Here is a 288358-nt window from a genome sequence, read left to right on the forward strand (position 1 = left end):
AAAGTGCTGCGTGAATTACATATAAAGACATACATAAACAAAACATGAAACGGCTTTTCCCAGGTTCCTGCCCGCTAAAGTAAGGTGTCCAACACACAGTTTCCTTCTCTTGGTATAACCAGGTAACCTAAATACTGCACAAAGCAAAACCTTTACTGACTGACTTTGTATGTTATTATGGCCATCAAACATCAAAGAAAGCATGGGGGTGTCTTTACTCCGTAATCCCACCATTATGTAATGGAATGCCCACAAATGAAAGGGTGGCTTTATCCTGTATTCCCTTTCCTGCACCAAAGCCTGAGAAATTTGGCTTAAAGCACGATCACTATGATGACTGTGGGGTAGCTAGAATATGTGGCTCTAAGGTTTGAGGCGCCTTACCTTAGGCAAAAGGCTCAGAAGGGGAGGTATTTATAATCTCCGTATACTTCTGGCAAGGATCTCCTGGAAATGAGACACCTCAGGATGGGAACAATCCTGAACATTTAACAAGCGGGAAGGAGCAGCCTAGGGCTTCTAACGATTCCCGAAGCAGCGGGGGTACCTGCGTAGTAACTGGATCTGCCTGGACTTACCACTTGGTCCTACCCTTGGTACCTATGAGTATATATATCACCGGGTGTAGGCCATTAGTATTCAGCATCCGTATGAAGGCAGTCCGTATAAAGGGGAGAGAGATCAAGAGCTGTTAAATATGGCATACTTAGTAAATTGCTACATTTTTGTTAAGTGCAATGGTTAGTGCAATCATCATAAACAGTGCATAAATTCACATTGCGGCACCTAGAAGGATAATACACACAATGGGCAGATTATCTTAAACGTTACATAACATGTAAACTGGTACTAGTGCAAAAATATTACAGTATGAAATCACAAAGAGCTCAGGTACACGTTTGAGTCTTTTCTTTGGGTGCAAGATTTTATGTTGCAGTAAACATTTTTATAAAAGTAGTGAAATTTTATTAAGACAAGGATAGGCTCAACAATAACTTGAGTCCTTTTTCCTGGAAGTGCTTAAAGTTGTAGAATCCTCTGGAAACTGATAAAAGTCAATTGTAATCCACAGGGGTAAAAGTTAATTGTAATCCAAAGAGTTAAAATGTTTAAGAGCACCAAGCTATCAAGTAACCTGAGAAAGGGGATAAAACGATGAACTTGGACATGAGGGGGTTAAGTACTGATAGGGGGAGTCCTAACTGAGCATGACCGTCAGGGTGAGGACTAAATAGGGCAACCTGAAATTTAAAACATTAGAACACACAACTGCCAACAGGTCCTCACCCATCAGGAGTAGTCCATGGCGTGGCTCCCAAATGTCACTATTTTTTTTTTTTAAGAGGACACATTTTAGAGGAGGGCATCCATGTCCTCCTCACCACTTGAGCTACTGAAGCGCATAAGAGGGCGCTCCTGCCTCTGGTGGTAGCTCATAGTAGCGGCGGTTGTGGTGCGCCACTGCCATCTAGTGGTGGCTGCTGGGGTTGGCTGTGCAGACAGCCTAGAGAACGCTGCAGTAACACGCTGTAATCCGGAATCCCCAGCCGGTGCAGAGGGGCTCAGAACCTCTGGCTGAAGGGGCTCAGGCAGGGACACCGCAGGGGCCTGAGGCTGCTTCCACGGCAGAATGTATGGCTGCACTTTGGGGTTAAAGGTTAGGACCTAGTTGTTAATCTGTCCTACCCTCAGGGTTGGTGGTGCGGCCAGGTCAGGGTTGAGAGGCGCAGGCTCTGGCTGGGGTTGCTCCCTAAAACGTAGCCTGCCATCAGGAGTCTCTTGCAAGCATCTGGTCTTGCCCGCAGAGCCTGGTTCCTCCTGCCAGGTCTCTGGGGTGACGGCAGGGGTGAGTGGCTTGTCCAGTAGGGTTACGCCAGCAGCAAAGGGGCCCTGTACTGAACGCATGGGGGTGTATTCCACTTGATCCCCCACATATAGATTATGATGGGCCTGTGGCAGGTAGTGTCGCTTTACCGAGCGACGGCCCACGAACACCTCTGTTCCTGAATGGTTGTCCTGCAAGAAGCCAACTCCCCGTTCTACCGAGAACCACAGGACGGTTCCGGTCCTCCTGGTTAATTTGAGGTCCCCTGGCTGAGGGTCATCCACCACCTGCTTCACCCACTCCTCGACGGCGGACTTGTATTCCCAGGCCGTCTGGGCAAAAGCGGTGATTTCTTGGGGCACCTCAGGGTTCAGGCTCCCTGGCTGGCTGGGAGTAGACCTGGGTGGTGGAGTGGAAACACCAGCCGCCTCCGCCGCACCAGTGGGTGATTTCAGCGGAGCAGGCCTAGGCCTGGTGGCGGTTGCTGGGGTCGCAGGACGCTGTGCAGGGGCAGATGCGGACCGGGCCGGGGCCTCAGGGAGCGCGGCAGCTCCTACCTGGGGTGGTGGCCGGGCGGACGGTTCCGGTGCCTCCTGGTTGTCATCACGGACTTCAGGTGCCGTCTGTGGTGCAGGCTCATCCATGGCTGGCGCGGCGACGTCAGCGGCGTCCTCCGCGGGAGCAGGTACGACGTCAGCGCCCATCTTGACTGGTCGACTGCGCCGTCTTCCGCACTGGCACTTGACTTGGCGGAGGGATATACAGTCTCCGGGAACTCGATTAAATCCTGTTTCTTCTCCGCAGGGACTGGGATATCGACCGCTGCCTTCTCCGGAACATCAGGGGCGCTGGCCAAGGTAAGCGGCACAGGCTCTTTGGCCGCGGAGGGATCCACTGCCTCCAGGCTGGTACCGAAGATAGAGGGACCGCGTCTCTGTAGTAATTGAGAGACCTGGATCTCCAGCAGGTACTCCTCATACACCGGCTCCCCACCAATCGACATTTGATTCCACTTGGGACGTGGATACGCCATCTTCTCTGTTGCTTCGATCGAGAAGAGTGCCATAGGTTTGGGTGGAGCCCAGAGGGAGGAGTCTTTATTCCCTCGGCTCACAATAGGAAGTTTATTGGGGGCAGTCTTTAGTTTTACCGCTTCTGGGGGGCGTATTCGATAATTTCGCGCTCTTGAGAGGGCGTTCTTGACTTTTCCCGCTTCTGGGCATGAAGAAGAAGCGCCATTTTACGAATATGGCGAGTTAACCCTTTGACTGCTGGAGCGCACGTTTAGCACTTTCTGGCACAGCAACAAGGCAATAAAGTCAATTTTCAGGGTTTTGTGCAATTCTCAGAACTTGCAGTACTGTGATCCAGTTAAACACACAATTGGATCCGGTTCTGTTGTCAGGGATAAGCACACAATTCAATCCGATCCTGTTCGCGTGACGCCACTTAATGCAATGAGCAGGACCGCGGTACGGTGGCCAATTATGCAGAGGGTCAGGATATGTGTATAAAAGTCTATGATTTGTTCGTGACGTCAATTGCAGTTTGCGCAGGGTACTGTTGCAGGGCCCTTTAAGATGTTGTAACTCACGTACCAGGTGAGGAATGCCAGAGTGGGGATAATGTCTCTATGTAGTGTCAACGGTGTCTCTTACCTTGGTATGGCTGGACTCCTGGATCCTGGCTCACTTGCAATAAAATTGAGTGTTGTTAGTAGGAGTAATTGAGGAACTTTGGTAATAAAGAATGAGATCCAGACGGGTAATAAAGTTCAACTTGTATTTACTGGTTGCAGCTTTAATCCATAGGAGATACAGCATTAGTCTTAGGTCCCAGCAGGTATTGGCAATATGTGGCAGGAATCAATATCTCTTCTGCTTCTTATCATATGCCTGGAGAATCTGGCAGGTCTCTATCTTCTGCTCTGTCTGTTTTCTGCTTGATATGGGCCTGACTAGCTGAGGAGGAATCTGGCTTCTCCTGGCCTCTGGATAAGATACTCACAGGACTGCTCGCAGGGAATGGTTCGTCCTGGAGATCTGTAGTTCTGGAGGTGCTGCTTGCTGGTCCACAGTCAAGGCTGAAGGGCTCAGACTGGGAAGAGGGATCTTTGGCCTCAGCCGAGGCTGGATCCTAAGTTGGGATCACTATGTCTGGGAGCTCCTACTAACGCAGCCTACCCCAAGCAGGGGGGCTGGTACTCTAACTAGAACTTTCCTTCCTCCCCATGAGACAGGACATGGGCCAGCCCACTTCTGCTCAAAGAGGGGGGGGGGAGCTAGACTGGAATGAACTATTCCAGTCTAGCAATACTAAACTGGATAAGGTCCTGCTAAACATATTGCTGCCACCTGCTGGTGTACATGGAAATTACAGCAAAATACATAAAACAGACCTAGAAAATACATATACAGAAAGATGCAATGTTAGATTACACAAGATGACAATAAATGTACACCTAACATGTTGTAGCGGGGAGAAAGAGTTTAGTGACATACTCCGGGATGTTACAAATGCAGATAAAGCCATCTGCATTGCTGACACTTTAAGGAGATGAGAGTCAGAGTGTTAAGGCAGAGTGACTGTGCAACACAAGCCAGAGGGAGAGTGAGTCATTACTTCTTGAAGGAATAGTAATGTGTTTGTTGCAACTTAAAGATACAGTGTACCAATTCATCCTTTGTCTGTAACTAAGCCTGTACCCTCATTGAGAAACTGTAATCACTAAGCCTGTTGCCTATCAAACACTGTAGTAGCCATCAGCTTGTTGTCCCATGTGAGTCAAGTAAACACAGTTTTAAGAAAAAACGGTGTCAATCTGATTCATTACATCATCCTAAGCCACACATACCACTCAGGGCCACACATTTCCTCCAATTTTCTGTAAGGGGACCTGGCCATCGCGACACAATATGACAACACCTCACCTTACATGCTGTACATATTCCCCAACCTTAGCACATATACCTGAACCTTTGAAGGTCTTAAATATTGCCCACATGTTTTAGTAAGTATTAGTGGTGATCGAGCAGGCTCGGCCAAACACCAGTTCGGCTCGAGCACCTCGATGCTCGGCACATGGCTGTATTCAGGGAATACCGCATGTGCTCGAGCGCAATGCTCGAGTCTCTGCCCGCACGTTTCTTGGCTGCTACGCAGCCAATAAACGTGCAGGTAAGTACTGCCCTCACTGTAATACCATAGCCATGTTGGTTACTGGCATTACAGTGATTGGCTGGCTGGAACGCGTCATCGGGTGCTATATAGCACCCGATGACGCATGTTCGGCTCATTCTTAGTCAGGGAGAGCTGTGCTGAGGAAGGGACAGACAGTGATTTAAGAATATTTTTACCACCAAAACTTTACAGACCCAAAAGTCCTTCTAAGGACTATTGTGTGTGGCAGCAATATCTATTTTTAGGGCATCCTGCGCTAAATAGCGTACAATAGTACAATAGCGTAAATAGCGTACAACATTAGCTGCGCCACATCTCCAGTGTAAAGTGTGCTCATCCCAAAAAATATCTGTGACATACAGTGTACTTTTTCCGTAGATGGTGTCCGCTGCGGACAGTGACATTAGCTGCGCCACATCTGCAGAGTAACGTTTGTGCTGAAAAAATGTATCTGTGACATACAGTGTACTTTTTTCGTAGACGGTGTCCGCTGCAAACAGTGACATTAGCTGCGCCACATCTCCTGTGTGAAGTGTGCGCATCCCAAAAATGTATCTGTGACATACAGTGTACTTTTTTAATAGACGTGTCCGCTTCTGACAGTGACATAACCAGTGCCACATCTGCAGAGTAACGTTTGTGCTGAATTTTTTTTATCTGTGACATACAGTGTACTTTTTTGCGTAGACGCGTAGACAGTGACATTACCGGTGGTACCTCTTCTGTATAACGTTTCCTCATCCCTAACACCTGTGACATTCCCTGTAATTTTTCATTAGCCGCTGACAGCATTGACATTATCTGCGGGATATCTCCCGTGTGACGTTTCCACATCCCAAATTCCTTTTTAAATTTGTTTGCGCATACACTTCCAAATCCTACGCTACTGTACGTGTGACAGACTTTCAATCATATGTAACATTTAATATGAAGAAGGTGAGCAGTAAGGGACAGGGCAGTGGCCGTGATGCTGATGGTGCACGCAGGGGCGTGGCACTGGGCGCGGTGAAACTGTGCCTGCCGCCAGAGCACAAGAAAAACAATCATCCACGATACCTAGCTTCATGTCCCATTTTGAAGGGCGGCGCAGGAAACCACTCTTGAAGTCATACCAGTGCAACCAGGTGGTCGGTTGGATTGCAGCAGATAATGCTTCCAGTCGCTTAAGCACCACCCTGTCTTCCACCAAGTCCAGTCTCAGTACCCAAGAGTCTGCACAACCCAATCCTCACCCTGATCCTCCTTCCTCCCACCATGGAGAGTCTGGGCAAACAAGTGATCCCACACTCGGATATTCTGAGGAGCTCTTTCCAGCACCATTCCTTGATTTGGCCCTCTCCCCAAGCACGCTTGAAGAGGGACAGATCTTGTGCCCTGATTCCCAAACTCTTGAGCATTCACAATCACAAGAAGATGATGGTGGGGAATGGCAATTACTGTTTAATGAGGTGGATGATGATGAGACACAGTTGCCAATAACTCAATGGCAATTACTGTCAATTACTCAAGAGGTTGATGAAGAGGATGAAACATAGTTGTCAATCACTGAGGTAGTGGTTAGGTCAACAAGTCAGGAGGATGAGCAGCGTGAGGAAGGGGAAGAGGAGGAAGAGGCGGAAGAAGCAGTGCGGTGGCAAAAGGGAGAAGGCGGGCCACACCAAACAGGCCTGCAACTGTTCCCTGGAGCACACCCTTGCAGAAATCTCCCTTGCCAAGGGGTAGGTGTTCAGCAGTCTGGCTCTTTGACAAAAGAATTGTAATTTTCAACCTGTGCCATACAAAAATGAGCAGGGGCGTGAACCCTAGCAACCTCACCACCACCAGCATGATCCGCCACATGGCATCAAAGCACCGTAATAGGTGGGCCGAACACCTGGGTCCAAAATCTGTGTCTGCGGGTCACACCACTGCCTCCTCGTCCCTTGTGTTATGTGCTGGCCAATCCCCTGTCCAAGACGCAGGCCTGGATGCCTCCCGCCCTGCACCTGGACCTTCGCAAGCACCATCAGCGACCACATCCACTTCCGTGTCCCAGCACAGCATCCAAAGGTTATTACCCCAGGCCTTTGAACGCAAGCGCAAATACCCAGCCACCCACCCACAGGCCATAGTACTAAATGCGCAGCTTTCCAAATTACTGGCCCTGGAAATGTTGCCATTTTGGCTTGTGGTCACTGAGGCCTTCCGCAGCCTGATGTCGGTGGCCATCCCGCGTTACGCAGTCCCCAACCGCCACTATTTTTCAAGGTGTGCCACGCCCTCCTTACACCAAGATGTGTCCCGTAACATCACACGTGCCCTGACCAACGCAGTTACTGGGAAGGTCCACTTAACCACGGACACATGGACAAATGCATTCAGCCAGGGACGCTAAATTTCCCTGATGGCGTACCCTGGAATGGCACAGGTGCTACCGACGCCAAGGATTACGGGTCCTACGTCGATCAGGGTTTCCACCAGGACCTACGTTAGTGGCTCCAACCCCCACTTCTCCTCCGCCTCCTCCTCCACTTCCACCTCCGAATTATCCATGTGCGGCTCCAGTCAGTCATCAGTCGGTAGCTGGAAGCAGTGTAGCACTGCAGTGGGGAAGCAGCAACAGGCCGTGCTGAAGCTAATATGCTTAGGGGACAAATAGCACACCGCCGCAGAGCTGTGGTAGGGGATAAGAGACCAGACTGAGTTGTGGCTCTCGCCACTCAACCTACAACTAGACATGGTTGTGTCCGATAATGGCCGTAACTTGGTGGTGGCTTTGGAGCTTGGCAAGCTCACACACATCCCATGCCTAGCCCACATCTTAAACTTAGTGGTTCAGCGGTTTCTCAAAACCTACCCCAATTTGCCAGAGCTACTGGTGAAGGCCGCGTGTGTGCACATTTCCGCAGGTTATCAATAGCTTCAGCCGGTCTGTCAACGCTGCAGCAGTGCTTGAAGTTGCCAGCTCACCAGCTGTTGTGTGACGTGAGCACGCGCTGGAACTCGACATTCCACATGTTGGCCAGGCTTTGTCAGCAACAGAGGGCAGTAGTGTAATAACAGCTGCAACATGTTTGTCGCCTTTCCAGTCAGCTTCCGCTATTCACAAGTGAGGAGTGGGCATGGAAGTCTGACCTCTGTGAGGTTTTAAGAAACTTTGAGGAGTAAACACAGATGGTGAGCGGCAATAACGCTATTATCAGCGTAACCATCCTACTTCTGTGTCTACTCAAATGTTCGCTGTTAACAATTAGGACCATGCTTTGCATGTGGAAGAGGTGGAAATGGGGGAAGACAATACACAGGGTGATAGCCAGACCACCCTCAGTTCGTCTTCTCAGCGCAAATTGGACGATGAAGAGGAGGAGGAGCAGGAGACGGTTGCCTCCGCTACAGAGGGTAGTACCTATCTGTTCTGCGTGGGTGGGCAGAAGAGGAGGAGGAGATTGAGAGTCTTGCCTTTTGGTACTCTGGCACACATGGCTGACTTTATTTTAGGCTGCCTTTCCATTGTCCCGCGCTTTATACGCATTTTAGACAACACAGATTACTGGTTGTTCACCCTTCTCGACCCCCGCAACAAAGAGAACTTCTCATCTCTCGAGCAAAATAGTGCAATACCAGAAGATCCTTGTTGAAAAATTGCTCCAAAAATTTCCATGTGACAACACTGGCGGCAGAGTCCGTAGTTCCTTGGGCAACCGAGGAGGGGAGACAAGGGGAACACACAGCAGTTCCAACAGAGGCAGGGCAACACTCTCCAAAGCCTGGGACAGTTTCATCACACCCCGCCAGCACCCTCACCCTGATGCGCGGCCTAGTGTCACAAGGAGGGAAACATTTTGGAAGATGGTCAAGGAGTACATAGCAGACTGTGTCAGCGTCCTCAATGATCCCTCAGTGCCTTACAACTACTGGGTGTCCATGCTGGACACGTGGCACGAACTGGTGCTCTACACCTTGGAGGTACTGGCCTGCCCTTCCGCTAGCGTTTTGTCTGAGCGGGGATTTAGTGCTGCTGGTGGCATTATAACAGATAAGCGTATCCGCCTGTGAACTGAAAATGCTGACAGGTTGACTCTTATAAAAACAAGAACAAGGCCTGGGGTGACCATGACTTCTCAACTCCACCAGAGGAAGGGTGATGAACATAAAGCCACTTTACTGTAAATGTGTTTTTTATAATGTGCTGAATACACTGTATTCCCATGCACCCCTTCCACCACAAACAAGGGTACCGTATATGGTTGAATCTTCCTTTTCTCATCCTCCTCCTCCTCTTCCATCATATCAACATGCTTATTCGTCACATGCCCTCGCATATATGCCCTTCGCATATAAAGTTTTACAGGGTCAGCTCACCAGCAGGCCCTCACCTACAATGTTTTACAGGGTCTGCTCACCAGCAGGCCCTCGCATATAATTTTTTAGAGTGTCAGCTCAGCTGCAGGCCCTCGCATATAATGTTTTACAGGGTCAGCTCACCAGCAGGCCCTCACCAACAATTTTTTACAGGGTCATCTCACCAGCAGGCCTTCACCTACAATCTTTTACAGGGTCAGCTCACCTGAAGACCCTCGCATATAATGTTTTAGAGGGTCAGCTCACCTGCAGGCCCTCACCTACAACCTTTTAGAGGGTTAGCTCACCAGCAGGCCCTCGCATATAGTTTTTTACAGTGTCAGCTCACCAGCAGGCCCTCACCTACAATCTTTTAAAGGGTCAGCTCACCAGCAGGCCCGTACCTTATATCTTTTACAGGGTCAGCTCACCTGCAGGCCCTCGCATTTAATGTTTTACAGGGGCAGCTCAACAGCAGGCCCTCACATATAATTTTTTACAGGGTCAGCTCACCAGCAGGCCTTCACCTACAATCTTTTACAGGGTCAGCTCATCTGCAGGCCCTCGCATTTAATGTTTTAGAGGGTCAGCTCACCAGCAGGCCCTCACTTAGAATCTTGTACAGGGTCAGCTCACCAGCAGGCCCGCATCTAAAATCTTTTACAGGGTCAGCTCACCTGTAGGCCCGCACCTAAAATCTTTTACAGGGCCAGCTCACCTGCAGGCACACACCTAAAATCTTTTAAAGGGCCAGCTCACCTGCAGGCCCTCACCTAATTATACCTAATAGGTAATTTGCGCGCATGCTGCCTTGCTTGGATGTGGTAGCCCTCTCCGGAATCAAACCCTGAATCCCCCTTACCCGTGGTCACCGTGGTTGGCACATCGAAAGTCGATAGGGCAGACATCCGAATGAATCGTTGCCATGACGGGGACGTGCGATCGGCCCTAAGGTTATCTAGAGTCACCAAAGCAGCAGCAGGCCCTCGCCCCTAATATTTTAGATCGTCAGATCAGCAGGCGCTTGCTCCAAATGTTTTTGAGGGTCACCAACAGGCCATCAATCATAATTTTTCAAGGCTGTGTATGATGCCCTCTTTTATGTATAACAAAGGGTGTATTCCTTGTAATTTTTGGCAGCCCTTTCACTTAGTGCATAAGCTTTATGAGTGTAGGAGTCCCACTACATGAATAATTGTACCACAATGTGATTGAGGCCCTCCTTTATGTGATATACATGTTGTATCGGAATGCCTCTTCCTTGTAATTTTTGGCAGCACTTGCACTTTATATACAATTAAATATACAGGAAAGAAAGTTTCCCAACAATTTTTAATCTAAAATCGATTTTATCTTTGGTTTTATGCGTATTATTGTCAGTCTGTAAAAGTGACGTACTACTCGGACAACATCGTTCCTAGCAGCGACCTGGGAGTCCAAGATGCATCCAGACATCCTCTCCATGCTGTTGCCGAACCATTTTGGTGGTGTTTCCATCAATTTATGACCTTTTCCTATGAACCAGGGACCAGAATCAGAGCAGGGGGTGCCTGGTTTAATGCTCGGGTTCTCCCATTGACTTCCATTGTGCTCAGGTGCTCGGTAGAGCACCCGAGCATCCCGATGTGTTCGGCCCGAACCGCCGAGCACTATGGTTCTCGATCAACACTAGTAAGTATCCTATTTGCAGTTTGGTACATTTCTTACCACACTTGATTCATCATTGGTAGGGACTCATGGCAGATGGCATATGGACCCTCAGTATACCCATCACATCACACACACCATTTGCATAGCATTTTTTCATTCACTGTTGTTGGCACCAGCTTGGTCCCATTAGGACTGATTACACAAACACAAGGCTAGTTATTACTGTTTATTTCACATGCAGTGTTACATAGAGTATATATAATGTTAGCCAGAAAGTTGCAAAGAGAAATATTAATTCATATGCAGTACATGCAATACATCACCATCACAATCCGCCAGTAGACAGCCGCAATGGAATAAACCCTCAGTAGCTATACTGCTGCACTTCCATATTAGGGGCTGTTCACGTCTCATTTTTAAGGGGGATGGGGTGCTTTCCATTCTATAGTGTATTTTTATCAATGAATGTAGCTCCCATTCCTCCTTGGAGTGTTGTTTTTTTTTTTTTTTTTCAAATGTTCCTTATTTGCAGTTTTCTCTTATCCCCTATGCTTGAATCCTGGTTTATAATGTGTCTGCTGTCCTATTAGGCCTTAGGGCGGTGAGTTGAGTGACATTGTGCATCCTACATTAAAAGCCTCCAATGCAGGACGTAACCTACAGCAACTGAATACCAAACTAGATTTGCCACAAGGTGTAATGGTAGGCCAATAACTTTAGAATGATTCAGTTTTGGTACATTGTGGAATTTGAGGAAAGTGATATAACAGTGATATCTGTTGGACCGAATACATTTATACTAGGAGCACAACCCCTTACATTTGAGGCTACTTTCACACTCGCTGCAAGCAGTGTTTTGGTGTCCGCCTCCAAAGTGGAATGGAGACGGAACGGAGGAAAACTGATGCATTCTGATGCATTCTGAGCGGATCCTTTTCCATTCAGAATGCATTAGAATGCAAACTGATCCGTTTTGGACCGCTTGTGAGAGTCCTAAACGGATCTCACAAACGGAAAGCCAAAACGCCAGTGTGAAAGTAGCCTTATATATGTTAGACACTCTGTACATGAAAAAAGGTAGACAAACATATACAATTTCACGGTTATTTATTTATTTTTGTTTAGTTTATACGTTTACAGATATACATACATATTGTTTCAAATGAAGATTTGAAGACATCCTCTAAGAAAAAAGGGTTACATTTAATTGATGGAAACGTAATGTCTTACATTTCCATCCGAGATGTGAACAGCCCCTTAGCTATATTGGTCTCATTATTCGTTGGTATATATATTTGCCAGCAAATGTTAATTTAGTTTTTATTTTTGGGAACGAAGTGTGAATCTATTGATATCAGTTGTGTCACATTGTACTTTAAGCAAACTACAGACTGCAATTTATTTTCTTCTTCTATAAGGTTTCATGCACATGGCAGAGATGTGTATAGGGTGGCTGTAGGGTGACCTGTAGCTCCGTATAACAGAGCCAAAGGCACTCTATGGGATTTTTATGGTGCAATGCTTTTAGGCAGAGATGTGTATGGCGTGGCTGTAGGGTGACCTGTAGCTCCGTATAACAGAGCCAAAGGCACTCTATTGGATTTCTATGGTGCAATGCTTTTAGGCAGAGATGTGTATGGCGTGGCTGTAGGGTGACCTGTAGCTCCGTATAACAGAGCCAAAGGCACTCTATGGGATTTCTATGGTGCAATGCTTTTAGGCAGAGATGTGTATGGCGTGGCTGTAGGGTGACCTGTAGCTCCGTATAACAGAGCCAAAGGCACTCTATGGGATTTTTATGGTGCAATGCTTTTAGGCAGAGATGTGTTTCGGGTGGCTGTAGGGTGACCTGTAGCTCCGTATAACAGAGCCAAAGGCACTCCATGGGATTTTTATGGTGCAATGCTTTTAGGCAGAGATGTGTATGGGGTGGAGAACACACCTGTAATATACCATATGATGGAGCATGCCACCACAGGAAACCTGAACAGAGATATAGTATGGCACTATAAAATTCTATAGGTGCCATTACAGCTCTGTACAACCCGCAACCACAATACAGTCATGTGCATGCGCCCTAACTGTAATACTTGAACTAGGACTTCGAAATAAGCATTACAAGAAAAGCCAAGGAAGATACGGTACTTTGGAGGAAGACCCTATGCTCTGCACTGTGCACAGTCAAGATAGTGCCTTTTAGATTCTCTGCGACTGCCTAGTAACTAGAAAACATAACACGGCCGTGATTTAAGTTCATCAATATCCTTCTGGTTTCTCTCTGTGACCTTTTTAGGTATGCTTATAGAGACAGATATTTTGAGGAGAACATTTTGTTATCTGGGAAATAACCTGGCAGGGTTTCTAACCAAGAAGTGATGCTGCAGAGCAGAAACATGCTCGTCTCTGGCTATTACAGCGCAGTTACTTGCCGCACGTCATTGCAGTGTTTATAGCCTCTTCTAGTTTTATCCAAGTACCTCCTAGGGACACATGCATCAACTTGTAAAACAGTGCGAGATGGTTTATCTATGTCCAAATGATAAAGGGAGTCTGCTCATGATAGACTTTAATGACCCACAGTGGGAAAGTTGAAACAAGGTTGATCTACTCCCTGGAGTGCGGGCGCCAAACATTTTACTGCTGGCGCCTAATTGTATTTATTTATTAACATAGATCACTGAGTGTATCCCTTCCCTGGTTACTGAGCAAACAGGTTGACTCAGAAATCGTAGCTTCAAAATGTCAAGCGCTGTATGTTCCCCCTATGACTTCAGAGATGTGCAACACTAGAAATCTATGGAATGACTGATAGATGGGGAGCCAGACACGTGTAACCTGCAGATTTTTTGCTGCTTGAATCAGCTGGAAGATAAATTTAATACATTTTAGTAGACTGAAATATAACGTCACACTGATCTGATCAAATATATATGCCTCCCATCGTCAGTGGTGAAAGCAGGAGGTGACATAATGCCCAGTTGTATGATAAAAATATAATTGTTTTTAGTTTTTTTTAGCATTAATAGCATTCCCACTGCTAGTTGTTCACATAATGATGTGCAGCTAATGATCCACTCAAGAAGTATTATAAGATGCCATCATTTCTGTCAGTCTTGGCGATGTAATCAATAAAGTCATTGCAGGAATGTTTGCAAGCACGTCATTATCGCCATGCAAGTGCAGAAAACGTATAGCGAGGTCAAAGAGCAGCTATAATATATATTAATATGTAGGAGACACCATCTAAGCTTTCTCTGCAAGTCCTTGTACCAGTAGAAATAAAATCAGTGCCTGCTATTGACTATTCCCACAGATTAGGTATTAAAGGTAATGTCAATAGTCTATGAGCCATGGTCAAGGAACGTGTGGCATGTGTAAAATACCCCACCATGTGGTGTGAATTGCTCCTACGCATCTAGGAGTCTACAGACTACAAACCCTTTTGTAGTCGTGTCCTGCAGTCATGTGTTACCCCACTCCCTGTAGATGTAGATGCATTGGAGCAATGAAACATTTGAATGTGTGTTTAAAGATGACATTGACATAGTGATCTTTACCAGTGTATGACCAACATATTTCATAATGGTTAAAAAACATAGGAATGTACTTAGAGTCCACATTAATGACGCTGATCTTATGTCATCAATCTATTGTAAATCCATAAACATTACATGGATTGGTAATTATTGGCCATTGTAGACCTTCACTAAACTTTGTAATATGGGCTAGGTAGGAGGAACAGTTTAGACACCAATTAAATTTTTTTTGAAGAGACTTTGAAATAGATGATGTTTGTGAACCATGTAACCTAATAGACGGATGTGGCATTTAGAGTGTAACTCTCATTCTTTTTTTATTTTTGTAATGTAAAGGGGCAGTGATACTTACCATTTTTGTAATATACTTTAATTACTGAAATAGTAAATTTCTATTAGATAAACAGCTCTAAAGTGGCCCGTTTTGAGCCTTAGCAGCAACACTCCTCTGTCCTCTGACTTGCGTTACACTGACTGTGGTATGTAAATAGAAGACAGAGGAGCGTCACTAAGGCTCAAAATGGACTACAGAGCTATTTTTTTAATAGAAATGGATGATTTCAGTAATTAAAGTATATTACAAAAATGGTCAGTATCACTGCCACTATACATTACAAAAAAAAACTAAAAAATGAAAATTACACTTTAAGCTGTCCCGGTGGTCCCATTAGGTGGAAACTAACCTCCTAACCGCACCATAGCCCTAAACACCCCTCCTAGCATTCTGCCTACCAATGTACTAGTCACCAGTCACTAGCACTTGGCATATTTTTTTGTCAATCTCTAGTAATCATTTTTACCATCTGTGACAGGTGTCTCATATTGGCTGACATGAGAGTAATCCTATCCATTCACCTATTTCCATAGATCAACCACTCTATATCTCATAACTAGGGTTCTTATACTAGGACAGTCTACAGACCAAATAATACCAGATCATTCAATGATAAAGTGCTTTACTCTTTTTTTGGACTTTTTTTGTACGGTACAGGAAGCTTGGTCCTCAGATATATTTATCTGCTAACTATAATGGATTGTACAGAACATTAGACTGGCATTTCTCCTGCAAAGCAAGAATGCAACATATAACATATTGCAAAAATAACCACGGTAGAAGACACACTGCTCAATTTGCAGGTTACTGAGCTGTGCAGAACTCCTATAAAATTATAACAAGCAAAAAGCATTAAAATATTGGTATTATTTTCTGTTATTGCCAAGGTGTCCTGCTTTATATTACAAGTAGCTGACTTGCTCAAATTGCTATTGGATTCAATGGGCTATGACCCTTTTGTAGACAATGTTACATATACCGTATTCAAACAGGGCAGATTTGTTTGAAATTTATGTGACTGAAAATTCGTTTCAGAATGGAATTAATTTGCTAGAAAGCATGTGGACTTCTGCAAGCCCCATTCAGAATAATGGGATAGCTGCAGAAAATTCTGCAGCAAATCTGCTGCATGTGAATAGTAGACACTTCTATGTGTTCTTTTAGTTTGTGTATATTAAACTGTTACAGACCGCCTTATATGACTTAAGCATTAAGATGCTTTATGAACGTTTTCTCTCTTATCTTGTTTGCTTTTAAATATGCTTTAGGGTCCATTCACACGTCTGTAAGTGTTTTGCGGATGCGCAAAACATTGACATCGGCCATGTGCACATGGCCGGCACTATAATAGAAAATGCCTATTTTTGTCCGCTATTGCGGACAAGAATAGGACATGTTCAATTTTTTTGCGGAGCCGCGGACCGGAAGTTCGAGGCCACGGAACGGAAGTGCGGATGCGGAAAGCACACTGTGTGCTGTCTGCATCTTTTCCGGCCCCATTGAAAATGAATGGGTCCGCACCGGTTCCGCATAATTGGGGAACGGATCTGGACCATTCTTCATACGGACGTCTGAATGGAGCCTAATGCCAATTTATCATGCTTCCTTCTGGCTGACTGAATAATTTGTAACATTTAAAGGCTATGAACACCTTTGGGGGCAATTATGTTATTATTGCATTGTACTCATTGAGAGGTAAAAAAATCATTTTTTCAATTGGTCTTTATAAAAAATATGGAGTCCTTTTTTCTTTACTGAGCTAAGATGCTCTAGTAGCAGCCTGTGGATTTTCTCTCTTTTCCGTCAGTTGGTGAGCTGACAGGCTTCTTATCTCTGCTCTCTGACCTTATAAACACTCATTAAGGCTCAATCCTTATCTTACTGATTAAGAATGTGGCCTAAATAAGTGTTTATTATGACCTCTTAGTAATTTATAGATAAGGGTTATTAGATGACTGGCACAAAGTCAAAGTGAAAATAGGATTCACACAGCTTGAAAAACAGTTAACCCTTTGTGACAGAACGGCTGAATATTTTTTAATAAAGACCAATTGAAAAAAAGATTTTTAGCCCAAAATGAGTAAAATGCAATAATAAAATAAATGCACACAAAGGTGTACATAGCCTTTAAATTAAGTCTATGTTATATGGATAAAGAGTTTCCTGTATCCAAAACAAAATCCAAATCGAATATTTCATAACTATTGCAAACAAATAACGACAAGTACTCTAATGGTGGTAGCCCGGCTAGGAAGACAAGTGGTTTCTAGGCAACCTGAACTGACGCTACAAAAACACTTAGGGGAAAACTAAAAAAATCTGTAAAACCACAAGACCGAGGATAACAGAGCCTAAGCTTTCTACTGGGTGTAACCTATTGTCTACAATTAGACTGTTGCTGACTAGAAGCGGTATAGAAAACCTGTGGACCAATATTAAAGGGGGTTGTCCTGGATTAGACAAACATGGCAGCTTTTTCCAAAAACACCACGATGTCCATGGGTTGTATCTGGTATTGCAGCTCAGCTCCTTTGGAGTCAATGATGCAGGCCCGTGGACAGGGGCAGTGTGGATTTTTTAAGAAAACAGCCATCTTTTTCTAGTCTTGGACATGCCCTTTAATAAGCAACCTATGCATTCACTGAGAGCAAGTCAGAGACCACTGATAGACTCTCAAATTGGCTACCTAAACTGTATACATGGGATTGATACTCTTATGAGAGAAAGATTTCATGATAACTATGATATGATGCAATATGACCAAAGTCATATGGCCTTCCTACTGAACCAGTCCTAGCAGAGAACACTTACAACATCTAAAGGGAATTGCTGCCTTTGCTTTGATCCACCTCTACAGGATGATAATCCGAGCGGTGTTTCCATAGTTTCCATATAAAGTACTGTCCTAGGTTACACGTAAAACAATTATTCAGCCCACGTGCCTGCCTTACAGAAAGGATCCCTCATGTACAGGCTGCTCTTTGTGTAAATCTCACCAGGTTTAACACTTAACAGGACATGGTACAACTGAGTTCAATGATTCAGGAGATGACACTACGTATTGAGTTGGACAGAGATAGAGATGCCTATGGGAAAATGTCATGATTGCCTCAGGTTACTGGACCAAACTCTGGTTTTAAGGTGGCTATACACATTAGATATAATTTGGTAGCTGATGGAACAAAAGTTAAACAAACATCTGGTGAACCTTTAGTTCTCAGACACGGCCAGTTGATCAAATTGGGTGTACATTGGGTGATTGAGGAAAGACCTTTCTAGGAACGTTCTTTCAAAGAAAGATCTGACTTCTTTTCAAATGATAATGGTCTGTCATCAGTTGGCTGAAACAATCGTTTATTGTTAAATTTTAACCAAAGAACATTTGTTTTGGTTGAAATTGTCCATTTTGATCAGCTTTAGACTAATGTATATGGTCACCTTTACACCTCAACAGAGAACAAATTGTTTCATTTATTGTTAGCTTTAGCAAAACCTTAGCTTATTTTTTTTGGGCCTACTTCTTACATATACACATCATATTAGGGATATGTCCTGCTCACACTCAAGGCTAGGAGGCCATATGGTCATCTGGACTATATTTTTACTTATGAGAGAGAAATTAGGTGCCAAATAAAATAGTAAACTGCATTATCTAGGAATTACTTACTTCTAAAAATTGATAATGTACTCTCTAAGCAATTAGTATTTTTTTCTTTTTGAAATGTTACAGTCCCAGATGTAAAAATTCATACTGACCCGCATGGAGTAGCCATCCCTCTAGCCTCATTTACAGTATATTACCTGGAACGTTCAGTGCCACCTTACCACGTAAGGCCCCATTACCATTACTGAGCTCTCATCTCCATATGAAATCATTTAGGTTCCCCTGTACTTCTGAAACTACCCTTTATCATACCTTTCTGTAATCTTTTCACCCCATTCCCGGAACCTTACAACATGTCTCCTTCACAAATACTTATCCTGGAGCTGGGAATACCATCCTAGAGGGTAAGTTTTGCCTTCAGAAAATAACTTACTGTGACCGTCTCTGCAGGTCACTAGGACGTGTACATCCATTGTGAATGCATTTTTCAGAAGCTGTGTTAAAAGGTGTACTGTAATATGTCAATGTCATATTATAGGGAAGCATTACTATGCCTTTAGTGTTTGGAAACTTGAAGCATTCCTCATGGTCAGCAGTCTTGACTCACAAATTAGCAGGGAATGTGCCTATGTATGTTAAATAGGTTACTTTTCAATGGCATCCAGCTTAGAACTTCTATTCCTCCGGCTATACTAGAAGTCTACACAGAAGTTCTTTGAGATGACTTTAAGGTGTACTCACCATGAATCATGATCAGCATGAAGAGGGCATTCATCTGGAACACTCTACTCCTATGCAGATCAAGGCCTTGATGCATTAGCGTTAACCTTGGCTCTAATCCAATAGTTGTTTTGTGGTATTTTTCTGCTAATTTAGTTGTGTGGTAGATATCAATTTCTGCTCAGACTAAAAATATCCCCAACCCCTAGACGTATTACATATGGCTTCTTTTACTAATCCATGATCTGTTGTGCAAAGTGCTGTCTCAAAACCACAAGGGGCAGGTGGGGCGATAAATGGAACGGACCAAGCCACCGCAATAATTGCATTCCATATGCTCTTCTACTACTTCTCACATCATCAAGAACTTTGTAAATGAATTAAATGGGATAACTTTTTATATTATTTTTTTTACTATTTATAATAACTAGCAGAAGTTGTGCAGGCTCTCTTTAATCTGTGAAATAATGGACAGATTGGCAACAACAGTCAATTGAAAGGGCCCATTAGAAAAAGCAACTGCAGAAACAACAGATCAGCAAACCAGAGGGTGAAAGTCAAGGCGTTCTGGGGGTGCCCTGCACAGCTCCATCACACCGCTACTTCACTAGCTCCTGATAGATGTCTGAGCGGATAAATCTGGGCAGAGAGTCTTTCTCCATTAGAGCGAAGATCTTCTTCTGGGCCAGTTCAAAACTTGAGGGTGATGGTTCCACCAAGTTCTTCATGGTCACAGCTTTGGTGAAGTGATCAATGTTGACCTGCCCAAAAAAATAATGCAATTATTAAAACTGTCTCCTACAAGGAAATGATCATGGATTTCAGATTGATGCATTTAATTTCATACATTTATATTTGCAAGTGCTTATGTGCAAAGCAAGCAACTAAGAAAAGGCAATACCTTACACTAATATATATTACACAAATATATATATATATACAGTACAGACCAAAAGTTTGGACACACCTTCTCATTCAAAGAGTTTTCTTTATTTTCATGACTATGAAGGCATCAAAACTATGAATTAACACATGTGGAATTATATACATAACAAACAAGTGTGAAACAACTGAAAATATGTCATATTCTAGGTTCTTCAAAGTAGCCAACTTTTGCTTTGATTACTGCTTTGCACACTCTTGGCATTCTCTTGATGAGCTTCAAGAGGTAATCCCCTGAAATGATCTTCCAACAGTCTTGAAGGAGTTCCCAGAGATGCTTAGTACTTGTTGACCCTTTTGCCTTCACTCTGCGGTCCAGCTCACCCCAAACCATCTCGATTGGGTTCAGGTCCGGTGACTGTGGAGGCCAGGTCATCTGGCGCAGCACCCCATCACTCTCCTTCATGGTCAAATAGCCCTTACTTTCAAAGTTTTCCAAATTTTTCGGCTGACTGACTGACCTTCATTTCTTAAAGTAGTGATGGCCACTCGTTTTTCTTTACTTAGCTGCTTTTTTCTTGCCATAATACAAATTCTAACAGTCTATTCAGTAGGACTATCAGCTGTGTATCCACCTGACTTCTCAACGCAACTGATGGTCCCAATCCCATTTATAAGGCATGAAATCCCACTTATTAAACCTGACAGGGCACTCCTGTGAAGTGAAAATCATTTCAGGGGACTACCTCTTGAAGCTCATCAAGAGAATGCCAAGAGTGTGCAAAGCAGTAATCAAAGCAAAAGGTGGCTACTTTGAAGAACCTAGAATATGACATATTTTCAGTTGTTTCACACTTGATTGTTATGTATATAATTCCACATGTGTTAATTCATAGTTTTGATGCCTTCAGTGTGAATCTACAATTTTCATAGTCATGAAAATAAAGAAAACTCTTTGAATGAGAAGGTGTGTCCAAACTTTTGGTCTGTACTGTATATATATATATATATATATATATATATACACTGGTATGTATATATTCTGTATATATATATTTCTTTTTTTTATGTATAACCTCAACAAATTAATTTTTAAATAATTCTAATTATGTTTTATGTTTAATACAAGTGATTTGAAACATGAATCCCTACTAGAAAGGTTCTTAGTAACGTCCAGGCGCTAATACCTTGCAGTCTGGCTGTGACGGGCGTTATTCCATATGTTTTTGATCACTGTTATTTGATGCCATGTGGTGCTTAGGTTGGGTGTCTGCATTTATTATACCAGCAAAAAAATGTCCATATATATTTGTGCATGCCTTTAATTAATATATTTGTGTTTCATTTGCTTTTCATATGTACTGTCTATCTTTTTAATATTTATCTACGGTATGTATGGTTATCCAGAGCTAGAAAAATGTGCTGCTTTCTTCCAGAAACCCCACCACACCTGTCCACGGATTGTGTCTGGTATTGCAGCTAGACTTGACTGACGTGAATGAGGCTGAGCTGCAATACAACACGCCGTCTGTGGACAGGATAGGCAGTGTTTTTGTAAGAAAGCAACTAAGTTTTAATAATCCTGTACAAGCCCTTTAACTGGGTTCGAAGAAACCCATTGTAATGGGTAATGCTGTAAGAATGGAAAGCGTAGGGCCCAAAGTGACTTTCTCCTAAAGTGCAACTTACAACTGAATCTATCTATCTATCTATCTATCTATCTATCTATCTATCTATCTATCTATCTATCTATCTATCTATCTATCATTTATCTGTCTATCTATCTGTCTATCTATCAATCTATTGTCTATACATTATCTATCTATCTATCTATCTATCTATCTATCTATCTTTCTACCTATCTATCTATCTATCTATCTATCTGTGTCTGTCTATAGTATTTTCACTAATTAAAGGAATTAAATGTACGTATTACTTCATATGATTGAACTTTACTGTTTTCAGGGTGATATTAGCACCTGCTGTATATTTTCTGTAGTCTGTAAGTGTTCTCTAGTAGAGTGCGGTTAAAGATAATCTGTCACATTCTTTATGAGAAGAGTCATAGACTGCCAGGGAAGAGTCCGGCTTATTCATGAGCTCCTGATCTCCCCGCCTACCTGCTGATGACTGACAGTGTTCTGCTAGGGAGAGAACTCCCGGTCGTCTGCGGGACACCTGGGAGAGGGGGAATTCATGAATAAGCCTGACTCCTCTCTGGCAGCACATGACTCTTCTCGGGTATATACTTTCAGCTTATGTACTCTGCAACCACTTCATATGAAAGGGAATCTGTCCCCCTGATTGTGAACTAATAGATGAGCAGTACTGCAGATAAAGAGTCCAGATCACAATTTTTTTTCCTGCTCCCCTCGGTTCCCCGGCTGTCGGCTCTCAAGCGGCACTAAAATACACAGTCCAGACTGCTGTGCTGTTGTAACATGATGAGAGGACTGCGCATGTGTATTACTGTAAATAAAAAAGGTCCAAAATGTGAAAGACAGATTCCCTTGAAATCTGCATGTCTGTCACTATGTAACAATGTAAAGTTAATCCACGGCACTCCAAGAGATTTGTGCAAATTAAATTTTCACATTTAATTCTTAGTTTGCAGAATATCATTTGTGTACATCCAGAGCAATTAATTTATACATTATAAGTATTTAAGCCATATCAGACAAATATTCCCGGACGTTTCGGTCATTGCGACCTTCTTCAGCGGGGTCTTATGGCAGAGTAGAGAGGCAGGCGCTGCCTCTCTACTCTGCCATAAGACCCCGCTGAAGAAGGTCGCAATGACCGAAACGTCCGGGAATATTTGTCTGATATGGCTTAAAGGGACACTGACAGGCCCAATTAGCATATTTAGGCATATATATGTCAGTACAGGTCTTATAAAGTCTATTAAAATCATCTAAGTATCCCCCCTGTCCACCTTATAAATACCGAAATATAAAGTTTTATAACCTGCTTGTCCGGTCACCAATCTGCCCAAGGGGTGGCGTTTAATCTCAAAATGCGCCCAGCCAGCCGCTCCCAACTGCCGTTCTGAAGCCCCGCCCAGCTCATCAATATTCACTTCGCTGGGCGGCGGCTACAACTCTCCCGACTCAAGATTCTGCGCACAGCCCATTCGATCCTCTGGGCACGTCCTCCGTCCAATCTTCAGCGCATGTGCCCGGCCGGGGTCACATCGCGCCTGCGTACAGAGCGCAGCAGCCCCTGCTTTATGCGCATGCGCCGGGCACTTGAGTCGGGAGAGTTGTAGCCGCCGCCCAGCGAAGTTAATATTGATGAGCTGGGCGGGGCTTCAGAACGGCAGTTGGGAGCGGCTGGCTGGGCGCATTTTGAGATTAAACGCCGCCCCTTGGGCAGATTGGTGAGCGGACAAGCAGGTTATAAAACTTTATATTTCGGTATTTATAAGGTGGACAGGGGGATACTTAGATGATTTTAATAGACTTTATAAGACCTGTACTGACATATATATGCCTAAATATGCTAATTGGGCCTGTCAGTGTCCCTTTAAATACTTATAATGTATAAATTAATTGCTCTGGATGTACACAAATGATAGCGTGTACACAGATGGCGTTGCGCAGTGCACACTTGATTTTATCGGACACTTGTTTGTGCAGGGAAGGCACGGCTCTCTTGGAGAAGTAGTGGCGGCTGGGAACAACATACTGTGGGACAGCAAGTGACATGAGCTGTTTGAAGCTGTGTGTGTCCACCAGCCTAAATGACAGCATTTCATAGGCCAGTAGTTTAGAAATGCTGGCATTCAGGGCCAGGGATCGAGGGTGGCTAGGTGGGAATTTACGCTTTCTCTCAAATGTTTGTGAGATGGAGAGCTGAACGCTGCCGTGTGACATGGTTGAAATGCTTGGTGACGCAGGTGGTGGTGTTGGTGGTACATCCCATGTTTGCTGGGCGGCAGGTGCCAACGTTCCTCCAGAGGCAGAGGAAGAGGCCGAGGCGGCGGCAGCAGCAGCAGAAGAGGCCGAGGCGGCAGCAGCAGCAGAGGTAGCAGGGGGAGCCTGAGTGGCTTCCTTGTTTTTAAGGTGTTTACTCCACTGCAGTTCATGCTTTGCATGCAGGTGCCTGGTCATGCAGGTTGTGCTAAGGTTCAGAACGTTAATGCCTCACTTCAGGCTCTGATGGCACAGCGTGCAAACCACTCGGGTCTTGTCGTCAGCACATTGTTTGAAGAAGTGCCATGCCAGGGAACTCCTTGAAGCTGCCTTTGGGGTGCTCGGTCCCAGATGGCGGCGGTCAGTAGCAGGCGGAGTCTCTTGGCGGCGGGTGTTCTGATTTTGCCCACTGCTCCCTCTTTTGCTACGCTGTTGGCTCGGTCTCACCACTGCCTCTTCCTCCGAACTGTGAAAGTCAGTGGCACGACCTTCATTCCATGTGGGGTCTAGGACCTCATCGTCCCCTGCATCGTCTTCCACCCAGTCTTGATCCCTGACCTCCTGTTCAGTCTGCACATTGCAGAAAGACGCAGCAGTTGGCACCTGTGTTTCGTCATCATCAGAGACGTGCTGAGGTGGTATTCCCATGTCCTCATCATCAGGAAAAATAAGTGGTTGTGCGTTAGTGCATTCTATCTCTTCCACCCCTGGGGAAGGGCTAGGTGGATGCCCTTGGGAAACCCTGGCAGCAGAGTCTTCAAACAGCATAAGAGACTGCTGCATAACTTGGGGGTGATGTGACAGACCGATGGGCTTGGTTTTCATGCGCCATCTGTGCGCTTTCTGCAGAAGACTGGGTGGGAGATAATGTGAACGTGCTGGATCCACTGTCGGCCACCCAATTGACTAATGCCTGTACCTGCTCAGGCCTTACCATCCTTAGAACGGCATTGGGCCCCACCAAATATCGCTGTAAATTCTGCTGGCTACTGGGACCTGAGGTAGTTGGTTCACTAGAACGTGTGGCTGTGGCAGAACGGCCACGTTCTCTCCCAGCACCAGAGGGTCCACTAACACCACCACGACCATGTCCACGTCCGCGTCCGCGTCCCTTATTAGATGTTTTCCTCATTGTTCCCGTTCACCACAATTTTGAGAATGGCAAATTTGGGAATAGTTTTTCAACCCAGAACAAAAAGTGTGCTTTTACGGTCACTACAAATAACTTGACCAGCTAAAACACTACAGATTTGGTTGAATAGAAATGTCAGGCCTGTTTTTTTTTTGCGCTATGTGACAGGTATAGGTTTAATCACAGAATCAGACTTCTATCTGCACGGTAGCGTGTGTCTTAGGTTTTTCTGAATGACACTATCAGCACCTTCAATGTAAGATATCCTTTTTGGGATAGATTTCAAGTAGGCCTCATATAGCAGAAACTAGTTATTTTGAGAATGGCAAATTTGGGAATAGTTTTTCAACCCAGAACAAAAAGTCTGCTTTTACGGTCACTACAAATAACTTGACCAGCTAAAACAGTACAGATTTGGTTGAATAGAAATGTCAGGCCTGTTTTTTTTTTGCGCTATGTGACAGGTATAGGTTTAATCACAGAATCAGACTTCTATCTGCACGGTAGCGTGTGTCTTAGGTTTTTCTGAATGACACTATCAGCACCTTCAATGTAAGATATCCTTTTTGGGATAGATTTCAAGTAGGCCTCATATACCAGAAACTAGTTATTTTGAGAATAGCAAATTTGGGAATAGTTTTTCAACCCAGAACAAAAAGTGTGCTTTTACGGTCACTACAAATAACTTGACCAGCTAAAACACTACAGATTTGGTTGAATAGAAATGTCAGGCCTGTTTTTTTTTTTTGCGGACACCCCAAAATTCGGTACGAACCCGAACTATACAGTTCGGGTTCGCTTATCCCTAGACAGCACCCCAAAAAGCCCTTTTTAGGGCTAGTACATCAGTCTGCTTTTTTTTTTTTTTTTTCCTGTGTAATCTAATTGCAGTTGCCTGCCAGCTTGTGTGTCAGGCCCACAGCGTAAACTGTGCCCACTTGCTCAGTGCCACCACTCATATCTGGTGTCACAGTAGCTTGCATTTAAAAAAAACAAAACTTTTTTGACTGTAAAATAATAGCAGTCAGTTGCCTGCACGCGTGTGTGTTTCAGGCCCTGCAAGTGCATAGTGTCACCAGCGCAACTCCTATCTGGTGTCACAGTAGATTACATTTAAAAAAAATATATATATATATATATATATATTTTGACTGTAAAATAATAGCAGTCAGTTGCCTGCCCGCATGTGTGTTTCAGGCCCTGCAAGTGCATAGTGTCACCAGCGCATCTCCTATCTGGTGTCACAGTAGATTACATTAAAAAAAAAACAACCATTTTGACTTTAAAATAATAGCAGTCAGTTGCCTGCACGCGTGTGTGTTTCAGGCCCTGCAAGTGCATAGTGTCACCAGCGCAACTCCTATCTGGTGTCACAGTAGATTACATTTAAAAAAAACAAAACAATTTTGACTGTAAAATAATAGCAGTCAGTTGCCTGCACGCGTGTGTGTTTTAGGGCCTGCAAGTGCATAGTGTCAACAGCGCATCTCCTATCTGGTGTCACAGTAGATTACATAAAAAAATAAAAAATAAATTTGGACTGTAAAATAAGAGCAGTCAGTTGCCTGCACGCGTGTGTGTTTCAGGCCCTGCAAGTGCATAGTGTCACCAGCGCATCTCGTGTAGATTATATTTTAAAAAAAAAACAATTTTGACTGTAATAGATTGAATAACAGTTAGTTGTCTGCAAGCGTGTGTGTCAGGCCTACAGCGTCTACTCTGCCAACTTCTGCCAATGCACAGTGCCACTCATATCTGGTGTCACAGTAGCTTGCACGCATAGTACAACTAAACTAATCTAAAAAAAATGACAGGCAGAGGCAGACCACCCCGCAGGGGCCGTCGTGGTCGTGGTGCTGTGATTCCCTTTGGCCCTAGAATAATGCCCAGTGTTCAGAGGCCACGTACCCTGAACTCGAAAAGTTCTGAGGACATAGTTGACTGGCTAACACAGGACACCCAATCTTCTACAGCTTCCGCTCGGAACCTTGACGCACCATCCTCCTCCAGCTCAGCTTCGGGCACCTCTCAAGTTACCACTCGCCCGCCTGGCGCCACCACCAACACTAGCACCACAGCTGCTTCACTTGATCTGTCAGAGGAGTTATTTACACATCAGTTGGAAGAAATGAGTTATGCGCAACCATTATTGCCAGAGGATGTAGATAACAGGGATATGTCTCAGTCAGGCAGCATTACACACATGGACGTACGGTGTGATGATGATGATGTTGTACCCGCTGTTGCTTCCTTTGCTGAGTTGTCAGATACAAGTGAAGCGGTTGATGATGACGATGTGTCTGTGGATGTCACGTGGGTGCCCGCTCGAAGAGAAGAAGAACAGGGGGAAAGTTCAGATGGGGAGACAGAGAGGAGGAGGAGACGAGTTGGAAGCAGGTGGAGGTCATCGCAAGGAGCTAGTGGCACAGTCAGACAGCATGCATCGGCACCCGGGGTCAGCCAGACAGCACGCCAATCAACGCATGCTGTTGCTACCACCAGAATGCTGTCATTGCAGAGATCATCAGTTTGGCATTTTTTTTGTGTGTCTGCCTCTGACAACAGCGATGCCATTTGCAACCTGTGCCTAAAGAAACTGAGTCGTGGGAAGTCCAACACCCACCTAGGTACAACTGCTTTGCGAAGGCACATGATCTCAAATCACAAACGCCTATGGGATCAACACATGAGTACAAGCAGCACAGAAACTCAAAGCCGCCATCCTCCTCCTGGTCCAGCATCTTCAGCCACGTCAACCACTGCTGTCCTCCTTGCCCCCTCTCAACCATCCGCCACTCCGTCTCTCACCTTGAGCAGTTCCTGCTCATCTGCTCACAGTCAGGTGTCTGTCAAGGACCTGTTTGAGCATAAGAAGCCAATATCACAAAGTCACTCCCTTGCCCGGCGTCTGACAGCTGGCTTGTCGGAACTCTTAGCCCGCCAGCTTTTACCATACAAGCTGGTGGAGTCTGAGGCCTTCAAAAAATTTGTAGCTATTGGGACACCGCAGTGAAAGGTACCCCGCCGAAATTTCTTTGCACAAAAGGCAATCCCCAACCTGTACTCGATTGTGCAAAAGGAAGTCATGGCATGTCTGGCACACAGTGTTGGGGCAAGGGTCCATCTGACCACTGATACCTGGTCTGCAAAGCATGGTCAGGGCAGGTATATCACGTACACTGCGCATTGGGTAAACCTGCTGACGGCTGCCAAGCATGGAATGCGTGGCTCTGCAGAGGAGTTGGTGACACCGCCACGACTTGCAGGCAGGCCTGCTGCCACCTCCTTTACTCCTCCTACTCCATCCTCTTCGACAACCTCCTCGGCTGAGTCCTCTTCTGCTGCTGCGTCTTGCTCCACATCAACGGCACCCCCCCAGCTCCCCAGGGGCTATTCCACATCCCGGATACGACAGTGTCACGCCATCTTGGGGTTGACTTGCCTGAAAGCAGAGAGTCACACCGGACCAGCACTCCTGTCCGCCCTGAACGCACAGGTGGATCAGGGGCTGACTCCGCACCAACTGGAGATCGGCAAAGTGGTGTGTGACAACGGAAGCAATTTGTTGGCGGCATTGAATTTGCGCAAGTTGACACATGTGCCGTGCATGGCACATGTGTTGAATCTGATTGTACAACGCTTTGTGCATAAGTACCCAGGCTTACAGGACGTCCTCAAGCAGGCCAGGAAGGTGTGTGGCCATTTCAGGCGTTCCTACACGGCCATGGCGCACTTTTCAGATATCCAGCGGCGAAACAACATGCCAGTGAGGCGCTTGATTTGCAACAGCCCGACACGTTGGAATTCAACACTCCTAATGTTCGACCGCCTGCTCCAACAAGAAAAAGCCATCAACGAGTATTTGTATGACCAGGGTGCTAGGACAGCCTCTGCGGAGCTGGGAATTTTTTTGCCACGTTACTGGACGCTCATGCGCAGTGCCTGTAGGCTCATGCGTCCTTTTGAGGAGGTGACAAACCTAGTCAGTCGCACTGAAGGCACCATCAGCGATATCATCCCATTTGTTTTTTTCCTGGAGCGTGCCCTGCGATGAGTGCTGGATCAGGCCGTAGATAAGCGTGAAGAGGAAGAGTTGTGGTCACCATCACCACCAGAAACAGCCGTATCAGCATCGCTTGCTGGACCTGCGGCAACGCTGGAAGAGGAGTTTGAGGAAGAGGAGTCAGAGGAGGAATGTGGCTTTGAGGAGGAGGAGGAAGACCAACCACAGCAGGCATCCCAGGGTGCTCGTTGTCACCTATCTGGTACCCGTGGTGTTGTACGTGGCTGGGGGGAAGAACAGACCTTCAGTGAGATCAGTGAGGACGAGGAACGGGACATGAGTAGCTCGGCATCCAACCTTGTGCAAATGGGGTCTTTCATGCTGTCGTGCCTGTTGAGGGACCCTCGTATAAAAATACTGAAGGAGAACGACCTGTACTGGGTGGCCACGCTACTAGACCCCCGGTATAAGCAGAAAGTGCCTGAAATGTTACCAAATTACCGCAAGTCGGAAAGGATGCAGCAATTCCAAAACAAGTTAAAAACTATGCTTTACACAGCGTATAAGGGTGATGTCACAGCACAACGGGAATCTAACAGGGAAAGAGGTGAAAGTAATCCTCCTCCTACCACGACCACGCCGGCAAGGACAGGACGCTTTACAGACGTGTTGTTGATGGAGGACATGCAGAGATTTTTAAATTCGACGCGTCGCCATAGCCCTTCAGGGTCCACCCTCAGAGAATGACTCGACCGACAGGTAGCAGACTACCTCGCCTTAACTGCAGATATCGACACTCTGAGGAGCGATGAACCCCTTGACTACTGGGTGTGCAGGCTTGACCTGTGGCCTGAGCTATCCCAATTTGCGATAGAACTTCTGGCCTGCCCCGCTTCAAGTGTCCTGTCAGAAAGGACCTTCAGTGCAGCAGGAGGTATTGTCACTGAGAAGAGAAGTCGCCTAGGTCAAAAAAGTCTAGATTACCTCACCTTTATTAAGATGAATGAGGCATGGATCCCGAAGGGACTGACAGTGGGCGATACATTTGACTAAAAAAGGCCTGGTGATGAGATGAGCTGCCTTGGGCTAAAAATGGTCCACACGCTGCTGTATGTTATCTCTGCATGCCGGATGACTTGCGTGACTTATCTGCCACCAACTAGGGTTCAAGCCGCAATGTTTTAGTGCACTTTCTGCCTGGAAAACATCAATTTTTCTGGCTGCTGCTACAACAGCGGCTGCAACAATACCTAATTTTTCTGGCATGTGTACATGCCTAATTTTTCTGGCCTCTGGTGCTGCACTATGGCTGCAAAAACAAAACAAAAAAAAGGCACATACATGTGTCAATTCCCCTTCGTGATCGTTACCTTGTTGTGGTGAAGGGGCTTGCGTATCACAATGAAGCGACCACTTCTATGAGTGTGTTGGCAATGGCAATGTTGGCACACCCCAGATGATAAGGTCGTTGCTTCATTGTGAACAGACCAAAAGCGATCGGCTGGATAATTTTGCATAGAAAAAACATAAATTTTCTTTGTGATCATCTAAGGTGATCATTAAAGCCTACTAGGCCAACAATGGGCCCACACTGCAGAATCATTGTTTTATGGGTCACTTAACTGTCACTGAACTACCTCAGTACGACCATAGATTTTGAAAAACCCCCATCGCCTGCAATCTCCCAAACGTGCGCACGAGCACAGTCATCACTACACCAAGATTGACGCATAGAGGAATAAAATTTATGTCAAGAGTGTATCAACTATTGACAACTCTTTGCAGTTGTCTAAAATCTATTCCATACACGTCCCCTGATAGGGGAAGTAACAGGGATTAAACTGATAGGAATAGTACTACTTAACACACCACTCATATCTGGTGGCACAGTACATTGCACGGCGCACGCGCAGTGCCCCAAATTGGAAGTAGGAGGACCAACCAAGCATCTTTTTCCATCTCCCGGTTCCTAAAATCTATTACATACACCGGTCCCTGATAGGGGACGTAACAGGGATTAAACTGATAGAAATAGTACTACTTAACACACCACTCATATCTGGTGGCACAGTACATTGCACGGCGCACGCTCAGTGCCCCAAATTGGAAGTAGGAGGACCAACCAAGCATCTTTTTCCATCTCCCGGTTCCTAAAATCTATTACATAGACCCGCCCCTGATAGGGGAAGTAACAGGGATTAAACTGATAGAAATAGTACTACTTAACACACCACTCATATCTGGTGGCACAGTACATTGCAAGGCGTACGCGCAGTGCCCCAAATTGGAAGTAAGAGGACCGACCAAGCATCTTTTTCCATCTGCCGGTTCCTAAAATCTATTCCATACACGTCCCCTGATAGGGGACATAACAGGGATTAAACTGATAGGAATAGTACTACTTAAACACACCACTCATATTGGGATTGCACAGTACATTACACGGCACACGCGCAGTGCCCCAAATTGGAAGTAAGAGGACCGACCAAGCATTCCATACACCGACCCCTGATAGGGGACAAAAAAGAGATTAAACTGTTAAGAACAGATTTTTTTTAATTTAAAAAAAGAGGACAGCCTCTGCGGAGCTGGGTATTTTTTGGCCGCGTTACTGAACGCTCATGCACAATGGCTGTAGGCTTATGCGTCCTTTTGCGGAGGTGACAAACCTGGCCAGTCAAACCCAAGGCAACATCATAGACTTCATCCTATATGCGTTTTTTCTGGAGCGTGCCCTGCGAAGAGTGCTGGATCAGGTCGTAGATGAGCATGAAGAGGAAGAGTTGTGGTCACCACCACCACCAGAAGCAGCCTTGTCGTCATCGATTGCTGGACCTGCGACAATGCAGAGAGAGGAGTCTGAAGAAGAGGAGTCAGAGGAGGAAGGTGGATTTGAGGAGGTGGAAGACCAACCACAGCAGGCATCCCAGGGGGCTTGTTGTCACCTTTCAGGGACCCTTGGTGTTGTATGTGGCTGGGTGGAGGAAGAGAACTTCAATGACATCAGTGAGGACAAGGAACGGGACATGGCTAGCTTGGTATCCAACCTTGTGCAAATGGGGAGTTTGCGGTTGTGCAAATGGACTGTTTGAGGTTGTTTGCGGTGCGTTAAATGGGGAGTTTGGTCTGTCACTGTGAAGCGGGCGTAACCCTTACACTACCTGATCGATACAACATCATACCTGATGTTTTAAAGCACGTTATTCAAAACAATTTAGGAATGTTAGGTGATTTATGCTTTTTATGGATTAAAACCCGACTCTGCGTCAACTACGTAATTTTCCTTGGGAGTTTTGCCATGGATCCCCCTCCGGCATGCCACAGTCCAGGTGTTAGTCCCCTTGAAACAACTTTTCCATCACTATTGTGGCCAGAAATATTCCCTGTGGGTTTTAAAATTCGCCTGCCTATTCAAGTCTATGGCGGTTTGCCTGATTTGCCCGTTCGCGAACATTTGCAAAAATTTGCGTTCGCCGTTCGCGAACGGAAAATTTTATGTTTGCGACATCTCTAATTACTAGATTTCCTAGCACCAATCTAGTAGTAATGTGGTACATATAGTATAGTAGTATATTATAATAGGTGTGGTGATGTGAACACTAAAGTGAATATGGATCCCGGAAGAGGGGTATATCTCACCCAGGTTCCTTAACTGGGTGAGATAAGTAATTTCGAGAGTGGTGCTGGCTTCAGCAAGGCATAGTTGCTGGTGCTATTTTGTTTAGTATTTAAGGGCTGGATTTTACTTGGATTGGGAGCTAGGTTGGTAATTGGATCTCCCAACCCACCCCTCCCATTCCAGGGAAGGTTTTCCCTAGCATGAGGGATCCCCAGGTGTAATCACCTGGGATCATTACTGGGGAGTAAAAGCCCATCCCAGACTGTCAGTCGGGGGCGTGGTTGCAAAGAGAGGCCGGGTGAGGCTCTGGGTGTGTGGTTTCAGCCGGGCTAGGCTGAGAAACCACAAGGCTAGGACATAGCCTGGACTGACCGTGTTACAGCCTGGGGGGCTGATATGCGCTTGGCTTAGGAAGCCCGACCTGACACTGTATCTGAACAGCACTGTATAGGTGAGTCATGGATTCTACCATATGTTTAGTTAGAGCCCAGCCGTGCAGGTGTTTGTGTTGTATTATTTATGTTTTTCTGGAGCGAGATTAAAGCACAAGATTGGCCCTGTAACCTGGCTGTTTGTGGAGTTAATTGTGAGAGTGACCCCCGAAAGAGAGCTAATCCCTCACATAGGATAATACAGTTCATCAGATATCAGATGTACATAGAAGAAAAACAGTGGCTGCAAATGGCAACACTGAAATAATATGCTGCACAGAACAGAAGGCAGATGAATAAGTATCTATTTTTACTGACTGCAAAATAAGGGTTGTAGTCTATCGAAGAATAATCTGGACATAGTGCATAGAGGCTGGCAAAATAATTTCACTCTGGGTATGCATCTAGTCTCTCTCACTCTGGCTGCTGACTGTAATCTGGCAACTGTGGCTGTAGTGTCTACTACCAGATACAGGTCTTAGAGGCACATCTGGCCAGGATGTGGTTAAGTGTGATGGGGGTCTTAACTGTAATCCCTCACATGCAGCAAAGTCTGGTTGGCTGTAGTCACAGGTTATCCTGCTGACTCTTATGCTTGCCATGCAGATATTAAGTTCTCCTTTCTTTCTATCTTTCTTTAGCAGAAGCAGCCACTTTCACAAAGATCGGTTAGTCTCTGGATTCTGAGGCCTAAGGAGAAGGAGCACATGGACTTGCTTCCTCCCTCGTCACACACTCACTCTAGTCTACTCTCTCTCAAGTCAGGAAGTAGGAACAGGTAACTCCTGCCCCTTCTGAGAGGGATGGAACAGGGTGATTAACCCTGTCAACCATACCAGGCCATGCTGGGTGTATATTACATAACATAACAAAACATTTTCAGATACCCCCTGTACTGGGGTACTGCATATGTCACACAGCTATGGCATGAAAAATATAGAAAATGGCTACACTCATATCTCAAAGCACTGCCAATCAAAGATCATAAATATCATAATATATGTTACTATATATACTATAATACTAGTATATATAGACCACACTACCTATAATCTTAAAGAAATGAATCCTATCACAGCACTAATGCTATCACAGCCATTGGATCAAAATATATAACATATTGTCAGGAGAATCTACTGTTCCTTCAATAGTACATCATTCAATAGGAGATATACATCCCTGGATATAAGTGCTCAATCTCCCACTACAGTGACAATGATGCCCGTCCCTCGATGCACATTCCCTGTTTTTCAGAAGCTTTATCAGGAGGCAAACGTGCTGTCACAAAAATCAGCTCGGCTACACCAGACAAACATACTCAGCTATTCATATTAGTTATTTTTGCACATATAAAATATCGGGTGGTAAAGAGATTACACTGTAAGTATAATACCATATATATTTAAAATATATACTATATATAAATACATAATGTATAAATATATACTGTATATATACAATGTATATATATATATATATATATATATATATATACAGTACAGACCAAAAGTTTGGACACACCTTCTCATTCAAAGAGTTTTCTTTATTTTCATGACTATGAAAATTGTAGATTCACACTGAAGGCATCAAAACTATGAATTAACACATGTGGAATTATATACATAACAAACAAGTGTGAAACAACAGAAAATATGTCATATTCTAGGTTCTTCAAAGTAGCCACCTTTTGCTTTGATTACTGCTTTGCACACTCTTGGCATTCTCTTGATGAGCTTCAAGAGGTAGTCCCATGAAATGGTTTTCACTTCACAGGTGTGCCCTGTCAGGTTTGATAAGTGGGATTTCTTGCCTTATAAATGGGGTTGGGACCATCAGTTGCGTTGAGGAGAAGTCAGGTGGATACACAGCTGATAGTCCTACTGAATAGACTGTTAGAATTTGTATTATGGCAAGAAAAAAGCAGCTAAGTAAAGAAAAACGAGGGGCCATCATTACTTTAAGAAATGAAGGTCAGTCAGTCAGCCGAAAAATTGGGAAAACTTTGAAAGTAAGGGCTATTTGACCATGAAGGAGAGTGATGGGGTGCTGCGCCAGATGACCTGGCCTCCACAGTCACCGGACCTGAACCCACTCGAGATGGTTTGGGGTGAGCTGGACCGCAGAGTGAAGGCAAAAGGTCCAACAAGTGCTAAGCATCTCTGGGAACTCCTTCAAGACTGTTGGAAGACCATTTCAGGGGACTACCTCTTGAAGCTCATCAAGAGAATGCCAAGAGTGTGCAAAGCAGTAATCAAAGCAAAAGGTGGCTACTTTGAAGAACCTAGAATATGACATATTTTCAGTTGTTTCACACTTGTTTGTTATGTATATAATTCCACATGTGTTAATTCATAGTTTTGATGCCTTCATAGTCATGAAAATAAAGAAAACTCTTTGAATGAGAAGGTGTGTCCAAACTTTTGGTCTGTACTGTATATGAAGAAATAATATACAGCAGCACTCCTATGATGCCGGTTGCAATTCCCAATTGTTCCTATATATATATATATATATATATATATATGTGGTAGGCAATTAAGAGTGCCGCATTTGTGTGAGGGGAGGCGGGGCGTTCACTATTTAAACCTGGCCCTCCTCCCCCCACTTGTCGGTTCGAACGATTTCGAATCGGCTTGTGGGTTGGTGCCAGAGAAGGGCATGCGTCACTGGAGGATCGGGGGATCGGCTGCGTTGAGCTCGTCGCTACGGTGATTAGGTAGGCAGGGTGGCTTGCACACCCGTCTCGCTATGTATAACATGTGGGGCTGCCGAGCGTGCCGCCGGTCCCCAGCTGCGCTGGAGACTGCCCGCACTCCCGATCGCTTCCGGCACCCCGAGACAGGCACCCTGATCCGCTCCAGGCCCTGCGCTAAGCACCCCCGCTCCCACATGCAGCGTCCCCCAGGCAGGCACCCCTCACCTGTGGCTCAGCAGCGACGGGTCACGACGTCCGCTCGCATACCCTGAGCATCGGTCACGCCGGCCGTCGGCTCCACGACGCAGCGTTATATATCACTCACTCCCGTATCAGAACGTTCCGCCGTAGAGGAAAACGCCGTCCGCTCACACAGGGATCTATTCATTAGCTGCAATCAGTAAGCGGAGGTCCAGCTGCAGGATCAGGGGACGGAAGCCGAAACCTATAGGCGATTAATACGCCGCGGCTTTCCCTGTACAAATAGTCGATAGCGGTGGGCACGGGATGCAATGTTCCACATGGCGGAGCGCAAATCCCTCACAGCCGATCCTGATGCACGTTCTCCTGGTAATTACAATTAGCGAGGCAGTGAAGGTGGACATGCTTATGTGACTTTCAGTCATGTCTAGGAATCCGCTGCAGAATAAACTCGTCTTCTTTACTGCGCCAAACTCAGGCAAGACAAGATAAGCAGATACTCAGACATGTGCACTGTATAACAAGTTAGGATTTCAATGGTTAATTCTAACCTAGAAGGGAATCACTGGCTTGCTGCGCTCCAGCAGGTCCTGGCTTGAGAGAGGGCGGGGGATGGTCGACACCTACAGGCCCATACTGGTACTGCAGTCCAGGTGCAGGGCTCCTCTGCTCAGGCACAGTGGCTAGGTACTAAGGCAGGAGTATAAAAAATAAAAAAAAGATTTAAATAAAATTTGGAATATGTTCAAGGATCAAATATAAAGAGGGCTTCAAGGAGGGGGGCTGGCTACGTCACTTTGCGCACGCAGCCGGGGCGCCCGTAAGCCCATACGGTCAGTCAGGGGGTTGGTTCGGGCGCAGTTACAATAATCCGGTGGTTAGCTAGGGAGCGGTGGCATGAGTGAAGTGTCACCCAGCTGGCGTGCGCTCACTCACACGTCTGTTCTTGGTTGTTCAGGTCCACAGGTGGTGGGCTAACTTACGATACTGTGGGGTTCGTGGCTGTCATGGCCGCCAGGTGAGTCAGGGGTGGTGCATGCGGGGGCCAACCCCCTCTTTTCTCCTGCATAGGCTTGGGGGACGGGGGATGGTGGACTATTATGTCCAGGCCTCTGGCGCATCTCTTACAGGGTGGCGCCTACAGTCGTGGCCTTTGGTGGGGGGGAAAAGAAAAAAAAAAAAAGAAAAAATAATAATAATGGTATAGATAGGAATGTTGCTTTGCCAGGTCTGTCACGACTACAGACTCCTTATAAAGCCCTGCCACGACTGCAGGCATCAGTCTGTCACGACTACAGACCCGCTCTAAAGCCCTGCCACGACTGCAGGCAACAGTCTGTCACGACTACAGACCCGTTATAAAGCCCTGCCACGACTGCAGGCATCAGTCTGTCACGACTACAGACTCGTTATAAAGTCCTGCCACGACTGCAGGCATCAGTCTGTCACGACTACAGACTCGTTATAAAGTCCTGCCACGACTGCAGGCATCAGTCTGTCACGACTACAGACCCGCTCTAAAGCCCTGCCACGACTGCAGGCACAAATCCGTTACGACTACAGACTCATTATTAAGACCGGCCACGACTGCAGGCATTAGTCTCATGTCAACAGACTCATGAGGTAATACTACCACGTCTACAGGCGATGGTCCGTTACCGCTACTCTCGATGTAGGGTCCCCTCACGACTACAGGGGCCAGTCGGTCACATCCACAGACTCGGTCGCACTCCCGTTAACTACAGGCACTGGGTGGGCATCTACGGGTAGTTGCGTCACGACTACGCACGTGGGTCAGCCACGGCCTGGGAGGTCAGCCTTCACGGTCACAGGTAGGTCCAGTTAGGCTTCAGTCTCCCAGCGGGTTCCAGTCACAATAACCAGCCCCTAGGTGAGGGGGGGCACTCCCGCACCGGCGCACAATGCCAGGGAGCTGTGCGGCTCCTCACGTGGCACACGGTTCAAACCAGCGGGGGCCGGGGCCTACGGTAAAGGTAGGGCTCCCTCTGATCCGGTGCACATTGCCAGGGAGTGGCGCTGCTCCCCACGCGGTACGAGTGTCCAGCCGGCGGTGGGTCAGCCCTAGCTGAGGAGGGGGGCTCCCCCGCACTGGTGCATTCTGCCAGGGAGCAGCGTGAGCTCCCCACGCGGCTGGGGGTAAAGGCTCCTCATCTTCAATAAAGTCTGGCACGGGCCGCCGTGCCGTTAGGTAGGCAGGGATCAGGGGAAGGAGTACTAGGCTCGGTCAGGGGGAGCAGATCATAGGCGGTGGCTGGCTTCCTGCTGCCGGCCGTACATTAGGTTCCACGGGGGTTATTTAGGCACAGGATGTTAGTTAGTCCGTGCAGGTGATCTGCGTTATACCATGCTATTCATGCTCGTACTCAGAGCTGTGCCCATACGGGAGCTGCTTAAGTGTTGATAGTGAAAAAAAAAATAATAATACATTTTTGAGTCTCTCACGCATGGCTTCTCCGTTTTAGGTTTACACATATGACTCCGCCATCTGAGTCTCTCACGCATGGCTTCTCTGTGTTAGTTTTACACATACGGATCTGCCATTAGAGTCTCTCACGCATGGCTTCTCCGTTTTAGGTTTACACTTATGACTCCGCCATTAGAGTCTCTCACGCATGGCTTCTCCGTTTTAGGTTACTCATGTGACTCCGTCATTAGAATCTCTCACGCATGGCTGCTCCGTTTTAGGTTTACACATATGACTCCGCCATTAGAATCTCTCACGCATGGCTGCTCCGTTTTAGGTTTACACATATGTCTCCGCCATTAGAGTCTCACGCATGGCTTCCCCGTTTTAGGTTACACATATGACTCCGCCATCTGAGTCTCACGCATGGCTTCTCCGTTTTAGGTTTACACATATGACTCCGCCATTAGAGTCTCTCACGCATGGCTTCCCCGTTTTAGGTTACACATATGACTCCGCCATTAGAATCTCTCACGCATGGCTTCTCCGTTTTAGGTTTACACTTATGACTCCGCCATTAGAGTCTCTCACGCATGGCTTCTCCGTTTTAGGTTACACATGTGACTCCGTCATTAGAATCTCTCATGCATGGCTTCTCCGTTTTAGGTTACACATATGACTCCGCCATTAGAGTCTCTCACGCATGGCTTCCCCGTTTTAGGTTGGCACATATGACTCTGTCATTAGAATCTCTCATGCATGGCTTCTCCGTTTTAGGTTACACATATGACTCCGCCATTAGAGTCCCTCACGCAGAGCTTCTCCGTTTTAGTTTTACACATATGACTCCGCCATTAGTCTCTCACGCATGGCTCCGCCATTAGTCTCTCACGCATGGCTTCTCCGCTTTAGGTTTACACACAGGACTCCGCCATTAGAGTCTCTCACGCATGGAGATTAAAAAAAAAAAAAAAAAGGGGGGCCTATCACTCACCTATTGGGCTTTGTCTGAGTTTTTGCCACTCTCAATTAAACCTGTCCTATAGCATTGTTAACTATACCTGGCAGGTATTCAGCACCATTGGTACATCCTACATCCGGACCTACCGTCACTCTTCTCCGCCCACCCGATCAAAGCGGCGTTGAAGGGTTTGCGCAAGATGTCTGTTGTGAAACGACATGGGCGTCAGCCATTTACCGGTAGCTTGTTCAGGCCGTGACAGGCAAACTGCAGGGGCAAACCGTTCGGGCCACAGGTTAGCGCTCTGGTAGAAACAGCCTTGTACCTGGCCTTCCATGGATTCCTCAGGTCAGGCGAGCTCATGGGCACCAATACGCTGGCTGGGTGCCTGCGGAAAGGTCAGCTCATCCGGCGCGGGTCCATCTATGTCCTCACCTTGGCCTCGTCCAAGACGTCACGGCCGGGGCAACCAGTGGCGGTCAGATACTTTCCCACGGACAGCAGATGGTGTCCGGTGCAGGCCTTGGAGGCTTGGCTGCGTAGTATTTAGTCCAAGCGGCATGTTCTCCCGTACTCGAACTAGGCAATGCCCGGCTAACCACCGCGGCCTTTCTTACGTACATTCAGGTTAGTTGACAGGTTCAGGGGTCGGTCCTCGCTGGATCACAGGACATTCCTTCCGCATGGGCGCGGCAGCGGCGGCGTCCATGCATTAGGTGCCAGTACATGTCATCAAACGGTTGGGTCGTCGCAGTTCCGCGTGTTCCATGCGTAATATCCCGGATCCTTATACGAAATATCATTGGCTTTCGAGTTTTGGTCTGTAGTTTCTGTTATCAAGTTTTCTAACTCCTATGCATGGTTCTTTTGGCCCCTTTAGGCTACCCTTCGATAAGCAGTTCCGGCATAACTCTGCTGCTTCTAGGTTGGGGGGGTGGAGTATAGGCTTAGGTAGGGTACCCTCTCAGCATGAGCCGATCCGAGCACAAGTGGTAGGCAATTAAGAGTGCCGCATTTGTGTGAGGGGAGGCGGGGCGTTCACTATTTAAACCTGGCCCTCCTCCCCCCACTTGTCGGTTCGAACGATTTCAACCCACCCAGGAGCCCTCCCTTCTTTCAGGTCTCATCATTGGGGTAGCCCCCTTTAGGCTACCCTTCGATAAGCAGTTCCGGCATAACTCTGCTGCTTCTAGGTTGGGGGGGTGGAGTATAGGCTTAGGTAGGGTACCCTCTCAGCATGAGCCGATCCGAGCACAAATATATGTATATATAATTATGAGATAATATTACACTCTATTATAATAGCATCCTAAAGTAAATAGGTAAATATGTGAAACATTTTAGGTCTGCATATTATACATTAATATATATATATAATTAATAAAAAATAATATACATATATATAAAAATAATATGTGATTAATTAAATATATATATATATATATATATATATACATATACAGTACAGACCAAAAGTTTGGACACACCTTCTCATTCAAAGAGTTTTCTTTATTTTCATGACTATGAAAATTGTAGATTCACATTGAAGGCATCAAAACTATGAATTAACACATGTGGAATTATATACATAACAAACAAGTGTGAAACATCTGAAAATATGTCATATTCTAGGTTCTTCAAAGTAGCCACCTTTTGCTTTGATTACTGCTTTGTACACTCTTGGCATTCTCTTGATGAGCTTCAAGAGGTAGTCCCCTGAAATGGTTTTCACTTCACAGGTGTGCCCTGTCAGGTTTAATAAGTGGGATTTCTTGCCTTATAAATGGGGTTGGGACCATCAGTTGCGTTAAGGAGAAGTCAGGTGGATACACAGCTGATAGTCCTACTGAATAGACTGTTAGAATTTGTATTATGGCAAGAAAAAAGCAGCTAAGTAAAGAAAAACGAGTGGCCATCATTACTTTAAGAAATGAAGGTCAGTCAGTCAGCCGAAAAATTGGGAAAACTTTGAAAGTAAGGGCTATTTGACCATGAAGGAGAGTGATGGGGTGCTGCGCCAGATGACCTGGCCTCCACAGTCACCGGACCTGAACCCAATCGAGATGGTTTGCGGTGAGCTGGACCGCAGAGTGAAGGCAAAAGGGCCAACAAGTGCTAAGCATCTCTGGGAACTCCTTCAAGACTGTTGGAAGACCATTTCAGGGGACTACCTCTTGAAGCTCATCAAGAGAATGCCAAGAGTGTGCAAAGCAGTAATCAAAGCAAAAGGTGGATACTTTGAAGAACCTAGAATATGACATATTTTCAGTTGTTTCACACTTGTTTGTTATGTATATAATTCCACATGTATTAATTCATAGTTTTGATGCCTTCATAGTCATGAAAATAAAGAAAACTCCTTGAATGAGAAGGTGTGTCCAAACTTTTGGTCTGTACTGTATATATGTGTAATGAGATAATATTATAATCGCTTCCTAAGGTAACTCTATAATCGCTTCCTAAGGTAAATATGTGGAACATTTTAGATCTGCATATTAAACATTGATTTTATACCCCTGACACTTCTTACAGAAAGGTCAATCACTTAAAAAAGAAAAAAAAGGGAACAGATTCTATGACCCAGTCCTGGATTAGTGTATACAAGTCATATTCTTATGGGTAATCTTTGTGGTTTGTGGTTTTCATGGTAACAGGGGCAAGTGTCATATTCTTTGTATGCATTTTATTATCCTTGGCGATGGAATAGACTGGAACTGATGTATAAGTGCAACATTTTCCCACAAGATTATCCCTATTTTTCATGAACAGCACAGCCTGGGAGATATTCTGCATAATATTCAGGAAATTAATCAAACACCAATTGCTTGGGATATTGTTATTAACAGAATGGCTGTAATTTTCTCCAGAAGAGATCTATAGAACAAAAAAGGAAATGAGGTTCCTACTTATTTGTCTCCGATGATTACAGACTACTGTATTTTATTCTAGATTCTCTTTCCAATGTAAAAGTGGTTATTATGGTAATGAAGATCAGACATCATATAGTACATGACAATCTCTAACAAAGCTACAACCAGCCCTGCTCCTCACATGAATCCAGAATTATCCCTAGTTGTTGCTCTGCTAGATTTATTTTAAGCTGGGAGCTTGGGGGTGTCTCTTCCCAGGGGATGTATCCTTTGTGCTGCAGGTTTCTTCCTTTCACAATTCAGTGCTTCCATTTTGCTGAAGCTCCCTGTGACTGTCACAGCTTCTAACAGTTGGTGTCAGTAGAAAGATGGAACTGAGCAAGTGCGACCACCTCAGCGAGGTGGACAGAGAAATAAAGGTGGTGCTACAGATATAGTTTATTAAATAACTCAATGGCTATACTAAATGTTTAAGTATTTCCAAAGGCAAAAATGTTCAGATAGATACAGGCGTGGGTTTGAAAAAGTTTTGACTATTTTTCATGGGAGAATCCTTTTAAGAACTGAAACATAAATGATAGTCTAAATTGCCCTGGGTGCACTCTTCTGATTCAGCCTATTGCTAATGGGAGCAGTGGCTACAGAGGTCGCAGTCACTATAGCTGTATCTGGGCCCTGAACCTAAGGGGTCATACAAGTGCCCCACCACATAACTTACCACTGACTGTAACATCTGACACTGAGCACTCTGCAGGTGGCTTCTCTAGCTAACATACTCCTGACCTCCCCAAACTCAGACTGACTAAAGTCGGGTAGCAGAACCTTATGCATTATTCGGCATGGAGCCACCTGCACCTCTAGATTACACCTCCTCCGGTTATGTTTGACACAGATTAGAAAATGCACAATTTATTCTAATTTACTTTTGAATTATTGCCAATTATGAAAGAAATACCAAAACTAATTTACATTTTGTGGCATTTTAAAACACAGGGAAAAAACACATTAGAAATATAGATCAAAAACATAGAACTTATTTCCAAAGTACTGTTACTTTTCAGGGCCACAGAAATATAGAAATTTCCATATTTGGAAGTCAAGACAAATTATTAGTATATGCTGTGACTTATTGATGATGGGTCCTAAATTTGGAAATCTACAGATCAACAAAGGGACCAAGGCCCTTTGCCCATTGTGTTTGCCTGCCAAAAACTGAGTTGGGAAAAACTCAATTAAAGGGTATTTGGGGTCACTTAGATATTGATGAACTATCTTCAGGATGGGTCATCAATATCAGATCCTGGGGATCTGACACCTGGCACCCCCACAGTCCGTTGTCTCGGGCAGCCACAGGCACCAGAAACTAAACAGTGGATGGAGTCGGAAGCAGAAGGAAGCTGAGATGCAGTATCCCATCTATGGAGCCCTCTTCTTCCAGCTCTGTCCACTGTCCGGGACATGCAAGGTGTTGGACCTCCACGGATCTGATATTGATGTCCTAGCATACACTACATATTTGTCATCATACTTATGTGGGAAACCTCCTTTAGGGTATGACCACATGGTCAGGTTTTCTGAAACAAATTTGGAAGCCAAAACCAGGAATTAATTAAAAAAGATTAGAAGTTGTATCTTTCCTTTGTACTTTTTCTCCTTTTGTGATTTACTTCTGATTTTGGCTTCCAAAACTGTATCAGGAAACCTGACCATGTGACCGTACCTTTAGAGTGTATATCATTTGGATTTTCAACAATTGAATGATGGACACAGAATATGCAGCGCTTTACAGCAGCAACCATGTGGATAAGATTTGAACAAATCTCATCCAGACACTACATGAAAAATCCAATTGACCTGTGGTGCAGCCTGACAATTTGTGCGGTGGATTGTCACCAAGGATATCACCTCTTGCAATGCATAGGGTGAAATCTCATGTAAATTATGCCGCAGATTTTACTACAGATATTTTCACAGCAATTTACGGCTTGGGTGGCCGACCCAGGAATGGTAGCGAGAGTGCATCAATCAAAAGGAGAGCAGCTGCCTCTAGCAGGAGGTCTTACAGAGACATCCAGTAATTAATTTAGCCGATTGTTTTCTCATGAGGTTTCTGAATTCTATTCTTCTTTTTCTTTGCCATAAAATTGCTGCAGCCCTTATGTCAATGTCCATTTACAGAACAGTGTATGCAGGGATATATATTTACAATGCGTTTTAATGACATGGAAAAAACTGCCTCCAGTTCCTTTCACGTCTGCTGACATACACAATGAGGCTTTAATGCCAACATAAAAGGACAGTAAGAATTCTTTATATTATAGATGCTGATGGATTCCAAATATTAGTGTAAGCCGTGTACTAGGGTGGGCTCCCCAGGATACAGCGAAGTCACGAACGAGGAAAACAACTCCACCACCAGCTTTTGCCAAAACAGAATTTTACTTAAACGTGGTAATGAACACAACCACAAATGCTGGGAACATACAATAAGTTTACATAAACGCAGCCCTAAGGCTGAGACCCTTGTGCTGCACAGTGCGGCGCCCTCCGATGGATGCAGGAGGAAAGCCTACACATGTAGGAAGGCCTACACAGTTAAGCTCATTGGCCAACATGAGAATGTGAGTAGGTCTTGGCCTAACTGAAGCTAAGAACGTCCAGAGAAGGATGTATGTACATGGCAAACATTTGCAATAAAATCTTAGCCTAACAAACAACTAAGATATATCCCAACATTACTAGGCTTAAAAGACTTTTCTGCTTATTATTTACTGACCCTTACTTACTTCTACTTGTATACTTTTAAAGTCTTTTTATTTTTTTATAAAGACATGCTCATGTCTGACACGAGACTACTGTACCTCATAATAACATTAAAAACATAACTTCCATTGGTGTTGTTTTATAAAACATTCATTTTTGGAATGACCATATTTATTCATAAATTATTTTAATGCTTAAATTGGAGAAACTCTCTATCACAGTCGTACAGTACCTGTGCTTGTGCATCTGAATGCTTTGACATACTGTATATTTGGTGGGTTTACATCTGTACACCTTTTAATTGACTGGATAGAAAAGCATAGGATGTGATGATTTTCAAAGTAATACAAAAAGTATAAATTAATGTATGCTTGGTTTTCACATGGGAAGTCAATGACAGACTTATCCAAATGTATAGGTTTGTACAGTATACCTTTGTAAAAAGAATACAAAATCAGTTGGGCAGATGAGATAAAAGATATCCAGTTGAATCCCTTTGTATAGTGAGTTTTAACCATTTTTAGGCTTACCTCTGATGTAATGCAAATGCGTGGTCAGTGGTGGACTGGCCATAGACCCTAAAGGGAATTTTCCCAGTGGGCAGATGGCCATAGGGCCGCCATAGCCGTCCTTAATGCTGTTGGCCAGGTACATACTACTGGGGGATCCATAGGCGGTATTTATTAGAGGAAGTCCAGACAGCTTGCTGAAGGTAAGGCTGGCTTGGTGTTGTGCCCACATCTCACCTCCTAAGCCTCTTGCTCCATATTAGATACAATTGGAGGAGCAAAACAGAATGTGGCAACAATTAATGGCCACCACAGAGGAACAGGTTTTAGGGAGGTATTTTGTGCTACACTGTGGTATTTGGTTCTGTCAGATAGTATTCTGTGATGCACTATGGTATTACTGACCATGCCAACTTGTATTGGCCCCATCTACAGTACTTGTGTTGCCACACCTTCTGTCAATTTGGACCCACCTACAATATTGGGGCTACTTTTAGTTTTTTTCTAGGTGCACATTAAGTTTTAAGTCCACCCGTGTGCATGGTATGAGCCTTGCCTGATGTAAACTAAAAATCACTTTCACAGACAAAGATCTTCTTTTTAAGAAGCTTTGTATAAACATGCATGATAGCCAGAGTATACATATACATTCAGTTTATCCAAATGCACATCATTCCATTCAACACAGTGGTCATTTCGAGGAAGGGAAGGTATACTCTCTTGAAGATAGCCTGCTGCCAGCTTCCCATTTGGCTATGCTCCAGCTAGACTCATCACGCCGTTTTTCATAGTACCGCAGGTCACGAGCTGCAGCACTAAATATTTACACAAGTGTCTGAGCATAGGCAGGGTCACCATGACTCCCCATGGGAGACTCTACATCCGCAGAATGTGGCAGGATCAGCTGTACTGGGATAAAACATCTGTGTCTTGCTTGGGTAGATCACCATGGGAAGCAAAGTCTTTGACATTCACTACGTGCAGCATTTAATTTGTGAAAGGACTCAACTGTCTTAGGGTTAGATGTTCATACGGGAATACGTCTACGACGTGTTGAATGCCAAGTGCTCATATAAAATTAGCCAGAAATTTCTCCTCATTAACCACTGATTGGGCCTAGTATTCTTGTAATATGTTTCTGACAATCTATTTTAAATGTGAACAATTTAAAGGGAATATAGAGCATAGTGTTTATTTTAATTAGTAAGCATAAAAAAATACTTGTTATTGTATATAGGACTCTTTATATGAAATGAACTATTCTAGTTTTATACAAAGGCCACTAGACATTTCCTGTTTTTGCCAGATTACTATTCAGCTTTCCTGTGTAGGTATGAACAGAGACAGCAGAGTCATCTCACCATTAGAGGCTGTGGGATTTTATGACGACTATTTAATTTACAGCTCCACTGTACTGCTGGAAGCCTAGATATGGCAGAATAGTAGCATTATGCACACAGATTAGGCTCTGTATGCATCTGACCTGTCACTTCATGGTCTCTGGCAGAGGAGCAGTTCTCCATTACTCCCTAGAGACAGTACTGTATCAGCCTACTAATACTTTCTGACCATTAAAGTGGTGTTTCTACCATATAAATTATTTTTACAATTTATTTTATAACATAAATATCTGAAAGATATGGATCCCACCTCTGTGATGCACACTTTCCTAAAACATGGATCCTCAATACCCCAGGCCACCTCATTGAGGCAGAGAATGAATGGAGATGAGGTATGTCCTATTCTGGAGATAAGTCTCTTGGAACCATTTCCACTGCGTTTTCTTCTTCTGGCTCCATCCACTGTGTTCTTTCTGTATCCAGGAGCTACTACTGACATCTGAGGGATGGGAGTGATGGGTATCAGAGCCCCACCAACCTAATATCCATGACCTATCCTGAAGGTCTTGTCAGGCATTGCATGCCATAAAGACTTAATACACTGAACTATCAATTACCAAGGCCCTTCTTCAGGACTAGTGCACTGATATCCCACAGATGCAATTTCATGAGTCTTGCGGACTTGGTGGGGTCATTTTTCCAATAAAATAGCATGCAATCTTTGAAATGTCCTTATATACTATAAGAATATCATTAATATGAATATTATAAATATTATAAATTTTATTAATATATCAGAAATGCAGATTTCATAGTAGAATTTAATCTAATTTTGTTTGTATTTGATAAGCAAATATTTCTGTTGAATTAGGGCATTTTATCATCATACATCAACTAATATATTATATTGTTTATTTCTCACCATCAAGCCATGGGAAATGTTGATATTATTTCAGATTATACATTATTATAAGCAGGGGCATAGCTAAAGGCTCACATGGGCCCTGGTCCAAGGGTTTAGCTTGCCCCCCCCCCCCTTCCCTCAGTGTTTTGTGGCTAGGGAAGCACATAGCCTTCATACTGTTTGCGGCAAAAAATTGAAACAGTAGACCACCCCCCCAACCCCCTAACCCCCCCAATGCCAAATTCTTGACCTAACCCCTTCCCTCCAGCCAGAGCTATAATTTGACCAGCATGAGCTTTCTATAATACTGGTGTCTTCTTATGTGGCACAAGGGTCTTTGGGCCCCCTCAGGCTCCTGGGCCTGGTAGCGACTGCTACCTCTGCACCCCCTATAGCTATGCCCCTGATTATAAGGCTCAGTTTACACTACTGGTGGCTAAAAAAAGTGCCTTTTGGCCTCTGTCTGAGAAGACATGCCTTTTTTTCAACTGTACAGCATTCAGTACATTTCCCATACACTCTGGATGACATATGCCAATCTACCCAATGTATACCACTGAAGCCTCCCGAACGGTACCCACCTCCCCCAAATCCTGACTTAGGCCTCTCACCCAGTTAAGCCAGTATTATCTGCTATGCAATGATGAGAGGCAATCACCCTGAAACAGATGTCTGCAGATGAGATGCTGGCTTATTTAATATCCAAGTCATGCCTCAAGGCCAATTTAAAGGGTCAAACATTGACTCATAGGATAGCTGCCTGATATCTGGTGGCATTAGAGGCAGAGCTTCCTAAGAGGTCATTTGCATCCCTTTCTTTCCAAAATTCCAGAGGAGCATGCATGGCCTATAAGTCTCTTCATGCTGATTAAGGCACCCTAAAAGATAAAGATATCATATTGTACTGTGTATAACATTGGCCATTATTACCTCTGTCTTGGACTCAGAACTTGTAAATTCATGTATACATTGAGGTAGAGTTCTAGACATATGGAATATTGGTAAAGTGTAGGAAATAGGGCTTGATCTATCACCCAGTGGTTCTGGCTCTATTTTACCATTGTTTCTCAACCTGGTGTAAATAGAAAAATCTTTTTCAGGTAGTCAGGTAGGTGTCTATTCCATGTCTGCTAGAGGTTAGAGGAGTTCACCAAGAAGGGCTGATCTGAAGCTTAATTTTGGCATGGCTACTAGACTTTATGTTATTTATGAAGGCTCTTTAAAAGAACTTCAAAACTGGCCAGTTTCTGGAAATAATCTTAAGAACAGAGAAACACAATCATAGAAAAGGAGCCAAGAAGCACACGCTTATATCAAGACTTTGTCCATACATGGAGTGACTTGACATGGCCAGCGTAGTTTTCTGCTAAACAGGAAAATACTCCAGTAATATTTACACAGACAAGAAATACGGAACAATCAAATAAATCTTCTTTTTAACATGGATCTGTCATCAGACTGTCCTATGGAAGTCCGCACGAGACTGAGGCACTTCAGATTTGCCAGTGTAGATTTGCGTGTGGCAAATCAGCAGTATTTGACAGTACAAGCAAAGTGGACGAGATTTGAAGAAATCTTGTTTGAACGCTGTTATAAAATCCACAATGTAAATTGACCCGTGGGGCAACTTGTACATCCTAAGCAAGTCAATTTTTGTTGCCGATTTCCACTGCACTTTCCAATGAACAGGGTGACATCCAAAACAAATCCTCAAGAAATCCACATCTAATTCATGTGGGATTTTGCCACTGATCCACAGCAGATTTTTTGTTGTAAATCGTGTTCCTCAAGTGCGGCCACTGAGCCGAGCTCAGAAATGCATTGAGGGTATCTGCGAATGCACTGCTGCCCTCCATTCGCTTCGGGGGTCCCGTTCTGGAGATCGGAGCAGGTACCACAGGTGGGACCCTCACCTATCTGACATTGGTGGCATATCCTAGCGACATGCCACCAATATCTGAGGTGAGACAACCCCTTTAAGGCCTTTCCAGGGTTCAAATACAATACGTAGCGATACAGCACATAGCATTGCTACTGACATTAGTTTTACAGCCACGGCTACGATTTAGTTAGGTGAACGCCGCGCACGTCCTGCGCAGTAGCTGCACATTGTAGAAACAAACCACTGCTTCTTAATTACGTCTTTGGATCTTGATTTAAATTTGCTTCTGACCTTTGAAGCTTCTCCATAGAAACCAGCGCAGCAGCTATTAATGTTCATGTTAAATTCACATTTCCTTGCAGTGCACCTGGCACGAGGAGGCACGTGCTATTAACCAGTTCATTGCCAAACATCTTTTCACAAAGAGTTTTATTAATGCAAATATACCCTATGAAGAGTGTTAGACCAGGGCTCCATGGCGGCATTATACTGCGCATGCGATTATGTTTTTGTACTAAAAACAGTTTGCAGTGCAGCATATGGCAGACCTATGCAGCCATATAGGCCCCTTAGATCAAATTGTGTGAATACGGTGTAAATTCAGCCTAAGGCCTCAAGCACCTAACGGTATTTTTTCATCCGTGTGCTATCCCCATTTTTTGCAGATACCACTCTGACCTATTAATTTCTATAGGGCCATGCACTCATCTGTATCTTTGGTGGATCAGGTTTGTTAAAGGGGTTTTCTGAGTGTTTTTTTTTACTATCCTCTGGATAGGTCATCATTATCTGATCGTGGGGGTCCATCAACCAAGAACCCCACCCATCAGCTGTTTGAAAAGACAGTGGCGCTTGCGGCTTTCTCCATCTCTTTCTAGGTCATGTGACATCATGTTCATTGGTCACATGGCCTAGGCGCAGCTCAGCTCGATTGAAGTGAATGCGGCTGATACGAAACACAGCCACTATCAAATGGAAGGCGCTGTGCTTGGTGAGCAGAGAGAAGGCCCCAGTGCCTTCTTAAACAGCTGATTGCTGAGAGTCCAGGTGTCGAACCCCCACCGATCAGATACAGATGACCTATCCAGAGGATAGGTCATCATCAGTAATAAACACTGTGGGAAAACCCCTTTAAACATCTCTTCATGCAGTCAGCTGATTATAGTCAGTTATTAATACTGTATATCTTTTATTACCCCTCATTACACTTCATCCAGACAACATTCAGACAATAAAGCCACTATGTCACGTTCCTGCTCACCACAAGTAACCTGTATAAGCAGCAGATGTTTAATTTCATATATACAAGTTTTCCTGCTTTTATTGCATCTGGTTATCATGACTGATGTTTGTGTTATCATAGTAGCTCAATAGTTTGCATTGTCTGCTTACAACATTGATATCCTAGGATCAAGTCCAAGCCAGGGCTTCCAGCTTCTCAATCTCTCCTTCCTCCTGCCTCTCATCACACAGGAAGCAACTGCTCAGCCAATCACTGGCGGCAGCGGTGACCCATATCAGACAGTGATTGGCTAAGAAGTCATTTCCTCTGTGTCAAGAGGGAGCAGGAAGCATCGAAATGGGAATGGTAGGGCAAGGACTAACTATATTCTAAAGTTCTGAACCCTTAGGAAAACATGTTATCCGGCTGGACCACACATCTTGTGAAACAACTCTTATTTGCAGCTCCAGCCTTTATTTTTTGGCTAACTCTTTGGTCTTTATCACCCGTTACTCCAAAATTCTACTTCTTTAATTTTTTTACCACTCCAGTTTTGAAACAAGGGTGGGAAAGTGAGAGTGGTTTGCAATGAGTTGAATCATTGAGATTTTATAAAAAAGTAGCAAAAAAGACAGAATCTCAGTCCAGTAGGAGGATGGAGTAGGAAAAGCGGAGTAGCTTTTCTAGACAAAAGTGTTAGGTTTAGGCCTCCTGCACATGTTTACGTTCCATATGCGGACCATATACGGAACCATTCATTTCAATGGATCTGCAAAAAAAATGGAAGGTACTCCGTATGCTTTCTGTTTCCATATTTCCGTTCAAAGATAGAACATGTCCTATTATTGGCAGCAAATCATGTTCCGCGGCTCCATTCAAGTCAATGGGTCCGCAAAAAAAACTGTATGCATCCAGAATGCATCCGTATGTCTTCCGTATCCGTTCCGTTTTTGCGGAACCATCTATTGAAAATTTTATGCCCAGCCCAATTTTTTTTATGTACTTACTGTTTAAACATTATTGTATGCTTCTGTTTCCATTTGCGATCGTCAAAAAACTGATCACAAACAGAAACCAAACGGCAAAACGGAATGTAAACACTACTGAAACAAAAGAAACTGAAAAACTGACCTGTTTAAAACGGACCGCAAAACCCTACAGTCGTGTGCAGGAGGCTTTAACCATAAGACAAATTTATCAAACAACATGTGACATTTTATTAAGTATAATTTAAAAATTTAGGTACATTTTAAAATTTATTGGGTAAGGTAATAACTAAAAACGCAAGAGGGGATTGAGTAGCCAGGTCTCCTTCTTTTGCTTCAGGGCTTCAGGCGGGGGTCAATATAACTGGCGTCTCTCTTAAATCATTCCGGCCTATAGCTGCTTTCCCTATCAGTCCCTAGTCTCAGGTTAGGGAAACCTAGCATGGCTGTATGTTGGAGCACTCGCGCTGAAAAGAGCGACCCCCAGCCTCAGGATACCTCGGGCCTGGTCTAAACCACAATCCTCACTTTCTCTTTGCTAAAGTCGTTCTTGCTGGATTGCGTCTGCTAGATTGCTTCTACGCGTTTCGCCTATCATATAGGACTCCTCAGGAAGCGATGTGTCTAGTCTCAGCATAAGAATAAGGCAGTGGCAACATAGTAGCTGAATTACCTTCCGTTTAAAGGCATAAGACCTCCCCTTCCTATGTACGTCAACATGACTGGGCGGGCAGGGGTGGATCCGGGAGTACCGTCTTCATTGCGATCTCGCTCCCTGCTCCTGCCTCTAGGTGGACGTGACGCACAGGGGGGCGGGCCTTCCGACGCGTCCCCGACCGTCATATTCGTCTCTGATCTGATCATCAGGGCGATTCAATGTCATGGGCAGCGAAGGAGTACTTACTATTATCAGTTCCTGCTCAGCATCGCTTACATTGAATTTATTCCAGATGTCAATGTACTATCGCAGCATGATCTATCTTAGACATTCTGGCAGTCAGCCTGGCCGCCTCATCATTCATATTTTTGGGACATTGATGATACTCTATCAAAATTTTAGATCTGTGTTTACATATTTATGATCCCATATGTGGTTAACCTACACATATGGGAGGATGTATAGGACATTATGGGCGCACAGGACTCGCACATTCCTGGATGGATACATCAGTATTTATGAATAAAAGCTGTTATATATCATTGGTATAGCTATCATTATCACAGCTGTGATGTCCTGGGATTTCCTAGGCATAGGGGGTACAGTTGCACATACTCCCCCTATTTGAGGTGCCATCTTCTTCTTCTGTGTAAATAATTAGTCCCATGATTTTTAAAGGGGTCTTACACATATAAGCAGGATTATAGAAATGGCTTAAAGGATAGCATCTCATTCAGTCCATTTGGTGCAGTGGATTGCATTGTAAAGATCCATCTTGCCTCTCTTCTCAGGATCCTATTGTCCCAGTCACCTCCTCTCCGCATTTGTGGAATATGCTCAATTCCAATGAATTTAATACAGTTTGTGTCCCCTCCATGTACCATATTCATGTGTCTCGCCACAGAGGTGTTCTTTTTTTTTTACAATATCATTATAGTGGTCCCTGATACGTTGTCTAGGTTCCCTTTTGGTTTTCCCAATGTAGTCTAGTGGACAGCTACATTGTACAAGTAGACCACTCCTGTTGTCTGGCAATTATTTAAATCCTTGATTTTATATACAGTGCCTGTCTTTGAGCATGTAAATTCCTTTGTTCTACTTTTAGTCCGGCTGCCTCTCGCCGTGCGCTGCCGTGCTGCCGCCGGAACTCCGCCCCCGCCCTCATTATAGTCAATGGGGATGGAGCAGCAGTCCGGGGGCACACGTGAACTAGTGGCAGGACGGATCCGACAGGCTGTTCACCCGCCAGAACAGCCTGCCAGACTCCCCTGCCGCTAATGTGAAAGTACCCTTACTTGGCTACATGCCACATATTTTCTACACCTGAACATGGCTTTCGGGCATCGTGTTAGCCATCCTCCTTCTCTTGCTGGAGGCTGATAGGGGCTATGCACCAATCTATCCCTCAGACTCCGTCCTTTCCTGTATAGTTTAAACATGTGACATTTGATAAATATGGCATAAAGTACACAGACTTAGGCCTCCTGCACACGACAATGTTTTTTAACATCCCGCAAAACGTTGTTCCGTTGTACCGTGATCCGTGCACGTTTTTTCTTCCGTGGGTCTTCCTTGATTTTTGGAGGATCCACGGACATGAAAAGTGAAAAAAAAACTAAGTCAAGTTTGCATTGAAAATGATAGGAAAAACGGACACGGATCACGGACACGGATCACGGACGCGGATGACTATCTTGTGTGCATCCGTGATTTTTCACGGACCCATTGACTTGAATGGGTCCGCGAACCGTTGACCGTGAAAAAAATAGGACAGGTTATATTTTTTTGACGGGCAGGAAACACGGGTCACGGGCGCGGGTGACAAAACTGTGCAGTAGCCGAGTTTTCAACGGACCCATTGAAAGTCAATGGGACCGCAGAAAAACACGTTAAGGCTTCATGCACACGACCGTTGTGTGAATCCGCGGCCGTTGTTCCGTTTTCCGTTTTTTTTCGCGGACCCATTGACTTTCAATGGGTCCGTGGAAAAATCGGAAAATGCACCGTTTGGCTTCCGCGTCCATGATCCGTTTTTCCAGTCCGTGAAAAAAATATGACCTATCCTATTTTTTTCACGGACAACGGTTCACGGACCCATTCAAGTCAATGGGTCCGTGAAAAATCACGGATGCACACAAGATAGTCATCCGCGTCCGTGATCCGTGTCCGTTTTTCCTATAATTTTCAATGCAAACTTGACTTAGTTTTTTTTTTCACTTTTCATGTCCGTGGATCCTCCAAAAATCAAGGAAGACCCACGGAAGAAAAAACGGTCACAGATCACGGAACAACGGAAATCCGTTTTGCAGACCGCAAAAAAAAACGGTCGTGTGCATGAGGCCTTAACGGGACAACGGCCACGGGTGCACCCAACGGTCGTGTGCATGAGGCCTTAAAGGGATTCTGCAGTTTGTTTAAACTGATGATCTATCCTCTGGATAGATCATCAGCATCTGATCAGCGGGGTTCCCCCGCCGATCAGCTGTTTGAGAAGGCAGCGGCGCCTTCTCACTGTTTACCGCGGGCCCAGTGACGTCATGACTAGTATCAACTGGCCTGGGCGGGGCTAAGCTCCGTTTATTTGAATGGAGCTTAGCCACGCCCAGGCCATTGATACTAGTAGTGACATCACTGGGCCAGCGGTAAACAGTGAGAAGGCCGCGGCGCTTCTATATCGCCGCTGCCTTCTCAAACAGCTGATCGGCGGGGGTCCCGAGTGTCGGACCCCCGCCGATCAGATGCTGATGATCTATGCAGAGGATAGATCATCAGTTTAAACAAACTGCAGAACCCCTTTAAGCAGAACTGACTTCAAATGTTCCCCTCATGATACATTTCCCCTTTTTGTATGGGTCCCTAATACTGTAGTAGTAACCTGTGGTGTCCTGATAGTGATTTTGAGAAGTAAACTGGATTATTGAAGTGGAGGAGTCAAGTAGTTTACAGTTCCTGGGCATCAAGCAAATCAAGTAAAAACTTGAAAATATGCTTCTTAAAGGAAAATAAGTTTCTTAAAGGAAGTCTATCACCAGGAAATTCACTGTTAAACAGTCTTGTGGGACTAGCTCAGATGAATGTAATGGTACCATTCACTTAACCATCTGTTGATTAATTGTGTCGAAAATATCCTTTTAATCCATATTCAAGTGAGCAGTTAAGTGCACTGAGGGTGGTCCCAAGTCACTGTGTGCACCCTTGCTCCTCCTGCTTCCTCTACCAGCACCTCCCTTTACTTCTTGATGGACATGGCCAGGTTCTTGTATAGTCATCTCACCAGGCTCTTTCAATCAAGAAGTAGAGGGAGGGATTGGCAGAGGAAGCAGGAGGAGCAAGGGTGCACACAGTGACTTGGACCCGCCCTCAGTGCATTTAACTGCTCATTTGCATAAGGATTAAAAGTACATTTTCTCCAGAATAAAGCAACGGATGGCTAAATAAAAGGTACTACAGTATTACATTCAGCTGAGCTAGCCCTACAAATCATCGTGCCTGGTGTAACGGTGAATTTCCTGGTGACATAGTCCCTTTAAGGAAGTAAATAGGAAAGCATTGCGTAGCCTATGTTATCCCGACCCTTTGAAGACTTTGTTTGTGGTACACTAAGTAGCATTCTTTCTCTGTTGATGATGGGGAACAACGTAGTCTGATAAATGTTAGATGTTGGTTTGAAGCCATCTCCTACTTGTTTATAACACTTTAGGCCCTGTTAACTGCTTGACAAGAACAGTGAAGGTATCCACTGTTCTGGCCATATTTGTTCTGGTTTTATTCTTTTTGGCGGCTGTGATTTGCACTCAAGAGGAGTTAACCCAGCTGTTTGGCAGGCTTGGTTTGGTTATATTTCACATGTCTGCATGCGACAAAGCAGTAGGAAGCCAAAAACATTGACATTGATTAAGTACCATGAAGCACGAGGAAATTCGGCTTTGTGGCGAATCTTTGTGAACTTAGATTTACTCAACACTAGTTAATAGCCACCACAACATATTTATCTTCATTTACGGCAGTTTTCTAGAGAAAATGAAGCCAGAAATCTACTGTAGCTCAGAGCTACCGAAGATTTCTGTTTAGGCGCATGAGATGCCGAAGGATGTGTCTCATTTATGATGAGGCGTGTGCTTTGTCATAAACGAGGAGCATCCTCTGGCAACGCAGGGGATATCAAGAGCGGCGCAAAAATCGCCGATAAATCTTTCCCTTTGTCCCTCAATTTAATAAAAAATATATCATAAAGGAAAATTTTAACATGTACATAAAAATCAGGAAGAACATACAAAATGCACAATTACTCTAAATAGGTCATAAAAACAAAAACATAAAAACCTAGTAATTAGCTATTCAAGCTACCATCGCAACCTAATAAACTCATTTAATCGGTTATTTAGTGTGAAACATAAATGGTGTAAAAAAAAATTATAATCAGCCCCTCCACGATTAGATATTGATGTCCTATCCTGATGGCAGCTCATCAATATATGAATCTAGGAAAACCTCTTTAAATACCAAACAGGCTTTTTCATTAAGGGGTTAAAATTCGTTCCAACAAAAAACGACTGAAAAAGAAATTCCCTTCCCTCCATCGCATGAACACATTGTGCTCCAGTCATTTGTTTTGCTGCATGACAGTAAATGCGCACTTTCCCCGCACGAATACTCAGCCCGTCTCCAACGTCCTCTCTTAGCTCATATTTTAAAGCAAACCTTTAATCAGAGGATGTGACTTGCGTAAATGTGTCACCTATGCCCTCAGAGTCCTTGAAGTCTGAAAGCTAAAACGCGGCAGGAGCTATATTAATGTATTTCTACTGATGATAGAAAAGTGATGTTCAGAGGAGGCCTTCGTCTGTGTGAAAGCTAATAATGCGAATAAAACATTATAGCAAAATGATGAACGGTAAAAAATAAAAAGTTGTGCGACCATCACTGTATTCAAACAGGGGTGCACCAGACCCCCGTCCTCATGACTGGTGGAAGGACCAGTGGTTGGACTCCCACCAAGCAGACACATTCCCTATCCTGTTGTGTTCTTTGTGGGAAAATCCCTTTAAGGCTATCACCGATGAAATATTGACTTTAAATACGATCCTTCTGTGAGTGTGAAAGTATTAGAGATAGGACTATTTATCAAGGGACATCACATACATTGATTGCATACAGGAAGCTCCAAGCATTAGACTCCCTAGTCTCCCTTGTACAAGTCACCGTGGTCAATGAAGAGGTAGTTCCATCCTTGAAAAGACTATACTATGCCAGAAACACTATGCACAATGCTGAATTTCCTCCCATTGTATGGTTTGCATTCATGTGGAATTAAGTGGTTCTGAGTTTAAAGAAACCCTCTGGTTCAAGAAAAAAAATCAGATTAAGGGTCCATTCACACGTCCATTGTTTCTTTCCTGATCTGTTCCGTTTTTTGCGGAACAGATCTGGACCAGATCTGGACCCATTCATTTTCAATGGGTCCTGAAAAAAATCGGACAGCTCAATGTCAGATTTTTTTTCAGGACCCATTGAAAATGAATGGGTCCAGATCTGGTCCAGATCTGTTCAGCAAAAAACGGAACAGATCAGGAAAGAAACAACGGACGTGTGAATGGAGCCTAAGGGTCCATTCACACATCTGTGTGTGTTTTGCGGATCCACGGATTTTGTGGACCACACATTGCCGGCACTAAGAGAATATGCCTATTCTTGTCCGCTATTGCGGACAAGAAGAGGACATGTTAAATTTTTTTCAGGATCGGAATTGCGGACCCGGAAGTGCGGGTCAGCAATTCCGGATCGGGGCCGCACGTCGTGCGGCCTCATAGAAATGTATGGGTCCACAATTCCGTTCTGCAAAATGCGGAATGGAATTTGCGGATGTGTGAATGGAGCCTAACTAGAGAACAAACAGAACATTTACATGGCGCCATCCTTTTCATTCTGTTTTTTAGCTGCAGATTTGCTAATTCTCAGGCTCCTCTTCTGTCATCCAAGATGGTCACAACTCTTCTGAGACTGTCTAATGTACACTGTGCATCGGTAGCCAAAGACCCTTCCTAATTATCCTGTCCTGCTCTTGGATTGGCCATCACTGTTCATGTGAGCAGCGCTGGCCAATCCAAGGACAGCAGGAAGTGTGCATCAGGCAATCTGAGAAGGGTTGTGGCCATCTTGGATGGCAGAAGAAGAACGCAGGATTGATGGATCTGCAGATAACAATATGAAAAGGAGGGCATCGGGTAAGTGTTCTGTTTGTTTCCCAGGTAATGTGAATTTTTTCTTGAACCTGAGGGTCACTTTAAGTGTTGATAAAAAAGAAATATACATTTTTAGTAGGACTTTGCAAACTAAAAGGGAAGGGACTTCGAAAATGCCTGTCTGTGGAATATTATCTTTCTTTATACTGTATTATTTAATTTCATTAACTTCATACTATATATTCTTCTTGATCCTCTTATTCCAACCAAACCAAAACATAACTGCACGGCTTAAACATCCCTTAATAAGAGGGAGCAGCGGCTGTACCTGGTATCAAGGCTTCTTGCACTGCCCGGGACACGAGAGAAGGGGCCTACATAGGCTGCATCAGTATGCTGAAATAAATATCTCTCCTACTTTAGAGGAGAGATAATTATTTAGACCAGTAGGTGGCAGCATTTCTGTATGCTATCACTTGGGGCTGAGGCCCGCAGACCATGCTGCTAGAAAGTGAAGAAAGAAGTGGCTGCAGCATTTACACTAGCCTATGGACCGATCTCAGCATTTACACTAGACAAGTGATGGCGAACCTTCTACACACAGTGTCCAATCTGCAACCCAAAACCTACTTATTTATGACAAAGTGCCAACACAGCAATTTAACCTGAATACTATAGTCCAATCTAGTATATCTCCCATGTACTTTATCATTTAGCTATAATAACCTGCCTGCATTCAGTGCACTGCTGTACTGTTCATAGTGCGCCCTGATAAATGGCAGGAAAAGTCTAAGGCATATTGGTACACCATAGACTTTTTCCAGGGCGTGGGTACCCACAGAGAGGGCTCTGAGTGCCAACTCTGGCACCAGTGCCATAGGTTCACCACCACTGCACTAGACTATGTAGACTATGTACTGACTGACCTCAGCATTTACACTAACCTATGGATTGACTGACTGCAGCATTTACACTAGACCATGGTCTGACTGACCTCAGCATTTACACTAAACTATGAAATAATTAATCTCAGCATTTACACTAGACTATGGACGATGGAATAACTGACCTCAGAATTTACAATAGACTATGGATTGACTGACCTCAGCATTTACACTAGACTATAGACAGATACATGTATACGCAACATCATCATTTCTGGTCTGTTTGAGACGCTTTAGTGCTGGAACCAGGACACTCTAGATTTTTATGCACAGGGGCCTCCACCAAGCTTAGGGTCCGACCCTTGAATATGGATCCTTGGGTGGAAAAGGGTCAGTCATTGACGTGCATCCAACAAAAGCCATAAAGATGAGTGCTATGGCCACTATCGGACTGCTCTAGAACAGACACTTTCTAACCATTGGCATACCTACCATGGAGGTAGACCATGCGACTGATATGGGACCTGAAATAGAAAAGCTTCTCCTGTTCCCGACAAGAAAGCACTGCATTTTCCATCAGCCACCACTAGTGGGAGGTCAATGCAAAAAGATTATTTAGAGTTTCCATTTAAATCAGCAGTAATTGTATACATTCCTATGCACTGAGCTCTATCTAGTGGTGGCTGTAGGTGGACAGCTTTATTATTTACATTATGAATGGAAGCAGGAGATATAGAGCTGTACGGAGTAAGCTTATCACTGAATTTATGGCAGTTGTCTCGTGTAACTACATGGAGCAGTATGGTGTTCTGAATGAGAAACAGCGATTCCCTAATATAATCTCATTATTATACGAGTCACTCTTTGCAAATCTTTAATATATGTAAATGTATTTAGGTTTATGTAAATGTACAGATGTTCTTATCACAAGCACTTAGGATATGCCATCAATGTCAGATAGGTGCAGGTCTCACCTACAGATCAGCACCCTCAAAGTAAGGGCTCAGGCACATGAACGTATTTTCTTTCCGCTTCCGTTACGTTTTTTGCGGACCATATGTGGAACCATTCACTTCAATGGGTCCGCAAAAACAACGGAACGTACTCCGTTTCCATATTAGTTTTCCGCAAAAAGTAGTGCATGTCCTATTATTGCCCGCAAATCACCGTCCGAGGCCCCATTCAAGTCAATGGGTCCGCAAAAAATACGGAACGCACACGGAACACATCCGTATTTCATCCGTATTTTGCGGATCCATACTGCAGACATGCTATGCCCAGTCCATATTGCTCATGTGTTTGGTGACTAATAAGTTACTGTTTCAGATCCGCAAAAAACGGATCGCATACGGAAACCATACGGATATGTTTTGTGGAATAACGGAACGGAAGAGGACTTAAATCACAGGAAAAAAAAACTCAGATACGGAACAACGGATTCGTGAAAAACGGACCACAAAACAACAACGGTCGTGTGCATAAGCCCAAAAGCAGAGTGCACATGCATGCGCATCGAGCTCCCCATCATCTCGAGGAGAGTTCCAAAAATAGCCTGGTGAACACTGTTTTTGTAAGTCAGCTAGCGATAAATAGAGAGTGTACTGCACAAGTGGTACCAATGCTACTTCCACCACCATGGGACTGCCAGAAATAGTCGAACTGGCACTCGGTTATTATCCATTGGTGTTGTGCCTAATCTACCACAACACAAGAAAGTGAGCACCCTCACTATATTCCTAACACATTTGATCTCAACATACTCACTCTATAATATATTATCAGAACTCCTATGCTGGTGAACGAAGGGTGCCTGTCCATGCACAGCTGCTCTATGCTGACTGCAAGAGGGTCCCATTCTGGAGATAGGAGTGGATCCTAGAGGTGGGACCCACACCTATCTGACATTGATGGCATATCCTAGCATTCATCGCTGAATGCGGCATCTGAGATAAAAAAAATTAGGGCTTTCAGGGGTTAATCGGTGAAAAAAAAATACTCAAATTATCCATTTGAGCGTGAAGAGGCCGTCGCGGCCATCTTGATTGAAGATCCCATGTGAAATCTTGCGAGGCGTGTGGTGTCAAACATCACCACGCATAATATTTTGTGCGCAATCTTCAATCAAGATGGCCACGGTGGCCTCTTGACAGTCAAATGGATGAGGTGACTATGATTTTTATTTTTTTACATTTCAGGGAAAATTGATTCGTTACCACGAAGCACAAGGAAATTCGGCTTCACAACTAATTGAATTTTCCCTAAAATTTGGATTGAAGTCCACTTCAAAAACTTTGATTCACTCAACACTAGTCGTGACCTAAGTCAGTAGTTTAGCTCAAGGCCATACTGGCACTGTTCTGATAGCAGAGAAGTCATAAAAGCAGCCCCGCAGACGTCTACTGAATTATACAAATACGCATAGATCCTCTAAGTGTAAAATAACATTTTGTCACTACACCTCTATTTTATCTAATTACCTCTCTGGGAGCCTCTGTTTGGATGAATTCTTCATAGATTTTCTTAGCCTTTGTAGCCAGCTTGGTTGGGGTCTTGGTCTTTTTGTAATCCTCACAAGCCATCCAGAACTCAATGTTCTCCTCGCTGAATTCCATCTTCAGAAAGTTCTGGAAGGCAGAAAGCCCATCTGGACAGTGGGTAAAAAAATATTTAAGGTCATAAAACATGAAAATTATTCATAGGTACTCAGATACATCACCCATAATGTGTCATCTGCTTTATTGACTTCATAGTAATATGATGGTACTGACTTCTACACACAAGGTGGTCATTTGCTGCCAAATTGAGAAACCATTGAAATTAATTTTTTATATAAAAATTCTATAGTTCCAGAATTTCAAATACTACTTCCCTTTACACATGGTCATCAAAAGGGGTAGCATCATCAGGATTGTGACTGTAGCAAGATCACTTAAAGACTCAGATATATTTATAGGCTCAGATATGTTAATGATTAGGGTCTCCTGATATATGCACAGTTTGAACAAAAGAATATGTTTACAAAATTAGAAAATACATCGACCTGTCACTGTAAAGATACAGTAGGGTAAATTCTTTAAAACAATAATTTCAGTACAGCTCTATCTCAGATTGTGGTCCTCCAAGACCAGCAGCTTGAGGGATCTTTTGTTGGAAGCTCCAAACCAGTCTTTCTTATAATGAGACCTGCAATTCAAATTACACTGACATTGAAATTAATGCTTGGGGTCCTCTTGGACTTCAGCCCATCCAACAGTATTGCTAGATAAATAGTTAGAAGAAGACCACTTATCCCACTGTAAGGGAAAAAGCTCTTGGCTGACAGTTATTACTTGTTCAATTCCAGCTTTGCTTGATCCTGGATGAGATGTTATTATGGATGATTGCAATGGCATGTCTGCTTTTGAAGAGCTATTCAGAGAATGTATCTATGGTGTTTTTCACTGATGCATTTATTAAATGGACTCAAGGAGATATAATTATCAAAACAGTTGTCCTAGAAATCTGCTTCTCAATGTTCAGAGCGCTGTAAGCTGTTTCACGTGTTAGAATAAAATAGTCAACTAAAATCTTGGCCTCAGTCTTAATGAAAACGGTAATGGCTAGTGTGTTCAGTAGCTCAGGATGTCATCAATATCAGATTGGTGGGGGTCTGACTCCTGGCATCCCCAGAGCACAGCAGTCTCTTCAAACAGCTGATCGGTGGGGGTGCTGGGAGGCCTCCCAGCACCCCCACCGATCAGCTGTTTGAAGAGACTGCTGTGCTCTGGGGATGCCAGGAGTCAGACCCCCACCAATCTGATATTGATAACCTACACTCAGGATAGACCATCAATATCCAAATCTCGGACAACCCCTTTAGTTTGTAGGATTTTTTAGAAGCAATACAAACATGTAGGATTAGCCAAGATCTGATGTCAGATGCCTCTACTGTAAGCTCAATTTCTTTATTCGAACTCAAGCTTTGATCTTTGTGAACGTTAAGTTTGGTTAATGTGTTTTTTAGAAATGCTTTCATTTCCACAGTGATAGCAATCACAATGTTAGGCTTTCTTCAAAGCCAAAGATGCAAGGAACTTGTCGGCATATGCACCGCTTTGACTTCTGGTGTTAGGCTCATTACATGATCTATGTTTTCTTGGAATCTGTTTTCAGCTAAATGATGTTTGTATGTACTGTAGAAATGAATGTCCTGTACAAGTATTTTTTCCTAGAAGACAACTCTTGGAAATACGTGATAAATGGGTACAAAGTGACAAGACTTATCTCCACCGCTCTATTTCCTGTTGCTGAGAGGAAGTTACATCATTCCTTTTGAGTTTTCTCCTGTTTGCCCACGCTTTCATTTAATTAACATCTTAATGTTTACAATAAAGATAAATGGCTCATTTGTAAAAGCGTCTAAGAACATGACCTTGTTATGAGCTTTCATTTATTTCGCAAGTAAATTAGTCTGAAGGGGGGCTGTATTAAAGATGTATGTAGCATTCATAAAATATGAATAAGAATGGAAGTGAAAAAAGCGGAGAAATGGAAGGCAAGATGCACTCAAGAATGTTGTCCTAAAATGCGGTAGCATCCATCACCGATAGGGCCCATTACATTATTTAATGGATAGCATGCTATTCCATCCATTTTTACCAGTATACTGATATATATTGTTCAGAAGAATTCAGATAGGACAAACGTTTGGCTTTCATCGGGCACATAGTACAACGCAAGCATACATTGTGGCGTAAAACACAAGCATGATGTGAAGTGAATCTATGGCATTTGTCTAAAGTATATTTCACAATGTATATGTTAGATGAAGGAGGAAAATAAGATATGAATGGAGCATAAATCAGTCTTTATCAAAAAAGACAAGTTACAGAAAGATGATCATCAGAACAAATGTTACTGTTTGCTTGGTGCTAGCTTATAATAAAGAATCACGAATATCATGGTAACCTTGGGCATTGTACTGACTTGCATGGAAAAATATCAAATCATTTGCATTCTCTTCTCTACCATTTACAGACGGTGGTAGATTAGGTTCTGGTCTGGATATAAAGGAACGAAAAGGACACTTGCCTAGATGGCTCAACCACTTAGGGGCCTCCATCACCCAGCTCCATCTAGTCCTTCCCATATACTCCTAGCAGCAAGAGATAAGACTTTGAATCTTTTTTTCATTACTAAGGGTTGGAACTCCGTTTTCGAACCTACTAAATAGAAGAAATTTGGTATTTATTGCCATAGGGAGAGGAGAATGGACATCAGCTTACCCAGTAGGGTAGCTAAAGGCTCATGGGCCCTGGTGCAAGAGTTCAGCTTGAGGCCCCCCTCCCCTCTATCAGTGCTTTGTGGCCAGGGGCAGGGAAGCACATAGCCCTTGTTCTGCCTGAGGCAAAAATTGAAACGGCACCTCCCCCCCCCATGCCATAATCTCGACCTAGCCCCTTCCCTCCAGCCAGAGGTGTAACTTGACCAGCATGCAGTTTTTATAACACTGGTGTCTTCGTATGCACCCTCTATAGCTATGCCCCTGAGCTTACCTCCCAGTCAATATTCAATGCACCAAGACTAGATTCCCCCAACAGCAGACACCAGGTCTGACCTCTTATGCACAGGGACAGACTGGCCATAGACCTTATGAGCGAACTTGTGTTTCAAGTTCAGCGTACAAGGTTCGGGTTATCTAAGAATTCTGTTATGGATTATGCTACCACGGACCATAAGTTATGGTCTGTGGTAGCGGAATGCATAATGGAATTCTTAAATAACCCGAACTTTGTACACCGAACTTGAAACACAAGTTCGCTCAACACTACTTACAGGGAAATTGCCCTGGGGGGATGGGGGGGGGAAGCGATGCCCAGGGGGCTGCCTGGACCCTCCTCACGGCTAGCCAGTGGAAGTTTTTAAGGATGCATTTTGTGATGCTGGCAATATTTTATGATGGACTGTGGTATTTGGCTCCATTGGGGTGGTATAATGTGCCACAATATGGTATTGCTGGCCCTGCCTTCCATGAATTTGGACCCGACTACAAAATGGGGCCACTTTTAGTATTTTTTCCAGGGCTACTTTAAGTTCCCAGTCTGCCCCTGCTTATACAGTAGGGATGTCATCCAGAAGTGATTTTTCTTCAGTTTGGATTACATGAAGTTATCTTTTTTGATGCACTGAGCGCCATAATAGGGAGTTGTGGATGGAAGCCCCTGTCTGACACTAGATGGTGCCGGCTACTGCCTCTTTACTCAAATATCTAGCATAGCTTGTCCATGCTTTATATTACATTTCTACCACTAAAGTCGCTCTCACACACAAAATATAATTACCTAGAAATCTTCATGTCATGGATCAGCAAGTGTGAACCTACTGTGCCACTGACTGGCTATACTCTGGAGGGGCGAGTCTAAGCAACTACCTGATTTTCACTAGAGCCTCTGGTGGGAGGATAGACTTGAGCCGTTGGGGTAGTTGCCAGGGACTACTCCAGAGCAGTTACCGAGTCAGTGGCAGCTGGTCCAGGCGGACCAGGAGGTACCTGAGTAGGTACCTGAAGTGTAGTCAGGCGAGCAGAGATGTTACCAGGAGCAACAGTGCAGGACAAAAGGATAAAGCAGAGATGTGGTCAAATAGGCAATAGGTCAGGGCAGGCGGCACAGGTCAGGCAATCTGGGTCAGCAACAGGAGAGTCAAAGCGAGCAGGCAGGGATCAGACAATAAGCAGAGTCCAGGAACAAAGTACAAGTCAGCAACACAAGTGGTTATCAGTCTCTTTAGCAAAAGACAAGGACCTTGACACTGATGCGTCTGGGAAGAGGGAAGAGCCACTTAAATACCTGCAGGAGAGCCAGGGTTGGTCAGCGAGGTCATCTGACTCAGCCCAGGGAGTGATGGGCTCCGCCCTTAGAGCAATGAAACATGAAACCAGCCGAACACAGGCAGTGACCAGGGCTGAGTGGAAGCTGTGGAGCGGAATCCTCAGAAGCAATACACACACCCTGGACTGCAGCAGTAAGCGGCGGAACAGCGGCGCCCCGCAGCCGCTGTTACACTTCACATATTATATTGGATGACATATCACCGGCAGCTACATTGTTTATGGTCATAATATTATAGGAAGGGGTGGAAACACAAAAATGCATTTTAATCACCTATTAGTAAAACATGTAAAAAAAATATATATATATATATAATCATCAGAAGGGTTGGACTGGGGTTCCTTGGGCCCACCAGAGGAATTTATTTTTCGGGCCCGACCCCTGTATCATCAATAAGTCTATTAGGTTTTGATGCAAAAAAAATAAACCCTGGTGGCAATGTATTGTTTAAAAAGGCAGCCCAAAATGTTTTTTTCTCCTGTTGCTTTGGGGCCCAGTATGGTGTCAGGGACTAGGCCCACCGGAGAATCCTCTGGAACTGATGCTGATTCCTCAGAAATATAGGAGACATTGTAGGTTAAGCATGTTATAGCTGCTCACTTTCATATACACTCATAATGTGATTATCTTGATTCATAGGCCTCATAACTTCTGCTTATGAAGTCCAACCATTAAAGAGGTTATCCCATGAGTAATGCAAAAAATGAAAATAAGACATTATTTAGTACGACAGCCCAACAAACTTAGAACCAGCCCTGTACCTCACATGGATCCAGAAATCTCCTCATTCATTGCTTCAATTGTTCTGCTCAATTTATTTTTAAACTGGCAGTTTAGGGGGTGTGCATTTTCTCAGGGGATGTGTCCTGTCTGCTGTAGCTAGTGGCAATTAAAGGATGGAATTGAGCATGTATGTCAATCTCAGTGAGCTGGACACAGAATGCAGAAAAAGCGCAAACAGCAGGTGGCGCTATACAGATATTTTTCAGTGAATAATAAGTGGCTAAGTGTACTTTCACACTAGCGTTAAAGTTTTCCGGTATTGAATTCCATCCTAGGGGCTCAATATCTGAATAAAAACGCTTTAGTTTTGTCCTAATGCATTCTGAATGGAAAGCATTCCGTTCAGTATGCATCAGGATGTCTTCAGTTTAGTCACTTTTATGGTATTTGGCCAAAGAAAATACCGCAGAATGCTGCAGTATTTTCTCCGGCCAAAATTCCGGAACACTTGCCTTAAAGGGAACCTGTCACCAGTTTTATGGAGTCCTAACTAAGGGCAACATAAATAAGTGACTGATTCTCTTAGCACAATGCTGGGTCACTTTCTTTAATTGACCCAGTCAATCTGCCAACATCTTGTATTGAAAAGCTCCAGCTCATAATGATGAGTCCTGAATATTCATGAGCTCCTGACTCTCCCCGCCTACCTGCTGCTGATTGACAGTTATTTTCCATATGAATCAGCAGCAGGTGGGCAGGGGAGTGGCTATAGCTCTGAATTAAATATACGCTGGACTCACGGACATCACGCTGGACTCAAATCAGCTCATTAGCATGCGGCATGTGGCATCTTTGTGTGTATATTATGAGGTAACCATCTGTCACACCAGTAAGTGAATACATCTAAGGTACTTTTTAGTAGTTAATGATTGTATATAATTTGTTAGATTATAATCAAATATCCACATGACAGGTTCCCTTTAATGCCAGATCCGGCATAATTTTCCATTGAAATGTATTAATGCCGGTATCAAGTGTTCCGGAAAAACAGATCCGGTTTCCAGACCTTTATAAATGTGAAAAGAATAAATACAGGATCCGTTTTTCCGGATGACACCGGAGAGACGGATCCGGTATTTCAATGCATTTGTCAGACGGATCCAGATCCGGAAACAAATGTTATTCGTTTGCACACGGATTTCCGTATTCCTCTAACGCTAGTGTGAAAGTACCTTAAATTAAAAAAAATTGTATTCAGAGCCAGGTGCTGGTTTTAAAAATGTAGAATATTTTTGTGGGAAAACATCTTTAAGGGAAATGTTTAAATTTCCCTACTATGATACCTAGAATAGTACTGTTTTTATTGGCCGTTTTGGACTAAATTGCAACTAGAGAATCAACTCCAGTGGACATCCAGATATGGGCTTTTACTGCTCACCATTTTTATATTACAATGATGAAGCTGAGTCATTCATGATGACATGTCATTTTTCCAGACGTGTCTGTTTTGTAAACCCTTGTATTCCCGCTAAAACAACAATTCAGGAGCACTAGTATTGTGCTGTTCCTCTGTTATTCCTTCTAAAGATTTAGGAATAAATTGACAGCCATTGTGTTACTATTTACCTTGTCAAAGGGGGTGTGTCCCTTCACAGTCTGGCACTATCAGCACTGATTGGACAATGTAAGCCTGTCAATTGTCAATGTCAGCTGTCAATTATTCATACATTTCTAGTAGAAATAACAGAGGAACGTCACAGTGCAGAGAAAAGATGCCCCAAAATTGTTATTTCACAGGAAATGCAAGTATTAAAAAAAAAAAAAATACATAGTAATATAGGCTGAAAAACAACAACCGTCCATCCACTTCAGACAGTTATCGTGCAAAGTTGATCCAGACGAAGGCAAAAAACCTCATGAGGTAGAAGCCAATTTTAGGGGCAAAAATTCCTTCCGACTCTCAATCAGGCAATCAGAATAACTCCCTCGATCAACGACCCTAGAATAATCAAAAAGGATTCCATCTGCTGTGTTGTTCTGTTTGGTAGGGTTAGGAAGCAGAGGCTAATTTCCATAAGTGTGACATATGTGTTTATATGTGTTAAATAGTTATTAATTGCACTAGCAATCTTGCATATTGGTCCATCATTATTCAAAACCTACCACACTGCCCTCGGCAAGAACGTGAGGAGATTAAAAGTGATGTCTACATACACCTAGGATATAAATACACTGTTGAGAGGGCCGAGCTAGAGTTCTCCCTCTCTTGACACAAGGACCACACATATGCTTGGGAAATAAATTACACTTAAAAACTGAATCCTAGCAAACAGCATGACATATTGGTGAATTCCAGATGTAGGATTTCTGCGCCCATGTATTTTTAACTTAGTAATTGGAAATCTAGATACTTAATATTTCTAAAACCAGCAGGCGATGAAAGAAATGTATTCCTGTAATACAAGGAAGCATACATAGTGAATGCTGCTCCCTTGAAATGGCTATTTCTGTGAATATATGGGAAGATTAGTCTGATAGGTTGTGAGTGGACTTCACCCTGAAATAGTAGAGTGCTGGGAAACAGGAGGATGATGGAACCTCATCTGAAAATCTTTTTGGCACACAGCAAACTTCACAAAGGCTTGGATCACCATAGATGGATACAAGGGCATACGTATCATGCATCAGGATGAGGGGCTCTACTCACGATGACCACATTCTAGTTCTCACTACATGGAAAAAGCCTAAGTAAGGCTCTTCTTCATTGGGCAACCAACAGGAAAACAGATAGAGGTTCATGATCATGTTGTCTTTCTCTTCTAAAAGCAATGGAAAGAAATGGGGAAAATCGAGAAGTGAGCAATGGGGCAAATCAAGTAGTGGGAGAGGGAATGGTATAAGCAAAGCACCTCAAATGGCACTCACACATTATTATGCATCAGGATGAGGGGGCTCGGATCAAGATGACCACATTTTAGTTCAGACAACATGGAGAAAAATGTATGTAAGGCTCTTCTCCATGAGCATTGCAACAAAGGGGAAAAGAGACAGAGGATCATGATGCCCTTCTATTCTACAAGGGATGGAAAGAAAAATCAAGTGGACCATTCATTTCTTAAATGGGAGAGGGAATGGTGTAGATCGATGGGTCTAATGGGGTCCATGTTTACTTTTTGTTAGGTGAAGTGTACTAGCACTCGATATTGCAAATAATTTTCAATGCTTTCCTGAAAAATAGTCAACTTCTGATGTGTTTGGCTCAGTATGAGCCTTCCTCAAACACTCAATGTTAAGCATTTCAGAAAAGCTCATGCTGAGCTGAAACACATCATTAGGTTGACTATAATGTAGTAAAGCACTGAAGATTATTTTCAAAATCGAGTGACGGTCCTCTTCCACTCACTGAACTCTAGGCTTGCACTTTGCAACCTATGGACATAGGCACCACTGCATAGGAGACGAGTGCTAGCTAGACTACTGTATATACAATACTTTTTGTTAGGGTCTACTTTATTGTGTCTAGGAGTTTCTGGGACCTAGGTAATGGCACATTTACACATTGCATTTTTACACCATGAATTGGTGATGTTTTCAAAATGTGTAGCAACTTACAGCTGGCACGTTGCCACAATGCCAGAATCATTAACAAAATCTAACAAAGCTAGATGTTTAGCAATTCTAGGGTTGTGGCAAATTGAGAGCCACACTACTACCCCATTGAGTTCCATTATGTCCTGAGGCTGCCATGCTTATTGCAGCCCAAGTTTCTGTGTAGGCTAATAGGTAGGGGCCAAATAATTACTAGATCTGAACCTATACTTCATTAAGAAGATCACCTGACCACAGCAATCTTTGGTCATGCAATTAAATCAAGAAAGTGGAAAACCGCGCTGCTTCACCCTTTCCCTGCGTCACCACTCAGGGTCACACCTCCTTTGTTACAATATAAAAATACAATTTAAAAATACATAAAAATTTATCATAAAAGAAGTGTATAAATAGTTTCAATAAAAGTCAACAGATTCACAGTATCAAAATACATAAAACAAATAAAACCATCTTTCTATTACTCGCTCCTAATAGATCTAAACCCACCTCTTTCAATACCCCTCCACACTTCTATCTCAGGCCAGCCCCCTCTAGCTCATCACAGCGGCTGCTCAATCACCTCATTCATTCTGTCACATGACTCGACTCGTCAGACCTTCAATCCACCTCTCATCCTATCCCGGTTAGGAAGCACTCCTCCCATCACAGGTCCTACCTGGTCACAGGTAAAAGAAGTGGAGGATGTACAATACCCCTCCACACTTCTATCTCAGGCCGGCCCCTTCTAGCTGGTCACAGCGGCTCTGCTCAATCACCTCATTCATTCTGTCACATGACTTGACTAGTCAGCCCCGGACTACTACATCAGACCTTCAATCCACCTCTCATCCTATCCCGGTTAGGAAGAACTCCTCCCATCACAGGTCCTACCTGGTCACAGGTAAAAGAAGTGGAGGATGTACAATACCCCTCCACACTTCTATCTCAGGCCGGCCCCTTCTAGCTGGTCACAACGGCTCTGCTCAATCACCTCATTCATTCTGTCACATGACTTGACTAGTCAGCCCCGGACTACTACATCAGACCTTCAATCCACCTCTCATCCTATCCCGGTTAGGAAGTACTCCTCCCATCACAGGTCCTACCTGGTCACAGGTAAGAGAAGTGGAGGATGTACAATAGACCGGACTATACGATGCAAGGTTTTAAATCGCACTCGATGTTCAGTCCGTGAGGTTGCAAAGTGCCCAAATTGTACATCCATTCCACCTCTTTTTTGTTGATTTTGGCACAGAAGTCCCACCCACGTCAGTGTGTTTTAACTAGTTCTACACCAGTGAACCTTAATCCTTTGGGATTCTTTTGATGACATTTATTGAAATGTAGGGGTACACTATGGGTCTCCAGGCCTTTTTTTATGTTGCGAATATGCTCCTGTACCCTTATCTTTAATTTTCTGGTGGTCCTCCATACGTACTGGAGGCCACATGGGCATTCCAGCACATAAATCACTCCTATGCTCTCGCATGTGATACTCCCCTTGATTTTAAAGTCCTGTTGATTTTTTCCTGAATTAATAGACTGAACATTGCTCCCCTTATCTGACTTCCCTCTGTTTTTGCAGGGAAGACAAAAACCGCACCAGGAGAACTTATTTGTTTTTTGCTTATCTATTGATTTGCATTCGGCACTATGTACCAGGTGTTGCCGTAGGTTAGGGGCTTTTTTGAAAATAACCAGAGGGTGTTCAGGGAGAACTTCCCCTAGAAAGGGGTCATTTTTGAGAATACCCCAATTTTTGCGGATCGCTTTTTTTCCTGCGTTAGTGTTGAACTGGGTAATAAAACTGAATCTATAGTCTATAGTCCTATCTTTTTTTGCACCACTCTTTTCCTTTCCACTTCCCTCGATCTCTTCTATACACCTAGTCAGATCTTTATCCGTATATCCCTTCTCCAAAAACCTTTCTTTAATATTGTGAATCTGTTCTTGAAACACTTTTTCATCGGTACAGTTCCGATAAATTCTCTTGAACTGCCCTTTAGGGATATTTCTAAGCCAGGGGTTATGATGGCAACTTGACATATTGATGTAAGCATTTACATCGGTGACTTTAGAAAACTTCTTCGTTTTTAGCCTGCCCTCCTCCACAAAAATAGTCAGGTCTAGAAAATCTACCGTACTGGCACTAATAGTACTGGTAAAATAAAGGTTCCAGTCATTGATATTTAGTTTGGCAATAAAATCCTCCAGACTTTGCCTCTCTCCTCTCCAGACTAGTAGGCAGTCATCAATATATCTGCGCCAGGTAATCAGTTCACCCTTTTCCAGTGTTTTACTTAGCACCGGGCTGATGTTATCTTCCTCCTATGAGGCCATAAAAAGATTTGCGAAGCTGGGGGAGAATTTCGCCCCCATCGCGGTCCTGGTGCACTGCAAGTAAAAAGTGCTCTCAAAAATAAAATAATTATGGCACAAACAAAAATTGGTACATTTTAGTATGAAGTCCCTTTGGACAGGATTCATATTGGGGTTCCTGCTGAGGGCCTGCTCTACACCCCTCAGTCCCAAATCCTTGGGAATGACGGTGTAGAGTGAGGTGACATCAACAGTGGCCAAAAATATATTATCTCCAATGGGCCCCATATCATTCACCAGCTGTATTACACTTCCAGAATCCCCTCAAATACAAGAGAATCTGCGAAACAGAACTCTGGAGGAAAAAATCAACATACTCCGACAGCCTACTAGTCACCAAATTTATTCCTGAGACTATAGGTCTCCCGGGAGGATAGCTAAGACTTTTGTGGATTTTTGGGAGGTGGTAGATGACCGGTGTAACTGGATGTTTAATCTGCAGATAGTCAAATTCTTTCTTATTTAGGGTACCCTCATCAGAGCCATCTTGGAGGAGTTTGAATTTATTTTTCTGAAATTCAATGACCGGATTACTTTTTAGTTTCCGATAAGTATCCCCATCTGCAAGGAGCCTAGGTATTTATTTGTTATAATTTTCTACATCCATAATAACCACCCCTCCCCCTTTATCTGCTGGTTTAATCACAATTTTTTCATTAGTCTCCAGATTTTTGAGTGCCAATTTTTCTCCTGTGTAAAATTAAAATACCTTGAGACCTTGGTTTAGTGTCTGATCTTTCAAGTTCTCGTATCAGACCTCTTTTGAAACTCTCTACACAGTTATTCTCTTTAATAACTGGGAAGAATTTTGACTTATCACGTAACTGTGTATGAACAGTCCCCGTAGCCATTTCAGCATTTTTAATAGGCGCTGCCTGGTTATTTATAAAATATTTAGTGATGTTCAGTTTTCTTATATATTTGTGGATATCAAGGAAAGCTTCAAACTTATTCGGCCTTTTTGTGGGTGCAAATTTAAGACAAATTTAAGGATTAAGGTTCACTGGTGTAGAACTAGTTAAAACACACTGACGTGGGGGGACTTCTGTGCCAAAATCAACAAAAAAGAGGTGGAATGGACGTACAATTTGGGCACTTTACAACCTCACGGACCTTGCATCATATAGTCCGGTCTATTGTACATCCTCCACTTCTCTTACCTGTGACCATGTAGGACCTGTGATGGGAGGAGTTCTTCCTAACCGGGATAGGATGAGAGGTGGATTGAAGGTCTGACTAAGTAGTCTGGGGCTGACTAGTCAAGTCATGTGGCAGAATGAATGAGGTGATTGAGCAGAGCCGCTGTGACCAGCTAGAAGGGGCCGGCCTGAGATAGAAGTGTGGAGGGGTATTGTACATCGTCCACTTCTTTTACCTGTGACCAGGTAGGACCTGTGATGGGAGGAGTTCTTCCTAACCGGGATAGGATGAGAGGTGGATTGAAGGTCTAATGAGTCGAGTCATGTGACAGAATGAATGAGATGATTGAGCAGAGCGGCTGTGACCAGCTAGAGGGGGCTGGCCTGAGATAGAAGTGTGGAGGGGTATTGAAAGAGGTGGGTTTAGATCTATTAGGAGAGAGTACTAGAAAGATGGTTTTATTTGTTTTATGTATTTTGATACTGTGAATCTGTTGACTTTTATTGAAACTATTTATACACTTCTTTTATGATAAATTTTGATGTATTTTTATATTGTAACAAAGGAGGCGTGACCCTGAGTGGTGACGCAGGGAAAGGGTGTGCCTTTTAATAGTATTTAAGATTGGTTTCTGATGCTAAGATGTTCGCTCCTGACGAAGCGTGACAGCGAAACCCGGGTCGGGCGATACCGAATTGTGCATACCATTGTTTTATGCGTTTTATCAGAGATACTGTTGTAAGTACAATAAATCTTTGCATGTGATGGTGGCAGTCTGGGCCTCCCTATTGTTGTGACCTTTAATTACTCACAGGAGTGTTGGAGAGAGGAGGAATCCTCGGGTATACCCCTTGCAGATCCTTCCCCGTGCCTTTTGTAACCCATACCAAGAAGGGAAGAAGTATATCAAGCAGCCCAGTTTTCCACTTTCTTGATTTATTTGCTTCTGTGATCTTCCCACATCGCATTGAAAACCTGCAGCGCAAGATTACAGATACAGATACGTATACTAGTGACTTTTTTACTGTGAATTTGGTCATGCAATACCTGTTGAGGCCAAAGTTGCCGGTTGGTCCCAGCATTATCCCAATGGTTTAATAGATTTTGAACGTGTGGAGGATGGTTGACAACCATATTTTCCTCTATATTGTTTTTTTATGTATCTATAGTATCCCTGTGTTTTAATTCCCATGGTTGATAAAATGGGGACCAAATACTGTAGAGTGATAGAGAAGGAAAGAAGCTTCCCCAAGTAACACGTCTGTTTATTCCCAGAATGGGGGTGAGAACTATGGGGCTTACCGTAGCGATCACAGCACAGGACTTTCAAGACTTTAAAGATAATAAGGTGTATCTGTTCTTAACAAATCCCGATTCAGTTCAGAACACCGATCTCTCTACTGAAACTGAGGCCTCTGATACTGAGAGGGAAAGACACCCAAAGACTAGAGGTCGTGGGCGGGGAGGCTTTAGAGCCAGAGGACATGGTGGTCATTTTAGGAACAACCAACTGGCTAAGCCCCCCCAGTCCACGCCCCACCCCCTCGACATCCCCTTTTTTAGATCAGGGAACGCATTACCCGCTGAGAAACCGGAATACCCAATCATCAGTAATTCATTAATAACGACAACTGATAAACTAGTCATTAACTTATCTTCTCGTTCCCTGACAGAAATCGAGACCAAACTACTCAGACGAGGCCTCTCCTTTGTCCCCACTACCGGATTTGATCTGTTCCGTTGGACGCGTGATCTCCACCTTTTTGCTCGAAAGCTGAGGTGGCATAAGTATCATAAATTGAGGGATAAGAAAGAAAGCTGAGAATTAGGCATCCTGGTAGAGATTTTGAGTGACGTCAGCTTGCTTTTTAACCTTGACATCACACCGACTAACGCCCAGGGGGTGAGTCTCTTCACTTCACTGAAAAATAAAAGCACTAAGATGCCCCCATTAGGAGACGTTTTGTGTATTGACGTCTTCCTTAAACACACCACATCCGAACTCTCCGCCCTCAGTCCTATTCCCCCAAGGTATAACTGTAGTAAGGAAGAGAGATATGCCATTAAAGCTCTAGAGACAGATAAAAACATCATAATCAAACCCTCATATGAGGGAGGCAACGTAGTTGTCATAGACACCTCAGCTTATAAAGAAATGTGTCTGACCATTCTTAAGGATAGAACCAGCTACAAAATCCTCCCTGGCGATCCCACGGGCAGACTTCAGGGGACACTCCGGCAGATTCTACTGCAAGCCAAATCTGACAGTTTGATCAATAATGAGGAATATGAGTTCCTTTACCCCCGCCATCCTGTTACGGCTACCTTTTATTGTTTACCGAAGGTCCACAAGGGGACCTCCCCCATTAAGGGGCGCTCCATTGTCTCCAGGGTGGGTAGCTTGTCACAACATTGTGGCATTTACGTGGATCAAATTTTAGGCCCTTTTGTGCAGTCCCTACCCTCCTACGTGAGGGATACAGGGGATCTCCTCGGCAAACTGGAGGATATTTGTGTCGCACCAGAATGGTTCCTGGCCTCTATCGATGTAGAGGCACTCTATTATTCTATCCCTCATGAGAAGGGCCTGGAGGCTACGGCACATTTTCTGAAGACTAGGGTCCAACAGTTCTCGATGCATAACACCTTGGACTGTTGAACTTTGTGTTATCCAGTAACTTATTTTTGTTTGATGGCCGGCTGTACCACCAGCTCAGGGGCACCGCTATGGGCAGCTTGTGTGCGCCGTCCTATGCGAATTTGCTCCTGGGCTGGTGGGAAGAGTCTGTAGTATTTGGGGAACCATCACATTGGCACACGGACTACATTGCCCTCTGGTCTCGCTACATTAATGACATCTTCATACTATGGAGCGGGCCAGAGGGGGAATTCAATAGGTTTGTCTTTGAGCTTAAACCACAATGCCTTTAACCTTAGATTCACTTCTGTAATCGTGAGAGATTGCCTCCCCTTTTTGGATGTCTCTATTTCTAGGGACAACGAGGGGGCCTGATGACGAGCATATATCGCAAACCAACAGCGACAAACTCTCTCCTTAGATGGGTTAGCTGTCATTCTGTCCCCCTTAAGAGGGGGATACCTACGGGACAGTATCTGAGATTGAAACGGAACTGTTCAGAAAAGGGTGACTTCAAACGTCAGGCGAGGGACTTGAGGACTAGATTCCTAGAACGGGGGTATCCGGATAAGACCCTAAGATCTGCCTACCAACGAGCACAGGGGCTAACATGCACTGCTCTTCTGCATCCCATCATACATGCAGCACAAGGATCCCCAAAAAATGTACGAATTATAGGAACCTTTGATGCGGCTGCATCTCAGGTAAAAAGCGTTCTTGAACGCCACTGGGATACCCTACTGATGGACCCGGACTTGGCCGAAGTCCTCAGTCCCCACGTCTCTGTGACCTTTAGGAGAGGCAGCAACTTAAGGGACAGACTGGTACACGGCCATTTTAGTCCCCCGGGTAGACCCGGCACGTGGCTCGACAGGCTCGTGACAGGTTGTTATAGGTGTGGCCACTGCAGCTTCTGTGACTTTCTCGTACAAGGCAAATCTTTCAGAGAGGATCCCGCTGAAACCATCTACTACATACGGGATTTCATTAATTGTCGCATTACCGGTGTAATTTATCTACTCACCTGTATATGCGGCTTACGCTACGTGGGTAAGACCCAAAGGGAGTTGCGTAAACGCATGTGTGAACATGTTAGCGACATACACAACAAGATGGATACTCCCATAGCACGTCATGTACAATCTTCCCACAATGGCCGTACTTCATCAGTCCGATTTATGGCTACCGAGCACGTTAAAAAAACGAAACGGGGGGAGATTGGGACAAGCTCATCCTCCAGAAAGAGTGCGGATGGATATTCAAACTCAACACTCCTACCCCTCATGGTCTGAATGAGCATCTCAACTTTGGCTGCTTCTTATGACTCTTTTACGTGTTGCAATTTTCCGTGGGCGTTCACTTCTGACCCTAGTATTTTTATGTTAGGGCAGACACCACTCCCCCTGTTTGGGCCATTGTTTCTTTTTTCCTGACAATTAATACCCCTATTCATGGTCTGCTTTGAGGGCTGTCTTACACCATTCCCTCAGCATATATGTACCCAAGAGGTTGGAGTGGCAGCACGGCTCTCGTATACTTGATTGAGGTGCTCCTCCCCCCACTTTTGTATTTTACTAGTGGAGCATTGCCCTCCTTACTGGCCTCCTATACCATTTTTAGCCACCAGGAGGCACTCTCCACACTACGTGCCATATAGAGCATTAACTTATGCTCCCTATGGTGTGCATCATCGGTGGTCATTGCATTGGCTCTGAACGTCTCTTATGCCGTCATTGCTCCACATCCCGGCATCCTTCGGGTTGCCAGTTTCAATGACCTGAGGGTGCAAGCACGCGCACCCGCGATTCCTGGTGCGCGGTTACGTCATCGCCCGGCGTCCGATCACGTGCTGTCGGGAGCGCCGGGCGCGCACCATTACGTCGTCACCTGGCGCCCTGTCGCGTGAAGACTGGGAACGCTGGATGCGCTAGCTCCGCCCAGCCCCTCTTTATATTCTGGCTCTCTAGCCATAGATGCTGCCGGACTATTTTCTTAGCAGGGACACCATCACCTTGGTGATACCCACCCCCTGGTACACAGCCATACACTGACAACGGCCATTCAAAGTAAGTGTCACCTCCCCTTTCACCTTGAGCTGATTGGGTCTGAGGTGTTTTGTTACTATTCTTACTAGATTTTTTCTTATTTGTTCTATTTTTAGGTTAAACATCAGTGCTGTGCCGTACGCCGCCTTGTGGTACTAACCTGTTGATCCGTTTGCCCCGTGTCTCCTGAAGAATCTAGGTGCTCATATAAATGAAACGCGTTGGTACACCCACAGTTTACCCCTTTTTGCTTTATACCTTTCCTAGGTTTGGCCCCATAAGCCATTCCCCTTCAGCTATCCTTTTATTTTGGATAGGGCCTCTATAGGGTTTCTAGCATAGGTTCAAGTTCCAGCCGGGGCCACCCCTTGCGGGGCTTTTTGGACCCTGCACCTAGGATTCTATAGGGTGGACTAAGCCAAGTAGGGTGTGGTAGGGTCAGCTTCCCTCCCTCAGGTCTTTTCTTCACCAGCCACCCATTAGTCCGCGTAAGGTGCCATCCGCAACACTTTGTTCCATTGCAGAAACTTTTTTCCACAATGGAGACACAACAATTATGAATGTTTGTTTGTGTCAAGTAGTCATACTCGGTACCCATCCAGCCACTTTAACGTGCCACCCAGCGCTTTAGACGGTCCTATATCGATGGCCAGTTGAGCTCTGGGCCCGCCACACAAGTTTTTTGTTTCTTTGTGTCGTTTGTTAAGTAGGGGCCTATATATTTTATCTAAGAATATTATTTAAAATTAAGTTATACCAAGTCACTGCCCCTCTTTTTTTACGTGCAATTCTCTGTTTTGGAGCAGTATTCAGGGGTGGGCATACGTCTACTCCTCTTCCCTGATTGACCAGTTTATTATGAAAGAAATGAATTCCTGTAATACAAGGAAGCATACATTGTGAATGCTGCTCCCTTGAAATGGCTATTTCTGTGAATATATGGGAAGATCAGTCTGATAGGTTGTGAGTGGACTTCACCCTGAAATGGTAGAGTGCTGGGAAACAGGAGGATGATGGAACCTCATCTGAAAATCTTTTTGGAACACAGCAAACCTTCACAAAGGCTTGGATGACCATAGATGCATACAAGGGCATACGTATCATGCATCAGGATGAGGGGCTCCGCTCAGGATGACCACATTCTAGTTCTCACTACATGGAGAAAGCCTAAGTATGGCTCTTCTTCATTAGGCATTCAACAGGAAAACAGATAGAGGTTCATAATCATGTTGATTTTCTCTTCTAAAAGCGATGAAAAGAAATGGGGAAAATCGGGAAGTGAGCAATGGGGAAAATCAAGTAGTGGGAGAGGGAATGGTAAAAAAAAAAAGCACTTCAAATGGCACTGACACAGTATTATGCATCAGGATGAGGGGGCTCGGATCAGGATGACCACATTTTAGTTCAGACAGCATGGAGAAAAATGTATGTAAGGCTCTCCTCCATGAGCATTGCAACAAAGGGGAAAAGAGACAGAGGATCATGATGCCCTTCTATTCTACAAGGGATGGAAAGAAAAATCAAGTGGACCATTCATTTCTTAAAGGATAACTGTCACATTTAGACCCTAATTTAAATTTTCATATATGTAGTTACTAATAACATGATATTCCAGAATCAGTTACTATTAGACTGACTTACCCCATATTTAATAAGATTCAGCCCTTAGCAACCAGTCTGCATAAAACTGCAATTTCACTATTCAGTTAAGATGGCCGCCACTGCCCTCACCCTGAGGCTAATCCCGCCTGCCCTCACTAGCCAGTAACAATAGCCCCCCAAAAGTGTCAGTAACCAGAGCCCTCCCCCCTAAAGGATTAATCTCCTGCAGCACAAAGGGGTCCTCTTACCACATGTTGCTTTCATTTATACACTGAGCAGATGGCAGATCTCCCTTCCCTGGTCTGCGCTGCTTCAACTCTGCATTCTCCAGCTCTGCTGAGTGAGGGAGCGTCTGCCAAGTGCAGGGACAGGGAGAGGTGCACACAGCCCAGGCACTGTTATCAGCTGCTGGGGAGGACCTGGCTTTAATCATTTACTTACAGTCCCTGGCTGTCAGTAATGTGACCCTGCACGCTGCGTGCTCCGTCTATCAACAGATAGACGGACCATGCCTAGCAACCCTATTTTAAGCACAGGTAAAAGTAGGCAGTACAGGGAACAAAAATGTGGAATTAAGGGGTAATTGAATACACAGTGAAAAGTTTAAATAGGGACACCAAGGTGATATTAATTACCACAATCCAATACTCCCAAAAAAATAAATATGACAGATATAATTAAAATGGGAGAGGGAATGGTGTAGATCGGTGGGTCTAATGGGGTCCATGTTTACTTTTTGTTAGGTGAAGAGTACTAGCACTCGATATTGCAAATCATTTTCAATGCTTTCTTGAAAAATAGTCAACTTCTGATGCATTTGGCTCAGTATGAGCCTTCCTCAAACACTCAATGTTAAGCATTTCAGAAAAGCTCATGCTGAGCTGAAACGCATCATTAGGTTGACTATAATGTAGTAAAGCACTGAAGATTATTTTCAAAATCGAGTGCCGGTCCTCTTCCATTCACTGGACTCTAGGCTTGCACTTTGCAACCTATGGACATAGGCACCACTGCATAAGAGACGAGTGCTAGCTAGACTACTGTATATACAATACTTTTTGTTAGGGTCTACTTTATTGTGTCTAGGAGTTTCTGGGACCTAGAATTGCTGTTTATAGACTATACAGCATCTAGGTAATGGCACATTTACACATTGCATTTTTACACCATGAATTGGTGATGTTTTCATAATGTGTAGCCACTCACAGCTGGCAAGTTGCCACAATGCCAGAATCATTAACACAAATCCAACAAAGCTAGATATTTAGCAATTCTAGGTTTTTGGCAACTTGAGAGCCACACTACTACCCTATTGAGTTCCATTATGTCCTGAGGCTGCGATGCTTATTGCAGCCCAAGTTTCTGTGTAGGCTAATAGGTAGGGGCCAAATGATTACCAGATCTGAACCTATACTTCATTGAAAAGATCACCTGACCACAGCAATCTTTGGTTATGCAATACCTGTCGAGGCCAAAGTTGCCAGTTGGTCCCAGCATTATCCCAATGGTTTAATAAATTTTGGACGTGTGGAGGATGGTTGACAACCATATTTTCCTCTATATTGTTCTTTTATGTATTTATAGTATCGATGTGTTTTAATTCCCATGGTTGATAAAATGGGGACCATATACTGTAGAGTGATAGAGAAGGAAAGAAGCTTGCCCAAGTAACATGTCTGTATTTTCCCCAGAATGGGGGTGAGAACTATTGGGGTCACCGTAGTGATCACAGCACAAGAGCTCCACAGACACACTGCAGACAGCCTTGGAATGGCCCACAGGGGAATAGGTAAATCCCTGGTGGGGCTCATCAGTTCATCACACTGTGCACAAGTGGAACATGTCTCTGACTGCACACCTTTTCCCAAGGACCTGCCCACTAAAAGTCAATACAAGGCCCTTGTAGCATCTTGCTGCTGCCACTGTTTGAGCAAGTAATATTTTTTGGAGCTTCACAGTGGGTCCTAACAATGTATTTTACTGGTGAGCCCCAGACACCCCAGTTGGACACTGACTGCAGAAGCAGGCAACTGGGAACTGATCTTGAGAGTAAGATCCAGTCAAGTACTCGGAGAGAGAGAAGTGTGCCTCTGTCTCTCAGAGCAGAAACCTCTATGCCTATGTGCTAGCAAACATGAGTTGTGAACCTGCTCTCCCATTTTCCTGCTCTCTTATCCATCCTGAAAGAGTGAAGTGTATCAGCTATGGTGACAGTGTATCACACCAGAGAAATTGTTACAAGCTTTGTGCCTCAGCCAGACAGACAGACGTGCAACCATTACGACTGTGTGCCTCTGTCTGTCAGAGTAGAAACTGCTATGGTTATGTTCTAGCAAACATGAGTTGTGAACCTGTTCTCCCATTTTCCTGGATTTATTTGAGGTGCACTAAATAAAATCATAGCTAGCGAAGCAGTACAGCTGGGTTCACCCCGTTTCATTGTGGTACATGCTGGGCAGTGGGAAAATTGGCCATCTTAGTTGTGATATAGAGGGAAAGTCATGGTGATCCCATCTACCAACCACAGCCTTTCTAGTGCCATCTGCTATATATATGACCCAAAATAGTCCATGTACTAAAGCTGACAATATTAAGTATCTTCAAAGAAAGCAGTAAATTGCACAAGTAGCGTGAGAACCTACCCACGTTTTCCACTTGTTTCAGATAATTCATATCACATTGACGACTCTGTGGAGACCTATTGTCGCAGTAAGGATGCTAGGTAGCATTGACTAGGCACAGTGCTTTGTATAGGAGTTCAGTGGGTTTATGTAACACATTAGGTTGATTATTATTACAGGTTGTCACGTGAACAGGAGAATTTCAATCCATTATTATCATGGTTAACAACAGTATACGTGGGAAGTTTTCTCCCCTATAGGGTGAATAATGTGCTATTTCATATAATGCAGTCCTTTCCTTGTCCTTGAGGCTAAATGAATGGTAACTGCTGAGCTGTTTTATAATTCATTTAGAGCAAAATATGACAATTTGCTGTGAAAGGCCCTGTAATCTATCCTGCGCTGCCAGCGGGCAAGTGATCAGATCACGTCTGTTTTTGTTTGAGCAATTAAGCTCAGTAAATACGACTCCTTTGTACGACAGCCGAAAGCAAATTTACAATGGATCGAAAAGCATAATTTACTGAAGGGAGATATTGGTGGAGAATTCCTGCCAGACCTAGAATGGTTGTCTACACTTAGGTCCATGTGAGATTAGGATATCATCATACATTTATATTTAGTGCAAACAGATCTGTTTAAACTGTGTAAATGATAAAAAAATAAAAATTATTATCTATTACGCAATTTTTTTTAGTGGTTTTATACAATTTTTGTAAACTTTTCACTCGTTAGAAACGAAAGTAGGGGTATGATGTTGAAGGCAGTATTAAAAGAACAGAGGGGGAAAATATAGTAATTTGTGAAGCATGTGGATGTCTTATGCTGGGGAGGGGGGTTGATGTCTTTAGTGACCGTGATTTTTTTCTTATTTCCATTTTCATCTGGTGATAGCTTTTATGGACTATCGAGCTGGAATGTAGCTCTAATTGGCATTAAGTAAAATGTGAATCTTAAAATAGGTAGTTTTCTGCATCCAACAATTATGTAGCAATGGCATAACTGAAAAAGTAAAATATAATCATATATGGCAGAGAGAGTGCGGTATGATTAAGCATATGTGGCCATAGTGTGACTAATAATATCTAATTATAATAATTATCATAATAATATATTAACATAACTAGGCCGCTGGGAAATGATCTCACATACCCCTATGGACTGCATCGAATTGGTATTTGAAAACATTTCTGGGCCCCCAAAAAAGAGACTTAGCACCCCCAAACAATACTTTAGTTATAGGCCTAAAGGGAATGTGTCAACAGAAAATGACCTATTGTTTAAATCACGTGTTTATGTTAAAAATTGAATTTTGTTGAGTTTTGTTTTAATTTTCCATGTCACTAGCTATGTTTTTAAAATGTAACTAAAATAATGAATTTTTCGTACTGGTCCCTAGGCCTTATATGTGCCGAGATCTCCTGTTCTGTGCAGGTAACTTTTCATTTGTCATCACATTATCATCACAGGCATAATTACAATGGCAGATAACACATCTATATAGATAAGGCATCATCCTCCAATCAAAATAGATGATATCAAAGCTTATCTGTTCCCTCCTGACCTCTGCACAGGTCACAGAGCATGCCTAGAAAACTCTCACATGTAAGTCAATGAAGTCCCCTCCTGACTATTGTGTCTATGGCCCACGTGGTTGCTCTCAATGAACGTGAAGTTTTGATACATTTTAGGCTTGGTGGCCAATTTAACAACTGCTTGATTTTAGAAAATATTATTTTCAAAATATAAATAAATATATACATTTTTCAATGGAAGATGTAAAAAATGAGCAACAATAATCTAAAAACATGTTTCATGTAAAATTGTTATTCAAACAGTAGGTCATTTCCGTAGGACACATTTCTTTTCATCTTGTGAATTTGAAGTGACTCACATTTTCGGTAATTTAGTCATCTCTGTTAAACCCTAATGAAACATATGTGTGATGTTTACTACGAGCTAAAACTATGAGCACCAAATCATATCGGGATTCCTGACGTCCCCTCTGAAACCTTTCCAGGAATCCAAACCAGGACAGGGTCATCTGAGAATAGAGAACAGGAAGGTCTGGATATTCCAGCTAGAGAAATATGCCGCTTGTGGGAAAAGACTTGAAGCTATATGGGGTCAATGGCATGGATCATAATGATGCTTAGTCTTTGCTGATGGGATGCAGACAGGAAGCTGAGGGAAGCAGAGAAGAAGGAGATGGATACTCACAGCTGTTCTGAACAAGCTTCTCCAGAGAATCTTTCCATTGCGCGGCCTCGTCTACCGGTGGTCTGGTAAAGGAAAACCACATAAAATAAACCATTTGAGCTTATCAGGGTCCAGATATTTAGGATGGTGACATTATAAGTTCACCTATATAATGGAGCTGCATTAAGAACAGTCTCCTAATATAGTCCTAATTGTATTATTAGTGACGATGTCTGAAAATTAAACATGGGACCCTTCATAACCACTGGGATTCTAATGAAAAAGTAGGAAATTGATGGAAATGGTAATGTTCATAGGTAAGCACAAGTAAGCAAAGGATAAGCTTCCTACTTCCCTTAAAGTATATATTCCTATAGCAGAGATCATCAACCTTCGGGCACTCCAGCTGTTGTGAAACTACAACTTCCAGTATGCACCTTTCACTTTTGTGAGAGTTCAGAGAACGGCCAAGCAAGTGTGCATGATGGGAGATGTAGTTTCACAACACCTGGAGTGCCGGAGATTGCTGATCCCTATGCTATAAGTTTCAGCTAAGAATGCCTCCACCCAGTGTACCTGTCACGGATGGTGTACAGGAAACAAGACAATACCATATAAACAATGTCACTCTGGATCCACAACTAAGGAACAAAGGGAGACCCCTGCAATAGACCTGCCGCTCTCCCTCACTGCTCAGCCTATGCGAACACCCCAAAGGTGGATGGCCGCATATCCACGTTCCTCGGCTATCTATTACCTGAAGACCCTACAATAGTGAAGGGACACGACCACCGGCTCCCTACACTGACACGGAGGGAGTCAGGGTCACCTGGATCCAGAAAAGACAAAATCATAAATACATAAACAGCACTTATCTTGCAGACGACTGACGACTGAGGACTGGGAACTGGGAACTGGGAACTTGGAACTGGGAACTGGGAACTGGGAACAGCATGCACACACACTCCAGGAAGTTGTATCAGCCGCACACTACTGCATTATGGGGAGGAACTTAAAGGGTAGCAATCAGTCCAACTGCATGACAGCTGAGATAGACTAACGAGATGAGAAACTAAACCAAAACAAAGAAATTCAAGGAGGAGGATCTGAGAAGCTCCTGTGAGCGCTTCTCAGCTGTCTGGCTGTGACAGTACCCCTCCCTCTAGGAGTGGACTCCGGACACTCAGAGCCCACCTTCTCAGGATGGGACCTATGGAAAGCCCTGATGAGACGAGAGGCCTTAATGTCCGTCACTGGGACCCACATCCTCTCCTCAGGACCATAACCCTCCCAATGAATGAGGTACTGGAGGGAACCGCGGACAAGACGAGAATCCACAATCCTAGAGACCTGAAATTCAAGATTTCCATCAACCATAATCGGAGGAGGAGGCAAAGGCGAGGGTACAATAGGTTGAACATAAGGTTTCAATAAGGACTTATAAAAAACATTATGGATCTTCCAAGTCTGAGGAAGATCAAGACGGTAGGCAACAGGATTGATGACAGACAGGATCTTGTAAGGCCCAATAAACCTAGGACCCAACTTCCAGGAGGGAACCTTCAATTTGATATTCTTGGTAGACAACCACACCAGATCACCAACATTCAGGTCCGGACCAGGCACACGTCTCTTATCCGCCACACGCTTATATCTCTCACTCATGCTCTTTAGATTATCCTGAATCTTTTGCCAAATAGATGACAAAGACGAGGAGAATCTGTCCTCATCAGGCAAACCAGAAGAGCCCTCTCCCGAGAAAGTCCCAAACTGCGGATGGAACCCATATGCACCAAAAAATGGTGACTTATCAGAGGACTCCTGACGACGGTTATTTAAAGCAAACTCAGCAAGGGACAAAAAAGAACACCAATCCTCCTGATTCTCCGCCACAAAACAGCGCAGATATGTCTCCAGATTCTGATTGACGCGCTCTGTCTGACCATTCGACTGCGGATGGAAAGCAGAAGAGAATGACAACCGAACCCCCAAGCGAGAACGGAAAGCCTTCCAGAATCTGGAAACAAACTGCGTGCCCCTATCAGAGACTATGTCTGAAGGAATACCATGCAATTTGACAATGTGGTCAATAAATGCCTGCGCCAGCGTCTTAGCATTGGGCAAACCAGGAAAAGGGATAAAATGCACCATTTTGCTAAAACGGTCCACCACCACCAGAATCACAGACTTCCCCGAGGAACGAGGCAAGTCCGTTATGAAGTTCATGGACAGATGTGTCCAAGGACGGGAAGGAATGGGCAAAGGAAGGAGAGGACCTGATGGCCGTGAATGAGGGACCTTGGCACGAGAGAAAGTCTCGCAAGCTGCCACAAAACCCTCAACCGACTTACGAAGCGCAGGCCACCAGAATCTCCGAGCGATGAGATCCAGTGTGGCTCTTGCCCCCGGGTGCCCAGCAAGGACCGTGTCGTGGTGTTCTTTAAAAATCTTGTGTCTCAAAGCGAGAGGCACAAACAACCTCCCAGGAGGACAAAGATCAGGAGCTTCTGACTGGGCTGCCTGCACCTCTGCCTCCAATTCAGGAAAAAGAGCAGAGACCACCACACCTTCAGCCAAAATGGGACCTGGGTCTTCGAAATTCCCACCTCCCGGAAAACAACGTGACAGGGCATCTGCCTTCACATTCTTAACCCCAGGGCGGAACGTAACAACAAAATTAAACCTTGAAAAGAACAAAGACCATCTGGCCTGTCTCGGGTTCAGACGCTTGGCTGACTCCAAGTAGGCCAGATTTTTATGGTCAGTAAACACGGTAATAGGGTGTCTGGCTCCCTCTAGCCAATGGCGCCATTCCTCAAAAGCCAACTTGATGGCCAACAATTCCCTATCTCCCACATCATAATTTCTCTCTGCGGAGGAGAGTTTCTTTGAGAAAAAGGCACACGGTTGCCATTTGGCAGGAGAGGAACCCTGAGACAAGACCGCACCCACCCCTACCTCAGAAGCATCAACCTCAACTATGAAGGGTAACGAAATATCAGGTTGTACTAGGATGGGAGCGGAAGCAAAACTCTCCTTGATATTAGAAAAGGCCTTACGCGCCTCTACCGACCAGGAAGAAAAATCTACCCCCTTTCTGGTCATATCAGTGAGTGGTTTAACAACAGAGGAATAATTCAAAATAAATTTCCTGTAATAATTGGCAAAGCCCAAAAAACGCATCAGCGCCTTCTGATTCTCAGGAAGCTCCCACTCAAGCACAGCGCGGACCTTCTCGGGGTCCATGCGAAAACCAGAAGCGGAGACAAGAAACCCCATAAATTGGATTTCTGGAACCGCAAACACACATTTTTTCCAGTTTCGCGTATAATTTATTCTCCCGCAGGATGAGCAAGACCTGACGTAAGTGTTCCTTATGAGTCTTGAAATCAGGAGAAAAAAATCAAAATGTCATCCAAATACACTAATACAAATTTTCCCATTAAATGATAAAATATGCTGTTGACGAAATGCTGAAAAACGGCTGGGGCACTCATCAAACCAAAAGGCATAACCAAATTCTCAAAATGGCCCTCAGGGGTATTGAAAGCCGTCTTCCATTCGTCTCCTTCTCTGACCCTAACCAGGTTGTATGCCCCTCTTAGGTCTAATTTGGAAAAGACTTTAGCCCCAACAACCTGGTTAAACAGGTCCGGGATCAGAGGAAGCAGATAAGGATCACGAATAGTGATACTGTTCAGCTCCCTGAAATCCAGACAAGGTCTTAAAGAACCATCTTTTTTCTTAACAAAGAAAAAAACAGCGGCAACAGGTGAGTTCGAGGGTCGTATGTGTCCTTTTCTCAGACTCTCAGAGATATAAGCCCGCATAGCGACCCTCTCAGGTTGGGAGAGATTGTATAAACGAGATTTAGGCAGCTTGGCGCCTGGGATGAGATTAATAGGGCAATCATACTCCCTGTGCGGAGGTAAACCCTGAACTCCACTCTCAGAGAAGACATCCAAAAATTCAGAGAGGAAAGGTAGTACAGTCTTAGTAGAAACCTCAGAAACAGATGTTATGAGGCAATTCTCTCTGCAAAAGTTACTCCAACCATTTATTTGCCTCGCTTGCCAATCAATGGTGGGGTTATGTTTAGTGAACCAGGGTAGCCCCAACACTAGAGGAGTAGGCAAACCGCTAAGGACGAAACATGACACATCCTCAACATGAGCATCACTCACAATTAAACGGATATTGTGAACTATGCCCTTTAATGATTTCTGAGAAAGTGGAGCTGAATCAATAGCAAAAACAGGAATATCCTTTCCCAAAGTGCATACCTGGAAACCATGAGTTATTGCAAATTGATTATCAATGAGGTTGACAGCTGCTCCACTATCCACAAAAATCTCACAAAAAATGCTCTTACTCTCTAGCGCCACCCTAGCAGGCAGGACAAAACGGGAACTACAAGCAAACGGAAAACCTTCAATTTCCGCCTCAACCCTGCCAATAGTAACAGACGGAACATTTTTAAAAGATTTTTTCCTTTTTGTCTCTTTATTACTCCCAGAAAACTGCCTGAATTTCCTAGAGGGACAAACATTTGCCAGATGATTTATACCTCCACAACAAAAACAAACCCTCCCCTGCGGGCTGAATCTTCTATTGTCAGAGGCAATCAACCCCAGCTGCATGGACTCCTGCTCAGAAGGGGCTGACAGCGACTGAGACCCCTGTGCACAGAATGAGACCGCTGCACTGTCCCGGGACTGAGTATGACAGGAAGGAGAGATCTCTCCTCTCTCTCTAAGACGCCTGTCAATACGAACAGCCTGAGACATAGCAGAATCCAAGGAGGTAGGTCTTTCATGAAAGGCAAATGCATCTTTCAATCCCTCTGAAAGACCATAGCAAAATTGACTTCGGAGTGCAGCATCATTCCAACCCGTATCTGCTGCCCATCTCCGAAATTCTGAACAGTATATCTCTGCGGATTGTTTACCCTGGCATAACAGACGTAGTCTAGACTCAGCCAGAGCAATACGATCCGGATCATCATATATCTGACCCAAGGCTAAAAAGAATTTATCCACTGAACGAAGGGGCCGTGCCCCCTCCGGCAGCGAAAAGACCCAGGACTGAGCGTTACCCCTGAGCAGCGATATAATGATCCCCACCCTCCATTCTTCATCACCAGAAGAATGGGGAAGAAGGCGAAAATGGAGTTTGCAAGCCTCTCTAAAACGCACAAAATTCTCACTACCCCCGGAGAACGTATCCGGGAGCGAGATCTTAGGCTCAGCACAAACTCCATGAACGCAAGCTGAACCGGTCACTTGAAACTGAGAAAAAGTCTTACGGAGATCAGCTACCTCCAAAGAAAGACCCTGAAAGCGTTCAGCCAAAAGTGAAACCGGATCCATGCTTGAGACGGTTTTGGCGGCTGATAATGTCACGGATGGTGTACAGGAAACAAGACAATACCATATAAACAATGTCACTCTGGATCCACAACTAAGGAACAAAGGGAGACCCCTGCAATAGACCTGCCGCTCTCCCTCACTGCTCAGCCTATGCGAACACCCCAAAGGTGGATGGCCGCATATCCACGTTCCTCGGCTATCTATTACCTGAAGACCCTACAATAGTGAAGGGACACGACCACCGGCTCCCTACACTGACACGGAGGGAGTCAGGGTCACCTGGATCCAGAAAAGACAAAATCATAAATACATAAACAGCACTTATCTTGCAGACGACTGAGGACTGAGGACTGGGAACTGGGAACTGGGAACTTGGAACTGGGAACTGGGAACAGCATGCACAAACACTCCAGGAAGTTGTATCAGCCGCACACTACTGCATTATGGGGAGGAACTTAAAGGGTAGCAATCAGTCCAACTGCATGACAGCTGAGATAGACTAACGAGATGAGAAACTAAACCAAAACAAAGAAATTCAAGGAGGAGGATCTGAGAAGCTCCTGTGAGCGCTTCTCAGCTGTCTGGCTGTGACAGTACCTGGAGATCCCAAAATAGGACAAAGTACAACAACTGGAAGCCAGGAAGCAATATACTACTGCTTTTTGTTGTTGTGAAGCTTAAAGACGGCTTCTCGGGGGTATGACTATGTATTTTATTAGAAAAATCTGTAATTATCAAAATGTTAAGAAAATGTAACAAATTAGTGACCACGCGTATTAAAAAAAATTGCATTCCAAGAGCTATAACTTTTTTGTTTTTTCATCAATGTACTTGTATTGAGGTCTTATTTTTTGGCAGGACAAGTTATAGTTTTTAATGCACCATTTACGGTAAGTACATGTAATGATTGATTATAGCAAGCTGTTTAGCTAAAACCGCCTTTGTTTACGTCAGTAAAAAGGTGTATTAGTGGTCACTAACGGGTTAAAAAAAATCTTTTTTTTTTTTTTTGTAACGACCTGACTGTCCACAGGAGTCAGGTCCAAACTTCCAGTAGAGCAGCCCCTGACATGTACGACAGCATACAGTAGAGCCATAAGATCACGATAGTTATTGCAAGACTCTCAACGCCCTTGCTGAAAAGAGTGCTCTATAATGTATATGTAATACATGTAGATAACTGCTCTACTACTATAGACAGCACTGATCTCAGTAAAAGCCATAAGCATGGGCGAATTGGCCATAGACCTTACAGGGAAATTTTCCGGTGGCCTGATACCCAGGAGGCCACTTAATCCCTCCTCTTGCCCATCAGTAAGGTACATAATATAGGAGCATCCGGCATTTATGCACCTGGCCAGGGGCCGCAGGTGCCCTCTTGAATTCAGTTATATTGCCATCCTCCAGGGGGATGATACAGCTTCGTACTGTGGGGTTGGTGGCAGTAATTTGTGCTGCACTATGGTATTTGGTTTCAATTTATGATATGGGGGCACACCAAATAAATAAGTGTTACAGAGTGCCCGCCGTGGTATCAACAAGAAACCATATACAACCACCAAAGAAAGAAATACCACATATAAAGGCCGCACATCATGTTAAAATATAGAATTTATTCAGACACAACAACCCAAAATTTAAATAATTGTATACAATTACAAAACTGTGTGTGGAGTATGCATCTTGTCCAACACACCTCTGCGACCATTACGTACAGATATATGCCGCCAAGATAGTACAAAGTGAGTGAATAAAACATCAAAAAAATGATGTATAATGCACAACACTTATCAGATGTTGTAGTAAGCGGACATGGTATGTAGATAGATACGCCCCTTATGGAAGCTAGTTTAAGCTGGCGATATGGCTGGGGCGTATCTATCTACATACCATGTCCGCTTACTACAACATCTGATAAGTATTGTGCATTATACATAATGTTTTGATGTTTTATTCACTTTGTACTATCTTGGCGGCATATATCTGTTCTAATCTTGAACGTAATGGTTGCAGTGGTGTATTGGACAAGATGCATACTCCACACACAGTTTTGTAATTGTATACAATGAATTTAATTTTGGGGTTTTTGTGTCTGAATAAACTATATATTTTACCATGATGTGCAGCCTTTATATGTGGTATTTCTTTCTTTGGTGGTTGTATATCGAATTTGATTCCGCTGGGGTGCTATGTTGTCATGCACCACGGTAGGGTCCTGGCCCTGCCTATTTCTATTTGTCCCGGCTTTTGTCAATTTGGATCTGCCTACAACATGAGGCCACTTTTAGTTTTTTTCCAGGGTCAGTTTAAATTCCCAGTCCGCCCCTGGCCATAAGATCTCATGATCACAAGTGAGCCTATACACTATAATAACTGTCGGCCGAACAATCGCTCTCCTGTTTCCCTCTCATCTTCCCCATACACATAAATGTTAGGCTTGGCCAAACTTGTCTGTGTATTCTATGGGGAGGACGGAGAAAGCCGTTGCCAGACAGTTCAGGCAGTGGCTTACCTCTTGGAAGAAGCACCCTCGAATCAGCTGTATATGGATGGATATCAGCATCCTGCCTAAGCTGCTTCCTGAAGAACAAAAAGATTGGGCAAAAATATTAATTTCGCCCAATCTTTGTCTCCCCCAACTTCATCTGTCAGGGGAGAGTTGCGAGTTCCCCATACATGTCAGTGAGTCAGCAGAACTCACTGCGTGTGTGTATGGGCAGCTTTACACTGTATGCTACCAGACATGATGGGAACTGCTGTACAGCAAGTTTGAACCCAAATCCTGAGGTGAGTCAGGACATTGGATCATTTTTTATGTTACAATTTTATAGTTGTTTTAATTGAATGCTTGAACATTTTTTTTGGCAAATAAAATAGATAGTCATATACCCATGAAAGGTCTGCTTTAATGTGAGTGACATCCCCAAGGGAGAGGCAAAAATGAAGTAGACCTATTGTATAGATGTCAACTAGATCTGGACATAGAGTAGGACTTTTCTATGTGCAACGATTCCTAATGGGGTGATTGAAAAATAGCTTTTCTAAACCAGATAACTGATTCTCTGTCATATATTTTTATGCTAAACTGGAGGTGAACATCCTTCAAGTGGAGCTCTACCACAAAAAAGACTGCTTACATGTTTCAAGTCCTCACGGGATTGTTAATCATGGCCATGGGCCTGGAGCTTCTCCTGTGCATCCACACTTACGGGACACATATACAGAATCCTCTGCTATAGCGGTGAGTTCAAACGGTGGCTTCCAGTGTTTCCAGTTTGTAGAAATTGTCTTTTAGGGGAGTGGTGTTAAATGGGTTGTCTCATCATGGACAATGCGGGCATATCGCTAGGAGAACGGAGCCGCGCAAGTGAAGGAGGGCGCACTGCGCATGCGCAGCCGCCCTCCATTCATTTCCTATGGGGCTGGCGAAAATAGCCGAGTGCTGGCTCAGCTTTTTCTGTCGGCCCCATAGAAATGAATAGGAACAGGGGCCGCGCATGCACGGTATGCTCCCATTCACTACTATGGGGAGCCGGCTTTGCGGTGGCCGGACCGTAGTCCTCCAGCCACCACCTTGCGGGGCTCCGTTCTCTATATAGGTGCGGGTCCCAGCGGTGTGACCCTCATCTATAAGACAATGGGGGCATATCCTAGCGATATGTCCCCATTGTCTATGATGAGACAACCCCTTTAATGGTTGAAATGGGACACATAGGTGGGGTCATTTATCAAACTGGTGTAAAGTAAAACTGTCTTAGTTGCCCATAGCAACCAATCAGATTCCACCTTTCATTTTCCAAAGGAGCTGTCAAAAATTAAAGGTGGAATCTGATTTGTTGCTATGGGCAACTAAGCCAGTTCTATTTTACACCAGTTTGATAAATGACCCCAAGGGTGTTTTGCTAGCGTTGTCACAGTTTCTATATTTCCCATAAATAATAAGTATCTTTCCTTTTACTTGTTTTTTCCCTCTTACAGACTATAAGGCACAGAAGAGAATCTCAGTAACGATACGTTCTCCCCAGTTGTTAATATAATCATTTTTATTAAAAGAACATTTGAAAAGACACATTTTGCTTATCATTGTCCTCACACGGGAATAATTACATGTGACTGTAATTGACATATTAGCCTCAGGTCTCAGCCAGCAGCTGGAGAGAGGCAAAAAATTAGATGTTCTGTGGGATATTTCACAGTCATCCAATCATTGCTGCACAATTGGATTAAAAAGGTACCAAAAGCCACATTATTCAATAAAGCTGCAATTTAGGGAGGTGTTCTGAGCAATGAGAGACACAGATTCATTATTTATGCAGAGCTCCTGCCATGGGCCATTTGGAAGAAGTCAGCAGCACGTCTACTAGGATATAAGAGAGCGCCTCAACAAGTAACAGTAATGGCGGGATATGCGTCATATAATATGATGATACTGGATCTAATAGTAGCAATGTGTACAGAGTGCACTGCCTATAAGGATGGAAAAAAGCAACATATTAAGATTTCTCAAGGCTAAAAATTAGAGTTGAGTGAAACGAGCTTCGGATGCTTACTCCGAAGTCGCTTTGTTCAAAACTTCGGAACAATACTGTGCGGAGATTCGTTTCTGTACAGTATTATAATGTATGGGCTCCGATGAGCCGAAGTAAGTTATTCACAAATAGTATTGAGCGAACTTGTGTTTTATGTTCGGCGTCTAAAGTGCGAGTTCGGGTTATCGAAGAATCGCCTTATGGATTCTAAATTCCGTTATGGTCCATGGTAGAGGAATCCATAACGCGATTCTTCGATAACCCAAACCTGAACTTTAGACGCCGAACTTAAAACACAAGTTCGCTCAACACTATTCACGAAGGCTCATGTGACTTTGTTGAATAACTTCGGTAGTTGATTTTTAAAGTGGAAAACCACTTTAAAACTTGATGCCGAACTCGGCTTCAGTTCCGAGGTACTAGTCAGAACCAAAGTCGAGTTCGGTTTTAAGTTTTAAAGTGGTTTTCGACTTTATAAATCAACTACCGAGGTTATTCAACGAAGTCATGCGCGACTTTGCAAATAACTTTCTTCGGCTCATCGGAGCCCAAACATTTTAATACTGTATTGAGACGAATCTCCGTACAGTATTATTATGAAGTTTAACACTACTAATTATGATGAACACAGGGCTGGCTCCAGGTTTATCTGACCCTTGGGTGTCAGAGACACAATGGGCCTTAAAAGGGTTATGCCATGATTTATGTAGAAAATTAAAATCAGACAACATATAGTACATGGCAATACCTTTCTACCAAAGTTAGAACCAGTCCTGTACCTCACATGGGTCCAGAGATCTCCACATTCACTGCTCCAATTGTTCTGCTAGATTATCTTCAATCGGGAGGCATGTCCTTTCTGCTGCAGCTCTCCCCCTGTAACTGCCACAGCTTCTAACAGAACCTATGGCTGGTGGCAGAGGAAGATTTAAACTGAGTACGTTCGACCAGCAAAGTGAGATGGACAAAAATAATCTGGATCAATGCTGCAGAACTGGTTCAACTAAATGGTGCTACAATATGTATTTTCTGTACATTGCTATGTATGTAGCTAGTTATTCAATTTTAAAGGGATGTTTCAGTATATATAATAAAAAGTTCTAAACCTTTCTAAACTACTGTGGGGGAGATTTATGAAAGTGTCAAAAGATTTAATGGAACGAATATTCTAGCGAATATTCGCAAAATATCGCGAATTCGAATATGGGATCTGCTGCTCATCACTAGGATTAATGTGTCCAATAGTAATGAAACCATCCGACACTTGAATTAAGAGCAATACAAATTTAATTAATTCTATTACAGGCTAAAAATTTACTAAATTATTTCCTTAACCTGAAGACACATGGAGATGGTGTGGGTTTCATACACTTACATGCATATATACATACAGTAATTCTGTTAGTAGAGTACATTGATATACATTAGCTCATGAATGATACCTACTTGGATGCCTTGATTGTCTTCTCAGGCTTTTCAGGGTATGGGATAATTAGATCGAAGGCAGTTTCTGGCTTTTGAAGAAGAGTTCCAAGTTTGGTCTTTATTTCCTTGGCCCTAAGGAGAAGAAATTCAATAATTGTACTCACTTATGTACATCAAATATACTGAGGAAATATTCTTTATTGCAACTTATTTTCAAGGCAGCAGCATTATGTAAGGATTTGGGGCAAGGGACCTTAAGTGTATTACTCTGCTATGTTGTAAATTGTATAATTACTGCAACATCTCACTTTGGTCAGTAGATGGAAGCAAAGGATACGATGATAAAAGTGTACATTGGAGATGCCTATCAGAGGAATACTAATAACCTATTTAGTTTGCAAAGTTGGAAAATAGCAAATTTATGGGCTCAATCAAAGATGGAATAACCAAGCTGCCGCCAAGAGCCAATGACAATATAAATAGCTCTAATTATAATAATATAATAATTTATGGGCTGTTTTGGACCCCTTACAAATGTGATAGGAAACTGAATATGCAGGTTTGACACTGCACTTAGCAAATGACTTATTGCATCACACTCTCCCTGTGTAAGGGGAGGAGGTTCCTCTTGTAGCAGGAAGTGAGAAGACGGGAGGCTGTACTTGGTGCTGCTGGAAAACTCAAGGGATCATCTCTGCTGAATCTGGAAGGGAATGGACCGGCTTACAAAGGGGAGGTTTCCAGCGACAACCCCAGGAGTGTCGTGTCTATAGGATCCAGTTCTGGAGTGGACCAGGAAATAAGAAAAAGCACTAAGAACCTGCTCAAGGAACTGTAAGTGTGGCTTTGCCGCGTCACATTGCACCACACTGTTGAAGTGGCATTTTGACATACAATAACGCTCCAAGTACAGTTACATTGCGGTGTACGGGCTGCAAACTAATGCATAGCCCTAAGGGCCTCATACGCTGACACCTTCCTATCTCACTGGCTGCACATAGGGTGTTATATGCTGGTAGCTGGAGTAAGGATTAAAGTTACATGAGACAGACATCATTTCCCTGTGGATTACAAATAGTATTGCACAATACTTAGGGTGCACCCCAACAAAGAACTCGTCCAGGAACATACATGTGCAGCTAGGCTGCTTAATGGACTTTGGGGAAAACATTACTGGTTTATTGTTAGACAATGTTACATTTACTGTTGGTTTATTCTCTGTTACCAAGCTGTTATATATATTCTCAGCTTATTGTTCACTACATTGTTTTAGTAAACTCAACTGCTGGGAAAGAACCATTGTCTGTGACTGTTTGGCATCTTGTACCCCCTGTACCTGTGGGCCCAGCCCTCGGTCTTCTTTCAATTACGCAAAGAATTTCACAAAAATGGGCCAAAGACATCTGTCAAATGAAAAAGATTCCTAAAGATAAAGATTCTACTTCAGCATTTCCCAAATGTATTTTAAATGTTTACATTTTTGAAGGAATAAGCAACTTGATAGATTGCCTTATTACAATTTTTCATTATGGACCAGAAGTTTTCATATTTTAGATCTCTCGCGCTACCGGCTATGCAGTCCTCTTAAACTGGAGTTCAGAAGCTGTCCATTTAGGATAAACCTGCATCATCAATTTCCATATTAACACAAGAGCTTAATTAAGGCTTAAATTCTATGAACGCCTTTGCACTGGTCATTTTGTTATAGTTTATCTGCTTCCTAAATGTAAAATTAAGAAACTAATTTGTCTTCATTATAAATTTCCTACCATTTTGCTGTTGCAGAATCTGTGAAACTCCTTCACATAGCTGGATGTCCTGCTACTTCTCACATAGATTGGACAACAAACTCAGGGGCGTAGCTAAAAGCTCATGGGCCCTGGTGCAAGAGTTCAGCTTGGGCCCCCGTCCCTCAGTGCTTGTTGGCAAGGGGCAGGGGAGCACATAGCCTTCCTGCTGCCTGAGGCAAACATTGAAAGGGCACCCCCTCATGCCAAATTCTTGACCTAACCCTTTCCCTCCAGCCAGAGGTGTAAATTGACCAGCATGCACTTTCTATAATGCCAGTGTCTTATGTGGCACAAGGGTCTTTGGGCCCCTCAGGCTCCTGGGCCCGGTAGCGACTGCTACCTCTGCACCCCCTATAGCTACGCCCCTGAACGTACTACTTCTGGATGTGTTAGCTCTCTGCTCTCCCTTCTCTCAGACAGCAGCTGGCAGGGGGAGCAACTATGCATAGCAGATCAGAGTACAGTGAGGACCGAAAGCATCCAAGTCTTCAGAGAAGATAGATCACACAAGCTGTTCTGTAGACCAGTATAGATAGGAAAGAAGGCACCCACAGCAGTATGCAAGAGTACAGGACTGAAGCTCCTTCATGTGGACCAGAAGACAACATGATCAACATAATAGAAAATCTTATGCAAGGATTTGATTGCAATATAATCACAGCACTAGAAGAAATGAGAAGTGCCTTATTATTTACCTATTGTCTCTTGATTGTGTGTAGAGTATTTTATTCAATCCATGCACTCAGGTATGATTTTTTGTATTACACAATGATTAAAATAAATGGATTTCTCTATTATGACAAACCCTGTTAGACTATATGGATTTCATATTATCAAGGTCAGAGAGTTGCTTGAATTAGCAGCTCCCACTCAAGGATTTGTCACCGCCATGTACATTACATTTGACATGATGCAGTGTAATACAGCATGGTTGCTGCTAGCTTTCCTCAATCAGCTTATGGCCTGGATTGCCAGTAAATAGGTATTTTGAGGACAAAATGACATATGAAATATAGAATGACATCACATTGTTTTATCGGAAAGGTTAACATTAGAAATCACAATGTGCTCAAAAAGCTGAACAATATCAGTCATTGTAATAAAGGGAACCTTGATCAAGTTCCAAATAGTTGTGTGTGGACATAAAGCAGTTAACACTGGCAGTCCTGGTTAGGTTGCCATGGGGACCAGCTGTTCTGGCCTTCTGTGGTTAGTTAGTGAGTCTAAGGGTCCATTCACACGTCAGTAAGTGTTTTGCGGATCCGCAAATTGCGGACCGCACATCACAGACACTATAATAGAAAATGCCTTTTCTGGTCCGCAATTGGGGACAAGAATAGGACATGTTCAATTTTTTTCAGGAACAGAATTGCGGATCCCGAAAAAACAGATCCCGAAAAAACGGATGCGCATCCCGAAAATGCAGATGCGGATCCCAGAAATGTGGATTTGCATCTGTTCCAGCCCTATTGAAAGTGAATGGGTCCGCAAATTGCGGAACGAATGTGGACCCAAATTATGGACGTGTGAATGGACCCTAAGGCCGAATGCACACGGCCTGGCATCCTGCTGAGAGCAGGAGCGCACAGCGTCATTGGTTGCACTACAATAATAGACTCGTATGATCTATTCGGCCTAAGGCTGGTTTCACATCACGTTTTTGCCATCTGTTTAATGTATACGAAAAAACGTATACGTTAATGGATGCCTCAGACAGTGACATCAGTCCCCATAGACTTCCATTGTTAAAAAAATCCCATATAAGTTAACAGGTGCCATACAGTGGCATCCGTCCTCATAGACTTTGATTGTAAAACAAAAAAATATACGTTAACTTATTTGTTTTTTAACGGTCTTTGCAGGATTGAAAAGCGTCGTATGCTACACCTTTGTATCCCTTTTTTTTCCAACGTATATGTTAAACAGATGGCAAAAACATTATGTGAACCCACCCTTGGCTGGGCAGAGCTAGAGTCAACACCTACATGTGTGAGCTCCTGCCAAGTAGGCCCAAAAGAGAAGCTTCATCCAGGAAACATCATTCCTGAGACTGAACAGCTGCCAAATAACAACTGAACTGAGAGACTTCCCCCGAGGGAAAGACATCCACAGGTCTAGAACAATGGTGGAGAACATATGGCATGGATGCCAGAGGTTGCACTCAGAGCCCTCCCTGTGGGCACCCACACCCTGGAAAAAGTCTATGGTGTACCAAAATGCTTTAGAATTTTCCTGCCATTCATCAGTGCAGGGTGCACTATGTTTGCACCCCTGAATTTTTTTAAGAAAATGAAGTATTTCTCACAGAAAAGTATTACAGTAACACATGATTTGCCATACACATGTTTATTCCCTTAGTGTGTATTGGAACAAAACCAAAAAAGGAGGAAAGAAAGCAAATTGGACATAATGTCACACCAAACTTCAAAAATAGGCTGGACAAAATTATTGGCACTCTTAACTTTATATTTGGTTGCACACTCTTTGGAAAAAATAACTGAAATCAGTCGCTTCCTATAACCATCAATAAGATTCTGACACCTCTCACCTGGAATTTTGGACCACTCTTCCTTAGCAAACTGCTCCAGGTCTCTCTTATTGGAAGGGCGCCTTTTCCCAACAGCAATTTTATGATCTCTCCACAGGTGTTAAATGGGATTTAGATCTGGACTCATTGCTGGCCACTTCAGAACTCTCCAGCGCTTTGTTGCCATCCAATTTCTGGGTGCTTTTTGATGTATGTTTGGGGTCATTGTCTTGAAGGAAGACCCAAGATCTCGGACGCAAACCCAGCTTTCTGACACTGGGCTCTACAGTGCGACCCAAAATTGGTTGGGAATCCTCAGATTTCATGGTGCCTTGCACACATTCAAAGGCGCCCAGTGCCAGAGGCAGCAAAAACAACCCCAAAACATCAAACAACCGCCACCATATTTCACTGTAGGTACTGTGTTCTTTTCTTTGTAGGCCTCATTCCATTTTCGTTAAACAGTAGAATGATGTGCTTTTCCAAAAAGCTCTATCTTGTTCTCATCTGTCCACAAAACATTTTCCCAGAAGTATTTTGACTTACTCAAGTTCATTTTTGCAAAATGTAGTCTTGCTTTTTTATGTCTCTGTGTCAGCAGTGTGGTCCTCCTGGGTCTCCTGCCATAGCGTTTCATTCAAATGTCGACGGATAGTTCGCGCTGACACTGATGCTCCCTGAGCCTGCAGGACAGCTTGAATATCTTTGGAACTTGTTTGGGGCTGCTTGTCCACCATCTGGACTATCCTGCATTGACACCTTTTATAAATTTTTCTCTTCCGTCCACGCCCAGGGAGATTAGTGCCATGGGTTGCAAACTTCTTGCTAATCTTGCGCACTGTGGACAAAGGCAAATCTAGATCTCTTGATATGGACTTGTAACCTTGAGATTGTTGATATTTTTCCACAATTTTGGTTCTCAAGTCCTCAGACAGTTCTCTTCTCCTCTTTCTGTTGTCCATGCTTAGTGTGGCGCACACAGACACACAATGCAAAGACTAAGTGAACTTCTCTCCGTTTTTATCTCATTTCATGTGTGATTTTTATATTGTCCACACCTGTTACTTGCCCCAGGTGAGTTTAAAGGAGCATCACATGCTTGAAACAATCTTATTTATCCACAATTTTGAAAGGGTGCCAATAATTTTGTCGAGCCCTTTTTCGAAGTTTGGTGTGACATTATGTCCAATTAGCTTTTTTCCCTCCCTTTTTTGGTTTTGTTCCAACACACACAAAGGGAATAAACATGTGTATAGCAAATCATGTGTTACTGCAATACTTTTTTTGTGAGAAATACTTCATTTTATAAAAAAAAATTCAGGGGTGCCAACATTTAAGGCGATGACTGTATACTATATTGGTATTCAGGTTAAATTGTCGTATTGGCACTTTGCGATAAATAAGTGAGTTTTGGGTTGCAGTTTGGGCACTCAGTCTCTAAGAGGTTCGCCATCACTGGTCTAGAACATGAAGCTGTGCACTTGATTCAGACAGTAAGGTACAGCTCATTTATGGCATTAAGATTTTACTGTTGTGGAAAAGATTAATTAACTCCAGCACCCACTTTTGAGATGGATTGGCCATCCGAATCTAAGATCTTCTGCACCCCTCAGCCCGGGAATTGCAGGAGAAATAAATGAGCACAGAATTGCAAGACTGTGGTTATTTGGAAAGACTGCAAAGTATGTTAAGAGTGAGACTCAGGGAGTACTACTACTACCATCATTACTACTGCCTATATACAACTATTGGGAGAAGCCTATTCTGTAACATACTCCAGAACTGTGCCTTTTCTGTTATTGCAACCAAAGGAGCCTGGTCATTGACTACAACTATCACCTGGTGGCAGGAATCCTCAAAAGGCCTAGGGTGTTCCCCAAGGGAAGAAAATGTGCTTTCTCCATTCACCACTGCATGGCACCAGGGAGTGCCAAAGTGAGAATTACCACCGTCAACCACTACTACTCCTATCTGGGCCACCAACACCACTTTCATCCTTCTCACAGCTCTTCCCACAGGTTGTTGTACTGCATAACTTATATCAAGCTGGTTGTGTTTGAAGATATTGGCAGAGCGCAGCATAGGTGTGTCCTATTTGTATTGTACACATGAAGCCATGTTTATTTTGTATATACCCCTCTTTCTCTACAGTTTATGCAATAGAAGTGCAAAGGTTGTTTATCAGGTCCCAAATTGGAACCTGTTTTAGTGAATGCAATTTGACCTACTAATTCAGTATTTATGAGATAAGGTGCAGATGCCCCTATCACAGAAGTAGCTTGTAGCTTCTCTGTCCCAATGCAAAATTAGTAATAGGGTCCTCACTTACTACTGTATGTACCATTTGTAATACTAGAATCATTTTAGGGCATGACCCCATGGTGTGCCTGACTACATGCAGTCTGCATTAAGATAGTACAGCCATTGGTTGCATGGGTGGACATGGTGCGGCCAGCCACACTGTTGGGTCATGCCCATATATAGCAGAGGGATGTTCTTAGGCACCAGGATCGGGATGCGACTGGTACCTCTGTGTCTGCTATTGTTACAAGCTGTCATACATAATTCCAAGGTGATATGCAGTCTGCCTTTTTCCCAGGGTACCATATTACAGGTTGTACAAATAAGGGAGATCAAAAAGTTAAAATAATAAAAGGCTTAGAGCTTGAAATCTAATTCCACATTATAAATAATCCCTCATGGTTTTCTCAACCAAAATCACCAGTGACTACTCAACAGACTATAAGTATAAAGGAAAGTTTTCAACTACTCTTTTGAATCCGATACTAATTTTGGCCAACAGATGTGCAAAAACTGCCAAGCCATTACACTGGTAACCATGGTCATCTTGTTTGTCATGACTATGTCTTCACAGCAGATGGTCTAAATATAACAATGTCAAGTAAGATCATAGTATTTCTGGTTTACCCTTCAAAAGTGAGACATGTGGTAGGTCTTTAAGTATTTAATGTCTGAATGAATTCCAACTGGATGTGACAACTATTTTGTCTACAGCAACACTAAATGGCTTATTTATTCCTTGCCATAATGGCCGACTTCATTAATTAGCACATTTACCTAATCCTATTTACAAAAGCCCCGACTGTCTCTGTGAAGTTAACAACTGCATTCCAGAGTATTGTCTGCTTAATGCTTTTTTTTTTTAATTGGCCTCTGTGCCTTTTCTTGAAGCAGTTCCCTCTACTTGTAATGTTTCTGTCTTACATCACATTTCTAAAAGGCTAGACATGAAATAGTTTCCATAAGTGCTTTGGATCACACCCATCAAATTTTTCACATTTCTGCAATCGTCCAGTTCCGTACAATCTACAATAATATTTTGCTAACATCAGCACCACCTGGAAACTGCTTCAATCTCTTATGCATATGGTTTTTGGAAACAATCTAGAACATTAAACCCCATGTGACCCTGTGTTAAAACTTCTTGACCTGTTCAACTAATTCATTGTGGGAAAAGACACAATAAAAAAGCTGGGATTTATCTGGACATATAACATAAACATATAAAACACATACCGTATTTTCCGGCGTATAAGACAACCTTTTAACACATGAAAATCTTTTTAAAAGTTGGTGGTCGTCATATATGCCGGGTGTCGTCTTATAAGCCTGTATACGGCGTGCTGAAACTTACGGTACTTACTTCCGAGCCGGACTAGAAATTATGACAAGACTATTCGTTGTTGTGAGATCGTATAAACTCAGATCCGATGGTATATTCTAACCCAGAGGCGTCCCCATCACCATGGGAATGCCTCAGGGTTAGAATATACCATCGGATCTGAGTTTTCACGATCTCACAACAGCGAATAGTCTTGTCATAAGACTGTGCAACCAATAGAGGGCGCTGTTCATGAGTTATAAACAGCGCCCTCTATTGGTTGCATAGTCTTGGTTATCTATTAGCTGATTGTGGGAAACTGTGAATTCTCCATTCTGCACTTCCACGTGTCCTTGCTGTGAAGAGACTCTGGCCGGACCCACTCTGACTGAACCTCCTGAAGCATGAGCTGGGCAAGCGGGTGAGTGGCGTGGGTGGTTTGTGCTCGTGTGGTCTTCACGCTGCCCTGGAGTGGAGGGTGCCGGGGCCGCTACAGTAAGCGGTGAGGATGGGTCTCGGGCGGCTGATGCAGATGGCGCTGCATCAACGCCATTATCAAAGTAAAAGTCCAGCCTGCCCTGCTTGGCTTGGGTCTTCTTCCCCCGTGGCATCGTGGATATGTTTACTAAGGGAGCCGGGCACAATTGACAGGGGTTTTATGGATTGGGAGAGGGGAACTGGCTTACTTGAAGTCGGATTGTGCCGGAGCTATGCGTTCATGCGGCCATCACGAACCCCCTGGTTACATAGTCTTATACGGCGAGTATAGCCCAAACCCTATATTTTAACTGAAAAAGTTGGGGGTTGTCTTATACGCCCCCAGTCGTCTTATACGACGGAAAATACGGTATGTATATGAAGAAGATAAAAAAACTGAATAAAAAAAAGAAAGAAGGGGAAAAGGTACACTTTTAAAGACTCGTCTCCCCCCAGTGTGTGGTGGGAAATGGTGCTGAATAGTCTTCAGTTCTTCACTAGCTTTTTTTTGATCTGACACTCTTATTATACAGATGTAGCAGGGGTAACACACACACTCTTACCTCAAATTTCTTAACTCATCGCGTTATCTTGAAACAAAAGCCAAAAGTGTCAGACTAAAACCTCAGGGGTGGTATCAAATGTTCCATGAGGAGGATCCTCAGCGGAGATGATTGTACAGTACAGTATATTTACTTATGCATATGTGTAAAGGTGGCTATATGGGCTGGTTAAATATAGTGTCCATACACAACCACCTTTATAGACACGTACAAGTAAAAGAACGGTGCAAACCACCACCACCACCCTGCCTAGTTGGTGTCCTTCATTTTTTTTCATCTGGGAACATGAAGCAATAGAAGAACTGTATAATATAGAATTCTGCAATAATAAGTTAACCTTCGTTCACATTTTTACTGTTCCTTCACATACAGTACAGACCAAAAGTTTGGACACACCTTCTCATTCAAAGAGTTTTCTTTATTTTCCTGACTATGAAGGCATCAAAACTATGAATTAACACATGTGGAATTATATACATAACAAACAAGTGTGAAACAACTGAAAATATGTCATATTCTAGGTTCTTCAAAGTAGCCACCTTTTGCTTTGATTACTGCTATGCACACTCTTGGCATTCTCTTGATGAGCTTCAAGAGGTAGTCACCTAAAATGGTCTTCCAACAGTCTTGAAGGAGTTCCCAGAGATACTTAGCACTTGTTGGCCCTTTTGCCTTCACTCTGCGGTCCAGCTCCCCCCAAAGCATCTTGATTGGGTTCAGGTCCGGTGACTGTGGAGGCCAGGTCATCTGGCGCAGCACCCCATCACTCTCCTTCATGGTCAAATAGCCCTTACTTTCAAAGTTTTCCCAATTTTTCAGCTGACTGACTGACTTCATTTCTTAAAGTAATGATGGCCACTCGTTTTTCTTTACTTAGCTGCTTTTTTCTTGCCATAATACAAATTCTAACAGTCTATTCAGTAGGACTATCAGCTGTGTATCCACCTGACTTCTCCTCAACGCAACTGATGGTCCCAACCCCATTTATAAGGCAAGAAATCCCACTTATTAAACCTGACAGGGCACACCTGTGAAGTGAAAACTATTTCAGGGGACTACCTCTTGAAGCTCATCAAGAGAATGCCAAGAGTGTGCAAAGCAGTAATCAAAGCAAAAGGTGGCTACTTTGAAGAACCTAGAATATGACATATTTTCAGTTGTTTCACACTTGTTTGTTATGTATAAAATTCCACATGTGTTAATTCATAGTTTTGATGCCTTCAGTGTGAATCTACAATTTTCATAGTCATGAAAATAAAGAAAACTCTTTGAATGAGAAGGTGTGTCCAAACTTTTGGTCTATACTGTAGCTGCAACTCTTTTAGATAGTAGGCGTCCCAAAATACACCTTTTAGGGTAGGTTCACATTGCTGTTCTGGGATTCTGCAGCATGCAGCTGAATTTTGTCCAGCAGAATGCCAGTACTCATGTACAGGGACTATTGAGCATCAGTGGAGTCCAGCATATCCCAGATCCAGCAATTCTGGTGTTCTGTTCCCATGCAAGAACATAATGATGGGATTTTAAACAGCAATGTGAACCTAACCTAACTGCTGTCAGTACCTTTTATTCTTTTTGGCCCAAGGGATAAAGCAGTCCTCTGAGTAGATAGAATAAGTTATAATTTATCAAGCCCCAGAAATTGCAAAATAGGACTGGTTTTAGCCAGATCAAATAGTTATATTATATTTCTCTGATATTTATCATAAAAATCCCCCTCATGATAAATCTCCCCCAAATTGCTTGTGGACACTTCCACTCATCTGCAGCAGCATTTAAGTCTATGACAATGTGAGCACCAGGGAGGAGTTGAGTGATCCACCAATAGTCTAGAGGTTTTACAGCTCACCTCAGCATTCATGTATAAAGATGTTCTCAGTCATTTCTAGTTCTAGCATAAATGATCAAGCATCTCTATAGGAAGTCTAAGTAAAGGTCTTCTAACCTATTGTAAGGGATCGCTCTCTCTTACAAGGGGTCACAATCACAGACTACTCCTCTGACAACGGGGTTCAAGTCCATATGGTGCTTTATTTTCAGCACCGACACAAACATAAATCCAAACCAAAATAAACACCTGCCCGTCTGGGCACTTCCTAATACATATACCGTCTTTACCTCACCAATAGAGCACAGTTCACAAACAGGGTATCAGGTTCCGACACTAAACTGGTCAGCTCACCAAACACAAGTCCAGGGGAGAGATCCGGCTTCTCTAAGCTGCACGGTCTTGCAGCCCTCCTGCTGTGACCACACAAGCCCCCCAGGCTTCCCTCTCTGTAGGGTCACTTCCTCTGCCCCCAGACTCCTACACTGAGAGTTGATTTATCCAAGCTTGATTAACCCAGCTGTCCAGGCAACCTGTAATGGATTAGGGGTGTGGACTGGAAGACTCCCACTACCAACCTGTCTCCCAGTCCAAAGAAATCCAGCCCATACAACTTTAAATAAAAATAAGCTCCAGCAACTATGCTTTGCTGAAGCCATACCATTTCTGGATTTCCGTTCTCACCCAGCTAAACTGAAAAACCGGGTGAGATACACACCCCTAAATTACAGAAACCCCAAAAATGAGGCAAAGGGAATTAAAACTCAACTTTTACTAGTGCTGTAATAAAATCAACAAACTACACCAAAAAAGACATACAAAGCACAAATATGTAAATTAAAGACTGAAATGTCACCTAGACTATAGTAAACTATAGCACACTACACAATGTCACAGGGCCCATTAGACACACTGGAGAAAGGAAAATTTGAATAATCTTACCAATCCAGATGTAGTAGGTCCATAGAGGGATGTGGACCATTCACAAACCCCAAAGACAAGGTCGTGCCCTGATGTGCTCATTTGGATACGTTGTCTATATACAGCTGGGTGGTTCAGATATTTTTGAATGCAGAACAGGCAAACAGGCGGGTGGCTCTTGTTTTCTTGTATAAAGACGGCATCAGGAACAACTAGCCCTATATCACCCTACAAAGGGGGAAGGGACTAGGATTGCCCTACCTATCTATACAGAGCACTCGCCCCAAAAGGGGCGACCCCGTCCGGATACCTGACCCTAAACCTGGGCAAGATCCCTAATATACCCTAGGTGAAAGCTCCCTAATACACCCCCCCCCCCCACCATACCTCTACCGTGCACTTTTCTGTACACATTACCGCACTATGCTGAACTACGATGAAAGGGAGCAGAGATGGATTCCAGAATACTACCTTGGAAATCTAAAATTCCAGTATCTATCCACAATTACCGGATATGTTGAGCTGTATTGTACAAGCATGGCTGCATTCCCTATAACTGCATGCTACCGTAGGTAAGTGGCTAGGACAGCAGAATTAAAGGGGTTGCCCAGTTTCAAGAGGAAATCGGACAACTTGGTGTATTGACCTGTAATAAAGAATAGATGATTGCTTACTTGACAGATCACACACCATTGGGCCCTATTTTCCTGGTCTCAGCAGTGACATCACGTTGACAACGTATGACCTCTGATCACTAGATTCAGAGGTTCACTTAAGAGGCCAGGGATTGGCTGCAGTGATCACATGTTGTAGGCATGATGTCACTGTTGCAGGCAGGAAAATGGAGCTCTACCGGGAGAACCAAAGTATAGCATGGGATCTGTCTGGTAAGTAATTATTGACTCTTTATTACAGATTGATCCCCTGAGTTTTCTGGTTTGGTCTTGAAACCGGGCAACTCCTTTATGAAGGATAACCCTTAAACAGGACTATTGTAAAGTAATGTGCCTCTCCTTTCAGAATAATTCTTTACTGATTGTAAACTTCAATTGTGACTGATAAGAACCATGAAGCAAGGGGGGGAGCTTAGCAGCAAGACTAAACAGAAAAGTCTGCACAACAATTTTGCCATAAATAATCAGTAAAAAGTTGAGGAAATTTAAAAGCCATCTGGCCATTATTATGTCTTGGTACTGATTAATTAGATAATTGTTTACCATCTAACTTTCTACTCCAGGATGTCTTGTGTATGAAATGGGCTATTTTATAACCAAGAAAAAAACAGAAGAACAAACATTCCACTTCAACTAGAAAAACAGGACATACAGTTGCAAGAAAAAGTATGTGAACCCTTTGGAATGATATGGATTTCTGCACAAATTGATCATAAAATGTGATCTGATCTTCATCTAAGTCACAACAATAGACAATCACAGTCTGCTTAAACTAATAACACACAAAGAATTAAATGTTACCATGTTTTTATTGAACACACCATGTAAACATTCACAGTGCAGGTGGAAAAAGTATGTGAACCCTTCGATTTAATAACTGGTTGAACCTCTTTTGGCAGTAAAAACTTCAACCAAACGTTTCCTGTAGTTGCAGATTAGACGTGCACAACAGTCAGGAGTAATTCTTGACCATTCCTCTTTACAGAACTGTTTCAGTTCAGCAATATTCTTGGGATGTCTGGTGTGAATCGCTTTCTTGAGGTCATGCCACAGCATCCCAATCGGGTTGAGGTCAGGACTCTGACTGGGCCACTCCAGAAGGTGTATTTTCTTCTGTTTAAGCCATTCTGTTGTTGATTTACTTCTATGCTTTAGGTCATTGTCCTGTTGCAACACCCATCTTCTGTTGAGCTTCAGCTGGTGGACAGATGGCCTTAAGTTCTCCTGCAAAATATCTTGATAAACTTGGGAATTCATTTTTCCTTCGATAATAGCAATCCGTCCAGGTCCTGACGCAGCAAAGCAGCCCCAAACCATGATGCCCCCACCACCATACTTAACAGTTGGGATGAGGTTTTGATGTTGGTGTGCTGTGCCTCTTTTTCTTCACACATAGTGTTGTGTGTTTCTTCCAAACAACTCAACTTTGGTTTCATCTGTCCACAGAATATTTTGCCAGTACTGCTGTGGAACATCCAGGTGCTCTTGTGCAAACTGTAAACGTGCAGCAATGTTTTTTTGGGACAGCAGTGGCTTCCTCTGTGGTATCCTCCCATGAAATCCATTCTCGTTTAGTGTTTTACATATCGTAGATTCGCTAACAGGGATGTTAGCATATGACAGAGACTTTTGAAAGTCTTTAGCTGACACTGTAGGATTCTTCTTAATCTCATTGAGCAGTCTGCGCTGTGCTCTTGCAGTCATCTTTACAGGACGGCCACTCCTAGGGAGAGTAGCAGCAGTGCTGAACTTTCTCCATTTATAGACAATTTGTCTTACCGTGGACTGATGAACAGCAAGGCTTTTGGAGATACTTTTATAACCCTTTCCAGCTTTATGCAAGTCAACAATTCTTAATCGTAGGTATTCTGAGAGCTCTTTTGTGCGAGGCATCATTCACATCAAGCAATGCTTCTTGTGAAAAGCAAACCCAAAACTGGTGTGTGTTTTTAATAGGGCAGGGCAGCTGTAACCAACACCTCCACTCTCATCTCATTGATTGGACTCCAGTTGGCTGACACCTCACTCCAATTAGCTCTTGGAGATGTCATCAGTCTAGGGGTTCACATACTTTTCCCATCTGCACTGTGAATGTTTACATGGTGAGTTCAATAAAAACATGGTAACATTTAATTCTTTGTGTGTTATTAGTTTAAGCAGACTTAGATGAAGATCAGAACACATTTTATGACCAATTTGTGCAGAAATCCATATCATTCCAAAGGGTTCACATACTTTTTCTTGCAACTGTATTGCCCAACCTTCATCTTAGCTTTTGTATGCAAGGTGATTGAATTTCATTTTTATTCCTAGGGTACCTGACCTGTATCATTACATTTCCTAGGAAAACAGTACAGGAGGTGCACTGAAGTGTTTTCAAGCTGCAGATCAGATAAAGTGGCTTGCTTTTGCAATTACGTCAATAAGTAGGGAAAGCATAGGTGTCATAAACATGTCTGTACCTGGTGCAAATATCCACGTCTACGTTCCTAACATTGAATGGTTTGTCCAATCTCTTTTCATTAGAAAGGTTTCCCTAGAATAAGCTGATCACAAGATGACCTGAAAGGGCCATTAGCAATCTGCTGTGGAAACCTAGATGAAAGTGATTCATTATCCTGCAGCGCCACCACAGGAGAAATGAAGTATTACACAGTGCTTTTAGAAATTCAATAGGCTGTTTAGTACAAGGTCATGCCAGGTCCTCCAGACCGAAAGACACTCTTTACTACTTCTCTCCTTTTAGAGGACTCCACTCTATTAACTTGGAACTCCCTAGTAAGGTATTTGAAAAAGAGATTTCTAAAGCAGAAAGCTCCTTTCAGGTTGAGAAACAGTAGATAATCATGAAACCATAGTGACCCAAGGAAACTTCACGTGGGTGACATAAACATGTCAAAAGAAGAATTTCACAAATCAAGAAGGACAAGAAAAGTGAGAAACAAGAGCGAGAAAGTTTCCATAATTGGAGCTCTATCTATCTATCTAGATGAACTGCAGCTATTTTCAGAAATGCTGTTTATTTATCCAGGGACAACCACATAGAAGAAAGATTTTTGCTTTGGTTGAAAACATACAGCTTAGGTTTTTCTTTTTAAACAATTTATCTTTCAAAAATTAAACATTTCCAGAGTTCTGATGAAAAGCAACAGGTTTAAAAGAGAAGGAAACAATCTGGACACAGGGATGTACACAGTACATGACGCATAGGTAGACAAGTTGATTATTCAAGGTATCAAGGTGGCACCTGTAGTACATTAAGTTCAGGTGACCTCTTGACCAACACTGTACTTCATTTTCATTCTTCTAGCCTGTGCCAACTTTCTGTTGTCCTCTGATATGGTTTCTTTTTTTTAGGAGACTCGATTGATGTACAGTAATACTAAAGTGCTTTAGACCATTCTCTGCCAACCATTAGTGCATTTTCATGACACATGATGTCTGATGTCGGATTTTTTGCTCATTTTTAGGTTCTGTTGTTGAAACAATTTAAATAATAATAAAAACAGCCTCCAAAAGTAAGTTGCCTAATAGCGTCGCAGGTCCCAGTGGTGAAGTGGGTGCAGTTTACACAGGTAAATGCGTTTCTTGTTGTTGGACCGCGCTGCTTCAGGAGTAGCAGAAATTCCACATTCGAAACCAGTCAAATAATCGCGGACATGGGAAAGCAAACAGGCCAGTCGAAGCCTTTCCTCCTCTCCCTTCCAGGCTTCTATGGAACACCAAGAATGCAGAGAGAGGAGGAAAGGCTTCGACTGGCCTGTTTGCTTTCCCATGTCCTCGATTATTTGACTGGTTTCTGCTACTCCTGAGGCAGCTCGGTCCAACAAAAAGAAACGCATTTATCTGTTGTTGAAACAGCCTTCACAGACCAACCTTAAATCACAAGTTTTTTCAGAAAACCTAAAATGCCTAAGGAACGACCAAATTTTGTGCAGTACTTGCAATATCTTTACTTGTTAATATTGCTGAAATACTGTTTTCTACTGATATGGCTGGAATATTTCACAGGTTGTTTTCTGAATGACCAACATAAAGCATCATTTTTTAGGTAGCATAATAGTCGGGTACAAACAACCCTGTGAAGAATTCCCAATTAAAGGAGAGGATTAGAAAACATAGTTATTGTCTTCCTAAAACAGCACTTCACCTGTTCTCAAAACAGCACTTCACCTGTTCTCAGTTATTTGATAATTTTATAGCTCTGTCCCATTCACCCATGCTTAGGTGTGATGCTGTTTTTGGAAGAAAAGATACAAAGTTTTTCTAATTCTGGGCAACTTTAAGCTTTTAGAGTTAGTCTGGAAGTCAAAAGGTTTTGGAAACGATCTTGATCTCCCTCTACTAGTCATCAATGGACAGCCTATTGCAGTGATAGCTAACCTCTGGCACTTCAGCTATGGTGAAACTATGGCTTTCAGCATGCTCCATTTATTTCTATGGAGTTCTGAAAACAGCTAAGCAAGTGTGCATCTTGGGAGTTGTAGTTTTACCACAGTGCCGGAGGTTAGCCATCACAGGCCTATTGGTTTAGGTAGAATACAGTGTAGGGATGAGCAAATCAATTTGTACGAATCAATGTGTTTATGTGAACAAATTTACACTTGTGAGGGTCTGGTGAGGCCCCACAGCTCTAGAAGCTTCCTCTACCGACAGATTAATATGGCCGTACATCTCGCACGGCCTTGATAATCTCAGTAATGGCACATGCGTGGATAATATGTATACGAATCCACATCAATGAATTTTAATGGCATGTACACAATCACCAATTCATTTTTGTAGGCATGCACCGATACATGAAATAACAGCACATCTGTGAGATCATCAGGGTCGCTCTAAATGTGAGGCCATGTTAATTTGCCAGCACAGTGGGGAATCTTCTGTAGGGGGACGGTCCCTCAAAAACGTTGAACTCATTCAAATGAACGAATTTATTTGTATGACTTGATTTTCTCATACCTAATATAGTGTACTATTTCAGACTGTACAGTGTAAGAGTCAGACTGCCTAGTTTAGGGGTGTCAAACACATGGCCTGCAGCCTGCATGTGGCCCTTTTAAGCTGATAAAGTTGTGGACAGATGGGGAACTGCTGCAGGGAATATTGGTTTCTGGCTGGCTATCCCAACAAAAGCAGTCTGCAGGGCCTGGGAATGGCTGCTATAAAGTGGCTGGTATAAGTTCTAAATCTTGCATATAGTGATATAAGGCTACTTTCACACTGGCAATTTGGCTTTCTGTTTGAGAGATCCGTTCAGGGCTCTCACAAGCGGTCCAAAACGGATCAGTTTCGCCCTGATGCATTCTGAATAGAAAAGGATCCGATCAGAATGCATCAGTTTGCCTCCGTTCCGTCTTCATTCCACTTTGGAGGCGGTTTGGCGTCCGTCTGATGAAAGTGAGCCAAACATATCCGTTCTGACACACAATGTAAGTCAATGGGGACGGATCCGTTTTCACTGACACAATCTGGCACAATAGAAAACGGATCCGCCCTCCATTGACCTTCAATGGTGTTCAAGACGGATCCGTCTTGGCTATGTTAAAGATAATACAAAAGGATCCGTTCTGAACGGATGCAGACGGTTGTATTATCTGAACGTATCCATCTGTGCAGATCCATGACTGATCCGCACCGAACGCGAGTGTGGAAGTATAGGCTGGTATAGGTTGTATATAGTAATACAAGGATATTTCCTGTCTACAATTATTTATTTACAGCTGGTATAAGTTATACATCTTCTTGTATATAGTGATATGGAGCATGCTGATATAACCTGGGCATCTCCTGCATATAATTATATGTGCACAACTGGTATAAGTTGTACATCTTCTTTTGTATAGAGTAATATGGACCATGCTGGTATAACCTGGGTACCTTTATATATACATTTGAGCTGGAAAAATACATTGACTAAATTTGTAAAATTTCTGGTATTATTGTAGTAATGTAGTTCAAAAAATAACTGATTACCAATAATTTTGTATTGTATCTTATTTAAAATAAACATGGCCGTCAACTGGAAGTTTTTTCTATATGCAACCCATACATCTGCCCTAGTTTGAGACCCCTGCCCTGTTATCAGCTATCAGGAGACCCATTAAAAAACTGGCTTAGAACAAATGAAGCATAATTCACTTAGATGAATGCAAGCTGCGTGTGCAAATGGGCCATTGGTAAAAAGTCTTTGAATTGAAGCCAAATACGTGCAATTTTTAAGGCCGGGAGAGGACACAATAGACAGGCACAGATTGTTATGAGCAAGTTTTCCTTTCTGTCTATGCCACCCTGTCTGAACATTGCAAAAGAGGAAATGTTCTGATCAAAAGACTAACCCTAAAAATGTGCTTCCTTTCGCCAACCGCTCTCAAGGGAGACAAGAGCAGGAAGGTCAACCTTCACTGCTGATGTGGACAGCTAATGGACACACTGTTCTGTATACATCCTTGATGTAATGTGGTCTTACATAATGTTTCTTTTCAAGAACAGGAAAACTTATCAGGTCTTGATCAATTAATAATTATGGCTGAAGACAACTGGTAAAGTTTTACAGACTCCATCAATTTAGACTTTAGTTGATGGAAGTAAATGTGGGGTTGTCTATACAGGAAGGTGTACGATGCTTGTTAAAAAGCCAATTTAGATAATTTCTAATGTGACAAAGTAATAGGCAAAGAAGAATACTCAACAGACAACTCAATAAATCTAGAGTAGAATTAGAAGGACTTTAACCCCCTAATCCGTATTGCTGTATGCAACTACAATGAAAAATGTGGATAAGGAATTCATCTAAAGTTGTAACATGATCATCCATCCATGCCGGACATCCATCTAGACCATTATTTTATGATGTACAGGCTTCAGTCTGTGTTCTCTTTCGTCAATCCGCGATGACAGCATTTACTCACTTGCAAGATGCGGGAAGCATGCTCAGAGTTTTCTCCCTGCTGATAATCGCAGCAAATTGATGCCATATGGGCTAAATACGTTAGATACTAATATTACTCAAATCCAGCTAGACAAGAAAAAATGTTCACATATGTGAGTAGTGAGAGCATAGCCAATGACTACAGAAAAGATATTAGCAAGAAAGATAAAGAAAAGTCCGAGCAGGAACATAATGTACAAAAAGCTAAAGGCGTTTTCTGGAACTATGAAAGGGATGTCAGACAGCGTAAAAGACTAAAATAATATGCTCTCCCATCTGCTGCCACTGTCTGGGTCTACTGCGCTCCTCCATAGTGATTCCCCTACAACAGGCAATTTTTGGTCACCGCACTTACGTGACATGTCTTTACTATGCCATAGGTGAATAGTAGTTGAGAAAAGCTCATAATCGTTTTGTGCTGTCTGATACCCGTTTTTTTACCTGTAAACCCCTGCAATTTAAAAAGAAAAAACTAGCACACTTTCTGTTATAACGTTTGACCAGGGTTTAGATCTGCTCCATATTGCGAGCCATCAAATTGCAGAAAAAGCCTTTTATATGTTTCCCAGGGAACATCTATTTTGCCTCCTCCTTCCATCACTAGGCTGTTCTTTTGCCTTCTCTGGAGACCTGTGAAAAGAACTTAGCTTCCATGCACTTGCTATTACTGTGTGCACAGACCCTACATTTGACACATTTTGGATCAGTATGTACTCTGGAGCCACCATATATTATGGCATAATTTTTCCCACCGATTCCCGATGAAAAGAAATTCTGAGACACATGGAGGTAGAGAATGGACCTAAAGAATTGTAATGGTGCAATATCACAGATCCATACCATATGTAGCGTCGGACTGGCCGACCAGAGTAGCAGAAGTTCCTCCAGTGTTGCCCATAGTGCTCTGATACCATAGTGGGTTCTAAATTTGGAGCTGCCTTCATAGCCAATAACTTGCATCAAGGGTCTATTTCTTTGAATAAAAACCTATTAGACTTTAATAATGATATGGAGGTTGGGGCCTGAGAATAATTTCCTCTGGTGGGCCCAAGGAACCCCAGTCTGACCCTGACCATATGGATAAATAATATGGACATGTAGATGATGTGGCATTCATAAACTGTAACATATATGTAAGACATACTGCACAGTCCTAAACACTTTTATTTCAACACATCTACTATGTAAAGTATATTACTTCTACAGTTTTGAAAACAGTATGACTTGGTGAGGTAGGTAGAGTGGACTACAATATGCAGAAGAAGAGGTAAAGGCTATGTTCACCTCTTAACCAATAAAAAATGAAGCTGCTTTAATTAATTAAAATTGTCCTATTGTTTTGTCTCTACATCTCTTATGGAGGCCCATTTGTCTCTATATAAAAAGAAAACAAAACTTACTAAAGCAAAGCGGCCTCTTTGAACAGCTGCGAGAGTTCTAGGAGTTGGACCACCATCGATTAGAAATTAACAACCTATCCTGAGGACAGACCATCAATATCAAAATCTCATACATTCTCTTTAGTGTTTACATGGACACCTTCAACATTGCAGCGGCGAGCAGTGTAATTACAGCTGCTCCATCCCGTTCACTTCAATAAGAAGGAGCAGTTGTAGTTACACTCCCCCCAATTCAAGTGAATGGGACAAAGCAGCTGTAATAACTGCTCCACCAATGCAATGTCAACGGCGAGCAGGTAAACTGAAGAGAACGCAGCACTCGTATTAACGCTGTAGTCTCCGCAAACAGCTGGTCTGCAGGGCTCTGACTCCCTGACTGTGATATTGATGACTCCTTTAAACCTAATACTTCTGTCTAGAAATATTTATCCGGTTTTTATACCAGCTGAACGTTATATGTGGACCTCTGAGACCCACACACAATGCTGGGTTGCCCACCAGTGAAATTGGTCTTGCTCATGTTCATCGCCTGGTCTGGAAGCTTTCTTGTTAAGTAGAGTTCTCATGTTATGTGATGCAAATATGCTTCAATATAAAATGAAGCTGATCTCCAAAGAAAATTCTCTATTAATTTATGTACAGTCAGTGCCTTATTTAAAGGGCATCTGTCAGCAGATTTGCACCAATTTAACTGGCTGACCTGTTACATGTGTGTTTGGCAGCTGAATGCATCTGCAATGTTGGTCCCATGTTCATATGTGCCTGAAATGCTGTGAAAAATGATGTTTTAATATATGCAAATGAGCCTCTAGGGAATTATCGTTACACCTAGAGGCTCTGCTTTCTGTGCAACTGCCGCATCCTTTCCACTTCGATTGACAGGGCCAGGCCTGATGATGTTTTCATGGTCTGGTCCTGTCAATCAAAGTGCAGAGGGAGTGCCAGTTACAGAGAGAGCTGAGCCTCTAGGTGTAACGATAATGCCCCCGTTTCTCCTAGACGCTCATTTGCATATATTAAAACCTAAATGTTCTCAGCCATGCGGGCACCTACGAACATGGGACCAACACAGATGCCTTCAGCTGCCAAGCGCACATATAACAGGACAGCCAGTGTCATAGGTACAAATCTACTGACAGATGCCCTTTAAGGGAATGGCAATAGACAATGCCTTGTGAATAAACTTTGTCTCCTCACTATATAAAACCTACTGTAAGTGTCTCATGTACATTATCAACAGTTTAGGTGTGAAATGATATGCTTCATGAAGCAGCATTAAGACTTTATATCCAGTCTTGGCCTGGACAGGCCATTAGCTTTGATAAATGAGGCTAAAAGGACAATGGCTCAATCTGCTTGTGCCAATTGGCTGAGCCTGGCCAAAACCAGCATCTCATCAACCTGGGGCTGGTCTAATGCCTTCCTGCTGAAAGATTCATAACTAAACATTTACACAGGCGACATTGCAGTTCCCATTCATAAGCAAACAGACTCTTACGCCTGAAAAACCCACTAAACTGACATCTAAAGGGACCAGATGATTTCTGTGTAGAGCTGTATCAGCAGAAACGTGGACTACACCACAGGTCATTCAATAAGTAGAACATATATTAGATATCTGCTCCGAGCAATGATTCTGATGACCTGGAACAACCTTTATTCCCACCGAACAATCCTACTCAGCATCAGCAAATTTCACATACGTTCTGTGGATGACTCACAGACAGAATGTGTGTAAGATATTATGGCTTTTATGATCCTTCATATAAAAATTAGTCTCTGCGGACTTCAAATGTAATTAACTAATTAAAACCTTAGTGATCTACTTACGTTATCAGTAATGCTCTCTTTGTTGCAGTTTCCTCGTGCTCTCTACTTACAAAAATGCACGTGATATATGATATCCCTTACAAGAGACTGATCTCTACAGTCGTGGCCAAAAGTTTTGAGAATGACAGAAATATTAGTTTTCACAAAGTTTGCTGCTAAACTGCTTTTAGATCTTTGTTTCCGTTGTTTCTGTGATGTAGTGAAATATAATTACACGCACTTCATACGTTTCAAAGGCTTTTATCGACAATTACATGACATTTATGCAAAGAGTCAGTATTTGCAGTGTTGGCCCTTCTTTTTCAGGACCTCTGCAATTCGACTGGGCATGCTCTCAATCAACTTCTGGGCCAATTCCTGACTGATAGCAACCCATTCTTTCATAATCACTTCTTGGAGTTTGTCAGAATTAGTGGGTTTTTGTTTGTCCACCCGCCTCTTGAGGATTGACCACAAGTTCTCAATGGGATTAAGATCTGGGGAGTTTCCAGGCCATGGACCCAAAATGTCAACGTTTTGGTCCCCGAGCCACTTAGTTATCACTTTTGCCTTATGGCACGGTGCTCCATCGTGCTGGAAAATGCATTGTTCTTCACCAAACTGTTGTTGGATTGTTGGAAGAAGTTGCTGTTGGAGGGTGTTTTGGTACCATTCTTTATTCATAGCTGTGTTTTTTGGGCAAAATTGTGAGTGAGCCCACTCCCTTGGATGAGAAGCAACCCCACACATGAATGGTCTCAGGATGCTTTACTGTTGGCATGACACAGGACTGATGGTAGCGCTTACCTTTTCTTCTCCGGACAAGCCTTTTTCCAGATGCCCCAAACAATCGTAAAGAGGCTTCATTGGAGAATATGACTTTGCCCCAGTCCTCAGCAGTCCATTCAGCATACTTTCTGCAGAAGATCAATCTGTCCCTGATGTTTTTTTTGGAGAGAAGTGGCTTTTTTGCTGCCCTTCTTGACACCAGGCCATCTTACAAAAGTCTTCACCTCACTGTGCGTGCAGATGCACTCACACCTGCCTGCTGCCATTCCTGAGCAAGCTCTGCACTGGTGGCACTCCTATCCTGCAGCTGAATCCTCTTTAGGAGACGATCCTGGCTCTTGCTGGACTTTCTTGGACGCCCTGAAGCCTTCTTAACAAGAATTGAACCTCTTTCCTTGAAGTTCTTGATGATCCTATAAATTGTTGATTGAGGTGCAATCTTAGTAGCCACAATATCCTTACCTGTGAAGCCATTTTTATGCAACGCAATGATGGCTGCACGCGTTTCTTTGCAGGTCACCATGGTTAACAATGGAAGAACAATGATTTCAAGCATCACCCTCCTTTTAACATGTCAAGTCTGCCATTTTAACCCAATCAGCCTGACATAATGATCTCCAGCCTTGTGCTTGGCAACATTCTCACCTGAGTTAACAAGACGATTACTGAAATGATCTCAGCAGGTCCTTTAATGACAGCAATGAAATGCAGTGGAAAGGTTTTTTTTGGGATTAAGTTAATTTTCATGGCAAAGAAGGACTATGCAATTCATCTGATCACTCTTCATAACATTCTGGAGTATATGCAAATTGCTATTATAAAAACTTAAGCAGCAACTTTTCCAATTGCCAATATTTATGTAATTCTCAAAACTTTTGGCCACGACTGTACATCACTAAATGACAAATTAGGCCTCATGAGCACTAAAATATTTAGTATCTGTGTCCAATCTGCATTTTTTTGCGGATTGCACACCTATCCATTCATTTCTATGGGTCCGGAAAAAAAACCTCATCCATGTGTCTGCAGTTTATAGAACATATCCTTTTATGTCCATACTGCGGAAAAGAATATTCATTTCTAGTCATGGGAGTGAGAAAAATGTGTATTTCACACGGAAGGTGTCCGACTTTTGCGGATATGTGGTTTGTGGACCACAACGTGGTCTGTGGTCTGCGGATCTGTAGTTTGTGGACATGGACATGTGCATGAGGCCTTATGCTGACTCTTCTTCCACAAAACCATATATCAATCTGCTCAGCTCCTCCTGCTCTATAACATGCTGCCTGCAGATGTCCTTTCCATGCTCTTTCCCTGTAATTGTCACAGCTTCTAACTGAAAATATGGCTGGTGAGAGTTGAAGATTTAAACCGAGCACGTGTGACCACCTTGGCAAAGTGGACAAGAAGTAAGGAAAAGAAGAAGACAGCATATGGTGCTATACAGATACATTTTATTCAATAGCTCATACTAAATTTTTAATGGCATGCAATTCCAAAAGTATTCAGATCCAGGTGCTCATTTGAAAAATGTAGAATATTTTTCGTGACACAACCCCTTTAAAGGCAGACCAAAAATGGGAAAAAATAAAAAGGTCAAACCCTGATGAAAGCTTTTAGTAAATTGTAGCTACAGCATTAACAACCAGCAGAATTCAGTGAATACCAAAACACCCTTCAAAAAAGTATGAAAGTGGATTACAGAAATCACAGGGAGGATTAAGTTTCTCAAATTAAAACCAGAGAAACTGTGCGGATTCAAAGAGTCTTTCAGGTAAGCAGTCATTCTTTCCATACCAGGATTTGCTCATATTTTGCATTTAAACGTTGTTTTCATGTATTTTCAGTGACGCATTTTTTGCTATGTAATATACCATGACTGATTTGGAGACATTATGTAACATATATAATTATAGTGGGGTAATGGTATTCTGTGTTCTCTGAGAATGCATAACACAGAATAACACGCCCAGTAGGGGAGATTTATCAAAACTGGTGTAAAGGAAAACTGGCATGCAAAAATGGAGCATAATTTTCACTTGTCACTTCATTGGACACATAAGAATCCAGACACCTTGAAAGAAGCAGGATGTAAACCTGAGCTCACATCTGTGTTGAGCTTTTCGTTGTTTTGATCGATTAAAGGGGTTCTCCGGGAATTAAGAAAATGAAAATACTAGTATTACGTTATTATAAATATATTCTCACATGCCTTTCATTAGTTATAATGACTTTTTTTTGTCTAGGAAACAATCATTAGGAGAAAAAAAATTGCTGCCATCCTATTAGTACACACAAAACCTGTCCTAATCACACAGGAGGACAAGTGACTTCACAACACTGAGCTAAAGAGCTGACTCAGCCTCCCCTCTCATCTGCTTGTCAGGGATTATGATCCTGAATACAGCTTATAAGATGAATCTCTGTAGGAATGGAGTTCATGAGGAGACATGAAGTACAAAGCGGAGGGGGGATGTGATAAAGAGCAGCAGCTCTTGTATGCAGTCTCCATTGCCACAGCTCCACATTACCACAGTACTGTACTGTCCGTCCTCTCAGTACTTCATGTCTCCTCATGATCTCCATTCCTACAGAGATTCATCTTATGAGCTGTATTCAAGATCATAATCCCTGACAAACAGAGCAGAGATGAGGGTGAGGCAGCTCTTTAGCTAAGTGCTCTGAAGTAACTTGTCCTCCTGTGTGATTAGGACAGGTTTTGGGTGTACTAATAGGACAGTGGCCATTGTATTTCTCCTAATGATTGCTCCCTGGAGAAAACGATACATTGTAAGTAATGAAAGCTATTTGGAAATATATTTATAATAAAGTAATATTTAAGTATTTTCATTTTCTTAATTCCCGGAGAACCCCTTTAAGGGTTCACAGTTGCGGTTCAAATCTGGCAGATTCTTCCGGTAGCCTCTTCCGGCATACTGTAAATGCAGGCCAGACAGAACCGCTGCATGTAGTGCCTTTTGTCTGTCCAAAACCTGACATTTATGCCGGAAAGTGGCCAGATCACCGCTGGACCTGATTATAGTAAATGGGGATCTGGCAGTGAACTGTAGAATCTGGCAATGCTTGAGCCAGCGAAATCAGGCAGGCTGATCTCTGCCAGAATGCTGCATATGTGAACGTATCCTTAGGCTGGGTTCACATCCGCATTGTGAACTCTGGCACTCCATTCTGGTCACTGTATCCAGCGTACATGCTGGCTTTCGGCTGGACAAAAAATACTACACCCAGCATCAGTTCTGTCAGACATCAGTTATTTTTGCAGCCGGCAGGACTTTTCTCTCGTCAAAATTTACTGATGTCTGACGGAACTGACCCAAACTGATCATAACCGATGCTCAAAATAACACAGATCTTTTTTTTTTCTGTTCTTTGGCTAGCTTCACACTAGCACTAGCGATCCGGCGGGCTGTTCTGCGCAGAGGTTTTTTTCCGGCCGATTCTCGGCATATTTACCGGGTTGCGGCTGGTTCTCCACCTGGTCCCCATTATAGTTAATGGGGCCTGATGGAGACTTTCATGCTTCTGAAAATGTCGGAATGCAGAGAGATCCGGCAGGCTGAGATGATGTCAGCTACAGTGAAATTGCTTTTAAAATTCATTGTAAAGACTGTCACTTACCAAGTGCTCACTTTTCATTGTATTCTCCATTAGATACATAGGCTTCTTTGTGGGAGATACCCTAACAATTGTTATATCGTATCTGCCGTAGCTAGATCTGTATCTGTAAACCTCTACTAGTCACAAAGTGCATTGTCCAATTGGAAAATGGGAAAATGATGGGTGTTATCAAAAAAGTAAAGTATACATAATGGATGTAGCCACAGGGTAAAGTCTGCAATCAGGATGTTTATAGAAGACTCTTTTGATGGAGTTATGTCATAATTGATATCAAAAATGAAAATGAGACACCACATAGTACATGGCAATCTCTTTCTAACAAAGCTAGAACCAGCCCTGTACCTCACATGGATCCAGAGATCTCCCCATTCATTGCTCCAATTGCTCTGCCAGATTCTCTTTAGGCTGGCAGCTCAGGGGGCATGTCCTTTCTGCTAGTTCCTTCCCTATAACTGCCACCGTTCTTGCAAAAGATATGGCTGGTGAAGATATAAACTGAGCACGTGTGACCGCCTAAGTGAGGTGGACAAGAAATAAGGGGAAAAAAGGAAACAGCAGGTGGCACTATACAGATACATTTTATTGAATATCTCACTGGCTATTCAAAATTTTTAATTACATGCAATTACAAAGCTATTCAGATACAGGTGCTGGTTTGAAAAATGCAGAATGTGCTTCAATGGATTGGTATCTTCTAATGGGGTCCAGTGGTGAACTGGACACTTTCTGGGATAAATGCCAGGTTTTGGACAAACAAAAACCATTGTATGAATTTGTGCTGGATCAGGCTGGTGGATCAGGTATGCCTCAGGTGCGAATGTACCCTAACATAGAAGTTCTCTGTTTTACCTACAAATCCTGAAATCCTGATGCAGTGCCAGAAGAAAGCAGAGAAGGGCGCTGCTAGTTGTCCATTCTGGAAAATAATTTGAATCCGTGATGCGTGATGCACTGACACGTTAATAGCATACTTTAAGTAACTTTAACATTATTATTTCCTTGTTCCAATGCAAATGTCACATGATTTTTTATTATTTAGAGTAAAAAATTTTTATATTCTTCTCATTTGTCATTTTTACCTCCCCCTGTCTTCGGATTGTCCAAATGCTGTGTACTCCAATGCTTCCTTCCATGATCTGAAGTTAATTGTCTGTTATCTGATCTTTGGCAGAATATTAATCTTAAAGGGGTATTCCAGTAGTTGAAAGTTATCCCCTATACACTGGATAGTGGATAACTATTAGATCGGTGAGGGTCCTAGAGCTCAGCTATCTCCAAATGTAGCAGAAGGGCACATGTCCGACCAGCTGCCCTGTTCATTTTAGGGGGCTCCACGGGATACAGGATCCCCGTTCTGGTGATAGGTGGAGGTCCCAGCAGTAGGACACCCACCGTTCTAATAGTTATCCCCTTTTCTGTGGATGGGGGATAACAATACATAATAGGAATACCCCTTTAAGGGATGTATGTTTAGAAAATCACATGTTGTTGCTTAGTTTTTCCAAAAATGTATATATTAAAGAAATGGCTGAACAGATTTATTTATTTTTTACAGAAGTGGAGATCCTAGGGCATGCCATAAATACTGAATTTCTGGAAGACCCAACACTGGGACCTTCACCAATCTCAAGAATGTGGTGCTAGGGAGTATACAAATAATAATGTTACATATTCTGCAGTAATAAGGTGACATTTTTCTGGTTGAAGGTGTCATTACTCCCTACAGTAGCATTTACTACCCCAACCAGAAAGGAGACCCCATAAGAAAAATTACAATTGGCCACAATCATGGTCCAGGGTTTTTCACCCAGGATAAAAGGTCCTAGTGTTGGTTTCCGCTTTTGTACTGTAGGATCCTTAGGCCAACTTTTCACACACTTGTTCCTTGTTTGCGAACAGAGCACAGTCCTACATTGTAGCAAGGAGGATGGTTACAAACACGGCTGTCTCATTGCAGACCGACTAAATGCAGACCCACTAAACAGTGCGGTCTTATTATTTTAACAAGAGCCAAGCCATGGACCATATGACCACACAGAGACAAGACTACGCCGTGTGATCGTACTCAAAGGTTCTGTTTTATAAAAACCAGCACTGCTCTTGTCCATGGTCTGTGTCTAGGGTGGCCAGACCGTCCAGTTTCTTGGCTCCCTGACCTCTGTCCAATGCAAGGCCTGGACGGACACTCAGGTATTGTCAGTGGTTGGGGGCACAAACTGACTGACTGAGGCCTTTTCTCACCCTCAGTCAGTCACTAGAGCCAACTGAGGGTGAGAGAAGCATTCCGGGCCCCGCACAGCTCACTTTCAGGTCTTTCTTTTTTTAAAATTTGTCTGCAACAGGATGGGCTTAACAGAGTTGCGGCGTGGATTAGTGGAATTGGCACTTGGCCTCTAATGTCTGGCTTTTTGGGCTGAAGCAAGTGGCCACCCTACCTGTGCTTGGTATTGCAGCTCAACCTTGTTTTCTTGAACAGGGATAAGCTACGATACCAGACACTTCTGTTATATTTATTACCAGATCTTTTTATTGCTTTTTGCTGTGTGTAAATACAATACCTTCATAGACAGAAGGCGCCATGATAGCCGGAAGGCAAACGTTTTCAAGATTGCAACATAGAAATATCATTATAAGGTGTCCAATTTATATTTCCCAACTTCTGCTCTGAAGTTTCTAACATACAGAACATACAGTCTGCTTAGACATAGGCTTTAAAAATATACAGATATACCCATGCATTATGCTTTAGACTGTCTTTACACTAGGGTACCTATTTGATGCCCCTCCAAAGTTGAGTAAGTGCTGCAAATATATTATTAGCCAATTCTCAACTGGGGGGTCCAGTAGCAGCACCCCCATCTTCCTGACTGCTGCCATATAATAGTAATCTGGGCTGCAGGTAATTGTGCGTCACCCTTCTACTGAATTACTGGGACTGCTCAGAGAGGGGAGGACATACATCATAAGCTATTTCCCAGTCCCATGACTCGAACTCCAGGGGGCTATTTAGATGTCCTAATATAAAGGGTAGTGATGAGCGGCAGGGGCAATATTCGAATTCACGATATTTTGCGAATATTTTGCGAATATTCGTCATAAATTCGCGAATTCGAGAATTTGCCATAATTTTTTTGATTGCAAAAATCGGCAATGTAATATGCGAGTATTTCCCACCCAATACAGGCGTGGGTCACTTTTGGTACATTTTTCAAGCTGATAGAAGTGGAGAAAACGAGACTGGAGACTGGAGAAAACGGTTAGCACGGCAGAACATTATGTCAGGATATAACCTACACTGACTATCTGTATTATATATATAAGCTATCTAACTATCTACTGTAGTGTGGAAAGCACAGAGCACAGCAATGTCACTGCTCTCTCTCTCAGATCTGCAAAAAACTGCAGAAAATGGCTGCTGGGGAGGGTCTTATATAGTAAGGGGTAGGCAACTTTCCTATTGGTTGCTAGGGATGTTGCTAAACTCAAACAAAGACATTGCAGCCTTCTCATTGGCCCACAAGCAAGAAGCAGGGAGGGATGATGGGTTCAGATGAAAAGAAATCTAGAATATTCGCGAATATGAATATATAGCACTATATTCTAAATATTTGTAAATTCTCAAAGTAGAGATATTCGCGATTAAAATTTGTGATTCGAATATTCGCACCCAACACTAATAAAGGGGCATAGTGTAAGGAATATACAGTATGTTCACCATTTATGTCACCGCTAATTAACCCCTTGACCCACCATAGTCCAGTACGCCATGAGGGTTAAGGGGAAGTATGGGCAGGGCTCACCTGCTGAGCTTGTTCTATGCGGGGCAAGTGCTGGCTGCATACTGCAGCAAGTACCCACCGGCAGCGACCGGGTTCGGAGATTACTCCATGCATGGTCATTTAACCGCTCAGAATCCATGGTGCCAATAGCGACCATGGCGTCTGTGGGATTAGACAGAGTGAGGAGGTTAATCACTGTTTTCTCCTACAGAACTAGTAGTGGTGCCAGAGCACAGAATGACTCAGTTGTACAAAATGTCTATATTTGTTCTTCTAGCCCTTTGAGTCCTGTTTCTAATTTTATGTTTTCTCGGAGTGAATAAAATGATTGCAGATTATGGGATTCTACAATGCAAAAACCATAAAAAAAAGTTCTGACCTGCACAAGGGAATAAGTTGAGCTCCATCCCCTTTATTGAAACTTTATAATAAAGTGTTGCCCCTTCATTCGGGGACCTGTCATTCCATATTACTTTGGAACAAAGGGATGGTTCACAGGAATAATGGGCCTGAAAGCGTCGTCTCATCAAGACAATACCTTCTCCTCTAAAACTGCCCCTTCTAATCAGCTATAAATTTTAAATAAGGCCAAAAATTGGGTGGTCCCAGATGGCAGGATAGGTTATTAGTGTCTGGTGAGAGTGATAAGTGTCTGATCATGAGAGAATGGGTCCCATATCCTCCTGTATAAGTCAAGTTGAGTATGTGCACTACGGCTCCATTCAAACTCTGGCTATCTTTGGCAGTCCCATAAACTGTGAATGGGGTGGCTGTTCACATGCTCCATATTCATTTCAATCCAATAGGGAAAACACAAAACTCTTGTTCTTGTGATAGGTGAGTTCTCAGCCATAGGAACTCACCGATCTCACACTTATCAACCATCCTGTGAATAGGTTATACAGTAGGTTGTCATTCTGGGAAAACCCCTTTAATACCTGGGCCAAAGTAGATTGGCATATTGGCTTCCCCCATCATACAGCATCGGGGTGCACATACCCCTCATCCATGCCTCTGACCAAACACCACATTTGGAATAGATGATTTGAGACCTTATGGGTTTTAACAAGAAATATGTATGATACTTATTATCAATTTAACCATGAACTTGGGGACCAAGGATGAAACTGCTGTGTTTATTGGTACAGACATGTCTGGAGATGAACAGATTTCTGTAAAATTATTGTGCGTCAATTGCCCTAAAAATTCTTAATTTATAGAATTGATTCACTCATCTCTAGTCTGTGTATGCATTGATAATATCTCTATACGGAGCTGGTCTTGAGAGTTGCACATGTGGAGGCCCCTTTAAATATTACAGATTGTACGTCTCTGTTCTTTGCTGACAAGGAGTAATACAAGCAGGGCTGTGGAGTCGGTAAGCCAAGTCCTTTTATCACAATTTGACTTCTTCATAAATGGCCAATAATTTAGTGATAACAAATTTACTATAGTAAAATGGTAGCATCAGGCCTTTTCTTTCTATCATCTAAGTAAAAAGGCAACTTAGAACTTAAACCATATTTATTGGAATACAATTTCTAAAATTCCTGAAATATTCTACATTTTTGTAATTACATATGCAATGCATTATGAATTTATAAAAGGGTTGTCTGGGAATAAGTATCTTTTCACAGGTGCCCACAGCCTGCCTCTGCTATGGAACGATTCATACCTTACATGCAATCCGCAGCTCGGTTCCTACACACTGGCTCCGTGTGTCTATCTTCAGGTCCACGGCTGGTGTACTTCCTTTCTGACACAGGCATGATCACCACGCTTCACTGCAGAGACACATCACCACTGAAGCCAGTTATTGGCTGCAGTGGAGCAGCTTATCATGCTTGTGCAGAGGACGAATTAAACATGCCACAGACCGGAAGATGAACACATGGGAGCCGACACGCAGGACCAGAGCGACGGAGAGTAGGTAAGTATAATTCTTTCCATAGTAGAGGCAGGCGTGGGCACCTGTGAAAAGTTCCTTATTGCCGGACAACCCCTTTAATGCTGTCTTCCTGTTCTTTCGAGCAGTTCTGAGATGACTGTAAGCATGTCCAGTGGTGAATTTGCTTCTCTGTGCAGCACAGCACCATGTGCAGCACAGATTCAGGCATTGTAACTAAGGGCCTTGGAACAGCATGAAGATACCGAGCTTAAAGGGGTATTCTCATCTTAATGATCACTGTTAAATCACTGTTAAATCTATGATTTGACAGTGATCATTTTTCTAAATACATTTTATTACCCAATTCCCACCCTTTTTTAGAAAATAAGTCCCCTCTTACCTGATGTTGTCTTTGGTCTCCCCTGGTTACGGCCGCCTCTCCTGTCGAATCCAGCCGGGCCGCGCTTGCGCAGAAGACTGAAGATTCTCTCCCGGCCGGGCTGCGCAATGTCCTGAACGTGCACGCCGCCGCGCATGCGCCATGATGACTGCTTCCTGGCCAGTATAGTACAGAGCCGCGAACGTGCACGCCGGCTCTGTACTATACAGGCCAGGACTAAGTCACCATGGCGCAAGTGCAGCGGCGTGCGCGTTCAGGACATTGCGCGGCCCGGCCGGGAGAAAATCTTCAGTCTTCTGTGCAAGCGCGGCTCGGCCGGGAGAAGAATCCAGGAAGGGAATGTTGCGCTCAAGGAAGGTAAGTATGAAAAGGGAAGATGAGAATACCTCTTTCAGGGACAGAAAAGAACACAGGAGAGGTGAAAACCAATTATCTATTACCACTAGAACATCCTGTTTATAACTGTTTATAGTATGAATCAGGAGAGGAGAAAACTGATTTTCTATTACCACTAGAACATCCTGCTTATCACAGTTTATAGTATTAGGACAGGAGAGAAGACAGGAGAGGTGAGAACTGATTATCTATCACCACTAGAATATCCTGCTTATCACTGTTTATAGTATAAAGACAGGAGAGAAGACAGGAGAGGTGAGATCTGTTACCACTAGAACTTCCTGCTTATCACTGTTTATAATATGAGGGGCAGGAGAAAACACAGGAGTGGTGAGAACTTATTTTCTATCACCATTAAAACAGTCTGCTTATCATTGTTTATAGTATACAGACAGGGGAGAACACAGGAGTGGTGATCAGTGATTTTCTATTACCACTAGAACATCCTGCTTATCACTGTTTATATTATAAGGACAGGAGAGAAGACAGGAGAGGTGAGAACTGATTATCTATCACCACTAGAACATCCTGCTTATCACTGTTTATAGTATAAAGACAGGAGAGAAGACAGGAGAGGTGAGATCTGTTACCAATAGAACTCCCTGCTTATCACTGTTTATAATATGAGGGGCAGGAGAAAACACAGGAGTGGTGAGAACTTACTTTCTATCACCATTAGAACACTCTGCTTATCACTGTTTATAGTATACGGACAGGGGAGAACACAGGAGAGGTGATCAGTGATTTTCTATCATCACTAGAACACCCTGCTTATCACTATTTATAGTATAAGGACCGGAGAGGTGAGAACTGATTATCTATTACCACTAGAACACCCTGCTTATCACTGTTTTGGATAAATAAGGACCTTAGTTCAATAGAACATAACATATATTTATGATTAATATTTCTAAATGTTTCTAGATTTATATGAAAGTTAATAAATAGATTACACTTAATAACAGATTTTTTTAAAAGTTGGAGTTGAAGTCGGTACATTTCTACCGGCTCCGACTCCACCCTAAACTAGCTTTGACTGCAACTCTGACTCTACAGCCATGGTTTGAAGTTAACAAGAGCCCCTCTTCATACACAGTCGTTACGCTGTCTAACGAGGGTTGAGTATCCACAAAGCAACTGCTGGGAAGTCATCCAGGATAAAGAATGGAAGTAATATTTGGCATTCTGATCCTAACAGATGTATCACCTTACAGAAATGCAGTGTGTGACTGATAAGAAGTTTTGCTATGCCTAAAATAACTCATGAATTGGTTCATATCCATCATAACCTGCCCAGGTGATAATAATTCTGCAAATCTCAGTTCAACATTATGCCATATACACAGAATTAATATGAAGGCAGCACCATAAGTTTATATCAGCATAAGGACTGTGTCAAAACACAAGGGCTGATGTGCAAGATTTCCAAATAACAAAGGAGAAAGGATTTTTCCATAGCTCATATGTAAAGCTGCTCCCATGGCCTAGAAATGGCTCAAACACATAAGTCTCACGCAAGCAATGGACACAAAGGGGAATAGCGATGCTCAACATTGTTACATCAAAACACTGCAAAGAAAAAAATCCTAATTTTGATGGAAATGCGGACTGTCTTTTATTTAAAGGGATGGTCCAAGGAAATCCTTATAGAACTGTAGGGCAGATTTACCACTGAAAATGCATAAAATGGAGATAGAATTGTGATGCACGTGTCATGTGCCATATTTATTTATTAGGTCTGCCAATAGGAGGTGACTTCACAGAAAGGGGAGAAAGGGGTGCAGCTTAAGTTTCCCCACTGTGCGCCAAACTTCTTGTGCAATATGTTGGAGCAAAGTAAGCCAGCTAAGGCTCACAGAGAGTTACCTTACCGCTCTTCCTTACCAGGCCAACTTTTAAGTTTAGGCAATGGGCCTATGTTACTGCAAATACCTATTTAATTTCTGTGGGAAACATACATGTATTTGATAATATTTCTCACAGGACACATTAGACCTTTCTTTGGTGCAATTAGATGACGGATATAATATTCTAAAAATATATATATTGAAGCAAAAGCTGAATATTATGAAAACAATTCTTATCAATTTCTTTCAAAAGATTTCAATACCATTACCATACGTTTATACTGTGAAAATAGATCCTGGAGGACCATTTTTCTATTACTGGTTCTATGGCTCCATACTGCCAGAACAGATGTTGTACAGTGCCAGAACATTAGAGACACCTTCAAAGTGACTATTTTTCTTTTAATGTTGATCCCCTAAGGTATTCACCTTGGGGAAAATTGGACACTTTTAAATATTTTTTTAAATAAATGAAAAAATAAGCCTGTTGTCACGGGGCGCCGGCGATGAGCTCACTCTCCGCAGCACCGACAGCGCTCCGCCTCTGTGCAGGAGCGAGGAAGCGTGCAGCGTCCTCGTCTTCTAGGTGATGGGGGGCGGGGCGGACCTGGCCCTGCACGTCTCCTCAGCGCGGTCGGCGTACTCGGTTCCCCCAGCAACCAGATTAAGCCTGAGCACCAAGCTGGGCACTCGGTGCTCAGCCATTTGCAGCAGGGTGAGTCTTGTGACGCTGGCAACGTGTCATGGTCTTACCTTCTTGCTGTTCTCCTTCGTTTGACATGTGCTGGCGGCCATCTTGGATTCTGGGTTTCTTGTAGCCTTCCACCCTGCGGCTCCTCCTTCCCACTGGGAGGAGCTGGATGCCTAGCTCATATATATAGGAGGTCTGTGGCTTCAGTTCCTTGCTTGGTCCTCTTGTGTTCACATGCTTCTAAGACTGCTGCTGCTTCTGGTTCCTGATCCTGGCTTCGTCTGACTACCCTGCTGGTTCCTGATCCTGGCTTCGTCTGACTACCCTGCTGGTTCCTGATCCTGGCTTCGTCTGACTACCCTTCTGGTTCCTGACCTCTGGCTTCGCAAAGACTCTGCTCGGTTTCACCATCCGTTTGGACTTTTGCTTTACAGCTTTATTTTCAATAAAGCCTTCTTATTTTCACTTATCTCTTGTTGTACGTCTGGTTCATGGTTCCGTGACATTAGGACCAAGCCATGAATTCTGACGGTACAGGGCCATCCTCGCTACCCACGCTGGTTGCCAGACTTGATCAGCAGGATCACCTGTTGGGTCGGTTCGCTGTGGCGTTGCAAACCCTGCTTGAACGCACGGCTCATTTCGCTCCCGTTGCCGATGGGTCGGTTGTCGCTCCTGGGCTCGCTCCTACTGCCGCTCCGGTTGTTGCGCCAGAGTCTACCCCGACACCTGTTGTTGCGCCTGCGGTGTTTCGGGGTATGACCGGTTCTGCCCCTCTTCCACAGCGCTTTGGGGGAGAGCCAACTCAGTGCCGAGGTTTCCTTAACCAGGTGGGCATTTATTTCGAGTTGCTGCCACATGCCTTTCCTACTGAGAGATCAAAGGTGGGCTTCTTGATCTCGCTGCTCTCGGACAAGGCCTTGTCCTGGGCCAGCCCTTTATGGGAGAACAACAATCCGGTGGTTGCCGAGTTTTCCGGTTTTGTTGCTTCTCTTCGGAAGGTATTCGATGTGCCGGCTCGTGCTGCCTCTGCTGCGAAGCTCCTTATGTCCATCAGACAGGGTTCACGATCCGTAGCTGAATACGCCATTGAGTTTCGTACCCTGGCAGCAGAGGTGGGCTGGAATAATGAGGCTCTGGTCGCTGCTTTCTCTCATGGTCTCTCGGATGCCTTGAAGGATGAGGTTGCAGCTAAGGACCTACCAGTTGAGCTCGAGTCTCTTATTTCTTTCCTGATTTTGATTGACACCAGACTCAGGGAGAGACCTTCCTTTAAGGAGAACCTGCGGAGGTCTTCTAACAGATTGGTGCCTACGTTTGCTGTCCCACCCGTGCCTCCCTCTCCTCCCACGCCTCCTGGGGATGACTTGTCTGGGGGTGAACCCATGCAGCTGGGGTTTGCTCGCCTGTCCGAGGGGGAGAGGGCACTCCGGAGACGCGAGGGTCGATGCATGTACTGTGGTCTCGGTGGGCATTTTCGGTTGGCATGTCCGAACCGTCCGGGAAAACGCTCGTACCTGAGATCCTGTCGGGGGCAGATCTTGGGTGGAGTCTCCTCGTCCCCGGTTTCCCGTGTTGACAAACCACTGATCACTGTTGTCCTCTCCTGGGTCGGGGGCTCAGTGACGACCCAGGCGTTGGTGGACTCTGGTGCTGGTGGTTTGTTTATTGATAGTGTGTTCGCTGCCGCCAATTCCATTCCTCTGCAGGCTCGAGGTTCCCCACTGGCTCTTGAGGCGATAGACGGCAGACCCCTTCTGCCGCCACACGTGACTCATGAGACCCTTCCAGTGGGGATAGCCATTGGTGCCGTTCACAGAGAGTCGGTCTGCCTCCAGGTTATTTCGTCTCCACACTACTCGGTGGTCTTGGGGTACCCCTGGCTCCAGAAGCATAATCCGACTTTCGATTGGAGATCGGTCGAGATCCTCTCGTGGTCACCGCAGTGTGGGGCTAGTTGCATCCATGGGTCTGTCAAGTTGCTGTGTACTTCCTCGGACTCTCTGTTGCCTCCTGAATACGAGGAGTACCGGGATGTATTCGATAAGGTGCGCGCGGTTGCCCTACCTCCGCACCGCCCATACGATTGTGCCATAGAGTTACAATCTGGTGCCGTTCCTCCTCGTGGCAAAGTCTATCCACTGTCGGTAGCGGAGAATGAGGCCATGGAGGAGTACGTGAGGGAGGCGCTTTCACGCGGACACATTCGCAAATCTTCGTCCCCGGCAGGGGCTGGATTTTTCTTTGTGAAAAAGAAGGGCGGTGAGTTGAGGCCTTGCATCGATTACAGGGGTCTCAATCGCATCACGATCAAGAACGCTTACCCGATACCCTTGATTTCCGAGCTGTTCGATCGCCTTAAAGGGGCCACGGTTTTTACCAAACTCGACCTGAGGGCGGCATATAACCTGGTAAGGATCAAGGCGGGCGATGAGTGGAAGACCGCGTTTAACACCAGGACCGGTCATTATGAATCCTTGGTTATGCCCTTTGGGTTGTGCAATGCGCCCGCAGTCTTTCAGGAATTCATCAACGATGTTTTCCGTGACCTGTTGCAGCAGTGTGTGGTGATCTATTTGGATGACATCTTGGTATATTCTGAATCCATGGAGGCCCACATTCTGGATGTCAGACGAGTGTTGCAACGGTTACGAGAGAACAAGCTGTTCGGTAAGCTTGAGAAATGCGAATTTCACCGATCCCAGGTAACCTTCTTAGGTTACATCATTTCCGCTGAGGGGTTCTCCATGGATCCTGAGAAGGTTTCGGCTGTCTTACAGTGGCCCCAGCCCAGTGGTCTTCGTTCCCTGCAGCGCTTTTTGGGCTTCGCCAATTATTATCGGAAGTTCATCAGGGACTTTTCCATGCTGGCCAAGCCTCTCACGGATCTGACCAGGAAGGGCAGTAATTCCCAGGTCTGGCCGCTCGAGGCCATCCGAGCTTTTGAGGCCCTAAAGTCCGCCTTTGTGTCGGCTCCGATTCTGTCACATCCCAACCCTGGGTTGCCCTTTGTCCTCGAGGTGGACGCGTCTGAGACGGGAGTAGGCGCCCTTCTGTCTCAGCGTAGAACACCAGAGGGTCCTCTGCTTCCTTGTGGGTTTTACTCCCGGAAACTGTCTTCCGCGGAGTGCAACTATCAGATTGGTGACAGGGAGTTATTGGCCATCGTGCAGGCCCTTAAAGAATGGAGGCACTTGCTCGAGGGTTCGGTGGTTCCGGTTCTCATCCTGACGGACCACAAGAATCTGACCTACCTTTCTGAGGCCAAGAGATTGACACCACGTCAGGCCAGATGGGCTCTGTTCTTGTCACGTTTTAATTACGTGGTCTCCTACCTACCCGGTTCCAAGAACATCAGGGCGGATGCCTTATCACGGCAGTACTCCGAGCTGTCCAGGGAGGAGTCGATTCCGACTTCGGTCATACCTCCGAATCAGATCCTGGCCGCCATTCGCACCAGCCTGACCTCTCCCCTGGGTGAGCAGATTTTGGCGGCTCAATCTGGTGCTCCCTCTGGGAGACCCAACGGCAGATGTTTTGTGCCTGAGGAGTTGCGCACTCGGTTGTTGCGAACCTACCATAACTCCAAGACCGCGGGGCATCCTGGAAAGAATCAGCTGTCCTGGGCTGTTTCACGTCTGTTCTGGTGGCCTTCCCTACGTTCCGACATCGCCGCATATGTAGCGGCATGCTCCGTTTGTGCCCAGAGTAAGTCCCCTCGGCACCTTCCGTTGGGCCTTCTGCAACCCATAGCCACCGGGGGGCGCCCATGGTCACACCTGGGGATGGATTTCATTGTGGACCTCCCTGCATCCCGAGGCCATACGGTCATTCTCATGATTGTGGATCGGTTTTCCAAAATGTGCCACTGTGTTCCTCTCAAGAAGTTACCCTCTGCACAAGAGTTGGCCACGATTTTTGCCAGGGAGGTCTTCCGGTTGCACGGTTTGCCCAAGGAGATTGTGTCGGATCGGGGGAGTCAGTTTGTGTCCAGGTTCTGGCGCGCCTTTTGCTCCCAGTTGGGGATTCATCTCTCCTTCTCCTCGGCCTACCACCCTCAGTCCAATGGGGCCGCAGAACGATCCAATCAGGCCTTGGAGCAATTCCTTCGTTGCTATGTCTCCGATCACCAAGACAATTGGGTTGACCTCCTGCCTTGGGCTGAGTTTGCCAGGAACACGGCGGTGAACTCTTCCTCTGGGACGTCTCCCTTCATGGCCAATTATGGGTTCCAACCTGCCGTGTTACCGGAGGTATTCTCTCCCCAGGATATTCCGGCTGTGGAGGATCACCTTTCCGTCCTACGTGCCTCTTGGGTACAGATCCAGAAGTCCCTTGAGGTCTCTGCGCAGCGCCAGAGACTCCAGGCTGATCGCAGACGAGCGCCTGCTCCTTCCTACCAGGTCGGAGACCGTGTATGGTTGTCCACCCGCAACCTCAACCTTCGAGTGCCCACTCCCAAGCTGGCGCCTCGCTTTGTTGGTCCCTTCCGAGTGCTTCGCAGGGTAAACCCGGTAGCCTATGCCCTTGCGCTTCCTCCTGGCATGCGGATCTCCAACGTGTTTCATGTCTCCCTGTTGAAGCCACTGGTGTGTAATCGTTTCACTTCCTCGGTTCCTCGGCCTCGTCCGGTCCAAGTGGGCAATCGTGAGGAATATGAGGTGAGCAATATCCTGGACTCACGCCTGGTCCGCGGTCGGTTGCAGTTTTTGGTCCATTGGCGTGGTTATGGTCCAGAGGAGCGTTCCTGGGTTCCATCCGCAGATGTCCATGCTCCTGCCTTGCTCCGAGCCTTCCACGCACGCTTCCCTCAGAAACCGTTTTGTGCTCCGCGGAGGAGGGGCCCTTGAGGGGGAGGTACTGTCATGGTCTTACCTTCTTGCTGTTCTCCTTCGTTTGACATGTGCTGGCGGCCATCTTGGATTCTGGGTTTCTTGTAGCCTTCCACCCTGCGGCTCCTCCTTCCCACTGGGAGGAGCTGGATGCCTAGCTCATATATATAGGAGGTCTGTGGCTTCAGTTCCTTGCTTGGTCCTCTTGTGTTCACATGCTTCTAAGACTGCTGCTGCTTCTGGTTCCTGATCCTGGCTTCGTCTGACTACCCTGCTGGTTCCTGATCCTGGCTTCGTCTGACTACCCTGCTGGTTCCTGATCCTGGCTTCGTCTGACTACCCTTCTGGTTCCTGACCTCTGGCTTCGCAAAGACTCTGCTCGGTTTCACCATCCGTTTGGACTTTTGCTTTACAGCTTTATTTTCAATAAAGCCTTCTTATTTTCACTTATCTCTTGTTGTACGTCTGGTTCATGGTTCCGTGACACAACGTCACATGACCCCTGCTAGTCAGTATTTAAACAGGCAGCCTGCTGGCCACAGGTTGCCTGTTATTTAAGTTCCACCTGTGATTTTGTCTGACCTGGCGTACTTACCTTCTGCTGATTTCCTGACGATCCTCTGCCTGCTCCTTGTGTACTTTGCTGCTCTCCTGGTATTCTGACCCCGACTTCCTCCTGACTATTCTCTGCTTGCTCCATTTGTACTTCGTTGCTCTCCTGGTATTGACTCGGTTCGTTCACGTTCCGTTGTTTGTCTGGGCTGTCCTCCCTACACTTATTCCAAGCTAGGGATTGCCGTCCAGTTGTCCCCTGTCATTAGGACTTGCGAGGCAGTAGGCAGGGCCGGGGGTGAGGATTGAGCGCAGTGGTCACTTCCCTTCCCCCTGTATGTGTGTGTGTACGTGACAGTTACACCTGTATTTGTATATTTGATGCACAAAAAGAGGGGGGGAAATTGTGTATGTATGTATGTAGTCTGCTTTAATATTATTAAAACTAATAACTTTAGCTATAACTTTTTTTTTTTTTTTTTATTTATTTATGGAAAAAAGTGAATTAACCCCTTACCTGCCACAGTCAAGGCATTTTTTGATAGTGTTTGATCCCTCATTTCATTGGGAAGTTTTGATGGGGATTCAATGCCGAATTTGCATCAAGAATGAACATATCATTTCTTTCTTTTAATGCCACAGGCTTTAAAACCATGAGCAGAATAAAAACACGCTGTGTCAGTTACCAAGCAGTTTTTCCACTAAAATCAATGGAGATTATTTGCATGCATTTTCAGCACTGTTTTGGGCATGGAATCTGCATCAAAATCTGTGCCAAAAAAACTCAGTGCGAACCTACCTTTAGACAACCTAAAAATGCACCCTGAGTCACTGTGATAAATGTGACAAATCTTTAGACTACCTGAAAAAAAACTATTGATTTTTCAGCCTGAAGTTAAATCATATTTATTACAAAGATTCCATCAGTTTGCACTCTACTAGGGGGTTGTTATACACTTGCAATGTTTTTGCGACTTTTTATAAAAAGTTGCAATGATAAATCAGGCTAAAAATGTTGGTTCATCCACAAAACACCTGTATAGCCTTTAATAAATGTAGGATATTGTGCAAAACACAATAAAAAAAAATTGCAAATACATCATAAATTTGGCAAATGCCTAATCCACTGACAAAACAGGGAAGGTGTATAAGGCTGGGTTCACACTGGCGAGATTTCCGCGCGGGTGCAATGCGTAAGGTGAACGCATTGCACCCGCACTGAATCCGGACCCATTCACTTCAATGGGGCTGTGCAGATGAGCGGTGATTTTCACGCATCACTTGTGGGTTGCGTGAAAATTGCAGCATGCTCTATATTGTTGCGCTTTTCAAGCAACGCAGGCCCCATAGAAGTGAATGGGGCTAAGTGAAAATCGCAAGCATCCGCAAGCAAGTGCGGATGCGGTGAAATTTTCACGCATGGTTGCTAAGATGACAGTCTATTCACTGTATTATTTTCACTTATAACATGGTTATAAGGGGAAATAATCGCATTCTTAATACAGAATGCTTAGTAGAAGGTCAATTGAGGGTTAAAAAATAATAATAATTAACTCACCTCCTCCTCTTGATCGAGTAGTTGCCGATCTCTTCTTACTTCTTTAATAATGAGCTGCTGGCTAAAGGACCTGTGGTGACGTCACATCACATGGTCCAATGTGATTGGACCATGTGATGAGCTTAGTGACGTCACCACAGGCCCTGAAGAAAGAACAGGAGACCGGCAGCTACGCGATCAATTGGAGAAGGTGAGTTAATTATATATTTTTTAACCCTCAATTGACCTTCTACTAAGCATTCTGTATTAAAGAATGCTATTATTTTCCCTTATAACCATGTTAAAAGGGAAAATAATTACATCTACACAACACCGAACCCAAACCTGAACTTCAGTGAAGAAGTTCTGGTCTGAGTACCACAGTCAGTTTTTTATCACCCGCATGCAAAACGCATTGCACCAGCGCGATAAAAATTGAACAACGGAACGCAATCGCAGTCAAAACTGACTGCAATTGCGTACGTACTCCGGACGCATCCGGAGCCAAAACGTGAAAATGTGAACCCAGCCTAAAAAGTAAGCGGCTCCACCCAAAGAACTGAATATGAACAGGTGCACACCCCTCGGCTTCCCCAATGCCGGAGTAATATAAAAAGTAAATGGAAAATCGGGGGGAACTCTATAACCAGCAATACATGGACAACTATACATGCACCAATAACGTAAAATACCTTTTATTCACAATAAATAATAAAATGGTAATATCCTAGGTCTATACATGTAAAAACACCCTAAGTATTAAAAATAACAAATACTACTAAAAAAAAGCAATGAAAAGCGTACGCAATCTCTATCCACTGTCCCCCTTGTGCAGAGATATATATTGAAAATACTGCGCAATGGTCACAAAATACAGCTTCCAGACGGTTCCGGTTGTAAAGACTTGACACAGGACGGCACAGCCTGCATATGTGTGGAGTGGTCAAGTACAGAATATAAAGCCACACTCTGGTTTTAACCTCACATTTTTGGCACTCTTAAGTTATAGAGTTTACTACAATTGAATACCCCCTCCCTGATCAGTAAGCTCCGGGTACTAGATACCTATATGTGTGTTGAAGAATTAACCAGTTATACCGTTATAATAAGGGCTTCTGTGCACGCCATTCAAAGGTGGACAGTATTGGAAAAATAGTGTTGCATGGACCTAAATGACACTATATATACCTAATCGGGACGTTGCATTCCAGTACCCCTTGTACCCACACAGATTTAGGGGAGGACTATACCCCAATTTCAAGAGCTTATTCACACAAATGTGGACCATCGCGCAGTATTTTCAATATATATCTCTGCACAAGGGGGACAGAGGATAGAGATTGCGTACGCTATTCATTGCTTTTTTTTGTGGTATTTGTTATTTTTAATACTTAGGGTGTTTTTTACATGTATAGACCTAGGATATTACCATTTTATTATTTATTGTGAATAAAAGGTATTTTACGTTATTGGTGCATGTATAGTTGTCCATGTATTGCTGGTTATAGAGTGCCCCCCGATTTTCCATTTACTTTTTCTTTTTATAAAACCAGGGAAGATCACTCAACTTTTATAGCGCAGCACATTTCATACATTACCTCCTAAGTGTCTAAATCCTGGACAGGATTATTTAGTAAATCTTCCCTAAAAGTAAAAACCTCTCACGTGGAATGACATGCAGGCAACCAAATCTTGCAACATTCCTTGTGAAAATACAAAAAATTCAGCCACCTTTTCCATATTATATGGAAGACATCTTTTGCTCCAAACACCTTTCATACTAGTAGTACATCGTTTTTATTTCTCTGCTTCCAAAATGCAAAAACCCAAGGGTCAGCAGCCTCAGATTTTTTCCACCTCAAAATCAGAGTCGCTCAGTAAAGTGATGTACAGATGTAGCAGGGTTAACACACAAACTCTTAACTCAAATTTCTTAACTCATAGCGTTATCTTGAAACAAAAGCCATTGAAAAGCAATTGAAGGTGTTTGCTTAACGCATTTAGTTTAGATAACACGTCTCATAAAGCATGAGTGTTAACTCTACTACATCCGTACTTTGCAGACAGTCGCTGATAGCGGACATAGGCGTTAGTTAAACGATTCAACGCTGTGGTTAACTTTGGTGCATCATTGTTATAACGTGAAAGAGCTGCTATATAGTGTTCAGTTCTTTGCCATAAATCATTTAAATTGTCACTGGACTCTTCTTTGGTTGCCTCAAAGTTCTCTCTAATCGTTTGCGTTGGTTTGATAACACGTTTAGATCGTACAGTCTGTTCTTCAGTGAACATGGACTCTGCTTCCTGTATATCTGAGTTTTTGGGAGCAGGGTGAGTTTTTTCGTATGTTCAGTGACTGAGAAATCCACGGAGCCTCTTGTGGACATGTTATTCCTGTTTAAGTGGTACTGTCTCTTTAAGAATGGATTTCGGCTTACTCACTGTGCTTATGAAGCCACGTGCATGTAAGATGGCGGACAGCTCTAAGCTTGCTTCCAGACTGCGTGTAGACATGCAAAGACTGGGGATTTCGGCTTCATTTTGACTATTCTGCCACAGATGTACGTTAGAGAAGTCTCTTACTGGTTGTGAGTGGTAATCTCTGTACAAGCAATGGTAGACAGCTGAACTCACTAATATCCCTTAGGTCGTGGTACCAGTTGCATGTGATAATCCAGTGAGGAGAATACAATGGAAATGCTTTGGTAATTTATTGAATTTACCTTGAGCAAAGACACATTGAGGACATTAGGGGATACTACAGGATATTAGAGGTCAAAACAAATGCTCTCACCAGCTCTGAGTCTGCTGCAGAAAAGAAACACACAGGACCAGAACAAACAGGATGTGATGTCACCGAAAAGGGCGGAGTAGACAGAAAGCAAAGGCAAATAGGATTTACATAATACATTCAGGAAACCTGTGACGAGAATGACCACAGGGTGGCAGTATTACATGGTAATGATATGATAACACAAATACAGCAATTAATCTTAAATGGAAGAAATAAATCATGGAACAGCACAAAAGGGGTTGTCTCACATTAGACATTGGTGGCATAGCGCTAGGATATGGCACCAAAGTCAAATAGGTGTGGGCCTCACTTCTGGGATATGTAGCTATCTCCAGAACAGGACCCTAGAAGTGAGCGGAGAGCAGCCATCCCCCCCCCCCCTTAACCCCCATTTCTGTGGGACTGCCAGAAATAGAAGAGTGCTGGAATGGAATGATGGCCACGCTTGTGTGATGTACTCCATTCATTTCTATAGGACTTCCGAAACAGTGCTCTCCTTCACTTTTGGGGGCCTATTTTTGAGAGAGATGCATGTCTCAGAGGTAGAACCCACACCTATCTGACTTTGATGGCACTTCCTAGTGATATATCATCAAAGTCTGAGATGGCACAACCCATTTAAGCAGGAGACGGGAGCTGGGAGTGGAAAGAGTTATGAGCTATGGTGCACCCAACCAGCTTGGGACCACCCTCAGTGCACTTCACAGTTAAAGGGTTTCTACCACCAGAAATACTGTTATGTAGCTGACTGATATAGCGATGCGCTAATGTCAGCACTACATAACAGTATTTTCTAACATTAGTCCCTGCAGCCATTTTTGTTAAAAAAGCACTTTTATTATATGCTAATGAGCCTCCAGGTGCTATGTGGGCGTAAAATCAGCACCTAGAGGCTCTGTCCACTCACGCTTTATCCCACCCAGGTCCCCTGTTCTGCCCGCCCAGCTCCTCTTGATTGATGGCACGGTCCGCCGCATCGCTGCCGAAATCCCGCGCCTGCGCCGTTCACTTCTGTCTTCGGCGCAGGCGCAGTGAGTGAAGGCCGCTTTCCTGATACCGGCTTCCTCACTGTGACGTAGTCGGCGCAGACGCAGTGAGGAATCCGGCACCAGGATCGCATCATTCACTCACTGCACCTGCGCCGAAGACAGAAGTGAAAGGCACAGGCGCGGGATTTTGGCAGCGATGCGGCGGACCGTGCCATCAATCAAGAGGAGCTGGGCGGGCACAACACTGGACCTGGGCGGCATAATGGGTGAGTGGACGGAGCCTCTAGGTGCTGATTTTACGCCCACATAGCACCTAGAGGCTCATTAGCATATAATAAAAGTGCTTTTTTAACAAAAACGGCTGCAGGGACTAACGTTAGAAACATAATGTTATGTAGTGCTGACATTAGCGCATCGCTATATCAGTCAGCTACATAACAGTATTTCTGGTGGTAGAAACCCTTTAATTAGTATGTGAAATAAAAGTGTTTCTTCACCAGATTGCTTTAGCGATTCTGGCACATAAAGGTATGAATATAACATGGGGAGGGGAGCTCTGTCTAACTCCACTGAGCTCAATCCAAAAAAAGTGTAACAATATAAAATATAAGGGATGAAAAGCAAAGTATAATTGATATCAAACACACATTGTAACCAGTTTATCATTTTAATGTCTGCATTATGGTTACATGACCCTGTAAACCCCCCACCCCACCCCCCATTCTACTGAACTAGACCACAAAATGTTCTATGGTTATATGACAATGACAAACATTTGTAATGCACTTTTCTTACAGGGACTGAAAGCACAGGGATAATTGTGTGGCTGGAGAGACTCCCTGGGAAGTCAATGTCTGCCATAGAGACGCTCAACCCCAACACACAACGCACACTAATGGCATAATACAGACTCACCATATGTTATCTATGACCAAGATAAGATCCTACAGATGTAGCAGGGTTAACACACAAACTCTTGACTCAAATTTCCCAACTAATCGCGTTATCTTGAAACAAAAGCAATTGAAGGTGTCTACTTAACGCATTTAGTTTAGATAACACATCTCATAAAGCATGTGTGTTAACTCTACTACATCTGTATTTATGAAGGTCATTTTCTACAGTTTGGGATTAAGGGTCATCATTAGAAAGTCTGCAACCTTTAACAGCAAGTAATGTACTAATCTAGATATCCTCAAATGACATTCAAGTAAACCCTATTTCATGCTATAAGCAATTCTTTATAATGTTATATTGGACTCACTTCCTACAAACAGGAATACAATCACAGGCGGTTTGGCCATAGACCTTACAGGGAAGTTTCTCGGTGGGCTGATGCCCAGGGGCCGCCTGAGCCCTCCTCACGGCCAGCCAGTGGAAGTTTTTAGGGATGTATTTTGTGCTGCTGGCAGTATTTTGTGATGGACTGTGGTATTTGGCTCAGTTGTGGTGGTATAATGGGCCACAGTATGGTATTGCTGGCCCTGCCTTCCATTAGTGTGGGCCCAACTACAAAACGGGGCCACTTTTACTATTTTTTCCAGGGCCACTTTAGGTTCCCAGTCCGCTTCTGAATAAAATCCAATAAAAGGAACTTCCAGATATAGAGAAATAAAAATTATCCAACAAGTCTGCCCTGAAGGAACCAACAGAAGAACATATGTACTGCTCATGGCAGCCTGTATTCTGCCAACACACATGGCCGGTTTCACAATACTGTAATATAGCTGCATTTTAGTATCCCATATGATCGCTGCGAGGTCAAGAAAAAACTTCCCTTTTAGATTGTAGGTTGTATAATACTACGTATTTTTGTATTTTTATTTTTGCCTTCCTGCAGATCATTAGGGAAAAATGAAGTTCTAATGGTGGCCACTTTATTCCTCCCAACCCCCCATACACATGTTAACTGGAGTGCACATTTGTTCCCAATGGGCAAAGGTAGTAAAGTTGGGCTTATATCACCAAAGAGCAAAGAACGAGCAATGTTTAAATCCAACTTCCAAACCCTTCTTTCTCCTGACATCTGGCAATGAAGGACAGTCAGGACACATTAAGTGGCCAATCGACCGCACCGAAATCAATTATTTTAACCAGCACTCATCTAATGCATATGGTTAGCTTTAAATTTCCCTTTTCCCTCTTTCTTTCTCCCATCCTTGGTTGAACTTGATGTACATTTGTGGTTTTATAACCATAAAAATTACGTAACTTTGTATTAGTCTGAACCTCCATGGTTCTATTGGATGGATCTTATATTGACACAGTACTCTCCAAACCAGAGCTTAATAAGATGTACTGGGAAAAAAAAACTTTCTTGTGAATTATTTTGATGACTTCACCTTCACAGTGTCCAGTACAATGCCACAATTACTGAGGTGGCCATACAGAATAGGTTTGGTTGATGGCTGAACTGCATTTGAACAAATATCTGGTGAACGTTCATTCACAGACATGGTCATACACATTATAGTCCATACTGGCTGTTACAATTATTCAATCTGACCATACCTGTTCAATGAAACCGGGCGATGGACTAAAGATATTTCTGGGAACGATCTTTCAAAGAAAGATCTTTCAATCACAAACGATCTTTCTTTCAATGAAAGATCTTTCGTCCGACTATCGGACGAAAGTAGTTAAACATGGCTTCTTTTCAAATAATAATAGTCTGCTATGGGTTGGCTAAAACAATTATTTGTTGTTCCCTATTTCAACTGACAAACGTTCATTTTGGTCAAAATCAACCGTTTTGATCGACCTTAGACTAATGTGGTATGGCCACCTTAACAGACTACTGTTCTCTCTGTATAGACCTACTGTAGGAATAATTTACAACAGCTGCCAAAGAACTTATAATAACCCATTACTGTAAAATGATATTGTAGATAACATTCTGCCCTATCTCTATTCTTCCTTTTTTGTTTTTGTTGCTATCACCACATTTTTCCTATAGTTATAAAGCTCAATTCACCCTACAGATGTGGTGCACTAATTGACGACGACGGGAAAATCTCCTGACGTATATGTCAATGTGTCCCCAACCTTAATATTCAAAAGTATGTCATTAGAGTGTCACATTGTCATACTGTAGCCTTAAGTGTACAATTTTTCAATACAACTGTCTACAAAATAAAGTGTATGGCACGGTATGAAACTAGACAGGCATACAGTTGTATATGTTTGAGGCTATAGTCGACCATTTTAAATGGTCTTTCCGAAGGTGCAGTAAATGCAGAAAATGGGTTCACACCATATCTCACCCAGTAGATTCAGAAAATGGGTTCACACCATATCTCACCCAGTAGATTCAGAAAATGGGTTCACACCATATCTCACCCAGTAGATTTAGAAAATGGGTTCACACCATATCTCACCCAGTAGATTCAGAAAATGGGTTCACACCATATCTCACCCAGTAGATTTAGAAAATGGGTTCACACCATATCTCACCCAGTAGATTCAGAAAATGGGTTCACACCATATCTCACCCAGTAGATTCAGAAAATGGGTTCACACCATATCTCACCCAGTAGATTCAGAAAATGGGTTCACACCATATCTCACCCAGGTTCAGATGACAATGTAAAATAGGCAACCTAAGTATATGGCTGTATCATAAGAAGAGATGAGTGAATCCATTGTAAACTAATCTGAGGTGGATCCAAATCCAAATTTTTTGTCATTTGATTTAGGCAAATATGAGAAAGAGATAAATATTGATAACAAAATGTAAAAAAAAAAAACTCTAGGAGCCCCAAGAGATCTCACAGTGCCATGCACAAAGTTCCAGTCCAATCGGGGCACATATGAATCGATTCAGACCCAAATCGGCTGAATCAGACCCAAATCAATGATCGATTCACTGATCTCTAATCATCAGTACAGTATGGTATCAATCTTATGGGAAATCAATCAACCTGCACGTATAGGTAAGGAAATGTATATGCTGCTTCTATGCGGTAAGGTACAACAGCTATAAGAGACAGTGTTACTATCATGCACCCAGTTCTAGGACTAGCAGAGATAATATGGATGCTACAGTGCAGGGCTTTGTGAAAGCAGCACAACTGTCCTACCTGATAAGGATATATTTGGTAGCATTAAAACATACAGAAGCCGCAGAGATGAGTTTGTCATCTGTTATCACTAATTTACCGTAAGGCGGCAGATACATTTGCAGAATTTTCTTCACTCTGCTAAGTTACAATAGTGTACAGTGTCAGAAATGACAAACCCAGCACTGCTACATCGACATCCTTACTAATGCAGAGTGTTTTGGTGCATTGAAAAGAGCACAGGTAAAACTTGAAAAATTTGAATATCGTGCAAAAGTCCATTTATTTCAGTAATGCAAATTAAAAGGAATTGCGTTAATGCAGCTTAAAATTAGAATATTGTGAAAAGGTTCAATATACTAGGCTCAAAGTGTCACACTCTAGTCAGCTAATTAATCCATATCTTCTGAGCAAAGGGTACCTGAGATTGTGACTTTGGGGTTTCATAAGCTATAAACCATAATCATCCAAATTATAACAAATAAAGGCTTGAAATATCCCACTTTGCATATAATGAGTCTATCTCATATGTTAGTTTCACCTTTTAATTTGCATTACTGAAATAAATGAACTTTGCACGATATTCAAATTTTTTCTAGTTTCACCTGTAGACGTTCTCTGGCGCCATGAGCCTGAATTGTACTGGGGAGCGGTAGGTGGATCATGAAACATCGACACCTTGAAGACAATTGCAATATCCCTTCATGGTCCAAAAGCGCTGTAAACCGGCAGATACACAATGGCTAATCCCTATCCCATCCCCTGGTTGAGCTTGACGGAAATATTTCCTATTTCAAACGTACCATGGAACATTTGTGCTTCCATATTGGTGACCACATGATTGAGAATCGACAATGACAATGGAAAAACAACATTTAACAGAATTTGGGAACTTTTCAACTGATTGAATTGTTTCATATGAGAAGAATTAGAGCAGTTCTGTCCTGATACCAATCGAGTCGACATAAGGCACCACTGAATTAGGTCAAAGCAGTTGAACATTTGATCTATTCACATCTGGAAGCTTTTCAAAGGAAACTAATCAAGAAAATGTAACAACGCCACAGGGGGGTTAACAGCGTGTGTGTAGGTGAGACTGGGCCTGGAGGATGCCGAATTTACAGGATGTTGTGTATGGTGTAAAATCCAAATTCACTAAACTAGCTTCTCTCTTCACATATTCAGATGTAGCAGTGCCCAATTTGTCATTACGCTTAGGGCTCGTTCACAGGAACCGTTCCGTGTGCATTCTGCATCACGGATGCGGACCCATTCACTTCAACGGGTCCGCCAATCCAGAGATGCGGAATGGTGCGGAACGGAAGCAGGGAACGAAACACTACGGAAGCACTACGGAGGGCATCCTGGGGTTCCATTCCGTGCATGCAGAACATGCTCTATCTTTTTGCGGAACGGGTCAAGTGAATGGGTCCGCGATCCCCAATGCAGCTGGGCCACTGTGGGTGACCGTGCATTGCGGAACACAATTTGCGGTTCACAGCACGGGAACGAGCTTCACACGGTCGTGCGAACAAGCTCTTATTCTTGTGGGTGCCATGATGACAAAATGGTAAGGCGTTTTGTCAATTTTGATGGTAAAAATGATACAGCGTGCAGCGCTATTCTTGCAGCCAAATGACACACACTATGAGCAGACTCCAATGGACCCAAATACAGTTAATGGGGTACGTTAGGGGTCTTGAGCTGCATCATAGGACGGATCCGGCAAACCATTGCGGCTTCCATTATGAATGGAAAACACAACACATATGCGAACAGAGCCTTTGACCAATTTCAGGTGGCCGTAGTGTCGGCACAACATACGGTTCTGCTTAACAGACGCCTATAGTCATCTCACTTTGGCTCCTCAAAACCTCAGGGGCCTGGATGCTGTGACTGTAAGGCTGGCCATACACAAGAGATATTGGTTGGCCGAATGAGCAGACAGGGACAGCTTCTCCTCGGGGCATGTTATGAGAAAGCCCTAGCTAGACACCTCTGTCAGTGGTTTATCTCCCCTAAGGGCTCATGCACACGACCGTATGTATTTTGTGGTCCGCAAAAAACGGACCCGTAAAAAATACGGAAGACATCCGTGTGCATTCTGTATTTTGCGGAACGAAACAGCTGAGCCCTAATAGAACAGTACTATCCTTGTCCGTAATGCGGACAATAATAGGACATGTTCTACATTTTTCGGGAACGAACATACGGAAACGGAATGCACGCGGAGTAACTTCCGTTTTTTTGCGGACCCATTGAAATGAATGGTTCCGCATACGGTCCGCAAAAAAAATAAAAATAGAACAGACACGGAAAGGAAATACGTTTGTGTGCATGAGGTCTAAGAGCGAAATGATTAGGCAATTGAAATTGGGAAGTCCCCGTGCACCGATGGTCATCTGCTGAAATGGGCATGATCACATTTATATAATATAGCCTACAGGGATTATCCCATTATAGCAGATCATGAGAATGCACCCATTGAATGGAGCGGCGGTCACACATGCACTCACTCTGCTGCTCCATTCAACTGTATGGGACTGACAGCTGTTATAGGCGATATGTATTTGTAATAAGTCAAGTTTGCTGCAACCCTGAGTCAAACCACGGATAACATTGCAGCAAGTGGACATCTATTCTGCTATAGTGCTAAATTCAGCTCTGCTACATCTTATACACAATGCTATGGAATATATAGAAATACGTGTGTGTGTTGAGTTTATTCCACCGCTGAGTAGCTCTCCCTTTCTAAGATGAACACCCCCGGTCTTCTTCTTCCTTCTCTCTTTTTATTACACATACATAAACTTTGAATAGTAGCAGATGCTGGTGTTTAATATTACACATCCCGCTGCTGGAAACTTAAATGAATGATTTTCTTCTGCTTTTATTTAGGTTTGTGTCAGAAGGAATTTCTGCGACGTATCTGTAACCTGTAAATCTCTACTTCACATGCCAAGCAGCAGTATTATTCTATAGATGTAGCAGAGCTGCAAGTGTTATTGACCTCTTTGAGGATGCAATGTTTCCTCATTGGTGTCAACTTTCTCTCTCGGCGTTGAGAACATTGGACAGATTCACTTGCAGCCCTATGCAAAGCCACACATGAGAGATGTATGTATCTCAATAGACAACAATCTCAAATCATATATAAATATAAAGATAAATATAAATAAATATGGACAAATAAATAATAAATATATACAGTCAGAGAGATATGTAGGTAGATAGATAAACATTTTGGTATAGTTAGACATGTTACAGGGCGTAGCGTTCCCCCCATGTATATGTGCCTAGTAACACAGTATTTTAGGGTATCTAGGTTCTCTCACCTTTCCAGGCAGGTGTGGGGCAGGGCTGCTAATCCTTTACACATTTTGGCTTCTGCTGAGTGAGTCTGGTCCTGAAGAAACTGGGGAAATCTTTTCCTTTCTTAAAGTCGCTTTCTTGGTTTTTGGGGAAGACAGCTGTTTCTGGTCTTCTGTTGTAGTCTTCAGTCCGGTCTGTCTCTGGCTGTCTGATATAGCTGTCTTTCACTTTGACAGACGTACTCTCTAGTTCTCTCACTCTGAAGCAGTCTCTTAGTAGCAGAAGTATATAGAGGTTTACCTCTGGCCGAGAGCCAGCCCCTCGTCCAATGACATTCTCCCTTCCACCGCAGGCTGCACAGCTGTAAGATCATCGCTTTCCTCTGAGTTATTAGAGGGGACGCAGACCCTGGATGGGAAGAGAATTTAGAGGGATCCTTGTGACACTGAATTTTACTCAACATCATCCCAAAAAGTTTTATTTCAAGCTCTTCAAATCATTGGTTATTTTAGTTATTAAACTCTCATATAAGTTTAATATAACTCTCATATAAAAATAGTCTATGAATTTATTAAAAAGTAAAAAACCTTTTTATTTAGTATTTTGGGTAATAATAATATTAATAATGCTATTTTGGAACTTCTTAAACACTATAACCTTTTCCAGTATACTACAATGATGTAGCTTGAGTTTTCCCATGTCTCACTTCGATGGCATAGCCACTGATCCTGGGATCCTGTCGGGGGGTCCGATACTGTCCCCAGCAGAGAAGTGGGCACATATGGTCACATTCGACCTCATGCAGACTACAAAGCTTCTAGTGCAGAGCATTTTGCAATGTAGCATCAAATGAAACATGCAAATATTTGTATTCTGGATTTCATATAATAAAAAAAAACTCTCTTTAAGTGATTTTGAGCCCAAACCAGATGATGGTCAAAACACAGAACAGATGCAAATCTTTCCATTATACTATCTGTGTGTAGTCTTCACTCCTGGATTTGACTCATGATCACTGATCAAACACTGTGTGAAAGTGGCCTAAGGCCTCATGCACACGACCGTAGTTATGGTTCGCATCCGAGCCGCAGTTTTTGCCGCTCGGATGCGGACCCATTCACTTCAATGGGGCCGCAAAAGATGCGGACAGCACTCCGTGTGCTGTCCGCATCCGTTGCTCCATTCCGAGGCCCCGCAAAAAATAAATAAATAGCATGTCCTATTCTTGTCCGTTTTGCAGACAAGCCACACGGGCGGCTTCCGTTTTTTGCGGATCCGCAGTTTGCCTAACCCTGTGTGACCTGTAACTTGCAGTACGAGCCCTAGGTAGCAAGACTGCAACTGGTTGACAGTCCCTATGCTACTATGGTGCAGAGACAGACAGACACCAAAAGACAAAAGAACACAAAGGGATAGTCATACAAAAATGGGACAAGCGGACAATGCAGTACCAAAACGAGAGACAGAGAGTAATCAAAAGACAAGCCGATATCAGAACCAAACAGGATGCACAGTACAAATCACGTGAGACCTATTGACTTGAATGGGTCTGTGATCCACATAAGATACGGCAAAAGATAGGACATGTCCTATCTTTTGGGGAACAAAGCCATGGATCAGAAGCCCATGGACGCCCTACAAAGCACTTCCGTGGGCTTCATGTCCTATCTTTTGCAGTCACTTGCGGATTGCGGGCCCATTCAAGTCAATGAGTCTGAATCCGCACCAGGGAGAGCACACGGCTGTTACCTGTCCACCATTGTGGACTGCTATTTGAAGTCCACAGCCTGGGCACGGAGCCCTTCGGCTGGTCTGAATGAGCCCTTAGCTACTGAATTTGCAGAATCATGTCTGCGTTCTCTCTGTACTTCCTTCTTCATCCCCTTCCCCTCCCCTCTCCACAGCCTTCTTGGGGATAATGTAATCTGATCCTTCAGTGAGCAAGATGAATTTATTACGAATTTCAGAAAGATGGTTAGTTTAGGAAAGGGGAGAGGGAACAAGACATTTTTCTCTGATGAGATATAATAAAAAGGCGGGGGAGACTTATTAAAACTGGTGTGAAGTAGAACTGGCTTAGCAACCAATCAGATTCCACCTTTCATTTTTCAGAGCCCCTTTGGGACATGAAAAGTGAAATTTGATTGGTCGCTTCTTTACACCAGTTTTGATAAATCTCTCCCAAAGTGTTTTATATTAGCCTGTGCTATTGATTTATAAAACATTGAGTGGCCATTTAAAGCTGAGGGGCTCATTCACACTTGCCTGTTATGAATCTATTTCCCAGTTCTTGATCCATGCTTTTTATGGGCTTTTTTTTTGTATACAGCATTATCTAAGGGAGGCATATGAGTACTTGGAAGTTAATGGGTAGGATTTAAAGGATGCATGTTCCATGTCTGCATAGTTCACACGTGTATTTGTAGCATCCGCATTTCTGCCACATTATAACAGTAAAGCAACAGTTAATGGAAAATGGAACATATGTGAATGAAAAGCTGAGAAATCTACACCACATACAAATTAATACATTATGGAAGCAAAATGAGAACAAATGGCAAAAAAAAAAAAACAGCTGTATGTAAATGAGCCCTTAATGGAAGAAACAGAAACCAAGTGAATGATTTCCATACTTCCCATAGACGTGCATGGAGTCAACATGTATTCACGGCCACTGCTTTCCTGACAATGGGGGACCCACAACCCCTTATCTGGGGGCCACTTGCAGGACATTCACACGCAGCAGATTTGCTGAAGAAATTTCTGCAACTGAATGGGGTTGTTCTGGTAGCACGCACATAGGGGGTCATTTACAAAGCTGAAATACGCCTAAGTGAAGCGTATTTCAGGTGCAGATGGCGGAGCAACTGTTAGTTGCGCCGCTATCTGCGACTTCGCCCCGCTCGCGCCAGTTCTAAAATTGTGGGCGTGGAGTGGGGGAATAGGACTATGTCAGAAATCTCTGAAACAGATCTGCCGTGTGTACATTTACCCCTAGGATCCCAGTGGTAAGAGGCACTAAAGGTCCTAAAGGTCTGTTGTGCGAAAACTCATTTGACTCTTTGTGTCATGATAATTCAGAAAACATTAACTCATGTCACTTGCTTTACCTGCAGGTGATAGATCGTGATGTTACATCGACTTAATAACAAGCTCAGTGTTACTTCTGACAAACTCAGCTCTGCTACAGCTGCACGTAAGAATAACAAACATTACAAAAAATGTTGAGTAGAAACAATAAATGAAAGCTCCCATTTCAGCTTACCATCTACACAACATACCCTCAAAGTGTCCCCTTTTAGTAGTTACAGCCCCTGCTTATAATGTACATCTTTAACCCCGTCTTTGCTCCTGAAAGATCCATTACTTTGCAAATGATTAGCAGATTTGCATAAATACATTGACTTTATTGATATATGAGATTGGAAGAGGTCTGTGTGTTTTCTTCCAGAAACAGCACCACATTTGTCCATGGGCTCCATTTACTTTAATGGTGATGAGCTGCAGTTCCAGCCCCGGCTCGTGAACAAAGGAGCGCTGTTTCTGGGGAAAAAAACAGACCTTCTTTCTAATAGACGTATCCTTAAACTCTGTCCCTAAATATAAAGAAAAACGGGAAAAACGGCTTTAACTTTCATATTCATCATATTTAAAAGCGTGACAATTATTTAGTGTGAACTCCATTGCTAAAAAGCAAGAAAAGGCACAGCTTTAAAGGGGTGATCCCATGAGTAATATTAAAAATGAAAATCAATTATCATATTGTACATGACAATCTCTTTCTAACAAACTTAGACATATCCTTGTACCTAACGTGGATCCAGAGACCTCTCCATTTATTGCTGCAATTGTTCTGCTAGATTTATTTCAGGCTGGTAGCTCAGAGGGCGTGCACTTTCTGCTGCAACTGGTGGCAGTTGAAGGATGGAGCTGAGCATGTGGGCGTGACAAAGAATTTAGGAAAAGGGCAAACAGCAGGTGGCGCTATACAGATAGATTTCAGTGAATAACTCAGTGGCTATACAATTTTTTTTTATTACATGCAACCACAAAAGTACACTACTCATAAAAAATTTGCCTTTCGGGTGAAACTTATGGAAAACATAAAAGGTTCACGCTACAGTGAAATTATATCATGAAAGTAGGGCTTTTAAGTAGAAGCATGCAATGGTGATTTCCTTATCTCATACAATTTATTGAAACAAAAGCCAACACCAGTGGTGGGTATACCCCCACAAATATGTCACTGTCTCAAAAACTTGTCATGTGGCCTTGAGCATCAATTGCATCTTGACAACCAGGTCTCATGCTGTTCACAAGTCGACTTGTCTGCTGAGGCATGGCATCCCACTCTTCTTGGAGGGCGGCCCTCAGGTCATTAAGGATCTGGTGTAGAGTTACGAACCTCTACACGGCCACTCAGCTGATCCCGTAGGTTTTCAATGGGATTCAGGTCTGGAGAAAGGGCAGGCCACTCCATTTGAGGTACCCCAGTCTCCAGCAGCCGTCCTCTAATGATGCGACCTCGATCAGCTGGCGCATTGTTGTCCATGAAGATGAAATTAAGCCTGTGTTGTTCATGCAGAGGCACAATGACTGGATTCATGATGTTATTCAAGTAGTATGGTCTTGTCCCTGTATCATTCACAAAGTGTAGGGCAGTTCTGTATTGACTAGACACCCCTGCCCACGCTGTAATACCACCACCACCAAGGGCTCATCTGGTGACAACAGTGGCTGATGCATAGCGCTCTCATTGATGTCTCCAACATCGTTGGCGACCATCATTTCTGCTCAGCATGAATCGACTTTCATCAGTGAACAGCACTGAGGCCCCACTGGGTCCCTCGTCCAGCGTAGATGCTCCCTGGCCAGGCAAGACGATGACGCCTGTGCCTGGTGGTGTGGTCAGGTACCCTTACAGGTCATCTAGTACGCAGACCTCGCTGATGTTAACGGTTTGGAATGGTCTGATGTGACACTTGGATGCCTCTCACTTCCCTTAAATGTGCCTGGAGTTGTGTGACATTCATCATCCGGTTCCACAGGGCATTGTCCACAATGAAGCGGTCATCAGTGTGGGATGTGGCCAAAGGACGTCCACTTCTCTGTCTCTCTGTGACTCTTCCAGTCTCTCTGTATGTCTGTTGCAACCTGCTGATGACACTCTCTGACACTCTAAGCTCAGTGGCCACTTTCGTCGGAGAACATCTTGCTAGGCTTATTTTAGGCACAGATGGCGGTGCAACGGTTAGTTGCGCCTCTATCTGAGACTTTTCCCAGTTGACACCAGTTGTAAAATTGTGGGCATGGGCGAAGAAGGGGACGCCCTGGCACGCCCGTCTCATTTACCATTTTCTACGCCTGTTTTAGGCATAGAAAATGGTCTAAATGTAAGACAGTTGGGAAGCTGGCTTACATTTAGAAGTGGCGCTGGATGCCCCCGAGTTATGTAGAGGCCTGCACCTCTTCAAAACTTCAGCGGATTCCCCGCCACCTATGGGGCTTTATTGATAAATGTGCCCCATAGTATTCAAAGATCTGTTGTATTAATAGCTTATTTAATAATTTAGTGATCAATTCAAAATCGTATCATTCATGACTCTTGCGTCATATTTGTGGACATGACATTGACACCAGGATATAAACAGTTTGGTTGACATACATTGCAGCAACATCTCCAAACGCCATATAAACACTGTATAAAAGATTATTTACAGCACAATATCCATGACAATATGTATGACAGTAAGTCACAGAGTCAGTGGCTTTGTCAGGAGAGAAGATGAGCCCTTACAGTCAGGGCGTGGGGATGAAAACCCGTAATGTGCATCAATATTGAAGTGATGACACAATAATATAAGGAAAAATAGAAATAAAGTATCCAACCCAAAACAACAATCAGGAGATAATAACCAGGTACCTGTAGGATACACTGCTGTTCAGTCCAGTACACACACGCTTTGGGTACAAAATCTTAAAGGGGTTGTTCCATCTTGGCCGAGATGGAAAATAACCCACAGTAAGCGCCAGGTGGAGTTATGGAAATAGCTAAGTGTCTGATGTGACGCTGTTTCCGTAACTCCCATAGCAGAGAATGAGAGCTGCGCTATCAGCATAGCACAGCAAACCGGGTTGTTTCCTTAACTCCCTATTATGTGCCCAGCTCAGTCCATAGATTTTATTCTACTGTGTCTATGCTATTTGATAGGACAGGGGTAGGCAACCTCCGGCACTCCAGCTCTTGTGAAACTACAACTCCCAGCATGTTTACCTGCTTTGCTCTTCTCAGAGCTCCCACAAAAGTAAATAGAGCCTGCTGGGAATTGTAGTTTTATAACAGCTGGAGTGCCGAAGGTTGCTGGCCTCTGTGATGTTTGGACATGGGTGACACTCTCCACACTTGGTGAAGGTGTCCTAAAGTGGTTAAATCTTTGAAATTTAATATTGCTCCAATGCATATACCAAAATGAAGCAAATTTGTATATAAAAGTATCCTAACTTTGGGGAAAATGTATTATTCCTCTACGCCGTGTTTTTGGTGTTAAAAAGTCATAAAACTCAGTTTTGCAAATTTTTAAACACCATTGTGACTAAGTGGTGTTTTTATGCTGCTCTCGCCAGTTTCTAGAATGGGGGCTTGGTGATAGTAGTGGTGGACGAGCAGATCAGCTCCAGCACATTTATTATTATTTATGCCAGAAACTGGCAAGCACCACCCTGCACCCACACTTATAAGCTGTTATGGGGTAGCCCCAGTACTGGCACCAGAATTACACAGTTTCCATTCACTTCAATGGAAGCAGTGCTGCACTAATTAGGTCCATCCTCTTCACAGTGGACAGAGCTGCATAGTTCTGGTGCCGATTTCCAGCACCAGCTAATGCAGAGGTGTCGGACCCCCGATGGTCAGATATTGATGGCCTATCCTGAGGTTAAGCCATATATAGTAAAAATCCTGCAATATCTCTTTAATATATGCTGAAACAATTGCTATTCTGTGTTAGTGAGCTCACAGTTTTGGTACTATGAAAATCATTTTATTCCTTCTGTCTCCATTTAGTTTTTCTCTTTACAGTCGAAGTTGAAATGGAACACGGACTTGGAACCTCTTGTGTCAATCTTCAAAAAAGAGCTGCAGATCTATTCGTGGGCCAGGCAGCTTAGGATGAATAATGCTAGAGGTCCCACCCATACAGATATTAGGACATGTTCACACCAGAGGTATTGTGCATGTTGTTCTTGTACAACATGTCCAGAAAAGCAAGTGTATGAATAGAGCCATGCTGAGATTTTGTAAAAAAAAAAAAAAGTGCATACAGGACTTTTCCGCTTTAAAAATCTTCCTCTGAGCGGAAACTTAAAGTACTACATTATAGTCTATGGGGCCTGTAGGCTCCATTTGGCTCAGTTATATATAACGGAGCAGGAGAATAGAAAGGCTGAACGCTGATATGAACTTAGCTTTAATAATGCAGGCCATCCTGTAGGTAGAGAATCAGTATAAGGCCCATTCATATAATGTAATTCATTCATTCAACTTCTGCCTTTTCTATGCTTAGGAACCTACACGTAGTAAGCAGATCTATGCAATGGCTGACAGCCTTAGGCCAAGTTCACACTTCAGTTATTTGGTCAGTTATTTCAATCAGTTATTGTGAGCCATCCTGTAGGTAGCCTGCTATAAGAGTGGCGGAGCAGACTAATATTGTTTTGTGGGTAGAGAATGAGTATAAGGCCCATTCATATAATGTAATTCATTCATTCGACTTCTGCCCTTTCTATGCTTAGAAACCTACACGTAGTAGGCAGATCTATGCAATGGCTCACAGCCTTAGGCCAAGTTCACACTTCAGTTATTTGGTCAGTTATTTCAATCAGTTATTGCGAGCCATCCTGTAGGTAGCCTGCTATAAGAGTGGCGGAGCAGACTAATATTGTTTTGTGGGTAGAGAACGAGTATAAGGCCCATTCATATAATGTAATTCATTAATTCGACTTCTGCCCTTTCTATGCTTAGAAACCTACCATAGTAGGCAGATCTATGCAATGGCTCACAGCCTTAGGCCAAGTTCACACTTCAGTTATTTGGTCAGTTATTTCAATCAGTTATTGCGAGCCAAAACCAGGTGTGTGTAAAAAAAAAAAAAAAACAGAACAGATGCAGATGGTTTAGTTATACCTAAACTCTGAGTAGCTTCACTACTGGTTTTGACTCACAGTAACTGATGGAAATAACTGACCAAATGATTGAAGTGTGAACTCAGCCTTACATGCATGAGTGCGTGTACATAGATAGCTGTCAACTGTGGGTAGGACCACCCACAAGACTCCTTATATTTTGGTGGAATGCACAAGGCCAGTATCCAGATTTTGTGGATCTGTAGTTTGCAGACTGCAAAATGCATACAGTCCTGTGCATGAGGCCTAACTTGTATTTTATTGCTCTAAATCCCAGGCTCTTTCTATGCTTAGGCATCTAGTGGGTGGTCCTACCTGTGACTGACAGCTATGTAGTCACGCACTCATACCTGTAAGGCTGGCAATCACTGAGTAGGACTGCCTACTGGATTCCTAAGCATAGAAGGTTGAATGAATGATTTATAATTGATATGGACCTCTTATGGGTGAGATGTTGATAGCTTGTCCTCAAATCGGCCATCATTGTTATATCCCAGGAATTCCATTTAATACTAGTAGAAGCCAAGACTTTAAAGGGGTATGGCAAGATTTTGAAACTGAAGGCCTAACCTCAGATCTTAGATCTGATCTGCAGGAATCCAACACCTCACAACCCCATTGACCATTGATCAGTTGTTCTGCAGTAGCTGTGGCACCTGAAGTCAGTGCTGGAACATAGCTCCGTCTACTACAAACTTGTGTAGGTTAGGCACAGACTTCTGGTGCCGGAGCTACTGCAGGGGTCCAGCACCCCACACCCCCCACCAATCAGCTGTTCTTGAGGATAGACCATCACTTGTTAAATCTTAGACAACCCGATTAATGTGCCTTAACTATAGATATGACCACTTCTGACACCCATTCATTAGCTGATGATCTACAGTGTCTGAAAATTCGAGAGGCCCTTTGTGATACCAGAAGTCTTTCCCTTCAATAATATTTTCTCAGCAAAGTGATGTCTTTAACATTAGGCAAATGGCTGAGATGTATAACACTAGTTGGTAATTACAGACTGTACATCAAGCTAAGGAAGGAAGTCTTGTCCTTGCAAGAAAACAAGAAAGACAAAAAGCTTTCTTGATGTCTTTTTCTCCGGGAGGGGGAGAGGCTTTCCTGAATGATATTTTGTAGTCCAACTTAAACAGGTTTTCCAGCCAGTAAATATATATTTTTCAATGGGTCAAAATGCCCTTAAAAAGTAAAATACCGGGTACTCTCCAATCACCCACCACACCTGTTCTGGAACTTCTTGGGCCCTCTCAACAGTAAATGACTAATCAGCCTATCTCTGGCTGAGGTAGGTCACTGCTTTGGCCTGTGATTGGCTGAGTGGCCATATCCTGCATGTCAAGAGGGATCAGAAATTAGAAAGCATGCAGAAAATGGCAAATTGAGAGCAGCGGGGGACTGGTGAGTTGTGTTGAGCAACTCAAAGTTAACTTCGATCCGATTTTCCGGAAAAACGTAATTTGTCACGAAGACAAATTTTCTTGCACTTCATGGTAAGGAATCAAATTTTCCTGAAATGGCGGTAAAAAAATAAAAAAATATATATATACACTGCTCAAAAAAATAAAGGGAACACTTAAACAACACAATGTAACTCCAAGTCAATCACACTTCTGTGAAATCAAACTGTCCACTTAGGAAGCAACACTGAGTGACAATCAATTTCACATGCTGTTGTGCAAATGGGATAGACAACAGGTGGAAATTATAGGCAATTAGCAAGACACCCCCAATAAAGGAGTGGTTCTGCAGGTGGTGACCACAGACCACTTCTCAGTTCCTATGCTTCCTGGCTGATGTTTTGGTCACTTTTGAATGCTGGCGGTGCTTTCACTCTAGTGGTAGCATGAGACGGAGTCTACAACCCACACAAGTGGCTCAGGTAGTGCAGCTTATCCAGGATGGCACATCAATGCGAGCTGTGGCAAGAAGGTTTGCTGTGTCTGTCAGCGTAGTGTCCAGAGCATGGAGGCGCTACCAGGAGACAAGCCAGTACATCAGGAGACGTGGAGGAGGCCGTAGGAGGGCAACAATCCAGCAGCAGGACCGCTACCTCTGCCTTTGTGCAAGAAGGAACAGGAGGAGCACTGCCAGAGCCCTGCAAAATTACCTCTAGCAGGCCATAAATGTGCATGTGTCTGCTCAAACGGTCAGAAACAGACTCCATGAGGGTGATATGAGGGCCCAACGTCCACAGGTGGGGGTTGTGCTTACAGCCCAACACTGTGCAGGACATTTGGCATTTGCCAGAGAACACCAAGATTGGCAAATTCGCCACTGGCGCCCTGTGCTCTTCACAGATGAAAGCAGGTTCACATTGACAGACGTGACAGAGTCTGGAGACGCCGTGGAGAACATTCTGCTGCCTGCAACATCCTCCAGCATGACCGGTTTGGCATTGGGTCAGTAATGGTGTGGGGTGGCATTTCTTTGGAGGGCCGCACAGCCCTCCATGTGCTCGCCAGAGGTAGCCTGACTGCCATTAGGTACCGAGATGAGATCCTCAGACCCCTTGTGAGACCATATGCTGGTGCGGTTGGCCCTGGGTTCCTCCTAATGCAAGACAATGCTAGACCTCATGTGGCTGGAGTGTGTCAGCAGTTCCTGCAAGACGAAGGCATTGATGCTATGGACTGGCCCGCCCGTTCCCCAGACCTGAATCCAATTGAGCACATCTGGGACATCATGTCTCACTCTATCCACCAACGTCACGTTGCACCAAAGACTGTCCAGGAGTTGGCAGATGCTTTAGTCCAGGTCTGGGAGGAGATCCCTCAGGAGACCGTCCGCCACCTCATCAGGAGCATGCACAGGCGTTGTAGGGAGGTCATACAGGCACGTGGAGGCCACACACACTACTGAGCCTCATTTTGACTTGTTTTAAGGACATTACATTAAAGTTGGATCAGCCTGTAGTGTGTTTTTCCACTTAAATTTTGAGTGTGACTCCAAATCCAGACCTCCATGGGTTGAAAAATTTGATTTCCATTTTTTTATTTTTGTGTGATTTTGTTGTCAGCACATTCAACTATGTAAAGAACAAAGTATTATAGAAGAATATTTAATTAATTCAGATCTAGGATGTGTTATTTTTGTGTTCCCTTTATTTTTTTGAGCAGTGTATATACACTCACCTCATATGTTTGATCGCGGAGAGGCCATTGAGGCCATCTTGATTGAAGAAACCGAACCAAATCTTGTCGTCATGAATGCACCCTTATACAATAGATTCCAGAACTGTAAGGGTTACATGGCATCATAAATCAATATAATGCTATGTGACCCAGTCAGTGCTGGGAAGTCAGTATGGGAGCTTAAGCAGACACACGCTGCAAGTTAAATGCATTGAACTTGCTCATGTGAAACCAGCCTGACATGGCCGTCCTGTAATTCAGGGGTGGTACTAAGTAAGCATTGTAAATAATTTAGCAAGTTACTTAAAGGGGTTCTGCAGTTTTCCATTTAAGTGAACAGAGCTTAGCCCCGCCCAGTCCATTGATACTAGTCGTGATGTCACTGGGCCTGCGGTAAACAGCTAGAAAGCCGCGGCGCTACTGCCAGCACCGCTGCCTTCTCAAACAGCTGATCAGCAGGGGTCCCGGGTGTCGGACCCCCGCCGATCAGATGCTGATGATCTATCCAGAGGATAGACCATCAGTTTAAAAAAACTGCAGAACCCCTTCAACTTTTACTTTACTTCTAGATTATGTCTGTATATAAACTATAGATTGTATTCTAAGCTTGAGATATCCTTTAATCCATTTTTCAGGATTTTTATATTGATGGTCTATCCTCAGGATAGGCAATCAATATTAGATCAGTTGTCCAGCAGCCCCACACCTGTCAATCATTGCTTTCCAAGTATCTCCAGTGCCATAAGTGGGCTCAGGAACTACACAGCCCTATTCACTGTGTAATGGACGGAGGTGGTTATTCGACCACTGCTCCCATTCGCTTCAACGGGATCAGCGCTGCAGTAACCAGCTCCATCCGTCGGGCTGTGTAGTTTCCGCACCTCACCAAGGGGTGCATTCTGTGGAACCCCCACCAACCTGACGAAAGGTTATCAATATAAGAAAGCCACTTTACATTGCCGATTGATTTATATTAGAAGAAAGGCTACAAATTGATATTTGGTGACAATTCTGCAAATAGTTGCTCAGCAAATGAACGACACCAACAAATTACCAAAATTAAAAAATGTTTCATGCACACGTCTCTGAAGATTTATAACTATGTCTTTAGGCAATTCATTAGGCATAGACAGGACTGACCTGTTTCAGCTGCCGCCAGACCAGTTTATATGCTGGAAACGTTAATCAAGTTCTAGCTTGTGTGGATCTTCTCTAAACGAATGGAAAATAAGACACAATTAGTCAACGTAAGTAGCATTTTGAGAAGGTCATTATAAATATGCAACTAATGAATGTTTATGTTCCCTAGTATGTGATTGTCTTATACAAATGCGTTTCAGAGATCCTGAATGTATTATTTTCTTAGTCATTAAGGCCTCTTTCACACTACTATTTTTTTTTTTCGTTTACGGGCCGTTTTTTACGGTCCGTATACGGAACCATTCATTTCAATGGTTCTGCAAAAAAAAAAACGGAATATACTCCGTATGCATTCTGTTTCTGTATTTCCGTTTTTCTGTTCCGTTGAAAGATAGAACATGTCCTATTATTGCCCGCAAATCACGTTCCGTGGCTCCATTCAAGTCAATGGGTCCGCAAAAAAGACGGAACACATACGGAAATGCATCCGTATGTCTTCCGTATCCATTCCGTTTTTGCGGAACCATCTATTGAAAATTTTATGCCCAGCCCAATTTTTTCTATGTAATTACTGTATACTGTATATGCCATATGGAAAAACGAAACGGAAAAACGGAAACACGACGGAAACAAAAAACGGAACAACGAATCCGTGAAAATAGGACCGCAAAACACTGAAAAAGCCATATGGTCGTGTGAAAGAGGCCTAAACCAGATGCTGATAAAACGTCCTTTTTTATCTCTTTTTGTTTTCTGATTGTAGATCTGCTTAATGCTATTTTCAGTACGTGGTTATGGCTGCAACCATTTTGCCCTAGCTAGCATCTGTCAGTATGTTTTCACTAATAGAAGTATCAGCCATTCCCAAAAATACATGTTAAGGGTCCATTCAGAAATCCGCAAGTGTTTTGCGGTCCGCAAATTTCGGATCAGCAAAACGCGGATACCAGCCGTGTGCGTTCCGCATTTTGCAGACCACACATGGCTTGCCCTGTTATAGAATGCCAATTCTTGTCCTCGATTGTGGACAAGAAAAGGACATGCTCTATCTATTTTTTGTGGGGCTGCAGAACGGAACTACAGATGGGGACAGCACACGGTGTGCTGTCCACATCTTTTACGGCCCCATTGCGATGAATGGGTCCGCAGTCGCACCCGTCCTGCAAAATTACAGAACAGATGTGGACCCTGAAGTACAAACGCTTTAATAGAGCCTAACAGCATTGCAAACATACCTGTATGTCCATTGTGATATTCGTAGATGTGCAGAAAACAAACTTTTAATCTTATTGAAAACAGGTGGCAAGTGCCCAGCTGGGTGAGGTTTGATCTTCAAAGTTCCCAAGTGCTCCTTCCCAGGCTTCCTCCCAGGGATGATTGTACAACTCTCACTCAGGCACCCCCTGTTGCACAGAACAGTTCCCTGAAGCGGTTGCCCACAGAAAGAAATGTACTACACAGACACTGGGGAGAGGGTGCCTGCGCCAAAGTTGTAGAAGCATCCCTGTGACGTCAGGGAGAGAGGAGGAAGCCTGGGGAAGAGCACTTGGGAACTTTGAAAATAAAAGCTTGCCCAGCTAGGCAGCTTGGAAGCCATTTTCAATAAGAATAAAACTTTGTTTTCTGCAACAAACTGTATTGTTGGGCATTGCTGATCATTGTGTTCGTAAGACGCCTTTTAACAGCTTTAGGCCTCTTTCACACGGCCGTTTTTTTTTTTCGTTTTGCGGGCCGTTTTTTTGAAGTCTGTATACGGTCCGTATACGGAACCATTCATTTCAATGGTTCCGCAAAAAAAAACGGAATGTGTTCCGTATGCATTCCGTTTCCGTATTTCCGTTTTTCCGTTCCGTTTAAAGATAGAACATGTCCTATATTTGGCCGCAAATCACGTTCCGTTGCTCCATTAAAGTCTATGGGTCCGCAAAAAAATGGAATGCATACGGAAATGCATCCGTATGTCTTCTGTATCTGTTCCGTTTTTTGCGGAACCATCTATTGAAAATGTTATGCCCAGCCCAATTTTTTCTATGAAATTACTGTACACTGTATATGCCATACGGAAAAACGGAACGGAAAAACGGAACGGAAACGGAAACACAACGGAAACAAAAAACGGAACAACGGATCAGTTTAAAACGGACCGCAAAACACTGAAAAAGACATACTGTCGTGTGAAAGAGGCCTTACAGCAGAAACATGGGCGTAGCTAAAGGCTCATGGGCCCTGGTCCAAGGGTTTAGCTTGGCACCCCCCCCCCCCCCTCCCCCTCCTTCCCTCTCAGTGTTTTGTGGCTAGGGAAGCACATGCTGCTTGCGGCAAAAAATTTAAACAGTAGACCACCCCCCCAACCCCCCCATGCCAAATTCTTGACCTAACCCCTTCCCTCCAGCCAGAGCTATAACTTGACCAGCATGAACTTTCTATAATACTGGTGTCTTCTTATGTGGCACAAGGGTCTTTGGGCCCCCTCAGGCTCCTGGGCCCAGTAGCGACTGCTACCTCTCCACCCCTTATAGCTACGCCCCTGGTTCACATGACCTGTGATGTCAGCTTCTCTCCCTGCTCTGATAATGTTCGTGCACAAGCCTGAGAGATCTGTACACCAGACGTCACTGTGCTGGCCACGCCCCCTGCACTGCTGGCTGCTGCTTATTGCTCTCTCCCAGGATTCTTAACCCCTTCAGCTGCACAGACTCAGGGCTGAAGTGTTTACTGTGTAGCTGCAGGCAGTGAGGAGACAAATGCTGGGCACAGGAGCTGAAAGAGACGTTCTGCAGAGCATTGCAGGTAGGGGGAAGATCCTGTGTGTATTAGCAGTATCATTGTACAGCTAGGACTTGTAGTTCTATACATACAACATGCTGCTGAGTCTCCCAGCAGGCAGACATGTCACTCAGGACAGCTCTTATATTCACTCCCTTAGCAGTGTCATTATACAGCTGGGACTTGTAGTTCTACACATACAACATGCTGCAGAGTCTCCCAGCAGGCAGACATGTCACTCAGGGCAGCACTTGTATTCACTCCTATAGCAGTGTCATTATACAGCTGGGACTTGTAGTTCTACACATACACCATGCTGCTGAGTCTCCCAGCAGGCAGACATGTCACTCAGGACAGCTCTTATATTCACTCCCTTAGCAGTGTCATTATACAGCTGGGACTTGTAGTTCTACACATACAACATGCTGCTGAGTCTCCCAGCTGGCAGACATGTAACTCAGGGCAGCACTTGTATTCACTCCCTTAGCAGTGTCATTGTACAGCTGGGACTTGTAGTTCGACATATACAACATGCTGCTGAGTCTCCCAGCAGGCAGACATGTCATTTAGGGCAGCACTTGTATTCGCTCTCTTAGCAGAGCAGGGGGAGGGGCAGAGATTGTTTTTATTGCAACTAAACAAAGGCCCAGAAGAGAAGCTTAGTTATATATTGCTGTATGTGACCTGAGGGAATGAAGTTTTGGCCTCAGAGAACTGACAGAGGAGCCATCTTGAGAAGATCCTCATAATGTAGGATTCAAAACAGCCATAACTAAGGGGAAAACTTAAGGAAAACAGTGGTAAGTGAAGAAACTAAAGATTGCTTTATGCATAACGCCGCTTCAGCAGTAACATATGCTAAAATTGATTTTTTTTTAAATGAAAATATGACAGTTATCCTTTAAGGTATCAACAACCCTTCATCTGGCATGTAGTAAATGTTGAATGCTGGCCTGGACATGGACATAGGATAAATCCAGATGGCAGAAGACCTTTTCAGTTCCTGGAGACTTAGGCCCCTTTCACACGGGTGAGTTTTCCGCGCGGGTGCAATGCGTGAGTTTAACGCATTGCACCCACACTGAATCCGGACCCATTCACTTCTATGGGGCTGTGCACATGAGCGGTGATTTTCACGCATCACTTGTGCGTTGCGTGAAAATCGCAGCAAGCTCTATTTTGTGCGTTTTTCACGCAATGAAAAGTGAATGGGGCTGCGTGAAAATTGCAAGCATCTGCAAGCAAGTGCGGATGCGGTGCGATTTTCACGCACGGTTGCTAGGAGACGATCGGGAAGGGGACCTGATCTTTATTATTTTCCCTTATAACATGGTTATAAGGGAAAATAATAGCTTTCTTAATACAGAATGCATAGTACAGTACAATAGGGCTGAAGGGGTTAAAAAAATTAAATAAAATTTTAACTCACCTTAATCCACTTGTTCGCGCAGCCGGCATCTCTTCTGTCTTGTTCTGTGAAGAATAGGACCTTTGATGACGTCACTACGTTCATCACATGGTCCGTCACATGATCCAATTACAAAAGGGTGAAATCCACATCTAAAGCTGCAAACATAATTGACATGCTGTGGATTTCTAAATCTGCATATCCGGCCAATTTCTGCATAAAAACAACAACAAAGTGTACATGAGATGTATTAATCGCATACATTTGCTGGTACTGTACTATGCTGTGGTTTTTCCATGTGAAAAAAAAACACGCATATTCCGCTACGTGTGCAAGTATCCTAAAGTTTCTTTTGAGTATAATGTGCTCCTTTTGGGGGTGGGATGTCCTCTTTTTTGGGGTTATGACTAGAGATGAGCAAATTTCTCAAAAATTTCTGTTCGATACGAATTCATTCACAGCGAATTGTGTTAAAAACGTCTATTTCCTGGCTGCAGAGAGCCTTTGTAGTGGTGTAGAACACTGTGCCTTGCAGTAACACGCATAGGGAGTCTGCTGTGGCAGTGAAACAATACTGTGAGTCAGTTTGACATGAAGATGACAGGCGTCGCTCTTAGAATCACTGCACACTTCACTTATTTGGGCAGTCACAGGGCCAAAACTGACCAAATAACTCAAGTGTGAACTCAGCCTTACAGGTCAATGTTAGCATCAAGAAGAAGCTCCCCCCTTTTTACACCGTCGTCAGCTGATTCCACATAGATATCTACAGAATCTGTTCTAGTAAATGCTTATACAAGTAGAGCCCCCCGACAGAGTAGAGAGGGTGTCAGCAGTAAGTTTGTGTTGACGTCAATGATTATTTTGCCCTTCCTCTGATCCGTCAGAACAATCACCCCCAAAAAACTGACCCTGTCTGTGGAGCATCCGCCTTTATTCGGTCAGCATTTGGTCAGTAATCCATCAGAATTGCTAAAGCCAAAATAAACAGGAGTGGATCCAAATTAGAGATGACAGGTGAATGGAATATTTGCATATCTTCTGTGTTTTCTACCCATTCCTGCTTTTGGCTACCAAATCATAAGCCAATTCTGATGCAAAATAGGGACCATGTCATGCAGGCCTTACAGCTGTTAGATAGACAGGATCCGTTGTGCGTCTCATTTTTCCTTCCCTTCTGACAGATCAGAAGAAGGGTCAAATAAATGATGATGTCAGCCAGGCCAAAAGGCAAAATAGTGGCCCAGTCATGAAGTGGGGAGGGTGGGAACAACATAAGAAGTCCAAAGAGTGGCCCTATCACATAGTGGTGAGGTGGAAGCAGCATGGGGAAACCACAGAGTGGCCCAATGACAGTGTCTGAAGGTGGAAGCAACATCAGGAGGAGGCCACAGAGTGGCACAAAGACAGTGTGAAGGTGGCAGCAGCATCAGGAGGCCACAGAGTGGCACAATAAGAGAGAGTGTGGAGGTGGTGGCAGCAGCATCAGGAGGAGGCCACAGGGTGGCACAATGACAGTGTGGAGGTGGCAGTAGCATCATCAGGAGGCCACAGAGTGGCAAGGTGACATAGTGTTGAGGTAACAGCAGCATCAGGAGGAGGCCACAGGGTGGCACAAAGACAGTGTGGAGATGGCAGCAGCATCATCAGGAGGCCACAGAGTGGCAAGGTGACATAGTGTTGAGGTAACAGCAGCATCAGAAGGAGGCCACAGGGTGGCACAATGACAGTGTGGAGATGGCAGCAGCATCATCAGGAGGCCACAGAGTGGCACAATGACAGAGTGTGGAGGTGGCGGCAGCAGCATCAGGAGAAGGCTACAGAGTGGCACGATGACAGTGTGGAGGTGGCAGCAGTGGCAAGGTGACATAGTGTTGAGGTAGCAGCATCATCGGGAGACCACAGAGTGGCAAGGTGACATAGTGTGGAGGTGGCAGCAGCATCAGGAGACCACAGAGTTACCCGGTGACAGAGTGGGGAGGTGAGTGGCAATACCAGTACCAGCTGAAGATGGTGGGTGAAAGAAGGAGCACTTGGCATCAGATATGTGGCATCAGGCGGGTGGCAGCATCAGAATAGTAGCCAATTCTGATGCAAAATAGGGACCATGTAATGCAGGCCTTACAGCTGTTAGATAGACAGGATCCGTTGTGCCTCTCATTTTTCCTTCCCTTCTGGCAGATCAGAAGAAGGGTCAAATAAATGATGATGTCAGCCAGGCCAAAAGGCAAAATAGTGGCCCAGTCATGAAGTGGGGCGGGTGGGAACAACATAAGAAGTCCAAAGAGTGGCCCTATGACATAGTGGTGAGGTGGAAGCAGCATGAGGAGACCACAGAGTGGCCCAATGACAGTGTCTGAAGGTGGCAGCAGCATCAGGAGGAGGCCACAGAGTGGCACAATGACAGAGTGTGGAGGTGACGGCAGCAGCATCAGAAGAAGGCTACAGAGTGGCACGATGACAGTGTGGAGGTGGCAGCAGTGGCAAGGTGACATAGTGTTGAGGTAGCAGCATCATCAGGAGACCACAGAGTGGCAAGGTGACATAGTGTGGAGGTGGCAGCAGCATCAGGAGACCACAGAGTGGCAAGGTGACATAGTATGGAGGTGGCAGCAGCATCAGGAGACCACAGAGTTACCCAGTGACAGAGTGGGGAGGTGAGTGGCAATACCAGTACCTGCTGAAGATGGTGGGTGAAAGAAGGAGCACTTGGCATCAGATGTGTGGCATCAGGCGGGTGGCAGCATCAGAATAGTAGCCAATTCTGATGCAAAATAGGGACCATGTAATGCAGGCCTTACAGCTGTTAGATAGACAGAATCCGTTGTGCTTCTCATTTTTCCTTCCCTTCTGACAAATCAGAAGAAGGGTCAAATAAATGATGTCAGCCAGGCCAAAAAGCTAAATAGTGGCCCAGTCATGAAGTGGGGAGGGTGGGAATAACATAAGAAGTCCAAAGAGTGGCCCTATGACATAGTGGTGAGGTGGAAGCAGCATGAGGAGACCACAGATTGGCCCAATGACAGTGTCTGAAGGTGGCAGCAGCATCAGGAGGAGGCCAAAGAGTGGCACAATGACAGTGTGGCGATGGCAGCAGCATCAGGAGGCCACAGAGTGGCACAATAAGAGAGAGTGTGGAGGTAGCGGCAGCAGCAGAATCAGGAGGAGGCCACAGGGTGGCACAAAGACCGTGTGAAGGTGGCAGCAGCATCAGGAGGCCACACAGTGGCACAATAAGAGAGAGTGTGGAGGTGGCGGCAGCAGCATCAGGAGGAGGCCACAGGGTGGCACAATGACAGTGTGGAGGTGGCAGCAGCATCATCAAGAGGCCACAGAGTGGCACAATGACAGAGTGTGGAGGTGGCAGCATCAGGAGAAGGCTACAGAGTGGAACAATGACAGTGTGGAGGTGGCAGCAGCAGCATCAGGAGGCCACAGAGTGGCAAGGTGACATAGTGTTGAGGTAGCAGCAGCATCAGGAGGAGGCCACAGAGTGGCACAATGACAGTGTGGAGGTGGCAGCAGCATCATCAGGAGGCCACAGAGTGGCACAATCACAGAGTGTGGAGGTGGTGGCAGCAGCATCAGGAGAAGGCTACAGAGTGGCACGATCACAGTGTGGAGGTGGCAGCAGTGGCAAGGTGACATAGTGTTGAGGTAGCAGCATCATCAGGAGACCACAGAGTGGCAAGGTGACATAGTGTGGAGGTGGCAGCAGCATTAGGAGACCACAGAGTGGCAAGGTGACATAGTATGGAGGTGGCAGCAGCATCAGGAGACCACAGAGTTACCCGGTGACAGAGTGGGGAGGTGAGTGGCAATACCAGTACCAGCTGAAGATAGTGGGTGAAAGAAGGAGCACTTGGCATCAGATGTGTGGCATCAGGCGGGTGGCAGCATCAGAATAGTAGCTAAGGCAGGTATACAGAAAATACCGTTCTCTGGTGACATAGTGTTGGTGTGGCACCATGGATGATCTAGTCTGATGTGTAACATCCTGAAGTATGTCACTAAACTTCTTTATCCCCGCTATCATATGTTAGGTGTGTATGTATTGTCATTCTGTGTAATCTAACTTTGCATTTGCCATTATATGTATTTTTAGGCCTGTATTATATATTTGCTGTAATTCCTATGTACACCAGCAGATGGCAGCAATATGTAGCAGACCATAGTCAGTTAGTATCTAGCCTGGAATAGTTCATTCCAGCCTAGTCTCCCCCGTGTGAGCAGAAGTGGGCTGGTCCCATGTCCTGTCTCATGAGGAGGAGAAGGAAGTTAGTTTGAGTGTATCCAGCCCCCCTGCTGGGGAAGGCTGTGTTGGTAGGAGCTCCCAGAAACAGGGATCCCAACCTAGGATCCAAGCCTTGGCTGAGGCCCAAGGATCAATCTTCCCAGCCTGAGTCATCTACCTCAGCTGGTTGACAAGCAAGCAGCCCTCCAGAACTCTAGATCTCCAGGAAGAAACCACCATTCCCTGTGAGCCAAGCTGTGAGTACTTATCCAAAGACCAGGAGAGGCCAAGTACCTCCTCAGCTAGTCAGGCCCAAACCAAGCAGACTAGCTGCAATTGGTGTCACGAACTACTACACATATATCCTGACCCACTGCATAGCTGACCCACTGACCCAGTGTCCGGCTCGTTGCAGATGCATCATGCATTGGTGGGTGGAAATCCTGACTGAACCACGCCTGATTGATCTTGATAAAGATCAGTCTCTCCACATTTTGGGAACACAGGCGAGTTCTTCTTGGGGTAACTATGGCCCCCGCCGCACTAAACACCCGCTCTGATGCCACACTACTGGCCGGGCAGGACAACTTTTCCAGAGCAAACTTTGCCAGTTGCGGCCACAAATCCAGTTTGGCTGACCAGTAGTCCAGCAGATCTTCAATGTGTGGTGGCAGGGTGATGGCCAAGTATGCCACCATCTGCTGGTTAAGGTCCTGCTCCAGGTCTAGCTGCTGCTGCTGGTGAGTAGTTTCTTCACTAGGCGGGTGAAGAAAGCTGCTCATCAGCGACTCTAGATTCAAGTTGCTGCTGATGGAGCTGGAACTGCTCCTACCCCCCCCACCCTGCCACAGCAGCCATGGCAGAGGAACGTGAGCGCAGAGGGCCCCCCATCAGACCTGCGAGAGGATGGACAATGGTGTAGATAGGCAGCGGCCAACTGAATACATAGGATGTCTCTACAGTAGTTCAGTTTGTCCTCCCTCTCAGCGGGTGTGAAAAAGGCCCCCATTTTGGACCGGTATCAAGGAAGAAAGCCAGGATTCGATTTCTTGATGAAAGACACGGAGCAGTGTAAATCTGTTTGCCCAGGCAAATGAGGTACAGAACAGCGTGATACCACCGTGCCCTGCACATGTGGTATGCTGGAGGGCCACTCTGTGGTCTCCTGATGATGCTGCTACCTCAACACTATGTCACCTTGCCACTGCTGCCACCTCCACACTGTCTCACTTCACCACACAACTGAAAATATATATATTTTTGCCACTAATACTCGCCAAAAAAAGCTGTAATTTTCTCACTTTACCACACAACGGGAAATACTTTTTTTTGTGCCACTAATACACGCCAAAAAGGGCTTTAGAACATATAACTGCACCGCTGAACGGCAAATAGGCCCTTACTTTTTTAAATTTATACATGCCACAAAAGGCTTTAGAACATATAACTGCACCAGTGAACGGCAAATAATATATATATATTTTTTTGCCACTAATACACGCCACAAAAGGCTTTAGAACACATAACTACACTGCTGAACGGCAAATAGGCCCTTACTTTTTCCACTTATACACACCACAAAAGGCTTTAGTACATATAACTGCACCGCTGAACGGTAAAAAATATATTTTTTTTTTGTGCCACTAATACACGCCAAAAAGGGCTTTAGAACATACAACTGCACCGCTGAATGGCAAAAATATATATTTTTTTGCCACTAATACACGCCACAAAAGGCTTTAGAACATATAACTGCACCGCTGAACGGCAAATAGGCCCTTACTTTTTTAAATTTATACATGCCACAAAAGGCTTTAGAACATATAACTGCACCAGTGAACGGCAAATAATATATATATATATATTTTTTTGCCACTAATACACGCCACAAAAGGCTTTAGAACACATAACTACACTGCTGAACGGCAAATAGGCCCTTACTTTTTCCACTTATACACGCCACAAAAGGCTTTAGTACATATAACTGCACCGCTGAACGGTAAAAAAAAAATATATTTTTTTGCCACTAATACACGCTAAAATGGGCTTTAAAACATATAACTGCACCACTGAATGGCAAATATATATTTTTTGTACTAATACACGCCAAAAAGGCTGTAATTTTCTCACTTCACCATACAACGGCAAATATATATTTTTTTTGCCACTAATACTCGACAAAAAGGGCTGTAATTTTCTCACTTTACCAACAAACGGCAAATACTTTTTTTGTGCCACTAATACACGCAAAAAAGTGCTTTAGAACATATAACTGCACAGCTGAACGGCAAATAGACCCTTACTTTTTTTTTTACTTATACACGCCAAAAAGGTTTTAAAACATATAACTGCACCACTGAACGGCAAATAATATATATTTTTGTGCCACTAATACACGCCAAAAAGGGCTTTAATTTTCTCACTTCACCACACAATGGCTAATAAGCCCTTTTTTCCCCCCACTAATTCAAGCCAAAAAATGCTTTAGGAAATAACCGCACAGTACAAGGGCAAAAAAGACATAGAAATATTTCCTTGTAATAAACCCTGTTAATGGCTGTATCACAAGATTACAAGAACGGTTTGCTGGAATTACAGAGCTGTATAATGGAAATTTGGATCCGCAGTCAGTGCAGCAAGTTTAATAAGATTGCTCCTATTACCCAGGCTGAACCCTGTTCTGCTTCAATACTGTGGAATGATTCCTCTCTATTCTTTCCCTGAACTTCTATGCAGCAAAATAAAAGTTTTAAAGTCTTTCCTAGCACTCTCCATAGCACCTGCTGACGTCTCTCCCTGAACTAAATACACTGGAAAATGGCTGAATCCAAGATTGCTGAGGCTATTTATAGGGCTGTGAAATCACAGGGCTGACTGGCTGCTGATTGGCTGCATGCATGGCATTGTGGGTAATGTTTTTGCCATTAATACACAACAAAACGGTTCAAGAACATATAACTGCACCGCTGAATGGCAAATATATATTTTATTGCCACTAATATGGGCTCTAATTTTCTCACTTCACCACACAACGGCAAATACTTTTTTTGTGCCACTAATACATGCAAAAAGGGTTTCAGAGCATATACGGTAATTGCACCGCTGAACGGCAAATATATATTTTTTTGCCACTAATACACGCGCCAAAAAGGGCTTTAGAACATAAAACTGCACTGCTGAATGGCAAATATTTTTTTTTGCCACTAATGCACACCAAAAAGGGCTGTTATTTTCTTACTTCACCACACAACAGCAAATACTTTTTTTTGTGCCACTAATACACGCAAAAAAAGTGCTTTAGAACATATAACTGCACCGCTGAACAGCAAATATATTTTTTTTTGCCACTAATACATGCCAAAAAGGGCTGTCATTTTCTCACTTCACCACACAACGGGAAAAACTGTTTTTTGTGCCACTTATACACACCAAAAAGTGCTTTAGAACATATAGCTGCACTGCTGAACGGCAAATAGACCCTTTTTTTTTTTACTTATACGCGTGACAAAAGGCTTTAGAACATATAACTGCACCGCTGAACGGCAAATAATATATATTTTTTTTGGCTGTAATTTTCTCACTTTACCATACAACGGCTAATAAGCTCTTTTTCCCCACTAATACAAGCTAAAAAACACACAAGGGCAAATAAGACATAGAAATATTTCCTTGCAATGAACCCTGTTAATGGCTGTATCAAACAGCACTTGCACCCTAATAACAAGAATGGTTTTCTGGAATTACAGAGCTGTATAGTGGCAATTTGGATCCGCAGTCAATGCAGCAAGGTGTAATAAGATTTTTCCTATTACCCAGGCTGTAAACTCCCCTACTGAACCCTGTTTTGCTTCAATACTGTGGAATAATTCCTCCCTATTCTTTCCCTGAACTTCTATGCAGCAAAATAAAAGTTTTAAAGTCTTTCCTAGCACTATCCCTAGAGCCTGCTGACGTCTCTCCCTGCACTAAGTACACTGGAAAATGGCTGAATCCAAGATGGCTGAAGCTCTTTATAGGGCTGTGACATCACAGGGCTGGTTGGCTGGCTGCTGATTGGGTGCATGCATGGCATTGTGGGTAATCCCTCATTTCCAGAGTTCCTTGCTCCATGTCCTAACACTGCAGCAGCCATTTTAGGAAAAAATGCGATTTGTTACCACGAAGCGTGAGGAAATTCGGATTTGGTGCGAATCAAATTTTTCCTGAAAATCGGATCGAATTTCACTGCGTCGACTTCGATTCATTCAACTCTAGTTATGCACAATGGAAGGAAAAATACAAGTCACCAGTACATACTAAATGGTAAAACACTGGGTAACACTGACATGAAAAAAAACACTTAGGAAATTTAGAGGACAGCAAACTAAACTGTAGAAACCAGTGTCAGGCAACTCCTGCCAAGGCCAATAAGGTAATGGTTTGCATCAAAAGGGACATAGTGATGAGAACATAGTCCTACCACTTTGCACATCACTAGTCAGACCACACATGGAGTACTGTGTACAGTTCTGGGCTCCTGTGAACAAGGCAGACATAGCAGAGCTGGAGAGGGTTCAGAGAAGAGCAACTAAAGTAATAACTGGAATGGGTGGACTACAGTACCCTGAAAGATGATAAAAAATAAAGGTTATTCAGTTTAGAAAAAAGACAACTGGGGGAAGTTTTAATAATGATATATAAAGGGAATCTGTCACCAGTTTTAAGGTTTCCTAACTAAGGGCAATATAAACTAGTGAGAAATCCCCTTAGCAGGAAACTGGGCCACTTTGATTAAAGGAGTTGTCCAGGTTGTCTGGTACGTCACCGGATCTCCTGAAATAGCCTTGAAATGTGCACTGCAGGGGAAAACACGTGAGGCTCACGGTGGGCCGATGGGGATAGTAGTTCAAATACTTGCGGTTAGCAGAGCCTCCCTGGGCCGGCAGTGCAGTGGATGGGAAGACATCACTAAATCCTCCGTGGCACTCTTGGTTGCAGGGAACACCAGCCAGATGGAAGTTGAGGTGCCCTTGATGGTGTAGGTCTTTAAGGTGCTTTGGTGGCTCGGCCCCTGGTTCATGACGCCAGCACAGTTAGGTGCAAATATTAAGTGTAGTAGTGGAAATGATGAGGAGTCAGTTGTTATGAAACAGTTGAACATTTACTAAATCAATTGTCTTCAGATAGTCAGTACAGACACAGTTCATTTGTATGATATAAGGAATGACTCAGAAATAAGCTCAATTGTATTCAACTTATCAGGTTTAGGCAATTGTCAGTTGAGGAGTTCTCTTTAAGGCTGACACTTTACAGGCAAGACTTCTGTAATTAGTCCAAACTATAGCACTCTAGTACTAAATATGCTGTTTTCTACTTATCTTGCACTATCCAATAAGGGCGTTCTACTTCGTGGCAGGCATCAGTTTTCTGCTACATTTTTTGCAGGATGCTCTCCTGAAGTAATCAGGTTATTCGGTTTCCACTATATCCCGGAAGGCTTCTAGTGAATAAGGACAATTCTGCAGATCAATTATCCATTCGTGTCCCAGCAAAAGCCGATGCCAGCGGATTAACCCCTTCTATGCCGCGGTCCGTGCTGACCGCGACATAGAAGGGGTTTGTGTCGGGTGACTGAGCACATCGAGTCCCCGCGCTGCTGTGGCGGGGACCCGATGCGTGACAAGGCAGCTCGATGCCGTGCAGAGGCTGCCCAATCCCTTGCATGGCATCGGGACCTGTCTTCTATAGGTGCTGAGGAGATCCAGCCTCAGACTGGGTCTCCTAGGCAACCTGTTCGTGTACTACTCACTGTAGTACACGAACAGGCAATGCATTACAATACAGATGTATTGTAATGCATTGCAGAGGGGATCAGACCCCGAAAAGTGAAAATCAGAAATAAAGTAAAGAAAAAAAAAGTAAAGTAAAAGTAAAAAAAAGTGTTTTTAATAAAATTAATAAAGTAATAAAATTAATAAAGTAAAAAAAGAAAAAAAATGCCCCTTTCCCCTTATTTTATAATAAAAAACAGAAAAAAAAACAAAAACAAAAAAAAACACAGGTATAAGGTATCGCCGCGTCCGTAATGACTGGCTCTATAAATATGTCACATGATCCACCCTGTCCGATAAATAACATAAAAAAATAAAAATAAAAACGGTGTAAAAAAAAGCCATTTTTGTCACCTTACATCACAAAAAGTGCAACACCAAGCGATCAAAAAGGCCTATGTCCCACAAAATGGTATCAATAAAACCGTCACCTCATCCCACAAAAAATGAGCCCCTACCTAAGATAATCACCCAAAAAATATAAAAAACTATAGCTCTCAGAACATGGAGACACTAAGGCTACTTTCACACTAGCGTTCGGGGCTCCGCTTGTGAGTTCCGTTTGAAGGCTCTCACAAGCGGCCCCGAACGGATCCGTCCAGCCCTAATGCATTCTGAGTGGATGCGGATCCGCTCAGAATGCATCAGTCTGGCACTGTTTGTCCTCCGCTCCGCTCAGCAGGCGGACACCTGAACGCAGCTTGCAGCATTCGGGTGTCCGCCTGGCCGTGCGGAGGCAAACGGATCCGTCCAGACTTACAATGTAAGTCAATGGGGACGGATCCGTTTGAAGTTGACACAGTATGGCTCAATTTTCAAACGGATCCGTCCCCCATTGACTTTCAATGTAAAGTCAAAACGGATCCGTTTGCATTATCATGAACAAAAAAAATAAAAAATAATTTTTTTTTTTTTTTTTTGTTCATGGTAATGCAAACGGATCCGTTCTGAACGGATCTAAGCATTTGCATTATAGGTGCGGATCCGTCTGTGCAGATACCAGACGGATCCGCACCTAACGCAAGTGTGAAAGTAGCCTAAAACATCTTTTTTTGTTTCAAAACTGCTATTATTATGCTAAAGTGAAATACATAAAAAAAATATACATATTAGGTATCGCCACATCCTTAGCAACCACCTCTATAAAAATATCACATGACCTAACCCCTCAGGTGAACACCGTGAAAAAAATTAAATAAAAACTGGAGACACTAAAACATCATTTTTTTGTTTCAAAACTGCTATTATTGTGCTAACGTGATATAAATAAAAAAAGTATACATGTTAGGTATTGCCACGTCCGTAACAACCAGCTCTATAAAAATATCACATGATCTAACCCCTCAGGTGAACACTGTGAAAAAAAAAAATAATAATAATAATTTGGTCACCTTACATCACAAAAATTGCAACACCAAGTGATCAAAAAGGCATATACCCCCCCAAAATAGTACCAATCAAACCGTCACCTTATCCCGCAAAAAATGAGTTCTTACCTAAGACAATTGGTCAAAAAATAAAAAAGCTATGGCTCTCAGACTATGGATACACTAAAATATCATTATTTCGGTTTCAAAAATGCTATTATTGTGTAAAACTTAAATAAATAAGAAAAAGTAGACATATTAGGCATTGCCACGTCCGTAAAGATCTTCTCTATAAAAAGTCACATGACCTAATCCCTCAGGTAAATGCTGTAAAAATAAATAAATAAAAACTGTGCCAAAACAACCAATTTTTTGGTCCCCTTGCCCCATAAAGTGTAATAATAAGTGATCAAAAAATCATATGTACCCAAAAATGGTACCAATAAAAACATCAACTCTTCCTTCAAAAAACGAGCCCCTGCACAAGACGATCGGCAGAAAAAAAATGGAGATACAAAAACCTAATTTTTGTTTTCAAAAATGCTTTATTATGTAAAACTGAAACAAACATCATAGAAAGTAGACATATTTGATATCATTGTGTCCATAACAACCTGCTCCACAAAAATAGCGCATGATCTAACCTGTCAGATGAATGTTGTTAAAAATAAAAACGGTGCAAAAACATCAATTTTCCTCACCAAAAACTTAATATAGAGCAATTAAAAATCATATGTACCCCAAAATAGTAACAAGAAAACTGGCACCTTATCCCATAGTTTCCAAAATGTGGTCACTTTTTTGAGTTTCTACTATAGGGGTGCATCACGGGGTCGTCAAATGGGACATGGCATCTAAAACCAGTTCAGCTAAATCTGCATCCAAAAACCATATGGCATTCCTTTCCTACTGCGACCTGCCATGTGCCCGTACAGCAGTTTATGATCACATGTGGGGTGTGGGGTGTAAATATAGAGTTTTATTTGGCTGTTAACCCTTGCTTTGCTATTGGAAAAATGTAAAATCTGCCCAAAAAGTGAAATTCTGAAATTTCATCTCCATTTTCCATTAATTCTTGTGGAACACCTAAAGGGTTAACAAAGTTTGTAAAATCTGTTTTGTATACCTTGAGGGGTGTTGTTTCTAAAATGGGGTCATTTTTGGGTGGTCTCTATTATTTAAGCCTCACAAAGTGACTTCAGACCTAAACTGGTCCTTAAAAAGTGGGTTTTGGACATTTTCAGGTGGTTCCCAAACTTCTAAGCCTTCTAACGTCCCCAAAAAAGAAAATTTTATTTTCAAAATGATCCAAACATGAAGTAGGCATATGGGAAATGTAAAGTAATAACTATTATATAAAGTATCACTATCTATTATAAAAGTAGAGAAATAGAAATTTGACAATTTGGAAATTTTTTAAACATTTTGGTAAATTTGGGATTTTTTCACAAATAAAGGTGAAATATATTGACTCAAGTTTATGACTATCATGAAGTACAATGTGTCACGAGAAAACAATCTCAGAAGGGCTTGGATAAGTAAAAGCGTTCCAAAGCTATTACCACATAAAGTGACACATGTCAGATTTGCAAAAACTGACCTGGGCAAGAAGGTGAAAACAGGCCCGGGGTTGAAGGGGTTAAAGTGTCCCATTTACACACATATGTGGGACGCTGCAAATGCTCCAATGCTCATGTCAGAGGGGCCGAACTTGACCCCGAACCCCATTGAAGTCAATGGGGACCCGAACTTTTGAGCACTAAAATGGCTGTAAAAATTTAATGGAAAGGGCTAGAGGGCTGCAAATGGCATCAAAATGAGGTTAAGAGCATGGCAAGTGCTCTGCAAACAAATGTGGATAGGGAAATTACTTTAAATACTATAAAATATGTAAAAATAAAAAATAATAATCTTGATCTAGGAGGACGAGGTCCATATGGAGTAGGAGGTTGAGGAGGCGGTGGATGTGGCGATGTAGGTGGAAGCGGCGGTGGAGGAGGAGGAGGTAGCCTACACTGCTTTTTGGTTTTAAATTTATTCTTATTTTTTTTAATTAGGGTACACAAAACATTGGGAAATATAACTTGTGATAACCCCCTCCAGTCGTGCTAAACACACTTTCAGACAATACACTGGTTGCAGGGCAGGCCAGCACCTCCAAGGCATAAAGGGCAAGCTCAGGCCATGTGCCCAATTTGGAGACCCAGAAGTTGCAGGGGGCAGAACCATCAGTCAGTTTGTGTAGGCGTGTGCAAACATATTGCCCCACCATGTCGCATGTCCCCGTGATGTTCACGATCCAATTGGATATCTGCTCTATCAACTTTCGATGTTCTTTTCTGCGCCTACCATGTTGATCACGGTTAGCGACGAAAAAGGGTTCCACGCCGGAGAGGGAGCGTGAGAAAGGGAGACCACATCCAAGGGAGGTCAATGGATGAAATTCAATGTGATCTAGCGGAAATGTGGAACAAAATATTGAAGCAAAAGCTTTTAAGTTAAAGAGGGAGCACGCGGCAATTACCCACTCCCGACTCGGGGAGGTAGTGACGATAAATAACAATGCAGGACTCTTAAGATGCCCTGTTATTGGAATGATTAATAAAAAATTATAGGGAATGTCACTGGGGTATTTTGGATTTGGAAACGTTAGCCAGGAGAGGCCCTGCTGCCGCTTTGTTGACTCTAGATAACTTCTGCCTGATCGCACGTTCCTGTGACGTCCACCATCCATTTGGATATCTTCTCTATCAACTTTCGTTGTTCTTTTCTGAGCCTACCATGTTGATCATGGTTATCGGCGAATCAGGGTTCCACGCCGGAGAGGGAGCGTGAGAAAGGGAGACCTCATCCAATGGAGGTCCATGGCTGCAATGGGATGAAGCGGAAATGTGGGACAAGTTATTAAAGAAAAAGGATCGAATGAAAGGGCCAATGAAAGACGAATTTTAGAAATTTAAGTCCCTGTCACCTATGCAGACCAGGGGTTTTTCATCGCCAGAAATGGGTTAATGTCACCCACCAATTGAACAGATTATTTAAAAAAATTTCGATCCCTGTCACCTATGCAGAGCAAGGGTTTATTCACGGCAAAAATTGTAAAATGTCAACCCAAGAATGTAACAGAAAAATTTGTGAAATTTATTAAGCTGTCTACTAGGTATAGCAGTCGTATATCACACCCAAAAATTGTTGAATTTCACCCGAAAATATAACAGACAAATTAGTGATTTTTTTTTACCTGTCTACTAGGTAGAGCAGTGGTATATCACACCCAAAAATTGGGGAATTTCACCCGAAAATGAAACAGACAAATTAGTGATTTTTTTTTTACCTGTCTACTAGGTATAGCAGTGGTATATCACACCCAAAAATTTGTGAATTTCACCCGAAAATGTAACAGACAAATTAGTGATTTTTTTTTAACCTGTCTACTAGGTATAGAAGTGGTATATCACACCCAAAAATTGGCGAATTTCACCCGAAAATGTAACAGACAAATTAGTGAATTTTTTTTACCTGTCAACTAGGTATAGCAGTGGTTTATCACACCCAGAAATTGGTGAATTTCACCTGAAAATTGAACAGACAAATTATTGATTTTTTTTTACCTGTCTACTAGGTATAGCAGTGGTATATCATACAAAAAATTGGTGAATTTCACCTGAAAATGTAACAGACAAATTAGTGAATTTTTTTAACCTGTCTACTAGGTAGAGCAGTGGTATACCACACCCATAAATTGGTGAATTTCACCCAAAAACAGACAAATTAGTGAAATGACATAAAATAAAATACGTACAAATAAAAAATAAAAACTTGATTTAAGAGGTTGAGGTCCATATGGAGTAGGAGTTTGAGGAGCCGGTGGACGTAGCGGCGTAGGTGGAAGCAGCGGTGGAGGAGGACGAGGTAGCCAACACTGGTTTTTGGTTTTAATCTTTTATTTTATTTTATTAGGGTACACTCCGAAAGAGTGTGAAATATCCAAAATACAAGAATGAGCAATTGCGCTGTAGTATAACAATGGCTGGTTAGTGCCGGTATACATGTCTATTCTGCACAAGGTACGGACAAGTCCTGTGGGATCCATGCCTGGTTCATTTTAATGAACGTGAGCTTGTCCACATTGGCTCTGGACAGGCGGCTGCGCTTGTCTGTGATAACGCCCCCTGCCATGCTAAATACATGTTCAGATAATACACTGGCTGCAGGGCAGGCCAGCACCTCCAAGGCGTAAAGGGCAAGCTCAGGCCATGTGCCCAATTTGGAGACCCAGAAGTTGAAGGGGGCAGACCCGTCATTCAGTACGTGTAGGCGTGTGCACACATACTGCTCCACCATGTTGGTGAAATGCTGCCTCCTGCTAAGACGTTCCATATCAGCTGGTGGAGCTGGTTGTTGTGGCGTGCTAAGAAAGCTTTTCCACATTTCGGCCATGCTAACCCTGCCTTCTGAGGTGCTGGCGGTGCCCCAGCTGCATTGGTGACCTCTTCTTCCTCCTCTGCCTTCGCCTTGTGCTTCCACTGTGCCCCCGCTGTCAGCAGCGCGTCTACCAGCGCATCTTACGATCACACTCCAGTGACGGAATTAAGGACGGTACGTTGTCCTTGTAACGGGGATCCAGCAGCGTGGTCACCCAGTAATCAGCACAAGTTAGAATGTGGGCAACTCGGAGGTCGTTGTGGAGACACTGCAGCATGTAATCTCTCATGTGTGCCAGGCTGCCCAGAGGCAACGAAAAGCTGTCCTCTGTGGGAGGTGTATCATCTGTGTCCTCTCTATCCCCCCAGTCATGCACCAGTGATGGCCATGAGCTGGTCTGGGTGCAACTCTGCTGTGAACAAGGTTCCTCCTCCTCCTCCATTTCCTCCTCCTCATCCTCCACCTCGTCATCCTCCAGAACTGTGCCCTGGCTGGACAAATGTGTACCTGGCGTTTGTGGGTGCAGGAACCCACAATTCAACACTTGGGAATGACTGGCCGGAAACCCTATGCAATGATCCCTCTTCCTCCTCCTGTGCCACATCCTCTTCCATCATTGCCAGCAACGTTTTTTTTCAAGGAGGCATAGAAGGATGTCCCCTCGTGACAGTCACTGTCCTGGGGATAAATAGATGATGGGAGAGATCTCTGTACTGACCCCCGATATATTTATACATAGTAATTAAATTTCCCCTCAGTCGTCTTTTTTCTAAACCCTAATTTTGATAATCTTTCAGGGTACTGTAATTCCCTCATTCCCGTAATTACTTTAGTTGCCCTCCTCTGAACCCTCTCCAGCCTGCTATGTCTGCCTTGTTCACAGGAGCCCAGAGCTGTACATGTGTGGTCTGACTAGTGATTTGTAAAGTAGTAGGATTATGTTCTCATGACGGGCATCTATGACCCTTTTGATGCAACCCTTTATCTTATTGGCCTTGGCAGCAGCTGCCTGACACTGGTTTCTACAGCTTAGTTTGCTGTTCACTAAAATGCTCGAGATATTAAAATATAAAGGTAGTCATCCAATACGGTGAATGCATAATGAGAAACAAATCAAAATGGGCAATTTGTCGTTTTTTGTCATTTTACCCAAAAAAGAAGTTTAATAAAAAGTGAGCAAAAAGTCACACACTCAACAAAATGGTATCAAAAACTATAGATAATCCTGCAAAAAATGATCCCTAACACAGCTCTGCAGATGTGAATATAAAAAAGTTATGGGGAGTAGAGATGTTTGCGAACGCGAATTTCCACAAATGTTCGCGAACGGGCGAACCGCCATAGACTTCAATAGACAGGAGGCGAATTTTAAAACCCACAGGGACCACTGGCCACAATAGTGATGGAAAATTTGTTTCAAGGGGACTAACACCTGGACTGTGGCATGCCGGAGGGGGATCCATGGCAAAACTCCCATGGAAAATTACATAGTTGACGCAGAGTGTGGTAAGTTAAATTCACAATGCGATTAATATAACCTGTATTAATTGCATTGCGATTACAACTTAGATCTGAGTTCCTAATGGTTGTATTGCTAGAATTGACGAATATAGCACTATATTCTCAATCTTCGTTATATTCTAGCAATACAACCATTAGGAACTCAGATCGAAATTGTAATCGCAATGCGATTAATATAACCTGTATTAATTGCATTGCGATTACAACTAAGATCCAGTGGCGTTGTGAGGGGGGTGCGGTGGGTACGGGCCACACCGGGTGACACCAGTCTGATGGGGTGTCACCCGCGGCTCGCCGGCGCAGGAGTTCTCACTCACAAGTTCAACTTCTAAACTTCGCAAGCAAGCAAGCACGTTGCGCCGTCACGTGGTAAAGGGGGATGGGGGTGTGACTCACTGCAGCCTGGTGAGTGGTGGGGCGCCGCGGCAGCTGCCCTGCAGGAGTCTCTGGTGTCAGGAGGAGGAGGTAGGTAGACCGGCACTGACTTTATAGACCAAATAATTTTAATAATACCCCAATAATAATAAGTTAATAACCTAACCCCATTCATAAATTACTGGTGGATTATTATAGAGATGGACCCAGGACAGGAGACATAAGGGGTTGGGTTGAACTGTGGGCTGGGGCCACCCGGCCACATTTACTAATCTTTGCTCAGGGGGGCTCTCATAAATATAGACCCACATGGTGTGGACTGGTCATTTTTACTAAGGAATATAGTTTAAACGTTTATGTGCAAAAGAGAAAATAAGAAGTCACTAAGTCAGCTCCAATCAGATATCTGCACATAGACCAAGACTCTGGGTCTATGCAGATATCTGATTGGAGCTGACTTAGTGACTATCTCTTTATTATGGCTTGGGGGGGGGGAAGGGGTGACACAATTTTCTACCGCACCGGGTGACACCAGCCATAGCAACGCCAACCATTAGGAACCCAGCTCTAAGTTGAATTCGCAATGCGATTAATATAACCTGTATTAATCGCATTGCGATTACAACTTAGTCAAATTTGTGACACTGCAGCTTCCGAATGAATCTAAAATGGATGCTGTCCAGGAGGTGGGAGGGTCTGGGAGGGAGGGTATGATGCTGATTGGCTGGAATGTGTCTGCTGACTGTGAGGTACAGGGTCAAAGTTTACACAATGATGACGAATAGGGGGCGGACCGAACATCGCATGTGTTCGCCCGCCGCGGCGAACGCGAACAAGCAATGTTCGCCGGGAACTATTCGCCGGCGAATAGTTCGGGACATCTCTTATGGGGAGATGCAACGAAAACAATTAGTTGGCAAAGTTTTTATTTTTTTTTAAGTACTAAAACACAAGAAAAACTGTATTCGAGTAGTATTCCTGTAATCATACTGACCTATTGAATGAAGGTACCGTAAAAGATCAGTTTTACCGCAGCCATATAATGAAGAGAGAAAACAGGGTACAGCTCATCTATTGCCCTTATGGTTCGGAATGGATGTATGAAAGACACAGGACAATGCCTCCAGTGTTATAGATAGAGTTAATTCTCCACAACATGGTGGCAAACATAGATGGTCTACCTTGTGTTACTGCTGGGGGAGATGTGTAAAAGGTGTTTGGGTTGTTAAATATGCAAAAAAATACAACATATCTTCACAATCTTGAGCATATTTAAAAGGGTTTTCCGATATTTTTATACTGATGACCTATCCTCTAGATAGGTCATCAGTATCTGATCGGTGGGAGTCTGACACCCAGAACCCCCGCCGATCAGCTGTATTGAGAAGGCACCAGTGCTCCTGTGAACACTGCTTACGCATACCTGAGAGCATGGCCGTAACCTTACAGATCAAACTGATCCAATCTCCAGATTCATAAGTAAATCTCCCTCCTGACAAATAATTTTTGGGCTGTGAGGTTCACTACATTGATGGGTCATATTCACATAAAATTCCTGCCTGTCCACATATAGACCAGTATGAGGACTTTATTTTGCATAGTTGGCTGGATCGCAAAGCCTGGTGTTTATTTGTTGAGTCCTGCTACCCCTCCTCTTGTTATCTGAAGATGAGCTGGAAAAGTTAGGGAATTATGAAGGTTGTAACTTTTCAGTTTCTCATGGCAGGTCAGAGACCCATAATTAAAAGTTGATTCCAGAAATCACGTACGTGCTGTGGGGTGGGATGGTGCAGACCTTTGACCTCCAAAAATCTCCCCAGTATTTCAAATAATTGAGTCATTCTCTTTTGTTAAAGTGTTAAAAATACAGTACATATTCATTTTATAAAGTTGAGTGGCAAACAACAAACATTATGGGGAATGTAATGGTGACCACATTGGTTGCTACCATGCTCCCAAAAGAACAGGTATAACTGAAACCTGGTAAAATAAAATGTTAACAACTTTATATAAGATTACCACTGATAGACTTGGAGTTACTGGTCATATTTTAGTTTAGAAAGAAATGAACTTTAATGCTTTCTGTACCTACGTAGTTAACAGAATCTCCGTTCTACATTTACAAACAGTGATGGCCAGTTCGCATTGTTCGCCCGCGAACATATGCGGGCTGCCATCTTTTTTCACAAGTCCGGCGAGGCACAGGTAAGCCCTTACCTGTGCCTGTGCGTGAGCCGGTCTGAAAAAAGTGCGGTCAGCGGGAGCAGGCAGTTCCGAGAACAGCCACCGGGGGGCCTTCATCGGGCTGTTCTTGGAACTGCCTTCTCCCGATGACCGCATTTGTTTTCAGACCGGCTCGCGCACAGGTACGTGCATCTGAGGGGTTAAATGACGGGAAGCGGCACAAGCGCCATTCATTGCAACTACTACTTAAAAAGAAATGCGTTTCCTGACGAATTATCAAATTTCTTTGTGAAATTCTGAGAAGCAATAATTTTTCAAAAATTTGCTCAGCACTACTTATATTGATATGTTCAGGAGCAGATTTTATTGGGCACAATCTGGGTACCGTCTGTGCCCAAGGCTCCATAAAGGTTCTTGCAAGTTCTCCATATATTCTATACCATGTGACCTTTATTGCTTGGTGTCATGTCACTCCCACCCCAAAAAAAAAACTTCAGACACCATGGGAAGGGGAGGGAATTGAAGGCTATGGACAACTCTGACATGAAAAAATATCTATTTTTTTTACATAAGTCTTAAATTTCACAATTTAGCCTGGCTGTAAATATTACTAAGGGGAGGTTACTTCATACCGATTTATACCACCTTTGAAGTCAATAATAATCACATATGGAGTAAGCTTTTACAGCATCCTTATTGCTAGCTGCATACCTGAATTTGACTCTATAGCTTTGTGAAAGGAAGTAATAGACTTAAAGCTCTGTAAAGGAAGAACTAAGCTTTGGCAATTGAAGAAATATTTCCTTAAAGGGAGTCTGTCACCTCCATATGGCCATATACAGTGCTTACATGGCTCTGCAGCACACCTATACAGGATTGTAATGGTACCTTTGTTCTTTTCTTTAGACTTGCACCAGCAGGAAAAACGAAGTTTAATTCATATGCAAATGAGCACTCGCAAGTGCCCAGGGGCGGCGTTCAGTGTGTAGGTGCCCAGTCTGCTCTGCCTTCTTTTCCCTTTACTCCTCCCCAGTCTCTGCCTTTGCCCGCCCTCCAAGTCTCTTGCCTCATCGATAGGGCAAAGGCAGAGACTGGGGAGGAGTAAAGTGAAAAGAAGGTAGAGCAGACTGGGCACTTACACACTGAACGCCGCCCCTGGGCACTTGCGAGTGCTCATTTGCATATGAATTAAACTTCGTTTTTCCTGCTGGTGCAAGTCTAAAGAAAAGAACAAAGGTACCGTTACAATCCTGTATAGGTGTGCTGCAGAGCCATGTAAGCACTGTATATGGCCATATGGAGGTGACAGACTCCCTTTATATTTAAAAAGTAGTATAGACAAAACGCTCACTCCCCTTACAATTCTGGATTGGGTGCTCTAGTCTCAAATTGATTCACTCAAATCAACAAAAGCATAATAAAAAGTATATATTATGTAGTATGAGACTGGCACTCCCTGGCATGGAAATAGAGCAATAGTAATAGTATTGTTACACAATATTTAATTGGCAAAATATATTAAATACAACATCACAATACAATATTAAAATAACAATCGCTGCAGCGGAGACAAAATCAGTCCCTAAAAATACCTAAAATCTAAAACTTCAATAAAAACTCGAAAAAAAGTCCAAAAAGAAGGGGAACATACGTCCTGAATGTGCAAAAAATATCGCAAGCCAAAAGTGTCAGTCTATTCCTTATAATAGTATTGTCATTCCTTTCTTGTATGCAATATAACATGCAAAATCCATGCAAGGCACCTTTTCAAACATTCGGAATTGTCCGATATAAATATTCAATAAAGTATCCAATCGGACACCAAGTTGTTACTCACAGGTGAATGTCGATTATCCTGCAGTCCCAATATTCAATCCTTTTGATTTTTACTCACGGTATTTATTCACGTGGTTCTCAGTGTTTAGCGTCCCACCTGGTTCGTTCGTCACTGGTCTCTCTCGATCGTTATCCACAAATCTCAGATCCGGTTATACGATCAGGGTGTAATATCGCGAGAGGTGAACTTAAACGTGTACTGACCAGTTTGAATGGCTGAAAATCCGGGTCTTTATTTTTGGAGCGCTCCAATTTCTTTGTGTATCTCCGGATATTAGTAGCCGAACTTCCAGTGGGGGTCACTTGTTGGGGATGTCTTTGAAAAGCACCAATTACAGATCAAACTGATCCAATCTCCAGATTCATAAGTAAATCTCCCTCCTGACAAATAATTTTTGTGAGCCCTAAAGCTAGAACCCAGTCTGCTTTCCCTACCTACTTCAAGTACAAGCCCTAGATAGCTAGACTGCAACTGGTGGATGGTCCTAACACTATTTAAGTGCAGAGACGGACAAACAACAAAAGATAGACAAACACAATACCAGAGTCATACGTAAATGGGTCAAAACCAGACAAGCTATGCAGTACCAAACAAGAGACAGAGAGTGATCAGAAGAGAAGCTGAGATTAGAACCAGATGGACCATATAGTACCAAACGAGAGACAGATAGTGGTCAGAAGGTGGTCAGAGGAACAATCAATCCAATAAGCAAGCAAAAAGTAACCAGGTACACAACTAATGATTCACAAACTATCACTGGCACTGGTGTAAGTCCATGACTCGTCACTCTATTAGTCAGAAACACTAGCACACAGTGAGGGTACATTCACATGACCATGTGTAATCCTTTCCGTTTTGCGGTCCGCAAATAACGGAACCGTGTGTCCGCATTTTGCGGACAAAAGACTTCTGTTTGTGTTCAGTATGTCTTCCGTTTTTTCCGGTCCGCAAAAAAAACGGAAGGAAAAAAAATAAGAGAGAGAGTAAAAAAAGAATTATTAAGACCTTCAAAAATACGGAAACAGATCCGCAAAAAACGGATGACATACGGAAACCATTACGTATGTCATCCGCAATTTGTGGATCCATTGACTTGAATAGGGCTGTGGACCGATCTGTGCGGACAATAGTAGTACAAGCCGCATATTTTTGTAGACTAGAAATGCGGAAACACGGATACGGACAACATTCTGAACGTTGTCCACACATTTTATTCACCCATAGTAATGAATGGATCCTCATCTATTCCACAAAATGCGGAACGGATGCTGGTCGGATGAGGATAAAATTATACGGTCGTGTGAATGTAGCCTAATAGAGCAGCGGAACAATCAGTCCCCTGCTAATCTCTCCCAGCACACGCTAGCTGCAGGGAGAAACAGAGCATTGCATCCTCTTGCTTAGGATGCTGTCACATCACCAGGGAACTTGGCTCAGCAGTGCGTGTCTCTTAATGCCGCCGCGCCGAGGCTGAGTATCACGGTGCTGGAGCAAGTAAGTTTGTTATAATTACATTACACTGCAGTGCTCTTCTGTAGACATGTTTATCTCGGCCTATCAAGAGAACAATACAGCTGTCATACTGTTATCCCAATTCTGCATCCAGGATTAACTTGCAGATAACATCTTCCCCTCACAGCAGCAGTAAACTGACAACCTATCTACATAGGAGGTTTTATCTTGTCAATGGCATAATACTGCCAAAATGAAAATGAAAACAACCATAAGTTTTAAAAAATAATTGTTTTCCATTAATATAGAGTTTATAAATATACTCCATTATGACAGTGGTGTCTTTTTAAGTAAAATTGCTTTAAACATGCTGTGTGTGAATAACAGTTCATATTTTCCTAACAACTTCTGGTTTCTACATTTGTTAACGTTATAAAAATGAACATAATATAAACTCAGTGGGAGCCTGATCATACAGAGGATGACCCTCACTAATTCTTAGGGTTGCCACCTTTTCTTCAAGCCAAACCCGAACAGAAGGGAGGGAGGGCCCCCTTCCAGGCCCCACCCATGTCCCGCCTCCGGCCACACACATTTCCCACCTCCAGCCATGCCCATGTCCTGCCTCCACCCCTGGTCGCTGTTGCACCATGATCGTTACGCCCCTGATCCCGTCACTACAGAAATACAGCGCCTCATACCTCTTACATCCAGTGACGTCTCCTTTGATGTAGATGTTCTCTTTCCTCATCTTCTCCTTTCAGACCTTCAGACCAGACTACCATTTTGTCGCCATTTTTCATCTCTACAGTTTGACAACAACAACAAAAAAATCTTAGTTTACTACTTTTCCATCATCCTCCCATCTTCTGGACAAATCATCCTACTACCCCCAATACTGTGCCGCTGTGCTCCCCAATACTATACTGCAGAAACAGATAAACCCCCTGATAATACTAGTACCACACAGTGCCCCCCATATAAAATACCCCTTCTTTGTGGCCTCAGTAGAAGCCCCCAAATAATGTGCCAGTAAGAAGTGCCCCCCATAGATGCCCCCTCATGTGTCAGTAAGAAGTGCCTCTTTTCTCCCCCCCAATATGTGCCAGTATAAGGTGCCTCTCCCCCCCCCCTTCCTTATATGTGCCAGTATCAAGTGCCTCATTTCTCCCCCCCAATACGTGCCAGTATAAAGTGCCTCTTCCCACCCTCCCTTCCCTTATATGTGCCAGTATCAAGTGCCTCATTCTCCTCCCCCCCAATATGTGCCAGTATGAGGTGCCTCTTTCCCCCCCTTTCCCCATATGTGGCAGTTTCAAGTGCCTTATTCCCCCCCCCCCCCCAATATGTGCCAGTATAAGGTGCCTCTATTCTCAAAAAAAAAATATATATATACTTTTACTTAAAGGGACACTGACAGGCCCAAAAAGCATATTTAGGTATATATATGACAGTACAGGTCTTATAAAGTGTATTAGTATCATCTAAGTATCCCCCCTGTCCACCTTATAAATACAGTAATCTGAAGTTTTATAACCTGCTTGAATCGTCTTCAATCTGCCCAAGGGGCGGCGTTTCATCTCCACTTGCGCCCAGCCAGCCTCGCCACAACTCCCGTTTGAAGCGGCGCCCAGCTCATCAATATTCACTTCGCTGGGCGGCTACTAGTGTCCCCAGCCATCTTCAGCGCATGCTCCCGGCACCCTCACTGGCCGGGATCGCATCGCGCCTGCGCACAGTCTGATTCTTCAGATTACTGTATTTATAAGGTGGGCAGGGGGGATACTTAGATGATTCTAATACACTTTATAAGACCTGTACTGTCATATATATACCTAAATATGCTTTTTGGGCGTGTCAGTGTCCCTCTAACTCTAACGATGCGATGCAGGCCTCTTCCCGGCCTGTGTACCGTGCTGTATGGCTCAGGCGGCGTGATGACGTCATCGCGCCGCCTGCACCGGCCTCTGCACCGCCACCATCATTCACAGTTGATCCTGTGCCCGGGTCTGAGAAAGGCTTGTACCCGGGCACAGGATTGCAAACTGTCTGGGTCATTCCCGTACGGGTGGCAACCCTACTAATTCTACTGTGAGTTATCTCACTCACACCTATGTCTTTTCAGGGCCTGATCCCATACTCCGATTCTTTGACTGAGTTCATTTGTCAAGGTTATGAGAATGCCCTGCTCTGTCTAATGCTGGTCTTCATTACTGCATCCTGACTAATGCTATATAATGGAAGCGCTTTCCAGGAACTGCTTTTGTTTTAGATCAGCTGGACAGCACAGAGTAGAGGCCAGAGTTGTCCTCTGGAAATGTCTTTCATCAAATGCAAGTGACTTTACCGACAGACACTAACAGAATGTACTGATTGACGTGTAATTAAACTAGGCTGAAATGGAGTCAATAGGTCTACCTTCCTGAGACCTGTTCTCCCAGACTCCTCCAGCTGAAAACAAAGATCTTATAAAATGTAATTATATGCTAGGAAGCTGAAAACAGTTTTTTTTCCATATATGACGAAGTACACTGTACACTGCAGAATTATGGAGGATGGAAGTTATTTATGATCTAAATTGGGCAGCATGGTGGCTCAGTGGTTAGCACTGGTGCCTTGCAGTGCTGGGGTCCTAGGTTCAAATTTGACCAAGGATAACATCTGCATTGGGTTTGTATGTTCTCTCTGTGTTTGTGTGGGTTTCCTTCCACACTCCAAAGACATACTGATAGGGAACTTAGATTGTGATTCCCATTGGGGACAGTAGGATGCTAATGTCTGTAAAGTGCGGCAGAATATATAAGTGCATAAAAAATAATAATAATGGTAATTAAAAAAATAATAATGGATATGAGGATGGAGGACCTCTCAGTCTTTAACTATATATATAAATTGTTCTACAGAGTCCTAAAATACTAGCATCCTTCATCTATAGGGCCCCATTGTAAAAAACTATGTAAACCTGTTAAATGAAATATTAATAAATTGACGTGAGTTTTCTATTGATGAGTCCGCCTATTTATACTATAAATACTAACTACCTTCCTAGTTGCACTTACTTTAAACTGAACTACGTGAAAATTACTACTACGGCGACAACTACAGTACACACAGATGCTTTTAAATTTTTGAGTATAGATTTGCTTCAATATTTTTGTGGTAGGAATTGGTAATGTCATATATTACATATAGTAATTAATGATGATCGAGCATGCTCGGCTAAACACCTGTTCGGCTCGAGCATCTCGATGCTCGGCACATGGCGGTATTCAGCCGAGTACCGCATGTGCTCAATCGCAATGCTCGAGTCTCCTCTCTGCACGTTTCTTGCCTGCTACGCAGCCAATAAACGTGCAGGGAGGTACTGGCATGCACTGTAATGCCGAAGCCATGTTGGCTACTGGTATTACAGTGATTGGCTGGCCAAAACGCGTCATTGGGTGCTGTAAAGTATTTGATGACACGTATTCGGCTCAGTCTTAGTCAGGGAGAGCTAAGCATAGGAAGGGAAAGACAGTGTAGGGAGTGTTATTGGAAGATTTTTATTACAAAAACTTTTCAGAGACCCAAAAGTTATTTTAAGGACTATTGTGTGTGACAGCAGCAGTATACACTCACCTAAAGAATTATTAGGAACACCTGTTCTATTTCTCATTAATGCAATTATCTAGTCAACCAATCACATGGCAGTTGCTTCAATGCATTTAGGGGTGTGGTCCTGGTCAAGACAATCTCCTGAACTCCAAACTGAATGTCAGAATGGGAAAGAAAGGTGATTTAAGCAATTTTGAGCGTGGCATGGTTGTTGGTGCCAGACGGGCCGGTCTGAGTATATCACAATCTGCTCAGTTACTGGGATTTTCACGCACAACCATTTCTAGGGTTTACAAAGAATGGTGTGAAAAGGGAAAAACATCCAGTATGCGGCAGTCCTGTGGGCAGAAATGCCTTGTGGATGCTAGAGGTCAGAGGAGAAATGGGCCGACTGATTGAAGCTGATAGAAGAGCAACGTTGACTGAAATAACCACTCGTTACAACCGAGGTATGCAGCAAAGCATTTGTGAAGCCACAAAACGCACAACCTTGAGGCGGATGGGCTACAACAGCAGAAGACCCCACCGGGTACCACTCATCTCCACTACAAATAGGAAAAAGAGGCTACAATTTGCACAAACTCACAAAAATTGGACTGTTGAAGACTGGAAAAATGTTGCCTGGTCTGATGAGTCTCGATTTCTGTTGAGACATTCAAATGGTAGAGTCCGAATTTGGCGTAAACAAAATGAGAACACGTATCCATCCTCTGATGGCTACTTCCAGCAGGATAATGCACCATGTCACAAAGCTCAAATCATTTCAAATTGGTTTCTTGAACATGACAATGAGTTCACTGTACTAAAAAGGCCCCCACAGTCACCAGATCTCAACCCAATAGAGCATCTTTGGGATGTGGTGGAACGGAAGCTTTGTGCCCTGGATGTGCATCCCTCAAATCTCCATCAAAAGCAAGATGCTATCCTATCAATATGGGTCAACATTTCTAAAGAATGCTATCAGCACCTTGTTGAATCAATGCCATGTAGAATTAAGGCAGTTCTGAAGGCAAAAGGGGGTCCAACACTGTATTAGTATGGTGTTCCTAATAATTCTTTAGGTGAGTGTATGTTTGTAGCACAACCTGCTCTAAATTGCTCAGTCTTAGGGAGAGCTGTGCATAGGAAGGGACAGAGTGTAGGAAGTGTTATTGGAAGATTTTTATTAGAAAACCTTTTAGGAGACCCAAAAGTCCTTTTAAGGACTATTGTGAGTGACAGCAATATATATTTTTAGCGTATCCTGCGTTAAATAGCATCTAATAGGCCACTGCGTACAGTTAAATTATCAGCGCCACACCCCCTGTGTAAAGTGTGCGCATCCCTAAAATATCAGTGACACCCAGTGTACTTTTTCCATAGACAGTGTCCGCTGCGTACAGTTAAATTATCCGCGCCACACCTCCTGTGAAAAGTGTGCGCATCCCTAAAATATCAGTGACATCCAGTGTACTTTTTCCATAGACGTGTCCGCTGCATACAGTTAAATTATCCTCGCCACATCTCCTGTGTAAAGTGTGCGCATCCAAAAAATATCTGTGACATACAGTGTACTTTCTCAATATACGGTGTCCGCTGCGGCAGTGACATTAGCTGCGCCACATCTCCAGTGTAAAGTGTGCGCATCTGAAAAATATCTGTGACATCCAGTGTACTTTTTCAATAGACGGTTTCCGCTGTGGACAGTGACATTACCAGTGCCACACCTCCAGTGTAAAGTGTGTGCATCCAAAAAATATCTGTGACATCCGGTGTACTTTTTCCGTAGATGGTGTCCGCTGCGGACAGTTAAATTATCCGCGCCACATCTCCTGTGTAAAGTGTGCGCATCCCTAAAACATCAGTGACATCCAGTGTAATTTTTCCGTAGACGGTGTCCACTGCGGACAGTTAAATTATCTGCAGCACATCTCCTGTGTAAAGTGTGTGCATCCCTAAAATATCAGTGATATCCAGTGTACTTTTTCCGTAGAAGGTGTCCGCTGCGTACAGTTAAATTATCCGCGCCACATCTCCTGTGTAAAGTGTGCGCATCCAAAAAATATCTGTGACATCCAGTGTACTTTTTCAATAGACGGTGTACGCTGCAGATAGTGACATTAGCTGCGCCACATCTCCAGTGTAAAGTGTGCGCATCCAAAAAATATCTGTGACATCCAGTGTACTTTTTCAATAGACAATGTCCACTGCGGACAGTGCCACATCTACAGTGTAAACTGTGCGCCTAAAATTTTTATCTGTGACATACAGTGTACTTTTTACGTAGACGCTTTGGACAGTGACATTACCGGTGGTACCTCTCCTGTATAACATTTCCTCATCCCAAACCTGCAACATTCCATCAACCTGCAACATTCCGTGTAATGTTTTATTAGATGCTGGTGACAGCATTGATATTATATGCAGGATATCTCCTGTGTGACATTTCCACATTCCAAATATCTTTTTACATTTTTTTGCGCATACACATCCAAATCCTACGCTACTGTACGTGTGACATACTTTCAAGCATATATCACATTTAAAATGAAGAAGGTGAGCAGTAAGGGACGGGGAAGTGGCCGTGATGCTGATGGTGCACGCAGAGGCAGTGGCCCTGGGCGCATTGAAACTGTGCCTGCTGCCAGAGCACAATAAAAACAGTCATCCACGATACGTAGCTTCATGTCCCAGTTTGCAGGGCGGCGCAGGACAACACTCTTGAAGTCAGACCAGTGCGACCAGGTGGTCGGTTGGATTGCAGCAGATAATGCTTCCAGTCAGTTAAGCACCACCCTGTCTTCCACCAAGTCCAGTCTTGATACTCCTTTCTCCCACCATGGAGAGTCTGGCCAAACAAGTGATCCCACACTCGGATATTCCAAGGACCTCTTTTCCTCGCTATTCCTTGATTTGGCCCTCTCACCAAGCACTCTTGAAGAGGGACAGATCTTGTGCCCTGATTCCCAAACTCTTGAGCATCCACAGTCACAAGAAGATGACGGTGGGGAACTGCAATTACTGTTTAATGAGGTGTCACGATAGGTAGGTAAGCAGACGACTAGGCCCAAAAGCTAGGGAGAAAAGGGTCACCTCCTAGCAATCCCTAAAAGCTTTCCCTAAACTGCTGTTCCCATGTGCATACTCTTAGGGTGGATATGCACAATCCCTCGTGCCTGAACCTAAACACTCTGGGCAAACCCTAAGCAGCAGGGAAAAGGGAAGAGGCAACCTGCTTCTTCAAACCAGGAGGAAGCAAGCGTCTCCCTAGAGGCCTAGATAAAACAAACATAGGGAAATGAAGGAAAGGACTTATCTTGAGCAGAGCTGGAGCAGATGAACCACCACAAATCAAGAGCTCCCAGAAAAGAACTATAACCCACACAGGCCACTGGGGGAAGGAGGGATAAATAGCCTCACTAACAATGAAACCCAGTACACCTGAGGGAAGGTGGATCCAGCTCAAACCCAAATCAAAACAAACAAAGAAGTCAGACATGTGCAGCTAGTCTGACATATCTCCGCACATTCACAGGGCAAGGCGTGACATGAGGTGGATAATGATGAGACACAGTTGCCAATAACTCAATAGCAATTACTGTCTCAAGAGGTTGAGGAAGAGTATGAGACAAAGTTGTCAATCACTGAGGTTGTGGTTAGGTCAACAAATCAGGAGGATGAGCAGAGTGAGGAAGTGGAAGAGGAGGAGGTGGACGATGAAGTCACTGACCCAACCTGGGAAGGTGGAAAGACGAGCGAGGACAGCAGTACAGAGGGGGAGGGATCTGCAGCACCTCAACAGGCTGGAAGAGTCAGTGGGGTGGCAAAAAAAGAAGGCAGGCCACACCAAACAGGACCGCAACTGTTCCATGGAGCACCCCCTTGCGGAAATCTCCCTTGCCAATGGGTAGGTGTTCAGCAGTCTGTCGCTTTTTTGAGGAAAGTGCAGACGACAAAAGAATTGTAATTTTAAACCTGTGCCATACAAAAATGAGCAGGGGCGTGAACACTAGCAACCTCACCACCACCAGCATGATCCGCCACATGGCATCAAAGCACCGTAATAGGTGGGCAGAACGCCTGGGTCCACAATCTGTGTCTGCGGGTCACATCAATGCCTCCTCTTCCCTTGCGTCGCGTGCTGGCCAATCCCCTGTCCAAGACTCAGGCCCGGATGCCTCCCGCCCTGCACCTGGACTTTCGCAAGCACCATCAGCGACCACATCCACTTCCATGTCCCAGCACAGCATCCAAATGTCCTTACCCTAGGCATTTGAACGCAAGCACAAATACCAAGCCACCCAGCCACAGGCCATAGCACTAAATGCGCAGCTTTCCAAATTACCGGCCCTGGAAATGTTGCCATTTAGGCTTGTGGACACTGAGGCCTTCTGCAGCCTGATGTCGGCGGCCGTCCCGCGTTACGCAGTCCCCAGCCGCCACTATTTTTAAAGGTGTGCCGTGCCCGCCTTACACCAACATGTGTCCCGTAACATCACACATGCCCTGACCAACGCAGTTACTGGGAAGGTCCACTTTACCAAGGACACATGGACAAGTGCATTCGGCCAGGGATGCTACATTTCCCTGACGGCACACTGGGTGAACGTTCTGGAGGCCGGGAGCGAGTCGTACCCTGGGATGGCACAGGTGCTACCAACGCCAAGGATTGCGGGCCTTACGTCAATCAGGATTTCCACCAGCACCTACGTTACTGGCTCCAACCCCCACTTCTCCTCCTCCGCCTCCTCTTCCACTTCCACCTCCTATTAACTGCATGCAGCACCTGTCAGTCATCAGTCGGTAGCTGGAAGCAGTGTAGCACTGCAGTGGGGAAGCGGCAACAGGCCGTGCTGAAGCTGACATGCTTAGGGGACAAAGAGCACACTGCCGCAGAGCTGTGGAAGGGGATAAGAGACCAGACTGAGCTGTGGCTCTCGCCACTCAACCTAGAACCAGGCATGTTTGTGTCTGATAATGGCCGTAACTTGGTGGTGGCTTTGGAGCTCGGCAAGCTCAGACACATGCCATGCCTAGCCTACGTCTTAAACTTAGTGGTTCAGCGGTTTCTCAAAACCTACCAAAATTTGCCTGAGCTACTGGTGAAGGTGCGCCGCGTGTGTGCCTGTTCTTTCCTTCATATTGTACTTCATGACACTGGTAAAATGGAGTAAAAAAAAATCATTTTTATTTCTAAATTTTTTTTACCAAAAATTGGGGAAAATTAGCAAATTTCCAAGTTTCAATTTCTCTAGAAACATAGAAACATAGAATGTGTCGCCAGATAAGAACCATTTGGCCCATCTAGTCTGCCCAATATATCTGAATACTATGGATAGCCCCTGGCCCTATCTTATATGAAGGATAGCCATATGCCTATCCCATGCACGCTTAAACCCCTTCACTGTATTTGCAGCTACCACTTCTGCAGGAAGGCTATTCCATGCATCCACTACTCTCTCAGTAAAGTAATACTTCCTTATATTACTTTTAAACCTTTGCCCCTCTAATTTAAAACTGTGTCCTCTTGTGGTAGTTTTTCTTCTTTTAAATATGCTCTCCTCCTTTACCGAGTTGATTCCCTTTATGTATTTAAAAGTTTCTATCATATCCCCTCTGTCTCTTCTTTCTTCCAAGCTATACATGTTAAGGTCCTTTTCCTGGTAAGTTTTATCCTGCAATCCATGTACTAGTTTAGTAGCTCTTCTCTGAACTCTCTCTAGAGTATCTATATCCTTCTGGAGATATGGCCTCCAGTACTGCGCACAATGCTCCAAGTGAGGTCTCACCAGTGTTCTGTACAGCGGCATAAGCACTTCACTCTTTCTACTGCTTATACCTCTCCCTATACATCCAAGCATTCTGCTGGCATTTCGTGCTGCCCTATTACATTGTCTTCCCACCTTTAAGTCTTCTGAAATAATTACTCCTAAATCCCTTTCCTCAGATACTGAGGTCAGGACTGTGTCAAATATTCTATATTCTGCCCATGGGTTTTTATGCCCCAGGTGCATTATCTTGCACTTATCCACATTAAATTTCAGTTGCTAGAGTTCTGACCATTCTTCTAGTTTTCCTAAATCCTTTTCCATTTGGCGTTTCCCTCCAGGAACATCAACCCTGTTACATATCTTTGAGTCATCAGCAAAAAGACACACCTTCCCATCGAGGCCTTTTGCAATATCACTTATGAAGATATTAAACAAAATTGGTCCCAGTACAGATCCCTGTGGAACCCCACTGGTAACATGACCTTGTTTTGAATGTTCTCCATTGACTACAACCCTCTGTTGTCTGTCACTCAGCCACTGCCTAATCCACTCAACAATATGGGAGTCCATGCTCAATGACTGCAGTTTATTGATAAGTCTTCTATAGACTCTACTTCTATAATACATAGTAATACCTCCAAAAATAGTTATTACTTTACATTCCCCATATGTCTACCTCATGTTTGGATCATTTTGGGAATGCCATTTTATTTTTTGGGGATGTTACAAGGCTTAGAAGTTTGGAAGCAAATCTTGAAATTTTTCAGAAATTTTCCAAAAACCACTTTTTAAGGACCAGTTCAGGTCTGAAGTCACTTTGTGAGGCTTACATAATAGAAACCACCCAAAAACGGATTTTACAAACGTCGTTAACCCTTTAGGTGTTCCACAACAGTTAATGGCAAATGGAGATTTTTTGGCAAATTTTCAATTTTAATTCATTTTTTCCAGTAAAAAAGCAAGGGTTAACAGCCAAACAAAACTCAATATTTATGGCCCTGATTCTGTAATTTACAGAAAAACCCCATATGTGGTCGTAAACTGCTGTATGGGCACACGGCAGGGCGCAGAAGGAAAGGAATGCCATACGGTGTCTGGAAGGCAAATTTTGCTGGACTGGTTTTTTGACATCATGTCCCATTTGAAGCCCCCCTGATGCACCCCTAGAGTAGAAACTCCAAAAAAGTGACCCCATTTTGGAAACTACGGGATAGGGTGGCAGTTTTGTTGGTACTATTTTAGGGTACATATGATTTTTGAAAAATAGAATATATTTATATCGTGGCTCACCCGTATCTGTTAATATGTTTAAGGTGCTCTGTTTTTGGATGATTCACCTATTCATCCGATGTAACAAATGTAGTCCAAATGAAAAAGAATAAAAACAGGCACTCACCAGCTGGTATGTCTATAGTAGATAATATTTATGTATTAAAAATCACACATAAAATAGAATATAAAATACAATAAAATCAATATGCACTGGGATCAGTGGTCTTGGCACATGTAATTAGATCTTATTCACTCTATATATAGCTAACAAGATGGATACATTGCTATGTAACACTATGCTTCAAAAAGATATATAATTGTTTCAATCAGTTAGATTAATAAGATAAACTAAAGCTGTGCATTATAAGTGAAAATATCCTATAAATCAAAGTCCTGTAAAAAGAAAATGTCCTGTGAAAAATATAATATGAAAAAAATAGTGTCCTATAAATTAGGATCAGTATCCTGTGAAAAATATCCTGTGAGGAAAATTTGTAGATACCTAGTGATGACTCCTTATGTGAGAACTGTGTCCATACAATGTGACGCTGATGTAGCAATATAAATCAACAAGTTTTCTTATGTAGAAGCTGTATCCAATGCAATGTAGCACTACTGTAGCAATATAGATCTACAGATTAGTTCTGTTAGTATTGTGGGTTTCAACAGCATACAGAGTCCGCATTCAGGGTTAGGTAAGGTATATGTTAAAGTATAAGAGGTGATCGGGTTTTGTAAATGGGGCGTCATCCTATTTATAAACCCTCTTACCTTGCCCTTTAGAATGCCTGTCGCTTGTATAGTTGATACTCCGATGATTGCTGGGTCCTTTGTATCTCCCGATACTTTTGGTTTCCTGCTTGTTGCTCTCAGGTCTCGGCGTTCCACGTGGTCTCCTTGCGTGTCACCGTCCAGGAAGCACTCTGCAGGATTCGCGTAATCTCGCGATAAGTTAAACCAGCTACTTTTTTACTGGCATCCAGAACTGCATGAAGATCCTATATAGACCAATAATGAATAGGTCTTTGCTCGGGTTCTGGTGGGTAGTTTGTCGCTCGCAGGACCAGCCAGACGCGTTTCGAGGGTTCGCCCTCTTCCTCAGTGGCTATAATGCGAGCACTACTACCCTCTTCTATATATACACCGGCTTTCAAAAACCCCACCAAAACCCGGCATGGATTTGTGATGTTCACATTTGACTCTTTACTATATCCTCAATGCATCATGTTAATATATATATATCTCTATAAACTCATTTACCTTTATTTATACATCTTATATTTTTTATTTTATCAAAAAAAAATAGATATTTGTAAAAACTTAAATTTTAAAACACATGCTTAAAATTCAAAAACGTCATCCTTTGGATTCTCTTTCCTTCTTTTCGATCTCTCTATTTTAGATTAATAGTATGTTTTAGTTAGCATTTTCTTTAGCTTTTTCTTTGAATCCTCCAACTCTCAATATTTGGATCTCTGCATCTCTCCAATATATATTACATTATAGAGATGTAGGTATTCCAGTATCTACAGAAATCAAAAAACGCATCAAAAAATAAAAAAACGCATCAAACTCGAAAAACCGCATATGCGTTTTCCATGCGTTTTCGGTGCGTTTTTTTGTGGATTCCTCTTTCTCGTGCTAATCTCTATTGTCCCATATCAATTAGTACTTTTCATCCCTATTTGGGGACAAAGAACTGAGAATATTGTTGAATGGTTTTAATGGGATCTATCTGGTTCCCCATATCTGTTAGTACCCCTTCTCTCTCCTGAATTCCTTGGACTTTTTCAGTATTTGATTTTTGGTTGCTCTATATTACACTTTGTTGAGGCAAGGTAACAAGAATTTTTTTCATTTACAACATTTATATGACAGGTTAGATCATGTGGTATTTTTATAGAGCAGGTTATTACGGACGCGGCGATACCTAATATGTCTATTTTTATTTTTTATTGTACGTTTTACACAATTATTTTATTTTTGAAACAAAGAAAATCATGTTTTAGTGTCTCCATAGTCCGAGAGCCATATATTTTTCAGTTTTTGGGCGATTATCTTGGGTAGGGTATGATTTTTGCGGGATGAGATGACAGTTTGATTGGCACTATTTTGGGGTGCGTATGACTTTTTGATCGCTTGCTATTACACTTTTTGTGATGTAAGGTGACAAAAAATGGCTTTTTTGACACCTTTTTTTTTTTTTTTTACGGTATTCACCTGAGGGGTTAGGTCATGTGATACTTTTATAGAGCAGGTTATTACGGACGCGGCGATACCTAATATGTGTAGTTCATTTTTTTATTATTTTTTTAATCAGTGATAATTGTGCTTTTTTTATTTTTCCTTTTTTTCTATTTTTTTTTTACCCAGACCCACTTGGTTCTTGAAGATCCAGTGGGTCTGATGTCTGTATAATACAGTACAGTACACTATATAGTGTACTGTACTGTATTTTCACTTTAAAATTAGTCTGATAAGACTTCTGCCTTTAGCAGAAGTCTGATCAGCACTATGGACAGCTGGAAGCCTGTGAAGGCGTCCGATTGCCATGGAAACCATCACTCGCTGCCACAACAGAGCAGCGGGTGATGGGGAGGGAGGTGGCTGAAAAGGCACAGCAGCCCCCGATGGGAGAGGGAGGGAGCTCCCTCCCTGTTAACCCCTTCCATACAGCGGTCCCTACGGACCGCGGCATAGAAGGGGTTAAATGGCTGACATCACAGCACAGTTGTCAGCCATTTCAAGCAGAGTGTCAGCAATGTGCTGACACTCTGCTTGCTAACCGCTCGGCCATCCTGGAAATGAGAAGGGGAGGGTGGGATGATCGCGCGCCTGCCCGCCCCCCCAGCACCACCCGGGTTAAAAATAAAAATTTAGGTCATTTTGAAGTTTCTGATCCCCGCGGTCATTGACCTGAATTGAACTGCGGTTTGCAGCGATCACCAATACGGGAGGGTCACAGGACCCCCCTCGGCATTGTCCCAGGGTGCCTGCTGATTGATTTCAGCAGGCACCCAGTTCCGATCACCGCCTGCTGTGCTGCGGTGATGGGAAATACACAGGGCGTACAGGTACGCCCTATGTCCTTAAGTACCAGAACATCAAGGCGTAACTGTACGCCCTGTGTCCTTAAGAGGTTAATGTTTGTGTGTGTCGTTAAAAGATATCAACACTATCCACTATAACAGTGACCTCTACAGCACCCCGCCCCCAAAACAGTGACCTCCACACCCCCCCACAGTGCCCCATACCTTAAAATTGGACCTCCACAGCAGCCCACCCCCCTTAACTTTGACCTTTACAGCAGCCTTCCCCTTTATCAGTGACTTTCACAGCATACCACCCCTTTGACAGTGACCTCCACAGGGGCCCGCCCCCTTAACAGTGGCCTTTACTGAATCGAGGGCTTGTCCTTTTGAACAGCTCACTCTTAGACAGCAGCACTGTACTGTCTGAGTGTGATCTGCGGGGGAGGAGTGGTAGGGGGCGTGACCTAACCAGATTGGGGGCGTGCCCTTTTGAACAGCTCCCTCTAAGGGTCCATTCACACGTCCGTAGAATGGGTCTGCATCCATTCCGCAATTATGTGGAACAGATGTGGACCCATTCATTCTCTATGGGGCCGGAAGAGATGCAGACAGCACACAGTGTGCTGTCTGCATCCGCATTTCCGGAGCGCGGCCCCGATCTTCCGGTATGCAGCTCTGGAAAAAAATAGAGCATGTCCTATTCTTGTTCGCAATTGCGGACAAGAATAGGCATTTCTACGGGGGTGCCGGCTGGGTGTATTGCGGATGCGGAATTTGCGGGTCCGCAATGCACTATGGACATCTGAATGGAGCCTAAGTGTAGTGAAGCCTAAGTGAGTGTGAGCTGCAGGGAGAAAGTCACCCTCCCTCCCACCCCTGCAGCTGACAGAAGTTGATTTTTAACTTCATTTTTTCAATCCCCGTGGGCTCAGGAGTGGGAGGGGGCGTGGCTTAGCAGGACCTGGGGGCGGGGTTGTAAGTCTTTTGAGGGTGGACACATTGTGGCAGGGGGCGTGTCTGGGCTCCTTCCTGCAAGAGTGACACTCCTCTGGGCACCTTACTGGCTCATTTGCATATCAAATAGGATTTTCAGAGGATAAAAACATCTATTGCTGGAACAAAGGCACATCTGTAAATAAGGTACTAAGTGCTATTAGGCTATGGCTTTACTTCAATAGCGATTATCCTGGTGACAGATTTCCTTTAAAGCTGACCTACAGCAGTGAAGATAAATGGCTGGGTTGTTATGAAAACTTGAAGTAAAACTCTATGTGGAGGCTGAAGGACCTGAGAGCTTCTATTGGCTGATAAGGGTCATGTGACCAAGCTTCTATTGGCTAATGCATTTTTTGGAAATATCTCGGGAACGGTACGTCCTAGAGAGCTGAGACCTGCTCTAAAACTGTTACGGATGGTGTTGCAGAAAACTAGAAGTCACAAATAAATATCCAACTGACTTGATCCCAAACTAAGGAACATATGGGTGAGCCCTACAAAAGCCCTAGAGCTCTACCTGACTGCTCAGCCCATGCAAAGATCTTAATGATAGAAAGTTGCATGCCCCCGTACCTAGACTGAGTAACACCTGGAAACCCTATAATAGTGAGGGGACACGACCACCGGCTCCCTGCACTCAATACGGAGGGAGTCAGGGTCACCTAGAATCAAGCCAACAGGAAAACACAAATAAAGGAATAGACTTATCTGAGGAACCAGCAGTTGCAGCATCTAGCAGTGAGCACAATCCAGGAAGTGGTATAAACCGCAAAGTGAAGCAGTATGGGAGGGGATATAAAGGGAGGCGATCACTGCTAATAGATGACAGCTGGGAGAGGGAGTAGAGATGACAAAACGAAACCAAAACAAAAGAACATCATGCAAGAGGTACTGAAGAACGTCTGTCAGAACTTCTCAGAGATCTGGCGGTGACAAAAACCTTCCCGGACACCTGATGTACCTGTGTGTCAAATTTTGTGATTGTAAATGCGACGTTGCGGATTCCTTTAGCAGACATACACACACACACACACACACACATACACTCAGCTTTATATATTAGATAAATATACAGGAAAGAATGTTTCCTAACAATTTTTCCTCTAAAATCGATTTTATCTTCGGTTTTGTGCGTATTATTGTCAGTCTGTAAAAGTGGCGTACTACTCGGACAACATCGTTCCCAGCAGAGACCTGGGAGTCCAAGATGCATCCAGACATCCTCCCCATGCTGTTCCCGAACCATTTCGGTGGTGTTTCCATTTCTGACCTTTTCCTATGAACCAGGCACCCTCCCCTCTTCAGAGCAAGTGGTGCCTGGATTAATGCTTGGGTTCTCCCATTGACTTCCATTATACTCGGGTGCTCTGTAGAGCACCAGAGCATCCCGATGTTTTCGGCCCGAGCCCCCGAGCACTATGGTGCTCGATCAACACTAATAGTAATACAGTAACATAGGTAATAAGATTGAAGAAAGACACGGGTTCATCAAGTCTTACCTTTGATCCTACAGTGTGGATCCAGAAGAATACAAAGATTCCTAAGAGGTGGAAACTAATTCCCAATCTCAAATATGGCAATCAAATTTAATCTCTGGATGAAATTGTCATCTCCAGAAACATAGTAACAATAATTTTTATTATTATATTTTTAAAGAATGGCATCTAAGCCCTTCATTAACATTTTTTGGCAGGATTTTTCAGCGCCTCACTGCATTTCCAGTAAAAATGCCCCATTTGTGAGGATGGTGAAACATTCTTTCTTCTAGACAAAGAGGACAACCCCTGGCCATGGTTACAGCCAGGCCTAGCTTCAAAATGGTCATTAGAAAATCTCCATATAATGCATATATTACAATGAAGTCTGTATGTAGTCATTTAATGACTGTATGTTTTCTAAGTAGGCTTCTATTCTAAAGTGGACAGTTCAAATTAAAGCTTTATCTATTCAGGAGGATTCAGAGCTTGCTTAGACTTGGTTATTCAGGTGAAGGTTTTACTTCAGGTGAAGGTTCTACATATTCTAGTGAGGTCTTTGGTGAAAAAGTTTTTCATGTGAAATATGCATAAATCACATTAGGGTTTCTGTGGCGGGTCAGTTGCTGGTTCAACAGTAGTATACTATACCTGCCAACTATTGCTCCTAATGTAAGGAACTAGGTCTGCTTCATCTCCTTCACATAATTGAAATTAGTTTTGACTGGATTCAAAGGGCCCCGCAAATTGCATGTTCTGTTTTCTCTTCAAAGGGAGCACTACAGAACAAAGTGAATGACAAAAACAAGAAGGATGTGTTTGGTCGGGAGATCAATATCAGACAGGCAAACAATGTTAGTGGTGTTGATGACGGTGTTGACGATGACGATGAAACGGTAGATAGAAGGGATGAATAGTTCTTATATTTTGAGCTCTTTGGTATACTTAGGTAGCATTAGGTAGGTTACATAGGCTGAGTATACTACATAGTCTGAGAACATAGTCTGTTATATACTCTTAGATCCTTGAGGTAATATGGCTGTCAAAGGGTCAAGTGTTCTGCTCTTAAGTAACTAAAGAGGCCATAAAAAAATAATAATAATTCATTGATCTTACATTAACAAATCATTAGAACTTTAGAACTGACCCTGGAGTGAAGGAGAGCACACTGTGCAAGTGTGGACCCCCTTCATTCACCACTATGAGAGTTCATAAATAGGGTTGAGCGAACCCGAGCTGTAAAGTTCGGGTTCGTACCGAACTTTAGGATTTTTGGCCCGGATCCGAACCCGAACATTTTAGTAAAAGTTTGGGTTCGGTGTTCGGCAGAGCAGCCAATCAACAAGCGTTTAACTGTGTGACCTTAGAAGCCATCACAGCCATGCCTACTAATGGCATGGGTGTGATTGGCCAGTGCATCATGTGACCCAGCCTCTGTATAAGCTGGAGTCACGTAGCGTTGCACGTCAGTCTGCTGTTACTAGTGTAGGGAGAGGATGCGGCTGGTGATTTCAGGGAGAGAACAGGACTGAATCTTTGGTACAGAACGTGAATCTAACTCAGCGATCGACATAGATTTACACTGGATTCAGACCTGAGCGTATTTGATATGCGCGTTTAACGCGCGTTTTTGTAGCGCGTTTTTGTGCGCGTTTTTGGCCATAGTCAACGCGCGTATTACGCGCGTTTGTGTGATTGACAGCAGTGTCCTATGGCCGCAAACGCGCGACAAAACGCCCCAAAGAAGCTCAAGAACTTGTTTATGCGTCGGGCGTTTTTCAGCGCGTTCGAACGCGCTGTAAAACGCGGAAATGTGAACCAGTCCCATAGGGAAGCATTGGTTTGCATTGGTTATGCGTTTTACAGCGCGTTCGAACGCGCTGTAAAACGCGCAAGTGTGAACTTAGGGTTAGTTGTGTGGGTGCAGGGCACAATCTTTTTACCCTGCCCTGGGCCCAGTGACCGAAAAAAACCAACTTTTATCCGTCTGTTAGTTAGGTGGGCGGCGACGGTGGCCATTTTATGCAAGCTCAGTGCACCAGCACTGCATATGTGCTTTTGTGACATTGAAATCCAATCTTTGAAAACTGCACTAATAATCTGGTTGTAAAAAAATCACCCTTTTTTGGCAATATACAACATCTGGTGCATTTGCAGAATTAGTCAGTATGCAATTTAAGCTAGAAATACAGCCATAATTTTCAGGGTTTTTTAAAACACCCTTTTTGTGCAAAATACACAATTTTTCCGCCCTTGCAGCATCAAGACTTTTGAAATTCCAGGGTTATATACTGCTGTCATATTCAGTTATTAAACAAACACCCGTTTGGGCAAAAAAAAAAAAAATTGGCAGCCTTTGCTACAGATGTCATTGTGAGATACACCCTTTATATACAGGGGTTATAGTCAGTTATTTGAAATACAGCCATTTTGTGCACAAATCTTCAATTGCGGCCTAGTGTGGGTCAGCGCGTGTAAGATACACCCTTTATATACAGGGGTTTTATTCTTTTATTAGGCCTCTTTCAGACGGGCATTGCGGGAAAAGGTGCGGGTACGTTGCGGGAACATGCGTGATTTTTCCACACGAGTGCAAAACATTGTAATGCGTTTTGCACTCGCGTGAGAAAAATCGCGCATGTTTGGTACCCAAACCCGAACTTCTTCACAGAAGTTCGGGCTTGGAATCGGTGTTCTGTAGATTTAATTATTTTCCCTTATAACATGGTTATAAGGGAAAATAATAGCATTCTGAATACAGAATGCATAGTAAAATAGCGCTGGAGGGGTTAAAAAAAATAATAATAATTAAACTCACCTTAATCCACTTGATCGCGCAGCCGGCATCGCTTCTGTCTTCTTTCTTTGCTGTGTGCAGTAACAGGACCTGTGGTGACGTCCCTCCGGTCATCACATGGTCCATCACATGATCCATCACCATGGTAAAAGATCATGTGATGGATCACGTGATGACCGGAGTGACGTCACCACAGGTCCTGTTACTGCACACAGCAAAGAAAGAAGACAGAAGCGATGCCGGCTGCGCGATCAAGTGGATTAAGGTGAGTTAAATTATTATTATTATTTTTTTAACCCCTCCAGCGCTATTTTACTATGCATTCTGTATTCAGAATGCTATAATTTTCCCTTATAACCATGTTATAAGGGAAAATAATAATGATCGGGTCTCCATCCCGATCGTCTCCTAGCAACCGTGCGTGAAAATCGCACCGCATCCGCACTTGCTTGCGGATGCTTGCAATTTTCACGCAACCCCATTTATTTCTATGGTGCCTGCGTTACGTGAAAAACGCACAAAATAGAGCATGCTGCGATTTTCACGCAACGCACAAGTGATGCGTGAAAATCACCGCTCATGTGAACAGCCCCATAGAAATGAATGGGTCGGGATTCAGTGCGGGTGCAATGCGTTCAACTCACGCATTGCTTCCGCGCGGAATACTCACCCATGTGAAAGGGGCCTTAATAAAACACCTTTTTTTGGGCAAAATACACAATTTTTCCGCCCTTGCAGCATCAAGACGTTTGAAATTCCAGGGTTATATACTGCTGTCATATTCAGTTATTAAAAAAAAAACTGTTTGGGCAAAAAATATATATTTGGCAGCCTTTGCTGCAGATGTCATTGTGAGATACACCCTTTATATACAGGTGTTAAATTCAGTTATTTGAAATACAGCCATTTTGTGCACAAATCTTTAATTGCGGCCTAGTGTCGGTCAGGGCGTGTGAGAAACACCCTTTATATACAGGGGTTATATTCAGTTATTTGAAATACAGCCATTTTGGGCATAAATCTTTAATTGCAGCCTAGTGTGGGTCAGGGCGTGTGAGATACACCCTTTATATACAGGGGTTATATTCATATATTTGAAATACAGCCATTTTGGGCAAAAAATTGAATTGAGGCCTAGTCTGGTTCAGGGCGTGTGAGATACACCCTGTACATACTGTCGTTCTATTCTACTTTTAATTAAATACCCATTTAGGGCAAGATCCTAAATTCGAGAAATATGAGGAGAGCGTCAAATAAGGGACGTGGCCCAGGTTGTGGTGCTGCTGGTGGAGCTCCTGTTGCAGGGAGAGAACGTGGTTGATCTGTGCCAGCTACACGCACAAATGAAACCCCTTCCTCAGGTGCGAGTAGGCGACAGAACCTGCAGCAGTATTTGGTCGGGCCTAATGCGGCTCTGCAGCGGTATTTGGTCGGGCCTAATGCGGCTCTACGAATGGTGAGGCCTGAACAAGTACAGGCAATAGTAGATTGGGTTGCTGACAGTGCCTCCAGTTCCTTCACATTGTCTCCTACCCAGTCTCCTGCTGAAAGATCAGAGTTGGCACCTGCAGCCCATGTCTATCAGTCTTTCACCTTACCCCCTTGCAAATCAGCCAAGCAGTCTGAGCCCCAAGTCATGCAGCAATCCTTTCTGCTTTTTGATGACTCTGTTAGCCATCCACCTAGCCCTGCACCAGAAGTGGAAGAGATTGAGTGCACCGATGCCCAACCACTTATCTTTCAAGATGAGTACATGGGAGGACAATCGCAGCACGTCTCGGATGATGACGAAACACAGGTGCCAACTGCTGGGGCTTTCGAAAGTGTGCAGATAGACAAGGAGGGCAGGGGTGAAGACTGGGTGGAAGATGATGTGGAGGACGATGAGGTCCTCGACCCCACATGGAATCAAGGTCATGCGAGTGACCTATGTAGTTAGGAGGAAGAGGTGGTGGTCGCACAGAGCCACCAGCACAGCAGAAGAGGGAGCAGGGTGCAAAAGCGGAGCGGCCGTCCTCTAGACAGTACGCCTGCTACTACCCACCGCAGCAAGGGACCGAGCACCCCAAAGCCAGCTCCAAGGAGTTCCATAGCGTGGCAGTTCTTCAGACAATGTGCTGACGACAAGACACGAGTGGTTTGCACGCTGTGCAATCAAAGCCTGAAGCGAGGCATAAAAGTTCTCAACCTGAGCACAACCTGCATGACCAGGCATTTAAGTGCTAAGCATGAGCTGCAGTGGAGTAGACACCTCAAAAACCAAGAAAGGAAAAACCAAGAAAGGTCTCTGGCTCCTCCTGTTTCTTCTTCTGATGCAGTCTCGGCCTCTTCATCCACCTCTGGAGTGACAGTGCCACCTGCCACCCCGCAAACAGAGGATCTGCCAGCAACACCACCAACTGGGTTACCAAGCATCTCCACAATGTCCCACGGAAGTGTTCAGCTCTCCATCTCCCAAACACTGGAGAGGAAGAGGAAGTACCCCCTACCCACCCGCGATCCCTAGCCTTGAATGCCAGCATTTCTAAATGACTGGCCTTTGAAATGCTGTCATTCCGTCTGGTAGAGACAAAGAGTTTTAAAAGCCTTATGGTGGTGGCTGTCCCACAGTACGTCGTGCCCAGCCGCCACTACATTTCCAGGCGAGCCATCCCTTCCCTGCACAACCAAGTAGGGGACAAAATCAGGTGTGCACTGCGCAATGCCATCTGTGGCAAGGTGCACCTCACTACGGATACGTGGACCAGTAAGCACCAGTAAACTCCTACTCCATATAGAACTCCACCTCATAAATCAAATTTTTATTTTTTTATTTGTACGCAATTTATTTTATGTCATTTCACTACTTTGTCAGCTACATTTTAAGGTGAAATTCACAAATTTTTGGGTGTGAAGTACCACTGCTATACCTAGTAGACCGGTAAAAAAAAAAAAAAAAAATTGTCTGTTAAATTTTCGGGTCAAATTCACAAATTTTTGGGTGTAATATACCCCTCATCTATCTAGTTGACAGCTTAAAAAATTTCAGTTATTTTTCTTTTACATTTTCGGGTGACAATAAACAATTGTTTTCTGACATAGACCCCTGCTCTACCAAGTAGACAGGTTAATAAATTTCTGTAATTTTTCTGTTACATTCTTGAGTTGCCATTTTACAATTTTAGACGTGAATAAACCCCTGCTCTGCATCGGTGACAGGGAATAAAATTTCAGAAATTCTTCTTTAACCCCTTAGGGACACAGCCCCTTTTCACCTTAAGGACCAGTCTATTTTTTGCAAATCTGACCAGTGTCACTTTAAGTGGTGATAACTTTAAAACGCTTTGACTTATCCAGGCCATTCTGAGATTGTTTTTTCATCACATATTGTACTTCATGACACTGGTAAATTGAAGTAAAAAAAATATTTTTTTTTTTGCATAAAAAAATACCTAATTTACCAAAAATTGGGAAAAATTTGCAAATTTCAAAGTTTCAGTTTCTCTACTTCTGTAATACATAGTAATACCCCTAAAAATTGTGATGACTTTACATTCCCCATATGTCTACTTCATGTTTGAATTATTTTTGGAATGATATTTTATTTTTTGGGGATGTTACGAGGCTTCGAAGTTTAGAAGCAAATCTTGAAATTTTTCAGAAATTTACAAAAAAACAATTTTTAGGGACCACTACAGCTCTGAAGTCACTTTGTGAGGCTTACATAATAGAAACCACCCAAAAATGACACCATTCTATAAACTACACCCCTCAAGGTATTCAAAACTGATTTTACAAACTTAGTTAACCCTTTAGGTGTTGCACAAGAGATATTGGCAAATGGGGATGAAATTTGAGAATTTTATTTTTTTGCCTAATTTTCCATTTTAACCCATTTTTTCCACTAACAAAGCAAGGGTTAACAGCCAAACAAGTCTGTATCTTTATTGCCCTGACTCTGCCGTTTACAGAAACACCCCATATGTGGCCGTAAACTACTGTACGGCCACACAGCGGGGCGTAGAGTGAAAGGTGCGCCGTTTGGTTTTTGGAAGGCAGGTTTTGCTGGACTGGTTTTTTGACACCATGTCCCATTTGAAGCCCCCCTGATGCACCCCTAAAGTAGAAACTCCATAAAAGTGACCGCATCTAAGAAACTACACCACTCAAGGTATTCAAAACTGATTTTACAAACTTTGTTAACCCTTTAGGTGTTGCACAAGATTTAATGGAAAATAGAGATACAATTTCAGAATTTCACTTTTTTGGCAGATTTTCCATTTTAATATTTTTTTTCAAGTTACAAAGCAAGGGTTAACAGCCAAACAAAACTCATTATTTATGGCCCTGATTCTGTAGTTTACAGAAACACCCCATATGTGGCTGTAAACTGCTGTACGGGCACACGGCAGGGCGCAGAAGGAAAGGAATGCCATACGGTTTTTGGAAGGCAGATTTTGCTGGACTGTTTTTTTTGACACCATGTCCCATTTAAAGCCCCCCTGATGCACCCCTAGAGTAGAAACTCCATAAAAGTGACTCCATTTTAGAAACTACAGGATAGGGTGGCAGTTTTGTTGGTACTAGTTTAGGGTACATATGATTTTTGGTTGCTCTATATTACACTTTTTGTGCGGCAAGGTAACAAGAAATAGCTTTTTTGGCACCTTTTTTTTTGTTATTTACAACATTCATCTGACAGGTTAGATCATGTGGTAATTTTATAGAGCTGGTTGTTACGGACACGGCGATACCTAATATGTATACAATTTTTTTTATTTATGTAAGTTTTACACAATGATTTTATTTTTAAAACAAAAAAAAGTTTTAGTGTCTCCATAGTCTAAGAGCCATAGTTTTTTCAGTTTTTGGGCGATTATCTTAAGTAGGGTCTCATTTTTTGCGGATGAGATGACGGTTTGATTGGCACTTTTTTGGGATGCATATGACTTTTGATTGCTTGCTATTACACTTTTTGTGACATAAGATGACAAAAAATGGCTTTTTTTACACCGTTTTTATTTTTATTTTTTTACAGTGGTCACCTGAGGGGTTAGGTCATGTGATATTTTTATAGAGCCGGTCGATACGGACGCGGCGATACCTAATATGTATACTTTTTTTTTATTTATGTAAGTTTTACACAATGATTTCATTTTTGAAACAAAAAAAATCATGTTTTAGTGTTTCCATAGTCTAGGAGCCATAGTTTTTTCAGTTTTTGGGCGATTATCTTGGGTAGGGTGTGATTTTTGCGAAAAGAGGTGACGGTTTGATTGTTACAATTTTGGCGTACATGCAAATTTTTTGATCACTTTTATTACCTTTTTTGGGAAGTAAGGTGGGCAAAATTTCAATTTCATCATAGTTTTTTATTTTTTATATTTATGGCGTTCACCGTTCGGGTAAAGTAACATGACCGTTTTATAGATCAGGTTGTTACGGACGCGGCGATACCAAACATGTGTAGGGAATTTAGTTTTTTTCATTTTTAATCAGTGATAAATGTGTTTTTTGATTTTTACATTTTTTTCACTTTTTTTTGAACCAGACCCACTTGGTTCTTGAAGATCCAGTGGGTCTGATGTCTGTATAATACAGTACAGTACACTATATAGTGTTTTGTACTGTATTTTACTTACACTTTGTCTGAACAGATCTATGCCTTTAGCACAGATCTGTTCAGCACCATGGACAGCAGGATGCCTGAGAAGGCGTACTGTTGCCATGGGAACCTTCCCCGTCTGCTCAGTAGTGGCCAGAACTGCGCAGACGGGGAAGGGTAAGGAGGGGGGCTGTCTGGGGGCTCTCTCCCTCTCCATCGGTGAGGAGAGGGAGGGAGCTCCCTGAGCTGTTAACCTTTTCCATACAGCGTACAGACCGCAGTATGGAAAGGGTTAAACGGCTGACATCGCATCACAGATGTCAGCCGTTTATACCAGGGTGTCAGCAATGTGCTGACACCCTGGTATACCCACTGGCCACCAACGATTATTCAAGAGGAGGCGGGCGGGGGATCGCGATCCCGCCTGCCGCACCGCCCGCCTCCCGCACCGCCCGCACCACCCCCCCCTGCACCACCCGCTGCCATAATATCATTCAGGGGTGCAGGGGGGGGTGAAACATATATATTTTAGGAATACTAAAGTTTCTGATCCCCGTGGTCAGGGACCGCGGGGATCAAAAACTGCAGAAAGCGCAGCAAACCGCAGGTCTAAATTGACCTGCGGTTTGTTGCGATCGCCGACATGGGGGGGTCACGAGACCCCCCCGCGCATTTAGCCGAGGTGCCTGCTCAATGATTTGAGCAGGCATCGGCTTCCGATCACAGCCCGCTGTGCGGCAGTGATCAGAAATACACAGGGCGTACAGGTACGCCCTGTGTCCTTAAGTACCAGATCATAAGGGCGTACCTGTACGCCCTATGTCCTGAAGAGGTTAATTGATGTGCGCCACCTCCTTTCATTCAATGCTTAAACTTTAACAAGTGCTACCACATTTGCGCTTCAATATTTTGTCCCACATTTGCACTTTACTCATTTGTCCCAAATTTGCGCTTCAATAATTTGTCCCACATTTCCGCTTTACTAATTTGTACATTTGTGCTTCAATAACTTTTCCCACATTTGCGCTTCTGTAATTTGTCCCACATTTGCGCCTCAATAACTTTTCCCATATTTCCGCTTGATCCAAATTTTTTTTTATATATTTATATTCCTTAAATGTGGTCTCTCTTTCTCACGCTCCCTCTCCAGCGTGGAACCCTGATTCGCCGATAACCGTGATCAACATGGTAGGCTCAGAAAAGAACATCGAAAGTTGATATAGAAGATATCCAAATGGATAGTGGTTGTCACTGGGGCACCTCTAAATAGGTGACAGGAACTTAAATTTTAAAAAATCGTCAATTACATTGTCAGGTGACATTTTTCAAATTTTGCCGGAGAGAAACCCCTGCTCTGCATAGTTGTCAGGGAAAAAAATTGAAGAAATTCTTCATTGATTGATGAGCGCCACATCCTTTCATTCAATGCTTAAACTTTAAAAAGTTGTCCCACTTTTACGCTTTAATAATCTGTCCCATATTTCCACTTTATAATTTTAAATTTTAAACAATTAATCCTCCCTTGGATGTGGTCTCTCTTTCTCATGCTCCCTCTCCGGCGTGAAACCCTGATTCGCCGATAACCATGATCAGCATGGTAAGCTCAGAAAAGAACATCGAACGTTGATATCCAAATGGATGGTGGACGTGCTATCAGGCAGAAGTTAGCTAGAGTCAACAAAGCGGCAGCAGAGCCTCTCCTGGCTAACGTTTCCAAATCCAAAATACCCCAGTGACATTCCCTATAATTTTTTAATTTTTTAATTTTTTATTAATCATTCCAATAACAGGGCATCTTAAGAGTCCTGTATTGTTATTTATCGTCACTACATCCCCGAGTCGGGATTGGGTAATTGCCATGCGCCCCCTCCTTAACTTGGAAGCTTATGCTTCAATACTTTGTCCCACATTTCCGCTCGATTACATTTAATTTCATCCATTCACCTCCCTTGCATGTGGTATCCTTTTCTCAGGCTCCCTCTCCGGCCTGGAACCTTGGTTCCCCGCCACCCTTGATCACCATGGTAGGCGCATAAAAGAACATCAAAAGTTGATAGAGCAGATATCCAATTGGATCGTGAACATCACGGGGACGTGCGACATGGTGGGACAGTATGTGAGCACACGCCTACATGAACTGACTGACAGGGGTCAGCCCCTGCAACTTCTGGGTCTCCAAATTGGGCACATGGCCTGAGCTTGCCCTTTACCCCTTGGAGGTGCTGGCCTGCCCTGCAGCCAGTGTATTGTCTGAGCGTGTGTTTAGCACGACTGGAGGGGGTTATCACAGGTTATATTTCCCAATGTTTTGGGGTGTACCCTAATTTAAAAAAATAAAAATAAATTTAAAACCAAAAAGCAGTGTAGGCTAGCTCCTCCTCCTCCACCGCCGCTTCCATCTACACCGCCACATCCACCACCTCTTCAACCTCCTACTCCATATGGGCCTCGTCCTCCTAGATCAAGATTATTATTTATTTTTACGTATTTTATGTTATTTAAAGTCATTTCCCTATCTATGCTCTTAACCACATTTTGATGCCATTTGCAGCCCTCTAGCCCTTTCCATGACATTTTTATAGCCATTTTAGTGCTCAAAAGTTCGGGTCCCCATTGACTTCAATGGGGTTCGAGGTCAAGTTCGGGTCCCGAACTCTAACTTTTCTGTGAAGTTCGGCCGAACCCATTGAACCCGAACATCCAGGTGTCCGCTCAACTCTATTCATAAACTTGCCGAGGGCTGGTGTCACGAGTTGGAGGTCCCAGGAGAGACCACCGCGTCGTCAAGCAATAAACAAACGGAAATCAGGTACAGACACACAAGAGTTTATTGCACAAACAAAAAACAGGGAAGGCAGCACAGACAAAACATGAGCTCTATGTACCGTCAGTACAGTGGGAGAAAACCCCCACTGCGCCACTGTCTAGTAATACTCCAGAGGGGCGTGACTAAGCAACTCCTGGTATTCACTAGGGCCCCAGAAGGTAGGGTTAGGCTTTGCCGCAGGAAGTTGCCAGGGTCCACTCTGGAGCGTGAACTAGACAGTGACAGCAGGAATGAATGGACAACAGGTACCAGAAGGTACCGACGGCACATAGGCAAACATAACAGACAGGCAAATACAAACAGGGCAACTTATAACACAAGCAGAAATACATAGCAAGGAAACAGGAGTGACAATGAGCAGAGAAGGACTAGCTCCACCAGTGGTATACTGCGTGGCCTTGCGCATAGCACTCTACAGCTAGGCGCCCTGCAGCAAGGGCTTGCTGAACAGAGACATATGAATACACACAAGGTAACTAAAAATACAAGCAGGAGTTCACGCAAGGGAACAGGAGTGGCAATGAGCAGAGAAGGACTTGCTCCACCAGTAGTAAACTGCATGGCCTTGCGCATACCACTCTGCTGCAAAGAAAGGTGCAGCAAGGGCTTGCTGAACAGAGACATATGAATACACACAAGGTAACTAAAACATAACTGGAAGAACAGATAACAGAAAGACAGGAAAGAGGACGGGAAAGAGGACGTCAATGAACAAGTAGGGAAACCCACAGAGCACAGACAGACAGACACGGATCCCATGGGTCAGCAGCATGGGAGAGAGAGTACAAACAGGAGCAGGACAAGACAACACACACCAGGAGAGCTGACACAGAACTGAGGAAACCTCAGCCTTATATACAGGTTCCATGGGTGCAGCAGAGAGGCCACACCCATGCAGCAGACAGAGAGGATTAACTCCTAATAGACACACAGAGGAGTTAACCCATAAAGAACCACAAATGACACACAGGAACGGAGCTGCGGCAAGAGCATAGACAGAAGGTCACAGCCAGAGGTAATGACTGTGACAGCTGGCTCAGCTGTTTCTGGCAGTCCCATGGCAGTGAATGGAGTGGTGGCTGTGCATGCACCCTAAATTTGTCGCTATGGGATTTTGGAAAATAGCTGAGAGAGCTTGTTTGACTATTTTCAGAACTCCCATAGTATTGAATGGAGAGCATAATGGGCATGTGTCGTGGACTCTCCTTCACTTCCGTGGCCCCATACTGGAGAAAGGAGAGGGTCCCATACGTATCTGATACTGACGGCATATCCTTGTGATATGCCTTCAATGTCTGAGATGGGCCAGCACCTTTAAGTGAAAGTATGTGTATACTAATGAGTTGCCGGTATGAAAGAACATACCGAAGAACTTTGTTTATGGGCCAGTCAGTAAATTTAATCTGCCAGTTAAAACCAGATTTTAGATTTTTCTAATCTGTTTTTATTTTCTGATTGTAGTTTTTTTTAATTCTATTTCCTGAACATGATTATGAGGGCAGCCATCTTGCCTGAGCTGTTCTTAACAGCATTTATAAAGTATTAAGAAAATTGCTTTATGACAGCCCCATGGCCCATAAACACAATGGTCAGGAGGAGACCTCATTGACTTCTGTGAGAAGGTTTTCTAGGCATGCTCTGTGACCTTTGCAGAAGTCATTGTACAATGAAAGAGCAGAGAAGCTTTGACAAGCACCAAATTTGAATGGTGGAACCGGTCTTATCTATAAACAAAGGTAATATCATTACAGGCAGGATTAGAATGACAGATAAGCTGGTAACTGCAGTAAAGTGATCTATACAGACCAAGAAGTGGTGCATATTGTTAGGCTTAGTGGTCACTATGAAAACTGCAATATTTTATGTTTTTTGTTTAAATATGGCTAATAACATGAAAAATTCAAAATAACACCAGTAGATTTTTTTAAATATGTTAAACATAAAAACTTGATTTAAACAATAAGTCATTTTCTGATTACACATTGCCTTTAATAAATTTGTAGACACCATTGTATGTAAGCAAAATAACTATCAATAAAGCTCCCATCCCTGAAAGAATACATCAGTTAATCAGTCTAAACATAACTGGGTCCAAAAGTCTGTGCGACTTAATTTCATCTTTACAGAGGTGTCAACCTGAGAGGATCAATTGAAAGGCTTGTCCACCTTATTTAAAAAGCTACCCAAACCCAGTAAAGGAGTTAGAATAAGAAAAGTTTGTATTTTCACCACTATACTCAAGACCAGACCAGAGCAGCAGCCCTGGAAATGGAGGGGGATTAAGTGATGAGTGTACAATATCTTTTATTTTCTTAACAAGTGATCACACAGTGACTCACATAGTGGGGCACGCCAAAAGTTATTCTTGCATATTTCGGTGGGCATCTCTAAGTGTGAGTGGGTTTTCTTAAATACCACTACACATTGCCTAGAAAATACCTCCATACACAAAATTGCATTGGACATTTGATACATAGCTAAACAGAGGTGAAGGGGTAAAGGGGAACATTCATGGTGGCCTATAGTGGTTATGAGTTAATATGTAATATTATGAAAGGTCTAATATTGTGGTAGGTCTTAGCATTTTCAAGGGTTTTATTGAGGTTGGCCTGGTTGAATCACATGGTTACAGTTATATATAAATGTGTCTAAAGGAAACGTAATCAGGGGTACTACGAAATGACATTAAAGTAAAAGGTTACCACAAATGGTAATGCCATAGTGAAGAAAATATTAACTAAGCATTCAGATTGTGATGCCTTTGTACAGAGATAATGCACACAGTGATGTCACAACAAGTAATAATTAAAACAGTGATGTGACAATACAATTCTACTCTACTCACTAAAGTTGCAGCATAGAAGGTACACAAGCTGTGAAGTAACAATATAGGGATAATTCTCAAAGTGAAGTTTCAGAATATAAATACTGCACACAGTGATGTCAGAGTACAGAGATAAGGGACCGGATCATATTGGAGCACAGGAATAATGAACACAAAAATATCAACATGGACATTGTGACATAACAGCACAGGAAATTAAGACATACTCATTTTTCAGTACAGGTGTAGGTCTGCCCATTCGTTCCAAATAGACATGAGCGAATTGAAGCTGACGAAGTGGAATTCGATCAGAATTTCAGGATTTATTCGATTCGCACCGAATCCGAATTTCCTCACGCTTCATGGTAACGAATCACATTTTTTCATAAAATGGCTGCTGCACGGGTTAGGATATGGAAAAAGGAACTCTGGGAACGAGGGCTCATCCACAATGCCATGCATGCAGCCAATCAGCAGCCAGCCAGCCCTGTGATGTCACAGCCCTATAAATAGCCTCAGCCATCTTGGATTCAGCCATTTTCCAGTGTACTTAGTGCAGGGAGAGACGTTAGCAGGCGCTAGGGACAGTGCTAGGAAAGACTTGAAAACTTAGATTTTGCTCAATAGAAGTTCAGGGAAAGAGCATTAGAAGTGTAGGGAAAGGATAGGGAAGAATTATTCCACAGTATTGAAGCAGAACAGGGTTCAGTAGGGGAGGTTACAGCCTGGGTAATAAGAGCAATCCTATTACACCTTGCTGCACTGACTGCGGATCCAAATTGCCATTATACTGCTGCTCATTTCAGGTTTGCCATACCTCAGTAATTCCAGCAAACTGTACTTGTTATTGGGGTCTTATTAGCCCTTGTGCGGTGCAGTTATATATATGTTCTAAAGCCTTTTTTTTTTGTCATGTATTAGTGGGGGGGGGGGGGGAAGAGGCTTATTAGCCATTGTGCGTTGAAGTGAGAAAATCACAGCCCTTTTTGGCATGTACTAGTGGCAAAAAATATATATTATTTGCCGTTCACGGCTGCAGTTATATGTTCTAAAGTCTTTTTTTGGTGTGTACTAGTGGGGAAAAAGAAAAAGGGCTTATTAGCCGTTGTGTTTTAAAGTGAGAAAATTATAGCCCTTTTTGGCATGTATTAGTGGCAAAAAAAAGTATTAGTTGCCGTTCACAGCCACAGTTATATGTTCTAAAGCCTTTTTTTGTCGTGTATTAGTGGGGGGGGGGGGGGGAAAGGGTCTTATTAGCCGTTGTGTGGTGAAGTGGGAAAATTACAGCCCTTTTTGGCATGTATTAGTGAAAAAAATATATATATTATTTGCCGTTCATGTTATATTTTCTAAAGCCTTTTTTTGGCATGTATTAGTGGGGAAAAAGAAAAAGGTTTGCCTTTGTGTGGTAAAGTGAGAAAATTAAAGCCCTTTTTGGAGTGTATTAGTGGCAAAAAAAAAATTGTATTTGCCGTTCAGCGGTAAAGATCCATTGTACTACAGTCATTTACAGGGTGTATTAATAGGATAAATAAATATGTCCTATTAGCCGTTCTGCGGTGAATTGTGATTGTTATATTTTTTTTTTTTTGGGGTGTATTAATAGGAAAAATAATACATCTTATTAGCCAGTCTGCAGTGAACCAACATTGTTATAAAGCCATTGTTGGTGTGTATAAATGGGAAAAATAAGTATATGTTATTTGCTGTTCTGCAGTGAATTTACATTGTCATACAGACATTGTTGCACTGTATTAATAGCAAAAATAAGTACCTTATGTGTTATTAGCCATTTTGCGGTGAATTTACATTGTCATTCAGTGGTGAAATGTATTTGTGATACAGCCGTTTTTGAGAAAATTAGTCGGTAAATGTAGACTTTCTTCTGTAGGGACTGAGTAATTGTGTCGATTAGCCATTCAGTGGTGAAATTTTTTGTGAAACAGCCTTTTTTTGGGGGTAAATTAATTTATGGGTGATTCTAGAGTATCTTCTGTAGGGACTAAAAATTTGTCGATTAGCCATTCAGTGGTGAAATTACTTTGTGATACAGCCTTTTTTTGGAAAATTGGTCAGTAGCTGTAATATATGTCCTGTACGGCCCACTGGGTAAATGTGGTTCCTGCCCAGCCACACCAGCAACTTGGCCAGGCGATGCCGCTTCTGCCTCCACATTCTCACGCTGTTAGTCCTGCGACAATGTCTGCCTCTGCCTCCTCATCCTCCAGCGTGTCCTCAGCCTCCACTGCAGGGACAATTCACAGTGCACCTCCAGCATACCACATGTGCAGGGCAAGGTGGTGTCACGCTGTTCTACACCTCATTTGCGTGGGCAAACGGAGTCACACAGGGGAGGAACTGCCCCGTGTCCTTCATCAAGAAATCAAATCCTGGCTTTCTCTGCGACAACTTAAAATCGGAACCATGGTGACCGACAACAGGAAAAACATGGTGTCTGCGATGCGTCAAGGAGGGCTGAGCCATGCACGGCGCACGTGTTCATTCTGGTTGTAAAGCGGTTTCTGAAGTCTTTCACCCATCTGCAAGACATCCTCAAAATGGCCAGGAAACTTTGCATGCACTTCAGCCACTCGTACACTGCCAAGCACACCCTCCTTGAGCTGCAGCGGCAGAACGGCATCCCCCAACATAGGCTGATATGCAACGTTTCCACCGTAAGTGATTTATTGATGATCTAAGCGGACAGAGGTACTCCCCTGTGTAACTTCGATGTTAATCAGTGGCAGCTCAGAGGAGGCCACTTTATTTGTCAGTTGCCAGGACTACGGGATGAGCAACGTCATTCCACTGATTCATATCCTGGTAAAGATGCTGGTAAATCTGGCTGGTCAGGGGACTGGAGATGTGGCACCTACATCTCACGCCCACATGAGCCCTGTGGGGGAGGAGAAGGAGGAGGACATTGGAGCACAAGCAATGTGTAGTGAAATGGGTGTTTTTTCTACACAGGTGACAGGAGAGGAGGAGCAGGAGCAGCTGGAGAAGCAAGAGGGAGATGAGGAAGATGAGGCAGATGACCCAGGCACACCGTGGCAGTATGCAGTGGAGATGGAGGCAGGGAGTCCCTCCGAGTCACTTGGGCAATTGGCCCGATGCATGATCACTTGCTTGCGTAGTGACAGCCGAATTGTCAGCATTTGCCAGAGGGATGACTACTGGCTCTCCACCATGTTAGACCCTTGCTACTAGTCCAAAATGGGGGCCTTTTTTACACCCGCTGAGAGGGAGGACAAACTGAACTACTATAGAGGACATCCTTTGTAGTCAGTTGGCCGCTGCCTATCTGCGCCATTGTCCATCCTCTCGCAGGTCTGAAAGGGTAAAGGCCCTCTGTGCTTATGTTCCACTGCCATGGCTGCTGGGGGGGATGGCAGGAGCAGTACCAGCTCCATTAGAAGCAGCCTGAGTCTAGAGTCGCTGATGAGCAAATTTCTTCACCCGCATAGTGAAGAAACTACTCACCAGCAGCTAGACATAGAGCAGGACCTGAATCATCAAAGATCCGCTGGACTACTGGGCAGCCAAAATGTGGAGAGGCTGACCTTTGTCAAGATGAATCAGGCATGGATCAGCCAAGATTTCCACTCACCAATGCCTGATGCATCAGATTAGATCATCTATGCTGCCTCACCCAAATCTTGACAAAAGAGACCTGTTTCTTCTGGCTACCTGCCTCAGCTACCATTCTGATGCTGCCACCCGCCTGATGCCACACATCTGATGCCAAGTGCTCCTTCTTACACCCACCATCATCAGCGGGTACTGTTATTGCCACCCACCTCCTCACTCTGTCACCGGGTCACTCTGCGGTCTCCTCATGCTGCTTCTGCTGCCACCTCCACACTATCTCACCTTGCCACTCTGCGGTCTCCTCATGCTGCTGCCACCTCCACACTTTGTCACCTTGCACTCTGTGGCCTCTTCATGCTGCTGCTGCCACCTCCACACTCTGTCATTGTGCCACTCTATGGCCTCCTCATGGTGCTGCTGCTGCTTCCTCAACACTATGTCACCTTGCCACTCTGTGGCCTTCTCATGCTGCTGCTGCCACCTCCACGCTCTGTCATTGTGCCACTCTGTGGTCTCCTCATGCTGCTGCTGCCACCTCCACACTCTGTCATTGTGCCACTCTGTGGCCTGCTAAGGCTGATGCTACCTCAACACTATGTCACTGGGCCACTCTGTGGCCTCCTCATGCTGCTGCTGCCACCTCCACACTCCATGACTGGGCCACTATTTTGCCTTTTTAGCCTAAGTGACATCACCATTTATTTGACCCTTCTGATCTGTCAGAAGAAAGGAAAAATGAGATGCACAATGGATCCTGTCTGTATAGCAGCTGTAAGGCCTGTATGGTCCCATCAGAATTGGCTTATGATTTGGTAGCCAAAAGCATGAGTGGGTACAAAACACAGAAGACATTCAAATATTCCATTCACGTGTCATCTCTGTTTTGGATCCACTCCTGTTTTTTTTTGGCATTAGCAATACTGATGGATTATTGACCAAATGCTGACCGGGTGAAGGCAGATGCTCCACAGACAGGATCTGTTTTTTGGGGGCTTATTGTTCTGACGGATCAGAGGAAGGGCAAAATAATCAGTGAGTGTGACGTCAACACAAACTTACTGTTGACACCCTCTCCACTCTGTCAGGGGGGCTCTACTTGTATAAGCGTTTAATAGACCAGGTTCTGTAGACATCTATGTGGAATCAGCTGACAACAATGTAAAAGGAGTGCGCTTCTTCTTGACGCTAACATCGACCTGTAAGGCTGAGTTCACACTTGAGTTATTTGGTCAGTTTTGGCCCCGTAACTGCCCAGATAAGTGACGTGTGCACTGATTCTAAGAGCGATGCCTGTCATCTACATGTCATACTGACTCACAGTATTGTTTCACTACCACAACAGACTTCCTATGCATGTTAAAGCAAGGCACAGTGTTCTACACCACTATACAGGCTCTCTGCAGCCAGGAAATAGACGGTTTTAACGCGATTCGCCACAAATAAATTCGGATCGAATCAAAATTCAGCGAACTGGCCAAATCAATTTATTTTTTTATTCGCTCATCTCTAGTTGCAAACAACCTCATTCATTGCTCCTCACAAGCCAATGTCCTGTTTCCTGACCTTCAATTTACCAACTCCACAGCCGTAGCCACCGGTCATCCCTGCCTCTCTGCAGAGGGAACAGGCTAGCTCCTATTGATGACCAAGTGCCTACTTATTCACTGCACAAACCTGGATACGCTGGAATCCCAGGCGTGGTCATCCATTGCATAAAAAGGGATAGTCGACGCAGGGAGTGATAAAATAAATTGAGTTCAGACCTTGTGTTGAAGTTGATAACAGCTTTACTTGAATAAACTTTCATCAGGAAACAATCTTCCAATTGGTCTTGCTTACCAGCAGGCTTTCGCATAAATTCTGGCAGGCAAACACATTTGGCTCTGCTACATCTGTTACTCTCTGGCTCTGCTGTGCTAACAGGATTAAATATAAACTTTTCCTTTATGCTGAACTTTACTTTCTGTAGTCTGGTCTGTCTTTATCTTTATCCAGGGAACTTTTCGTCCTTGCTTGCGAGTCTTGCAGCTTTGGCCTCCATGTCCAGCAGAGCTTAGGGATACTCTGCTGGCTTGCACACAGCCTTCCCCTTACAGGGGGTAAGCTAGACACGACCTCTCCCCTATAAGTGGTAGGCTAGACGGACTTTCACTAACTAAAACTCCTCCCTCTCTACAGGTGAAACCCAAAAATTAGAATATCGTGCAAAGTTCATTTATTTCAGTAATGCAAATTAAAATGTGAAACTAACATATGAGATAGACTCATTACATGCAAAGCGAGATATTTCAATGCTTTATTTGTTATAATTTGGATGATTATGGCTTACAGTTTATGAAACCCCAAAGTCACAATTTTGAGGTACCCTTTGCTCAGGGGATATGGATTAATTAGCTGACTAGAGTGTGACACTTTGAGCCTAGAATATTGAACCTTTTCACAAAATTCTAATTTTAAGCTGCATTAATGTGATTCCTTTTAATTTGCATTACTGAAATAAATGGACTTTTGCATAATATTCAAATTTTTTGAGTTTCACCTGTAGAAAGGGCGAGAATGGAAAGAAGGTTCCATTCCAGACAAACTAACCCTGCCATTCATGCTGCCATCTGCTGGTGAACCAGGTACATTACACTTTAACATAACACTTACATGGAAATGGAAATACACATTTTGCAGGCCCTGAAAATGAATGCATGTGATGACATAAGGTTAAACATAGGAGATAGTGTGAGGTGTAAAAGGTGGTAATGCACTTCTGGGGCGTTACAACAATACATATATCACTGTGGAGGAAAACATAAATCTGTCATCCAGCAAAATAAAGAAAACAATATATACAGTACAGCACAACATATATACATATATTCATGCATGTACACAGTACAAATAAACATCTGTGCAGTCTTTCTTTAAAAGATGAAGTGCATTTAACAGAACAGACAACCACCAAGGACACAGGGGCACTCCTTTAGCAGCAAATTAAGGTGCTGATGTGTTTTAATCAACATACCTATTTATCCATGGAAATGTCTTCTATGGAAGTGTCAACAGATATCTCATGAAGTGTCCTCTACTGTAAATGATATATACTCCATCAATGTGAAATTCAAATTACGTGGTAATGAGCCATAGCAATTTCGTCCCTGAAACCCTTGTAATATATTCTATATGTTTTGTGCAATGTTCTCATTTTATCAATTTCTCAGTTTTAAAATGTTTCTATATCATTCTCCATAGAGACATTACCCAAAAACAACCACTTAGATCCTTTGGACTATGATAATAATATTAAGCTCTTATAGATTCTGAAACACTCTTTTGAACCCTGAGAGTTACATTCAACTGAAAAAAATGAAAGAGAAATATAATGTCGGAAAACAAGAACAATGTAAAATTACAGATACCATTTTTTGCGTTCATTTTGTTACTGAGCCCACCCTTTGAGTTTCAAATCTTAAGATGGAAATTCAAGCCACGGAGCAGGGGTGGACATACCATATGTGCAACCTGTACCATCCAAGCTGCTAGCCATGGCTTCAGTAGGTGTCTGTGTCAGGTTGTTAGGTAGCCAGATGTCCTACTGACCCCACAGCCTCTCTGCTCTCCTGCAAGCTGTGGCAAGGTTCAGGTGAGCCTATTGTCAACTGAATTTACTCTTTTTTTCTTGTTACCCAGGCAGACTATATAAAGAGACTTCAGCATTGCCTGCAGATCAACTTATTGTTTCTGTACTCCTTTCCTGGTTCCTTATCCTAACCTTAGCCTTGGGTTTGTTCCTGGATTATGTTCCTGCCTTGTTCTTTGTATTTGTTACCCAGTTCCTGTGGTTCTGCAACGGGCGCCTCTCCCCAGGGCCCTCTCTATAATGCGTCCCAAGTGTAGGAAAAGCCAAGTGGTATGTTGCGGCCTAAATTGTCTCTCTATTTGTGTCACGGTGCTCCTACCTGGATACCACTGGACCCCAGGCTTTGGCTCTGAAGCAGTAAATAGGGGGAATAATTGAGGAATAAAATAACTGGAGTCCAGACCTTGAGATGAAGTTCAATGGCAGCTTTACTTGAATAAATGTTTCTCCAAACAGTTTCAGGCTTTGTCTTGGTTCCAGCAGGCTTAAGCATTAAACTGGCAGGCAAACTCAACTCTGCTATATCTATGTTTCTCTCTGACTCTGCTGTACTGACAAGATGGCTGTATAACTCAGCTTCTTCTGTATTCTGCACTTCTTCTCTGTAGTCTGAGTCTAGGTTATGCCAGGAAACTTCCCTCCTGTCTCCTGAGGCTTCAAGCTTTGGCCTCCATGGCCAGCAGAGCTTAGGGTGCTCTAGCTGGCGTGGGCACGTCCAGCAGAGATGTGCCACTGCACACCCTTCCCCTAGCTGGGGGGTAAGCTAGACTAACTGGACTTCTGCCCCACCCTTCCTGCAGGAAGTAGGACTTCTCTCCAGAGGGGGGGTTAGAATGGAATGGAAGGTTCCATTCTATCTAAGTATAGCTATGCGGTGTTTGCTGCCACCTGCTGGTGAACCAGGTAAATTACATGAACATAACAGTTGCAAACAGATTAGGAATGCACAGTGTGGAGGTGTAAGCCGTGTACCAGGGTGGACTCCCCAGGACATAGCAAAGTTGCGAACGAGGAAAGCAACTCTGACACCAGCTTTTGCATAAACAGAATTTTACTCACATGCGATAATAAACACAACCACAAATGCTGAGAACATAAAATAAATTTATATACACCCAGCCCGAAGGCTGAAACCCCTGTGTTGCACAGCACAGCGCCCTCTGATGGATGCCAGCGGACAATTTCGCAGTAATTTACCTACTGGCGGGCACAACTAAAACTGCCTCGCCGTACCTATTGTTACCCTGAAACAAACACGAACAATTGGTTGGGTGCTTAGTACGGGCTGGCCTGCGGTGCAACACAACAGTTTACAATCTTACCGTGCTCTATAGTATTCCCCCTCCCATAACTAGTCCGGTAAAACGTGCCTGATTATTACTCATGAGCAAAATGCTAAACTGGATAGAGCTAGTGGGGGTGTTTATCAACTCTCAAATGTGCAATGTCTCTTTTAGTAATGGAGTCCTTGTAGTACCAGTAGCAACTCTTTAGACCTGACACAAAGCAGAGACCCTAACTAGCTAAAAACAGGCCTGGTCTAAGTCTCTAGGCGCCAAACTGCAGTGAGATGCGTGCATGATCTTACCGACCCGGTTTATCTACTGATGTCTCTGAACCGAACCAGTCTCTCAAGCAAACATAAGGTCCCACAGGATATGCAGCTTGTTCCTTAGCTCTTGTCAGCCTTCCTGGAAACAATTCTCCTTTCCCTGGACAGGATCTGGATCTTGTACAACGATCAGCTTCACTCAGCTGTTGCTGTGGTCACTGATGGGGTCCTCTTTCTCCTGGATTCATCAGTTTGTCCGCTCACACACAGTTCCTCAGCTCTCAGCAGATCGATCATAAGATGGCTGCTCTTTCTTCATGCTCTGAGAAAATCACACCTCTTGTGAATATGGAAATATATATATAGTCAGTCAGCTGTGCCTAAGAAATAGCAACATCTTGTGGCCAAACAGCAGAATATCAGTCCAGAACATTTAATTTAATCCACACACAAACAGTGTTCATACAATGAGAGCTGTTTCTCAATCTCACAGAGGACCTGGACAAAATACATGGATGGCATTGGTGTTTGCCCAATAAAGACAGTGGCAGGGTGCAGGAGTGGTAACACCATTCGGGGGTGTTACATTTTCACACCGGGTATAGACTCCTGGCTTGTTTCTTCATTAAGCTTGCTGCACCCTGGCTGCTATTCTGGTGAAAAACCTTGGCTACGTTCCTGACTTCACTACTTGTTCAGCGCTATGGTGCACATGCAGACCGTCAGTAACTATTCTGGGGACTGCCACCTTGGAATATGTTTGTGAAAGACCATATCTTCTTGTAGGGCTTAATATTGAACAATACAGAGATTCTTTAGACTCTGCACCAGTCTAGTCAGTGCTAAACTTCAGCTTAGGGGATCTACTTGCACAGAGGTTTTGCAAACAAGGGGGTGACTTCTACATTTAAAAATAATAACGGTTCTTAATTTCTGCTAGATCAAATATAAGAAGCTATGCTACTTTCTAACCATGTATCACAATTACTAATGGTTAATCATTTTCTGGTGAGCCATGAATGAGGTGGTTTATGGCTATCCCCCAAGCAGACTGTGTATGTGTAGGGGGAGTCAGGAGCAAGAACCACAGCTGAACAAGCTTGCAGAAGACAGCTATTCTAGGTGTATGTCCATCTCAACACTCGAGGCCAAACTGACTATGTGATAACTAATGCAATGCCTGGAGGACACAGAAACAGTGTGCCCGTTTTGAACAGACTGTTCTTTATTAAGTTTTTAATATGTCTCTGACTATGACCATTGGTGGTCGCTTCTATTGTCGCTCTCCAAAATGTAAATGAGATAAGTAAAGAAATGTATAATTTAAAGGGGTTGTCTACCTTTTAAATGATTGCCTATTCTCAGGATTAGCCATCATTAACTGATTGGAGGAGTCTAACACCCCGCAACCCCACTGATCAGCTATTTGGCTACACCTCCACCATTGGGGATAACATGAATGCCACTTCTGGGTCTGTAATGTATTAAGCTTCTTTTTCAAGAGGATTTTTTACTTGTATGTCATGCTTTGAATTGATAATGGATGTGGATGTAGTTTCTTCGCTTGCATCTACTTTTGACCTCAGATGGCAACTATTTCTGTGGAATGTGTGTTGATCCATTGTATTTGCTTTTTAAACATTTATGCACTTTAAATAAAGATAAAATATTTCGTAGATTTTTGGAGGCAGTGTGCATTTATTCTCTATATCGTTGTTGGTTTTTATACCCCCACCATTGGACATTGTAGTGGACTCAGCTTGTTACTGCAACGCTGCTCCTGTTGACATGATGTACATATATTCATACTTTTCTAGTAGTAACAATAATACAGAAATGGTCCAACAGAGTCAGAAGAATAAATGTTCTAAAATTATAATTTCATGTGGTATAAAATAGACATGTCAGGAGTGGTGACAGGTCCTCTTTAAATGAATGGAAGCAGGAACCAGGCATGACCACTGCGCAGTGTACAAACCTGTGTAATTCCAGTGCCTGGTTCTGGCGCTACGGCTAGTGACAACCAGTGATGGTCAGTTTGCAGTGTTCGCCAGCGAACACATGCGGGCTGCCATATTGACTCACCCGTCCGGCAATGCACAGGTAAGCCCTTACCTGTGCCTGTGTCGGGAGACGGTCTGAAATCAAATGCGGTCACCGGGAGCAGGCAGTTCCGAGAACAGGTAATGCCTAGAAAACCCCTTTAACAGCAACTCCAACAAGGCATTGATATACTTTTGTTGTAGTGATTATCTGAAATTGCAGCAAAGTAGCTCCATCGATTTTGGAAAATCACATATAAAAAACACAACATGACCGCGACGCGTGAATAAATGGTGTGAGCACAGGGCTATGTGTAGGAGCCTGTAGAGTGGTACACTGAGTCCCTGCAGCATCATATCATGGAATTAAAGGCACTCCTGGTGCCACCCTATGGAGCTCTGTACAGTGAGATAGTGTTCCTTCAAAGCATATGATATCATAGAATGATTTTTTTTCTGTTGGATTCCTGTCTAGAGACAATAAGATCACACATACCTCTACAAGTTCTATATTATGGCTGCGTACAACTCAAAGGTTGCGCAGAGCAGTAATATGGCCATGTGCATGAGGCTTTAGACATACTGTATATAGCGTTTAAACAAGTCATCACAAGAGGACCGGACTACAGCCTGGGACAGTAGCTATCACAGCAATATCCTGGGTATCCACATCCACACGTCAGATATCTGGGGTAAGAATGGTGACAATTTGGTAATCATTTCCTAGCACACTGTTGATGTTTATTATCTCCCTTGAACATCTCCTTACCACCTTTTCTCTATCATCGTCTGTAACAACTAATTGGCAGTGAAAGAAGCAGTGATCAGAGCCTACACTACAAATTTAATGTATAAAATCCAGGTTTCTGGATAGAAATAAATTAGACATCTGGCATCCTTCAGTAAATGGCACTTGGCTGGAACGCCGTCAGCAATGAATATTGATTCTCCAGGGAAGAAGCATGTTTTTTTCATCTTTGAGTAGTGCAGTAGTTTCACACATCATAATTTATCTTTATCATTTATTTATTAAGATCCAGCATCTTCCAAGCATTGTATAATTCCATCCTCTCCAGGCAAATCCATCCATATTTGCACTATAAATCAAAGAAGGCAAAAGTCAGTGACTACATAGTCAATGCCTAGATTTTTTTATTTCTATGTTGTTAAAGGGCATCTATCGGCAAGATCAACCTTAACTAGAAAAGCTACAATTTCTGGGGAAATTGTGTGAAGTGTTCTTGCCTCCACCAGTAGTCTACAATTGGAGTGGGCAGAGTAACTGGGTGGAGTGGCTTGAGTGTGAGCTGAAAAATCAGGACATGATTTCTAAACTGCCACCAATCCCTCATTTTCAAGTCCACCTACACAAATCGGACACTCCCTTCTCCACCTGGAAGCCTGGACCTGTCAATCAAGTTAAGGGGGCAGTGTCCAGAGAAGCAGAGTGGAGTAGCTATGGTGCAGAGAGGGCTGATCTTGGTGGGCTTAAGCCAAACTTTGCATATTTTAATACTTTTTTTTTTCTCCCAAAGCAGCAAAGGACCAGGGGAAGAAAGGTATGATTTTTAATCAGGGTCAGCCCTACCAGACATTTTGACTGGTTAATTAACTGTTCTTGCATGGCAAGACCACTTACTGTTATCTCACATATACACTCACCTAAAGAATTATTAGGAACACCTGTTCTATTTCTCATTAATGCAATTATCTAGTCAACCAATCACATGGCAGTTGCTTCAATGCTTTTAGGAGGTGGTCCTAGTCAAGACAATCTCCTGAACTCCAAACTGAATGTCAGAATGGGAAAGAAAGGTGATTTAAGCAATTTTGAGCGTGGCATGGTTGTTGGTGCCAGGTGGGCCGGTCTGAGTATTTCACAATCTGCTCAGTTACTGGGATTTTCACGCACAACCATTTCTATGATTTACAAACAATGGTGTGAAAAGGGAAAAACATCCAGTATGTGGCAGTCCTGTGGGCAAAAATGCCTTGTGGATGCTAGAGGTCAGAGGAGAATGGGCCGACTGATTCAAGCTGATAGAAGAGCAACGTTGACTGAAGTAACCACTCGTTACAACCGAGTTATGCAGCAAAGCATTTGTGAAGCAACAACACGCACAACCTTGAGGCGGATGGGCTACAACAGCAGAAGACCCCACCGGGTACCACTCATCTCCACTACAAATAGGAAAAAGAGGCTACAATTTGCACGAGCTCACCAAAATTGGACTGTTGAAGACTGGAAAAATGTTGCCTGGTCTGATGAGTCTCGATTTCTGTTGAGACATTCAAATGGTAGAGTCCGAATTTGGCGTAAACAGAATGAGAACATGTATCCATCCTCTGATGGCTACTTCCAGCAGGATAATGCACCATGTCACAAAGCTCGAATAATTTCAAATTGGTTTCTTGAACATGACAATGAGTTCACTGTACTAAAATGGCCCCCACAGTCACCAGATCTCAACCCAATAGAGCATCTTTGGGATGTGGTGGAACGGGAGCTTCGTGCCCTGTATGTGCATCCCTCAAATCTCCATCAACTGCAAGATGCTATCCTATCAATATGGGCCAACATTTCTAAAGAATGCTATCAGCACCTTGTTGAATCAATGCCATGTAGAATTAAGGCAGTTCTGAAGGCAAAAGAGGGTCCAACACCGTATTAGTATGGTGTTCCTAATAATTCTTTAGGTGAGTGTATATTCTTATTATTATAGCCAAATTTACCACCCTAACTCCTCCCACAGTTTTTACACTACATAGACAGTAATATACTGAAACGTGAGGCGGATTGTTCCAGATTGGTGTGCTATTACTTTGTGGAACGTTTCGCCAAATGGTTTACAAAATATCAGCGTTTTTGTGGCGAAATTCCCATAGGAATGAATGAGGGAATGTTCAAAACTAGAGTGGGAGCTGACAAAAGCTAGAGTGGGAGCTGAAAATTCAGGACATGATTTCTAAACTGGCACCACTCCCTCATTTTCAAGCCCACCTACACAAACATTCAGCTATCCCTGCTGCCACTAAAAATGTTCACGGCTAAGCCATAGTCCTGATAGTTTTAACAATATGACCACTGACGCCGCCCATTGACATTCATTGAAACTCCACTCTAGCCACCTCAAATTTGAAGGGCAATTTCTAAACTGCAACTGTGCCTTCATTTTTAATATTTCAGAGACATACTATGCATGTAGGTCTGGGTCTTGTGATTCTCACAATATAAAGCTCTTCGCTGTAGGATTTATAATTTTTAAACTACAACCGTTTGAAGATGGCAACCACCAGTGAAGTGACCAAGTTGGAGCAGTTTGTTTTTAACCGCTCTTTTCTGCCCTTGCTGTAGAGTGAGTTGCCATAGGAACCCAGGTGTGTGAGCAGCCAGCATAGTGACAAAAGCTAGAGTAACTGTTGTGTGGTTGGAGTGGCTGGAGTAACTGTGGAAAGATTGGACTGGGCAGAGTAACTTTATGTAGTGGGCAGAGTAACTGTGTGGAGTGTTTAGAGTGAGTAAAGATAGTAAACATTACACTAACCAATTGATTGATCAGATTTAAAAAGTGCACATGGCAATCTTGATAGAGTGAGAAATGCATTTCAACTTTTATTTATTTATATAGCACGTTTAATTGCAATGTTGTTGCACAAAGTGCTTCACAGTTACATTAAAACATACATTTATAAAAACATAAGCAGCCGATTTGTGTAGGTGGACTTGAAAATGAGGGAGTGGTGGCAGTTTAGAAATCATGTCCTGATTTTTCAGCTCACACTCTAGCTTTTGTCACTATGCGGGCTGCTCACACACCTGGGTTCCTATGGCAACTCACTCTACAGCAAGGGCAGAAAAGAGCGGTTAAAAACAAACTGCTCCAACTTGGTCACTTGACTGGTGGTTGCCATCTTCAAACGGTTGTAGTTTAAAAATTATAAATCCTACAGCGAAGAGCTTTATATTGTGAGAATCACAAGACCCAGACCTACATGCATAGTATGTCTCTGAAATATTAAAAATGAAGGCACAGTTGCAGTTTAGAAATTGCCCTTCAAATTTGAGGTGGCTAGAGTGGAGTTTCAATGAATGTCAATGGGCGGCGTCAGTGGTCATATTGTTAAAACTATCAGGACTATGGCTTAGCCGTGGACATTTTTAGTGGCAGCAGGGATAGCTGAATGTTTGTGTAGGTGGGCTTGAAAATGAGGGAGTGGTGCCAGTTTAGAAATCATGTCCTGATTTTTCAGCTCCCACTCTAGCTTTTGTCAGCTCCCACTCTAGTTTTGAACATTCCCTCATTCATTCCTATGGGAATTTCGCCACAAAAACGCTGATATTTTGTAAACCATTTGGCGAAACGTTCCACAAAGTAATAGCACACCAATCTGGAACAATCCGCCGCACGTTTCAGTATATTACTGTCTATGTAGTGTAAAAACTGTGGGAGGAGTTAGGGTGGTAAATTTGGCTATAATAATAAGAATATATATGTGAGATAACAGTAAGTGGTCTTGCCATGCAAGAACAGTTAATTAACCAGTCAAAATGTCTGGTAGGGCTGACCCTGTTTAAAAATCATACCTTTCCAGGTGGAGAAGGGAGTGTCCAGGGAAGAAGAGCAGAGAAACTAAGGTGCCCTGAGTAGCTAGGCCCTGCCCCTTGGTGCAGTTAAGCCCTAATTTGCATATTATTTGTAGAACACTTATTTGTACTAAACATAACATTGGATCAGGAGAAGAAACATATGCTTTTAATCAGCAGAGTCAGCCATACCTGCAGGGATGGACTGGCCTTAGATCCGAGGGGAAATTTCCTGGTGGGCCAATGCCCAGGGGGGCATTCAAGCCGTCCTCCCGGCCACTGGCTGGGCACATAATAAACCAATGCTCTCAGCATTAATTAGTGAGAGGAGCATCAGTTACTGGCAGCTGTAGGTACCTTCCTGCATGCAACTGTATCGCCATCCTCAGAACAGTCATACCATGGAATACTGTGGCGAGGACAGCAATATTTTATGCAGCACTGTTATATTTGCTTCTGTTGGGGCAGTATTTTGTGCTGCACTACGGTACTGCTGGCCCTGCCTACTTCTGTTATCCCTGGCTACCTCAGTTGTCCCTCTCTTCAGTCAATTTAGACCTGGTTAAAGAATGGGGCCACTTTTAGTCTTTTGTTTGCCCGGGCCACTTTAAATACCCAGGCATTACGGCTGGTTTAATAAGGTTGATTCTGCTGACACACGCCTTTTAAGGGATGGTATTTTACAATCATACTGAAATATTGTATAATAAATAAAGGCAATATTTTGTTCTATATTGTCTTGGAATTATTTGGAAAACTCAGTTCGATATATATAATGGATAATAAATATTACATTTTTAGAATGTAGAATTATATATCGTCTAAAAAAACAGTGAGAGAGTTAACAATGGAGGATGAGTAAAGTGAACCTAGCACTGGAGCATGCTAGATCCGATATAAGCATGTTGGTGAGGTCCAAAATTTAGGCCCCACTGATATTTCATTTTTTGTTTACATTTAGCGTGTACACCAGAAGAACTTCTGAAATACATGCCAAATGTACCCAAAGCCTTCCGTTGCGAGGGCGGAGACCAAAAGAGAATCCTCTGTCCACTTTCTGGTCTGTATACATCAGTATATTGCAAAAAAAGTGCACAGGCCCTAGAGCTGACTACTGATGGAAAAAGTCGCAGACAGGCAGTGCCAATATATCAGGGAAGTCATATTGCCTTGAGCAGGATACATTTGACATTGCAGATGAGCTACACTGGAGTCAGTACGAAATGCACTGTGGATACTGGACTGTGGAAACTAGTTGCGCTGCAATTTGCGACTTTTCGCCGCTCACATTAGGTCTAAATAAGGGGGTGTGGCGTGGGCGAGAAAGGGGCTGTTTCAGGTGTCAAAAAAAGCTTAAAATGTAAGACAGCTAGGATGCCGTCTTACGTTTAGAACTGGTGGAGGATATGTTAGTTATGAAGATGCCGGCTAAGGGGTTTATTAAGACGAGCATCTAAAATGCCATTCTTAATAAATGGGCCCCTAAATGTACTGCACTATATGATATGCTGCAACGTATTTATATGTATGGTGTAAATAGTACTGGGGGTTATCCTGTCACCTACTGGCCAACCTTGCTATTGCTGTTGGATAATATGCTGTTAGGGGCATAGGACCTTTTATGATCATGGTCTAAATATGCAGATCCTCCAGCTAAAGTGTGTGAGCGTGTCTGTGAGATAATACATAGTAGTGCCCTTCAGACCTAGAGTCAGTAGTAATAGGCAAAGAGAAAGTTTGTGCTGGGTAGAAGCTTCTGTTGGGACCAAATACTCCTGTGTTTTAGTCAGCTAGCAAGTCTAAGGGTCTATTCACATGGCTGTTTTTTTAACAGCCAACGAATAGCTGCCATCAAAAAATAGGACATTTCCTATTTTTGTCAGTTTTCAATGCCAGATGGACCTCATTGAAATCAATGGGACGTTTTTTAACAGCCGCTTAGACGGGAGTGCACCCATCTTTTTTAACTGCCGTGTGCATGTAGCATAAGGAGACCAGAACCAGAGTAGGGCTGAAATGATTACTCGATTGAATCGAGCAATTCGACACAAAAAAATCCTCGATGCAAATTTTTTGGATGATTCGTTTGTGTCACGTGACCACGGATCCGTGGTCTCCCGCTGGCTCGCAATACTCACCTTTCCTGTAGGGGGCACTCCACAACACATCCATGGTCCCGTGCTGCACTGACCTCCTGACGTACGCATGCCGTGACCTGACGCGCTGTGGCGCACTGTGTCGCTGTGTCAGACGCAGAGCAGCGTGGAATGATGGAGTGTCGGCGGCGAATCTGCTGGAAAGGTAAGTTGGTGCGACTAAGGCCGGGCAATGACGCTGTGCACTCCGGGTGTCAGGAGGAGCAGAGGGGGAGATGATTTCACAAGGGGGGAGAGCTGCTGGAACAAGGGGTAGAGCTGCTGGCAGAAGGGGGGAGAGCTGCTGGCACAAGGAGGGAGAGCTGTTGGCACAAGGGGGGAAAGCTGCTGGCACAAGGTGGGGGGAGAGCTGCTGGCACAAGGGGGGGGAGATGATGGCACAGGGGAGGGAGAGTTGCTGGAACAGGGGAGGGAGAGCTGCTGGCACAAGGGGGGAGAACTGCTGGCACAAGGGGGTGAGATGCTGGCACAAGGGGGAGAGCTGCTGGCACAAGGGGGAGAGCTGCTGGCACAAGGTGGGGGGAAAGTTGCTGGCACAAGGTGGGGGAGAGCTGCTGGCACAAGGGGGGGGGTGATGGCACAGGGGAGGGAGAGTTGCTGGAACAGGGGAGGGAGAGCTGCTGGCACAAGGGGGGAGAACTGCTGGCACAAGGGGGTGAGATGATGGCACAAGGGGGGAGAGCTGCTAACAGAAGGGGGAGAGCTGTTGGCACAAGGACGGGAGAGCTGCTGGCACAAGGGGGGGAGAGCTGCTGGCACAAGGGGGGGAGAGCTGCTGGCACAAAGGAGGATAGCTGCTGGCACAAGGAGGGAGAGCTGCTGGCACAAGGGGGAGAGCTGCTGGCACAAGGGGGAGAGCTGCTGGCACAAGGGGGAGAGCTGCTGGCACAACAGAGGAAGAGCTGCTGGCACAAGGGGGGAGATCTTATGGTTCTGGGGTGGGGGAGAGTTTATGGCTCTGAGGTGGGGTAGGGCTGATGGCTCTGGGGTGGGGGAGAGCTGATGGCTCTGGGGTGGGGGAGAGCTGAAGGCAGTGGGGAAATGGAGCTGATGGCACTGGGGGGAACGAAAGGTGTTGGGGACTGATGGCAAGGGGTCTGATGAGTTTTTATAAAGGAAAACAGTCTATTAATTCATTTTTTCTTACTAGATTACTCGATTAATCGTGAAAAATAATTGATAGAATACTCGATTTCTAAAATAATCGTTTACTGCAGCCCTAAACCAGAGTGCTGACACCCAGGGAGCTGGGTGCAACTCAAGCCAGAGAGAGAATTAATTGTCTTTAAAGGGACTGTGCTATATTTGCCCGTTCCCACTGACTAAGGGCTCATGCACATGACCATTGTTGTTTTGAGGTCCGCAAAACAGGGATACCGGCAGTGTGCATTCTGCATTTTACGGAACGAAATGGCAGGCCCATAATAGAACAGTCTTATCCTTGTCCATAATGCGGACAAGAAGGACATGTTTTATTTTTTTGCGGAATGGACATGCGGACATACAGAATTCACGCGTAGTCGTTTCCGTTGTTTGTGCAGCGTCCCACTACGTGTGTGTGGGCACTGCTTAAAAGCACTTTTTACCCTAAAAACTGTATTATGCTGTATCATGTGACTTTGTACTAATTTATCTGCAAAATCCCTGTTACCAGGCAGATTAGGTGTAATTTACATCCCACCACTAGATGGAGATGACACTTAGGTTCTATATATACCTAGGTCAGTCCCAGTGAGAGGGTTGAGAATGGATTAGAGTTTAGAGCAGATCTGAGTAGATCAGATTAGATTAGTGGGAGAGAATGCAGAGTGAAGACTCCACACCAGAAATTAGTGAGTGGAGCCAACTTCGCTATGAGGTAGTACCAAGGTGTGAGGCACAGAAGAGCGTTTTCCTTCTGTGGCCGGACTATACACTTGCATCCCTGACCAGTAGGAGAGAGTTTGCCTCCCTGGAATAGAAACAAGCTTCCTAAAGATTCATCAGTCATTATTGAGGGCCACAGACACCTTTGCGCATGGTGGAGGACTTATAGCTTCTGGCAGCCACACCATACTTCTGGGAAACAGAGTAGCTACCTGTCCCAATATTCAGCTTGGAGGGAAAGGACAAGGTATAGGACTGAGCACATCAACAGGAATAAGGTACTCCCCAACCACAGCTCAAATCAAGCCTAAGAAAGCCTAGGAACAGTGGATCTGCAGATTAACTCTAATATCAACAAGAGACTATATTTTGTACTGCTGCAGCCAAAGTAAACCTCAGTAAAAGTTGTGAGTTGCATCTTACCACTGTCTACCTCATTATTACTACTATTGGTTGTACCACCATTAACGGTACTGGCGTCACGACAAAAACCATCAAGTGACTCAGCTGCAACAAGCACCCTAAGCACCCCTAACATCAAGGGCACCTAAACCTCCATCTTAGCTGATGCTTCCCTACCACAGAGCGTGCCCTGGAGGATTTCATGCTGTCCACCTCAACACTGTGCTGCCAGCCCAGGGAGGCTTTCTGCTAACCGTGAGTAAACTGATGAAGTGTGTGTTATTAATTGACCCCTCATTGGTCCACCGTGCACCTCACATGTTGCCCCTGCGCTACTGGCTGGCTGCATTTGCGGCCTGCGTTGAAGTGAATGGTCCAGCACAGGGGCGTTGCTAGGGTCTCAAATGATCAGGGACCCAAGCACCAATGCATATGGCCCAAGTTGAACAACCGCATCCCCCCACCCCCAGCAAACACTAGCAAAGACATTTTACTGTACTTGCTATACAGCAGCACATCCAGGGCCTCCCAGGTGACGTCTCCTCTGATGTAGATCTTCTCTGTCATCATCTTCTCCATTCGGTCCGGACACTTCTCTCAGCCGCCTCGTCTCTGCAAAGTGTTACGCACAGATATCTTAGCTTCCATACTTTTCTGTACCCCCAAATACTATCCTGAAGAAAAATGAGTGCCCCCCATAGTAACAGTACTCCTCATAGTCCCACCAATAGTAACATAGTACATAAGGCCGAAAAAAGACATTTGTCCATCCAGTTCGGCCTGTCATCCTGCAAGTTGATCCAGAGGAAGGCAAAAAAAAAACAGTGAGGTAGAAGCCAATTTTCCCCAGTGTTACCTAGTGTTTTACCATTTAGTATGTACAGGTGACTTGCATTATTCCTTCCCATGTGCATAACTTTACATTTGTCAGTGTTAAACCTCATCTGCCACTTATCTGCCCAAGCCTCCAGTCTATCCAGATCCCTCTGTAGTAGTATACTGTCCTCTTCAGTGTTAATTACTTTACACAGTTTAGTGTCATCTGCGAAAATTGATATTTTACTATGCATGCCTTCTACAAGATCATTAATAAATATATTGAAGAGAAGAGGGCCCAATACTGACCCCTGAGGTACTCCACTAGTGACAGTGACCCAATCTGAGTGTGTACCACTAATAACCACCCTCTGTTTTCTATCACTCAGCCAGTTACTTACCCACATACAGACGTTTTCTCCCAGTCCGAGCATTCTCATTTTATATACTAACCTTTTATGTGGTACAGTGTCAAATGCTTTGGAGAAGTCCAGATATACGACATCCACTGATTCGCCGCTGTCAAGTTTAGAACTCACCTCCTCATAGAAACTGATTAAATTAGTTTGGCATGACCGATCCCTAATGAAGCCATGCTGATATGGCGTTATTTGCTTATTTCCGTTGAGATGCTTTAACATAGCATCTCTCAGAAAACCTTCAAACAGTTTACCCACAACAGATGTTAAACTTACCGGCTTATAGTTTCCAGGCTCTGTTTTCGGACCCTTTTTGAATATTGGCACCACATTTGCCATGCGCCAATCCTGTGGGACATTCCCTGTCAATATAGAGTCTGCAAATATCAGAAATAAGGGTCTGGCTATGACATTACTTAATTCCCTTAGGATAAGGGGGTGTATGCCATCCGGTCCTGGTGATTTGTCTATTTTAATCTTTTTAAGTCGCTGTTGTACTTCTTCCTGGGTCAGACAGGACACTTTTAATGGGGAATTTATTTTTACATTCAGCATTTCATCTGACAGTTTATTTTCCTCAGTGAATACATTGGAGAAAAAAATATTTAACAGCTTTGCTTTCTCCTCGTCGCTCTCTGAATGCTCTCCCTTCTAGAATGCTCTCATTAGTAATACTGCCACCTACTGGACCCAAAAGTGATAATGCTCCACAAGAGTGCCCTCATTAGTAATACTGCCCCCTACAGTGCCCCCAACCATGATAACGCTACCCAAGAGTGCCTCCATTAGTAGAAGAGCCCTCTAGTATTAATAATACCCTTACTGAGCCCCCAGTAGAAATAAGGCCCCCCTATTGTCCCCCCAGTGCTAATAAAGCTCTCTACAGACCTTCAGTAGTAATAAGGTGTCACGGAAGGAAGGTAAGCAGGGAAATAACCAAACACAAACAAACAGAACAATTGACTAGGCCCAAAAGCTAGGGAGAAAAAGATCACCTCCTAGCGATCCCTAAGGCTTTCTCTATACTGCTGTGCACATGTGCATACCCTTAAGGTGGATATGCACATGCCCTCGTGCCTAAGTCTATATACCCTGAGAAAACCCTGAGCAGTAGAGAAAGGGGAAGAGGCGACCTGCTTCTTCAAACAGGAGGAAGCAAGCGTCTCCCTAGAGACCTAGATAAAAGACACCAAGGGAAGAAACAGAGAGGACTTATCTTGAGCTGAGCTGGGGCAGACGATCCACAACACATCCAAAGCCCACAGGAATGAACTATAACCCGCACAGGCCACTGGGAGAAGGAGGAATAAATAGCCTCGCTAACAATCAACCCAGTACACCTGAGGAAGGTGGATCCAGCTCAAACCCAAACCAAAACAAAGAGAAGAGTCAGACATGTGCAGTCAGCCTGGCAGATCTCCGCACATTCACACAGGGCAAGGCGTGACATAAGGACCCCCATACTGCTCTTAGTAGAAATAATGCGGATCCCTCCTATAGAGCTCCAGTAGTAATAAGAACGCCTAATGTCCCCTGGATTTAAAATGCCCCCACAGTGCCCCCAGTATTTATATCGCCCCCTGCTCGCCCTAAAGCGCCCCAAGTATTTATAATGCCGCCTGCAGTGCCCCCTGTAGTTATATTTCTCCGTTTAGTGTCCTCAGAAATTATAATTCCTCAGCACCTCCGCCATACAGTCCCATGTAAATAACACTATTTCCCTCCCTCTGTCATAAAGTCCCATATAAATACCATTACACCATCTCTCCAGCCCCCTCCACTATACAGTCTCATGTAAATAACATCCCTCTCTATCTACAGCCCCCTCTAAAATACAGTCCCATATAAATAACATCACACCATCTCTCCCGCCCCTTCTAATATAGAGTCCCATGTAAATAACATCACCCTCCTCCCCAGCCGCCTTCAAAATACAGTCCCATGTAAATAACATCACCTACTCAATATTCTGTACCATATCAATAACATCACTCCCACCCCCAGACACCTTCAACATATAGTCCCATCTAAATAAAATCACCCCCTCCCCAGCCACCTCCAACATGCAGTCCCATGTAAATAACATTACCCCTTAACATTCAATCCCATGTAAATAATATCACTCCCTCCCACAGCTTCCTTCAACATGCAGTCCCATATAAATAACATGACCCCTCAACATACAGTTCCATGTAAATAACATCACCCTACCCCAGTCACTTCCACATTTCAGTCCCATGTAATTAACATCACTCCACCTCACTGTCCCATGTAAATAACTTCCCTCCCTTCAGCCCTAACATACAGTCCCAGTTAAATAACTACAACTCCCAACATTGCTCTGCCTCTCACACTGAGTAATCTTCACTTACCTCTCCTCATGTATCAGACCTCACCTCAGCCTCTTCCCAGGGCTTCTCTTCACTGCTGAGGCGTCCTCTCCTGCACTGGTCACATCATGGTGACATCATCCCAGGTCCTGTTCAGCTACATTTAGAACTGATCACATGACCTGTGATGTCATCACAGGTCCTTCAGCTCTTGCAGTTCATTAGATTCAATTGTATTGCTGTCCTGGGGAGGCAGGCAGTACATTTGGGGCCTGGGACAAAACATCAGGGGCCCAGGCCCCGAATGATTTGACCTAGCAACGCCCCTGGTCCAGCAAATGGGCCGCAAAAAAAACGGAACAGACAAAAAAATACATCCTTGTGCATTAGCCCTTGCAAGATTGTAACCAGTAAACATGTTGCCTGTCATAAGTCTGTGGTAGCCACTAAGCTTGTTTCCCCACAAGTTTTTTGCAAGTGCCCCCAGCCTACCTCTGTAAACAGAATAGTCATACCTAAAGAGGACCTTTCACCACTCCTGACATGCTGGTTTTAATAGCTTCATGCATTCCCCATGTATTAACAGTTCTGGAGCATCTATTCTTATGTCTGCATGTTGTGCCATTCCTTTATTATTTCTACTAGAAGTTATGAATGAATTGCTATTAGCCTTCAGTAAGGGTACAGAGGGGAGGTAACCAGCAGGGGGGGTGTCCCTGCACAGACTGGCTCTATCCAATCAGTGCTGCCATTTTCAGACTGTGCAGGTACACCCCCCAACTGGTTACCTCCTCTCTGTACCCTTACTGAAGGCTAATAGCAATTCATTCATAACTTCTAGTGCAAATAATAAAGGAATGGCACAACATACAGACATAAGAATAGATGCTCTAGAATTGTTATTACATGAGGAATACATGTAGCTATTGAAATAGGCATGTCAGGAGTGGTGAAAGGTCCTCTTTAACTGTTCCTGCCGTTCCGATCCTTCGCATGCCTCCTGTATGTCCATGTCCTGGTCCCCGCATGGTGTTTACATTCGCCGCAGCATGGGCATTGTCACATGCTCCGTTGCAGCCAATGACAGGCTTCAATGGTGACGTGGCAGCAAGCAGCAATGTCACCACTACTTGTGGCCACTGTTTTTAGGGGTGCAAGGCAGGATTTCTGAGAAAGGTGGTGGCAAAGTATGGTGCCGTGGCGATGCAGGTGTTAGTGCATGCAATGATGAGGCCAGTTTTGGAGGTAACAGATGGACTGGAAATTCCAGTGTGAGATGAAGGTCGGCTACGAAGGTGCACTGGGGTGGACCAACATGCTACAGTGGAGCAGCTCATCGCCAAAATGAACCAGGGGGCTACCAGCCATGTGTCTAAAACAACAGTTCAGCGAACCCTACTGTGTATGGGGCTCCAAAGCAGACAGATGGTCGCTGCCCCTCTCCTTATCTTCTGTATTAACTTTTTTAAATTTTCTGTTCACATAGCCATATGAGGGCTTATTTATTGCAGTACAATTTGTATTTTTTAATGGCATTATTTAATATGTCTTGTATACTTTGTGGGGTGAAATAAAAATAAAAAATATTTAAAATTCCGCCAAGTTTTTGGGATTTTGACATGACTACGTTCCCTGTGCAATAAAAATGACATGACGTCCTTATTCTATGGGTCAATACAATTACAGAGATACCAAACTTGTATGGTTTTTATTTTGTTTTACTAGAAAAATGTTTTAAAAAAATCAAACATTTCTTTGCATTGCCATTTTCTGACAGCCATAACTTTTAATTTCCATCCATGGAGCTCTATGCAGCCTTTTTTTTTTTTCGCGGAATGAACTGTAGTTTTTATTGTTACCATTTTTGTGGGACAAGGTGACTAAAAATGCCAAATCCTGTCTTTTTATTTTTTTTCCCTCCGTTTACCTCATACGAAGGTTATTTTTATATTTTAATAGTTTAGAAATTTTGTTTATTTATTTTTATATTTAAAATTGGGAAAGAGGGGTGATTTAAACGTTTAATATTTTTAGGGGGCTAGAACCTGGAATCTTTTGATCCCTTATCCCATTCACCATAATAGAGATCTATTAGGGTGAATGGTATTCTGCTGCTCTGTCATGCATAGCTCAGCAGGCAGATTACTGCCTGGGAAGCCTCAGCAGGTCCCAAGCTGTCATGGTAACTGATCACAGCCCAGTGACTTCACTGCGGGGAATCCGATCGGAAGGCAGAGGAAACCACATCCCTCTGCCTTACCTCACAGATGCCGCAATCGCTGTTGATTGGGGCATCTGAGAGGGTTAAATGATGGGGTTTGGCTTGAACGCTCTTCCCGGTTATTGTAGCCGGGTGCCTGCTGTATTATACAGTCGACACTTACCGTGTATGGAGTGGCAGATGAGGTTTAACACTGACAAATGTAAAGTTATGCACATGGGAAGGAATAATGCAAGTCACCTGTACATACTAAATGGTAAAACACTAGGTAACACTGACATGGAAAAGGATCTAGGAATTTTAATAAACAGCAAACTAAGCTGCAAAAACCAGTGTCAGGCAGCTGTTGCCAAGGCCAATAAGATAATGGGTTGCATTAAAGGGGGCATAGATGCCCATGATAAGAACATAGTCCTACCACTTTACAAATCGCTAGTCAGACCACACATGGAGTACTGTGTACAGTTCTGGGCTCCTGTAAACAAGGCAGACATAGCAGAGCTGGAGAGGGTCCAGAGGAGGGCAACTAAAGTAATAACTGGAATGGGGCAACTACAGTACCCTGAAAGATTATCAAAATTAGGGTTATTCACATTAGAAAAAAGACGACTGAGGGGAGATCTAATTACTACAGTAGGTGAACCCGATTTTGTGTCAATCTCGCTCTCTTTCTCGGCGAGATTGAGCACCTACGAGCCCCATCGCGGGAGCCAGCGCCGAGCTGGCTTGCCGCGATGGAGACAGAGCCGTCATAGAAGCGACGGGAGATCCGACTTGGATTCCCGCCAATTCTACACGTGTGCGGCGTTTGTTATGAATCCTGAGGGGGAAGTCCCCGCCGGATTTTAAATAAAAATCCGGCATGGGTCCCCCCCTCAGGAGCATACCGGGCCCTTAGGTCTGTTATGGGTTGTAAGGAGAGCCCCCCCTACGCCGAAAAAAACGGCGTAGGGGGTCCCCCTACAATCCATACCAGACCCATATCCAAAGCACGCTACCCGGCCAGCCAGGAAGGGAGTGGGGACGAGCGAGCGCCCCCCCCCCCCCTCCTGAGCCGTACCAGGCTGCATGCCCTCAACATGGGGGGGTTGGGTGCTCTAGGGCAGGGGGCGCACTGCGGCCCCCCCACCTCAGAGCACCCTGTCCCCATGTTGATGAGGACAGGGCCCCTTCCCGACAACCCTGGCCGTTGGTTGTCGGGGTATGCGGGCGGGAGGCTTATCGGAATCTGGGAGCCCCCTTTAATAAGGGGGCCCCCAGATACCGCCCCCCCACCCTAAGTGAATGAGTATGGGGTACATCGTACCCCTACCCATTCACCTGCAAGAAAAGTGGTAAAAACACAAATAAACCACACAGTGTATTAAAATATTTTATTTTTCTGCTCCGGAGGCCGCCCCCTGTCTTCTTTATTAGCTCTTTTACCAGGGGGGGCTCTTCTTCTTCCGCTATCCCGACGGGTCTTCTCCGCTATCCGGGGGGTCTTCTCAACTCTCCGGGGTTCTCCTTCTGTCTTCTCCGCTATCCGGGGGGTCTTCTCAACTCTCCGGGGTTCTCCTTCTGTCTTCTCCGCTATCCGGGGGGTCTTCTCAACTCTCCGGGGTTCTCCTTCTGTCTTCGCCGCTCTCCGTTGTTGACTCGGCGCACCCCGGTTCTTCGTCTCGCGAGACGTCTCGCGAGACGAAGAACCGGGGTGCGCCGAGTCTCGCGAGACGAAGAACCGGGGTGCGCCGAGTCAACAACGGAGAGCGGCGAAGACAGAAGGAGAACCCCGGAGAGTTGAGAAGACCCCCCGGATAGCGGAGAAGACAGAAGGAGAACCCCGGAGAGTTGAGAAGACCCCCCGGATAGCGGAGAAGACAGAAGGAGAACCCCGGAGAGTTGAGAAGACCCCCCGGATAGCGGAGAAGACCCGTCGGGATAGCGGAAGAAGAAGAGCCCCCCCTGGTAAAAGAGCTAATAAAGAAGACAGGGGGCGGCCTCCGGAGCAGAAAAATAAAATATTTTAATACACTGTGTGGTTTATTTGTGTTTTTACCACTTTTCTTGCAGGTGAATGGGTAGGGGTACGATGTACCCCATACTCATTCACTTAGGGTGGGGGGGCGGTATCTGGGGGCCCCCTTATTAAAGGGGGCTCCCAGATTCCGATAAGCCTCCCGCCCGCATACCCCGACAACCAACGGCCAGGGTTGTCGGGAAGGGGCCCTGTCCTCATCAACATGGGGACAGGGTGCTCTGAGGTGGGGGGGCCGCAGTGCGCCCCCTGCCCCAGAGCACCCAACCCCCCCATGTTGAGGGCATGCAGCCTGGTACGGCTCAGGAGGGGGGGGGGGCGCTCGCTCGTCCCCACTCCCTTCCTGGCTGGCCGGGTAGCGTGCTTTGGATACGGGTCTGGTATGGATTGTAGGGGGACCCCCTACGCCGTTTTTTTCGGCGTAGGGGGGGCTCTCCTTACAACCCATAACAGACCTAAGGGCCCGGTATGCTCCTGAGGGGGGGACCCATGCCGGATTTTTATTTAAAATCCGGCGGGGACTTCCCCCTCAGGATTCATAACAAACGCCGCACACGTGTAGAATTGGCGGGAATCCAAGTCGGATCTCCCGTCGCTTCTATGACGCGCTTGCTGGGATGTGCTGTCACTATTCCAGTGAGTGCGAGATCTCGGCACCATGTCGCCGAGTATCAGCGCGACGCTGTCGTGCTAAAAGCACAATATCACAAACACCTACTGTATGTATAAATATATCAGGGGTCAGTACAGAGATCTATCTCATCATCTATTTATCCCCAGGACTGTGACTGTGACGAGGGGACATCCTCTGTGTCTGGAGAAAAGAAGGTTTGTACACAAACATAGAAAAGGATTCTTTACGGTAAGAGCAGTGAGACTATGGAACTCTCTGCCTGAGGAGGTGGTGATGGCTAGTACAATATGGGAATTCAAGAGGGGCCTGGATGTATTTCTGGAGTGTAATAATATTACAGGCAATAGCTACTAGAGAGGGGTCGTTGATCCAGGGAGTTAGTCTGATTGCCTGATTGGAGTCGGGAAGGAATTTTTTATTCCCCTAAAGTGGGGAAAATTGGCTTCTACCCCACAGTTTGTTTTTTTTGCCTTCCTCTGGATCAACTTGCAGGATAACAGGCCGAACTGGATGGACAAATGTCTTTTTTCGGCCTTATGTACTATGTTACTATGTTACTGAAATAGGCCACTAAACGCTTCCAACACATGTAACTGCAGAAGTGAACTGAGAATATATTTTTCTTTTTGTACTGAAATAGGCCACTAAACGCTTTTACCAGAAATAAATGCACCAGTGAAGTGCGTATATATTTTATTTTCTGTACTGAAATACGCCACTAAATGCTTTTAACACATAACTGCAGAAGTGAACTGAGAATATATTTTTCTTTTTGTACTGAAATAGGCCACTAAATGCTTTTACCACAAATAACTGCACCAGTGAAGTGCATATATATTTTTCTTTCTGTACTGAAATAGGTTGCTAAACGCTTTTACCAAAAATAAATGCAACAGTGAACTGCGTATACATTTTTCTTTTTGCACTGAAAAACGCCACTAAACGCTTTAACCGCAAATATCTGCAACAGTGAACTGCCTATATATTTTTCTTTTTGTACTGAAATCCGTCACTAAATGCTTTCACTGCAAATAACTGCAACAATAATCTGCGTATATATTTTTATTTTTGTACTGAAATACACCACTAGACGCTTTCACCACATATAACTGCAGAAGTGAACTGCGTATATATTTTTCTATTTCCACAGATATAAGCCACTAAAGGCTTTTCAACATAGCACTTGCACTCCAAGAACAAATTGCTGGAATGACAGAGCTGTACAATGGCTATTTGGATCTCCAAATAATCTTTTCCTGCACTTGTAAATCTCTTTTCTAGCACTGTCCCTAGTGCCTTCTGACGTCTCTCCCTGCACTAAGATGCTGTGAAATAATTCCTCCCTATGCTTTAACTGCACTTATAAATCATTTTTTCAGTTTCTTTGTTCACAATGAGGTTTTTCCTATTGCTGTCCCTAGCACCTTCTCACATTTTTCCCTGAACTCAGAACGCTGGAAAATGCTAGAATCTAAAATGGTTGCCATATTTATAGGGCTGTGACATCACAGGCTGACTGGCTGCTGATTGGCTGCATGCATGCATGTCAATCTGGGTGATCCCGCCTTCCCAGAGTTCCTTGCCCCATGTCCTCAGTCCTCACACGTGTAGCCACTATTTTAGTAAAAGTTGCAATTCGTTACCATGAAGTACGAGGAAATTCGTATTCATTGCGAATCAAATTTTTCCTGAAATTTGGATCGAATTCCACTTCGTCTGATTCGATTCGCTCATCTCTAGTGATGACATATTCTAGTGATATATCACACACAACCTGCAGAAAAGAATCAATCTGCTAATTTATTTTATCTCATAAACCCCTTTAAGGGATTAATGTCGCTGGTCATTTAGTATCAAGATCTGTGCATCAGACGTAAATGAAAATTAAATTGTCAAAATTAAATTATATCTTAATTCTCCTGTGCTAAGTTTAAGAAACCACACGTTGCATTTAATGTACAGCATCAGTCCGCGACAAAACAATTTGTATATTAATCCGCCCGGGATTTGCTTGAGACTGCAGACATGCCTTCTAAACCACATGTAATATCAAAGTCCAAAAGCTGGATTTGGAGACTGGCAGTACAACGAGGGATTGTTTGCTTTGTGTGTCTTCCAAAAGTAATTAGATTTAAAAAACAAAAATAACAATTCTCAAGCCAAAAACGCAAATGACTTCCAATCCTTTAATAACTCATAATGCTCACAAAACACAGGGGTTGGAAGTGTATTACTGATTAAAGCTGAAGGACCATAATTATAAAGCCGAGTTTACATATTCAGAGTTTATGATGCAGTTTTTGAAAACAAAGCCAGCAGTGGATTAAAAAAGAAAAGACCACTCTGCCAGTCCTTTATGTAGTGTCCTCAGTTTATGATCCTTTCTTGGTTTTGGCTTAAGAACTACATTAACAAACCTTAACATGTAAATCCAACCTTATGTATGCCTGTAGGAGTATAGCCACACAGTCAGGTTTCCTGATGCAGCTTTGGAAGCTAAAATCAGGAGTGGATCATCAAACGAGAGATAAAAAATATAAAAGACAAATACAATGAAATCTTCAAATCAAGAGATACGGTAAATGAACATGTAGTTCAAACTAGTAAATGATTATGTATGGAAATCAACGAAATGTATGAATCCATAACAGAAAGAATGTTATCTTACAATTAGAGAAGAATGTTAGCGTATAAAAAAGTCAAAACACCCTTTTTTATACGCTAACATTAAAAGTTATATTTTAGAATGATGGTATTGCTGTGATCCTTTGTTCTTATGACCACATTCTACCATACGATTCCTTGAACAGGAATATGTTCAATCTGTGATAAAAAAAAATTAGAGAAGAACAAAGTTTAGAAAAATTTGATTTGGCAACTTTGCTGAAGTTCGCCTAGAAAGTCGATCTGTTCCGAATTGATTTGTTACAAATCACTATAAATCGGGTATACCCAGGCCACTCTGCCTTAGGGTACAGCCACACGGAGCAGTCATGCTGCCTTACATTTAATAATGAAGACCACACTGTATAGTCGGTCTTCATTGTTAATGGCTGTGCAGCTCCTTTAAACAGGGGCTGTTGCTGGTATGGGGTTTGGCTGGTTAGGTGGGGGCACAAAATGCAAATTATTGCTGTTCTGGTCTGCAATCTCCTGCAGGTTATTTGACAGTATGCACAGAATATGAATCAGCTCTGGCATACCCACTTCTCCAACCCCAGCGCTCTCCTGCCCTACAGGTGGGAGTCCTTCTTCTGCCATATGCTTTTCCTCCTTTTCCACATCATCTAATATTGATGAGAATATGTCATCAGAAACATCCAGCTTCTCCTCTCTCTGCGTCTTGCTGACTTTTCTAGGACATGGAGACTTTGAAGGATGATTTAGAACAAGTAAAGACACGAAAAGATGAGGATGGTCATCGTTAAGACCTGGGCCCCCTATGGGGTGCACACTGGATGGCATTGAATGGCATGCTGGCAGTGGAATAATAAAGGCTTCCATTTTATTAGTATTGAATTAAAATTTACGTCCTAAAGTGTCCCTCCTAATTTCTTGTCACAGTGTCACACATGTAAGATCTTTGGACAATCAGTTTATTCGATTTTCCAACTAGATACAATTAGGAGGGAAGAGGACAAACAGTGCAGACTGGCAAAATAGATTAGATGCTAAATGTTTTATTCACGATACCCACAAAGGAAATTTGAAAACTGCATTTTTCAGAATACATGTAAAAACCCTGACCAACAACCCAGTGTTTCACCTGCTTACTTCTTCTGGGGCATGGTCAGCGCATTATATAGGACAAAACCTTCAATTAATTAGCATCCACCCCTTTTTCTTTAATTATTCAAAAAACAACCAGCTCTTTTTCAGATTCTTCAAAATATTACACAAACATCATACCATACCCCTCATATATGGCAACATTGCATTTAAAATGCTTCACACTCTTTCAAATGAAAGAGTAATATAAAAAACCTCTCTTTTAGAATAAATTATAAAGTAAATTACCATAAAACATGGACAGGCCGGGACTAATGAAAACCTCACCCTTAAGTGAGATGTTTCAAGATGGGTTTGGCTTTCCCCGGGATAGGAAATAAATGCCCCGAATATACTAACTAAAATGTTGGTAAGTATGCACAGAGTTAGACTCTATTCAGACTCTGAATTCCCTATTGAATTACTTTTTTGACAAATAATTACATTTTAAGTATGAGAAAACCCACACTCTCATGTAAAGAGCGAATCCTCATGTCACATCCTTATACCAGCTAATTTTATCCTATCCACAATTGTCTACATCTCCAGGATTTTGATGTTGATCGTTGGGGATCCAACTCCTATCACTCACGCCGATCAGTCGTATAAGGAGGCCAGGGCTTTGTAGGCCATGTGACGTCACATTAATCAGTTACATGGCCTCGGCACAACTCAATCCCATTCAAGTGAATGGGGCTGAACTTTGATACCAAGAACAACCTGTATAAAATTAACAGTGCTGTGCTTGGTAAGCTGCGAGGAGGCCACAGTATTCATCAGAGGTCTGGTAGTACTGCGGCTATCTCAAACAGCTGATTGGCAGGGGGTGCCAGGAGTCGGACCCCCACTAATCTCGTACTGATGACCTATCCTGAGGATAAGCCATTCCTATGAAAATCCCAGACGCCTTTAACCAATTCTAATCCCAAAAATGCAAAAAGAATGGATCCTTCCCATGTTTTTCTTTAAAATAAGCAGATACATGTGAGTGGTAAGTCCTTTACATATATTCAGTGTTCCCTAATGCGCATCTTTAGTTTATGAGCAGTAACATTCCAGTTACCCGCTCCCTCTTTGAAAACAAGTACAAGTCTACGTTTCTTAGTCTGTTCAATTTCAATAAAAGCTTTACATCTATAACATCCATAAAAGCCAGCAGGACCTCTCAACCTAACATCAGAATTTCTAATGTAATTCTTTGTTAACATATCCTTCAAACTATCAGCACTTCCACTGCGGATTCTCGCCACACGCGGATGAAAACATCCAGTGTCAGGGGGAGCAACCAATGTCAGGCGGGGACGGGAACGAGCCTCCGTAGCATCACTCGCAATGCTAACGAGGCTCATCCCTGTCACAGTCTGCCATTGGCTGCTCCCTCCGACAGTGCAGAAGAGAACATGACACTTGCCAAAGGGTTCCTCTAGTGTTTGTTCCGCTCTTTCCCTGGGGCCCTTATACAGTATTGGTATAGTCAAGCCCCACCCTCTTGGAAGTGTAGCAGGGCATGCACAATCCCTGTTCTGGAAGCAGAAGCAGAGCCTCTGCCCTTGTGAGGCTACTCAGAGCAGCGATGCAGGCACGAGTTTGTCAGGGCTGGGTAAGATTTCCTGCCCTATCAGGCAAGCGGCAGGGGGATGTCACCGCCAGCTCACTGAGAAGCTCTGGCAGACGTTCTTCTGTACCTCTTGCATGATGTTCTTTGTTTTGGTTTCACTTTGTCATCTCTTTTCCTTCTCCCAGCTGTCACCTATTTACACTGATTGCCTCCCTTTATATTCCCTCCCATACTGCCTCACTTTGCGGTTTATACTACTTCCTGGATTGTGTTCACTGCCAGAGGCTGCAACTGCTGGTTCCTCAGATAAGTCTTTTTCCTTTATTTGTGTTTCCGTGCTGGCTTGATTCTAGGTGACCCTGACTCCCTCCATATTAAGTGCAGGGAGCCGGTGGTCGTGTCCCCTCACTATTATAGGGTTTTCAGGTGTCACATAGTCTAGGTACGAGGGCATGCAATCCTCTATCATAAAGATCTTTGCATGGGCATAGCAGTCAGGGAGAGCTCTAGGGGTTTTATAGGGCTCACTCATATGTTCCTTAGTTTGGGATCAAGTCAGTCGGATGTTTATTTATAACTTCCAGTTTTCTGCAACACCATCCATGACATTATAAACCGCCAATACCGTCTTAAGTATGGATCCGGTTTCAGCCTTGATTGACCGCATGCAGGGTCTTTCACTGGAGGTAGCAGATCTCCGTAAAACTGTGTCTCAGTTTCAGGTGACCGGTTCTGCTTGCGTTCATGGAGTTTGTTCCGAGCCTAAGATCTCGCTTCCGGATACGTTCTCCGGGGGTAGTGAGAATTTTGTTTGCTTTAGAGAGGCTTGCAAACTCCATTTTCGCCTACTTCCTTATTCCTCTGGTGATGAGGAGCAGAGGGTGGGGATCATCATCTCGCTGCTCAAGGATAGCGCTCAGTCTTGGGCCTTTTCGCTGCCGGTGGAGGCACGGCCCCTCCGATCGGGGATGAATTTTTTGTAGCCCTGGGACAGATATATGATGACCCGGATCGTATTGCTCTGGCTGAATCTAAACTGCGTCTTTTATGCCAGGGTAAACAGTCCGCAGAGATATATTGTTCAGAATTTCGGAGATGGGCAGCTGATACCGGTTGGAAGGATGCTGCACTCCGAAGTCAATTTTGCCATGGTCTTTCGGAGGGATTGAAAGATGCATTTGCCTTTCATGAGAGACCTGCCTCGTTGGAGTCTGCCATGTCTCTAGCTGTTCGTATTGACAGGCGTCTTAGAGAGAGAGGAGAGACCACTCCTTCCTGTCATATTCAGTCCAAGGATAGTGGGGCGGTCTCATTCAGTGCGCAGGGGCCTCAGTCTCTCTCAATCCCCTCTGAGGAGGAGGCCATGCAGCTGGGTTTGCTTGCCTCTGATAGTAGAGGATTCAGCTCTCAGAGGAGGGTTTGTTTTTGTTGTGGGGGTATAAATCATTTGGCAAATGTTTGCCCCTCTAGGAGATTCAGGGAGTTTTCTGAGGGTAATAAAGAAACAAAAAGAAAAAAAAACCTCTAAAAACTTTCCATCTGTTACCATTAGCAAGGTTGATGCGGAAATTGAAGGTTTGCCGTTTGCTTGTAGTTCCCGTTTTGTCCTACCTGCCAGGGTGGCGCTAGATAGCAAGAACATTTTTTGTGAGATTTTTGTAGATAGTGGAGCAGCTGTCAATCTCATTGATAATCAATTTGCTATAACACATGGTTTCCAGGTATGCAGTTTGGGAAAGGATATACCTGTTTTTGCTATCGATTCCGCTCCACTTTCTCAAAAATCGTTAAAGGGCATAGTTCACAATATCCGTTTGACTGTGGCTGATGCTCATGTTAAGGATATGTCATGTTTCGTCCTAAGCGGATTACCTACTCCTCTAGTGTTGGGGCTACCCTGGCTAACTAAGCATAACCCCACCATTGATTGGCAGGCAAGGCAAATAAATGGTTGGAGTGACTTTTGCAGAGAGAATTGCCTCACGGCGTCTCTTTCAGAGGTTTCTACCAAGACTGTACCATCTTTTCTCTCTGAATTTTCGGATGTGTTTACAGAGAGTGGTGTCCAGGTGCTGCCCCCTCACCGGGAGTACGATTGCCCTATTAATCTCATCCCAGGCACCAAGCTGCCAAAATCACGTTTATATAATCTCTCCCAACCTGAAAGAGTCGCTATGCGTACTTATATCTCTGAGAGCCTGAGAAAGGGACACATCCGACCCTCGAAGTCACCTGTTGCCACTGGGTTTTTTTTTGTTAAGAAAAAAGATGGTTCTTTAACCACCTCAGCCCCCATAGCTTAAACACCCTGAAAGACCAGGCCACTTTTTACACTTCTGACCTACCCTACTTTCACTGTTTATTGCTCGGTCATGCAACTTACCACCCAAATGAATTTTACCTCCTTTTCTTCTCACTAATAGAGCTTTCATTTGGTGGTATTTCATTGCTGCTGAAATTTTTACTTTTTTTGTTATTAATCGAAATTTAACGATTTTTTTGCAAAAAAATGACATTTTTTACTTTCAGTTGTAAAATTTTGCAAAAAAAACGACATCCATATATAAATTTTGCTCTAAATTTATTGTTCTACATGTCTTTGATAAAAAAAAAATGTTTGGGTAAAAAGAAGCATTACAAGCGTTTACAAACTATGGTACAAAAATGTGAATTTCCGCTTTTTGAAGCAGCTCTGACTTTCTGAGCACCTGTCATGTTTCCTGAGGTTCTACAATGGCCAGACAGTACAAACACCCCACAAATGACCCCATTTCGGAAAGTAGACACCCTAAGGTATTCGCTGATGGGCATAGTGAGTTCATAGAACTTTTTATTTTTTGTCACAAGTTAGCGGAAAATGATGATTTTTTTATTTTTTCTTACAAAGTCTCATATTCCACTAACTTGTGACAAAAAATAAAAACTTCCATGAACTCACTATGCCCATCAGCTTATACCTTGGGGTGTCTTCTTTCCAAAATGGGGTCACTTGTGGGGTAGTTATACTGCCCTGGCATTCTAGGGGCCCAAATGTGTGGTAAGGAGTTTGAAATCAAATTCTGTAAAAAATGGCTGGTGAAATCCGAAAGGTGCTCTTTGGAATGTGGGCCCTTTGCCCACCTAGACTGCAAAAAAGTGTCACACATGTGGTATCTCCGTATTCAGGAGAAGTTGGGGAATGTGTTTTGGGGTGTCATTTTACATATACCCATGCTGGGTGAGAGAAATATCTTGGCAAAAGACAACTTTGTATAAAAAAATGGGAAAAGTTGTATTTTGCCAAGATATTTCTCTCACCCAGCATGGGTATATGTAAAATGACACCCCAAAACACATTCCCCAACTTCTGCTGAATACGGAGACACCACATGTGTGACACTTTTTTGCAGCCTAGGTGGGCAAAGGGGCCCACATTCCAATGAGCACCTTTCGGATTTCACCGGCCATTTTTTACAGAATTTGATTTCAAACTCCTTACCACACATTTGGGCCCTTAGAATGCCAGGGCAGTATAACTACCCCACAAGTGACCCCATTTTGGAAAGAAGACACCCCAAGGTATTCGCTGATGGGCATAGTGAGTTCATGGAAGTTTTTCTTTTTTGTCACAAGTTAGTGGAATATGAGACTTTGTAAGAAAAAAATAAATAAAATCATCATTTTCCACTAACTTGTGACAAAAAATAAAAAATTCTAGGAACTCGCCATGCCCCTCACGGAATACCTTGGGGTGTCTTCTTTTCAAAATGCGGTTACTTGTGGGGTAGTTATACTGCCCTGGCATTCTAGGGGCCCAAATGTGTGGTAAGGAGTTTGAAATCAAATTCTGTAAAAAATGACCGGTGAAATCCGAAAGGTGCTCTTTGGAATGTGGGCCCCTTTGCCCACCTAGGCTGCAAAAAAGTGTCACACATGTGGTATCTCCGTATTCAGGAGAAGTTGGGGAATGTGTTTTGGGGTGTCATTTTACATATACCCATGCTGGGTGAGAGAAATATCTTGGCAAAAGACAACTTTTCCCATTTTTTTTATACAAAGTTGTCTTTTGCCAAGATATTTCTCTCACCCAGCATGGGTATATGTAAAATGACACCCCAAAACACATTCCTCAACTTCTCCTGAATACGGAGATACCACATGTGTGACACTTTTTTGCAGCCTAGGTGGGCAAAGGGGCCCAAATTCCTTTTAGGAGGGCATTTTTAGACGTTTGGATACCAGACTTCTTCTCACGCTTTGGGGCCCCTAAAATGCCAGGGCAGTATAAATACCCCACATGTGACCCCATTTTGGAAAGAAGACACCCCAAGGTATTCAATGAGGGGCATGGCGAGTTCATAGAAAAAAAATAATTTTGGCACAAGTTAGCGGAAATTGATTTTTTGGATTTTTTTCTCACAAAGTCTCCCTTTCCGCTAACTTGGGACAAAAATTTCAATCTTTCATGGACTCAATATGACCCTCAGCGAATACCTTGGGGTGTCTTCTTTCCAAAATGGTGTTATTTGTGGGGTGTTTGTACTGCCCTGGAATTTGAGGGTCTCCGCAATCATTACATGTATGCCCAGCATTAGGAGTTTCTGCTATTCTCCTTATATTGAGCATACGGGTAATGAGATTTTTTTTTTCCGTTCAGCCTCTGGGCTGAAAGAAAAAAATGAACGGCACAGATTTCTTCATTCGGATCGATCAATGTGGATGAAAAAATCTCTGCCAAAAAAAGAAAAAGGAGGGGAAAGGCGTCTGCCAGGACATAGGAGCTCCGCCCAACATCCATACCCACTTAGCTCGTATGCCCTGGCAAACCAGATTTCTCCATTCACATCAATCGATGTGGATGAATAAATCCTTGCCGGGATTTTTTTTTTTATATATATACAAAGTGTTTGCCAAAGTATATGAACACCGCCACCTCCTCAGCTCATATGCCTCGGCAAACGTATCTTTTACTGCAGAGGAGAAATCTCGTCTTGCAGCGCCGCATTCACCGACTTGCGTGTAATCTGACAGCAGCGCAATGCTTCTGTCAGAATGCACATCAGTGCTGCAGCTAGTCGATCGGTTGGTCCACCTGGAAGGTAAAAAAAAAATGAAAAAACCAGGCCGCAACGCAATAAATTAATTAACTTTTGAACAGAACATATAAACTTTTTTTAAACTTTTTTAACTGAACGTTAACTTTTTTACTTACCGGTATTTTTTTTTTTGTTTCGTTTTTTTTACCTTTATAAAACAAACCTCTCCTTCCCCATGGGACAATGTGCAAAGCGCAAATCGCCCAAAGATGTGGCGAAGTACGTTATGCACTTTATCCCAGGTGAAAGGAGAGGTTTGCAGCAGCTGTGAGTAAAAGGGCCCTAATAGCCCTGTGTGCCTGTCCTTTGAGATGCAATCCCTATGCTAGGTGTACCTGTGTGTGGTACTTCCGGAAACACTCTCCAAAGCATAGGGCAGGGTGGTCAGGACAGTCAGGACAGAAATTGCGGGTGTCACGCCTTATTCCACTCCTGCTACAGACACAACATCTTTTTCAGGGTGACGGTTGGGTTGAGGTACCAGGAACGACACTGGGGAAATGTCGCTCGTGTAGACGGCTAACTACACTGGTGGATGGGGCCACGGAACCTTCTGGATACAGGAGGTTCTCGATGATCTCTTCCTGGAATTTGAGGAAGGATCCTGTTCTCCCAGCCTTACTGTAGAGAACAAAACTATTGTACAGAGCCAATTGAATTAAATATACAGACACCTTCTTATACCAGCGTCTGGTGCGTCGGGAAACTAAATACGGAGACAACATCTGGTCATTGAAGTCCACCCCTCCCATGAGCAAATTATAGTCGTGGACTGAGAGCGGCTTTTCAATGACACGGGTTGCTCGCTCAATTTGTATTGTCGTGTCTGCGTGAATGGAGGAGAGCATGTAAACGTCACGCTTGTCTCTCCATTTCACCGCGAGCAGTTCTTCGTTACACAAGGCAGCCCTCTCCCCCCTTGCAAGACGGGTGGTAACGAGCTGTTGGGGGAAGCCCACGCGACTAGTTCGCACGGTGCCACAGGCGCAAATCCGTTCTAGAAACAAATGCCTAAAGAGGGCCACACTTGTGTAGAAATTGTCCACATAAAGATGGTACCCCTTGCCAAATAAGGGTGACACCAAGTCCCAGACTGTCTTCCCACTGCTCCCCAGGTAGTCAGGGCAACCGACCGGCTCCAGGGTCTGATCTTTTCCATCATAGATCCGAAATTTGTGGGTATAGCCTGTGGCCCTTTCACAGAGCTTATACAATTTGACCCCATACCGGGCACGCTTGCTTGGGATGTATTGTTTGAAGCCAAGGAGCCCGGTAAAATGTATTAGGGACTCGTCTACGCAGATGTTTTGCTCGGGGGTATACAAATCTGCAAATTTCTGGTTGAAGTGGTCTATGAGGGGCCGAATTTTGTGGAGCCGGTCAAAAGCTGGGTGGCCTCTAGGACGGGAGGTGGTGTTGTCGCTAAAATGCAGGAAACGGAGGATGGCCTCAAATCGTGCCCTGGACATAGCAGCAGAGAACATGGGCATGTGATGAATCGGGTTCGTGGACCAATATGACCGCAATTCATGCTTTTTAGTTAGACCCATGTTGAGGAGAAGGCCCAGAAAAATTTTAATTTCGGAAACTTGGACTGGTTTCCACCGGAAAGGCTGGGCATAATAGCTTCCCGGGTTGGCGGATATAAATTGTGTGGCATACCGGTTTGTCTCTGCCACGACTAAGTCCAAGAGCTCCGCAGTCAAGAACAGCTCAAAAAATCCCAGGGCCGAACCGATATGAGCCGTCTCAACCCGAACTCCAGACTGGGCGGTGAAAGGGGGAACTAATGGTGCGGCTGAAGTTGGTGACTGCCAATCAGGGTTTGCCAGCACCTCAGGGATTCTAGGGGCTCTACGGGCCTGTCTTTGCAGTGGCTGCGACGGGGTAACTATTGCACATGCCACCGTACCAGCTTCAACTGCCCTTCTGGTGCTCGCCACGTCACCATGTTGTACGGCAGTGCTGGTACTAGGTCCAGGGAGGGCTGCGCTGCTGGTGTATGCCTCACCACGTGATCCGGCAGCGCCAGCCCCACTCTGCTGCTCTTGAAGCGGATCCTGCATAACCTGTGGTCTAGCGACACGGGGCCTGGTACGCCTGGCACGCCTGGTGCTATCAGGGACCTCCACCTCCTCGTCCGAACTTTGGGTCAGAGAGCCACTGCTTTCTACAGGTTCATATTCTGACCTGCTAGATTCGTCAGATGAGGGTTCCCATTCCTCATCCGACTGGGTCAGAATCCTGTAGGCCTCTTCAGAAGAATACCCCCTGTTTGACATTTTGGACTACTAAATTTAGGGGTATTCCCTGAGACTACCCAAGAAAAAAAGCAAGCCTGTCTTACAAAGGGGAGGCTAGCGAAGTACCGGAGGCCGCTGCGGTTGATAAAAAATATCAAAACTGATTTTTTTTATCGCCGCAGTGCTTGTAAAGTGAATGTGCAGTGATCAAAAAATATATATTTTTTGTCACTGCGGTGGGGCGGGCGTGGGTGAACGCACGTATGGGCGACCGATCAGGCCTGACCGGGCAAACACTGCGTTTTGGGTGGAGGGCGAACTAAAGTGACACTAATACTATTATAGATCTGACCGTGATCAGTTTTGATCACTTACAGATACTATAAAAGTACAAATGCTGATTAGCGATATGCTAATCAGCGAATCAGTGACTGCGGTGCGGTGGGCTGGGCGCTAACCGATCGCTAACTACCTAACCAAGGGGCCTAAACTATCCTAAAACCTAACAGCCAATACTAGTGGAAAAAAAAAGTGACAGTTTACACTGATCACTTTTTGTCTTTCACTAAGTGATTGACAGGGGCGATCAAAGGGGTGATCAAAGGGTTAATTGGGGTGCAGGGGGGTGATCTGGCGCTAAAGTGTGGTGTTGGTGCTACTCACTGTGAAGTCTGCTCCTCTGCTGGATCCAACCGACGAAAAGGACCAGCAGAGGAGCAGACAAGCCATATAACAGATCATATTTACTAATATGATCTGTTATATGGCTTGTGATTCATTTTTTTGAAAATCGCCAGCCTGCCAGCCAATGATCGTTGCTGGCAGGCTGGTGACGAAATTGTTCTTTAACTTTTGCCGGCCCGCGATGCGCATGCGCGGTCCGGCTTTGAGCGAAATCTTGCGTCTCGCGAGATGACGCGTATATGCGTGACTCTGCGCAGCGCTGCCGCCTCCGGAACGCGATCCTGCGTTAGGCGGTCCGGAGGCGGTTAAGACCATGTCTGGATTTCAGGGAGCTGAACTGTATCACAATTCGTGACCCTTATCTGCTTCTTCTGATCCCGGACCTGTTTAACCAGATTGTTGGGGCTAAAGTTTTTTCTAAGTTGGATTTAAGAGGGGCATACAACCTAGTCAGGGTCAGGGAAGGGGACGAATGGAAGACGGCCTTCAATACCCCTGAGAGCCATTTCGAAAATTTGGTTATGCCCTTTGGTTTGATGAATGCTCCAGCCGTCTTCCAACATTTTATGACTAGCATTTTTTTATCATTTAATGGGGAAATTTGTACTGGTTTATCTAGATGACATTTTGACTTTTTCTCCTGATTTCAAAACTCATAGGGACCACCTACATCAGGTCTTGCTCATTCTGCGGGAGAATAAATTGTACGCTAAACTGGAAAAATGTGTGTTTGCGGTTCCGGAGATTCAATTTCTGGGTTTTCTTCTCTCCGCTTCTGGTTTTCGCATGGACCCTGAGAAGGTCCGCGCTGTGCTTGATTGCGAGCTTCCTGAGAATCAGAAGGCGCTGATGCGGTTTTGGGGTTTTGCCAATTATTACAGGAAGTTCATTTTGAATTATTCCTCTGTTGTTAAGCCACTCACTGATATGACTAAAAAGGGGGTAGATTTTTCCTCCATGTCGGTAGATGCGCTTAAGGCCTTTTCTAGTATCAAAGAGAGTTTTGCTTCCGCTCCCATCTTGGTACAACCTGATGTCTCTCTGCCTTTCATTGTTGAGGTGGACGCTTCTGAGGTGGGTGTGGGTGCGGTCTTGTCTCAGGGTCCCTCCCCTGTCAAATGGCGACCGTGTGCCTTTTTCTCAAGGAAACTCTCCTCCGCAGAGAGAAATTAAGATGCACCAGTTACCCCGGTTATTTATCAACTCCCAAAAATACAGTAGACCCCCCCCAGGGAGACCTATTGTCTCTGGTTTAAATTCTCTCACCAGTAGGGTGACTGAATATATCGATTAGTTCTTACAGCGATTTGTGGTAGAAGCCCCATCTTACCTTAAAAATACTAAGAGCATCATCGAATTAGTAAAAAATTTGGGATCGTGTAATGAAAATACCTGGCTAGGAACGGTCGACGTGATGTCACTGTATACAATCATACCAAAAGATCTAGGATTTAATGCCATCAGAGAAGTCCTTTATAATGATGTAGAGATGACCCAGATACAAGGTGAATTCATTGTGGATTGCATTGATTTTTGTTTGGAGCACAATTACTTTTGGTTTGATGGGTATTTTTACCTACAGAGGATCGGGACGGTGATGGGGTCTAAATTCAACCCCAGTTTTGCCAATATTTTTATGTCATCTTGGGATAAACAATTTATTGCCCCGGAGATAGGGAAAATGTCGGAACAGGGTACAATAATTGCCTGGAAGAGATATATCGATGATTGTCTTTTAATCTTGGAAGGAGAAAGAGAAGGTCTTGAATTGTTCATAGAGGAATTGAATCGTAACAACTGGAATCTGAAGTTTACCAGCAATGTCAGTAATGATGCAGTGAACTTTCTCGATCTTACCATTTATTTAGAAAATGGCAACTTAAAGTCTAGAACTTTCTTTAAGCCCAGAGATGTCAATGGGTTTATTGACACCAGTAGTTGCCACTATAGCCCTTGGTTATACAACATTCTGAAGGGACAGATCAGGTGGATTCACCGTAACTGTTCAGACCTTGCAGTTTTTAGGGATCAAAGCAAAGTAATTCAAAATAGATTTTCTGAAAAAGGTATTCTGAAGAAGAGTTAATAAGATATAGTAAGGAAATGGAAGAAACAGCGAAGAAGAAGGATGGAGGTAAGAATAAAAATAAAAACAAGGATAGTATGGATTTTCTGTTTGCCTTCATGACTCAGTATACGGTGCATTCGGGATTAATGAAAAAAGCAAGTATAAAAAATTGGGCCACGCTTAAAAATGATCCGGTGATAGGAAAAGAGATCCCTGACTGTCCTAAGACGATTTTTAAAAGAGCTCCTAATATCCGCAATTATTTAGTCCATAGTGCGATTCCAGAGGAAAAAGAATAAAAGAAAAGGAAAGATCAATTTATGTGGTGCGGCTTTTGTGCGGCTTGCAAAAATAGGGAAAAGAAAGATAGAAAACAAAAAATCACAGAGATTCATTCTAATAGCAGAAATAAAGATCTTAAAATTAAGTGAGAAATCACTTGTGAAAATGTTGGTGTGGTGTATATGCTGGAGTGCCCGTGTGGCCTCCAGTATACAGGGCGTACCACGAGAAAATGAAAAATCTGTATGCAGGAGCACATTAGAAGCATAAGAAAGGGGCTGGAGACTCATGGTGTCTCGATGCACTTTAAAAATATCCATCAGAAAAACTGAAAAGGGTTCATTTTCACGGGTATCAAACTAGTGAAAGGAAATTGGAGAGGAGGAGATTTGATATCAAAAATAGATAAGTGTGAAGCAAGGTGGATATATGAAATGAATACGTTACAACCAGGGGGACTTAATGTTGACTTTGACCTGAAAGCATGCCTTACTGAATAAAAATTTCTGTTTTCACATTTGGAGTGATATAAGAGCAAGGAAATAATAAGAAAGTGGTGCTAATGTATGGAGTGTATCATGAATGGAAGTAGGAGGTCAATTGACTTGATAGAGTAGTGAGGAGGTGTGTCTGAGTGGGATCATAGTGGTGACAAAATATTGATGTTTTAAACTGTCAGTGGTTGTCTTTTTAGAAGTCTAGTTTTATATTTGTAGGGTTATTTTGTGGGTCGGTTTTTATTTAAATAATCCACAGGTGGAGTGGGGGGAGGGTGAAGTTGAGGTTGAAGGGCCTGTGGGGAGGATTCTGGATGTACGCCCCTGACAAAGCTAAAGGAGCGAAACCCAGGTCGGGCTGTGAGAGGACGCGGGAGTTTTTATATTATATGCCTGTTTTATAGGACCTTTGTGAGTATAATAAATAAATTTATATCTACTGTGACTGGTACTTCACTATGGGGAGGAATTTTTGATATCCTTAGGATTACGATAACATCAAAGACAGGAACAGAAAAACAAAGTAGATCTATATTCACCTGATGTGCCTACATTCCGTCTGTGCTTGTGAGTATACTTGAGAAGTTACAGCTGGGATTGTATAAACGGTGCTTCACCATCAGTGCACCTTTTCTGATGTTTCATAGGATGTTTTAATATAGAAGATGTCTGTAAGACTCGACTCCTTTGTGGGAGAGAGAGAGTGATAATACCTGTGATAAGTTTTGCTGAAGAAAACACGCGGCCTCATAAATACTGTGAGTCAGTATGACATGCAGATGACAGGCGTCGCTCTTAGAATCACTGCACACTTCACTTTTTTGGGTAGATACGGGGCCAAAACTGACCAAATAACTCAAGTGTGAACTCAGCCTTACAGGTCAATGTTAGCGTCAAGAAGAAGCACACTCCTTTTACACCGTCGGCAGCTGATTTCACATAGATGTCTACAGAACCTGTTCTATTAAACGTTTATACAAGTAGAGCCCCCCAACAGAGTGGAGAGGATGTCAGCAGTAAGTTTGTATTGACGTCACTGATTATTTTGCCCTTCCTATGATCCGTCAGAACAATAACCCCAAAAAACTGATATTCTGGCTGATTCTGCTCCTCTTCTCCTGTCACCTGTGTAGAAAAACCACCCATTTCGCTACATATTGCTTGTTCTCCAATATCCTCCTCCTCCGCCAATTCAGCCCCACAGGGTTCATGTGGCCATGAGATCTAGGCACCACGTCTCCAGTCTCCTGACCAGCCAGATTTACTAGCATCTGTTCCAGGACATGAAGCAGTGGAATGACGTTGTTCATTCCATAGCCCTGGCAACTGACAAATAACGTGGCCTCCTCAAAGGTCCTGAGCAAACGGCAGGTGTCACGCATGAGCTGCCACTGGCTGACATCAAAGTTACACAGGGGAGTACTCCTGTCCGCTTGGATCATCAAGAAATCGTTTATGACCTTTCTCTGTTCGTATAGTCAGTCCAACATATGGAGGGTGGAATTCCAACGGGTGGAAACGTGGCATATCAGCCTATGTTGCGGGATGCCGTTCTGCTGCTGCAGCTCAAGCGGTGTGCTTTGTGGTGTACGAGTAGCTGAAGTGCATGCAAAGTTTCCTGGCCATGTTTAGGATGTCTTGCAGATGGGTGGAAGACTTCAGGCACCGCTTAACAACCAAGATTTGATTTCTTGACGAAGGACACGGAGCAGTTCCTCCCCTGTGTGACTCAGTTCGCACAGGCAAACGAGGAGCAGAACAGCATGACACTGCCGTGCCCTGCACATATGATATGCTGGAGGTGCACTGTGAATTGTCCCTGCAGTGGAGGCTGAGGACACGGTGAAGGATGAGGAGGCAGAGGCGAACGTTGTCGCAGGACCAACAGCTTGATACATGGAGACGGAAGCGGCGTCACCTGACCAAGTTGCTGGTGTGGCTGTGCAGGAACCACATTCACCCAGTGGGCCGTAAAGGACATGTATTGTCACTGACCGTAGTTACAGCTCCACACGTCAGCGATGCCACGCATTTTGGCAGACACCGACAAGCTCAAGGACTGTCGCACCTTCTGTTCTATATACGTGTGCAGGGCTGGTACTGCCTTTTTGGCAAAGAAATGACGGCTTGGGACTCTCCACCTCGGCTCGGCACAAGTCATCAGTTCTCTGAAAGGTGCAGAGTCCACCACTTGGAAAGGGAGGGACTGCAGCACCAGCAACTTGGCCAGGAGCACATTCAGCTTCTGCACCGGTGGATGAGTGCACGCATACTGTTGTCTCTTGGCAATTACCTGGGTGATTGATTTCTATCGGAATGACTGACGAGGAATAGGAGGAGAAGCAGGAGCATCTGGACCAGCAGGTTATGAGAAGGACAGACAGCTCCCTTAGAGTGAGATTGTGGAGCCTTTACTGCCTGAAATCGGCTGCGTGACACTGGGCGATGCAGTGATTGCTGAGGCAGGCTGGACCACCACATCAGGGCCATGGTTCTCCCAGGCCACTTTATAGTGACACTGCAACATTGGCAACCTGGCCACGCTTCACCTTCTGCTCACAGATTCTACAAATGGCCATGTTCACCTCCTCTGGCGGCTTAACAAAAAACTGCCACACCGCAGAGTAGGTGATTTTACCCCTAACACTCCGCACTAACTGACTGCTACTGCCACTGCTTCTGTGAACCCCTGCACCACTACTTTCCGGGCAGGTAGGCTCCTGCGAAGCGGATGTTCTACCCTGACCTCCCACTTCTGCCACCCTGCTGACTCCCGGCCACGCTAGCGACTTGCTGGCTCCACCAGTGCCTCACGGGCAAGCTGCCACCCTCTTCTCCTCGATAATGATGAAGCCCCTAATTCACCCGGCTGCCAAGTGCGATCAGCTACATCATCATCATCGAGTACTGTCTGTAAGTCACTGATGTCCTCCTCAACGGTCTCTGGGTCAGGAGCCTGACCACTCGCAACACCAGCTCCCACGCCACTCTCCTCATCACTACTTGCCCGCCTACTGGAGGAGGCGGCAGATGTCTCCTTCACATCTTGGCTCGCCAATACCTGCTGACTGTCCTCTAATAGGTTGTCCTCGCTGTATAGTGGAGCTGAGCCCACAGCATATAATTCTTCTCTGGCTGAGGGAACAGAAAAGGACAGAGGCAGGTTGAGGACAGGTGAGTGCACAGGGCCTGCTCCCGGGCCATGCCAACTAAGGGTTGTGTCTGATGAACTCACCAACTCTTGGCTGGGGGTGTCTAAAGTCACTTGGGACGAAGTGAATGACCAAGTCAAGCATTCAAGAACCGCTGGGTTGCTGGTCAAGACACGACAGCTAAATGACACTGTGACCAGTGCCTGCGCCAGAAACATTTATGCCTCTGCAACTCCCCTGTGCAGGGCCAGGCACTTCTCTGTCTGACATACTGTTAGATCAAATAAATAAATAAAAAGTAAATTAAAACACCCCAAAAAAAGTCTGTCCTTTTCTCACTTCACCACACAACTGCTAATAAGCCCTTTTTTTCCACTAATACACGCCAAAAAGAGCTTTAGAACATGAAACTGCACCGCTGAATGGCAAATAGGCCCTTATTTTTTTCCACTTATACATGCCACAAATGACTTTAGAACATATAACTGCACCACTGAACGGCAAATAATATATATTTTCTTGCCACTAATACATGCCAAAAAAGACTTTAGAACATATAACTGCACCGCTGAACGGCAAATAATATATCTTTTTTTGCCACTAATACACGCCAAAAAGGGCTGTCATTTTCTCACTTCACCACAGAACGGCAAATATCTTTTTTTTGGGCTATTAATACACACAAAAAAAAGGCCTTTAGAACATATAACTGCACCACTGTACGGCAAATATATTTTTTTCGCCACTAATACACGCCAAAAAGGGCTGTAATTTTCTCCCTTCACCACATGACAGCAATAAAAAAATTTGGGTGCCACTAATACATTCAAAAAAGGACTTTAGAACATATAACTGCACCGCTGAACGGCAAATATATTTTTTTCGCCACTAATACACGCCAAAAAGGGCTGTAATTTTCTCCCTTCACCACATGACAGCAATAAAAAAATTTGGGTGCCACTAATACATTCAAAAAAGGACTTTAGAACATATAACTGCACCGCTGAACGGCAAATATATTTTTTTCGCCACTAATACACGCCAAAAAGGGCTGTCATTTTCTCACTTCACCACACAATGACAAATACTTTTTTTGTGCTACTAATGCACGACAAAAAGGGCTTTAGAATGTAGAACTGCACAACTAAACAGCGCCTAATTTTGTACATTTATACATGCCACAAAAAGCTTTAGAACATATAATTACACCACTGAATGGCAAATAATCTAATTTTTTTTGCCACTAATACACGCCAGAAAGGGCTTTAGAACATATAACTGCACCGCTGAATGGCAAATAATATATATTTTTTTGCCACTAATACACGCCAAAAAGGGCTTTAGAACACATAACTGCATTGCTGAATGGCAAATAGGCCCTTGTTTTTTTCATCTTATACACGTCACAAAAGGCTTTAAAACATATAATTACACCGCTGAACGGCAAATAATATATCTTTTTTTGCCACTAATACAAGACAAAAAGCGTTTTAGAACATATAACTACACCGCTGAACGGCAATTAATATATATTTTTTTGCCACTAATACACACCAAAAAGGACTTTAGAACATACAGGTGAAACTCGAAAAATTTGAATATCGTGCAAAGTTCATTTATTTGAGTAATGCAACTTAAAAGGTGAAACTAACATATGAGATAGACTCATTACATGCAAAGCGAGATATTTCAAGCCTTTATTTGTTATAATTTGGATGATTATGGCTTATAGCTTATGAAACCCCAAAGTCACAATTTTGAGGTATCCTTTGCTCAGGGGGTATAAATAGAGTGTGACACTTTGAGCCTAGAATATTGAACCTTTTCACAAAATTCTAATTTTAAGCTGCATTAATGCAATTCCTTTTAATTTGCATTACTGAAATAAATGGACTTTTGCACGATATTCAAATTTTTCGAGTTTCACCTATATAACTGCACCGCTGAACAGCAAATATATATTTTTTGCACTAATACCCGCCAAAAAAAAGGCTGTCATTTTCTCACTTCGCCACATGACGGCAAATACTTTTTTTGTGCCACTAATACACGCAAAAAAGGGCTTTAGAACATATAACTGCACCGCTGAACGGCAAATATTTTTTTTTTGCCACTAATACACGCCAAAAAGGGCTGTAATTTTTTCACTTCATCACGCAACGGCAAAAATATTTTTTTTTGTGCCTTTAATACACGCCAAAAAGTGCTTTAGAGCGTATAACTGCACTGCTGAACGGCAAATAATGTATATTTTTTTGCCACTAATACACGCCAAAAAGGGCTTTAGAACATATAACTGCATCGTTGAATGGCAAATAGGCCCTTACTTTTTTCCACTTATACACTCCTCAAAAGGCTTTAGAACAAATAACTGCACCGCTACATGGCAAATAATATATATTTTTTTGCCACTAATACACTCCAAAAAGGGCTTTAGAACATATAACTGCACTGCTGAACGCCAAATAATATATATTTTTTTCGCCACTAATACACGCCAAAAAGGGCTGTAATTATCTCACTTCAGCACAAATTGGTAAATACTTTTTTTGTGCCACTAATACATGCCAAAAAGGGCTTTAGAAAATATAACTGCATTGCTGAACGGCAATAGGCCCTTATTTTTTTCCACTTATACACGCCACAAAAGACTTTAGAACATATAACTGCACCACTGAACGGCAAATAATATATATTTTTTTGCCACTAATACATGCCAAAAAAGACTTTAGAACATATAACTGCATCGCTGAACGGCAAATAATATATCTTGTTTTGCCACTAATACACACCAAAAAAGACTTTAGAACATATAATTGCACCGCTGAACGGCGAATATATATATTTTTGCCACTAATACACGCCAAAAAGGGCTGTCATTTTCTCACTTCACCACAGAACGGCAAATACCTTTTTTTGGGGCCATTAATACACACAAAAAAAAGGCCTTTAGAACATATAACTGCACCACTGAACGGCAAATATATTTTTTTCGCCACTAATACACGCCAAAAAGGGCTGTAATTTTCTCCCTTCACCACATGACAGCAATAAAAAAATTTGGGTGCCACTAATACATTCAAAAAAGGACTTTAGAACATATAACTGCACCGCTGAACGGCAAATATATTTTTTTCGCCACTAATACACGCCAAAAAGGGCTGTAATTTTCTCACTTCACCACACAACGACAAATACTTTTTTTGTGCTACTAATGCACGACAAAAAGGGCTTTAGAATGTAGAACTGCACGACTGAACATCGCCTTATTTTTTACACTTATACATGCCACAAAAAGCTTTAGAATATATAAATACACCACTGAACGGCAAATAATATTAATTTTTTTGCCACTAATACACGCCAGAAAGGTCTTCAGAAGATATAACTGCACCGCTAAACGGCAAAAATATATTTTTTTGCCACTAATACATGCCAAAAAGGACTGTCATTTTCTCACTTCACCACATGACAGCAATAAAAAAAATTGGGTGCCACTAATAAATGCAAAAAAGGACTTTAGAACATATAACTGCACCGCTGAACGGCAAATAATGTATATTTTTTTGCCACTAATACACTCCAAAAAGGGCTTTCGAACATATAACTGCATCGTTGAATGGCAAATAGGCCCTTACTTTTTTCCACTTATACACTCCTCAAAAGGCTTTAGAACATATAACTGCACCACTGAACGGCAAATATTATATATTTTTTGCCACTAATAAACCTCAAAAATGGTTTTATAACAAATAATTGCACCGCTGAATGGCAAATAGGCCCTTATTTTTTTCCACTTATACACGCCACAAAAGGATTTAGAACATATAACTGCACCGCTACACGGCAAATAATATATATTTTTTTGCCACTAATATACTCCAAAAAGGGCTTTAGAACATATAACTGCACCGCTGAACGCCAAATAATATATATATTTTTTGCCACTAATTCATGCCAAAAAGGGCTTTAGATCATATAACTTGCTGAACGGCAATAGACCCTTATTTTTTTCCACTTATACACTCCACAAATACACACTGAACGGCAAATACACGCTGAACGGCAAATACACACCAAAAAGGGCTGTAATTTTCTCACTTTACCACACAACGGCAAATACTTTTTTTTTTGTGCCACTAATACACGCTAAAAAAGGCTTTATAACATATAACTGCACTGCTGAATGGCAAATATATTTTTTTCCCCACTAATACACGCCAAAAAGGGCTGTAATTATCTCACTTCAGCACACAACGGTAAATACTTTTTTTGTGCCACTAATACATGCCAAAAAGTGCTTTAGAACGTATCACTGCACCGCTGAACGGCAAATAATATATATATTCTTTTGCCACTAATACACGCCAAAAAGGGCTTTAGAACATATAACTGCACAGCTGAACGGCAAATAGGCCCTTATTTTTTTTTCCATTCATACACGCCACAAAAGGCTTTAGAACATAGAACTGCACTGCTGAACGGCAAATATATATATTTTTGGCACAAATACAAGCCAAAAAATGCTTTAGAACATATAACTGCACCGCACAAGAGCAAATAAGACGTTGAATTATTTCCTTGTAATAAACCCTGTGAATGGCTGTATCAAACAGCACTTGCACCCCAATAACTAGAACTATTTGCTGGAATTACAGAGCTGTATAATGGCAATTTGGATCCGCAGTCCTATTGTTCCTATTACCCAGGCTGTAAACTCCCCTACTGAACCCTCTTCTGCTTCAATACTGTGGAATGATCCCTTTTAAAGTCTTTTCTACCACCGTCCCTAGCGCCTGCTGACGTTTCTCCATGCACTAAGTACACTGGAAAATGGCTGAATCCAAGATGTCTGAGGCTATTTATAGGGCTTTGACATCACAGGGCTGACTGGCTGCTGATTGGCTGCATGCATGGCATTGTGGGTGATCCCTTGTTCCCAGAGTTCCTTGATCCATGTCCTAACATGTGCAGCAGCCAAAAAATTTGATTCGTTACCATGAAGCGTGAGGAAATTCGGATTCGGTGCAAATCGAATTTTTCCTGAAATTCAGATCGAATTCCACTTCGTCAACTTCGATTCGCTCATCTCTAGATGAGATGAATCAATTCACTCATCACACATCTTATTTAACAAGTTGGTTTAGTGGAAAAACCTCTGTAATATACATTAACAAGCAGTACTTGATAAATCAGATGTTATCCATGTGTTAGATTTAAATAAATTGGTCAGAGATAAGAAAAGTTTTGAAAAATTTGATTCGGCAGCTTCAGCAAAGTTCCACAAAAAATTACATTCATTACAAATTAATTTGTCACAAATCTCTATAAATCAGTTATACCCAGGCCATTCTGCCTTAGGGTATGGCCATACGGAGTGGCTGTGCTGCGGGCGAGTGGAGGCCATGCTGTGGTGAAGAACTGCACGATCAATTAGCCCGTAGCTGCCTTTTATTTAATAATGAAGACCGCAATGAATAGTCGGTCTTCATTGTTAATGGCTGCACAGCACCTTTAAACAGGGACTGAACCCACTTCTCCAACCCCAGTGCTCTCCTGCCCCACAGGTGGGAGCCCTTCTTCTGCCATCTGCTTTTCCTCCTTTTCTACATCATCTAATATCGAGGATAATATGTCACCAGGAACATCCAGCTTCTTCTCTCTCTGCATTTTGCAGATTTTTCTAGGACATGAAGACTTTGAAAAAAAGTAAAGCCAGCAAAAGATGAGGATGGTCATCATTAGGATGTGGCCCCTCTAAGGGGTGCAGAGGTGCACAGGGCCGGACTGGCCATAGGGCAGACCGGGCATTTGCCCGGTGGGCCGGGCCGCCTGGTGGGCCGGGCCGAACACAATCAGCTGGGCAGGAGTGGAGATGAACGCTTCCCAGTAACTATCAGGGAAGCAGCTGCTTCGGGGCCCAAGAGCAGTCACTGTACTTCCGTCACCCCGGCCCCTGTCAGAGCAGCTGACTTCTCCTGCACCACTTGCACTCTGTCACTGACCTCCTGACATCAGTGACATTGCTCCGCCTCTCCCCTCCTTAGTTCTTATGATGGACAGTGGTGACCAGCATCAGGACGGCCCGATGTGGGCGGAGCTATAATAGCCCCGCCCATTTTATGCCCGCGATTCCTGCAGCCTGAACTTTCCTGCCCACCATGCTGAACATCAGTTGGATTGTCACAACTGCACCAGTGATGTGAGTAGCAGGGGAACTGGGGTTATATTCAGCTTTCCCAGACTGTGCACATGTGACCTGCAGTACAGTAGGAAAGCTGGGTGAATTATATCATGAAATGTCATCCAGCTTCCCTGCTATCCTGCAGGGCACAAGTACAGAGGCATTAGTGTATGCGGGAGAGGCACAGCAGGAAAGCTTGGTGTCTATATATGTGTATTGTATATGTGTGCGTCCATGTATGTGGTGACTGTGTGCATGAATGCATCCATGTATGTGGAGAGTGTGTGTATGAGTGCATCTATGTATATGGTGAGCGCATGTATGACTGCGTCCATGTATGTGGAGACTGCGTTCATGTATGTGGAGAGTGTGTGTATGACTGCGTCCATGTATGTGGAGAGTGTGTGTATGACTGCGTCCATGTATGTGGAGAGTGCATCCATGTATGTGGAGAGTGCGTGTATGACTGCGTCCATGTATGTGGAGAGTGCATCCATGTATGTGGAGAGTGCGTGTATGACTGCGTCCATGTATGTGGAGAGTGCATCCATGTATCTGGAGAGTGCGTGTATGACTGCGTCCATTTTTGTGGAGAGTGCGTGTATGACTGCGTCCATGTATCTGGAGAGTGCATGTATGACTGTGTCCATGTATCTGGAGAGTGCGTGTATGACTGCGTCCATGTATGTGGAGAGTGCGTGTATGACTGCGTCCATGTATCTGGAGAGTGCGTGTATGACTGCGTCCATGTATCTGGAGAGTGCGTGTATGACTGCGTCCATGTATCTGGAGAGTGCGTGTATGACTGCGTCCATGTATGTGGAGAGTGCGTGTATGACTGCGTCCATGTATCTGGAGAGTGCGTGTATGACTGCGTCCATTTTTGTGGAGAGTGCATGTATGACTGCGTCCATGTATCTGGAGAGTGCGTGTATGACTGCGTCCATGTATGTGGAGAGTGCATGTATGACTGCGTCCATGTATCTGGAGAGTGCGTGTATGACTGCGTCCATGTATGTGGAGGGTGCGTGTATGACTGCGTCCATGTATGTGGAGAGTGCGTGTATGACTGCGTCCATGTATGTGGAGATTGCGTGTATGACTGCGTCCATGTATGTGGAGAGTGCGTGTATGACTGCGTCCATGTATGTGGAGAGTGCGTGTATGACTGCATCCATGTATGTGGAGAGTGCGTGTATGACTGCGTCCATGTATGTGGAGAGTGCGTGTATGACTACACTATGGGGGCATCTACTGGGGGCCCTGTATACTGGCACGCATTATAGGTGGGCACTATGGAGAAGTGGGGGACAAGAGCACTATGAGGGCATTATATAGGGGCATTTAATACTGGCACCCATTTTGATGCCACTATGGGGAAGGGAGGAAAGGAGCATTATGGGGGTATCTATGTAGGGCAGTCTATAGGGGCATTTTATAGTGCCACATTATGGAGGGCACTATGGAGACGGGGAAGGAGCACTATGGGGGCATCTTCTGGGGGGACTATATGGGAGTATTTTATACTGGCACCAAAAATATAAGGTCACTATGGGCACCTAAGCTCAACTGGTGGCACTAAGTGTTTTTTGTAGTGGCACACAGTACGGGACATTGGCTCTACTGGGGGCACTAAGAGGAGGTATTTCTTTTTTTTACTGCCACACAACGGGGCATTTTTTGTACTGGTGCACATTATAAGGGGGGGGGGGTTCTACTGTCACACATTATAAAGATAATTATTACTATCGGGGCATTATGGTGGGCTTTATTACAACTGGGGGACTATGGGAGCATTATTACTTGTGGGACACAATTACTGTTGGGGGCACTGTAGGAGCACTATTACTACTAAATGCACTCTGGCAAAGAAATAATTGTTGGGACTTTGGGAGCACCATTACTATGGGGGCACCCTGGCACAGCATCAGCTTAGCACAGTTCTTTTTGCAGTACAGTTTTGGGGAGCACAGCTTCTCAGTATTGGGGGTGCATGATGGGATGTTAATTGGAGGATGATGGAAAAGTAGGAAACTAGGATGTCTGTCAAAACTCTGCAGAGACGTGAGATGGCTGAAAGAAATTATCACGGCGGTCTGGTCTGAATGGAGAAGATATAGAAAGAGAACATCTACATCAGAGGAGACGTCACTGGATATAAGAGGTATGGGGCGCTGTATTAGGCTACTTTCACATCTGCGTTAGTGATCCTAGCGGCTGTTCCAGCTGAGAATTCACTGGATCTGACACTGCTGGATGCAGACAGAATGCCCGCCAGCCCCATTAACTATAATGGGGTACGGCAGAGATCCGGCCACAATCTGGGAAAAATGCAGAGAATCAGCGGGACATAAACCGCTGCATGCTGTGCTTTGTGTCCAGTCGATTCCTTGCATTTTCTGCTGGATTAGGTGGCCGGATCGTACTAAGACCCCTAATGTCACCTGGGGACCCCCAAAGAAGCTTGTGTGTTGGCTGAAGCCTTCCTATCTTACTGGTGGCTGGCCCTGCCTCTTAATTGTGCTTCCGGTTTTGGCCCCGCCCCTAGACTGCAAGGGGGTGGGGCCTGTTGGGGGTCATGTGATTGGGCTGCTCAGTCAAAAATGCCCGGGCCTATTTTTTGTCCCAGTCCGGCCCTGGAGGTGCAGACTGGATGGTATTGGTTGGCTGATGTGAGAATAAGTAAATGCAGGAATGAACAAGTAAAACTGACGCAGAGTAAGTCTCCCTGCACTGTCCTTGCAGTCTCCCTGCTCTCTCCCTGCACTCTTCCTCTCCAATATTCTTCAATAAATTGTTTTCAGCAACACTGTCCCTAACACATGAGTGCCTGCCACGTCTCTCCCTATGCTCAGCTCACAGGACAACGCCGTAGACCGCACAAGATGAGAGTTTTATAGGGCTGTGACATCACAGGGGATGACTATCTGCGAATTGGCTCGCTACATGGCCTTATGGGTGATCTTGAGTTCCTGGGCTTGTCTCCTCTACATTTAGTTTCGCTTTGTAACACGTGCATCTGCCATTATAGGAAAACCTGATTCGTTACCAAGAAGCGGGGGGAAATTCAGATTTCTTGCGAATCGATGTTTTCCTAAACTACAAACCAATAGTGATGGAAGAACATCGGCCGGGACGGTTCGCGAACGCGATCAAATGTTCGCGAACCACAAGTTCGCGGCGGGCCCCATTCACTTTAATGGTAGGCGAACCTGAAAAACCTTCAGCTCATATTTGTAGCCACCAAATACTTAGTAGAAGTGCACAAATAGTCCCATAACATGGACAGTGACATACTAGATGGGGATCAATGACAAAAATTTCAACAAAAAATATGTATCGTAATCAGGGAACATTTTTATGCGTCTTAAAGGGAAATTCTCAAAAAAAAAGTGCCCTGTTGGAGCCTAGAATTTTTTTTATTTTAGGCCATGAGATTACGTGCCTTAAAAATTAGGCATTCACCTTACATAAAAGAAATTTTGATTATGTGGCTAGAAGTACATTATGCGGTCAATGGATGAAAAATTTACTGTAGGCTAGTACAAATACAGGTCAAATACATATGTTTAAAACGACTAAAATTATAAAATTGGATTAAAAACATGGCTAACGAAATCCCCCCTCTTGAAAAAAACCCTAATGATAATAGTTGAAATTCGATAACATGTGGTCGTCACTGGTGTTGAATTCCTCCAAGCCCCAATAATTATTCATTCACCATACAGAAAAGAACAAGTATGTATGTGGCTGGAGGTAGATTACACAGTCATTGGATATCAATTTTACAGCAGGCCAGTGGACTACAGGCCCCTAAAATTATGCATTCACCTGTCACTGATGGTGTTGCAGAAAGCAGGAACTTATAAATAAACATCCGACTGGCTTGATCACAAACTAAGGAGCATATGGGTGAGCCCTATAAAACCCCTAGAGCTCTCCCTGACTGCTATGCCCATGCAAAGGTCTTTATAGTAGACGATTGCATGCCCGCGTACCTAATACTATGTGACACCTGAAAACCCTGTAATAGTGAGGGGACACGACCACCGGCTCCCTGCACTTAATACGGACGGAGTCAGGGTCACCTAGAATCAAGCCAGCAAGGAAACACAAATAAAGGAAAAATACTTATCTGAGGAATCAGCAGTAGCAGCCTCCAGCAGTGAACAACTCATCCAGGAAGAAGTATAAACCGCAAAGTGAGGCAGTATGGGAGGGAATATAAAGGGAGACAATTAGTGTAAATAGGTGACAGCTGGGAGAAGGAAAGGAGATGACAAAGTGAAACCAAAACAAAGAACGTCATGCAAGAGGTAGAGAAGAACGTCTAACAGACCATCTCACAGAACTGGCGGTGACATCACCGTACAGAAAAGAACAAGTAAGTATGTGGCTGGAGGTAGATTACACGGTCATTGGATATCAATTTTACAGCAGACCAGTGCATAATTTTGCTTTAAACTTTTCGGCACGGTGGAAGGTTGAGTGGAGGATAAATGGGAGGAGAGAGGAGAAGGAGAAGAGGCAGGACGTGGAGCGCCGGGAGTGTGCCTTTGTGGGTTCTGACGGTGTTGCTCCCACTGGGCTCGGTGATGGGAGGCCAGGTGCCTTCTTAAGGCGGTCGTCCCTAGGTGAGTGTTGGGCTTACTGCGACTTATGCGTTGACAGCACAGGCTGCAGATGGCAACAATATTGTCATCAGCTGAGACCTTAAAAAAAGCCCACACTGCGGAGCCATGTGCCGGCGTCCTGGGAGCGCAAGATGTGACCGTGCATGGTGGATGCTCAATCCAGATACATTTGCAGTCTGCTTTTTGCCTCCTGTGCACTACGAGTTCTGCCTGCTTCTCCTCCCTATCTGATGCTCCATCTCTCCCTCTGAACTCCTATCACGGTCGGCGTGGCTATCACATACGTGACACAGAGGGAGGGAACAAGGAAGGCCCTGCCCAAGTGAGAGGGAAGATGGTGACCCCTGACTCACCTGGCGGCTGGCACCTGGCTGCCCTGACGTCCCTAGACGGGTTCCTCACCCGTACGCCGATCACGTGCCTAAAGCCCTGGCTTTCCCTGAGCTGAGCCCTAGGTAGTGAACAGGGCGATGGGAACACTAGTCCGCACCACTAGCTCTAAGGGAAAACACCAAGGGAAGGACAGACAACACAGACTCAACATATAATCCCAGGTGGGTGACAACAGGAGACAACAATAAGCCCAACAGGGATCCGGAGGGTAGCACACAGGAACAACAACCAGGATTAACCACTCCAGTGGGTCAGTATAGATGTCCAGGCAGGAAGCTCTATAACTGGCAACTAGAGAAGTGTGAAGGGAGAATATAAGGAGGTAGGGAGTGGCAGACACGAAACAGCTGAGGAGGAGAAGCTACGGATCCCTGAGAGAGACAAAAAGGATAGCAAGGCAAACACAGAAAACAATAACTAAGAAACACCATGATCTTTAGCTATAGAGCGCGCAGCCACCCGCTGCGACTTCCTGACCCCGGGTATAACGGAGTCAGACGTGGCTCTTGATACCCTCGTGACAGTACCCCCCCTTTCACGAGGGGCCTCCGGACACTCAGGACCAGGTCTCTCCGGATGAGAGGCATGGAAAGTCTGAATTAACCTGTTGGCGTTTACCTCTGACACTGGAACCCACATTCTTTCCTCGGGACCGTAACCCCTCCAATGCACAAGATACTGAAGAGAGCGGCGGACCCGACGAGAATCAACAATTCTGGCTATTTGAAACTCCAGATTACCATCCACAATAACAGGAGGAGGTGGCAGCGGCGATGGTTCTAGAGGTGGAACATACTTCTTGAGTAACGATTTATGGAAGACGTTATGGATCTTAAAAGTCTGAGGTAGCTCCAGGCGAAAAGCCACAGGGTTAATGACGGTTACTATTTTATAGGGACCAATGAACCTAGGACCCAGTTTCCAAGAAGGAACCTTCAACTTAATATTCCTAGTAGACAACCACACATAGTCATTCACTCCTAGGTCCGGACCTGGCGACCGTTTCTTATCGGCCATGCATTTATATTTACCACTCATCTTTTTCAAGTTAACTTGCACCTTCTGCCATACCGATGAAAGAGATGAAGAAAACCTTTCCTCCTCGGGAACCCCAGAAGACCCCCCCTCTTTGAAAGTACAAAATTGGGGATGAAAACCGTATGCACCAAGGAATGGTGACTTGCCGGTGGACTCCTGATAATGATTATTTATGGCAAACTCAGCTAACGGTAAGTATGATGACCACAACTCTTGGTTTTCAGACACAAAACACCTTAAATATGTTTCTAGGTTTTGGTTGGTACGCTCAGTCTGTCCATTCGACTGAGGATGGAAAGCTGAGGAAAAGGACAAGTGAACCCCCAAACGGGAACAAAAAGCTTTCCAAAACTTAGAAATAAACTGTCTTCCCCGATCCGAAACCACATCGGAAGGGACCCCGTGAAGCTTCACGATTTCACTGATAAACACCTGAGCAAGAGTTTTAGCATTAGGAAGTGCGGGTAACGCAATAAAGTGTACCATTTTGCTAAACCTGTCTACTACTACCAAGATAACTGTTTTACCCGCCGACAACGGTAAGTCAGTGATGAAATCCATTGACAGATGTGTCCATGGCCTATTGGGAATGAAAAGTGGCAATAAAGACCCTGCTGGACGTGTATGAGAGACTTTCGCGCGTGCACAAGTAGAACAAGTAGACACGAAATCCATTACATCCTGACGCAACCTTGGCCACCAAAAACGACGAGATAAAAGCTCCAAGGTTGCTTTACTACCCGGGTGTCCAGCAAGTGCCGAATTATGATGTTCTTTTAATAATTCAAGACGCAGGTTTAACGGTACAAACAATTTCTCTGAGGGGCAAGAGGCCGGGGCGTCCCCCTGAGCCTCTAACACCTTTCCCTCTAGAACAGAGTGTACAGCAGAGACAACCACTCCTCTTTGTAAAATAGGTACCGGATCACAAACATTACCCCCTCCAGGGAAACTACGAGATAATGCGTCTGCCTTTTGTATTTTTTGCCCCAGGACGATAGGTGATTACAAAGTTAAATCTGGTAAAGAATAGCGACCACCTAGCTTGTCTAGGGGTGAGACGTTTAGCCGATTCTAGGTACAGAAGGTTCTTGTGATCCGTAATCACCGTGACGGGGTGGACTGCTCCCTCTAAGAAGTGACGCCACTCTTCAAGCGCCAGTTTAATCGCCAACAGTTCCCTATTTCCAATATCATAATTCTTCTCTGCAGAAGATAATTTTTTGGAAAAGAAAGCGCAAGGACGCCATTTGCCAGGAGACGGACCCTGAGACAATACAGCTCCCACTCCCACCTCTGACGCATCTACCTCGACAATAAAAGGCTGGGAGACATCAGGTTGAATTAGAACAGGTGCCGAGGTAAACCTCTCCTTTAGAGAGGAAAATGCATCTTTAGCGGCGTCAGACCATTTGGAAAAATCCGTCCCCTTCCTAGTCATGTCGGTAAGGGGTTTAACGATCACTGAATAATTTTTAATGAACTTTCTATAGAAATTAGCGAAACCCAAAAACCGTTGTAGGGCTTCAAGGTTCTCAGGAAGATCCCAATCTAAAATTGCTTGGACCTTCCCAGGATCCATGCGGAAACCTGAAGCAGATAATAGATATCCCAGGAACTGTAATTCCTGAACAGCGAAGACACATTTTTCAATTTTCGCATATAATTTATTCGTCCGTAGGACCTGCAGTACTTGCTTGACATGCACCTCATGTGTTTTCAGATCAGCCGAATAAATTAAGATATCATCTAGGTATATGACTACAAACCTGCCGATGAGATGACTAAAAATATCATTAACGAAATGTTGGAAGACAGCAGGGGCATTGGTCAGACCGAAAGGCATAACAAGATTTTTATAATGCCCCTCAGGGGTGTTAAAAGCTGTCTTCCACTCATCCCCTTCCCTGATACGAATCAGATTGTAGGCTCCCCTAAGATCAAGTTTGGAGAACCACTTAGCACCCGCAATCTGATTAAAAAGGTCAGGAATGAGAGGAAGAGGGTATGGGTCACGGATGGTTATCTGGTTTAACTCACGGAAATCTAAGCAAGGACGCAGGCCCCCATCTTTCTTTTTAACAAAGAAAAACCCTGCAGCCACGGGTGAAGAAGAGGGTCTGATGTGTCCCTTAGCCAGACTCTCGGAGATATAATCTTTCATGGCTTGTCTCTCGGGACCCGAAAGATTATACAACCTGGACTTGGGTAATTTTGCCCCGGGAATCAGGTTAACCGGGCAATCATAAGGACGATGAGGTGGTAGTTTCTGACAACCCTTTTCAGAAAAAACGTCCTCAAAGTCCGAAATAAATGTAGGTAGGGAAGCTATGGAGGCGATTAAGCAATTGTTATTTAAGCAATTCTCTCTGCAATGCTCACTCCACTCCAATATCTCCCTGGCCTGCCAATCCACCACTGGATTGTGCGCTACCAACCAGGGAAGACCCAATACCAACGGAGAGGGAAGGCCCTCCAGAACGTAACATGAAAGACACTCATTATGGTGGTCCCCTACCCGAAGGTGTAAATTACGAACAATGTGGGTGAGGTTTCTCTGAGACAGAGGAGCAGAATCTATAGCGAATACGGGAATAGGTCTCTGCAGCGTACAGAGAGACAAACCCATAGTGCGGGCAAAATGGGCATCAATCAAGTTTACCCCTGCTCCACTGTCTAGAAAAACAGAAATAGACTCCGTCTTAACACCAAAAACAATGACCGCTGGTAACACAAATTGAGATGTTCGTATGGAGGAAACGTATACCCCCCGGCTGACATCCTCCGCACAGCCCGGGGTTAGTAGTTTTCCGACGGTCTTTTGTTTTTGAGAAAGGAGGGACAGACATTAATGAAATGACCCCTCCCCCCACAGAAAAAACAAGCCCCCCCCCTACGGCGAACCTCGGGAGGACGGACCTGACGAGAAGTTCCGCCTAGCTGCATAGGCTCATCTAAGTCAGTACAGACTGACTGTTGCTTGGGAGAGGTAACCAATTGCTCCGGAATTTTCGATCTCTCCCTAAGACGTCTATCTATTCTGATAGAGAGGGACATAACAGCATCAAGGGAAAGGGGGGTCTCATACAGCGCCAGTGCATCCTTAACCCTTTCAGATAACCCAGAGCAGAACTGACTCCTGAGAGCCGGGTCGTTCCACTGAGTATCCGTAGCCCACCTACGGAACTCTGAGCAATATTCCTCTGCTGACCGATCTCCCTGTAGGAGTCTCCGTAACTTTGACTCAGCCAGGGCGACTCGGTCAGGGTCATCATATATGAGACCCAAAGCCCCAAAAAATCCCTCCACTGACCGAAGAGCCTGAGAACCAGGGGGTAACGAGAACGCCCAGGATTGCGGATCCCCCTGAAGCAGGGAAATGACAATCCCAACCCGCTGTTCTTCATGACCTGAGGAGTAAGGGCGCAACTTAAAATATAATTTGCAGGCCTCACAGAACGTTGCAAATTTGTCCCTTCCCCCAGAAAATCTGTCGGGAAGAGCAACCTTGGGTTCAGTGACAACCTGGTTACCCATAGCAACCGCTGGGGGTGCGGTCTGCTGCATTTGCTGCTGTTGTTGGAGAACAGACGCCTTCAATCCTGCCACCTCCAAAGACAGGCTTTGAAGCTGTTCTGCCAAGGCATCAATAGGATCCATATTGGATTCTAAGTAGAGAAAAAAAAACAACAAATAAAAAATTATATAATTTTTTTTTTTTTTTTTTTATCAAAAAGTAATGGCCAGTTATAATATCACGGTCGGCGTGGCTATCACATACGTGACACAGAGGGAGGGAACAAGGAAGGCCCTGCCCAAGTGAGAGGGAAGATGGTGACCCCTGACTCACCTGGCGGCTGGCACCTGGCTGCCCTGACGTCCCTAGACGGGTTCCTCACCCGTACGCCGATCACGTGCCTAAAGCCCTGGCTTTCCCTGAGCTGAGCCCTAGGTAGTGAACAGGGCGATGGGAACACTAGTCCGCACCACTAGCTCTAAGGGAAAACACCAAGGGAAGGACAGACAACACAGACTCAACATATAATCCCAGGTGGGTGACAACAGGAGACAACAATAAGCCCAACAGGGATCCGGAGGGTAGCACACAGGAACAACAACCAGGATTAACCACTCCAGTGGGTCAGTATAGATGTCCAGGCAGGAAGCTCTATAACTGGCAACTAGAGAAGTGTGAGGGGAGAATATAAGGAGGTAGGGAGTGGCAGACACGAAACAGCTGAGGAGGAGAAGCTACGGATCCCTGAGAGAGACAAAAAGGATAGCAAGGCAAACACAGAAAACAATAACTAAGAAACACCATGATCTTTAGCTATAGAGCGCGCAGCCACCCGCTGCGACTTCCTGACCTCGGGTATAACGGAGTCAGACGTGGCTCTTGATACCCTCGTGACAACTCCCCTCCTCTTCTCTTGTGGACACCCACATGACGTCCATCGACACGTCATCATCGTCACCTTCACCACCGCTGGCATTAGTGATCTCGGAGTAGGCAGCAAAGCGGGGACCACCCTCCTTGGTCTGATCTGGGTTCTGTCATCAGACTGCTGGGTGTCGACCGTTTATACATCCTCTTCCTCATCCGATGCCAAGAATGGCTGCGCATCGGTAAGGTCTTGGAATGGATGGAAAAATAATTCCTCAAGACTCGAGCGGAGGGGATATGGTGGTGGTGGTGGTGTCTTTGGGGGTGCACACAGCAGAGAGTGAAGAGGGTGCAGATAGAGAGGAGGAGGAGGGTGCAGAAGCGGAAGGCTGAGTGAGCCACTCAACCAACTTTGGTGCATCCTTTGACGTAATCACATGCACCTTGTGCAACTTCCCACTTAGGCTCTGGCCTGGTGCACCTGCCCTACCCCTACCATCCTTGTGGAACGGTCTGCCTCTTCCTCTGCCTGTCATTTTCTAAATGACCCTCTGCCTAAGTCTGTAGAGAAGAGCAGTATTTGTGGAAGAAGGTATATCGCAGTCGTCATCAGTATTTGGTGGAAAAAGGTATATAGCAATATCACCCCTCAATCAGTATTTTGTGGAAGAAGGTATATGGCACCCCTCAATCAGTATTTTGTGAAAGCAGGTGTATCGCAGCCCTCAATCAGTATTTGGTGGAAGAAGGTATATAGTAATAGCACCCCTCAATCAGTATTTAGTGGAAGTAGGTATATAGCACCCCTCAATCAGTATTTGACAGAAACAGGTATATGGCACCCCTCAATCAATATTTTGTGGAAGCAGGTGTATTGCAGCGCTCAATCAGTATTTGGTGGAAGAAAGTATAAGGCACCCCTCAATCAGTATTTTGTGGAAGCAGGTGTATCGCAGCCCTCAATCAGTATTTGGTGGAAGAAGATATATGGCACCCCTCAATCAGTATTTTGTGGAAGAAGGTATATGGCACCCCTCAATCAGTATTTGTCAGAAACAGGTATATAGCACTCCTCAATCAGTCTTTGGAAGAAACTGGTATATAGCACCCCTCAATTAGTATTTGGCGGAAACAGGTATATGACACCCCTCAATCAGTATTTTGTGGAAGCAGGTGTATCGCAGCCCTCAATCAGTATTTGGTGGAAGAAGGTATATAGCAATAGCCCCCCTCAATCAGTATTTAGTGGAAGAAGGTTTATAGCACCCCTCAATCAGTATTTGGCGGAAACAGGTATATGGCACCCCTCAATCAGTATTTTGTGGAAGCAGGTGTATCGCAGCCCTCAATCAGTATTTGGTGGAAAAAGGTATATAGCAATAGCACCCTTCAATCAGTATTTTGTGGAAGAAGGTATATGGCACCCCTCAATCAGTATTTGGCGGAAACAGGTACAGTCATGGGAAAAAATTCGGACACCCTTTGAAAGCATGTGGTTTTTTGTAACATTTTTAATAAATGGTTATTTCATCTCCGTTTCAACAATACAGAGAGATTAAAGTAATCCGACTAAACAAAGAAAACTGAAGAAAAGTCTTTTCAAGATCTTCTGTAAATGTCATTCTACAAAAATGCCTATTCTAACTGAGGAAAAAGATAGGACACCCTTGCCCCTAATAGCGAGTGTTACCTCCTTTGGCTGAAATAACTGCAGTGAGACGGTTCTTGTAGCCATCTACCAGTCTTCGACATCGGTCTGAGGAAATTTTACCCCACTCCTCAATGCAGAACTTTTTCAGCTGTGAGATGTTTGAGGGGTTTCTTGCACGTACAGCCCTTTTCAAGTCACCCCACAGCATCTCAATGGGATTCAAATCTGGACTTTGACTTGGCCATTCCAGGACTCTCCATTTCTTCTTTTTCAGCCAATCTTTGGTTGATTTACTAGTATGTTTTGGGTCATTGTCATGTTGCATGGTCCAGTTCCGCTTCAGCTTTAATTTTCTAACTGATGGTCTCACATGTTCTTCAAGCACCTTCTGATACACAGTAGAATTCATCGTGGATTCTATGATGGTGAGCTGACCAGGTCCTGCTGCAGCAAAGCAGCCCCAAACCATGACACTTCCACCTCCATGCTTCACAGTTGGTATGAGGTTCTTTTCTTGGAATGCTGTGTTTGGTTTACGCCAAACATGTCCTCTGCTGTTGTGTCCAAATAATTCAATTTTGGACTCATCTGTCCAAGAACATTATTCCAGAAGTCCTGGTCTTTGTCAACTTTATCTCTGGCAAATGTCAGTCTGGCCTCGATGTTTCTCTTGGAAAGCAAAGGTTTCCTCCTTGCACACCTCCCATGCAAGTTAAATTGGAACAGTCTCTTTCTGATTGTAGAGGCATGTACTTCTACATCAACAGTAGCCAGAGCCTGCTGTAGTTCTCGAGATGACACTTTAGGGTTTTTGGAGACCTCTTTTAGCATCTTGCGGTCTGCTCTTGGGGTGAACTTGCTGGGGCGACCAGTCCTGGGCATGTTGGCAGTTGTTTTGAAAGCCCTCCACTTGTAGACTATCTTCCGGACAGTGGAATGGCTGATTTCAAAATCTTTTGAGATCTTTTTAAATCCCTTCCCAGACTCATAGGCTGCTACAATCTTTTTTCTGAAGTCCTCTGACAGCTCTTTTGCTCTCACCATGGTGCTCACTCTCACTTCAACAGTCAGGAGCACACCAAACTAAATGTCTGAGGTTTAAATAGGGCAAGCCTCATTCAACATGCAGAGTAACGATCTACTAATTATGTGCACCTGGTGTGAGATCTGAGCCAATTTAAGAGGGAATACATGTGAGGGTGTCCTATCTTTTTCCTCAGTTAGAATAGGCATTTTTGTAGAATGACATTTACAGAAGATCTTGAAAAGACTTTTCTTCAGTTTTCTTTGTTTAGTTGGATTACTTTAATCTCTCTGTATTGTTGAAACGGAGATGAAATAACCATTTATTAAAAATGTTACAAAAAACCACATGCTTTCAAAGGGTGTCCTAATTTTTTCACATGACTGTATATAGCACCCCTCAATCAGTATTTGGCGGAAACAGGTATATGGCACCCCTCAATCAGTATTTTGTGGAAGCAGATGTATCGCAGCCCTCAATCAGTATTTGGTGGACGAAGGTATATAGCAATAGCACCCCTCAATCAGTATATAGCGGAAACCTGTATATAGCACCCCTCTATCAGTTTTTGGCAGAAACTGGTATATAGCACCCCTCAATCAGGATTTTGTGGAAGAAGGTATATCGCAGCCCTCAAGCTGTTTTTTGGGGGGCAAAATCCCTCTA

The 288358-nt window shown here is 43.8% G+C and overlaps 1 protein-coding gene and 1 long non-coding RNA gene across 2 annotated transcripts; both read right to left on the minus strand.

Moving 5' to 3' along the window:
• Positions 1-12065: 12065 nt before the first annotated feature.
• On the minus strand, positions 12066-16248 carry LOC120979605. Its single transcript, XR_005774331.1, has 2 exons — positions 12729-16248; positions 12066-12440 (listed from the first exon to the last, which is right to left on the minus strand). It is a non-coding gene; the product is annotated as an uncharacterized LOC120979605 (long non-coding RNA).
• Positions 16249-17455: 1207 nt separating this feature from the next.
• RGS5 (regulator of G protein signaling 5) lies at positions 17456-151063 on the minus strand. Its single transcript, XM_040408464.1, has 5 exons — positions 150828-151063; positions 96781-96891; positions 85458-85519; positions 62110-62276; positions 17456-19930 (listed from the first exon to the last, which is right to left on the minus strand). Exons 1-5 carry the CDS (start codon positions 150869-150871, stop codon positions 19769-19771), a joined length of 546 nt encoding a protein of 181 aa, XP_040264398.1. The 5' UTR covers positions 150872-151063; the 3' UTR covers positions 17456-19768.
• Between the last annotated feature and the right edge of the window lie 137295 nt (positions 151064-288358).

Source organism: Bufo bufo, chromosome 9 (genome assembly GCF_905171765.1).
Source record: "Bufo bufo chromosome 9, aBufBuf1.1, whole genome shotgun sequence".
Classification (NCBI taxonomy): Eukaryota; Metazoa; Chordata; class Amphibia; order Anura; family Bufonidae; genus Bufo; species Bufo bufo.

Excerpts from the sequence above, each read along its gene's own strand:
- RGS5 (XM_040408464.1), bottom strand. The coding sequence starts at position 150,871 with ATGTGTAAAGGATTAGCAGCCCTGCCCCACACCTGCCTGGAAAG. Across the intron at positions 96,892-150,827 it reads CCCCACACCTGCCTGGAAAG|GGCCAAGGAAATAAAGACCA; the intron begins GTGAGAGAACCT and ends TCTTCTCCTTAG. Across the intron at positions 62,277-85,457 it reads GAAGCTTGTTCAGAACAGCT|ATGGGCTTTCTGCCTTCCAG; the intron begins GTGAGTATCCAT and ends CCCACTGTCCAG.